The following is a 277,282-nucleotide window of genomic DNA, read 5'->3' as shown; positions in this document are numbered from 1 at the left end:
CCAGGATAAAGCGGCGACCGCGCCATTCCTTTGTTCCTTTTTCCTCACGTTGTTCTTATCACTTTCATTATATTTGGAACCAAAGGTTTCAGTTATTAAAATACAAAGGAATTCCCCGTAACTACCGTTAATACAAAACATGAAGAAACAAAACTTATTAGTTAGATTACTTATAAGCGTAGGCAAGTAAGTGGTAAAAAATATTCATGGCACTGTAGCGTGCTTGTAACACTTAGTGAGGGTGACTCGGGCCAAATTGGACACGTTAATTCATTTGCTATTTGTAGAACTATAAGCAACGCAATCAAAAACGAATTTAGTTTGGACATTGCTGCACAGATCTGATCAAGATACTTTTTTTTATTTACATTGTAAATTAAAAAGGTGCCGTGTGATTCTCGGCAACAATAGAAAAAATAAAAAGATAGAGTGGCTATTTCTTTCACATGGATGTCGTAAAAGGCGACTAAGGGATAGGCTTATAAACTCGGGATTCTTCTTTTAGACGATGCACTAGCAACCTGTCACTATTTGAATCTCAATTCTATAATTCAGCCTAACAGCTGAAGGTGGACAATCAGTATTTTAAGATCGCTGGCTCTGGCTGCCCCGTAAGGAATATAGACGTGATTTTTTGTATGTATACAGGCTTACAAATTGAGTCTGTGAATTAGGCTTAGCCTGTATTGTAGATACTAGTCATCCTGGTCTGTATATATTTTACACTTGTTATTATCATTGTGTAAACATGAGTTAAGAAAAAAATGGAAGTAACTAAATACTTATCGAAAACATTGTTCAATTCAATAACGTTTTTATCCATTTATTTTCATCGCGGAAAATTCATGCATTCGGTGGATGATCCAATTCGCCCTATCTCACCCATTAAGTATGTAAGTAGGCGGGGAATTGAAGTAAATATATTGTATTTTAGTATCACTTACTTATCTTCGTATCGATTTTCTTTTATATTATTTAACATGTAATGTTATGGAGAATAAATAAAGTTTGTGATGGTCACTACTAGGTACTTATATTGCCTCAAAAAAAAACTGAACTGTGTAGAAGTTAGAATAGATAGTGAAAAGTCACAAGTTCCAAAGGCTACATTTAGCTTACTAAGTAATATGTTGATGCTCCATCGCCTAAAAGAAGAATTGCAGGTTTATTAATTTTCCCTTACTTCACTTTTACAATAGACGCGGTAAGAAAATCACACGATTTTGCCTTTCATAATCTCATAAAAACTCTTACCAAATGCACAGTGGTTAGCTTTCCCTGTACTGTTTTTAACATTTATTCAGCGTACCCATTACAGTGAACTCATTAAAACGGCTTACAAACTAAATGCAGACTTGAATTATTGAAAATTCCGAGTAACCCAGACGAGATAAAAAAGAAGTCGAGGCAGGAGATTGCAGCCCTCATTTGCCGCAGGAAGACGAAAGATTTTGGGCACAAACAATGTTTTATGGCAGCAATTAACTTTGGCACGTACCCGTGTGTTTTTTTCTGTGAAAAGTACGTTATAGATATTAGTTTTATAAGACTATAGATAGACTGTAGAGATATATGAGGAAACATATATCTCTATAGTCTGTGGTATACATATAAATAATATGTTATTTATGTATATGTAAAACAAGTAGCCTTCCTTTCCATATCTTTCATAAATATAAACCTTCAGAAAGCAATTGAATAACCGACGATTAGCGATTACCCTCAGAGCCGTCTTAATCTCATCGACTCAAGTCGCGAAGTTTATCGCTCCATCTTCATTAAATCGAAATACTGAAGAATTATGTGGTAATATGTTCTCATACAGAATTTATTTCAGAGGACTGAATATAGTATTCATAAGAAAACATACCTTTATTTATTTTTTTATTTGAAAAAGTTGCATTATGAAACGATTACGTATTTTATTACGATAATAAACTTTAAAAAATTAATTTGCTATATACAGCACAGTAATGGTTTAATAGGTATCGCGTATGATAGGAGGCGCGTGACAATTTGTACAAAAGAATATATATCATAAATTCAGAATAGAGACGAATAAAAAGAAATTCTAAGTATAAAGAAGAAAATTCTATGGTTGATAACTCTATACTGGCTTCTCGTAGTAGTCAGGGGTGATTTGCAAGCCAATAGACTATCAGTTCAGGTCATTTGTTAAAGTGGAGAGCAAAATATTGGAAAACTGGTTTGCAAGCCCCAAAGCATAACAACAACAACATCTGAATAACTAACTGAGAAAAAGCGAAACAAGCTATCTCATACATTAGAGAGAACTGTCTAACTAAATTTTCTATATAAAAGAGGACACCGACTGACTGACTTATCAACGTACAGAACAGACCGCTTGGTTTAAGGATTTGTAGTAGGTATAGAGTATTTCTTATTCCTTGTCAAGTTTTAGAAGTGCAATAAGCGAGAATTGCCGGACATTCCCGCAAGAACGAAATACTGATAAAATATTAATGGTACGTTTACAACAACCTGGACATATGAACTCGAAATACCCAGAAAGCTTATAACGGTGTATATAAGTTTATAACATTAAATAGAAGAAATTATATATTAGTATTGCGGTGGCCACGGCTTCAGCTTATGAACCTTTAAAATATCGTAAACACGGGAACATGTGGTGTGGTTTTATAGATTTTTCACGGTCTGAAAAATATTTTAGTATCCTCAGTCGGCAGTTATTAGCGCAATAACAATAAATAATATTCATAAACAGTTGGAAAATAGTAATGAAGACATGAACATTAAATTGACCATCGATTTAACTAAAACATCTCCTTTTTAAACTCGTTTGGAAAGAGAGAAATATATTTGGCAATTTCCAATACGCACGTTCCGACATTAATATTTTACGCACATAATCGAGTTATATCGACAACATATCGCAATATATTTCCTTCGTAATCTGATGGACATATTTACACGGCGCATAAAAAACATGTTTTGGGTCTTACTGGCAATCTCATGGCATCATGTGCGTCCAATTTAGGACCAAGTTTATCTATTTCACTTTATCTTTTATGTATATTTCATATCATTTCCTGATTTGTACTGAAGGCTTGAACCCGTAAGTGATATCCATATAATACTAGAGAGCGCCCGCGGCTCCGCCCGCGTGAATCGAAAATTACCGTAATCTCCCGTTCCAGCGCGAATTTATAACAATAATTTTTTAGCGGATGTCTCCCAGTTACAATCTATCTACATGCCAATTTCAGCTCGATAGGTCTAGTAGTATGGGATGTGCGTTAATAGGCCAGTCAGTCAATGAGCCTTTTGCAAATATCTTTGAGCAATGTAATACATAAATTCAATAGATAATGTTAATTATCAAAATATATTTAAAATAGCTAGTTTTTAAAATGTGTTTCATTATACCTCTATGTTTTTTTTTTTTAATTTAACCATCTGCAAAATAACAGTTACTTAAAACCGCCGTTTGCAGAATAATTTTGTTCGTGAAAATATAAGTAATATTTCTCTGTTTGAACTCAAAATGAAACTCATTCAAAGGTCTTTTTGTACAGTCTTCGTCTTCATTTGACAATGGCAGGCTAGTCATATAAATCAGTATTATTGGGGACAATCAAAGTTTTACACCTTGATAGATGGAGGTCTCTCTTAGTAATGGAAATATATGGCCATGACGTGCATGGAGCAAAACCGTTACGTCAAATAATACTGATTTAAGAGCTAGTGTTTTGAAATTGATGAAGGGTCTAGAGAATTTTAGAGTATAACACATCTATTTCATCGTAATTTTTTTTTAATTTAACAATAACATTGTAAGTTTATGATATTTAATTGAAAATAACCACGATAGTATGGCAGCGAAGAAAAAATAATAAAAGTGTGTTCTAGTGTCAAAGTCAATCAAGAAATGGCCTCATAAACTAAGGAATTCTTCTTTTGGTCCGTAGCCAAGAACATGATTGCAAAGTCATCAATCTGAACATGGTTAGGTTATGTGTGTTATTGAAAACACAGAAAACTGTTGATTTAATACATACATACATACATATGGTCACGTCTATATCCCTTGCGGGGTAGACAGAGCCAACAGTCTTGAAAAGACTGAATGGCCACGTTCAGCTAATTGGCTTAGCGATAGAATTGAGATTCAACTAGTGACAGGTTGCTAGCCCATCGCCTAAAAAAGAATCCCAAGTTTGTAAGCCTATCCCTTAGTCGCCTTTTACGACATCCATGGGAAAGAGATGGAGTGGTCCTATTCTTTTTTCTATTGGTGCCGGGAGCCACACGGAGTGATTTAATACGTCAATTAAGTAACCCAAGTGTGGACTAAGCTCGCTAGATTAAGTCCGTAATAGAAGGTGTAGCGGGAGCGATGATTCGGCTCGACCGCCACCAAAGGGAAGATCTTCCGCCAGGCTAGGTGTTATGCCTGGGGAACCGCGGCTCCGACGATGTTGTGTCGGAGGTTGTATATATAGCTCCAATCCGTGAAATCTCTGAAATCGCGATTTGGGTTCTTCGCTGCTATTGGCTGAGCGCGTCAATTTCTTCGCAAGGATTGACATTAGTTGTTTGATTTGATGTTGTGACGAGTGGCGTAGAGATGGCGCCACAGTACTCCCCCCCAAGACCGGAGGTCTGAAGTCTTGATCTTGCTGTGCAATCTGTGCTTCAGTAGCTTGCAAGTGCCAGTTGTCTTCCAGTGAGTCGGAAGTTGCTCGAAGTCCTAGTGAGTCAGGAGTGAGCTGTTGCGTTGCTCGTAGTCTGCGGTGAGTCGAGACAGTAGAGAGCGAAGTCGACTTGTTGGCGCCGGGAGAAATCGTGCAGAGCTGCCACGCTGGAGAGAAGAGCGGCCGTCGAAGAGATCCAGGCGTGGGCTGCGGTAGATGCGTCGGTCGCTGAAGTCGATGAGAGTGAGTGCGGGTGGAGACAGGACCAGGAAGCTCGTTGCGTTGGCTGCGATGGACCTGCTGCGATACCCAGTTGCTGGCTTGCTGTGAGACTGCTTGCAGAGTGAGGAGTGATGCTGAAGATTGGAGTTGATTGATGATGGAGAAGGTTGCTTCCAATCACGTCGGGGTCACCAATGTAGCGGGAGCGATGATTCGGCTCGACCGCCACCAAAGGGAAGATCTTCCGCCAGGCTAGGTGTTATGCCTGGGGAACCGCGGCTCCGACGATGTTGTGTCGGAGGTTGTATATATAGCTCCAATCCGTGAAATCTCTGAAATCGCGATTTGGGTTCTTCGCTGCTATTGGCTGAGCGCGTCAATTTCTTCGCAAGGATTGACATTAGTTGTTTGATTTGATGTTGTGACGAGTGGCGTAGAGATGGCGCCACAAAGGCAATGGACCCACTTAGTATTTCAAAAATTGTCTGACAAGAAGTTTTTCACAAAACTAGAAGTAAAAAATTGGAATTCCTATTTTAATCTACCGAAGCAAGTACATTATCTATACCAATAGGTATTACATTTGAAAGCAACAACGTCGATACAAAAAATAAGACAGCATCGATCCATAATTCACTCAAACCCCAAAGGCATAACACCACATCTTTCTGCTTGAGCGAACTCACAGTAATGGCGTCAAACATAAGCGGATGAAAATAAGAATGAGATTTATTTCACAGCATTTATACAGTAAAGTGTAGTACAGACCATTACTTGTAATTGTTTCTGTTTAGTTGCATATACCTACATAAAAATCTTTATTCCATACTTAGCACATAAAACTGGTCTACAGACTTGATGCTCAAATTTAGCTTTAAGTCCCTATCACTTGATTGACTTAAATTTACAAATCTGCGCGTGTAGTACAGCATGGGCGTAAAATACAGATTTCGTAAAAGGCGGCTTAGATAAAAAGTTAAATCATTAAGTTTTAGTTGAAACTTCCATGGTGGTTTAATAGCAAAGAAAACACACAATGTGCACTTCGCTTCCCACGCCAGCTGAAAAAGTCAAGCGAACAAAAAGGCTGTAGTAAACTATCTATCTAAACGTCTCATTTTCACTATCCATACGTGATATTAAAATAATTTGCACTATAAAATTTCTTCATCCGTTGTTTGATAATACAGTACTCGTACGTACACTTTATCATTGTCATCATAGCTTATTCTCGACTGCACTTTTAGATGTTGGTTTCAAAGCTCGGTGTTCACCAAACAGAGCATGCGAGTGACACTTTACGAGGCGTGAAAAGATTTAGCAAAGTTTTACGGCCGCCTGACATCAACCCCGAGTTAGGAGTTTATATTGCGCTAGTTTTAGTATTTAGACTTTAAGTCGGCTTTTAAGTCTTAGGAAGAGATTGAGTCTATTTTGCGGAAAACCACACGGCCAGCTACTATTTTGGTATATTGGCTATAAAAACGAGAATACAGTTCACAACTTTATTGATCAAAAAGTAGGCATTCGCACTGGCAAGTAAACTTACTGAAAATTAATAACTTTTAAACTTTTACCTTTTTAAGCTTATTAACTTGGGATTCTTCTTTGTTTTGATGGCCTAGTAACCTTTCACTGATCTGAATTTCAATTCCATCATTAAGCTATCAAGCTGAATGTGGCTACTACTGAAGCTACTTCATAAAGGATGAAGACATGAATTTGATACCTCAAAATTTTATAGTATCTGCTTACCACAAGATGCCTGCTGGTCTATTTTATTATATAGAGTAGAAAATCAATTCTGTCGCATGGCTAAAACAAGTAACACTAGATTTTACGGTGTAATACCAGCCTTACAAAAAGTATCATGCCGCATGCCCGAAGGCAATCGTCGCTCCATTTGTTCGTACAAATCGATTGTCATGGCGGTAAGTGTTCCATATTTCTCTAGACTAGATTGTTTTAAGCGATTTCAAAAAGTTTTCCTTCGTATCAATCTATTATTATTTATGGATCGTGATTTTTTGTTCGTTCAATTTGTTAATTTAATAAAATTACTATTATTTTTAACATACATAAAATCACGGCAGATATGATATTGTCCACTTGCCACAATCCCTGCATACTTCTTCCGTTTCATCCATATTTATCCATTCAAAGCTAGGACGCCGGGATATCCCTGATTTGACAAGACACGTTTGAATATGCTATTATTTTTATGTCTTCCAAAGTTCCTATTCATACTGGCTTTGTACATATATTTGTTTAATCAACCTGTTTCATTCATGATTTCCATATAACCAAACCATCTTAGCATTCAAAATTTTAGGCTAAAGACGAGACCTATTACCAAATAGGTATAATTTTCTCTCTGATTATTCTTACGGGAGCGAACCATCTAGTCAGCAATAAAAAATAATATGGCTATTAAAACAATTACCAAAATTACTCTCTTTATAATAAAATATAACTATCTACATCATATTAACTGAAAAACATTTCCCTATTAATACAACCGATGCAAAGTGAAATTTTCAGTACATTCTCGGAATCATTACGATTATTAATGTTGCCATTTGGAATAATTGCTTTCTAAAGTCAGCTCGAAATTATTTCTTAAATGTTCGACAAATATGTATTCTTGAGTTCATTATTAAGGGCAACTTTTTAATGGGAATGGATTTATTACATTTTTAATTTTTTTTAACGCACTATGTTTGCACTGAGGAATGCACCGTTAGCAGGAGCGGTTACACTCTCCCCGGGGAGTAGACCAGATCTTGAGATCTACGCCATGACCACGATCTTGAGTGGTACAGTCAGGTATCTTTTAGGGTATTACTTGATACTATTTTTAGTCTTGTGCATATTATTAATTAATATTTTATGCAGTTAATTTCACTTGAACAACATTTTAAAATCATATGATTTAGACATAATATCATGAACCTTGATACAACAAAGCTTCTCATCAAATCTGCTCTCAGAAAACGTCGTAAAGGTAGCAATTAAAGTAACAGGCGCATTCTGACACGAAGTGGAACAATGCCGTTCCCTGAATGGGCAATTAAAGCTTTCGTACGACAACGCACGCTAACGCAATGCATTAAAATAAGCTTATATATATTTACTCTTTGATATTTGAGGTAATCCTTTTCCTATGGATTGAAGATGTACCTGCTGGTAGTATCTGCATAATTTTAATTGTACAATAATAATAATTCACATTATATATTATTCATTCATTCATGTAATCATGTCTATATCTCTTGCGGGGTAGGCAGAGCCAGCAGTCTTGAAAGACTGATAGGTCATTTTCAGCTGTTAGGCTTAATGATAGATTCGATATTAAAATAGTAACAGGTTGCTTGCCCATCGCCTAAAATAAGAATCCTAAGTTTTTAAGTCTTCGCCTTCGTTGCCTTTTAAGATATCCATGGGAAAGAGATGGAGTGGTCCTATTTTTGTATATTGAAACCACACGTCACATTATATATTATTTTATACTTAGCCATAACAGCCGTATTAATGAACAATTAAAGCTTTGGCATGGCAACGCATGCTAATGCAATGCCTTAAAATAAGGTTTTAGTTTTATATATTGTCTATAATGCTGTAGTGGACTTCAGACGCCTACATAGCGGCAGAGGGTGCATTTTGGAATATCCAAAAATTAGAATCGCCTCTTATAAATCTGGTTCATGCACACTTATGTATGTCATATAAAGATTTATGTGACTGGTTCCCGGTACCTACCAATAGAAAAAATAATAGTACCACTCCATCTCTTTTCCATGAATGTTGTTAAAGGCGACTAAGTGATAGGCTCGTGTACCTTCTTTTGGGCGATGGGCTAGCAACCTGTCACTATTAAAATATCAATTCTATCATTAAGTCAAGTAGCCAAATGTGGCCTATCAGACTTTTCAAAACTGTTGGCTCTGTCTTCCCCGCTAGGGATATAGACATAATTATATGTATGTATGTGATTGGTTCATAATTTTTTTATAACAGAATCTGAAGGCAATTAGAAACAGCGTTCAGAATGTATGGAGTAATTAATAAACATCAATGGACTGACAAACTAACAACTCTATTGGAATACGGTTCCACGGCAATAAATCAAACGAACGCCGAGGTAACGTGTAGAGCACAGAACACCCCGCCCGCTGTCGGCGTGATCTTATTTGCTCAGTGTAATGTGCTAATGTTAATCATTGGTCTGTCGTTAGAAAGAATGTTTCTAAAAAGAAATGTATTAAGAAGGAATATCAAGCGCTTTCCCGCTTAGTACTGGGGTCGGTATGAATTGATGTTTCCCTACCTTTCTCAAGGAACATACATGACAATTTTTTAATTTCCACGCCCACAACTTTTGGTTGTTCCTATATAAAGTAACCTTAAAGATTTTTATAAATATAATTTATTGGTCCTTAAATTGTCGCTTGTTAAATTTCATGCATTTTAAGTTAATTCGCTATATGCACTTAAAATTAGTTTTGGGTGTGTAAATTCAATTCACGTTTGACACTTTGAGACAATTCTGATGAAATTTTACTTAGTAGATTGGCAAAGTTGCCAAAGTCGAAAGTGTTATCAATCACTCAAATTTATGGGGATACTAGCTTTTACTCGCTTCGCCCGTGCGAAATAAGCGCCACCCATACGCGTGAATTTAGCGCCACTTGCATGGATGTATGTTTTGAATCAGTATAAGTATATATTATTATTAATTTTATACTAATACTGATATATAAAATTAGATTCGTACACATATATATACATATAATCACATCCATATCCTTTGCGGGGAAGACAGAGTCAACAGTCTTAAAAAGGCTCAAAGGCCAATGTTGATTTGAGATTTAAATAATGACAGGTTGCTAGCCTATCGCCAACAAGAAGAATTCTCTTAGTCGCCTTTACTACATTCATGGAAAAGATATGGAGTGGTCCTATACTAAAGTGTCGAGAACCACACGGCATATTATTGGCGTAGGTTGTGGTAGGGCCATGTTTGAATAACTAAGTAAAAATTATTACCACTCCAAGCCTTGCTAATTTGGAATATATTTTATGTAAGTTTATTATTTGGTATTTACATATGTATTTTATTATATTTTATTTATGTATTTGTTTATGTACGTCTATAATTAGTTGTGTGAGTTGAGTACACGCTTATCACCCTTTCCATCACGTCCCCTATCTCGGGTCTACTGGAAGTGATTTCTTTTGAAATAAGCAGAACCTATGAAATTTTGTTACTTATGTTCATCAGTCTCGATGTTTTCTGTAAACATAAATTAGTAAATAAATACATAAGTATGGTGCTTAATTATTCAAATATGGAAATTTTCACGAGTATATACTAATTGGATATTTTCCATTAATCTAGATGCGAAGCCAGACAGATATATGATATTTAGAATTGAATAAAGTCTGCTCACAAAATACGCGTACAAATATTTTATGAAGCACATTTACTGCTATTTTCTGAAATGTATTCGTCTCGTACCAGGCTAGAACTGACACTTATAAATCATTCGTTGAACTAAATTCGGTTCATAAAAAAAACTATCTGAACAAAACACCTTTCGTGCTGTGTGGTTCCCAGTGCTAAAGAATAAGACCACTCTATATCTTTCCCATGGATGTCGTGAAAGGCGATTAAGGGAAAGGCTAGTAAACTTGGGATTCTCTTTGCGCGGTGGGCTACCAAATTGGCACTATTTGAATCTCAATTCCATCACTAAGCCATGCAGCTGAATGTGGTCTTACTGTCTATTTAAGACGGTTAGCTCTGTTCACCCCGCAAGGTATAAAGACGACGTAGACGTGATGTATGCATGGATTTGTTCAATATAGTGAAACCAAATATAGTTTGGCTAAAATTGAAGATTGGTCACCGAAGGTTATGAATTCAATAATAATTCAATTTCATAAAGTGTTGTTTTAGACCTATTTTGAGAAGTCGTGACAATCGTTTCTCACTACCAATTAAGAATTGAAATGTTTCGTTTGAGTTCTGAGGGATAATTTTTGGAGGGTCGGGTAATTCAGAAAGAAATTAATAACGCCGCCAAGAAGAGGTCCTCTGCAGAGATTGTTCTGATATTATTGAAAATAATGAAACAATATTGAAGTTATTTGTGTTATTTAAAATTCAAAAAAATAAATAAATTGAAATCACTTAATCCGTTTGTGAGCTATAATTCTCTTTTCCGTCGGTGGTTAAAAAATATAAATTTATCAGTTAGATCACTTTTTTGAAGAAATGTCGAATCACACATGACTTTTAAGTGTGTTTGTCCGTATATCGTATCAAAATCAATGAATCGATGTCCATGAACTTTTGCATACAGTATGGAGTTCGGGGTAAGACATAGGATACGTTTCACACGAATTCTATATAACGGGCTATTGCTAGTGTTATATCAACACTAGCAATCACCCGTGGCTCCGCCTACATTACTAGAACTATTCAGTTAATAATTTAGTTTTTAAAGAGTTTATGGTTATAAAATTATATAGAAATGGATTCTGTTCTTTCAACTTAAATGTAAAGTGACCAACTATTGTATATCTAATAAAATTGCATGATAAACTTGAAAATATATGTAAATTTAAACAGGTATCAATATAATTTACGATATCATATACATTACTCAACAACAACTACATTTTTTACAATACGTAGCACTTACGATCACTTGTGGGCAATATCAACAGGCCGATATTAAATTCCTCTATGGCCCGAGTCAATAGCTTTCAACGTAGATGGCACTAGTGATGTGGTCACGTCAAGAGGATTTGGAGACCACCCGTGGAGCAACTACGGACCGAGAGAGTACACACAGAAATTCTCAGTTACAGTATGTAGTTTACGCTGTATATACATACATACATAAATTTATATACATCTGAGCTACCCCGGAGGGGTAAGCAAAGATTGCGCTATACATAAATTGTGAATTTATGCAGTTAGTTTATTTTTTTAACCGTTGCGACTTTTGCATCATTTATTACGTCATCTTGACGTAAGAAATGATGAAAAAGTCGTTTTAGAGAAAGAACGTAAAGCCACTACCGAACCGAAAGAACATGCACATAGTTTCTCATTTATAGTATTTAATTTACATTGTATATATGAATTGTGAAATGATGCAGTTGGCTTAGTTCACTGTCCAAACTACGCTTTTTTTTCTTTATGCGTCTACCTTTATATTTATTTACAAAGTAAAAACAGCGATAAGTTGGGAGCAGACATTCAGCGGTATGGTATAAATTTTTACTTTTCACCATATTAAAGATTTTCCAATCCGGAACATGGTTACACATTCAGTTTTCTAAACTTAGTTTTCTTCGTGATTTTTTTCCCTTGCAACGATAGCTATTGATGATCTTTTCAATGAAGCTCAGAAAAGTTTCATGTGCCAGAGATAAACAGATTACAGATAACATCTACCAAACGTGCATATGAATTGTATCGCATGTGGCGTCAAGCACTTACTGCCATTCGCTGCGGCTTCGAATGGCGTCTCATGAATGACCCATCTCGACTAAAGTGCAAACACAGATCAAAGCGTAACATCGGGGCTGTCACATTTGATTGGACACTAGCCTGTGACCTCTTATTTATTCTTCCTCTTTTGTTGGACATTGTCTCCACAAATTCTTGTGTCTCTTGGACCTGGTTACAGCCACACCTCTCTGGAGAGGAGCTCAGGGTAAATATTTATCATTTTATTTGCCATTTCTACACCGGTTTATTGCTTCATCTTCAGTTTATCTACGGTACTGCTACCTGGAGAACAAATGACTGGCCATGCACTCTGTAGAAAAGACACACCGAAGACTTCCTTGATGGACGTCGCGAAAGATGATATGCGAGACAATGGACTCAAAATTTAAGATATTAAGGTCCGAAGAAGGTGGAGAGAGAAGGTCCAAATATTAACTTAGAAGCCGCCACAGAAATACAACATAAAACGAAAGCTAAAATAGTCGTATACAGTACAGTCTATACAAAGACAATAAAATTATAAATACAATGCGATGGCAATGATTTTTCCTGGTAACATTCATTTTGCAATATAATACATACATACATACATACATACATATGGTCACGTCTATATCCCTTGCGGGGTAGACAGAGCCAAAAGTCTTGAAAAGACTGAATGGCCACGTTCAGCTATTTGGCTTAACGATAGAATTGAGATTCAACTAGTGACAGGTTGCTAGCCCATCGCCTAAAAAAGAATCCCAAGTTTGTAAGCCTATCCCTTAGTCGCCTTTTACGACATCCATGGGAAAGAGATGGAGTGGTCCTATTCTTTTTTGTATTGGTGCCGGGAACCACACGGCACTACAATAATAATAATAAATCATTTATTTTCAGAAATCATGTTCCATTTTGTTAGTAAATATACATACGAGAATATATATTCTAAAACGCATACACAAGATGCAACTACCACGCTAATGTATTAATAGCTATCGCGAACCCCAGATTGGGATACCGGATACATAAAAATATTTACAAGCGGTTAACCGTTCCGTTGTTGGCAGCCCTGATCGCATGCCAATGCTGTATTGAACGGCACAATACATAGGTTAGCGTTATTTTTGCCCGTCTGCCAATTCCAGACGCGCGTTCTACTGTCTATATTACTGTTACTCTAACACCGTATATTAAAAGCGAATTCCGTGTATCGGAATGTTAATGCCGATTATCTATGCGTATTTCTTATATTGAACACAAAGCAATATGCTTAGGATTAGGCCATTGGAATACAGTTCAGATTCCGAGATATTTGATATCACAATTAGACAGACAACAGATATTATATGGCTTTCTCTCTTACGGAGTAAACCTACCGGGCCAATAGTCACAAGTCCTCCAAAGTCATGTTGAATTGGAAGAATCAGTGGTGGAACTCCACTGTTTTGCGATCCTCTTGTGACTTAGTGTGGTCACAAGCTTAACCTAACAATTATTGTTAGATTTTCCATTGCGAGGGGCGTTAGTACCCAAGTTTTAAAATCTGTCGAGACCTCGTGCAGGGAGGCTGCACTCCCTTGCAACCCTGCAAATTTTTGAAACTATTTGTTTTCCATCCCAAATTAGTTTCTCTAGTGCTTATTGTAACTAATGCTCGGAGTGACAATAGATTTTACTAAAGAATCGAATGTATCAGCGGTATTCTATGCTAGTTTGGACTTGTTACTTCTAGTTTTAACCAATGAATCTATACTAATATTATAAAGAAGAAGAGTTTGTTTGTCTGTTTGTTCGTTTCGAATTGATAAATTCTTTTTGTGTTGGATAGATCATTTGCGTACGAAGTCGCGGGCAACAGCTAGTTTAGTAGAAACCAGTTTTAACTAGAGAAAATTGCGTCTAACGAAAGACGCGTTTTAACCTTAACTTGGCATTAACAAAACATGAAAACAGGTTGACTAAGCAGATATACAAGGAGAGTGTGGAGGGAAAGATCGGAGTGGGAAGACCTAGACGAACGTATCTTGATCAAATTAAGGACGTCCTGGTAAAGGGTCAGGTCAAAAGTACCCGAAACCGCCGAGCTTGCATGAAGAGAGTTATGAATGTGGATGAAGCGAAGGAAATATGCAGAGATCGTGGCAAGTGGAAAGAGGTAGTCTCTGCCTACCCCTCCGGGAAAGAGGCGTGATTTTATGTATGTATGGCATTAACAATAAGTCTGCCGTACTTACCTAATGTTTGAGATGGATAATATTTATCTTTCGAGCGGAAATTTGTAAAGTACTTATACGACTTTATTAATTTCCCGTTCAATTTCATAAATATAATATCCATTATGAACTTCGGAAAGTTGTGATTTGTTAGAGAGTAATTTAGTCGTATTACAAGATTTTTTTTCATAAAAATTATTATAAGTAGGTTCGTTGGTCTTTCTACTGGCTAGTTGGTTTTCACCAGAAAAGAGACTTCCCTGACATTATCATCAGTGTCGTTTAAATAAATAAGTCAATTAATTATTTATAGAGCATTAACCAGAACAAATAAAGTCGTCTGCATTAAGTAATCCATCCATCCATATATCACTTGCGGGTTAGACAGAACCAGTAGTCTAGAAAGACTAACAGGCCACGTTCAGCTGATTAAGTAAAGTGAAATTATTTATTTAGCGGAGCCCTAGGTTCTTTTGCAATGATAGCAGACAAAATGCCCCTATATCGGCAACTGTTTTCGTCTGCATATAACTAATCGGAAGTATTGTTTTTTTTTTTCAAGCATTATAAGAACTGTTCATGCAAAGATGAACTTTAGAGTACTTATAGTTATGTTTTTCTTTAAAAAATCTTTCACTTACAAACGTAAAAGAAGGGAGCAGTAAGTACAAGTTTAAACACCGCTTAAGTTGGGTTTATTTTCATAGCTAAAACGGCGGAGTTTCGGCGGAACGGGACTATTACAAACTTAAAGTTTGCGAGCGCGAAATTTAGTCTCATATTCAGTTAACTGGGCCGGCAAACATGTATTGTTTGTTGTTATATATTAGTCTTATTACATTATTATTTGTGAAATGATATATAATTTTTTTATACAAATACTAGCTGTCCCGGCAAACGTTGTATTGCCATATAAATAGTTTTTTAGTTACTTCTAGATAAAAAAAATATATGAAACACACTTATATAAAACACCTATAAAAATAGATGTTGGCTGATTCTCAGACCTTCTCAATATGGTCACAAAATTTCATGAGAATCGGTCAAGCCGTTTCACAGGAGTACGGGAACGAACATTGTGAAATGTTCTCATACAAGACTACATTATGGACGCGGCTTCCCCTTCCCTAATACTGAAAATTCCCGTTAAAACTTTGCGATACCCTCTCTGTTTTCTGCACTTTCCAAGGAATATTTATTACAGCTTTCTACACTGTATAATTTCCGCTGTATGCATTTGATAGATAATCAGTCACTCAGTAACGCAAGATTATTTATGTTAACTTTTTACTTTTAATAAGATATTTAATTATGATGGTGAAAAAGATTGGATTAACTTTGTGTCAACAACAACAACATTGGAGCTAAGCGCTACAATTTCGAACATAGCCAAATGAAATTCTGCTATTAACTACTATTAACTCCTACCTTCTACGGTACAAACACTAGTTCGACATCAAAGCATTTATTTGAGCATCGTGCTCGGTATCAAAGCGGCTGCAGTGCATGCGATGTCGATTGGCCTGTCACTTATTAACGGGTATCGAATCGACCTGCACTGTACACAAAGCACATCAGGCTGCTCCGATTTATCAAAATGAAGGTTCTCTCAACGACTACATAAACAATCCGTACATACATACACTTCTTCATCTCTCATCGTGTAGACAGACCCATTAGTGGCAAGACTAACAGGTCAATAAAGGCCAGGTTTAGCTGGTTGGCTATGTATGATGGAGGTGATATGAGATTCAGGGAAAGTGACAAGTTTCGCATAAGACATCTTGTCTTGAATGATATTGCTCTGTACAATTTGGTAAAACTTCAATGCTGGATTGCCTGCCTGGCAACATTATAACAGTTGCCGTCTATGTCATCTTCTGACTGGAAGAGATCAAGTGCTTCAATCTACCGTTAAATCACGTCTCTTTCCCAAATGAGTAGGCAGATAATAAATCATCTTACCACCAAAATATATTGGGTCTGAATATTTTAAACGTAAATCACATTTCCGTAACATTCTCAATAGGTATTTCAATGGTTTTACCTCAATTTGTAATGGCTGACTAATGTGTGGTTCCAATCCAAACTACATAGGATTCGGTCTGTCAATAGCTATAAATCTTCCAAAGTATCCTTTCAGCGATTAATGCGTGAGGTCCAAATGGGGAGGGGCTCAAGGATCAAGATAGATGGACGTAGTTTGTTGCCGGCCGCATATGGAAGTTATTATATTTTCCTTGTTTGAAGATAGGTCACATTCGTCATCTTCCTGGCATTTGCCCCTGTTGCATCATAATCTGGAACTACGAGTAAGTTCTGCGTTTAACCACGATCCTGGAGTAAGTGAAGTTTACACATGAAGCGAGTCCCTTTAAACATCCGCAGCCTTGTAAGAGAAGCCAGGCGGCCTCAGTGGCGCAGTGGCAGTGCGCTCATCTGTGAAACCGGAGGTCCCGAGTTCGAATCCCGGCCAGGGTATGACAGGACATTCTTTGATTGGCCTGGGTCTTGGATGTTTATCTATATAAGTATCTATTATAAAAATTGTATCGTTGAGTTAGTATCTCGTATTGAGTTAGCCTCCAACTAAGTTCGAGACGTGTGTCTCGAACTTAGTTGGAGGCTAACTCAATCTGTGTAATCTTTCTCGTATATATTTTATTTATTTATATTTAGAACCTACCCGATATTGGATCAGGGTTTCTTTTTTATGATCACACAGATTGGTTTAGCCTCAAAGGAAGTTCGAGACTTGTGAAATGACATACTATCTCAGACTCAGGGCCAATGAGAAAATTTATTTTTCCATTATGACCTGACCGAGGATCGAACCAGAGACCTTTTTCTACACAAGCGAGAATTCGAAAACCGTCGTCTATACATTCTCGCGATGTTTTTTTTCTCGTCATAAAAAAAGGCCGCATTATAAAGATTAATTTCTTGCTATCTTTTTTATAACGACATGTCATAAGGAAAAGAATGGAATTGTTTGACCCGGTTGAAATGACTATTATCCCTCATTTCCTTCAGTGGTAAAAAAATGCTCGCCATTTATCAAGTTTCAGTTAGAGGGTATTTCAGGAGGAGGGAAATAGTCATGATTCCAGCTGATATTCAAATATTTGACCAGTGTGTATTAGTTGAAACAAGTACAAAGAGACAGTGACACAAAACAGAGAATAACATGAGAAACGATAGCTATTTCCTGTTAAAAACAACACTCCCAATAAACAGGGAAAGGACAAATATATTATTTACATTTCTGAGAAAAATATTTGGGAACTGACAGTAGTAAATTATGTTATTTCTAAAGATTACATCACTAAGCGTATTCTCATTAAAATCGATGCAATTCTTGAATTTATTAGTTTTTACTAAAATACAAAAATATTATATTTATAACATTATATATGTAATGTATGTGACTCAATTTAATATTGGGGATCAAAAATTTACAACCCAACTGTAAACAAACTATCACTTAATTTTTCTCAGAAACTAAAGTTATTTGTCCGATTTACGGCGACATTCGGTGTAGGTAATACCTGAATGCTTGCCAAGGTGCTTTGGCCTGGAACCTTTACCTACGCGGGTTTTAAGATGTGACCCAATTCTATAAACATTGACCGGAATGCTTTTGTGAATAATTAATAGGTTTCGAGTGGTTTTTGTTGCTCGCTTAAACATGTTTATTTATTGATACATATACCTAATAACGTTTTTATCTTACATGGGATAGACAGAGCTAAGCCTTGAAAAGACGAAAACGTCACGTTCAGTGGTTTGGCTTAATAATGGAATTGAGATTCAATTAGTGACAGGTTGCTAGCTCATCGCCTTAGGGGAGAATCATAAATATATTAAGCCTTTTAAATCTTGTCGTTACTGTTGGCTCTGTTAACACCGTACTAACATACGTACTCACGTACCGTAAATACATGAAAAATACATGTCATAACGTAGTATGTACCTAGGTATTTCACTTGGCAAATGACCTGATAACAGTCAAATTATCAAAATTAATTATAAATTAAACCATTCCAATGTGGATAAAGATGTAGCGTCATTATATGGGTAATATCGTATTACGAGTAATTATTTTTAAATCAACGAGTAATTAATTTTAATCCATTTACATTATAAATATTAAGTTGAACAAATATACAAAAACAAAGGTAATGAACTGTTTGCGCGAATTAAAACCGGTGTTCAAACAATTTTGTTTTCCAAAATGGCGGAATTACTTTTGCAACAGCAAAAATGGAACCCTCTTTTTGGGCTGCGAGTTGCGACATCTAATTGATAATGATGCTGTCCTTCTGAGGGTCGCTCCGCAGAAGGTGTTTTTAAATGTTAATGTAATGTAGTAAAAAGGTTTTTAGTAAGAGTTATTTTATTTCTGTTTTTATATTTTAATTCGTTTGACGACGTTATTAAAGAATAGGAGCACTCTATCTCTTTTCCATGGATGTCATAAAATGCTACTAAGGGATAGGCTAATAAACTTGGGATTCTTCTTGTAGGCTATATTCGAATCTCAATTCCGTTATAAATTCATATCATGTTCTTTGATATTTTCGTACTATACTTACTCATGCTGTATGCTTTATTGGGACTTGGGTTCAGTTGCTTGCACGGTCAAATTTTTTTACTATTATACTTTTTCCTTTTCCTACGAGTACTTTTACAAATAATAGAATTGTTTGATATGATGTTTTCACTTCGTCATTATAAAAATATTGAAATTAACCTTTATCTACTTATTTTTCAAAGTTGCCAAAATGGGTAGGAAATAATTTAAAACCGCGTAAATACAAATTCATTAGGCATTTTGAGTTTCCTGATTTTAGTGAACTATTTTGATCTCAAATAACTCCCATTTCGTTGAGCTAACCTCACATCCGTATTGCAGGAAGTTGCCGCGAGCCGCTCATGCGTTATGCACATTGTTTTGATGGAACGACCGCCGCAGTGTGAAACAGTCCGCAAACGTTACTCGTATAAGGCTGTGGTCACATTTAGCTGGGCCCAGACATGTTCTTTTGCCTGTACCCTTCGATCAACTATAAACAACTAGATAAACAGTTCCGAGCAAACTAAAACAAAATATCGTCCTCACCTCAATACGTAATTATTATTACTCATATTACTTCGACTATTTGACAAAGTCCTATGTCCAAAAACAAGTGTATTGAAAATAGAACCTTAAATGTTTTATCATAAGGCACGCAATCCTTAAAAAACGTAGTTTGGTGTGACATGGTATTAACTCAATGTTTCATTTAGAACAAAGAGGCTAGCGGAGGGGCTTTGTTTTTTAAAAATTTTACCTTCACACACTGTAACATTTTGATACGAAATGCGTTGCAATAAAAATTGTCTATTGGATATTAGAAGGAGTTTGTTTGGGTGTATGTGTGTTTGAATGTCTGTGATTATGTGTCGATCTGGATGTAAGTAGTTTATTTTTTACTTTAAAGGTAGTTCTTTTGTTTTTTGTCGACTTCTGTGGCCTAATGATCATCTTGCTTGACTGCCAAGTCGGAGGTCTCGGGTTCGATCCCCGGTTTGGTCAATCTGGAAAATGTATTTTTTAGATGTTTCTCAATCACGCAAATTCTACTGAACAGATTTCGATGTGATTTGGTTTACAGGATAATTACTACCCTGTCTGTCGTATGGATGTCTGATGGAAGAAAGTGTTCAGAACATACGACGGCTCCTTTTTGTGGCTTAAAAAACTCTTCACCTCGGTCTCTCGCTATAATAGAAATCCATTCATTCCTTATTATGGCGTTCTGCGGAAAACTGAAATACACGTAAATTGTATGTTATTCTGTAAGGTTTTACTTGCGACTTCGTTGGCATGTGATTAGAATTTACTAGATAGTCGTGTAATTGATGTAGTATCACCCCCTTACCAAATTTTACTAAATCGTTTTAACAGGTACCATTTTCAGATAGCATTACATATTTCCATTCACCTCATTAAATAATTAATCAACCGAACTAGTATCAAAATAAAAAATCACAAATATAAAAAATAAAACAAAGCGACTCCACAACTTTATGTTCCTAGGCGAGCATCATGAAGCGCGGCGACAAAACTATATTTGTTTCGTTTACTCTTTAATATTTGTTGACCGCAAGAAAGAGATAGGCGCGGATAGTGCTAAATGCCGAGTACCGTTATGTTTTAAATATTTAATAAAATGATTTGATAGAAAACCAACAGCTAACTTATACTATTAAGTGAAATTACTTTAAAACTGAATTGTATTTAAAAATGAAATAGGAAACGCCATCCTTTTTGAGCGCCATTCTTCGACAATTTTTACATTTTTTAACAGAGCATTTCGTCATTGTGCGACGTTGTCACTCGTGGACGGACGAAACGAGACTAGCCGAGAACTTTACTCACTTGAGCATTGAGTAGAGTTTTGCCGCGGACACTTTTTTAGCGGGATTGTGAGTCTAGTTGTTTATAGTACGTCAATGCCTGTACCGTATGAACGTATCGTATCAGCGTCGCGATCAAAGAAAGCTAGTTGGCTAATGGAGACAGGTACGTCCCGATCCATCGCGAGTCGATATGATATATTTCCAGAGTTATTGCCTCCTCACTACATTCTGGAGACGAGTCCGGGATCCAGCGGTGACCGTGATTGTGGAGTCAACTGAAGGATTGTTTTTAAACATAGAAATTCCGGAAATTACATTTACTTTTATTTTTTATTTTTAATGAACTGTTTTGATTTCAATAACCTCCATTTCGTAAGGTATCCGCTTACATCAGTATTATAAGGAAGTGGCCCGTGGTCGTGGCTCCTGTATCTGCTGAGGCGTGTATACTTACACTTATACTTGTTACACCTAAATGTGGGTACAAGAACTTACTTGAACAAAAATTCGTTGAAATTCTTACCTGAAAAGGGAAAGCGTAAAATTAAATCATAATGAAATTCATTAAACTTTTCAATTTCGATTGTCGGCAGAAGGAAATTAATTTAATTATGGCGTATTCGTTCCTTATTTCGCCCGGGGACTTCCTGGCCAAAGGTCAGGTGGAGTGTTCCCAAAACAGGCGAGCTTGCATGAAGTGAGTTATGAATGTGAATGAAGCGAGAAAACTATGCAGGGATCGTGGCAAGTGAAAAGATGTAATATTTGCCTACCCCTCCAGGAAAGTCGTAATTTTATATATGTATCGTTAATTTGCTCTTTAAAAATTTGTTATATAAGATAAGTGTATGTTAAAAATAGACAGAGCTCAGTGTATCCGCATCCTAACTTTCGGGATTCAGTCGGCCGTTACCATGCTGTGACCTTTTATAACGCCACTTTTAAACCTGTATTTGACAGAATTTTGAAAGGAAATGGAACTTCTATAAATATTAAAAATAATGTTTGTTTAAGGAAATTGAAGGAGGTAGGTACTTTTGGTTTGGATCATTTTGCTTTATTTACCCTCGCCCGAAAATAACGTTTGTTTGACGTCATGATTTTGAGTAGTCGAAAATTGTCTACATATTATGTAAGCTATGCTATCCGCTTACCATGACTATCAAGGGATAACTTGCATACATCACGTCTTTACGATTCAATGTTGACATCGTCTGACTGAAAGGTCACGTTCAGCACGATAAAGTTGTAAATATGTGTATGTGAGCACCTTTCTAAGCTTTATCACGAATTGGATTATGTTACGATAAAGACGCTCATGTAAGCGGTAAGCGGAGCGACAGGCGGAAGCTATATTCGAATATAATAGGCTTTACAGGGCCGTGATAGAAATGAGAATAGTTTTTGCATTGTGGGTAGGCCTTTTGTGCACCTCGTATGACGCTTTGGACAGGGGTGGCAAACCTTTTGATGTGAAGTATTTTTTTTTTGTTGTTGAGTATGATATTACGCTTGTGGTAGTGTAGATGTAAAGGACTGGTAAAATGATTTCGCTTTGTAAATGTGTATGTTCATCTTAGAAAGAGATAACTCAGTAATGAGATATTGGTACATCGCCGAGGTAGGATTTGAACCGAACACGCATTACTTGCTCATTTTAGCCGGGCACTTCAACCGTTGGACCACCGAGCTTCATGGTGTAGCATACTGTAATTGGCTGATGGATTCTGATGGTTGAGATGTCGCCACATACTAACATAATATAGTTCTTTATACATTTTACCTCTTGAACTACATTGCCTTTCTCTCTGGGAAAGAGGGATGATTTTACGTCATAAGTATCTCCGACATCATTATCTCTATCTATATAACTATCGCTGTTTCGCTTTTTATTATAACAGTTTTTCGCGCGATGAAAATGGCGTCGCGCGTGTCATGCAACAGTGGCAGTTCTTAATCAAGCCGAGAAAAAAATATCATCCATCGATTTCACATCCCTGGCGGAGGATATCAAAAGCGCTCAGCATTGGTTAATCTCACCGCGCCGACTCCACATCGCTTTGTCCGTCTGTTTACATTACGTTCTATTTTCGTGTCCATCATCTGGCCATTGTTAACGAATGTTTACACCGAGCGAGTGCCGATCGCGGTCCCGTCTTTTGTGGGAACCGTGGAGAAAAACCGCAACAGTTGCTTAGAATGCTCGGTTTGCGGACTAAGGATTTGTGGTTGCGTGTAGATAACGCAAAACGATATTTGTTACAAGGTTTAAAACATTTGTTGTGTTAGCGTTATTATTGTTATCTCGATGTTATGAGTAAGATATGCGCGTTAATAGTATAGTCTATGTAAGTACTTCTTAGGTATACTCATATCGAATTCAAGTCATTTCAATCCTATCGGATAAAGACGTGATTTAATATGTACACATGTATGTAGGTACAAGTATAAAATATTTTTTTATGCAAAACATTTCTTTAAATTTCCTATAGTAAATCGATTGTTTGGAATTCTGAACCAAATTAGTTTCTTTTTATATCTCATGTTAGGTTATTCCCCAGTTATTAGAAAAGTTGTTCAGTAAGCAAGCAAACCGAACCGAAGTCACATCCGCCCAAATTTAACGCTTTTTTCGTCTTATATAATTCCAATTTCTATAGTTAAACATTCATCCATATAATCACGTCTTTATCACTTACGGGGTAGGTAGTGCCAATAGTCTCATAAAGACCGAAATGCCACTTAGGTAAGAGATGGAGAGGTTTATAAAGTGCGGGGAACCACATGGCGCTTGTATAGTAATGTTAGTGTAGATGTTTATACGTGGTACCAGTTCGATGCGTCTTCATCAATGGTATAAGCTAGGAAAATATAATTATTATTGCGTATTTTGTTCTTTATTCAACTTTTTCTTTTACAAAACTGGATTGGAGCTTACTAAAAAATGGCTTAGCTTGGTCCCTCAATACACACATATAAGATCATTTCTTTACCCCTAACGGGGTTATACTTAGCGCCTAAAAATCTTAAAAGGCACGTTTAGAATATCAATAAGTACTCCTATTTTACAGGAGTAATTATTGATATTCTTTTTCTGGTTCTTAAAGAATTATATCATTTCTTAGTATAGAAAGCATTTATTTAACTACAGAAAAGTTAAAAGTAAAATGTACCCGTAAATTTTATTCGATGCAATAATTTACATACTGCGCGAGCGCATCGGCGACATCAGACATTTTTACAGCGGCAGGTTAATATTGGATCGTATAAAGTGATTGTTTTTCAGTGAAAAAAAAATATGATTTCTATATGCACTCATTTTATTACGTATTAAATTGTCGAATCATGTCGAGTCAAAAAACGATGATATTTTTAATCAAAGTTCCCAAAATAATTTCAAAACCATAGAACAAACAACACAGTAGGTAAGTATATTTACAGTTTCCTCTGAGATAAAAATAAATCCGTAATCCAGAACATTTTCATATTAATAGGATACGTATTTCATAGTTTATTTAGTATTACAACAATCATATTGACCTCGCCTTTGAGAGGTGAGGCGAATCGGCTAAATAGTTTAGTACTACAAGTACAGTCAGGTTAAAATTAACAGGAATTAATAGCACCCATTCATGAGACCAGGAAAACACATTCAGACTTGGATGGCTGTGATCATCAACGGGGTGAAGGAAGCGTAAATTGTTGAGCATCAGCGAACGGTTATGGTGTCTTGGTAACAACGCATGATTCACAGGATCTTACCACGGCTCTTTTGTGGCCTGTACCAATGACCAAAGAAAACCTGCACCCTCTTTCCCGGAGACTCCGGCATAAATTTCGTGGTAAAAAGAAGATAAAGGTGACTCGTTCGCCTTTACACTCGTTATATATTTCGTTCACTGTACTTACCATATAAAAATAGACTCCGTGTAATTTGGCGCTTATTATAAACTGCACGGGATGGAAATTCTATAAACATTATCGTTGCATACCGACACGAATTACAAATATGAACTGGATCAATGAAGAGGTACGAGAAACTTGAAATAGACATGTGTGAAGCGGAATGTTTGAAATATTTGAACGGTTTATGATTTGGCTTAGTGTAATGTGATTAGTGGGTACAAAGGTGCGATACAAAATTATCTCTTTCAAAACTCTATTATTTCGTATTTTGCTATATCGAATGATTTTGTTTTAATAATGCGATTAATTAATATTATTTATACAACTTCAAAATGCCGTGTAGAATAGGACTACTCCTTCTCCTTCCCACGGATGTCCTAAAAGGCGACTAAGGGATCGGCTTACAAACTTGGGATTCTTCTTTTAGGCGATGAGCAACCTGTCACTATTTGAATCTCAATTCTATCATTTAGCCAAACAGCTGAACGTGGCCTTTCAGTCTTTTCAAGACTGTTGGCTCTGTCTACCCCGCAGGGGATATAGACGTGATGATGTGTATGTATGTACTTTAAAATGTTAGATACAACATTCTCGCTGAAGACTGCGAATTGGACACGAGTTAAAGTTTATGGTAATTAAGTTGCCTGGCTTCGACACATTTGGCAGTTTGCCGGCCGGTTATTACTACGTCTATTAGCCTTGCGGTTGTTGTGAGTGCGACAGCTTGGCCAATCAGATGGAAGGAAAACAAGTCTCTATAATGTTGTACACAAGGACGAAACTTCTGAAGAATTGTTTAAAAAACCATTAGCCGATAGGGCAAAAAGATTTCGAGTGGCGACCGCGGAATGGTAACTATGCTAAATACAATTTAATATCTAGCAACATTGCTGCTAATCGCAATATTTTGCGAAATCGAAAAATTAAGTCAGTAGGTAACTTACATGGCAATGTGCAGATTTTTTTGTTGTTCGACTGGCTCTATATCGCAGAGACGGTGTTGCCACTTTCTTAAAAATTGCTTTATATTGGGGAAAAAATCTAACGTTAAATTAAAAAATATATTCTTCATTTTTATTCTTTTAACTTTTTTCGTTTTTGTTATTTTAATTAAACCTGTCACTCGGGTAGTTGTGAGCCCTTTTGGTATTGAGTACATATTTACAAATTGAATGAAGTACTTTATTGACCATGGAACTCTAAAAATTTAATAAAACTAATCAATCGCCGGCTACCTTCCTCTCTCAAAATTCTTTACTCGTATTTCACAAAGATCGGACTCATCTTTAACCCGAGATTATGTCATCTATTTACCTTTTACACATCACAGCGTAGGAAGAACTCTTGGAAAAGATAAACAGGGATTTCCTTGCTACGGGTATCCTTCCGACCTTTCAGTAAATACATTCAAGGGATACTACCCTTCGTTTAATTTCGTCATATAATATATTGCAGAGCTAATATGTGTTTGGTGCTTTATAGCAAAATTGTAATAAATTTTAAACATTTGTTTAGTACCTACAATTTTAAATGTAAATAATTTGGTACCAATTATAAGTTTTATTCAAATAAACGTTTATTACGGTTTGGTACTTATAAGCCTCAGGGTTGCTACTAAAATGCTGTTGCTAATAAATTTGCACTTATAAGTTCCCCATCCCAATCAATATCCCATTGCATCCAACGTTCAGATTATAAGACAGACTATAAATACCTGCTTTTATTTTTTATTATAATCTTATAATTTAAAATGAATTATTTTTTATCCCAATAAACTGTACTGTTGATATAATCAATCAAGCAAGAGGGTCAATGTTGACCAAAGTAATGTATTTTCGAGTGGAAAAAATTGAATTCCACCCTTTGTTTGCGTTCCATATCAAGCAAGTCTTCCTCAAAATACGCACTTTTTTTGTTGCAGAAAGCGCTGAGATATTTAATAAGTACATATTTATATATACATACATACAATCACTTAATATCCCTTACGGGATCCACAGATACAACAGTCTTGAAAATACTGAAAGATCACGTTGTGCCGAATAGAAATTCTTTATCATCAAAAAAATAATTACCTATATTTTATAAGTGTACATTTTCTACATGCCATGATTTTTGAATACTTCTTTAGCTTTATCCACATTCGTCATAGTTGCATGCAAGTCTGAGTGACCCTATATTCAAATATGGGAAAGAAGAAACTGTTTTTCATGTTTTCAAGCCACCCATTTGAGTAAGGCTTCAATGAAACAGGCACTTCTGTAGCGTGTACCTAATACATTAAATACATTTACTTGATTAGTACAATATTGGCTTTACACGAGTAAGGTTATATTCGCCGTGTATAAGCGAAGTGATAAAATCACTTTTTTTGGTTCTGTAATTTTAAGTATGAATAATCCCCTTAAATTTCCAGAGTAAAACCAAATATCTTCAATTAAAGTTTTATTTGTGTCACGTATTAAAAAAGTTTCTCGATTTCTGAAATATAGTCATGATTTATAGATTCACACTTATTAGCACACACAATATAACACCTACTTAACGTCTTAATTAAATTCGTTGAAACTTCACATTCGTTTAAAAAACTTCAAAAGACAAGCAAAAACAAAGTTTTAATTAACGATAAAATGTAATTAAAATAATACTATTAATTGAATAATATCCTCAGTAATTGAAAAAGTCCTTTTTAAAAATTTCTTTTAACATTTAAATGTGAAAAAATATTTTGATGCGCAAATCCTACACGTCTTCCAAGCAAAGCATCTTCCTAGCGCCTATTTATAGCCCATGATTTTTTCCACAAATTTCCTGCGATTCAGAATCGATTGTTATGAACGTTGATTTATAGTTGAACGGTTTGCTCCAATGAAAGCTTGGCGGTAAACTAAATACCATGAATCATGGGAACGGCCTGCTAAAGTAAACAGTAAAGGTCAACTGCAGGCGCGTCTGGTACTCTGTTCTAGTTTTAATTAGTACATACGAGTAATATGATAATAAAATTGATGTTATTATTGTCGGTATCTGTGGCTCAGCAGTAGTTGTCTGTGACACCGGAGGTCCCGGGTTCAAAGCCTGGTCAGGTCATGATGAGAAACGAACTTTTTCTGATTGGCCTTGGTCTTGGATGTCAGTCGGCGGCCATTTTGATTTTTTATATAGGTACTTAATGTCGGTTGGGGAGTCAAATTACATAATACATAAATATTTAATACAAAATATACCTAGTATCGTAAGTTAGTATCTCGTAACACAAGTTTCGAACTAACTTCGAGGGTAACTCGATCTGTGTAATCTGTCCCGTATATATTTATTTATTTGTTTTAATTATTTGTGATGAAAGGTACATATGGCAATCACTTATGTCATGATCTTATGTTATGCTTCTCTTCAAGGAAATGTGGATGTAACCAAGACTAAAGGCAGGAGAAAAAAGAAGAAATAAATGTAGGTGATATGAAATCTTTTAACTAGTTTTTCGCCGTGAAAGACCTCGCAAACACTTTAATTTTTTACAAAGCAGTGAATATTCCATAAGTCAAGTAGTGACCAATTTTGAAGCCCCATGTTATATACACATGAAAATTAAATTTTCAGTTCCTATATACCTTTTTGATTTCAGTAAAACCATACCAACCGATTCGAAAGTTTTCGCGTTATAAACATAAATACATAAAAAAATGTTTTACCCCAAGTTGATTGGTAGACCTCGCTTGCTTCGCTCGCTCCTTCAATAAAAAGCCTAAACTGAACCCCTATTACATATTCGGATGAACTGATTTCCAATGAATTCCCCAGATATCAAATATGGCATGTTTGAAGGTAAACGAAGCATCCTCGCTCTCACTATTATGTAGTAATGAATTAATGCCACTTCACTGATCAGTTTGCATAGTTAAGCAAATTGAACAGGCACCTACGAGACAGTGTTGTTTGTGTAAATGAAACAATATCAATAATATACTTATACTACTAATACATAGAACTTTTGCGTTACGGATTGACAGTCAATGTATTATTATAAATACTAATTAAGAGCTTTATTTTAAAAAGAACATATAACAAAATCAATCAATGTACGATCTGTCATTTGACGTCTGTCCTCTGTAGGTATATAAACAAAAATCTGTTGAATGTCTTCTTTTAAATAAAAAAATGAATCGAATTTTGGTTGATTTGAGAAGTGCTTTAAAAAACCATGCATGCTGTTGGTATTCTTAGTATCTCATCAACACGGTATGTACTGTTCTCAAACAAAATAAAGAATAATTGATGTACAATAAATTTACAGTTACATGCCAATGAATAGGTAGATAGGAATAGTAAGTGATTGTTTCATGTATTACAGCATTTTGAACTTAGTATGATTGATTCATATTTCATGATTTTAATCTAACTCGAATAGCTGACTCTATTGATTTTGTGCCATTCGTGTACTCACTCCCGTCCGGTCATTACTGACTTGGAACGATTGTATTGATAATAATTGTACGTCGACAATGATATTGTAACATCTTTCGAAAGTTCCCTGTACTTATATATGTAAAGATAAATCAAATGCAGATCTGTATTATACAGCATTAACATCAAGGCAACATGTCACTACTGTATGCGGTAGACAGGTTTCAAGATGTCTGAAATATTCTCAGAAGATCTAGCTACCACGTCAATCAAATACAGCTTAAGGCAAGCACTCAAGATTGGATATAATGGAACTACATTTCACTATTTTGAAGCACGAAATATACAGTTTATGCACGGCTGAGTATATTTTAGCTGCTACAGAATATTCGTCTTGGAGAACGTGGCAACCATTACTACGGTAAATGATATGATAAATTATTACGTAAGTGTAAGGTGAAATAGTTGAAGTAATTTTACACGCGTCTTAAGATTCTTATTATTATTTTTTAATAAAAATACAATATGGATAAATAATAGCAGGCCAATTAACCTGGCTTGAGAAATTAAATTAGCTTTGCGAAACTTTCTGAAACGACAATGCGCTTAATTAAAACGTCTCACTATTTTCTTTTAAAGAGTTCTAACACCAATACCACATATACACATAGGTATGGAAAATTACTTGTGTACCCCGTCGATCTCATAATGAGAGCATTCTTATATAATACATTTTGATACATATTCAATCAAGCATTTATCACGACACTGTATTTGCTCCATTCATATTTAGGACGTTAAGTAAATGCTTATTACAATTTTATTGTATATCTCTATATGTAACGAATTTTCATAAAAATACCACCAATCCAGCGACAAAAGTTACGAAACTATTTTTAAACAGTTATATTGAGATTAAAATTGAAGAAAATATAAATTTAGCAATGCTTTTCTTATACACAAAGGTTTATCAGTTAAGACACAAAGACGTCCAAGGGTTAGCTTGTCCCGCGAGGGTCTGACCTCAAATCAAGATAAGTACTACTTACAATAACAAAGTTTGTAAAGCCTGGCTCGCCTAATGGACGACCTTAGAAGAAAGTACGTGTTAAAATTGTGAGCTGGTACTAATATTTCTTATATGTAGTATAAGTTTAATTACTTAGGAATCTAAAATACTGAAATAACACCTAAAATTAACAGATGTCAAGCTTTCACTGACCAATTTTCTTAATTACATTTCGATTTTTACAATTAAAAATAACTTAAGGCATCAGTTACTCAGAAACGATTGAAAAATTGATAAATAGATTTTGATCTAATTTGGGTAAATATATCAAGGGAAAAAATTGGGGTGTAATGGTTAGACATAAGTCTTCGACCATTGATTTCGTTCCACTTTAATGTCATTTTAATAGACTTTTCTCGAACTATGAAAATTGCGTTTGGGGTAGCGTTCTAATGATCAATTACCTTTTGCCTTGCCGTAGCTGCTCGAAATCTTTCCTTCTTGCCTTTATCAAGTAAATATACCTAGCTATCGGCTAAATGACTCATAAAATTCTTTAACTAAATACTCACTTAATATAATTCTGATAGAATCCATGATCAGTTCAGCAATTTTATAAATTTATCGGTGACTGTCCTAGAATTTTAATAATTATTTTGTAAACACCGTTTCAAGGGTACGATCCCGGTTGTAAAACAACTATTTTAATATTCATGTTTCTAAATTAAATGTTATATTAGAGCGACCCTTGAGATGCATTTGATGGCTGTTTTATAGTTTGAAAACAGTCATAAACCGGTGTTCTAAATTAAATAAAGAAAGCATTGACATTGAGTCAGAAATAAGGTTAATATTTTAAAACTTCGATCATTTCGACAGAGTGAGGAATAATGAGGCTATGGCCGATCATATACTTAATCTCTTTCCGTATTTCTACATTACTTTACACAAAAGTCGTTCAAAATGTTTACAAAAAGATTTTCAAAACATGCTTCGTCGAAATATTACGAAAATGTATCCACAACATGTTTCGTTAAAATGTTTACAAACAGATATCAACAACAGGTATCGTCATAAACAACTATTCTCTTTTTATCTGATAATTTAGGTGATGATAATTGGTGAAAATTGTCGAAGTTGAAAATTGGCAGTTTATTGGAGACAAGGAACTGCTTTCCAGCTTGGATAAGCATTCGTTTATCGTCTGAGTTATAAAATGAGATACAAATGTGAGTGTACTTATTCGCTTTTACGGTACTACACAATTTTTATACTTTACCAACCCGATATTAACGCTTTACTGAGTACGAGCAAACGACTGCCATTGTAGACAACCCACTAACCTAGTTGCTGGAGATACCCGCGGGCGAAATTATATGCTTCACCGATTTGCGTACATCATAGTTTTTAGAAAGGTCTTGTAAATAAACAATTGAGCCGGTGAAAAAAAAAAATTCGTTGGTAAAATTCTATTTATATGTTATTCAAATAAATTGAAAATAATAAATTTATTCCGTGACAGACATTGCCAAAATTTATAATTGAATATTTTTTCTTTCTTTGCGGCCAGTACCCTTATTATTTACTAGCTATTGCGGGCGACTTTGTCAACTTTTAATTTAAATTTATTACCTTATTCCAATGTCTAAGCTATACAACTGCAAATTTCTTGAAAATGCGTTCAGTAGTTTTTGTTTAGCACACAAGACTAACACATACTTACTTACTTTTGCATGTTTAATATTGATACGAACTAATAGGAATTTTGTTATTGCATTTTTCATTTCCATTACAACCAAATAACGATAAATAATACTGTACTTTGTGTTATTGAAATTTGTACAAATTTTTCAGAAGTAAAATCATATTATGCTTTTTATTACTTACTAACAATTTTCCCCGTTTTTTCCACATTTTCTTTTATTTCTTCACTTCTAACAGTTGCAGCGTGATGTTATATAGTCTAAAGCTTTCCTCGATAAATGATCTATTCAACTCAAAAATAATTTTTCAATCCGAACCAGTACTTCCTGAGATTAGCAAGTTCAAACAAACAAACAAACTCTTTAGCTTTAAAATATTAGTATAGATTTTGAGTACTCTTGACCTGACCTTTCGCTAACACGTCACCGATTTCATCAAGGTACGTTCGTCTAGGCTTTCCCACTCCAACGTTCCCATTCACTCTCTTTGGATTTACAATATCATTTACATTCGTTTTGATTGGATTTTGTTTTTGCATTCGAAACTCACAAACATTCATAGTCAGAACAATCAAATTAGGAAGGAGACATTCGTCTTTATTCACGCCGTTTGAGATCGAATTGTAGGCCAAGACAAACACCTGGTATATTAGAGGTAAGGCTATCCGCACAATAGACAAACATGTTTACTATGCCGTGGCTCAGAGAAGCTGGCTGTAAACAACTGGGCTCGATTAAAGCGTAAGGAGAACTATCGATTCTATCGATAGATAGGAATAGGCTAGAGACGGGCTGAATTCTGTAGTTAAGGTGCGTGCAATGAAAACAAAATATTTTTTTAGTGACTGCCAATAACTACGCTCAATTAAAGTAACCTTGAGCATTCAAGTAATTTATGCTTTCATACTTATCACAAATATTCAAATTCTTAACATACAAACATAATCATGGCATTTTCCTTTATCTAATAGAAAGAGCCAAGTCTTGAAAATACTGAAAGATCACGCTCAGCTGAAGCGTCATCAGTGTCGAAAAACCTTGAAAGCCAGGTTTATTAATTGTACTTATTGAAATTCAAAAAGTGAGAGGTTTTTCTAACCCATTGCAAAAAAAAGAATCTTAACTTGGTTAAGGCGCCTTACTTGATTTAAACAATTTATCTTAAGTCTGTCAGTATGCCATACGCGACTACCCAACTATTCTCAATTTAATAACGTTTGTGCAACTGGTCGCTGTAAACATAGGAGCAGGTCAATTAAGGTGTGCAGTAGGTCATGCCGCTATCTGCTGCGTTTCCGTCTAAGCCGACCGCTGACCACCGTTTATCAATTTCCTATTAGATCGGGCGGTTATCGCTTTTTCTCTTCGGCGGCTGAGTTTTCAACTCAATCGCCATATTTTATGTAATGAGTGTATAATCAGCAATTTTTTTTTTGGTTATTTGAGTACCTACGTCTGATCTCAATCCACTTAATGGTAAGCAAAATGGGGTCTAAAGTGGTGCACGTAAGCTAATAATGCCCATTTTTTCTTTGAAAACTTCTTATTATATTATGGTAGATGATACAAGGCTTTTCAATACTGAAACTGTAAAAGTTAATGGTGACATACTGACAAAATACAATTATGTAGTAAAAAAATAAATTCTTAAAATTATTACAGAAAATAAATGAGTCTATGCGTTTTACGTGGGCGGAGCTACATATTAAAAAAAATGTCTAATCGTAATATCAAAACGCTTAATTTGCCTTCGAAAACATAAAGTCAATTAACGTAAAGGCTAATTAACTTGGGATTCTTCTTTTGCGCATGCAACCTGTCATTTTCTGAATCTCAATTCCATCATTAGGGCGTCCGGTAGAATGTGGCTTTATGAAAAAGAGGTAAAACTGTTCCGAGCTTAAAAAGTTTAAATGAAATTGCAAGTAACAACTGAAACCAGTAAACAACAAAGTTTAACAGTGTTCAATGAAAGTTAAGTTAATTATTCAAACTGTACATGGAATATTTTCAACTTTATGAAACAACTATTTAACAAAATATGATGTCTAAATAAATTGTTTCAACAAATTTCTACATGACAAATTTTCATTGACACTATACATATTGTATAGCATGATAATTATTTTTGTTGGGTTTGTTTGGACTTTTTCGCCTGTAAAATACGTTCCAGCTAAAAAAGTTTAAATAAAAAACTCCATTATAATAAGTGTGTTTAAAATACTTATTTAACTTTTCGACCTCATTAGTAAGTACTAGAATACTTATATTTTCAAGATGAACTAAAAAACTGCGGTGAAGTAAAAAAAAAATTTAGCACCTCACTTCGGTACTTATAACACTAGCTGCCACCTAATAAAGAGGCCAGCTATTTAATGTCAAAATAGAAGTATTTTTTTTTAGGCCAAGTAGACACAACTTCTTACTCATTTGTAATCCTGGCTACTGGCCACTAGAAAAAAGTTGTAAAACGATCGAGAACGGGGAAAAAGGTCGCCGGGGTTTACAATGAAAGGCTTTTTGCGGGGTTTTTTTTAGTGTACTGTAGCCTTAATGCCGCTGTAATTGCAGTTGTTTTAAAATAACTTCGGAAACTAATTGAAGCCAGAACAAGGGAACGTAAAACGCATTTACGACGTTAGTTTCATTTGGTTCAAATGTACATATATTGTTCTAGTAATAGTTTTACATGTTATTTATAATAAAAATATAGATAGCGTGGTTATGGTAGCCGACCACAATAATTACATACCTACACAAAATATGTGAATCCGACTTAAAACAATCGTATGTCAAAATATTATTAGCATGAAAAACTTACACAATAAATTTGACTACGCTTTTTTTGTTATTGCCGTGTGGTTGCCGGCATCGATAGAAAAAAGAATTAAGGGGATTCCCGAGTAAAAGGTGCGGTTATCGTCTGACTCTGGCGAAAACGCGAAGAGAACGCTTACTCAGTCAATAGATTAGCCTAAAATCCTAAAATAAAAGCGTACGTAGCGTGCGCATGACTCGTTGAACATTGTATTGAAAAATATCGCAGGAAACCAACGGTCAAGGTTCGCAGAATTTGTGGGTTTACGCCGCTTTCATGTTGGCGGGCACGTGATGAAAGGAGAATAATTTAGAACTATTACGGTTTCTTTTTAATTTAATTTCTTCTTAACTTGGGATTCTTTTTTTAGGCGATGAGCTAGCAACCTGTCACTAATTGAATCTCAATTCTATCACTAAGCCAAACAGCTGAACGTGGCCTATCAGTCTTTTTAAAACTGTTGGCTTTGTCTACACCGCAAGGGATATAGACGTGATTATATGTATCTATGTAATTTCTTCTTAAATGGGTTATTGAGAAACCTTTTGAGTTAGAAAGATCCATTTAAAAATGATAGAAATAGGACAGAAATTATAGACCATTAGATCGGACATAACGCATTTAAAAAAAAAATTAAGGAAAAATTAGAAGATTGATTCTGTAGATAAATTACATAATAAATTATAAAAACTAACAAATAAACTAACTTTCGCATTTATAATATACTAAGTATGTATGGATTAGTAGGATATTATATTATGCCGTCTAGTCCCTGTACTGTAGAATATAGACCGACAATACCGACATGTGTCGGCGTACGCTCTGCTGAGCTCTGTCGGCGCATGAATTCCGAACATGTGCACCGGTTGTCATATCATCCACATAAATTTACTGAACACCATGTTTGTTAGGCGAAAACAATATGCATAAACGTATGAAACCTTCACATTTATGCAAATAGTGCGTGCGTTACGATGTTCCGATGATATAGAGAACACAATAAACGTAAATGTCAAAAATTAATACTTATGTTAAAAAATAAATAACGTGCGAATTCTTTCAATGGACGATATAATAACTACTTTGTATGTTAAATATTAAATGATACAGTTATAAAAAAAAATATTTTTTCATCATCAGTTTTTTTTGTAAAAGGTTGTTCACCGAAGAATTTTATGTACCGGTTAAAAAACGCTTATTTCACCGAGAAAATTATAACCATGTAAATTTTATTTATTTTTGTACACAAAAGAACGTACAGGAGCATTTACTACAGAAATTGTAGTACAAAGGTGCTAATTATTTCAAGAGAAATCTCTGCTAGTAGACCCGTAAGAGGAGAGATGAATATTGGAGCAGTGGTGTGCATAAATATCAAGAACTAAACGCATTTAACATATTTAACTAAACCACATGCTAATAGTTACATTTATAAACATGGAACGATAAACTACTTTAAGACATTTAGTTGACTTTTACAGATTGAAAGCTTTCTTACCATTTTACTTCACATTGGGGCCGGAAACACTTGTAACTGATGAAGATTAGTGAAATCAGGGCCACGGAGTTAAGACGGTAGTCCTAAGAAGATATTATATAAGCTACAATTGGTTTTCTGGATTGTTGCCATAATAATATTCACAATTTATGGACAGACCTTGACGCTGGAATTACTTTGATACCCTTCGTACTCTTTGTTAGATAAAAAACCAATGTATTTGTAAAGCACTCGAAACGTTACAGGAATTTATGGTGCTAATAAGTTTTATTTGATTGAAAGGAATCAATATGGTAGATATTGAAGGGATGTGTTCAATCGCCATAGGGTTAGAGAATTGTAAGTCGCACATATAGTTTTAAGAACAATAAGTGCTGTATTCTGTTAACTATGATTGTACCTAATAAAATAAGAGAGCCACTGTAGGCAACCTTCTTTACGTATACGAGTACCCTACCAACGGTAGCCATTGTTTGTTAGTAAGGATGAAATGTCCGAGATTGTATTTATTGCCAAATATTCTTAATTTTATTTCCATAATATAGTGATTTTATTTCGATTATTTCTCTTCTTCTGTCTTCTGTAGTGAATAAATAACTAAACTATACTTCCTACAACACCTGTGACGAGGTAGGGATCCAAACATGTACCAAATATTACAAACATTTAAATATGTTTTCTTACAAAAATCATTTGTCTCCATGCTGGTCTAATAGCGAAGAAAAAATATAATATATGACTAAAAGTTTACAAACATGGTATTCTTTTTTTTGGGCAATGCCCATGCAACCTGTCACTTCACAATTTTATCATTTAACCGTAGAGCTAATAGTTTCTATGCGTCTAGTAGGCAGATAAAGTAGACTATCTACCTCATAAGAACAAGATACGATTATGTGCTGCTCTTCGGCGGTTTTTCCAGTCATTTTTCATTAATCTGCTATTCTGCCCATTAGACTCATAGCTCATGCTTGCCAAAACTTAACTCTGGTAGTGTAAATATAATTAAGTATGTTAATCGTGTGCTGATGAGCGTAAGCCCTAAACACACCAAAATTACATCTTCAATCCGACAGTTTTTAAAAGACGAACGTGGCCTTTTCAAGACTGTTGGCTCTGCCTACCCCGCAAGAGATATAGACGTGATTGTATGTATGTTCAATGTAGGTATATTTCGTAAAATAAAATTTTATTCATGTAGCATACACGGGATGTAGTTTCGCTGCACGACAATGGCCTTATGGTTCAAAGCAAAATCGGTACTAAAACTTGATAGGAGTTTTATTTTGCACATGTTTTGCATATATCCATTCTCATAAAATACAAATGTAGGTGTTAGGGATTTTTTTTGTTGTTCTTTTATGAATATATTAAATAAAGGAGATAAAATGTTTAAACCGTAATTTTAATTTGTTAGTGTGTTCACAACATGTTGAACTGAATAAAATATTTGAAATGTTAATGCTTTTTGCCGACAAAACAAACAATCCGCAAAGTTATTATGTATATTGAGCAATCAACAAACCGTTTTCAGATAAATGTTGAATGTACACACATGTACATACATATGATGGAGTATTTATCCCTTACGGGGTCGACAGAGCCAGACTTCTTCTACTTCAACAACAGCTTGAAAGAAAGAAAGTTCAGCTTTAATGTATTTTTCATAAAATGCCCTGATCTACATTCAAATTATAAATTCGAAAGTCGTTTCGTCTGTCTGTGATTATTTTACGATTTACGAGTATGTCTTTGAATTTTAATCGATTTTGACGAAATTTGGCAGGCATGTAGCTAGAGGCTTTTTGCTGCTCGATATTTCCACGAGATCGGAAAAAAACGAGTATTCTATTAGATTGCGGGCGAAGCTTCTGTCCAGTGCTAGTGTTCGTATAATAAAATTAAATACATTGGTGCCTTCCAACTTGACGACTTCATTTTTTGAAGACTGAAAAATTTTACACTATGCTTCTGTTCATTTTATCATTAGCTTGAAAACATATGAAACATTACACTACATATATTATGTTTCACACGAAGAAGAGAGAGAGAGAGTGTTTGGAGAAAATGGGAAAACCGAGGCAAGTCACAGTAAAGAGCTTGTATTTGAAAAGCAGTGACCGCACGATTTTGAGGTCTGTATTTGCTTCCTAATTTCCGATTCCCGTCACATGTTCAATGGTTCAACATTCAGTTATTTGTCGAGCGAAAATAAACGCGATTGTTTTTCAGAAAAGGTTTTTCAAGAGATGTTCGATTGTAAATGAAAATATGAAAATACTATCGTCTCCCATGGTTTTACTCGCGCAAAGAGTGTGATTTGTGTGTTATTCTGACACACAGGTGATACACAGGTCACACAATGTAAAGTTTCATCCAAATTCGTTTAAAAGACTACGTGTCTATGTGACGATAAATTTAGACCCGATTTAAAAGTGTTATACACTGATTTAAATTCTTACGCAGTTTTTGCAGTTATTTAAGCTCGTTATCGTAGGAGCATTGATAAGGTACCTACCATGATCCAATATAGGTTAAGTTCCACTGAAAAGGTCGCGCAATCGGACGAGAATCGTGTAAAAATTTTGACTAACGCAATCCAAGATTTCGGTCATAGAAGATCCTATACTCTTCTCCAGAAAGGTTAGGACCCACCCTACTAATGCAAATAGAATGCAACAAATAAATATAAATAGTCACACGCACTTCCTTAAGGTAAACTTGACTTACCGTCTGACGATAATACCTTCAATACAAGCAATATAATTTGAATGCTAAAACACTTATAAGAATTTGCGAAGACAAAATGATATTGGGAACACTTAGGTTTGACAAGATTTCCTTATCATATTGAACGTGCCTATGAATATCTTGGGTTAAGGTTTATGCCACTTTGGGAACTTATAATTAAAACGAAAAGTCATTCAAAGACAGACTGAATGAATACGCAATATAATAAATTTATTCACCTATATAGATTTCTGACGTAATTTTCTTCTATATCAGCCCCGCAAAAACAGTCACACAGTAGCCTACTTATTTTGTTAAGCTAACCTATACCTAGATGCGTCGAAATGCGTCACTATAACAATACTATCTCCGTCGAACCCAGGGAAGCTAACTGGGCCACAGCTATAGTATACAGATATCTGTCATTTTATCTTCCTCTGTGGCGATTATAATACTACAAAAGACTTTTGTTGATGCCGGCGTTGCCCCGGCACCCTAATGAATGGTGTAAGATGTTTAGGTTGGCGTGTTTTATCTGATAACGCATAGTTGATACGAGGTTTATAATCGACTCGAAATTGTCATTTGGTAGTTAAAAATTTATGTTAAGTGGTAATTTTGAATGAGTTAGCAATTACGCAGATTGATGTGGAGTGATGACTATTTTTGTAACAACAAGCTTTGAACAAACTATAATCGTCAAATTATTGTTAACCTTGTGGAAACAGATGATAAATAAAGGGACATAACACTAGCACCTAGTTTATAAAAAAAGGCTAGGTAAGTCAGGCAAGCAATCGTAGAACATTACTTAACCTTTTCACAGCTTTAAAGTAAACTGCTAAGTAAGTATTCAATAAGGAATGCGTTACGTTAGGAAAGAAAATTTGGTATTTTCTTTATATGTATTTAACATACATACTATTGTATTACCATGTTACCGGGTTGCTGGTAAGCAAATAAAATGTTTCAGACCTAGAACATTTTTGAAAACAAATTGTCTTACCTGTTTTGGAATTTTCAATTGCAAAAACAACACTGACGCACTTCACTTTCAGAACCTATAGAAAAAAAAACTCCACAAAATAAAATCTGAAACAAAAGAGAATCAAATGTGAACATGTTATAAAAACTAAAAGTTATTAAAGCTATACATATAAAATTAAGCTAAAACGTTTCAGGATTTAAATTTGGAATTCGTACGGCCAAATAATAAGAATTTTAGACCTAAACAGCAGATTTTATATCATTGGAAGTCAAAAAATGTATAAATTACACGCAATGTTCTAAGCTTATTTTAATTAAGTAGTTTCTACATTCGTCCAACTTGACACATCCAGTATTCATGCTTGGTTTCTTTCGTTACAATGTCTGCCAGCAAACTCCAGTACAAACTAACGTACCTATCTCATTAGGCGACGATTGGCATCACAGACATAAGATCTAGCTAGACCTCGCATGCACCAAAACGCGTGACAAAATTGTTTTTATTTAACATCTGTTAAAATTTTGATTTGGTATCGTTTGTTATGAATTACCGTTATTATATTAAGTAAATTTTAAATTTTCGTTCTTTTCTTTTCTTTTAAATTCGGTCATGACTTGAACATAGAGGATGAGGCAGACACAATGACACTAGACGGGTAATTAAATATGTTTTACGTTTACTATTTGACAGTCAACGGCAGGTGGCACTACAAACTTTCAAAAACAGGAACAAGATGACGATATCTCGGGACACCATCAGAAAGAAAATTAGAAAATAATAATGAAAAATAAAAATAAATATGTCAATATGTTGGCAGGATTTCTCCGTATAACTGATAAGCTTATTCGCAGAGGAAAGCTAGGGTCCAGGTAATCGATTGCCTCTAAGAAACAATTTTTAGATCCCTGTTGACCTTTATAAATAACGAGCAAGCGAGTAATTCACTTGGTAATAAAATAAAGACGAGTGAACTGTTACTATCTATCTAGACTTATGTCTGTGATTGGGCTTATATGAGTCTCGCCGAAGTTGCTTTTCACTTCTAGCACTAATTAGCTCGCAGACTTCAGCCGTGAAGGATGACATTTCATTATTAATGAAGAGTGTTATACATGTCAGTCACTACATAAATACAAACATCGTTCTCTGGAAGAAAATATTTGAATGAGTTTTAACTAATTTATGAACAAGATAAACGAACTGATACTGACGGCCTCTATGCCTCAGAGCCTCTATGCCTCAGATGGGATCAGGGTTCGAACCCGGCCAAAGCAAGATGAAAAACGATCTTTTATTCATCAATAAATATACAGTGCCGTGTGGTTCCCGGCACCATTACAAAAGAATAGGACCACTCCATCTCTTTCCCACGGATGTCGTAAGAGCCGACTAAGGGATAGACTTGGGATTCCTCTTTAATGTAAATCCCTGCCAATCTAAGGTCTGCCGCGCCGATGGATGCATGGCTAGGGGCGAGCCTAGTCTCGAGCGTGCCACTTCCGCCATGGGGTTGGGCGACCCCCAGGTAATGGCTAGCCTTACCCTGGCATGCGGGGCTCTGCTGGGGCGGACAAAATTGTTCCCTTGCGTCTCGTGGGAATCGCATGGATGCAAATTTTTTAAAAGAGCACCTAAATGGCGGCGATGGTGTCCGCACCCCATCACGTCTCGTTCCCGGCGGGAGCGGTATGCGGTCTGCTGAAAGCCGCTTTGCGACGATGAATGTAAGAGGAGGAATGAAGGATAAGATTGAGGAAGTATGCCAGATGATGGATGAAAGACGTTTGGATGTGTTGTGCGTGAATGAAACGAAGCGGAAAGGATGCGACGCGACGCAGCACGGCCCTTACACGGCGTATTGGTCTGGAATTTCCAGTACCAGCCGAGGCTGTCAAGGGGTCGGTCTAATTCTTTCTGCACGAATGGCTGAGTGCGTGAATGAGTATGAGTGTGTCAGCCCTCGTCTTCTATGGATTAGGCTGAAAGTTGGAATCACTCGGATCTTCGTTCTAGGTGTTTATGCACCTTGGGATGTGGGTTCGAGGGGTACAACATCAGCAAAAAGCGAAAACGAGGAGTTCTGGAATAGTGTAAGAGAAGTATTGAAAGTTACCAAGCCAAATGAGAAGATTATTAAGTTAGGTGATTTTAATGGATGGGTGGGTGTAAAGCGTGATGGATATGAGAAGGTGCTTGGTGCGTTTGGTGACGAAAAGGTGAATGATAATGGAAGAAGTGTATTAGAAATTTGTCTAGAGTGGGATCTTTTTGTGTCGAACTCAATGTTTCAACATAAAGAGATCCACACCTACACAAGAGTGGAAGGTATTTTAAAAAGTATGATAGACTTTGTGATTGTAGATGAAAGATTGAAGAACAAAGTGCTGGATACCCGTGCATATCGCGGTGCTGGCATTGACTCGGACCATTTACTGGTGATATCCCGGATAAGGGGTATCGTCAATCGCTGGCGGCACAGGGTAAGGGAGCAAACCAGCGCTTTGGAAAGAGTAAAAGTAGAAAATTTGCAAGATATGGATGTAGGTAAGAAGTATATTAATAGACTGAAGGATGAATTTGAAGATTTAGAGGAAATGAGCGATATTGAAGATGGATGGAAGGAATTTAAAGAAAGAATTGTGAAGGTAGCTGTTGAAGTGTGTGGTGTAAGTAGAAGAAGGAAAGGAAAAAATCACAAAAATGCGTGGATGAGTAAAGATGTGCAAGAACTTGTGCGATTAAAGAAGAAAGCATGGCTGGATTTGTTAGCAGCAAAAGCTAACTTAAGAATGCAAGAGGTTATAGATGAAGATGTGATTGAAGCACGTAAGGAATATAAGAAAATGAAAGATTTGGTTAAGAAAGCTGTGATTAGAAAGAAAGAAGAGTATAAAGAGGATTTTGATAAAAGGCTATCAGAAGACTTTCAGTCAAATCTGAAAGTATTCTGGAAATCCGTAAGGTCAGCCCGAGGAAATACTATAACCAGAGAGCTGACTAGGATCAGATGCCAGGATGGTAGCGTTGTGAAAGGAGAAGAATGTGTACTAAAGATATGGAAGGACTATTTTGAAAGTTTATTTGAAAAAAAGGAAGGAAATAAGAAAGATTTCTGCTATAGCGAAGAAAAAGAGAATGAGATGGAAGGCGAAATTGAAATGTTCGAAATTGTGGAAGCACTTAATAGTATGAAAGCGGGAAAGGCTGCTGGGTGTGATAGAGTGTCGGTCGAGATGCTTAAAGCAGGAAAAGGCGTAGTAGCTAGTCAGTTGTACTGCCTTTTCAATTTGTGTTGGAGAAGCGGCCGAGTACCAAAAGATTGGTGTAAGGCTGTTATCGTGCCACTTTACAAAGGAAAAGGGTCACAGCTGGACTGCAAAAATTATCGTGGTATAAGCCTGCTTAGCGTCGTCGGCAAATTGTATGCTAAGGTATTGATTAATAGAGTCAGGAATGAAACTGATGACAAAATATGGGATGCTCAAGCGGGATTTCGAAAGGGAATGGGATGTACTGATCAGGTCTTTTCCTTGCGGTGCATAGCCGAAAAGTTTTTGGCCAAGAGTCAAAAAGTCTATTGCACATTCGTAGATCTGGAAAAGGCCTATGACAGAGTTGAGAGGAATGAATTGTGGTCAGCACTTTCTATGCATGGGGTGAGCAGTCTCTTAATACGAGCACTGAAATCCTTATATGAGGATTCGAGTGCTTGTGTCAGGATAAACGGAGCGCACACTGAGTGGTTTAAGATTGAGAAAGGCGTTAGGCAAGGATGTGTTGCGTCACCGTGGCTGTTCAACCTATTTATGGATAGCTGCTTGACAGATTTGAAAGAGTCTAAAAGTGGATTAAGGATGAATGAGTTACTCGTCAAATGTCTGCTCTATGCCGACGATCAGGTTATACTGGCGTCATCAGCGGAGGAGTTACAGGAGATGGTAAACTGTATGCATGAAGCTTTAAAAGAGAAAGGAATGAAAGTGAACGTAAGTAAAACTAAAACACTGGTTTTTGAAATGGAGAAAGAAATGACAGCATGTAATATTTTGATTGGAGGAGAAAGAGTGGAGCAAGTGAAAGAGTTTGTATATCTAGGATCAAAGTTTACATCAGATGGCAAGTATGATAGTGATATTGAAAGGAGAGTGAACGCGGGGAACATGGTGAATGGAGCTTTGCATGCCTTTATGAGCAGTCAGAAACTATCCAAAAAGGCTCGACTGGCTGTGCACAGGGGCGTGTTGGTCCCGACATTAATGTATGGGAGTGAAAGTTGGGTATGGCAAAAGAAGCATGAAAGCAGAATAAATGCAGTGGAAATGAGAGCGTTAAGGAGTATGATGGGTGTGAAATTGAGTGACAGGATAAGGAACAGCGTGATAAGGGAATGTTGTGATGTGAAAGAAGATGTAGTTACAGGAATAGAAAAGGGTATGTTAAGATGGTTCGGTCATGTGGAGAGGATGAATGAAAGCAGGTTGACTAAGCAGATATACAAGGAGAGTGTGGAGGGAAGGGTCGGAGTGGGAAGACCTAGACGAACGTATCTTGATCAAATTAAGGACGTCCTGGTAAAGGGTCAGGTCAAAAGTACCCGAAACCGCCGAGCTTGTATGAAGAGAGTTATGAATGTGGACGAAGCGAAAGAAGTATGCAGAGATCGTGGCAAGTGGAAAGAGGTAGTCTCTGCCTACCCCTCCGGGAAAGAGGCGTGATTTTATGTATGTATGTATGTATGTATAAATATACAAAAAAGACAATATTCGTAATTGTAAATACAAAGAATGTTATGAAATATTTATACTTTAGTGTATTCAGTTACAGTTAAATTTTTTTAATCTAATAATTTGTTAGTGAACGAGTATGAACTATCATTTCTGCAAACAGTATTTGACAGTCGTAAAATTTTGCAATATTTTAAAAACCCTTCTTTTATTGCCGTTTATTTATTTACATTTCCAACAAAAGAAGATAACCATAAAAAAGTATCTGAGAACACAATTAAAAGTTCTTGCAAACCAGTCCTAATTGTAAAAACTTGAATACAAAAGGTTTGTTTGTATGTGAACCGGGGCATTTATACCTATTAAGTTCATCAAATATTATATAGGATGCATTTATTCTGCTAAAGCTAATTTGAAGTGAATTTTTTTTTTAAATCAATTTATTTTTGGTTACACTATTTAAATATGTTGTTTATAACTGATTTTAAAAAAATGGACATGTTACTACAACAGCACGCTTTGTCAAAAAGCATATTTAATTAAAAAAACATATTAAAGCACCTTTAATTATAAGTTTTCTTTGTTACTCAAAAAAAAATTACCTTATGTCCTTCGCCAGACTCTTAAATATATATAAGCAAAATATCGAGAGGATTGGTTCAGAAGATAACGTGTTAAAAGGTAATAAACTTACTTTCGCATTTTTAATATTAGTTGGGATATATATAATCACATCTCTTTTCCATTAGAGTAGGCAGAGACTACATTTGTTCACTTGACAAGATTGGTAATACTTCTTTTGCTTCATCAAAACTCATCACTCTCTTCAAACGAGACGCTTCATTGTCATATGACCTGTTTGTGTCATGGAATTCATAAAACACTCTATGGCACTCGATAAGGCAAATAGTCACGCTAGAAAATGCACCGATGCCCTCAGTGATAAGCCAGGTCGATGTTATAGTAGGCTTAACTTAAAAGCTAGATTGATTTGTAGGCTTCGTTTTGTTATAGCGAATAGATACACAGATACGAATATGGATTTTATAAGCTAGTACTTATTAGCCATTACTCGCGCGATTTTAGCGCTACCTACAAAATAATACAGGTTTTTCGTAAACCCCACGGGAACTATAATTTTTACCGGGATGAGAGATACCCTATGGCCTTTTTCAAACAAATAAGTATCATATTTTGTTTTAATTTGATTTAAAGTCTCTGTACTAATGATGTTTTTCTTGAATATTCCTTTTCGCCTCCACATTTTCCGTATAAAATGCTTTTTTCTCCGCGATCTTTAACATATTAATGAATGCATACTAATACCACATATCGGTTTCCAAGTTTTCCTTATTTCAATATGAATGAGATCTCATGATTATGCATGTGAAGAATTGAATATTAAACAGAAAAGAACTTAGCATCATATGAACCAAAATAATCTTTAAAATCTTAAAATTACCTTATCCCTTACGAGGTAGACATAGTCAACAGTCTTGAAAAGTCTGTAAAGACACATTGAGGTGTATATGGCTCAATGGTGGAATTGAGATTCAAATAGTGAGAGATTGCAAGCCCATCGCTTTAAAGAAGAATCTCAAGTTTATTATTTACTATTACACGGGTAGAAAAGAAGCTTTGATGGGGTATTTTTCTTCTTGATACCAGACTAACCTGCCCCGTAGTATAGCATAGCATAGCGTATCGCCATTTTTAAAAGCGAAACAGCGATATAGTTATACTCGCGAAAAAAACGGGTGCCATGCTACGGAGCTGGTGCATACACCAAGTGCAAGCGTCATTGGTACATTGTTCCAATATTCCCTTTGTCGCTTATTCTACAGAAAGAGATAGAGTAGTCCTTTTCTTTATTTTTTAATGCCAGGAACCTTTAATATCACGCCTTTATCCTAATGGTTGGCAAATTTTTTCTACTTGCTGCAATCCTGCATAGTTATTTCTCTTGCGAGTCGATCTTGACCTGACCATTTACTTGACCGCCTCTGAATTTATCCACATAAATGATGCGATTGTCAAGCGTAATAGTGCATTTTCCTATTTAAATGTAAAAAATAAATTAACCCAATACGGCATAAACGAAATGTACAGTGAAACTGCTCTTCATCAAACAGTCTGGCCTATGGACTTGAGAATCATGCATGAGCTCCCCGAGGGAACGTAAGCTTGATAAATCGTCGCGGGCTGTACCGTAATCAAACTTCATTACTTGACAGTTCCAAGTTAAAGGTACGTTAGTTACATCACGTGGTTTAGTTGATTACCATTGAACTAATAATTCAAAGACGTGGTAGAAATTTTTAAATATCACCTTTTTACAGATAGAGCCAACGGTTTAGAAAGCACCGTTTAGTTGTAATAATCTTATAGTAATAAGGTTTTATAATTATAAGGTTTTAATACAAAATGCACATAAAATACAATTCTTCATTGATAAAGTCTGTGAGAACAATAAATCTATATATGTATTTCTCAAATTTAGGGTCAGAATTTAAATGTCTTTATAAAAAAATATCAGGCTTGGTATTCTCTGTATAAAGAAGTTATGCATGCTGCCGAACTATCAATAATTGACTTCGGAAACCATCTGTATAATATCGATAGGCCTATCGATACTATAATGGATTATCAGGTGGCAACACTAGTCGTATAAACTATTTTTATTACTTTTTTCGTCGGTAAAAAGAAGTAAAGTAGTTTCTATAGTAATGGGGCTTTTTCGATGATTTACAAAATTAAGCAATTTGTCTTCGATCACCCCTGATTAAATTTTGTTCACAACCTAATATTCCTTTTGAAAGCTTTCTGGATAAACCTTCGAAATTATGTTATGCTACTTTTTGCCAATAAAATTGTTTTTAGGCATGAAAATAAATTGCCTTTTATGTTGTCTTGATATAAAAACTTCGGATTGCTTTGGCTGTAAAAATATGCGAAGTAATGATCGATTTGAAAACTTGGGATTCTTTCTTTCGAAACATTATATTATGTAATAAATACAAAAAAACTTGATATCAAGGTCAGACAATATGATATACTAAATGTTTGATCTTTCATAAATAATTTCATGATGTGATCAAGATGTTTTGTGAATATGGAAACATAATACAAGATGTCTTTTTAAAATAATTTTAGTATTTTATATTTAGTTGGAAATAAATAACTGACAAATTTACAAATGTGTATTGGCATGTTCGATGGGGAAAGTCAAGATGAACGTACCTTAATCTAATCAGGGACGTACCGTCAAAAGGTCAGGTCAAGAGTACTTTAAACCGACACGCTTGCATGAAGAGAGTTATGAATGTGGATGAAGTGAAATAATTCTGCAAGTATCGCGGCGAATGGAAAGACATAGTCTCTGCCTAAAAATAAAAACACAAAGTTAACTAAGATTTTTTCCCTTTTCTCTAATTAGCAACGCAAATAAAAATTAAATTAAATGAAAACTAAACAATGATTCACACACAGCCCTGTAGGGCCGTGACATGTGACATAACATGAGTCGACGGATGCTGATGGCTCGTCCATGACATGTCAGAACCAATGACTCGAAATGAACAATGTGAGGGCGTATTGATTACTGAAGGATTGAGATTCAGTGAATTGAAAATCTTCACAAATCGTTTTGTGATTATCTTAGAATCACGTCTATATCCCTTGCGGGGCAGTCAGAGCCGACAGTCTTGAAAATACTGTCAGGCCACGTTTAGCTGTATTGTATTGAGATTCTATGTTTTTTTTTTTATTGTAAGTTTTTAACCTTTTCATTGTGTGATACGTGTTAGGTATTATCGTAATTAATGATTAAATTTGAAGCTGTGGATTAAAAACAAAATTAAGTATGTTTTAAAGTGTTATCACGTTTTCCATTAAATATTTAATTCGTAGACCTATCTTCATTATTATTCAAAAACAAAGATTTTTAAGCACACTTTCCTGGTACACTCATTTTTTTTCTTCACTTCACAATCAGCATGGATCTATGTAAATGCGAATTTCAAAAGGGATCCTTCAATAACACCGTCTCAATCTAAAACTGGGAAAGCAAACTGTAGTCGGTGTAATATTCTATGCAAGGGGAATAGCAAACTACCCAAGTCTTCCTTTGGCCTTGTTTGACTCCAGATAACTTCTCTAACAAGTACTAGTACAGTCAACCGCATATCGACCTACTTAAATTCACTGAAAATTCCTATTTAAATTCGCCTCTATTACCGCGTCATAATTATTATCACTATAGTATACTATTCAGGTAACTTACACATTAGGTCCAATTCCGTTAATAATTGTTGCAAATGTTCTGGATTCTCTTCTAGTGTTAATCCCAGGAACATTCTATATCTTATTAGAGAGGAATCTGGCCATCATTCAGTATGATCCTTTGCACAATAACCTGATTAAGTTTTTACACAAAACTATTCCCGTCAGACCTTCGCGACTTCTGCAGGAGAACCTACTTCATATTGGGTCATGGTTGAAGCTGTACTATATGAATGTGCGCTTATTCCCTTAGTCGTATTTTACAACGTTCATAGAAAAGAGATGGAGTGGTCCTATCCTAAAATGCCGGAAACTACACGGCAAATTAAAAGATATATTTAAATAACGACTCTCAAATAGCTCAATTAGAATGTGTTTTTACAGCACTGAAAGCGCTAAAACTGCACAATGGAGTATAAAAAATTAATGGCATGTAAATATACGCTACAACCTTTAAAGGTTCATACAAAGTTGCTTCATAGCTTCGATCAAAATATCGCACTTTCATTACTTTTGAAGGTTTTATAGAAAAAGTTAAAACTTTATATGACATTAGATGCGACATTGAATTGGATTATGTTTTTAAAATTAGTTGTAAAACGTGGTTCTTTTTTTGTGTACAATTAAGAGTTATGCATTCATTCATTCATATATATATATTCATTCAAATATTGTTTTTTTTTAATGTCATCATAACACGTGGTTGGAGCCACGGGCAACAGCGGTAAATAAATATATTAATTCTAAATCTAATAATTACATACATACATATAACCGTATCTATTCGTATTACATTTACAATATCGTCTGTCTAATACAGAATCATTATAATTGATTATTTCGTATCCGTAACTCAAAATAGAAGAAAAATTTCATAATAATTTGACATAACGAAGTTATAAAGACATTTTTCTTTCCGGAGGGTACAGTCAAACGCATATCAAGTAACCCACATAACATGGAACTCTATGACACGGTATTAAACGCGAATTTTGAGTGAAATTGTATAGGTTGATAAGCTGTTTATTGTACGTCAAATCGGAAAAATATATTCACTTGCAAGAGACCACCGCACAATAGATCATTGAGATGGTCCCCGAACCCCGCGTGCGACAAATGGTGCAGAAATCGCTAGGCCTATCTTGGGTTTGGACATTCAACTTTTATTATTAGATTTACTCCACAAGACATTTTCCGATCGGCGTGAGTGAGGTGTAAACGTAGTGATGTTATCGTTTATTTTTTGTTGTATTATACATACTATTATAATAATATAATCAGCGTCTTATAATATAATTATTACAGGACAGGTAGACACTTAGATTGACAGCGCCAAAAGTCTTAACAATACTGTAAGGCTAAAGGCTGTAGGCTAAGGTAATGTTCAGCTTTATGGTTCAATTATGGAATTGAGATTCAAACAATGCCTGCAAGGTTGCTAGCCCATTGTTTTAAAGAAGCAAGTTTGTTAGCCTTTCCCTTGATTGACTTTGACTATCTGCATGGTAACAGAAGCAGGCTCATACTATGACTTTTCTTCGCTACCAGACCAGCATAGACAGTTATTCTCTTATTTTCACGTCATCCATGAGAAAGAGACGGAATGGAATTAAACTAAGGTTATCCACAAGATATTTCATCGGCTCTCCGATGGTTTTGATCTCATTAGGGGGCTATTCTCAACGCAATTGTATATCCCGCATTAGTCTTGAGAATAGTCCCCTGACGAGATCGAATCTAGTAACAATGGCGACTTAATCGAGTGTGAATAAACCCGATTTGGTCATCTATAAGTATCTTTCGCTGTGATTCCGATTAATATAATAGGTGCTCGCTATGTCATTCGCATGGATTTATTGACCATGGTCTTGTATGTAACAATGGTACCATTCATTAAATTTTCTTTAGGAACATGAAATTGTCATTGTATCGGGGACGTTCTGGCAAAAGGTCAGGTCAAGAATAATCTTAGCCCAGTATCAAATGATTAAGTGAAACATTTGTTTTTCTTTCGATTATGAATGTGTATGAACACTGAATAAAGCAGTAATGATTATTATTTTTTATTTAGAGGCAGCACCGTGTTCGTGACATTGTTTGGAGATCAATCTGCTATCGAATCTTGTTCCAAAATACTATTTCGTTTGAAAACATAAAAGACCCGGTGATTGGTTACTAAAACATTAGAGCTTTTTGGCAGCATCCAGAAAAAATATAATTAAAACATTATTGATAACTTATCTGTCTTTGAAATATGTTCCTTCTAAAAACTACCCGAGTTTTTCCTTTAAAGGTGGCACCATGTCGCAAGAATAATACAAAACCAAAGATATGGGTAAGCCAAACCATACATTTCTTTGTAACAGCGGAATACTAAAACGCAGCACGTACTTCACCCGCAATAAACCGAGTGGAAATCTTGGGCACTCTTGGGAATGTAATGGGAATTTAGTGAACAGTGTATCGAATTAAATCATTATTATAGATGCGTGTATTCGATATTACTTAATATTCCTTTGCCTTTTTATGTTTTGAGAGCAATAGTGGGCTATCGATTTTTAATCCTAATTGATTACAAGTAAATAATTTAATAGTTGATCTTTTAGTAGCGTAGGTACAAGGAGAGTGTGAATGGGAATGTTGGGAGGGAGAAACCTACCCGAAGGTAACTCGTGAATGTTCTGGCCAAAGATCAAGTACCCAAACTTAGAACTTGCGTAAAAATAATAATGAATATGGTTGAAGCAAAAAAGTACTCTGGGACCGTGGTTAGTGGGAAATATAGTGATTTTTGAGTTTAGTGACAAATCACGTCAATTCCCGTTCTCGTTGGAATATGTATTGGGAAATCAACTCTTTTTTCCCCCTTCACAAGACCACATAAGGAAGAGTACATATTTGCAACTTACATCTATTTATAAGTCAGGGTCATGTAGGCTATACTAAATTTCAGGTCTTTGGACCCAAATCTTTGGGCTGTTTGCCTTGAATAATTATGATTTTCCCCGCCCTAATATAAAACTTTTGTATTTATGAGTATAAACCAGAAAGTTTATTAATAGGAGACTAATCATTCCTTATTAAGTTAAATGTTGTACTTCAAAATTTTGGAGTGCTGCCAGAACTTGATTTGATTTTGTTTAAACTTTTTGGGCCTAATTACTTTCAATTAGAGATGTTCAACGGATTCAAAAAATCCTTCTACTAATTTTAGCTGTCTGCACAATACCTAACCTTTATTAATGGTAATTGTTTTATTACTTTTTCCTAGATGTGGTTTTGTATCATTTTCTTTAGGTACGTCAACTGATAGTTATAGATGTGTCTGAAAATCAATTACTAGCTTCCGCCCGGGACTTTACTTTAATGTAAATTGTTAATTGTGTTGTGTTCGTTGGTTTGTCTTTTTTCCTGTTTATTTCGAGTAGTGATGAATACGATGCAAATAAAAAACCAATATTTATGGTAACATATAAGCTTCACTTAAAATGAACATAATATGTGAAGCAACCTTTCTCTCACCGGTAAGAAAGAGCAAGAGTATCTTCAACCTTTCGCACTTGGTGTACAAGGACCCAGACCAGTCTAGTAGTCCAGTAGTCCAGTTTCTATATTTATTGCGCAGGTTATTTTTATTTTTCACTCTCAGAAGATAAATCTCACAAAAATCATCATCAACTTCACTTTCTGTATTCCGTGGAAAGGAACATGTCCAAAAGGATTTCTTAGGGAACGGTTCTACATTATGATGATCATCGTGCTAGGCATACCGTTGGTTCACGGAGAAAACGTGCGTCCAACGGTTTAAACTCTATTATACTGTCTGTGGCTGGTGAATGTAGATTTCGTGATATTTCTATCCTAAGAATATCGGTAGGTATACCGCCAAAGTAACCGCTTAACCAACGTACGAGAATAAACAGTCAAATTGATTAACTCCTTTTCTGAAGATAGTTGAAAAAATACTTTCATTGAAGCGATAGTATTATGGTTAACTACTTCTGTCTGTTTCTACTTCTGTCGCTTATGGATCGCCACTCTAACGCCACGATAAAAATATCGATACAGAAACGTATCAACTAAAGCAATTTTCTGTTTACGATCAAGAAGAGGCCATGCGAAGCACAGCACTTGAATGTAACTCTTGACCCACAAACCCGCTGGCGGAATAAATCCAATAATATGTTTTGGAGCATGCTCATACCGAAGAGTTTGTGCTCTGGAATCTGACTGGTCCGCTTTTGTATCAGTTGGTTTTAATTTATTTATTATTATTTATTTATTTATATTTATTTAATAATAAAGAGGAAAGATTTGTATTTTTGTATGTTTGTGTGGAATAAACTCAAAAACTACTGGTCCGATTTTGATAAAATTTGGCACAGATATAGAATAGACCTTCAAAAGTGACATAGGCATAAATTTGTTTTGAAATAAATTTATTTCAAAACATAAAACACAAAAATATGTCCACCCGTGCGAAGCCGGGGCGGGCCGCTAGTTACAAATAAAATAATGGAGCAAAAATTCCATAGTGTGTTTATCTGTTCACCACACATCACGCATTTAGAAATATTCCTTAAATTTCATACATACAGTGTTATTAACATTTTATAAAATACAACGTGAAACTGTGATCCAATATGAGTTAGGTACCCCTGCAAAGGTTGCGGAGTTCAGATAGGAGTCGCTTCGTGTAAAAACTTGACTCACCTAATTCAAGATAGTCAAAAGGCATTCCCCGATACTCCAAAGAGATAAGAATGTAACCGGGACTAATGCCAGGAGGATAAGATATTATAATGCAACACGAAAATAAAAAAAAATTGGTATAGAATAAAGCGCTGACAGATCCGGCGACATAAAATCAATGTAGCACCCATCCGAAGCGTCGACGTATCATTAATCATTTCATTTACAGATGTATCCGCTAAAAATATGGTGTTAACTAACGTGAATAGATGTCATTATGATCGAGATAGCTTTGCAATGTTGATTGAGTGGTGAAAAAAGATAACATTTTATGTTTATTACTTTTTGAAGTAAATATTTTGTCTGTGAAAATATGTGATTTTTGGTTACTTTCTACTAAGTAAGGTCAAGTCAAGATCAAGATGGAAAAAGATTTCTTTCAGAGTGCCTGGTTCTTGACTGTTTATCTGTTGTATGTATATATTTAAAGCACTTAAAGAGTCTTCGAATGAGAAAGAAATGTGACAGGGAAACTTATAATAGGCCTTGCTCGTTGTCTCATAAAGTCTCCATTATCTCTGTCTGTATGTCAGACCTAAAGAGAACCTGTACAGGGTTTTCTGAGGAAGGTTTATATCCGAAAATATTACCAGTGCAAAGCTGGGGTAGATTCTTAGTATTTTATAAGTAATTGCGAAACGAAAATTTTAGTTCTTGGAACAACATTATAGCTACTTGAATACATTTTCGAATCACGTTTGAATCATTTAACATGTTTTGAAAACATCACATTATACACAGAACGCTTCAGCAGATAAAAAATTCAAGAATTCCTTTGAAATCAAGTCCATTGAATATACGGCTCTGTTATATTTGTATTGTGATTTAAAAATTCATAATATTTTCCCCTTGGGGGAAGAAACAACCATTCAGTATGTACATTACACCCAACCCGACATAAATAAAGGAGGTATAGGATAAACTGGCCAGAATTGCCCTAAATGGGTAATTCATTTTCGGATATAACTTTATAGCCATTGCAACATACGTTTGAAAATTTTGTTTCATATTTTGTGAATGATAATTGTTGAATTTATTTACTTACAGAAATACGAATTATAGAGCGTCACTGGTCGAGAGCAATAGCGTGACCGTTCTAAAGCGCACAGGTTCTAATCCAACCGCGTCCAATTTTCAGAGTTGCGTATTGGTAGTGCGGGAAAAATTCTTGTTGGAAATCTTGAACATTCAGGCAACTGGTTTAGAAACCGTGATTCAATTTACTTATATGTTAGGTGCTTTAAAAGGTTGTGAAGGTCAGACGGGAGTGTGTTAATAACTTGACTTACCCAATCCAGGATAACGAATGATCACATCAATGCCGTACCGGCTTTCGAGCCAACTTACAACATAAGCTTTATAAGCAACCTTATGCAAATATGATATGGTTAAAAATTTATTAACACATTAGTCCACTCTACGGAGATAAGATAAAGTGTTTTGCATTGAGGATGCGCAATAAAACATTATTTTACTTTATCCCTAACTCTCCGTGTGTGTTAACATTCGCTTGGTTGACTATTGGAAAATCCTTGTCTTTAACTTCGCCTTTTAGAATGTTCTCAATGATGTTAGATAAATAAAAAATAAAATTTTGTTGACGTTTCTGGTCAACGGGTAAATAAGTTTCCTTTATTTTTTTATAAGTACACTAAAATAAATAAGAAACACATATTAACATTTCAATTTCTGCACAGAAAACAGTTTAAATATTAACCGAGGTCGAAGTTACACGCTTACTCCCTCGGGACCTGCTACTTCATATGCCAGGTAAACTCATACGCGAAATTGTGAGGAAACATCGTTAAGGAGTAGGCACACTAGTTTTTTAGTGTATTGTTAATTTTTGTTACTAAAATTTAATTAAAAAAATGCATTTGTTCGATATTTATTTAGATTAATAACTACGAAGGTGGTTATATCTGATATAGGATTACACGAGTATAAAGTGGCAATTAAGGTACATAAATTAAAATTATAATTTTAATGGAATTTCAATTATAATTTTAATTGTATTTGTGCCGTGTGGTTCCTAACACTAATATAAAAAATAATATAACCACTCCATCTCTTTCCCGTGGTTGTCGTAAAAGGCGACTAAGGGATTGGCTTATAAACTTGGGATTCTTTTTTTAGGCTAGCAACCTGTCACTATATGAGTCTCAATTCCAGAAAGAAGAAGAACTCTTTAAAAGAATATGGTTATATTATGAAAAAAAGTGTGAAAGCTCTTTGGCTACTTTTGGGTATTCACTCGTCCACTCGTTCCCAAGGTGAGACTTGAATACCAAAAAGTTGCAAACTGAACATGTTACTTCTATAAATAATTCCTAAGGTTTCCGTCGAGCAATCGTAACTCGGCTGAATATACAGAAAGTGTGATCCAAGAAGTGAAATAATAAATAACCCGTCGATGGAAAATTCTGTTTCCACAAATAGGAGTTCGACTAAATTAAATGAAAGTTTACGTACAACTTTGACAAGGCCCTGTCAAACTATTGTGATGGGATTTTCATCGTTTATTTAAAATTATTAAATGGGCGTAGAAAGCTGAAATTAAATTGATCATATTTTTTTTCTTTTTTCTTAGAAATCTTTAGAATAACTAAATAGATTTCATTTAATTTTGGATACACGAAAAGTAGACGTCGCGGTGATTTAAACATGAAAAAATTCAGGCAACTGGATGCGTAGCGCTGATTACAGCTGGTTTAGGTTCCCCAAAGATTATTTATTTACTTATTAAAAAAAAGGTAAGAAATTAAAAAATGTATAGCATGTAGGAGATAAAATCTGGACAAACATTTTGTAGCTTTATAAAAAAAGTTCTTAAGTATGCAGCTAAAACAATGGACGTTAATTAAAAAAAAGAGGTTTCATACGGCCGCGGGCTTAAATTAAAATAAGAAGAGAGCTACATTTATTTTCAGTGAATGCAACAAGTAAATCCAACGCTGCCCCCAGGCTTTGTTAATGGAGCAATTATTCAATAAGGTGCCAGTGGTAATTAATTTTTTCTTTTGTGCCAGGAAAAACTGTATTTTTGGTTATTAATTAGGTACCTACATTTGTTTCAATATGACAAAAGAAGGTATAAAATTGTTGTTGTAATTTTTTATCTACCTTAAAATTCTATTATTTCCGACTTGTATAGTCAAACTTGTGTTCATAATTACTTAATAAAACAATATTAATTTTTAACAAAAGTGGCGTAAGCTGCATATAATAAACGTCATTTGTTTAAGGCACAAACACAAAAAAATTAAAATTTACATATCATAAATAACTACTACTTAATTCATAACATTTATTTTTCTTAACTACTTACTTACCAACAAAAAAAAAATGCTGGCCGGAAAAAAATATCAAATAAAAAAAAAGAAACTTTTCAAACTGACACGTTCGGGAGACACTGTTCACTCGTCCACTTCATACATTTGTTCCCAGTACGCGTATTTTCAGGAGCGCTTGCGGGCGTCCTGAACGGTCGGTGACGGCGCTAGAACTGTTCCAGTCGCTCCCTCTCACCCGCACCCCGCTGTACCTGTTACGTACCGTACCTGTTACCTGTAGTCCCACATCCAGAAGTAAGTAGCTACTATTGATGGACAATTCGAATTGATTTCTGCGAACGTTCCCGGTAATTGCGCGTGTATGGTAGAATTAGCATGCATCAAGCAAGGAAGGGTTTCCTTATCGCTTTTATAAATGTTTCATGAATGGATTTATATGATTATAGGTAAGCTAAATTGCTTGGTGCGATACTATGATTTTACAGTAGATAGATTTTGTAGTTGATTGAAGGACCATGATTTTGTAGCACTGAATCATTTTCATTTTAAATGAATTTGAGAGATTTGATGATGAAATACCTGCCAAAGAGAAGAATTCAGTTAGAAATTACAAACAATGTGTACTTATTTGCAAAAAATGAATTACAATATTCGCATATTTTTTTCAGTAATTCATCTGATCTTTACACACATAATACATATAATCACGATTTTATTCCTTGCGGGGATAGATAGAGCCAGTTACGAAAAGACCATTATGCCACGTTCAGCTATTTGGCTTAATGATATGATTGAGATTCAAATCGTGACCGGTTGATAGCCCATCGTCTAAGGGAAGAATCCCAAGTGTATATGCCTATCCCTTAGTCACTTTTTACGACATCTCATCTATTCTTATGTATTATTAAAAATATCCTCTCTCCTATTAGCCTTAGACTTGAGGCGACCACAGGTTATAAACATTACACACTTAGAGGTCGACGTCGGTTTAAATTATCCCGAAGGGTAAAATTGAAGTTCTCAATAACTGAATTGGAAGCAAATGCAAATATCTGGCGGGTATCGGCAGTCTAATAAATTGATTTAAATCAGATTTTAACGCACTCCGTTTCATCTTGTCTCAATTAATCGGCTGCCAAAGGAATTTTATGGCGTTTCTTTAAGAATAGACAGGGAAGGATTATGGTCATAAAATTGTTTTCTTTTTGTTGTACTCTTATAAAGAATTATGATTAAAAGGTCTTTAAAAATATATATATGTATATAATATTAATAACATAATAGAATAAGCTTCATTTAATAATTTACATGAACTTTTAGTATCAATCTAGAATGTTTTATCCATTTGTCCATTTAAAAAACATAAAAATAACTACATACATATACCACCTATAAATAAAATCTATAATAAGATTAACGTATGAATTGTTAATTTAATCCTCATATATATGGAAGTCTTTTATAAAGTTGATATACTTAATGTATGAGTATTTCAACAGGAAAGTGGGATTCTCAGAGGCAAAAAATATTCCATTCAACAAGTTATTCAAGTGAAAAATTGGAGGGAAAACTTGGTCACATTAATATCTTTTTATCAGTACTTCCTCCGCGTCCACAGTGTGAAGAGTTACCGCTTAATAATGTGGTCACATTTTGTTGAATAACATGCAATTTGATTTTGAATAGGTGTCACTGGGAATATAAGAATTTCTGTCCTATTATACTTAATTGGAGGAAATGACTAGAAACGACACAATAACAGACATAATATATGTAGATAAATACTTATTAATAAATAAAAAAATGTTTGTATTATGATTTCAAAAATATTGAATCGTTTTCAACTTAGAGGAGTAAATGGATATTTTGAATAGAGCTGCCAGCATTCAAGGTACCTTTACTTGTAGGGGTACGTTGGATACTTGTTTTTATTAACAATATTTTTGTTAAAAACAAGCATATTTACGTAATAACACTCCTTTTCCCGGGGTAGGATTCTGTCAGTTTTTTATGATACTTAATCTTACCGTTTACTTGAATATTTACGGCATACCAGATTAAAAATAATAATATTTGTTGGTTAAATATAAACGAATGCAAAGCCTAAAGAGACATTTCATTATAATGTTCGCATCGTGTCGAATTGCTCAATTCATCCCCAGACCGTTTAGTGCCCTATAATACGGTCATATTTATTAGTAGCATTACGTACCTACAATCTGGTTTTTAATATCACCCTGAGTGCCTAAATGCGTTTCATTTGCTCTGGCCAGATGCCGGCGCCAGGTGATATATTGTACGCAATTTGGACCTCAAATACGCCCCTGTTTTTTTTTCATTTCACTTATCCTGACTTTCGCGGGGAGTCATTTGGAATATGTCAGTGTGAAAGATATTATTTAAGGTTGGTGATACACTTAACTATGAACATTAAATTGTTTACTTTACATTAATTCGTATAAAATTGGAGTTCGTTATTGTGACGGAATAGCAACCTGACACATGTATCTAACTCCAGTAGATAGATCTGTTTACATCGTAAAAATAAATTCAGTAAACGTGCGTGCATTTAAAATTAATTTAGATATCGGAATGCGGTCAATAACTATCAAATCAATTATTTTTTCACAATCTAAGCTCATATGATATGTCATAAGTTTGCCTACATAAAAGTGTCATTAAAGTTGTCTTTAGGAACCTCCGAGCGATCTGGTTAACTACAGTTACTATTCCTATGAGTATTGAAAAACTTTGTAACGTACATAAAATATTTGCAGTGTCTAAGAAGTAGAGTTTACTTATTTTGACTAGTGACTACATAGCTAAAAAAACGCCGCTTCAGAATTATTTTCGACTCATTGTTCATCATACGACTACATAGAATTTATGTCATTTTTCCTCAGTTTACTAGCCTAACATCACAATACAATTTTCGTTTTGAAAACTGGGAACTGAACGCAGTTACAGCATTCCAATTACGTTATTGTTTCATTCTATTCGCCTTTGGGCCTGTATTTCAGCTATTTTACGAGTAAACTTTAACGCAAAGTTTACGTTCACGTTTAAAACAAAATATGGTGTTGCGTTTAAATGAATGCAGGTGTTATTTTTATATTGGGCATTTAGGTACCTTTGACCTTAATCTGCCTGGTGGTATGCAAGATGAGGTCGAACGTGCCCAGAAAATCCCTAACATGTAGGTGGTGGTATTTTGACCACATATTGTCAAAATTCCTTTTGTTGCCCACTGTGTTTGGTTAGATGATGGAAAAATGCAGGGTTTGAAAGAAACAACGTTTTGCATACTTAAGTACCTATATATTTTTAAGTTCTCCCATTGCAATGTTCATTTATCTATATTTGAACAATAAAACCATAATAAATAATACTTTGTATCACAATAGAAGAAATCGACCATCAGTTGAATATCAGTCTCAGCCTTGTCATATTGTCACTTTTACGATATAAATTTTCCTTTCTTTTGTATAGAGGGGAGATGGTAGCCATAGTATTTCATCTGTCAACCGTTCTCAACGAAAATTCTCTTTCAATATTTGATAGAGTTATATTTCTTTTTGTTGCCTTATTCGTGAATATAGCTTTACAATTGGTACGGAAAATTTTGTGGTGGTTTTTACTGTGCCTTAATATTAAAACTACTAGACATTAGAGGAAAGCGTCGGTAGTCGAATCAGTAAAATGCGTGATGCGTTATAAAAAAGGCACAGGTTCAAATCCCACTTCGGCCCTGTACGTTAGTTTGAATGGTAAACGATGCTCTTACGGTGAGGGAAAAGAGCGTGAACTAATCAGCATATACAGGCAACTGATGTGTAGCCATCAAATATGGTTAAGATTCTCCTGCAAAGGTTTTTGAGGTCAAATGGGAATCCTTTCCTGTAAAAACCTGACTCACGCAATCCAGGCTCCATGGTCAAAGGCACATCCTGGGCTTCTCTCCAGAGTAGGGTGGAAGCAGCCGGGATTAGAGTCAGCAGGATTAAGGCTGGACAATTTTTTGTAAGATGGCTAATGACGTACTTACCTGCCAAAGCAATGAGTCATCATATGAGATAATTAAGTAATTAAAGTCTGAAACACACACGTAGAGTAAGATTGGATTTTTTACTCATGAAATACACCTTAGAACTAACAACAATAACAACTTATAACATGAAGTACATTAGGTAAGTAACCTTATATTAATAATAAATGGTAATCTGTTGGCAAAAATCAATGCCAATAGCAATGAAATCCATGAATATTTTACAACCAAACGCGGAGTTTGAATAAAAGGCTTTCATATTCATCTACATCGAAACTTTATTCCAAATCCATTAACACTCACTGGCTCTATTGGCGAAAGTTTGCCAATGCATTTGCAATTTGTTGGTCATGTGTTTGACAAAATTTGGTCCAATGTTTTCATTCAACAAAAAATGGCTTAAATACATACATATATGTCATCACGTCTTTATCCCTTATAGGGTTTCCCAACAATATCGAAAATACTTGAAGGTAACGTTCAGCTATATGACCTAATTGGTGGAATTGACGATTGAAATCAGAATCTTCATTCACAACTCACTTCAGCTTGAGCTTGCAGCTCATCGGTTTCGGGTACTCTAATCTTGACCTGACCTTTTGTCAGAATCTGCCCGACTTGATCATTGTAAATTCATTAAGGACTTCCTACTCCTCTTTAATTATTTCAGTTTATATAATCATAAACCTTATATTAGTACTGGTTGCGTTCTTACCTCTCTGAAGAGACCTCAAGATACGGTGACCACGATTCTTTTTTTCTAGAATTACCACGGAAGCGAAGCCCCGCGCAAAAGCTAGAAGATAATATATTTATGTTAGTCCGACATCATATTATGTGTTAATCTGGTTCATTCATTACCTGCGACGACACATAAAGTTACGAATAATTTCTCAAACTCTCTTTAGTCCCCAGAGCTTATGTGTTTTTGTTGAAACAGGAATATAGGTTAAAACAAGGTAACAGTTTGTATTTCGGGTTTCAGGTCAAGGTCATTTTACATCCAGCATCACTACAAAATATTTATTGTACAAAAGCTTACCTACAAGTGCAACTTTAGAATATAAAAATCACTATTAAAAGCACAAACAAACTATCCGAGGGAGGATAATTATTATTCATTTTTAAATCAATTAATTGTATATAATATTTGACTCATAATATGGCCATATACATATTACAGTTTCAAAATTTAGGCTGTTGACTGACTGACTGTATTTGCTGATAAAATAAAATATATAGATGACTGATTGACTGACATCAACGCACTTTTGTTTTACTCTATTATTTGCCTAGAATAGAAAGTTCAGATCTTAGAAATAAAGGTATATTACGAGTATTGTAATTTCCATGGTATAAATTCAATATTTTTTTAAATATAAGAGATAATTCCGCAATGTCGTTATTTGCAAATCACTTGGTAATCCGGAACCCGGCCTCCAATGCCCTCCAAATGGTTCTGAGGAACATCAAAATTTCATAAGCAATTAAAAATTCCCAAGCGAACTCCAAAGGACTTTCTGATCCTATCTACAATCATGATTTTCGAAATTGGTTCGTTTGGTGAATTACTACAAACATAATTACGTTCTATCGAAATGCAAAAGGTTTAGATAGTGTTACTATGAAAGAGCACCTTTGCTAATAGTTTGACAATTTTGAGTAATTTGTATTCTAAAGAAAGTTTTTTTTTTTTTCAAAATTTGAACGAAATTGCAAACCTGAGTGTTTAATCTAATAATATCACCTGAGCTGGCTCAAGTAAGGTCGAAGACAACAAGATACGCTTTTAATAATTTGTAACATTCAAACACATTCAGAAGATCTTAAGAACCAAGGACATTTTTAAATCGAAAAATGTTAAAATTTAAACAAATAAAATTGTAATAGAATTTTGCCCCTTTTAATCTATAATGCTCAGCAAAATCTTAACTTCTTATCATAAGTGCGTCACTTACATTGATGTCTTTGCTACTTAGAAAGCGGTGATCTTGTTTATAACATCTACTTTGTCTTCTGAATTATTAATTATATGCATGAGATGCACGTTGATGAAGGATAAAGTTTTCACACGACGTACACTTTATGCAAGTTTTAATTATTTTAAGAAATGAGTTAATGTTACATGCATACATATGATCACGTCCACATTTCTTGGGGGGTAGACAGAGCTAACAGTCCTGAAAATACTGAATAGTGACAGGTTGCTAGCCCATTGCCTGCAAGAAGTAACCCAACTTTATTCGCTTATACTAAAGTAATTTCATAAAGATTAGTAAAATAATAAGAGCAATACGATGGGCACATATAGACAGGAATAGGAAAAGACATAACATAGAAAAGACACTGATGATACACGAATAAGTTTAACATTTTTGTTTAATTATCACGTAGGTTTTATATGTGGTTTGCAATTGAGAGGATATCCTGAAAAAAACATAAATTAATAAGATGTTTTACTTAACGTTTATTCTAGAGGATATTTAAAATTACATTCATCCTAAAAAACTGTAAGTATGTACTATTTCTGTGGAATTCGCGATAAACAACTACTATAAGAAGCGTCGAAGGCAAAGCTAGTTTTATTTAGCCTTATTTGAAATCACCTTATTGAGTAAAATTATACGCAGTAGTGATATATATACTTATAAACCTTGGTAATATTGCTTATATTTGCGTTTGTAACGCAAACATTATTTGATTTCGACTAAGTGAATCCTCTTGAATAACATCAAATTGTTAATGAAAAGCAGTTGGCTCTCAGGAACGTACCTATTTCAGAATGCTTACTTAGGATGACTGAATAAACTGAATGCTTGAGATGTGAAATCGACTACAAGTTGTTACTTATATTTCCTTGTATAATCCGTGGATTAATTTAAACTATATTAAGACAGTTTTCTTCATTTATTCAAATATTTCCTTTCTCCCCGTTGTCATAATAGTTACTAGTAACATTAACACAAAAATACAATTTTAATTTTATTCATTCATTATTTTGTTACACCAGTAAATGCTTTTATAGAAAGGCATTTTTCTTATTCTAACGATTGCCCGCCACATTTAATAAGATCTGTTCAGAAGATATTTTCATTGCATGTCCTTTTAGTGTGTAAGTCATTGGATTCCTGATTAATTTTTAGAATATATTTTGATTTTCATCCTCATAATCCTGGGCTTCCTTTGTCCAAGTTACGCTTCCAAGGGGACTTTGATTTCACTTTTCACCAAGACCCAAATACAAGAGCGGTAAGGTACCGTCTGATATTCGTAAGCTTGCAAACAGATTGGATCGTGACCTGCAATTGACTGAATGTTTAAGTTTAGTTACGATAATTTTTAAAGAGCTTTGGAAAGGTGATATATGTATTTATAGATAATTATAAATAATCATGCAATAAAACCACAGGATAGCTTGGACACGAATGCCAGGTATTTGAAAAATGCGCGCGCATGGGATGCCGCACCACAGATAAACAAGAATATAACAAGAAGGAGTTTGTATAACATTTCAAACTTCTTTGAACATATAGGGTCATTTAACTATATTCAGAAAAAAGCAATACCTACGTGCTGCATTAATATTAGAAGGATGACAATAGCTGTCGCTTACTTATCGGACGCTTCAAAAATAGTGACGAACGAACGAAACTTGAACGCGTCCCAATATTCTCCAGCCTTTATTCAAGATACATTTCAGTGGATGTGTTTTAGTGTAAATGTGGTCTCTTTTAATTTTAAAAATATATTTTGTTTTAAATTTATTTTAAAGTCTTACAGCAGTTTCTTAGTAATGAAAATTATTTTTGTAATCAGGTTAGCATTTCTTGGATGCGTGACTCATGAAACAAAAGACGACATTGCGTCCGGGTTGAACCGTATGGTTCTTTGTATTTTAACCCTATTGCGACAGAAGAAGAGTTATTTTTCGAGTGTATGTAGGTATAAAGATGTCTATGTCTTCTGTTATACAGAACGGCTTAATGGATATTGGTATTTAAGAAATCATTAGGTTACATAAAAAAATTAAAAACCTTAATGTTGGTTTTGTGAGATCACATTAAGCGACACAAAAAAAAATTTTGCCAAAAATTAAAATTAATTAGTTCAAAACATAAATGTTTGCTACTCATACGGATTAAGTTTACTCGTTTATGTCATTTTAAGTTTACATCATGTAAATATCTGTGCAAGATATTATATACTTGGAAACAAAATACTAGCATTATTTATTTTGAAAATACAGCTTTTTCTATTTTGTTAAAAGAACTATCTATTATTCTTTGCGAGAATGGACTCTACGAAAGAATCTTAGCCAACCGTTTCTTATTGGTCCTAAATTTTATATTGAAATATTTTATGTATCAAGAACTTATATTAAAAACATTAACCTCGTGAAGAAAGATTTATTTAGGTATTACTAGCAATCCGCCCCGACTTCACACGGGTAGCATTTATAACATACAAAATTAAACCTTCCTCTAGAATCAATTAAAAACTTGCATCAAAATCCGTTGTATTATTTTAAAGATCTAAGCTTTCATACAATCAGACATAGAGACAGACGTGGGAAGCGACATTGCTTTGTAAATAACGTTATTTACAAACACATTACAATTTACATAATGAAGTAGCACCTGAATTCGGCATTTCCACGAAACTCAATTAATCTTATAATTAATCGTTGATTACTGTTGTTACATATTTGGCGGATTATCTGCCCCTAATAGTTCGGCATTAATATACGTTTTGAGAGATTACACAGTAATTGTTGCTGCTGATAATAGTTATGTAAAGGTTTTACCAAATTATGTTCAAGTACATAAATGTAAATATGACCAAGGCTTATAAATTTGGGATTATTCTTTTAGTCGATGGGCTAGCAACCAGTCACTATTTTAATCTCAATTCTATGAGTAGGTATGTCAAACAGCTGAACAAGACCTATCAGTCTTTTAAGGACTGTTGGCCCTGTCTTCTCCGCATAGAATGTGTATTTGTATGCATAAAAAATTTACTAAAAGCTCTCACGTACCCTAAAATTTTACCTAAGATTTTCTTCAACCGAACACATGCAAATGCATCTTATATAATTACCTAAACACAACGGGTTTTTACATCTGTTTCTATGAAAATACTTTTATACTCGTAGCACAATAATCTACCCATAGGACCCATATACATATAGTTACCCATAGGTAACCACCACTATATGGCAAAAAAATCACGTACACAAAGTAACAACTAAGAACAAACAAAGTGTCCGAAACAACCTTCTTCCATAAGTTATATCAATTACCAAACTGTCTTCTTATATCACAAGCAATGAAATCTTGAAGTAATTTCTGTTGCGTGACATCGGGTCATGAGGATGTCGCGTGACGTACATTCCGATGACACGTTACTTAAATCTTCGAAAAGGTTTTGAGAATAGATAATAAAATAGGCCTACTGCGTTACTGATAGAAATCTTCATTAAGGCCGAAAACCAGACGGGATCCTACTATCAATAAATATTTATTAATTTTCTTTTTATAAATAACTAGCGGCCCGCCCCGGCTTCGCACGGGTGGACATATTTTTGTGTTTTATATTTTGAAATAAATTTATTTCAAAACAAATTTATGCCTATGTCACTTTTGAAGATCTATTCTATATCTGTGCCAAATTTTATCAAAATCGGACCAGTAGTTTTTGAGTTTATTCCACACAAACATACAAAAATACAAATCTTTCCTCTTTATTATTAGTGTGGATATGGTTTTTTCTTGTACAATATTATAAATGCTTCAAGGCTAAATTATACAACCGATTTTTATAACATCTGGAATAATTGTAGTTCAAGACTCGAGGTCGAACATAGGCACCTGCCTAAACCAAACAAACAAAGTACTTACTTTGTTTGTTTGTTTGTAATATCTTTATTGCACATGAATTTACACAGTTACAAGAAATAGTCCATACATAGTTATAAAAGAAATAAATCACTTAAAAAGGCGGACTTATCCTATGAAGGGATCTCTTCATTCGGCAAAAAATAAAGGAACTTGATAATTATGTAAAAAGTGGCAAGTCACTGTGTTTTTATCTACAGTATAATAATAAACTAATAAAAATACAAATAATAGACATATACCTACCCACTAAATATATATATATATATTAACTTTGATACTATAAAATATAAATTTATATTGATCGATCCAAAATTCCACATTCAAGCTATTAATATAACTTGTAAAGCTGTTGAGGGGTTCAACGATGCTTAATAAGGCATAACTTTTTAATTAAGGCCATTTTTTTAATTTACCGCAGATTTTTGTTGCTACGCCTGAGAATTTTTAATGGTTGTTTCGTTACCTTAACGACTTTATGAGGTAATTGTTTAGCTATTATACGGGGTCTAAGAAAAGAACGGAACGATGTTGAAATTGTTGATTTATTTAAGTAAATTTTTAATAGTTTATGTAAATTCGTAAGTTGTTTTTCTCTATGATACTCAAAATTTACGTATTGAGGCACTACATAAACTCTCTTTTCACAATGTGATCACAACTTCTAGTGAGTTGTGATCGTGAAAAAGAGGCAGACAACATAAAACTTTACCAAAACCCTTTTACATGTTAACGATGGGTCCAGGTTGAAGGACAATCGATAAAATCCTAGCTTAAAAGTTTATGTTGGAGAAAATTTTATTTTATCAAAGGCATTCGTGACCACCCACTGAGCAATCCTCTTCTTCTATCTGTTGAACAGAATCTTCTTCTCTTCTTCTTCTTCAGCAAATATTTGCCTACTGCTGGGCATATGCCTCTCCGATATCTTTCCACGTAGCTCTATCAAATGTTTTTCTAGCCTAAGTGATTTCGGCATGGCTTTTATGTCATCGGACCGAGGGCTAATAGAATAATGGATCTAAACAGAGGATAACGAGAACCAGTCCAGCTTCAAAAAGAAAGGTTAGAGCAAGTTTGTTTCCAGACTTTTCTCATACGCAATGCTTCTTCAAATTTCTGATATTTGCTGCCTCATTTTCATCCTCCTCGCATTGGTCCCGGTTGCGTCTTTGCTCACTTGTCTGTGGAGGACCTCGTGTGTGACCACGGTAAGATCAGGTTTTTTTTATGAAATAACTCAACCCGTCTGACCTCCGCAACCTTGTATGGAAACCTTATCCCGCTTACATCATGGTTTTTCGCAAATATCTGACAGAAAAGGCAAGATGTGCAAATTGTTATTGAGTAATCGTGTAAAAATCCTTTTCTCTATATACAGCTGGGTGATACCCTCGTCATTCAGTTAATTTTAATCCCGACAGGTCCATGGGACATTGTTATTGGCTCAATAGGCTTTAAGGTAATTTGTTCCAATTTGATTTAATTGTAGGCTGTATATCTAATAATCTACAATATACTCGTTTAAATAATATCATTTAAATTTTTGATATGAATGCTTGTGTGTATTCAAACTTTATTATTGATTTTTTTTTATATTTTTCTTAGATGAGATTGATAATCATGACATCTAATTATGAATTTCTACCCACGTACTCAGACTCCAAAAACTGTGAATCTCGGGTAATAGGTGAGAATAAATTACAAATTATGCAATGTTGACAGATAACTGCAACCTCATTTACTATCAGGTATTCATTATATTGAAAGTGGGTCAGATGAACTACTCTGTCATTATTATGTTCCGAGAGTTACCTCAAAAATAAAGCTTTGACCCGCAGCCCGACGTCCGATAAATCACTTTGTTACCCCCGAATTTTACCCAAAGAGTAAGTTAATTCATTTTATAATAGAGTCTGGATAAGCTTATCCGTATTTGGATCAAATTAACAACAAGACTACTAGTTGGGTTGTTTTCCGAAGTATCCCGTGAAATTGTGAAACTCATGTATCTAATTTATATTCATGCCAAATTTCATAAAAATCGATATAGTAGTGTTATTACGAAAACTTTATAATTAATTACAACCACAAGACACAATGAAACTTTGGGTGCAAATAATAGTGAGTAAAAAGGAATCTGATTTTGTAACAAACATACGTACATTAAGTAGTTCGCCTTAAGAGGTAGCCAGATCCAGTAGACTCGAAGGCATGTTTAGCTTGGATGGCAAAATGATGATATTGACATTCAGATACAGAAGAAGAATCATATTCAGTTTGATAAAATAGAAATAATTAAAATAAATCCAAAAGTGCGCATTCTTACTTAATAGTTTCTCTAAAACCCAAGAACATTTTCACCTGCTGAAAAGATCAGCAATCAAGCTGAATTTGGAAGGTGCAATACATACTTTAGTTTTATGCCTCACCAGGGAAATTCCAGGAGAAGTGATGATTGATTCTTATCGAACAAACCTTTTCCTTATTGGCCCTAACAAATCTTACCTTTGTGTATTGTTGGGATTTAGGAAAACTATAAATTTAAAAGTAAAATAAGACGTGACGTCGTGCGTCGGTAGTCGAATCGGTAAGGTGTCCGGTTAAAATGCGTGTTGCGCATAAAGGCACAGGTTCAAATCCGTCCTCGGTCAATTAATATTTTGAAGTTGTGGAGATTAGTTTGAATACTATACGATGCTTTTACGGCGAGGGAAAACATCTTAAGGAAACCTGCACTGTCCTGTCCACCTGTCTATCATGAGACCAAATAGCTGAACGTGGCCTCAAAGTCTCTTCAGGTCTTTCAGGACTGGCTCTGTCTACCCTGCAAAGGATATAGACATGACTATATGCTTGAAAAAACAATTTTACAAAAGTTGCAATCTTAGTGACGTTATTGTTTCCTTATAATTAGGTAACATTGGAATTTTGTTTCGACGCCCCTCTTTGGGTTTATTTTACGTCACGCGAATCGCAATCAACATCTTATTTTTACGACTGTTAGTAAACTAGCCACATTTATCAAGAAAAACGATGTTTGTTTTGTTGTTATGACTATAATGGGTAATTCTATTTAGGTCAGGCTTGGCGTGACGTTGGAACTCTTTATCTTTTGTCTGCCGTGTGGTTCCTTAAACTTAGGAATAGGACCACTACATCTCTTTCCTTTGGATGTCGGAAAAGACGGCAAAGGGATAGGCTAATAATCTTGGGGTTCTTTTAGGAGATGAGCTAAGAACTTGTCACTGTTTGAAGCTCAATCCCATCATTAAGCGTATGGTTTAATGATGAAGCTGAACGTAGCCTTTAAGTATAACGAAGTCTTTTCAAGACTGTTGGCTCTGTCTACCTAGAAAGGAAAAAAGATTTTATAATATGTATGTGTTTTATCCTTAATATGTCCGAGAATATGCAAAATCTCCTCTCTCTTTCTAATTTTTTTTGTTTCGGGACATACTTTCTTTGTGCATCCCCAGACTAATTAGGGAACGGAATGCCAAATTTCGAGTTTCTGGACCCAGTAGTGTTGACTGTGTATGATCTGCCAGTCAGTCAGTCACTAAGCAACTGAAGTTATTTACATGTACAAATAAAACTAAAATGTTAAAACTCATTACAATTTTTTTATAAAAGAAAAATAAATTAAAACAAAATTTAATAACATTCAAGAAGTTTCATTAGGACCAACCCTATAAGTTAAGCATTCGTGGAGATTTCTTATTAAAAGATATATTTTACGATCAAAGTTGAATGAAGCATGTGCTACTAAAACTTATCTTAACTTTTTCATTGAAAATTAGATTACTAAATAAGAAAATGAGTTGATTTTCACCTTGGTATTTCATTTTTATTATAATTTGCCCGCAGTTTATCTCGCGTTTAAATTGTAGCCTATAATTTATGCTAATGTAAGCTATATACATTCAGTCAGAAAAGTATCGGGAATGGATTATTTATTTATGGTTCCAAATCCAAATTTTTGTTTTTTTTTGTTGTTGTTAGATTGGCACAACTGTTTTCCATTTTGGCGCGGAGTTTGAGTTGCATCTGTTGTTTACATTAAATACAGTGCTATTTTTAGTATATCAAATCTAGTGTGTATTGCTAATTTCATAATGGATAAAAACATCGAACAAAGAGTTTGTCTTAAATTTTGCATTGCCAATGGAATATCGTGTTCGGAGTCACTGAAAATGTTACAGAAGGCCTACGGTGAATCGACTTTATCAAAAACTCGTGCTTATGAGTGGTACAAAGCGTTCAAAAGCGGTCGAGATGTGATGGAAGATTTGCCTCGCTCTGGTAGGCCATCAACGTCTGCAACTGAAGTTAACATCGCAAAAGTGAAGGAAATAGTGACTGAAAATCCTCATTCAACTTTGAGAGAAATAGCCACCGAACTTTCTGTATCTCACGAGTCGATCCGTACCATTTTAACTAATAATTTGGGTATGAAACATGTTGCCGCTCGGCTAGTGCCAAAAGATCTGAATTTTTTTCAAAAACTCAATCGCATGAGAGTCGCTGAGGACATGCTAGAACGAGTCAATTCCGACCCAACATTCATGAAACGCATTGTTACTGGTGACGAGACGTGGGTTTACGAGTTTGACATGCAAACTAGTCAACAAGCTTCGGAGTGGCGCCTTCCAACTGAACCGAAACCGAAAAAACCACGCCAAAGTCGTTCAAAAGTCAAAGTCATGTTGACTGTTTTCTTTGACTATCGCGGTGTTGTGCACTCGGAATTCTTGCCGGAAGGTCAAACGGTAAATAAGGAATATTATTTGAGTGTTATGCGGCGTTTAAGAGAGCAAATCCGACGAAAAAGGCCAGATTTGTGGAAAGAAAATTCTTGGATTTTGCACCATGATAATGCACCTTCGCACAAGGCCATCATTGCGAACGAATTTTTAACCAAACACTCAACAAATACCATCGAGCAACCACCATATTCACTAGATATGGCTCCAGCCGACTTTTTTCTTTTTCCTAAACTCAAATTACCACTTCGTGGCACCCGTTTTCAATCGGTAGAAGACATAAAAGAGAATTCGCGGCGAGAACTGACCTCAATTCCGGAAACAGCGTTTAAAAAATGTTTTGATGATTGGATTATTCGTTGGCGTAAGTGTATCGTTTCTAAAGGAGCATATTTTGAAGGTGATAAAATAAATTTGGATGAATAACAAACAGTTTGTGTATTATTGATTTTTTCCTGCTACTTTCTTGACAGAGTAGTACATATGTTATTGTAATGAAAGCTTATGTTAGACATTATTGTAAAATCTCATAAAAATTCTTTAAGTAAATTTTAACTGTTTTTTTAACGTGAAAGAGTAGGTAACATACAGACTTACCCATTTACATACATAAAAATCACGTCTCTTTCCCGGACGGGTAGGCAGAGACTACCTCTTTCCACTTGTCACGATCTCTGCATACTTCCTTCGCTTCATCCACATTCATAACTATCTTAATGCAAGCTCGGAAAGCCAGGACGTCCTTAATTTGATCAAGATATGTTCGTCTAGGTCTTCCCACTCCGAACTTCCCTCCACACTCTCCTTGTATATCTGCTTAATCAACCTGCTTTCATTCATCCTCTCCACATGACAGAACCATCTTAACATACCCTTTTCTATTCCTGTAACTACATCTTCTTTCACATTACCAATTATTACAAATTATTCATTAACACTTACCCATTTATTAGTATGAAATATGATGATAAGTGATTAGAGGTCTCAGTCTTGTTTCAACAGACTGCACTTCATTCTTTCATACTTTTATATATTGATGAATAAAAAAAAACACATATTCGTTCGTTTGGTTTACTTAAAGCTATAAAACTCAGTGATAATGAGAGGTTGCCTGATAAACCTATCATAAACTTTTTCTGGATTCACTTTTACAAACTGCGAAAAATCGGGAAAAGAAGCAGCTGGCACATACTACTGTATGTACATACATATGATAACGTCTATATCCCTTGCGGGGTAGACAGAGACAATGGTCTTGAAGAGACTGAAAGGCCACGTTCGGCTGTATAGCTTACTGATGGAATTAAGATTCAAACTGTGATAGGTTGCTTATTAATTAGCTTATCCCTTAGTCGCTTCCCTAGGACAGACATGGAGTGGTTGTTTATAAAGCGCCGGGAACCACACGGCAGACACTAGGTATATTTTCTTTGTTTCTCTAGCGTGGTTGTGACAAAAGGGAGTAGATATAAAACAACGTGGCCTATCAGTCTTTTTAGGACTGTTGGCTCTGTCTACCCCGCAAGGGATATAGACGTGACAATATGTATTTATGTATAAAACAACAATTTTTCCTATCTGCGACCAACAGCAGACTCCTCGACGAGGGATTCTGAGCTAGATGATTGATATACACTAATGGTCTTGTAATGCGGGGTACATGTGCCTCAATGTGATTTATATCGCATGTTTACTGTGTGACTTGGATTATGAACAACTATATTGCGGTTTTAAATGTTTTTGGAAAGAGGCGAATGGAAATTCATTAATCGCTTAGTCTTATTATAACGGGTTAAATTAAAAGGCAAGTATTTTTTTTTGTAAGAAATAAGCTCAATACTATTGAACCGATTTTGATGAGATTAAACAACACACACAGATATAGATAAAAACTTTAGTAATTTGTACCAAGGTTTTATAAAGAAAAAAAATGTCTCAGTTATTATTAGTGTGTTATACTAAAAATATTCAAGAAAGCCTTGGGAATAAACATCTGTTGCCATTTCATTTAACTCAAGACAAGACGATTTGCAAAGAAATTTACAATAACTAAGCGAAGAGCTGACTTAATTACTACTTTGATTAAAGCAGTCATGAATTTGTGATTCTTAACGAAACATTAAACAACGTTGGTACTAAAAACTGTACCTACTGACTTTTTTAGCTGTAGAGATGAACATTACATTTTATTATTGGAAAGGAAAAATGAATGTGAAGGCCTCTTCGACTTAATGGAGAAACCAAAACAAGAAAGTTTCTTTGTTATGCCATACATATAATATACAAACATATCCCTTACTGGGTAGTTAGAGTCAGCAGTCTCAAAAAAAAAACTGGAAGACCACGTTCTGCTGTATGGCCTAATGATAAAACAGTAATTGAGAATCAAATAGTGATACTCATAAATTGCCATATCCATTGCCTAAAAGGAGAATACCAAGTTTATTAGCCTTTCTCTTGATTGACTTTATAACCTGGAAAGGAAGAAAAAATTCTTTGGTTATTGAAAAATAATGTTTTGCCTGACCTAAAACGAATGTAGACCAGCTAACCTTTTTACAGTATAATAAATCTTTAAAGTTAATATGTAGCTAAAACACGACGGGGAAACGTTACTATGAGCATGAGCCAAATGCTAAAAGAGAGATTGTAACTTTGAAAACTATTTTGCATAAGTAACTGTTTTAGAAAATACCATTCGTAATGTATCCTTATAAGCGAGGGTTCGCGACGACAAATTGCCTCCGAGACATGATCCACTAACGAGGTGGTGCTGTTAGCAGTTTCTCCGCTTCAGCTGGATTTGAACTATATTTTCTGGATATAACATTAAATAATTTCCGTTTCGAGAGAATAAAAGTCATCCATTTATTAGGTACAGAAATAGTATGATTTGATTATGACATTTTACGATTTAATTGGTTCCAAATAATCCAAATTCAACGCGTAAAAATTTCGCATTGCAACGAATAAAGAAGAAATAAATATGAATCTTTACCCGATATTTTAGGTTGGAGGTAAGAAATGAATTCCCATTTTTCTCTCAATGAATGGTAGCTTACAAAATGTATCCTATACTTTTTCAATTACTTAAAAATAATGAAATCATATTGGTGAGTTTGCTTAATTGGTAACGGCGAGTTATGTCGTCGAAAATGTATTCAGAGTTATGAACAGACTACTTTAACGAAGTGATAATGCAACAATTGCAGTGTTTTCCCGACCAGATGATAATCTAATTGGTATTGTAAAAATGTTTTATAATACCATTTTACTAATTATGTCAATCTAGCTATAACGGTCTATCTTATTGTGGTTATGGTGCAATAAACTTTATGGAAACAGAGATTAGAGTGAGCATCTATATATGAGCTGAAATTTGATTTTTTATTCAGTACAATACTAGAATTTCTTCAAAATGGCACCCAAAGTTTGGACTACATTTACCGCGAAAAAATCAAATGGAAGTGACGTCAAGTTGCGAATTCAGGACATGCCTCCCGAGAGGCTGGAAGAAGTCCTAAATTTCTTCGACGATTATTACAATCAAAATAATGCATTTTATAAATTACTTGGTAAGATTTTACATTAGCTTACTAATAAAACTAATTGTTGGAACTACAAAATGATAGCAAACTTGGAGAACTTCATTGCTAATGAGGTTTTAATACTTAAATAATAAAACACGTAAGGAATATGATAAATTGGGAATAAAAAAAACAATTGAAGTTTTTTTTTTAAATACTTTTTCTTTTTCTGCCAGTAATGCTTCTCTGTTTATTTATATAATCAAGGTATACGTAAATATAAAAATGTATTATCGTTGATTTTTGATCTCATAACAAAACTCACTAATAAAAAAATGAACCAAATACGTTCCTATTTTTTCATTTTCAGGAGTCTCAAAAAACCCCAAAGCAGTCCAGGAATCAATAGAAGGTATGAGGCAAATGTTCAAAGCGGCTCCCACTAAAATAGTTATTTGCTGTATGGACAATGGCGACGCCAAACCGGAGATAGTGGGAGCCACAGCCGCTGGAGTCACCACCAGTAAGGACAACATCGACGATTTCATGAATTTCAATGTGAGTTTTATAAATACTTTTGGTATATGTCTTCAGTCTGACTACAATTTTGTGTTTACAATTAAGACCCTAAACTAACTTCTTTTTGAAGACAACTTAAGTCTTATTCGATGAGTCAGTACCGATAAAAATTATGGAGAGATATATTTAGAGCTTAATATGGTTTTTTTAAATTAAATTTATTGTAAACACATAAATATTGAAATCAAATGCCTATTATTTACCTTAAATCATTTGTTAATTTCAGATTAAAACTAAAGAGGTGACAGAACTGTACGCCCTATTTTTTGAATTGATGAAGTTGTACGACGTCTTCAAAGGGAAAAATGTCGATCGCTACTCTGATGAGAGGGGCTTAGCTGTAAGCAAGGATTACGGGGTTGCTGTACTCAAAGAGCTACTGAACGTGAGGTGAGTATCTATCTTGACGCAAGTTAAAGTGTTTACAAGTATTATTCTTCAGATTCCTTATTTTTGTATTGATATTTAGAGAAATATGAAGTAGCTTATAAGAGACGTTTGAAGAAGAGGAAAAGTCATGACCAAAATATGATCTTCTAATACGTAGTGTATTTTAATAATTCATGATCGATAAATTTTATATCAAAAGTATAGTAAAGAATTTTATTTAAACAATTTAAATCTGCGCTAAGCAGCTGTCTTTAGGGACATATGGTAAAATACTCAACATTTTTTCTATTTCTCCATTCAAAATAGTGGCTTCTAATTTGTGCACGAATAATTTTTTTATTTATAGTAATCATTTAATTACATTTCACAGACGCAAGCTGTGCAAAGAGCTGAACGTTCCGCTATCGGCGTTCTGGGCGATGTCTACCGATCAGCAGAATGCCGCCGAAGCTGATGGGTGGGAGACAGCCTTCGAAGTGACCCGCGACGAAGTTGCCAAGAAACTTGGAGTAACCATCACTGAAGATCCGGCAACGTACAGACTTGTTGTTGGAACAGCATTGTAAAAAATAATGAACATTGCACTGGATCGCTTGTTGTTAATTTGTCAATACAAACTATACCTATTGATACGTTTATAGTTATTGCTATATTTATTACTCTAAACAAATATGATAACAAATAAATTTATATGAAGGATACACTTTCTTTTTATTATCTTCTTTAAGTAACTGTACTAAGCTCTTTTATTGTCAAGTAGATGAACTACTGATAAGGTCTGTGTAATATGTTAACGTATATTTAATATGTACATTCGTTAACTAATGGTTAACAAATACAATCTTGAGTTTCAAAACTACAAACAAATCAGTGACCATTGATTCTTAAGAAATTCAACATGGTTTCCATCTTAGGACATGTTGTTAAATTAGTAAATAAACCTGACAATGTAAGTTCATTATGTACGAAATTCAATAAAAAAGTGGAGAGTCGCACGCATCAATCTATTTCAAGTATAAGGGTGCTTTATGATGTTCGCTGGTCAGACCATTTCCCATTGCGTGTAGAAATAAAGATTAATGCAATTAAATCTGTGTCATCATCAGAGAAAAATGATGGTTCTATTAATAAAATACTTTGGGGGAACCGAGAAAGTAACCAAATAGATAAATATAATGACGTTTGTAATAATAAGTTTGAACAATTTGTTTTTCCATCAGAATTTAAGAATTGTATTGACCATAAATGTAATAATTTTATGCATAAAGAATTAATTGATAAAATGTATATCCAAATTGTGAATATTTTAATTGACGCATCTGTTTTGTCATACGAATGCAAAACAAAAAAGGGACGTAATTCTGTCATTGGATGGAATAAGCATGTTAAGGATGCCCACAGCGCGGCCAGAGTTAGTTTTATGAATTGGGTATTTTTTAATAAACCCTCGTCAGGGCCCATTTATAATGAGATGTGTGAGACTCGAAGGTTGTTTAAGTCTAAATTAAAATGGTGTCAAGACAGTCAAGAAGAAATAAAAATGGACTTGATTGCTTCCCATCACGCTGCCAAACGGTTTGACAAGTTCTGGAAACAAACTAGCAAACTTAATCACCCTTCGGGTATGCCTGCCAGTGTGGGGGGCATTAACAATCCTACCGCAATAGCAAACCAGTTTAAAGACCACTTTAAGGTTGTTTCACCGTTGGGGCCATCCATGCAACATAGTATAATCAATGCAAGTGATAGTCAACAGGACTATCTACACTTTTCTACCAAAGAGGTGGCCACTGTAATAAAAGGCATGACCCGTGGTAAATCCCCGGGACATGACTCACTCAGTGTCGAGCATCTTCAGCACGCGGGGCCACACTTGTCGCGCGTGCTGGCGATGTTCTATACTCTTTGTGTGGGACATGCATACTTGCCAAAAGAGTTAATGTTGACCTTAGTTGTGCCAGTCCCAAAAAACAAAATGGGTGATAAGTCGGATATACAAAATTATAGGCCCATTTCGTTAGCCACTATCCTTGCTAAAGTGCTGGACAGTTTGCTTGATCGACAACTAACCAAGCATATCACTCTCCATGATGCGCAGTTCGGGTTCAGACCCGGACTCTCTACCGAATCAGCTGTTCTTTGTCTCAAGCATACTGTCCGGTACTACACGGATAGGAAAACACCCGTCTATGCCTGTTTTTTGGACCTTTCTAAAGCATTCGACCTCGTATCGTACGACAAACTTTGGAGCAAACTTGATAATACAGAAGTACCAAAAGACGTTATTGATATTTTCAAGTACTGGTACGGTAACCAGAGCAACTATGTTAGGTGGGCGGGCTCTTTGTCTCAGGAATACGCAATGGAGTGTGGGGTGAGGCAGGGGGGGTTAACCTCACCGACGCTGTTCAACCTTTACATGGACCAGCTGGTTCGTGAGCTCAGCGGCACCATGATAGGATGTTCTGTGGACGGTACGTTTTTTAACAACATAAGTTACGCTGACGACATGGTGCTGCTGAGCCCATCAATCAGCGGTCTCAGGCGACTGATCTCAGTCTGTGAGCGTTACGCCGTGGCCCATGGCCTCAGGTACAATGCAACTAAGAGCGAATTTTTAATGTTTAAGGCTACCGCTAGGACATATTCATCTGTCCCGCCTGTCTCGCTTGCTGGTACGCCGCTTAAACGGGTCTCGCAGTTCAAGTACCTGGGGCACTGGGTGACGGAGACCCTTAGTGATGACCTGGACATTGATAGGGAGCGTAGGGCATTGTCTGTCAGATGTAATATGTTGGCCCGTAGATTTGCTAAGTGCCCCTGTAGTGTAAAAATAACGTTGTTTAAGGCATACTGCCAGGTATTTTACACATGCAGTCTATGGGTCAGCTTTACGCAGAGGGCATACAGTGCCCTACGTGTTACATATAATAATGGCTTGAGGGCGCTCTTGGGGTTGCCAAGATACTGCTCCGCATCAGGTATGTTCGTACAGGCTCAAATTGACACTTTTCAAGCTATAGCCCGAAAGAGGGTAGCCTCCTTGATGCGCAGGTTGAACGGCACCCCCAATCGTCTACTCAGAGTCATCGCTGGCAGGGTAGATGGGCCCTTTTTATGTCACTGGACTCGACAGCATTCGAGCTTAAATAAAAACGTGTCAAATTATTACTAACATTAGTACATAAGATTTACTAACAACTCTGGACTGTGTCTGAAATAAACATATTTTATTTTATTTTATTTATTTATTTATTTTATATGTATGTATGTAAGTGTATATTATTCATTATATTTGCAAGGGACGTGGTGGAGTGAAAGCATTAATGCCTGGTTAGTGTTTTAACATCTTTATTACATTATATTTCCATTTTATTCATTTAGCAGGTCAAAACAAAACAAATGAAAAAAATTCTTGAAATTCTGAACACGTGGAATCAGCTTTACACACACGATGAAGTTTTCAAACGATATGAAGTTGACCGCTTTTACGAAGACGGTGGATTGGTTATCCATCCCAAGTATAGGTTACTTGGTATTGCTAAATACGACACTTGTCAGGTACATAATTTAAGTATAATTATTTATTTAAGTATTATTTAATGATTAAAGTATTATTATTTATTTACTAGCTTTCACCCGCGGCTTCTTTCGCATGTAAAGTACCTTAAGTTCTTTTATACATATATTACACTACTTAAGATCCGTAAGTGTAAGAAAAAAAATACTTATAAATATTGTTTCAATGATTTGACTTTGAGTGAGGTTACAAATATACTTTCGAATTGCCAATATTAGTTAGAATTAATTTTATTTGAACAGAATATAAAAAAGCAACTTTAGATTAATATGATTAAAATAATACATCTGTATTAATCATTCTTGGATTATGGACTGAAAATACTAATTAAAGAATTGTTTTCTTGAATAATCTTATTTTATTTTCTTGCACAATTCTTAACAAAGTGAGAACACGGGCCACAGACAAAAAGGTAGGAGTAAAGCGCCACCTACAGTATTTCCTGAGAACTAAAAACTAAATGTAGCCAGTGTTAAATTTTCATAACTCAATACTCCCACAAAAATATAACACTCTTTAAACAATTAAATACCTATATTTAAGTAGGATAAAGAACAAACTATTATTATTCAATAGTAAACAAGATATCATCTCTTAAATTAGTAAAAGCCTGAGTTGGTAAAGCTTTAGTAAAAATATCTGCTAACTGACTCTTACTAGAAACATAATTAATTTTAATCAAGCCCAACTCAGCCTTCTCTCTTATAAAATTGTACTTTACATCAATATGTTTGCTTCTTTTATGATAGACCGGATTATTTATTAGTTTGATTGCACTTTGATTGTCAACCAGCAAAGTTACACATTTAAAATCCTCACCTAAATCTATCATAAGTTGTTGCAACCACAATATCTCCTTTGCAGCTTCACAGGCAGCCACAAACTCTGCTTCTGTAGTAGAGAGAGCAACGGTCTTTTGTTTTTGACTAGACCAAGTAATTGGACCACCATTCATTAGGAAAATATAACCTGTTGTAGACTTACGAGTATCAACATCACTAGCAAAATCAGAATCTGAATAACCAATGAAACCATCACTCTCTCCATACTTGATACATAAATGTTTAGTATTAATTAGGTATCTTATAATACGCTTCACAGCATTTACATGTATTTCACCAGGGTTGTTTACATATCTGCTTAATACATTCACAGCATAAGAAATATCAGGCCTTGAAACAGAACATAAAAATAATAAAGATCCTATAGCTTCTCTATAAGGAAAATTTATAGTGGTTTCATCAACATTTTTGGTTATAATAACATTCACATCTGCTGGAGTACTTACTGGATTAGCATTTGACATACAAAATTTTTCAATAATTTGTTCTATGTACTCCCGCTGGTGAATATAAATACAATCATTTATTCTTTGAATTTCCATGCCTACAAAATATTTTAAATTTAATAATTTTATTTTAAAAACCTGCTTTAAATATTCTATAATCTCTTGAATAAGCAAATTACTAGCAGATATTACAAGGGCATCATCGACATATATTATTAACAATATCTTAATTTTATTGAAAATCCCTATGAAAATACAGTTATCAGCTTGGGATTGTACAAAACCATATTTTATCAGAAAATTACTAAATCGTTTGTTCCAACAACGAGAAGCCTGCTTTAAACCATATGTAGTGTAGCCCTAATTGTAATATGTTATACTATTATATACTATATACTTGAAGATCAATAAATCAGTATCGATTCAGCTTTTGTTTAATTTACACGCATTCCCTCCTATATTAGATGGCGACCCTTGCCTAGTCTGTCTCCGCGCTCGCGACCCGATACCGCGCCTTTTAAGGACTACGGAATTTTATCATCGTGTGTGGCCGTGTGGCTCTCTGTGATCGAAAATGCATTTGGAAGAGTACAATAATAAGATTCGTGAAGCGATCACAACGCTATTGTTACACGGAGGAAATTTGGTAAATTTCACGAAAAATGGGTGCATCTCAATCTAACAAGAACGAGGACGTGGTGATTGCCCAAGTTGCATCTGGAGGGAGTAATACGACCCAATTCGAGAAATATATGAACACCAATAATATAATCTTGGTCTTACTGCTGGTTTTGGTGGCCACGGGCGGCCTGATATTCATATACAGAATTTTTAAAAATTGGCAGGGATTTGTGATACGACAAGAAGTTAGAGATGCAATATTGACCAGATATTCTAGTATCATACGACGGCAGCAGGATAGGGGTGATCCTGTGTTCCAGGCCTAGCGTGATTGACGATGACGACCAACTACGTGACTAGCAGACCCAGTCCTGATGTTCATCCTACTACGTGCGTTTTAAATCTCTCGGGTGTGTACAGTGTGATATATATAGTGATGCGTTACGTTAATAAAAATTAAGAGTTGTTGCGGTATAGAAGTCGGGACTGAGTGCGAATACGGCAGAATTTACGGATTACGATACCTACCTATTTAGTGGACATTAAGTAATTATACCTCTATATTAAATTACCAATATACTTATACGTTTTATACTTATATACAAATTATTCTTATCCATATTAAAGTGTTAAAGCTAAAGCATAATTGTGGTATAAATAATATTTCATAATGATAAGTACTTAACAAAATTATTACTTTACCGTGTATTGTTTACATAGCGATGTCCATATATGATACGTCTCGGTGCCACTACTACTGGAGCTCACGGGAATTAATATGGTACGTAATTTTATATTACTTTTTCTATTGCTATTTTATACTAAGTTATGGAAAGAGAATTATTAAAATGCTTGGAAGATATCATACAAATAAAGAAGTATTTGATTAAGAAAGGAAAATCTAGGTACAAGGGAAACGTTATAAAAAATAAATTAAGTGAGTCAGATTTAATTTTGAAACGTTGTGATAGTATTGTAAAAGTTTTGTGTCAAGAGAAAGGATTGAGTAGTAAAACAGTAGATAGTATTAACTCCATAACAACTGAAATTCGTAGTGTGTACGACAATATTAAACTTTTATGTTCAACTCCTAAAGAGGAAATAAGTAGTGATAGTGATAGTAATTATAGTGAAACTGCTGAATTTTTAGACTCAAAAATGGAGTTTGATTTGAAGACGGCCTGTGAGTTTATCTCTGTAATGAACAGTAATGAAAATAATACGAAAAACATGATTGACTCAATAGAAATGTATGCTGAAATGTTGTCCAATCCAGGAAAACAAATTTTGATAAAATTTGTGCTGAAAAGCAGACTTACAGAAAATGCTAAACTTCGTATGCAAAAGGAATATTCATCTGTAAGTGACCTTGTTAAAGACTTAAGAAAATTTCTTTTATCTAAAAAATCTTTTACATCAATTCATTCGCGATTGCAAAATGTTACTCAGGGTTGGCGTACAATTGATCAGTATGGGGCAGAAATCGAAAAATTGTTTTCCGATTTGACAATTTCGCAAGCAGAGGGTAATTCAGAAAAATACGCTGTTTTGAAACCTTTGAATGAAAAGTTGGCGGTGAAACGGTTTTCAGATGGACTGCGGGATTCCCGTCTGAGCACCATCATTACAGCTCGAAACTACGAGCATCTCAAGGACGCGATCCAGGCGGCTAAAGACGAGGAGGTAGCTGCAACGTCTTCGACGACGGCCTCAGCAGGTATCATGCAGATCTCGCGCCGTGGAAGAGGTATGTATCCTCAATATACTCGCATGCAGCATGGCAGATTCCAACATTCGAGGTATCAGCATAACAATGTAAGAAATTTTAGACAAGGAAATCAGTTTCGTGGCAGTCAAAACACTTCGTTTAACAATTTTAATAGAGGACATTTTAATAATAGAAGCGGTCAGAATCGTACTCGTTATAATACCCGTGGTAGGGGACATATGAAAAATTCTTCGAATCGTGGTTCGAATCATCGTGTATTTTACAATGAACAAACGAATGAGGAGGTTCAACCCGAAACATGTAGTACAAATGAATTAAAGTTTTTTCGATCTTAAACATAACATTTTGACTTTAGATGGTAAAACAAAATTTTTGTCTTTTTATGTTAATAGGAAATTACATTTTTATTTGGTTGATAGCGGTGCATCTTTATCTGTCATAAAAAGAGATTCTTTACCTATAAACGTAACTTTAAATAAAGACGACACTATCGTGAACGGAATAGGCGGACAAATTCGTTCGGCAGGATATATTTATCTTAATTTGGAGCATAATAGTGATCATTCTAGAATAGTATTCAATCATAAGTTTTACGTATTCGATAGCATACCATTACAGGCAGATGGAATTTTAGGCTTAGACTTTCTGTGTTACTACGGTTCAAATATCAATCTGAGCTCAAATGTAGTCACTGTATCCCAAAACGGAATGGAATGTTGTTTGCCACTTTATGATTCAATCGATTATTCTAGAGAAGTGTTACTTATCCCAGCACGAAGCGAATCATTCCATCATGTTTATGTTTCTTCTAGTAGTGACAAGGATTATGTTGTTTATCCAAAGCAATTAGCGGAAAATTTGTTCATGGCAGGATCTATAGTTAGAGTAACAAATAATAGAATACCAATTAAAATATTAAACACCAATGAACATCAAATTGAGTTGCCTACATTTCAACCAGAATTACATTTGTTGTCAGATTACGATACATATAAATTCGAGTCTTGCTCAAGAAACTCAGAACGAGCAAAACGTTTATTAGATTTAATAAATTTAAAAAATTTAAATACTGAAGAACGAGATTCAATTCAACTTTTGTGTTCCAAATATGCAGATATTTTCTTTTTGCCAGGAGATAAGTTATCTTCTGCAAATGTTAATGAACAGTCTATTACATTAAAACCAAACACGACACCAGTTTATGTCAAGCAATACAGGTTACCACAATCTTTAAAAAAAGAGATAGACAATCAGATAAAAAATATGTTAGACAATGATATCATTGAGGAGTCTAGAAGTGAGTGGTCTAGTCCAATAATGTTAGTTCCAAAGAAATCGGATGGCAAAGACAAAAAATGGCGTTTTGTTGTTGACTACCGAAAATTAAATAATTGCATTGTTGATGATAAATTCCCGTTACCCAATATAACAGACATATTGGATTCATTAGCAGGTTCAATTTACTTTACACATTTAGATTTATATCAAGGGTATTTTCAAATAAGCTTAGATAAAGACAGTAGAAACTGCACATCGTTCACAACGAGCACAGGAAAGTACCACATGAAAAAATTACCCATGGGATTGAAAACTAGCCCAAGTGTTTTCAGTCGTGTAATGTCTATAGCGATGTCAGGATTAAACTATGAAAAATGTTTCATATATTTAGATGACCTTGTAATTTTTGGCCGTAACCTTGAAATTCATAATCGTAATTTAACAGATGTGTTTGAAAGGCTTCGAAAAATTAATTTGAAATTAAATCCTCAAAAATGTGAATTCTTAAAGAAAGAAATACTGTATCTAGGACATTTGGTTTCTGAAAAGGGTGTACTTCCTGACCCAGCTAAAATTGAAGTAGTTAAAAATTATCCAAAACCTACTAATACCGACGAAATCAAAAGATTTGTAGCCTTTTGTAATTACTACCGTAAATTTATAAAAAAAATTTGCTGAAATAACTGCACCTTTAAACAAGCTTACAAGGAAAAATGAAGTATTTAAGTGGACGGAAGAGTGTACAGTTGCATTTGAAAAATTAAAGGAAAAATTAAGTTCACCCCCTGTTTTAGATTTTCCGGATTTTTCCGAAGGTAATGAGTTTATTTTACAGACTGATGCTTCCGGTATTGCTGTCGGAGCAGTGTTGTGTAATAAAAATATGAAACCTATAGCTTATGCCAGTAGACCCTTAAACAAAGCGGAATTAAATTACCCTACGATTCAGAAAGAATTACTTGCTATAGTCTGGGCAATAAAGTATTTTAGACCATATTTATACAATAGAAATTTTACAATTTTAACAGATCACAGACCATTAGTTTACTTATTTTCAATGAAAGACCCATCCAGTAGACTTTTAAAATTCAGACTTCTTTTAGAAGAATACGATTTCAAGATTAACTATATAAAAGGTAAAGATAATAGTGTTGCAGATGCTTTGTCTAGAGTTTATATTACGTCAGATACATTGAAAAGCATGAACGAAGACATTATAATGGTTTTGACTAGGAGACAACGTAAAAATTTGGAAGAAAGTAGTGAAAGTTCTATTTTAAGTAATCCCACTGATGAAAGGTCTGATCAGCCTCGAGTTGTGGAATTGTTTAAAATACCGAACGATTACATGGAATTGACTTTTATAGAAAAAAAGGATTTAGATAAATTGAGGAGCAAAAATAACGTAGATTTAGAAAAAGAATGTTTCATTTATTGCAAAATAAAGAATACTATTTATATAAACATTGACTTTAGGGCACATTTTACGCGAGCCGAATTTGTGACTAAGTTAATGGAATTTTGTAAAATAATCAAAGTAAAAGAACTATGCATAGTAAAAAATAATGAGATAAAAACATTCATAAATGATTTGTTACAAGAAATAAATAATAGAACGAATTGGACCGGTCCACGATTTTATATAATAAAGAGTGTTAAGAGAATAGAGAATGACGAAGACAAACAGTATATTTTGCATGACTTCCATTTGTTACCAACCAGTGGACATGCTGGAATTCGTAGAATGACTAATAACATTAAGAGGTTATTTTTTTGGCCTGGTTTAGATAAGGATATTAAGGATTTTGTAAATAAATGTAGCAAATGTCAAAAAATGAAGCATTGTAGATATACCAAGGCGCCAATGGAGATAACTACAACTGCTTCCAATGCTTTTGAGAAAATTTATTTAGACCTTTGTGGACCTTTAGAGAGAGACTCAGATGATAATCGCTATATCTTGACAATCCAATGCGAATTAACAAAGTTTGTCGAAGCTTATCCTTTAAAAAATAAAGAGACGGTAAGTATTGCACATGCACATGTCAATAATTTTATACTTAGGTTTGGAATACCAGATACTATTGCAACAGATCGCGGAACGGAGTTTGTCTCATCTACAATGGAACAGGTTTGTAATTTATTAGGTATAGAAAAGTTAACATCTACAGCTTACCACCACGAATCGCTAGGAGCTATTGAAATTTCTCATAAGAGCCTAGGTGCGTTTTTACGCATACATTGTGATGATCAAAAAGATACGTGGAGTCAATGGCTTCCATTTTGGTGTTATAGCTACAATAATACTGTTCACACAGAGACGAACTACACACCGTTTGAATTGGTATTTGGTAAACCTAGTAAAATTCCCTGTAGAGTTAGAAATAATAATAATATAGAACCCTTGTATAATCCAGAAAATTATCCTTTACATTTAAAGCATCGTTTACAAGTATCTCTTCAAGATGCTCGTAAGAATTTAATTTATAGTAAAGAAAAGAGGAAATGTTTATATGATAAAACATTAAATGATGTATCATATAATACTGGAGATTTAATATTAATTAAAAATGAAGTAGGTAAAAAGTTAGATTGTAAATTTTTCGGTCCTTTTACTGTCATAGAAGATTTAGGATGTAATGTGAAAATTGCAAAAGATGATAATAAAGTAGACGTAGTACACAAAAATAGGACAAAAAGGTTTATTATGTCATATCAATAATACATCGTTAAGTACTTACATTATGTTAACATTTATTAAATATGTACAATAATCGTATACTTAAATATGTAAAAAAAAAAAAAAAAAAAAATTGTACTTACCTTGTAAAATGTAGTCGTCAACAGTATACCTAAATACATACCTATATCTATAATATAATCGTCTAATATTAAGATTATCTGTGTTGTTTAGCACATAGGTATACTTTGTATTAATTAATATTCTTACAGTAGGTAATTTTCGTCGACGAAACCTACACGAATACCTATATAACATTGTATTTGTTTATAATCATAAAAATAAAACTAATATTTTTATTTTTATTCTTTTTGCACCCCCGTGGTGTAGTGTAGCCCTAATTGTAATATGTTATACTATTATATACTATATACTTGATGATCAATAAATCAGTATCGATTCAGCTTTTGTTTAATTTACACGCATTCCCTCCTATATTAGAATACAGAGATTTATTAAGTTTCAAAATACAATTTTTATTTAAATTGACTCCCTCAGGAACTTCTATAAAAATATCTTCTTCTAGATACCCATTAAGGAAAGCTGTTTTTACATCAAATTGCTGTATTTTTAACTTATACTTAGCTGCAATAGATAAAACAATTCTAATAGAATCATACCTAGTCGTAGGAGAAAATATTTCCTGATAGTCAACATTTTTGATCTGATTGAACCCACGTGCACATAAACGAGCTTTATAACATGTTTCATTATTCTCATTTTTCTTAATTGTAAACACCCACTTTGTAGTAAGTGTTCTTTCATTAGATCTTTCTTTCACACTCCATGTGTTGTTTTCTTGATGTGCAGACAATTCCTCCTTGATAGCTTGACACCATTCATATTTCTGTGGACTTTGTAATGCATCATCATATGTTTGAGGCAATGACAACTCAACCAAGTTCGCTTCAAAACGCCTATTATTTCTCGGTCTCAATGTTACATTCGAGTGTGGTATGTTTTCTATTTCTCGAGACGGTTCATATGCTGGGTCATCACTGTCACAGCTTAACAAGCTATCATCAGATTCTGTTGTTTGATGCGTTTCATCTAATACATTAATTGTATTTACTGTTCCTGTTTCATTATTTTTCATAGCAATATCTTCATCGTCCATAATGCTAATTTGTGCAATATTCTTCCTTATTTCTGGAACAAAATGTTCATCAAATATTACATTTCTAGATATTTTTATGGTTTTCTTATTTGGATCATACATTCTGTAATTGTTGTTGTCATAACCGATTAGTATCATTTTTTCACTCTTCTTCTCAAACTTTGTCCTCAACTGATCTGGTACATGAACATATCCAACACTGCCAAACACCTTCAAATGACCTAGCTGCGGTTTAGTACCGTACCATAATTCATATGGTGTTTTCTCTGGAGTCTGACTGGAAGATGTTCTGTTCAATATATAAACAGCACATTTCACCGCTTCTGCCCAAAGATATAATGGAATGTCTCTTGCATACAACATGGAGCGAGCACACTCCACAATTGTTCTATTCTCTCTTTCTACACGTCCATTCTGCTCAGGTGTATATGGAGCAGTAAGCTCGTGAACTATTCCTTCTTTCTCCAAATAATCTTTAAAAGCTCTGTTGACATATTCTTTTCCATTATCAGTATGTAATGTTCTAACACCATGCATATATTTATTCTTAACAATTTTGTTATATTTCTTGAATACTTCCATAACATCACTTTTATTTTGAATAAAGAATACATGCCTGAAACTTGTAGCTGCATCCTTGAATAACAAGAAATATCTCATTCCTTGAACCGAAGCTTGACTCATTGGTCCACAGACATCGCTGTACACTAAGTCTCCAGGCTGTAGTTCCCCTCGTGTAGATTTTTGAAATGGAAACCTACACTGCTTTCCATATGCACATGCCTCGCAAACAAAATTTTGTTCATCATTTTCACTAATTTTCAAACCTTCTACTGCACTATTAACACACATATTTTTAATTTCTTTTGTATTAATGTGTCCTAAGCGTTCATGCCATATCTTAATATCATTATTGTTTTGAACTAGGTTACAAGTATTTGAAACTATTGTTTTTATATTTAACTCATATAGGTTATTTTCTCTTATTTTTGCACTCATCACTATATCATTCTCTTTGTATATTAAAGCATTAAGGTCTTTCTTTATAATAGAGTAATTCTGTCGTATAAGAACTCCTTCTGAAAATAAATTCCTCCGCAAACTAGGAACATATAATACATTATGTAGTTCACTGTTAATCCACTGTCCATTAACATATCTTTTTATCAACACTTTACCAATGCCCGATACTTCTAAAGCTTGTTGATTTCCTAATGTTAATGATTTCTGGTCACATTCAAACAACTCCACAAAGAAGTCTATTCTATAAGTCATGTGTGCAGAGGCACCACTATCTAATATCCAGGAATTCTCTTCTGTGTTGTAGTAATCAACTTCCACATTAAATGCCAACATGTCTGACGATTGTGTAGGCTTTCTTTGTTTACTTTTCTTTGGCAAACGACATTCCTTTGCAAAGTGCCCTCGCTTTCCACAATTATAACACTCAAACCTGTGCTTAGTGTTTTTGTTTTGATTCAAACCACTCCCACCAGCTTCTGACTCATTTGGCTTTGTTTGTTTCTTCCAACCTTTGTTAACAACAAGGAGAGCTGTCTCTTGCTCTTCCACTGACGCTAAACTTGCTTCTTCATCTAATAAACGAGCCGTCAAATTATTGAGTGTTTGTTGTGTAGGATCCAATGACATCCATGCTTGGCGCAGATATCTATATTTCATGGGCAATGTTCCAAGTATTTTAGTAATTATTGCAATCTCACTAACATTCTCGCCACTTTCTTTCAGCTGCTTTGCTAAGGTTTCAACTTTTGAAATATGTTGAGCCACGCTGTCACTTTCCGACATTTTGTATTGATAAAACTTTTCATGAATTAGCATTTTACATATTTCACTTTTTTGCTCATATATAGATTCAAGTTTTGTCATCATTTCTACGGCGGTTTCACAATTTTCTACTAAGGTGATTTGTTTGAAATCCATAGAAGATGTTAATAAAAACATCGCCATGCCATCATTTTTCAACCACTCAGCAGTATCTTTCTCTGTTTTTGGCGTATAAATATCTATCCCTTTTGCCTTCAAAGCACATTTAATTTGAAATTTCCACTGTCTGAAATTATTTCCGTCAAATTTTTCTAAGTTCATTCGTGACGAATCCATTTTGATTGCTTGAAGTTAGGTTATTTTCAACAATGAAATTTTTCACTTTCTGGTGACTTTCTAACACTTTTTCTTTACTCGCAGAGTATCCTGGGCCAATAACCTCTTGGATTATGGACTGAAAATACTAATTAAAGAATTGTTTTCTTGAATAATCTTATTTTATTTTCTTGCACAATTCTTAACAAAGTGAGAACACGGGCCACAGACAAAAAGGTAGGAGTAAAGCGCCACCTACAGTATTTCCTGAGAACTAAAAACTAAATGTAGCCAGTGTTAAATTTTCATAACTCAATAATCATGAAAAGACCGAAAGGCCATGTTCAGCTGCTGCTCGTACGGCTTATTGACGGAATTCAGATAAAATTTCATCGTTTATTTCAGAAGACTAGTGTGCATCACTCACGGCGTACCGATCACAAGTGCGTGGTGCACTATGATTGGTACCCAACGAGCCTGCGAGATGGACGACTGGGACACCCTCTTTGAGATGTCGTATGAGGAGTTGGGGTCTCGTCTCGGGATAAGGTTCAATGACCCGCCGCCCAGCTGCAAGTACATGGGTTTAAAAGTGGTTTGAAATTTTAAAGGGATAATTCGTTTTCGTAATAAAAATGAGTATAACATGATTGGCAGAGTCGAGGTTATTATTTGATGAACATTATAAACTTACATATATTTGAAGTCCTATTTGTTAATAATCTTTATAATATTTTTTGGATTAAAGTAATCAACGCATTTTTAAATATAATCGACCTTCATACCTGTAATTTTCATACAATCATAAATGAACTAAGTCAAAATAACCCCAATTAATTTCATCCTTTGTCTTATTACGTATTCTGTAATATCTCAACCTAAACATTTCTAACCACGGCGTAAATTAGTATCTTGACTACAATTTTACATAACATTTGCTTAGTCAAAATATTTAAAAAAGTCTCTCTTGAATTAACTATTAAAAGAGTTATAAAATTTCCTTTACTATGATATATATCTTTAGTTTAGGGCTAATCTGTCCCATTTTCTTTGGATGCCGCAAAAGGCGACAAAAGGATACTCTAATTAACTTGGGATTCTTCTTGTGGACGATGGACTAGCAAACTGTCACTATTTGAATCTCAATTCCATTATAAAGCCATACAGCTGAACGGGGTCTTTCGGTCTTTTCAAGACTGTTAGCTCTGTCTACCCCGCAAGTGATATAGACGTAATAATATGTATGTATGTATTATGAAGGTCAGACGGGAGTCGCTTTTTGGTAACAATATTCTTAAACTTGGTTTTTATCTTGAAAAGTTTTAATTCAATTAAGTATAAACGATGCCTTCCATAAAATATAAGCAATTTTGCAACTGGAAAATTACCCATATCACTGTCGACAAAGGTTTGGAATATAAGTTAGTAGTTGTTAATTAAATAAACATAACATACATATATGTTATCACGTCTATATCTCTTGCGGGGTTGACAGAACCAACAGCCTTGAAAAGACTGATAAGCCACGTCAGCTGTTTGGTTAAATAATAAAATTGAGATTCAAATAGTGACAGGTTCTACTAGACCATCGCCTAAAAGAAGAATCCTAAGTTTATAAGCCTACCCCTTAGTCGCGTTTTACGATATCCATGGGAAAGAGATGGAGTGTTCCTATTATTTTCTATTTGGTGCTAGGAACCACACGGCACAAAATAACATTAACACAGACATATACACTGTTGCGTTTCCATTCTTAGCGCATCAGTTAGGCAAAGCCTGTATACAGATGTCCAATGTACCTTTTTATACATACATACATACATAAACTCACGCCTCTTTCCCGGAGGGGTAGGCAGAGACTACCTCTTTCCACTTGCCACGATCCCTGCATACTTCCTTTGCTTCATCCACATTCATAACTCTCTTCATGCAAGCTCGGCGGTTTCGGGTACTTTTGACCTGACCCTTCACCAGGACGTCCTTAATTTGATCAAGATATGTTCGTCTAGGTCTTCCCACCCCGACCTTTCCCTCCACACTCTCCTTGTATATCTGCTTAGTCAACCTGTTTTCATTCATCCTCTCCACATGACCGAACCATCTCAATATACCCTTTTCTATTCCTGTAACTACATCTTCTTTCACATCACAACATTCCCTTATCACGCTGTTCCTTATCCGGTCACTCAATTTCACACCCAACATACTCCTTAACGCTCTCATTTCCACTGCATTTATTCTGCTTTCGTGCTTCTTTTGCCATACCCAACTTTCACTCCCATACATTAATGTCGGGACCAACACGCCCCTGTGCACAGCCAGTCGAGCCTTTTTGGATAGTTTCTGACTGCTCATAAAGGCATGCAAAGCTCCATTCACCATGTTCCCCGCGTTCACTCTCCTTTCAATATCACTATCACACTTGCCATCTGATGTAAACTTTGATCCTAGATATACAAACTCTTTCACTTGCTCAACTTTTTCTCCTCCAATCAAAATATTACATGCTGTCATTTCTTTCTCCATTTCAAAAACCAGTGTTTTAGTTTTACTTACGTTCACTTTCATTCCTTTCTCTTTTAAAGCTTCATGCATACAGTTTACCATCTCCTGTAACTCCTCCGCTGATGACGCCAGTATAACCTGATCGTCGGCATAGAGCAGACATTTGACGAGTAATTCATTCATCCTTAATCCACTTTCAGACTCTTTCAAATCTGTCAAACAACTATCCATAAATAGGTTGAACAGCCACGGTGACGCAACACATCCCTGCCTAACACCTTTCTCAATCTTAAACCACTCAGTGTGCGCTCCGTTTATCCTAACACAAGCACTCGAATCCTCATATAAGGATTTCAGTGCTCGTATCAAGAGACTGCTCACCCCATGCATAGAAAGTGCTGACCACAATTCATTCCTCTCAACTCTGTCATAGGCCTTTTCCAGATCTACGAATGTGCAATAGACTTTTTGACTCTTGGCCAAAAACTTTTCGGCTATGCACCGCAAGGAAAAGACCTGATCAGTACATCCCATTCCCTTTCGAAATCCCGCTTGAGCATCCCATATTTTGTCATCAGTTTCATTCCTGACTCTATTAATCAATACCTTAGCATACAATTTGCCGACGACGCTAAGCAGGCTTATACCACGATAATTTTTGCAGTCCAGTTGTGACCCTTTTCCTTTGTAAAGTGGCACAATAACAGCCTTACACCAATCTTTTGGTACTCGGCCGCTTCTCCAACACAAATTGAAAAGGCAGTACAACTGTCTAGCTACGACGCCTTTTCCTGCTTTAAGCATCTCGACCGACACTCTATCATACCCGGCAGCCTTACCCGCTTTCATACTCTTAAGTGCTTCCACAATTTCAAACATTTCAATTTCGCCTTCCATCTCATTCTCTTTTTCTTCGCTATAGCAGAACTCTTTCTTATTTTCTTCCTTTTTTTCAAATAAACTCTCAAAATAGTCCTTCCATATCTTTAGCACACATTCTTCTCCTTTCACAACGCTACCATCCTGGCATCTGATCCTAGTCAGCTCTCTGGTTATAGTTTTTCCTCGGGCTGACCTTACGGATTTCCAGAATACTTTCAGATTTGACTGAAAGTCTTCTGATAGCCTTTTATCAAAATCCTCTTTATACTCTTCTTTCTTTCTAATCACAGCTTTCTTAACCAAATCTTTCATTTTTTTATATTCCTTACGTGCTTCATTCACATCCTCATCTATAACCTCTTGCATTCTTAAGTTAGCTTTTGCTGCTAACAAATCCAGCCATGCTTTCTTCTTTAATCGCACAAGTTCTTGCACATCTTTACTCATCCACGCATTTTTGTGATTTTTCCCTTTCCTTCTTCTACTTACACCACACACTTCAACAGCTACTTTCACAATTCTTTCTTTAAATTCCTTCCATCCATCTTCAATATTGCTCCTCTCATCTAAATCTTCAATTTCATCCTTCAGACTATTAATATACTTCTTACCTACATCCATATCTTGCAAATTTTCTACTCTCACTCTTTCCAAAGCGCTGGTTTGCTCCCTTACCCTGTGCCGCCAGCGATTGAAGATACCCCTTATCCGGGATATCACCAGTAAATGGTCCGAGTCAATGCCAGCACCGCGATATGCACGGGTATCCAGCACTTTGTTCTTCAATCTTTCATCTACAATCACAAAGTCTATCATACTTTTTAAAATACCTTCCACTCTTGTATAGGTGTGGATCTCTTTATGTTGAAACATTGAGTTCGACACAAAAAGATCCCACTCTAGACAAATTTCTAATACACTTCTTCCATTATCATTCACCTTTTCGTCACCAAACGCACCAAGCACCTTTTCATATCCATCACGCTTTACACCCACCCATCCATTAAAATCACCTAACATAATAATCTTCTCATTTGGCTTGGTAACTTTCAATACTTCTCTTACACTATTCCAGAACTCCTCGTTTTCGCTTTTTGCTGATGTTGTACCCCTCGAACCCACATCCCAAGGTGCATAAACACCTAGAACGAAGATCCGAGTGATTCCAACTTTCAGCCTAATCCATAGAAGACGAGGGCTGACACACTCATACTCATTCACACACTCAGCCATTCGTGCAGAAAGGATTAGACCGACCCCTTGACAGCCTCGGCTGGTACTGGAAATTCCAGACCAATACGCCGTGTAAGGGCCGTGCTGCGTCGCGTCGCATCCTTTCCGCTTCGTTTCATTCACGCACAACACATCCAAACGTCTTTCATCCATCATCTGGCATACTTCCTCAATCTTTTCCTTCATTCCTCCTCTTACATTCATCGTCGCAAAACGGCTTTCAGCAGACCGCATACCGCTCCCGCCGGGAACGAGACGTGATGGGGTGCGGACACCATCGCCGCCATTTAGGTGCTTTTTACGGATCATCATGCGATTCCCACGAGACGTAAGGGAACAATTTTGTCCGCCCCAGCAGAGCCCCGCATGCCAGGGTAAGGCTAGCCATTACCTGGGGGTCGCCCAACCCCATGGCGGAAGTGGCACGCTCGAGACTAGGCTCGCCCCTAGCCATGCATCCATCGGCGCGGCAGACCTTAGATTGGCATTACCTTTACCTACATTTACCTTTACATACCTTTTTACCTACATACATACATACATACATATAATCACGTCTATATCCCTTGCGGGGTAGTTAGAGCCAAACAGTCTTAGGGACTGATAGGCCACGTTCAGCTATTTGGCTTTAAGATAGACTTGAGATTCAAATAGTGACAGGTTGCTAGCCGATCGCCTAAAAGAAGAATCCCAAGCTTTATAAGCCTACCCCTTAGTCGCCTTTTACGACATCCATGGGAGAGAGATGGAGTGGTCCTATTCTTTTTTCTATTGGTGCCGGGAACCACACGGCACTCTATTTATGGTACGTTTTTAACAGTAAAAAATATTCATGATGGGTTCAGTAATTCCGAAGATGAGCCCTTACAAAAAAAGTATACCTAATATTAGAATATATTAATTATAATATTTTTTTTCTCCTTACATCAGTACCGATTATATCCTCACTTTAACGAAAGTAGCCCTAGGTGCACCCACCGACCATGATCCTGTATTGGGCAATTCGGTAAACGAAAACCCCTGACCTCTCGTCTGACCTCTGCAAACGTGACCTAACCCATATTGGATCATTGCAAAAGCTGCACTAGTTAAATATGCCTATTCCCTCGCTGATAGCAGTCAAGGTCATAGAGATGGAACATGGAAATGAAGCTATAATTGACAATCTGTTCGTTCGTTTGTCAGCGGATATCGCCTTAACTAGTCTAAATGGACATTTCGGCGCCGTGAGAGGCAACAGGAAGAGTCCGAAGATGGACAATTAATTTGGTGTGAAACGTTTTTTTACACTTATGCTGGTAAAAAAGACCCGATATGTTTCATGTTTTTCTCTGTTTTACTTAAGGGGAGTAACTTAAGAGAACAATTTTTTTTTTAAGAATGTAACCATGATCGGTACATTGCGGAGGTCAGATGGGAGTCTTTGCGTGTAAAATCCTGACTCACTGAATGCAGGATTCATGGTCAAAGGCCGGGACTAAAGTCAGGAGGAATAAGAGGAAGATTTTTTTTTTTGGTTATGACAGTTCTTTATTCTTTAAGTGGTAAATGTGGTTTCGTGAAGGCTCTGGATCTGCCACAAAATGAAAAAGGGGTAATGTAATAATGTATGTAAATAATATAGCATAAAAATCACAGGGCAGACAGAGCAGTCTCAAATAACTGAAAGACCAGTTTAGCTGTATGGCTTTATTATGGGATAAAGATCTTTGTGACAGATAAGAATAACAATACTTGAAGCATAACAAGATGAAGTAAGTAGATATTAAAATATAAGGAGAATTAGTAAGGATTCAAAATGATATTGTATTACAGAAGAATGTCTGCTTTAGTGAATTTCAAAATACGCCATGTTCTAATTATGAGCAGGTACGTTTTTCGGATTTCAAAAGAAGCGATAGACAATGGCCCTTTGTTTGCAAAGAATTGATGGATATTTCCTGTTGAAAATTTTAATGAAATGCTGTTCCTAGTTTTTCACAATATTACATTTAACTTACACCAGTTTGTTTAGGTCTTTATAGGAACAAAAATTTTTACTCGTCTTTCGAAAGCGTATATTATAAGCAGCAATTAAAACGATTTATTGCACCAAGTAAGCATAATATGCAAAAAATATATTACGTTTTCGTGTCTTCGACTAATACGAGTCGTTGATTGATGACCTGGTCATCATAGAAGTCTGCGGGGAAACGTTAGATGAAAGTAGCTTCCAATAGAGGAAGAAATATCATTGGGGGATCGCTGGTCGTCTTACGGTTGATATGAATCTTCTGGCACAGTATAGCGCTTTATATATATATAAATTGTAAATATCTCGTAACTCAAGTTTCGAACTTATTTTGTGTAATTTATCCCGTATATATCTATTTATATTAATTTTTATTTTAATAGTCTTTATACTAACGTACTGCGGTGATGACTTCTCAAAAAGAGATAGGAAAGATTTGTTTGGTTTTTGCTATCAGAAGCCAATATAAGAACAAAGGAAATAAACAAGATGAATAATTTGTATCATTTTCTCACTTCAAAATGTCCTCAAATAAAACTTAAGCGCCAAACGAAGTATTTAAATTTTCTAATAACTCAAACTTGGATGTTCTCAGAACTAATTCGCAGGTAGCATAACCTTTTATAATTGACTTAAATGTTTCGCCAGTTTGTTAATGTTTCAGGAAAGCTGAATATTTGATCAAAGTTTCTCGTCGTTGGATTTATGAATTTTCCTAATTTTTTACTGCATTTCAGTTTATTTTCTTGTACGCACGCAGTGGGCACAACATTCATTCAAATTTGAGGTGCCGTGGATTTAAATAATTTTTATAATTTTATTTCAGGAAAAATTTGGCACAGAACTTATTTTCTTTATCGCTGCTGAGCACTGGAACATTAACGTAATATTGCAATCAAACTATATTTTAACTGATTATTCACAATCTACTGATAAGACGTTCATGTGATGATAACAATAGATCGTATAAATACAAACTAATCTACAACATGTTAGTAACTAAAATACAGCTTTCATAAAAATGGCTTATAAAGTGTGGAGTGAATTTCAGCGCACAAAAATCGATGGTTCAGTTCTCAAATTCAGTGTCCAGGATTTAACACCGGATCGTATGGATGAAGTCATTGATATATATAGCAAATATTTTATAGAAGACGAGAGTATTTACAAACTTTCAGGTACATTTCAAATTGAATTGATAGTGTTAAGCGTAGTGGTAGTGTTCGTGTCTCTGATCTGTTCCGTGTTTTATGGATCCAAAAGTTGGCTCGAAGCAAAACATGACGTCAAAGACAACTTTAGGAGAAGCGGCAGAACAAACTACCCTAAACTACTACGTTTGTCCATCACTGACTGTACATGCCGTATATGGTATTCTTAAGCATTCCAAAGCTAATATCTCTTCCACTTACCTACGAAGAGTCTTGGAAGTAATCAATCTACTAAATCTACTATGCTTTTTGTTTGTGCCATTTTTCTTGCATTTTCACTAAATCAATTCATTAATGCCTTTTTAACCTATCAGTATCAGTATCCCGCTTTCGCCAGGTTTTGCTATGAGACTACTCTATTTCTTTAAAATTATATTGCATCTTAAAATTACACTTATGAAAAGCTCATCGGGGACCAGTAATGCTAGAAGTATAACAAACATTTCAATCAAAATATTATTTTCGATCTAATTCTATTTAAGGTGCATCGCATAATGATAAAGCTCGAAATGAATGCATTTGGCTTGTTAATGGAATGCTTAAAGAGAAAGGAATTCATATAGTAGTATGCGTTGAAGAAAGTAATGATTTAAATGGAAAAGTGGTTGCGGTATCAAGTATGAAGCTCAATACAAGCTCCGAAAATGGTATTCCAGATATAACGGTAAAACTATAGTGGCATATTTTCCCAGAACTTTAAAACGTTGCACATTTATCTCTATTCCTTGGATTACTAAAAGCTAGATAGAAAATAAGCACTTTCATCTTTTGTAAGAATGGAGAACGAAGATGATTTAGGGGGAGTGTAACCGAAAACGTTGATCCTACTAAAATGTGTGCCTTAATCCAGTTGGGGACGTTCTAGCAAAAGGTCAGGTCAAGAGTATTATATGCCGACAACCTTGCCTAGATTAGACAAGATTAGAAATATTAATGTGGATGAAACAAAAGATACGAGTATATGCAAATGTAAATATGTAGTCTCGTGACGAAAAGTCGTGTGTCGTGTATGCTTGTATGTAAAACTCAATTAATTTGTTTTCAGTTTGAAACCAAAGAAATGAATAAGTTGTGGGAAATACTGCAAGGTATGATGGCAATGTACAATGTTGCTACAAGCTACTCTGTGGACCTGTGGTATGATGGGCGAGGCGTTATAGTACATCCTAGTTATAGATGTATTGGTATTGCAACCGAGCTTGTTGCGTCAAGGTATGCTTGCATAGATTAGTTTCATACATATAATTACGTTTATATCCCTTATGGGGTAGAAAGAGTCAATAATCTTGAAGAGACTGACACGCCACATTCAGCTGTTTGGATTAAAATACAATTGAGATTCAAATAGTGACAGGTAGCTAGCTCATCGCCTACGTGAAATAATTTTTTGGAAAAGGACATGTTTGTCTTCTAGACTTAATTAAAATGTACAAGTAATAGCGTCTACTCCTGCACTTAATCAAATAAAAAAAAGGTTACGTGTTTATACGCTAAATACTACACACATTTCTTCCTATAGAATATATTACATATACTAAGAAAGAGAACATGACCCTCTGTTCATAAAACATAAAACCTGATTAGATTTTGAAGCCGTTGTCTGTTGGTTCAGTCAAAATTGTTTACATGCTCAAAACTGAAGGCTTATTGCATATTTACAGACGAAAAATTTGCAAAGAAAACGGCGTGCCCGTTAGTACAGCATGGATGACATCAATAGGTACACAAAAGGCAGCTCAGAAGGACCTTTGGGATACTCCGTTTGAAATCGACACGAAAGAATTTTGCAAGAAATTTGATGTTACGCCATACGACGGCATAGCGCCGACTTTCAAGTTGATGGCTGTTAAAGTTGAGATATAAATTCTTAATAAATGACTGTTACTGTTTCCTTGAAAAATAACTTTAAAATTATAAAATATAATTTCGTACAAGTGTTTGAATTTAGTGTGCACTTATATCAGTTAACATTTTATACTTATGCACATTGTCCTTTTTTCTTGTTCAGAGTTAGTAGTTAAAGTGAAGTTGATCTTTTGATGTGTTTATATAATTATAATAGGTAATACTTCTTTAGTTATAAAAGCTTATAAACCATTTAATTTAAATTATTATACTATATAAACTTCACATCAACTTTCATTAACTTAAAAAGAATTTGGAGTTTTCGAAATATATAGCCATACATACATACATACATACATATAGTCACGTCTATATCCCTTGCGGGGTAGACAGAGCCAATAGTCCCGAAAAGACTGAATGGCCACATTCAGCTGCTCTGCTTAATGATGGAATTGAGATCCAAATAGTGACAGGTTGCAAGCCCATCGCCTAAAAAAAGGATCGCAATTTTATAAGCCCATCCTTAGTCGTCTTTTACGACATCCATAGGAAAGAGATGGAGTGGTCCTATTCTTTTTCGTATTGGTGCCGGGAACCACACGGCATACCATTATATTATACGAAAAATACGAAGTAAGAGTAAAATTCATGAATCCTTTATTATAACGAATTATAATTCCATAAATAATTATGACGATGGTAAATTAAACGTAGGTAACTTTGTTGCTACCGCAATAATAATCTAGTTTGAGTTAACTGGAATATGATATCATATCCGATAACTGTTATCTTATCGATTATTAAATTACCTCTGTTTATAAATATTTACTGCAATCAAAACTACTGATAAACAATAGAAATGTTTATATAAATATCTTGATATAGAAACTTCAAAATAAAATTGAATATTAACTGTTGCACTCTTGACGTTCTAAGATCAATAATTCTGCACGTCAGTCTCTCTCTTTTTGGTGATTCCTATGGAAATCCAAATTATAGTTTAACAGCCAGATACTAAGGGCTAAGAGATTATAATATCTTATATCTTATTAATAACATAGAATAAGACAAAATGGACACCTCCATCCAGTACTTCACTCTGCAGACGCCGCTGTTCATGAAGTCAAGCCCCAAAGAGTTAGCAACTTAACCTTTCAATGCGCTTAACTGTAATGGAGTACATCTTCTCCTAACGTGTTAATAGAGTAAAGGCATCTAATAGGGATGTCGTAATTATCATAATGCAGCATAAGTGCAAAACACCAATGATCAAAATAAGCCTTTCATGAGTTTATTTGAACAAATTAGACCTAACGTAACGCAAACTGATAAGGCAGTGTAATCTGCTGTCGTTAATTACGGAAAATGTAAATAATTTTATCATAAGGAAATATTGTTATCGTCAAACTGTTAGACTAGTATCTTATTAGTCATTGAATGAGATGGATCTTAGAGTATGGAGTGAATTTCGATACACGAATGGAGATGGGTCAGTTACAAAGTTCAGAGTACAAGATTGTTCAAAAAATGGAATGGATGACGTCGTTGATTTATATTCAAATTTTTTTTTGAGAGATGAGAGTCTTCAAAAACTTGCAGGTAATATTTCATTCAATGTAATAATACCACAGGCATTTTAATAGGTACTAATCATTTCAATTTATGTGAATAAAACATGTTTCAATTTAGAAATCATCAGTGATATTATATAAATATAGAGCCGCTTAAATTATGGAGCACCAAAATATTTCATTTATAATCCGATGTGAATTTATCGACAATTGTTTGAATTTCTAGGAATCCATAATAGTGATGATGCACAAAAAGAATGCATTGGACTAGTTAAAGGGATATTAAATGACGAAAATGTTCATATAGCGATTTGCGTCAAGGCGGAATATGGTTCAAATGGTAAAGTAATTGGTGCATCTGGCATGAAATTAAACTCAAACCTTAATGACAAGCTACCAGATATAACGGTAACGGAAATTTTGCGTACTATAAATATTTTTCTAAATGATACACGTAACTGATCTTTACAGAATTTCAAATAAATTATCTTTCAGCCTCGGACTAGTGAAGTGCGTAAATTATTTGAATTACTTGATGGTATGAAGTCGATGTTCGATGTACCTAAAAATTATGCCGTTGATAAATACTACCACGGTCGAGGTATTATAGTGCACCCTGATTACCGAGGCCGTGGAGTTGGGAATGCACTCGTTCAATCAAGGTTAGATTATAAGTTTAATATTGTAAGTGCCGTGTGATTCCTGGCACCAATAGAAAAAAGAATAGGACCACTCCATCTCTCTCCTATGGATGTCGTAAAAGGCGACTAAGGGGTAGGCTTATAAACTTGGGATTCTTCTTATAGGCGATGGGCTAGCAACCTGTCACTATTTGAATCTCAATTCTATCTTAAAGCCAAAAATCTGAACGTGGCCTATCAGTTTCTACAAGACTGTTGGCTCTGTCTACCCCGTAAGGGATATAGACGAGATTATATGTATGTATGTTAAAATTTTAATAAATAGGTAGTTTCAGTTCTTTTTTAAACTTATCTTTTGTTAAAGACGCTGTTGGTGTTAGTCCCGGTTGCATCCTTATCTCTGGAGCTCGGGGTGAACCTACATATATGTCTAATGATAAATTAATCAATTTGACTAAATTACCTACTTTGAACTATTACTAGCTTATCCTACTACTATTATAAAGGCGAAAGTTTGTATGGATGTATGGATGTTTGTTACTCTTTCACGCAAAAACTACTGAACCGATTACCATGAAATTTGGTATGTAGGTAGCTGAAGACCCAGAATAACACATAGGCTACTTTTTATCCCAGAGTTCCCGCGGGATTGATAGGGTTTCCATGCGGACGAAGTCGCGGGCGGCCTCTAGTATACTAATATATAAGCTATATAGCACATTAACTTAATTTTGGATATTCAAAACATTGTTTAACTGCAATTCTTTTATTTTAGACGCAAAATATGTAAAGCAAACGGTGTTCCCATAACGAGTGCATGGATGACGTCAATTGGTACCCAAAAAGCGGCCCAGAGAAGCGGTTGGGAGACTGCCCACGAAATTAATACTCGGGAATTCGCTAAAAAATTCAACGTACCATTATATGATGGTATAGCTCCAACTTTTAAACTGATGGTTGGTAAAGCAGAATGAGCAGACACCGATATCAACTGTTATTCAGATTTATATGTTCAGTGAAATATGTATAAAAATTAGTTATTTGGGTAGGTACTTACTTGTTTTTAGGAAAATTCTATTCTGTTCGGAGTATTGGTCAGACTGTTTTTGTTTCCTTATACAATGTCTTAATTCAAGTTTCAATAAATAATATCAATTATTTTTATTTATTATGGTTTATTTTTTAACAACTTAGATAGATACTTATATAGTAATTTTAATAAAATACTCTTTTCATGGAGCACAGAAATAAGGCTCTGTTCTTCTTGTTACCATTGTCATCATAATCGTTCATTTAAAAGAACATGATAGTTCTAAGAAAGCGAGTAAGTATCAGCCGTGTGGTTCCCGGCACTTCAGACCATCCCATATCTTTCCCATGGATGTTGTAAAAGGTGACTAAGGGAACGGCTAATAAACTTGGGATTCTTCTTGTAGGCAATGTGCTAGCAACCTGTCACTATTTGAATCTCAATTCTATCATAAAAGCCGTGTAGCTGAACGTGGCCTCTCAGACTTTTAAGACTTAGAACTCGCAAGGGATGTGCCCTTAATATAGGTGTTTATACATATATTGGGAATGAAACCCATGAAACCAAGTCCAAGTCTCTAATGGTACATCTGTGTATTCCCAGCCTAACAGAGCAACAGTTAGCAAAGCAAATCCGTTTAGTCTTCGTCTAAGCCGGCCTTAACTAATTTACAAAGGATTGATTTCTAGCCTGTATTGAACTTGGGTTGTACAACATACATACATAAACGTAACATTGGGTCCGCGCACAGAGCAAAATAGTGTAAGAACGTAGGATTAACAAAAAAAGCAATGTGTCGTGTCGTGATGTATTTATTTAATTTTTAGTTTAAAACTCAATAACTTAATTTTTTTATTCAAAACTCAATATCTTTATTTTATTTTCAAAGCATGTTCATCTCTTCTCTCTCTCACTCTCATATTTGTAATTTCCTAGTTGCACCCCCGCAAATATAGTTCGGGGCCTGGCACGCGCTACGCTGGTTTAATGGCGCGAAGAACTATCGCTGTTTCGCTTTTTCTTATGACGTTAAACGGGACACGTATAGTTTTTCGCGCGATAAAAACGACGAATTAAAATTGGTGACAAAGTCTATAAACACACATATAATCTTAAAACAAAATGCATTTTATTTATCTACTAGCTTAATACTAAACTTACTGAACTACTACTAACTAAACTTAATACGAAAAAGATGACTCCCTATACTGCTTTCTTGGGGAGTTGGGTGGAGAAATTTCTATACTAGTTTTTCAGTTGGACGAAGCTTAAAACATCTTGGTAAAGCAAGCTAGCAATAGTTTTCGCGTGATGCGAGTACAAACAAACATACAAACAGAAATTCTAAAAATCACGATTTTAAATCAATACTAATCAATTTGCTATCACTACATAGTATATAACAAAGTCGCTATTTTAGTCTGTTTGTCTGTATGCTTAAATCTTTAAAATTACGCAACGAATTTTGATGCGGTTTTTTGTAACAGGTAGAGTGATTCAAGAGGAAGGTTTTTATGTATAATAACATTTATAATTTTGCACCCGTGCGAAGCCGGGGCGGGTCGCTAGTTATATAATATGTGTAGATTTAAACTTATGAGCTATCCGTAATCAGAGTATCCATTAAATTTGATGTTACTGTACCTGGCGCCGCAGATAGTGCGCAGGCGTTCGCTTCGGTGCAATTTGCATGGCAAGTAACAGCAGGCGACTGGCAATTTCGAAGTGGTTTGCCTATTTTGAATTTAAACCTAATGTACCTAAGTCCCATAGTAGAAAATATCTGATTTCACAGAAATAGGTCTATTCTTCCATAATTTCGTACGCACTATTATATATTTTTTACATTATATTCACACCTCTGTACCTACTTTACTTACTGCTTGTATTAATGAAACTAAAACAGAAAATATATTTCAACAGTCTTTCAAAGTGAATGAACTGGAAGTATTGTATATATTTATATGTATTCATATGTATATGCGTATTTGTATGTATTTATATGTATATAGATATTTATTCTATGTGCATTTTATTATGTTTATCATTTATTTATCTTGCTCCGCGTCAACGCCAATCTCCTGTTTGGTTTCCACCCAATGGTTGACTGGAGCGAGCCTTTGTGCCATCTCTATCTGTTTTTGTGCTGTTTTGTATGTTTTACTCTTATGGTGCAATAAAGAGTTTTATCTATCTATCTATCTAAGTATTGTTAAACCACTGTTTACACATTAAATTATACAACGTCCCTTTGTCCCTCGACACTGTTGGCTCAGTCCCCATAAGGGATACTTGTAAAGCCATAATTATATGTATGTATGTAATAAAAGTAAATCAAACCTCACATTAAATCAGCAAACATTAGGTGGATCCCACCATTCCTTGAAATTCATGTAATTGATTTTCTGAATTTCAAGGAATGTTGATTGACTGATTTTCTTTTCATGATTTTCTTATTATTCAGCAACTTGCACATACCGCAGTAATCGTCAGTCAGTACGCTCTCGCTTCTCTTCGCGTATATGTAGTGATTTGTCCATCTAAAATATTCAGCATATTTGTGGGGATTCCCTATAAGTTCGTTCATTTTGTCCGCAAGTCTCTTGGGACCTAGTGTTCTTGCGTCTAAATACATTCCGTCTGGCATAAACCTAGAATGAACATAGGTAATTTAAAGCATATTTATTTATTAGATTACATAACGTGAGTTAAAGCTTACAGCTGAACGTGGCCTATCCGTATTTTCAAGACTGTTGGCTCTGTCTACCCTGCAAGGGATATAGACGTGATTATAGGTATGTATCTACATTACTTAATCATGTTTTTTTCCTAGGACCACACTACGGTTACTCTCAGTGGATAGATGATACGGCGCTTGTGTGTGAGTAAAATATAAGAATCTGAAATAAAAGTTTCCAATTTCAATTCAGACTAAAGTGATATTTTTTTTGTACTTACATGCATAATTTAAAAATACTCAATACTTACCTTGCACCAACACTCTTTGGGAATTTACTCTAGTCGTTGCATAATTTTTATTATATTCTAGATATAATATACACTATCAGGCTAATCTTAAAAATAATAATGTAATTGTTACGCTACTACCTCGTATAATTAGCACCTCCGTAAACAACAGGTATGGCATTATTTTGAAGACCATGAAGCAATTTTTCAGTGACATAATCTATGCTAAATGAATTCTCAAATGCTAGATAGAAATAGTACTTCTGCTTTATCATCTCATCGCATATTTTTTGATCTTCTCTCGGACATTTTAGGCTTCCGCATCGTCCGTATGTGTCCACAAAATGCCCGTAGAACTTTAACTCCACAATCAAGTTTTGTACAAAATCCTCACGTCCACTGGCAGTGCGGCAGTTGGAAACAAACCAAGCAGCTGCTGTTGTTTTTGTCAATAGCCCTTTCCGAAACTCTTCACTGACCGGTTTCATATCATCAAATTTCATCCAAGGTACTTTTCTGTTTGGACCTATTATTCGGTTTTTCTTATTCTTTACTACTATGTATCCCCACCTACATTCAGAGTCAAGTCTATAGGTCCAAGTCCAGTTAAAGAACCCGTCGTATCTTTTAGAACATATGGCATAAGTATGTGATGATTCTATACTTGCGAATACATATTTCTGATTAACAGATCGTCGACTAGGCAAATCAATGTCCTCGGTGACAAGATCAGGTCCCGCAAAAATAACAGCATCGAATTGTGTATAATCTTCTAAATAAAATCTGTCTGGTGTGACGTAACAGTTCTTGAATTTGCAACGATTCTTTATAAAACGTCTTTGACCCTCTTCAAGATATACGAACGGCACATTTTTTGGTGACGTCCACATTAAAATGTATTTTAAGTCCTTTGATTTTATTGATGCGTTAAGTTTCGGTCGAAATGATTTTTCTTTTTTACTTAACTCTTTTATGAATGATGCAGATTTCATGTTGGATATGTCAGCGAGTTCTATCAAAAATTTGCGGTAAAGTTTATACCACAGCAGAAAAAGCAATAATGATACTATGCACATGAATATTCTCATCAAAATTGGGCTATGTTTCATTTTTTTATTAAGTGCTGGAAACAATCCAGCCTTATCGAATATAGTCAATAATAGAAATAAGTTATGTACAATTATTGGAAATATATAGACTACGTCAAGACTTTCCTTAATTTGAATGCAATCTTCAATCGAAGCAGACTATCTAGGTATTGTTACAAAATATTTTCAACTGACAAATCACAGTTCACTAACACTTGTAAAATACACCATCAAATATTTATCCTTTTATATTTTCTAAAATCAACTTATAAACGTTTTGCACATTGAAATTATTTGTCATTTTCGATAAGAATACGTTTATTTTCAGTAACACCAAACACGATGTAAACTATACCAGCTGTATTGCTTGCTATCGAAATTTCCATTAGTTTGAGCATTATTGAAAAAGCGTTTACGTTTTCTTAACCAACCAGCTTAGATCATATAAATACTTTAATTTAAGTAAGGTTTCTGATAACTAGTAAAATTTATTTTTAGGGCACGTAAACTAAAATCTTTTTTGATATTTATACAGATATTAAAAAACTATAAAGGCTAATTCATTAAATTAATTAAACCCTTGTCCTTGATTTCATTGATTTTTTTGTTCTAGTACAAACTAGGTATTTGCTTATCAAATAAAAAGCACTATTTTAAAACAAAAGTTTACTCCCAATCTTTTTCAGGATAGAAATTGATTCTGTCGATATTTTTTTACAGGAAAAAAGATTGTAAATTGCAATATTAAATGTATTACAAACAATTTTTCTACAACGTATTTTCCTAAATATAGAAATCAATGAAAAGGTGCGTGTACTATGCATACAAATTTATTACATGGTAGTTTCGTTCAAGCATATTATTGCATACCCATATATCTGGCGATTGATTAGTAGCGACGAATAAGCAAATTGTGATCGATTGCAAAACACGAATTGAATAAAAAAAAAATACAAGAGTAATAAAATGTTTTAGGTACCTATATTAACTCACAGTTATTTGAATCTTAATTCTATCACTAAGATAAACAACTATGTGGCCTATCAATCTTTTCAAGACCGTTGGCTCTGTCTCCCTGTAAGGGATATAGACGTGATATGACACCCGTCACAGAAGTGTTTCGGGGACCGAGGTCTGCCCTCCGACTTCTCTCTCTCCACTTGGACCAGTTTTCGGCATCCTCGGATGTAACACATCACATCTAATATAATCACATCTGTCAATCAGATAGACGTGATTATATGTATGTTACTCACATATAAATCCAAAATATTGATTATTGCATAAAGATAGTGTCCGAAAAATATAAATCTTAATAATAAATAAAAAATCTAGCGAAGAACGTAAGGTATTATGTAAGTTGAACAATATTGTAAAGAAGTTGTAAGCAAACAAGGAGCCCTTCGAAATAAAATCCCAGATTTACTTAGGGAACGGCAAATTATCGATCTTTAAAAAATCGTAATTTAAATAATAATTGTACCAGGTTTAATTTAAGTACAATTATTGGTGCAGTCATATTTCACACATTAACTTTCACCATTGTTTTACTTTATAATTGTTTTAGACGAAGCGAAGAAGTGAGTTTTTCCATGAAATAATATTTGAAATTATCTTTTACGTGAGGGGCTAGCAACCTATCAATTACATAGTTATACAGCTAAATATGGCATAGGTCAATAGTCAAATAAAAAGAAAGACGGTGTTATGTATTCTAAGCCGTATTTTGCTTTTTAGATTAGGACCCGCACATTGTGCTTGACGAATCCCACCATTTCCTAAATCTCTTATACACCGATTTCTTCTTCATCATTTCTTCATTATTCAGTAAGGCACAGATGCTGCAATAGTCGTCTGTTTCTCTGTTTTCATTTTTTCTGTGGTAAGTATAATGATTTTTCCATTTGAAAAATTCTGCGTACATTTCCGGATCTCTTATAAGGTCGTCCATTTTTCGTGCAAGTTTCTCAACGCCCAGCTCTCTTGCATTTAAATATATGCCATCAGGCATAAACCTACAAGGAAATATTATTTTATTTAACCACTTCACATTCAAGGTCAGTTGTGTTAGAAATATCCCGAATTCTTAATGTTGCCCTGGTGTCTACATTTGTATGGTACATATTTAAATAGTTTTTGTTTTACAAAATTAATGAATAATTAATTACATGAAGTCTTTCGGAACCCAGACACTCATTATCGTACTACTGGTACTTAGAACAAAACAAAAATAATAATTTAAAAAATCATGTAATGTGAGACAGCTGTCTGTGTTTATTGTAAAAGTACTTATACGAGTATTAAGGTAACCATTTTCACGCACGTTGTGAGGACGCTTCGTCCCATTATAAATGCAATTAGCCAAATACAGTTTCGATTTATGTTGCTATAAGCTTTGTCTACCCCAGTAGTGAAAAAGACGTGATACATGTACTAAAAACATCACCTGGTGTAGTTAGCTCCTCCATATACAACAGGTATGGCATTGTTTTGAAGTGCAATTAATAATTTTTCCGTTACATAATCTTCCGAAAAAGAATTCTCGAACGCTAAATAGAAGTAATAATGAGTGTTTACAATCTCTTCACATATTCTATCGTATGATCTTGAACAAGATAAAAATCCACATTCTCCATAAATATCCACAGTCAAATTAAATTTTTTTAATTCTTTTTTGAGGCTCTTTACGTAGTATTCTCGTTTACTTCGGGTTAGACAGTTTGAAACAAACCAAGCAGCTGCCTTTGTTTTCGTCCTTAAACTTTTTTTGAATTCTTCTGATACTGGTTTCATCTCACCTAACTTCAACCAGTGCATCACTTTATTAGGTCCTATTATCCTGTTCATGCTATTACGAACAATTATATATCCCCATCTACTTTCAGAGTCTAATCTATAACTCCAAGTCCAATTGAAGTAGCCGTCGAATTTATTAGAACACAACGGATAATTGTGAGATGATTCAATTGTTGCAAACACATATTTTTGATTCTCAGACCTCTTGGATGGTAACATATTAGCAGGCCAGGAAATCACTTCGGGACCGTTGAATACTACAACGTCGAATTGGGAATAATCTTGCAAGAAACTGGCATTAGATGTAGCGTAACAATTAGTGTATGGACACTTATTTTGTTCAAACCGCGTTTGTCCGCCATTCAAATAGACAACAGGTACTAATTCTGGATCTGTCCATATAAGAATGTATTTGAGGATTAGTAATTTTCGAGGTGAATCAGTCACATTCGATTTTTGAATCATTTTGATGATTCCCAACGATTGTAAGGTTAACTTAGTTTTTGATGTATTATAAACGTTATACCAAAGCAAGAAAAGTGATAATGTAATGATAAACACGAATATTTTCACCACATTCCGTTTCATGTTTTCTTACGTCACAAGACCGAGTGCGCGGGCGCTCGTTAACTCTGACTTATATCATCATACTGATTGAAATATCGCTAGAAGCTACTTTTATTACTTAGAACTTTTAATTTTATACATACATACATAAAATCACGCCTCTTTCCCGGAGGGGTAGGCAGAGACTACCTCTTTCCACTTGCCACGATCTCTGCATACTTCTTTCGCTTCGTCCACATTCATAACTCTCTTCATACAAGCTCGGCGGTTTCGGGTACTTTTGACCTGACCCTTTAACAGGACGTCCTTAATTTGATCAAGATACGTTCGTCTAGGTCTTCCCACTCCGACCTTTCCCTCCACACTCTCCTTGTATATCTGCTTAGTCAACCTGCTTTCATTCATCCTCTCCACATGACCGAACCATCTTAACATACCCTTTTCTATTCCTGTAACTACATCTTCTTTCACATCACAACATTCCCTTATCACGCTGTTCCTTATCCTGTCACTCAATTTCACACCCATCATACTCCTTAACGCTCTCATTTCCACTGCATTTATTCTGCTTTCATGCTTCTTTTGCCATACCCAACTTTCACTCCCATACATTAATGTCGGGACCAACACGCCCCTGTGCACAGCCAGTCGAGCCTTTTTGGATAGTTTCTGACTGCTCATAAAGGCATGCAAAGCTCCATTCACCATGTTCCCCGCGTTCACTCTCCTTTCAATATCACTATTATACTTGCCATCTGATGTAAACTTTGATCCTAGATATACAAACTCTTTCACTTGCTCCACTTTTTCTCCTCCAATCAAAATATTACATGCTGTCATTTCTTTCTCCATTTCAAAAACCAGTGTTTTAGTTTTACTTACGTTCACTTTCATTCCTTTCTCTTTTAAAGCTTCATGCATACAGTTTACCATCTCCTGTAACTCCTCCTCTGATGACGCCAGTATAACCTGATCGTCGGCATAGAGCAGACATTTGACGAGTAACTCATTCATCCTTAATCCACTTTTAGACTCTTTCAAATCTGTCAAACAGCTATCCATAAATAGGTTGAACAGCCACGGTGACGCAACACATCCTTGCCTAACGCCTTTCTCAATCTTAAACCACTCAGTGTGCGCTCCGTTTATCCTGACACAAGCACTCGAATCCTCATATAAGGATTTCAGTGCTCGTATTAAGAGACTGCTCACCCCATGCATAGAAAGTGCTGACCACAATTCATTCCTCTCAACTCTGTCATAGGCCTTTTCCAGATCTACGAATGTGCAATAGACTTTTTGACTCTTGGCCAAAAACTTTTCGGCTATGCACCGCAAGGAAAAGACCTGATCAGTACATCCCATTCCCTTTCGAAATCCCGCTTGAGCATCCCATATTTTGTCATCAGTTTCATTCCTGACTCTATTAATCAATACCTTAGCATACAATTTGCCGACGACGCTAAGCAGGCTTATACCACGATAATTTTTGCAGTCCAGCTGTGACCCTTTTCCTTTGTAAAGTGGCACGATAACAGCCTTACACCAATCTTTTGGTACTCGGCCGCTTCTCCAACACAAATTGAAAAGGCAGTACAACTGACTAGCTACTACGCCTTTTCCTGCTTTAAGCATCTCGACCGACACTCTATCACACCCAGCAGCCTTTCCCGCTTTCATACTCTTAAGTGCTTCCACAATTTCGAACATTTCAATTTCGCCTTCCATCTCATTCTCTTTTTCTTCGCTATAGCAGAAATCTTTCTTATTTCCTTCCTTTTTTTCAAATAAACTTTCAAAATAGTCCTTCCATATCTTTAGTACACATTCTTCTCCTTTCACAACGCTACCATCCTGGCATCTGATCCTAGTCAGCTCTCTGGTTATAGTATTTCCTCGGGCTGACCTTACGGATTTCCAGAATACTTTCAGATTTGACTGAAAGTCTTCTGATAGCCTTTTATCAAAATCCTCTTTATACTCTTCTTTCTTTCTAATCACAGCTTTCTTAACCAAATCTTTCATTTTCTTATATTCCTTACGTGCTTCATTCACATCTTCATCTATAACCTCTTGCATTCTTAAGTTAGCTTTTGCTGCTAACAAATCCAGCCATGCTTTCTTCTTTAATCGCACAAGTTCTTGCACATCTTTACTCATCCACGCATTTTTGTGATTTTTTCCTTTCCTTCTTCTACTTACACCACACACTTCAACAGCTATTTTCACAATTCTTTCTTTAAATTCCTTCCATCCATCTTCAATATCGCTCATTTCCTCTAAATCTTCAAATTCATCCTTCAGTCTATTAATATACTTCTTACCTACATCCATATCTTGCAAATTTTCTACTTTTACTCTTTCCAAAGCGCTGGTTTGCTCCCTTACCCTGTGCCGCCAGCGATTGAAGATACCCCTTATCCGGGATATCACCAGTAAATGGTCCGAGTCAATGCCAGCACCGCGATATGCACGGGTATCCAGCACTTTGTTCTTCAATCTTTCATCTACAATCACAAAGTCTATCATACTTTTTAAAATACCTTCCACTCTTGTATAGGTGTGGATCTCTTTATGTTGAAACATTGAGTTCGACACAAAAAGATCCCACTCTAGACAAATTTCTAATACACTTCTTCCATTATCATTCACCTTTTCGTCACCAAACGCACCAAGCACCTTTTCATATCCATCACGCTTTACACCCACCCATCCATTAAAATCACCTAACATAATAATCTTCTCATTTGGCTTGGTAACTTTCAATACTTCTCTTACACTATTCCAGAACTCCTCGTTTTCGTTTTTTGCTGATGTTGTACCCCTCGAACCCACATCCCAAGGTGCATAAACACCTAGAACGAAGATCCGAGTGATTCCAACTTTCAGCCTAATCCATAGAAGACGAGGGCTGACACACTCATACTCATTCACGCACTCAGCCATTCGTGCAGAAAGAATTAGACCGACCCCTTGACAGCCTCGGCTGGTACTGGAAATTCCAGACCAATACGCCGTGTAAGGGCCGTGCTGCGTCGCGTCGCATCCTTTCCGCTTCGTTTCATTCACGCACAACACATCCAAACGTCTTTCATCCATCATCTGGCATACTTCCTCAATCTTATCCTTCATTCCTCCTCTTACATTCATCGTCGCAAAGCGGCTTTCAGCAGACCGCATACCGCTCCCGCCGGGAACGAGACGTGATGGGGTGCGGACACCATCGCCGCCATCTAGGTGCTCTTTCAAAAGATTTGCATCCATGCGATTCCCACGAGACGCTAGGGAAAAATTTTGTCCGCCCCAGCAGAGCCCCGCATGCCAGGGTAAGGCTAGCCATTACCTGGGGGTCGCCCAACCCCATGGCGGAAGTGGCACGCTCGAGACTAGGCTCGCCCCTAGCCATGCATCCATCGGCGCGGCAGACCTTAGATTGGCAGGGATTTACATTAAAGAGGAATCCCAAGTCTATCCCTTAGTCGGCTCTTACGACATCCGTGGGAAAGAGATGGAGTGGTCCTATTCTTTTGTAATGGTGCCGGGAACCACACGGCACGGCAATTTTATACAACTCTTAAACTTACCTGTTCATAATTATGAGTTGATGAGGAATCGGAGACATTTCATTTGGACAGATTAATTATATAAGTTAAGCTTTTTCGTAGCTATAAAAATAATAACTCTTATAATAAACTAACTTTTACCAGCAGCATCGCCCGCGTCGATTTAGCGCCATCTACAAAAGAGCAAAGAAATTAGCACCACCTGTAAAAGAACACAGGTTTTTCGCAATTCTCACGTGAACTATAGTTTTTACCGGGATGAAAGGTATGTCCTTCTCCAGACTTTTAATTATCCTCCTCCTGAGTCGTTCACTCTTGACAGAGTGGTCGTGGTTTTATGACGATGCGTCTTTTTTGGATAATGCAGCCCCAGCGATGCGCCTCCATTTGTTGCGGTCTTCAGCGTTACTTTTAATTATATATACATGTTATTTCAAGAAGGTGAGAATATGTGCTTTTAATATAATATATTCGAACTAAAATATATGCAAAAGTAAGTTTATTTGTTGGTTTTCTCTTCACGCGTTATTTACTGAAACCATCTTGTTAAAATATCACGAATATACATATTATAATTAAGAGGATTTGCGAAAAACGTGTATTCTTTAACGTGTAATAAATCATCTAAATTCGCACGAGTAGATGGCGCTAAATTGGCGCGGGTAAAGCTGCCGGTATAAGCTAGTATATCCATATTAGGATTGCTGTATCTTGATAAAATACTCTTTTGCGCCATCTAACTTTAGACGATTGTACCAAAAACCTGGTATCTTGAGTTTTAATACGTGCTTTTCTAAATAGAAACCATGAAGGTTTGTACGTAACATTTACGTAAACAAACTGTTTTATTATTCAGACTCAGCATTAACCTATATGGGGTTGGTCGCAGTTGCATCCTCATCATTCTATAGTAATAATCCTTGTAATTACCTGACTTTTCGACTCCAAGATCATGGTCATTGCTGTTGTTGGTTCTTTATTATCATTATTTTAGATGTGACTTCAATGTCCATATTTAAAATTGTTTGCAACAGATGCAATAATGATACTAACGAGCACTGTGGTCTATACTTAACTGTGATGTCAATATAGAAAATCTGTGAGAAAATGTATGCAACAATTTTTGATTCAAGTATTTACTAAAACGGAGAACGTTAACTTTGTGATTAACATAATTAATTGTCCGGCTCATGGGTAGTAATAAAAATGCAATTTATTTTTGTATAAGGCAGTAGGCAATCGAATTGCATATTTAATGCTTAATCAAAAATAATTTAACAATGAAGTATAGAATTAAACCAAAATTTCTGAAAATAATTGCATGTGTATGTCTTACACAAATGTTAATTATTGCATTCACGTATAACACGGACTATAATAAATATATGAAAAGATATTTAAAACCTAATATTTATAATGAAAAACATGTTTTGGTTTGGACTTCGCCAAAGACGTCGCCATTTTATTTTATGTTCAAATCGCCAAACGGTCCGGGACAAAAAGTATTCATCGATAGAAACTGCAAGTACACTAATTGTTTTGTCTCTTGGAGACGTTATATAAACGATTATCAAAAATTCCATACGATCATTATCACTATGAGAGAAGCTATCCATTACTCCGCTGAAGAATTGCCACGATTCAGAACACCTTATCAAAAATTTGTAGCTTCCAGTTTTGAATCATCCCACAATTATCCAGTTTGTTCGAACAGATTTAATGATTATTTCAACTGGACTTGGACTTTTAGACTAGACTCCGATTGCAGGTTGGAGTATATTGCTATCCGAGATGAACATGGAAAAGTCATTGGTCCGAAGAAGACGATGCATTGGATGAAAGTGAGAGATATGAGTCCAAATAGTGAGGAACTGAAAAACAGTTTGCTTTCAAAATCTAGAGCGGCTGCTTGGTTCGTCTCCAACTGCGTAACACAAAGTGGTCGTGAAATATTTGCTAAGAAACTTGCAAAGGAATTAGCTATATACAATCATACAATTGATGTGTATGGTGACTGTGGCAACTTGTCGTGTAGCAAGAGGGATTTTTCGTGCATGAAAATGATTAGAACGACGTATTACTTTTATCTATCTTTTGAGAACTCTTTTAGTAAAGACTATGTTACCGAAAAATTATTACACGCACTCCAAAATAATGCTATACCGATTGTGTATGGAGGAGCAAATTATACAAGGTGTGTGTACACAAAATTCTAAGTGTCAGCTTAACAAATTGACTTAAAAAAATTGAATTATCCTAAATACTAAATTTTCTTTTTAGGTTCATGCCAGATGGAATTTATTTAAATGCAATAAAATTGGGTGTTAAAGCTCTTGCGAAGAAAATGGACAATTTTATAAGAAGTAGAAAGAGATATGCGAAATATTTCAAATGGAAGAACCATTATTCTTATCACAGCCGTAGTGAGAGTAAAGACACTGATGATTATTGCGCATTTTGTAAGTTGCTGAACAATGAAAAGAAGTTCAAAGAGAAATCGGTTGTCAAAAATTTTCGGAAATGGTGGGATTCGCCTGATTTTTGTAGCGAAAGTGATAAAAAAGGATTTTATATTCAGGAATAATCACAAACAACTTGCCTGTGACGTCATGGTATCTATATAAAAAATAAAATCCATACTAATGTTATGAATGTGAAAGTATGTTTGTTTATCCGTCTTACACGTCTAAACCAATGAAAAGATCTCTATGAAATTTTGAATACATATAAGTAGTGTGCCGTACTCTATAGAGCATAGAAGGACATATGGTATGGACATTATGGCAATTATAACGCGGGCGAAAGCAGTAGGTAGGTTATATAAGTAAAAATAAATAAATCTTTTTTTCGACGCTTCCATAGACATAAAACTCTTTAGTACTTGTAATTTCGTAAGTCGTTTGTTTTGTGATTTTTTATGTCTCTTATTTTACGGATAATTACCGCTGTTAATGAGAATTGTTATTATGTTGCCTATAAATCCCTATTTGTATACTTGAAGCAACAACTACGTAAGTGTAGTTTATTTTATAGGTACATAATTATGTATATTAAAAATAATTGAGTGAAAAAAGAAAAAAAATCTAATGTACAAAATTACAGTTTCAATACACAGTTACAATCTTATTATATGAAAAAAAAAATAATTAATGAAAAAATAATATATAGGTTCTATCAAATCACTACATAGTATAAAACAAAGTCGCTATTTTAGTCTGTTTGGCTGTATGCTTAAATCTTTAAAATTACGCAACGGATTTTGATGCGGTTTTTTGTAACAGGTAGAGTGATCCAAGAGGAAGGTTTTTATGTATAATTTTTTCCGAATTTTGCACCCGTGCGAAGCCGCTAGTGAGGTATAAAGCGAAGCTAGTTTAATATAGGGGTAACGAAGAGAAACCTAGCAATTTAAAGAACATTTTAAGATTATCATGATGTGGGAGTGCTTTTTTGATATACGATAGCTTGAAGGTGACCATTTGAACGGTACTTATCAATCTTTTCATGTAAGCTTTCTTATTAAGCTTTAGAGGTACTCAGTACTTAAATGCTATGCTATACAATGCTATTTATTATTATTTCTTTGGCAATATTTATTTTTTGAAATATAAAAGTCAAAGTCCTTATAGACAAATTACTTTTATTTCAGTGTACATAAGGAATATATCAGAACCTCCTTTACTTTCGTGAGATTCGTTGTTACAACCTCACTTTCAAAATTAACGTGTTTAACTATCAGCAATTACTTATATAAACAATCGCAATCTTCATGTTTTTATTATGACTAAAGACTATCACATGGTTTACAATGAAATACAAAGCAAAACAAAAAATTTTAACAATTGTTATATTTGCTCCTTTGTTAGCGATGTTAATTTTTCGCAAGACCTTCTACATTGACAAAGAGTATAAACCACTTTTAGATATGAAACAAATTTTACTGTGGACTTCACCGGATACGGAGCCCTTCAAATTTATAGATATTGGCCGGAAAGGATTTATATCAAGGAACTGTACATTTACTAATTGCTACGTTACACCGGCCAGACACCACTTTGGTGATCATAGCAAATTCCACGCAGTAGTTTTCGCTATGACCGAATTGATAGCATATTCGAATTCACAATTGCCACCCCACAGATCTCTTGATCAGAAGTATGTGATGGCAAGTGCCGAATCTTCACATTATTACGCAATTTGTTCTGATAGATTTAATGGTTACTTCAACTGGACATGGACATATCGATTAGATTCTGACTGTAGATTGGAGTACATCGCTATTCGAAATATAAACGGTGATTTAATTGGGCCAAACGAAATTATGCATTGGCTGAAAGTGGAAGAAATGACTCCTGTTAGTGATGAGCTAAAGAAAGACTTACTGAGTAAAACCAAAGCAGTTGCCTGGTTTGCATCAAATTGTGTATCTAGAAGTCAGCGTGAATTATTTGTTCAAGATCTTCAAATTGAACTAACTGCTTACAATTATACTATTGACATTTACGGTCTGTGTGGCAACTTGTCCTGTGCCAAAGGAAATGAGGAGTGTTTCAACATGATCAAAACGGACTATTATTTTTATTTGTCCTTTGAAAACTCCATGAGCACGGACTATGTTACTGAAAAGTTGTTACACGCACTTAAAAATAATGCTGTTCCAGTTGTATATGGTTACGCTAACTACACAAGGTATGTTGTAGTTTAAAACATATGTAACATTTAACTTTTAATATAATGTAATGTAATGACATAAAATAAAATAATATTAGAATTTTCTTCATCAGAAAAATTTCTTAATTCAAAACTAATTATTAAATATATTCAATTATTTAATTATACTTATCTTTTGAAAGTTACCAAAAAACTATTATTCTGCGAAATTTTTAAGCATCTAAGCTAAATCTTACCTGTGACCGTTATTAATATTGAGCAAAAAAAAACATGTTTTCTGCCTATTTATTTATTTACTTATTTAATACTTTATTGCACAAAAACAAAAATGTACAAAAGGCGGACTTAATGCCGTTTGGTCTCTCTAGCCACTGACACTCTACCAGTCAACCAGCTGACCAAACAGAAAAAAACTTTAAGTTTAAGGCTATCACGGTTTATAAGATACAGTCTGGTGATAGTTGGATAGACAGCGGTAGCTTAGTAGTAGGGTCCCAATTTTACCTAATAGGTGTGAACCTATAAAAGACAAAAACTTGTGAAAGAAAAAAAAATAATTAAAAAAAAAAGGAAAATCCGCAATTAAAAAAAAAGAATCGCGTGCTTTTCATCGATTTCCACCAACGGGAACGTACGGGGTGTAGTGGGGAGGCCGATGGCGCCACAACGGCGCCCAAGGGGAAGGCATTGCGTTGCGACTCCAGTATCGGTCAAGACGAAGCTAGCTCAACTAGTATCCGTGGGCAATACACTTCTGGCGCCCTTTAATGTGTCGCAATGCCGTCAGATTGCATAGCGTCGCGTCTCCTGAACATCAGAGGCGGTACTTGCATAACTAGTCCCAATCTCTTAGTCGCCTTTTACGACATCTATAGGAATGAGAGGGGGTGGTCCTATTTTTTTATGATTGGTGCGGGAAACCACACGGCACGGAAAAGTGATAACTCTTTAATTTCTTTGATTAATAAAAAATATAATATAAAAAAGAAGAGTGGTAAGCAAATGAATGGCCTGGGCGCCTCTAATGGTTGTGCCCTTGTGCAGGGTAATCTCACACTATTAGTAAGGCCGGCTCTGCGTGTTGGCCATTGGTGTACTTACGTATTTTGAACTTAGAACGCAGTGAAGTTACGTTAACTTGTTAAGCTTAGTGATAAAATCTAAGGGTTGATTTCAAACAATTTTCACTCGGTTTAGGTAATTTTTTTTTGGTTGTTCCCTTAACTTAATTTTTTTTAATTTTCGTTTAATCGTAAAGTGTAATCAAAGTGTGCTATCTATGTTTCGAGTGCGTTACTGTGTGCATAAGCTCTTAACAGTACGGATTCAATAACTCAGTTTTTTTTTATAAGTGCACAGTTAAATAATTGGGGAAATAATTTAGGGGAAATCTGCATCAATTAGGCAACCCCGGGCCAAACCTTAGGGAGAAAACAACTACGACTAGCTCCAGGGAGCTGTTTTCGTATTTATACAGATAAAATTTAAAAAAATATATCTATAAATATGTAGTAATTACCCTTAAATATGATACTATATCACGACTTTATATCCTAAAGGGTAGACAGAGAAAATATAATTACACAAGTAGACTAGCTGTATGGTTTATTGATGGAATTGAGATTCCAAAAGGGGCGTGTTCCTAGCTTTACAGAGAATTTCAATTTTATGTGATTTGCTTGATAAACTATTATAATCCGCGTGGGGAGAAAAGCAGCTTACACACTTGCTTTAGTTATTACGAAAGCATGAGTGGGTAATGTAAAATTGTCACCTACCCCACACTAAGCATGCAGAGTAATTGGATCACGCGTCGATGGGATATCGTGCAAACCCTACGTTTCTGGCGCGCCAGCGACCTTGTGCCGCGTGCGTCACGAACATACCCAGAAGAGCAGCCCACCAAAGCCGGCAGAACAACGCGTTTTTGTCTCGGGCTCACACATCAAACAATGAACCGTAAAATATATATCCAAAAGTGCGCTAAAATAATCGCAGTTGTTCTCTTACTATCAGTTCTCCTTTTCATTGAGAAATATTTACTAAGTGCCGATGCAGATAATGTATGCGTACAACCAAATCCGGACTACAAATATGTTTTGCTGTGGACTTCGCCAAAAACAGAACCGTTCGTGTTCATCGGTCCCGGACGCAGTGGATTCATCGGACGGAACTGTTCATACACTAATTGTTATGTGACTGCAGACAGAGATTATTTCTGTGATTATACAAAATTTCACGCAATAGTTTTTGCTATGTCTGAAGTGAGACATTATTCGTCACTGCAGTTGCCGTGGTACAGATCACCCGAACAGAAATACGTGTTTTCTAGCGTCGAATCTTCTCATTATTACCCGGTTTGTTCTGACAGATTCAATGATTACTTCAACTGGACATGGAGTTACAGACTGGACTCGAATTGTAGATGGGAGTACATCGCTATTCGGAATGAAAATGGCAATGTCATTGGACCTAATAAGATAATGCATTGGATGAAATTAAATGATATGAGACCAGTGAGTGAAGACTTCAAGGATAGTTTAAAATCAAAAACTAAAGCGGCTGCCTGGTTTGCTTCCAACTGTCCCGCTTATAGTCATCGAGAGAAATTCGTTGAAAAGCTTCAAATGAAACTGAATAAATACAGACTGAAAATTGATATTTATGGAAAATGTGGTAATCTAACCTGCCCACGCCAAAATAGACAATTGTGTTTGGATATGATCAAGAAAGACTATTACTTTTATTTGTCTTTCGAGAATTCGTTCAGTGAAGACTATGTTACTGAAAAGTTGTTGCATGCATTGCAAAATGATGCTGTTCCAATCGTCTATGGAAAGGCTAATTACACACGGTACGTTAACTGAGAAATGTGAATGATAATTATCTTATCACTGTGATACTTGCGAGTGTTTTAAACTATGCAGATAACAATTGTAAGTAGAATAATAATCAAGGTGAAATGCGACATAACAAGGAAATAATTTTTTATCTAAGTATTATTGATTTTTGGTAGCAATCATTTTTTTAATATATGTAGGTACTCTACAGAAAATTCTCCACAATATTCACATAAATATCCTAAAATGTGCGTCTTCAGTTAATTATAGATACAAAAATAGAAAAAATACAGAAAGGACTTTTTTGCGATTTCTGTGATTTTAACTAAAACAGACTGACAACTGATTAATATTTCGTTGTTTATACATACATATCTACATTCAAATTCAAAATCTTTATTGCATGTCATAAAGTACATCAGTTGAATTACTAACTGCTTATAAATAGGTACAATATGAACCCTGTTGGGCATTGCAATTTTTAAATAATATGGAACGGCAGGCAGGTTTATGTCGGCTATTATGTTGAATATGACAATATAAATAAACTCGTCCAGTGTATAGTAGCATTTATAAACTCGTCCAGTGTATAGTAGCATTTATCGGTCAAAAGTAGCTTTAAGTTTTTAATAAATACGAGCAAGTTTACATTTTCTTATTTTCTTATGCAGTCAGGTAGGGCATTATAGATCCTTGCAGTCATCGCTAATGGACCAGACATTTAATCACATCTACATCCCTTGCGAGGTAGACAGAGCCAACAGTCATAGGCTGAAAGTTCACGTTCAGCTATATACGAGAAGCTTAATGATGGAATGAAGATTTAAATAGTGACAGGTAGGACAGCTAGTCCAGCCTGTCAGTCTATCACAACTGCTGGCTCTGTCTACCCCGCATCAGATAAAGACGTGATTACATGAATGAATGAATTTCTAGTCCATCGCCTATATGAAGAATCCCAAGTTTATTAGCCTTTCCTTAGTCGCCTTATACGACATCCCTGGGAGAATGCCATTAAAATTCATTCATAAAATTCGTCTACCTAAATCATTATGTTTCTATTCCAGATTCATGCCTGACGGAATATATCTGAATGCACTGACGCTTGGTCCGGAAAAGCTCGCAAAAGAAATGAATTATTTGATAAATAATCCCAAAAAATACGCGGATTATTTCAAATGGAAAAATCATTATTCTTACCACAGTAGAGGTGAGAGCGAAGAAACTGATGATTACTGCGCATTCTGCAAGTTGCTGAATGACGAAGAGAAATTCAGAAGGAAATCTGTAATCGAAGATTTTAGGAAATGGTGGGACTCGCCAAAATTTTGTTAAAAGTACCGAGATGTACTAACTAACCTGTGCATGTGTCAATGTTTAATTATAATAAGAAATGATACCTACTATAGTTATTAATATTTTATCATTAAATTAATATAAAATGATAAAAAAATAATTGTTTATCTACTTTAGCATTGAGACCATACGATCTGCTTTTTAAACAATGAAAAGTTGAATGTCTTATATCTATTGACGTCCAGTTGGAACGACTGACCGGAATTTGATATGTTTTTTGCATAAAGATACTGCACGAGTCACTAGGCATTTCCTTATCAAGTATTTTTTGCTGGTGTAAAGATTATAAGGCAAAGAGTGTAAGTATGAAATTAGATTTTAATAATCATTTTAATAATAAGGGAAGGTACATAATTGGGTACCTACATACTTAAGTTTTGTTTGAGATTTGATTTGACGATGTTGATCTTAATTTTTTTATACATTAACTAAAACTTTTCTTTGTCAGCCGCTTCTCTTTCCGCGCAGATTGTAAAAATGGAGTAAGGAAAAGGCTTGTAAAGTTTTTGGCAAAAATGCAGGTGACCGTGGTCGCACTTTTGAGAATTTTTGCATTGCTTACCCCGTAAGGAATAATGACGTGATTTATGTACGTAGATATGTCATTATTCTCCTCTCTTGAGTCACGGGTCAAATTAACCTTTCTAGAGGAAAGCCATAGGCCTTCTAAGGAACACTGTCCTGGTTAGGGTAAGTCGGCTTTGTAATCGAAGCGACTCCCATCTGATCTCCTCATCCTTTGTAGGAGAACCTTACAGTTAGATAATGGTTCAGTTGTCCAATCCAGGCCATCTTGTTGTCTAAATGCGCATGTCCGCAAGACGTTCCCTCACAGTGAGAGCATCGATAAGCAACCAAACTGATAGGTATAATATACTCGTAACACCCCTTATTGGTATAATGCTATAATGAATATCAATGATGCGTTTCTGAATTAAATCTTTTTTTTTTTGTACATATTGTACATATATTGCGCTTTTTATTCGGGTGCCATTACAGACGCTCTAAATAAACACTCACAGATACTTGTATTATTACTAGTAGGTAGGTATTTATAGATATAAACCTTCAGAAAAACCTCTTTCCAACATTTCAAACAGGAAAATAATCCGTTCTAAACTTTCCGATATTAGCGCATACCTACATACAGATTTATCCATTTTATCAATTGTGATTAGGTAAAGATTATTCATTCCCGGCATTATGAGTATCCCAGTTTCGTTCCTTATCTCTCAAAGAAGCCGGGATGCACCTTTTGATTATAATCCTGGATTGAGTAAGTCAGGTCTTTATAGAGTGCCGTGTGGTTCCCGGCACCAATACAAAAAAGAATAGGACTCTCTTTCCCATGGATGTCGTAAAAGGCGACTAAGGGATGGGCTTACAAACTTGGGATTCTTTTTAGGCGATGGGCTAGCAACCTGTCACTAGTTGTATCTCAATTCTATCGTTAAGCCAAATAGCTGAATGTGGCCATTCAGTCTTCTCAAGGCTCTGTCTACCCCGCAAGGGATATAGAACGTGACCAAATGTGTGTATGTATGTATGTAGGTCTTTATATTAAGCGAATTTTGTCTGACCTCCGCAACCTTTATAGGGCAACCTAATCCATATTGGATTTATAATGGGTAAAAGCTGAACTAGATGAATGTGCTTATTGCTTCAGTCGCGTTTAACATATTATTTATACAACACATTATATATTGGGATGAGATGGGAGTGATCGTATTCTTCCCTCTTCGTCCGGGAACCACACGGCACTACCGTCGCTAAACTTTTGCAGCGAATTCCAATAATCTTTTTCCGTTGGATCTATCTCCAATCCGATCGTCAGTTTTCCATAATCCTTAATAAATCGGCGATACTCTGGCGGCTGGTCACGTTACTCCATCGCCATGATGGATTGCGGGACCGCTTTTTGATTTATTTTACTATTAAACTTGGCCAATATTTTACAAAAATCTATTTTCGGATATATACTATATAGCTATAATTATCTTATGAGAAAATAATGAAAATGAAAGAATATTTGAAACTTGCTTTCACGCTCGGCTTCACCCACATGAAATTTTCATTTCTGTATTCCACACTTTACATAATAATATAAAATTTCTTGAAGATCGAAGCTATTGGACAAATTTACAGAAAAAACGTCAAAATTCCTGAATAGGTTGTCTAGCCACGGTTGGTAGGTTAATACCTACACGTGGAATGCCGTATTTAGAAACATTTTCGTTTTGTTGATGTGCAGGTAAGTACGAGTTTTTAAAGAAATGGCTATTTAAGTATTTATAGTAACTCTTTTGTAACTGGCGTGTTATTTACCATCTACAAGGTTATTTCGAGTAAAATTTGGCCTTGAACAGTTTTTTACCGCCTAATGCTTACATTTAAGACGACTCTTTGAAGATTTTAGTTACAAGGATTCCTATTTTTCTCAATTATTACTAAAACAAGCAAATTCATTGTGTGGTTTCATCGTGTCTCTGACTCCTAGCCTTTCATAACACAAAACAATTTATCAACATTTCCTTAATAAAGGATTCCAATTTTACTGAAAATGAGGTAAGAATTAAGGTTCTGCAATTTCTACATATATTAATTAAAACTCATCACAATAATTTGTCCATTATTGTTTAAAATAAACAATAATTTATTGTTGTGTACATTAATATTTTTTTGATTAGACTATAAGAAATCTGTATATTTTTGCATAAGAAACGGCAAGGCTCCTGGCACCTAATGTACCAGCCTACCCACTAAAACCCCCCGTGCGCCTTCTAGCCATTTTGAGGGCATCATGGGATCGCAGGCATTTTACCACGATGCCCTCTGCCTGCCCAGGATCCCAGCGTCGCCAAGTGACCCTAGTAGGGAGGCAATACTATTTAATATTTCTTACTGTATGGTGACGACGGATGTTGCTGGTGACCAAAGAATTTAGAATAGTATAAAACTTATAAACTAAACTAAAAAGACAACAAACAAACAGACTTTCACATTTTATTAATTAAGATTTTCTTAACTTCTCTTCATTATAATATTTTTTGTTTTATTCTTTAAACTACTGAACTTTTTGGCTGTGAAATATTTATCATCTGTTATTCAGATGTCAACTAAAGAAGACTGACAATTATAATTACGTAGATACTTACTCTAAGAGACTGACAGAAGTAAAGTGTGACACTATATTTTGGCGTCATAATTATTATGTGCTAAGTGAATAAATTTTAACAAACCACCAAAAACATACTATGCGCCCCGTTTTTGTGTACAAAAAATTTCCCCAATACTTCAAAAATGTAAAAAGAATTGTTTGGTATGTCTAAAACTATATTGTTACCCGTGTCCTAATCTGCTTGTTTGACCTTAGATCTTAAAACTTTCGTATTCATTTTTAATAGGTTTAAAGATTTTGGTCTTGAAATGTTGACAGATGACTTAATACCATAGTAATGTGGATTTCTCGTGTAGTAAAAAATTACTTGGTAATAAATATACACAATACACATACAGTCGCTTCTTCTGTTGAACTGGCTAATCGAGTGTAATTCAGTTTGTTTATTTTATTCACAATTTAATATATTACTATGCAAAATAGTGAGACCTATACAAATTTTACATTTGTAACTGTGTTTTCTTCTTTTGCAGCTTCTTTATATTTCTCTGTATACATCTTTCATTGATGTAACACAGTCTTTTCAGTCCTATGCAACTGCACCAAAACATTAACGTTAGTCATCTCATGGCTTTATCGGGCAGAGAGTTTGTTTCGCTTTCTGTGTCCCATACTTCGCCAGCACTTTACGGCACCATCCCTCTGACTGAGCTATATGACCCACCCACCATTTTATAAGCTACATTTATCTAGTTTATTTCTTACGGTAATGGTGAATAAAATTTAATTTTATTGTTGAAACGGAGCTGCGCAAAAAGCCTACTTATTGTTCGCAGCTCCATAACTGAATTTAAAATCTTTCTTATAATTATTTTGCTTCAGGTACATATATTACACATTTTAACAAAATGTGTACCAACGAAGCTCTTGTCGAAAGTCTAGAATGTTACATGGATGAAATCCTCGAGAATTTTCAAGACTTTGTTAAAAAATCCTTGGTTTTAATTACTGTAGCCATTGGAAGTCTTGTTGGAATCTTGTTATACATACTTAAAAGCGTTAATCATCGAGAAGTTACAGGTAAACTAACAATAAAGAATATGCATCGATTTTCTCACATACATATACATAGCCTTCAATCGTAATACTAAGGTTGCTAGTCCTGGTTAAATTATGTCCACTGCCCGTTATTTAAACCACACTTAATTGAATTTCTTAAATTGAGGTTTGTATTGTAGGTTGTCTGTTGATTTTGCATTCAATACGGAACGTAATTTTTAGACGAAATCCTAGCAACCTGTTACTATCTGAATATTATTTCTATAAGATAACCTTTCACTTGATAAAGGATATATACCTGGTATATGTTTTATGTATGAACGATTAATGGAAACGTAGGAAAAATGAAAACTGCTTATATACTTTTAATGCCATAATAGGAAAACAATGAAGAGGATAAAATTTGTTAGTTTATTTGGTACCTACACTTTTGACCTATAAAATCTCATACAATTCCAGGGACTTCAGGGACGAACATAAATGATCCCAATGTCACAGGTTACAGCAATAATGCCACGACGTTTGATATTGATCAAAAACCGTTTGGTTCTTGTACTCTCAGAAATGATCTAAATCCTTTCAAAAATGATGTGGGTCCATTAAACAATTATGCACCTTTAAAAAATGATATTGGTTCTGTCACAAATGATATGGATTCTAACAGAACTGATATGAGTTCTATCAGAAATGAAGCAAATACTGTTAGAAATTATGCAAGTAATATCAGAAATGATGCGAGCGCTGTATCAAATGAGAGCAGTTTACCAACAAATGTTAGTGAAACTCCGATGAACGGTACAAGAAGTGCAAGGAAAAGATGCTGTAACCCAGGTTGTACAAAATCTTCTTCCACGTCTCAAGATTATATGACGATTGGAAAAAATCAAAATGGAAACAATGATGTCGGAATCTCCTGTCCTACGGTAAGTTTATGTTTGGCTCACGCAGGGTAGGTAGATACTACATACATATAGTCTATCTATATCCCTTGCGGGGTAGACAGGGCCAATAGTCTTGGAAAGACTGAAAGGGCAGCCAGGTTCAGCTGTATGACTTAGTGATGAAATTGAGATTCAAATAGTGACAACCTGTCACTATTACCTATACACTATATGAAGAATCTGAAGTTGACGAAAGAAAGTTGAAGAAGACTTTGTTTGATTAGACATTTAGGCCGATATATTAATAAAAAAGAAGTTAAGGAACAACTAGGCCAGAAAGTATAGTTTTAGGTACATTTAGGGATTCAGCACTTATGGTTACCTTGAATTGTATCATTAGGTACCATTAACATAATAGGTACATCATTATTGACACACAATTATTTTAAACTAACATATATACCTATATAGGTATGTTAAAAAAAAAATTGTTAAAAATATGAGCCTTAGTTGCCAAAAAGAAATACCTTTATTTATTATTATTGTTGTTTTCACGCCAGGAACAAAAAAGTTTGGAATCAGTGTTGCCCACTACAAAAATAAAAGAGGAAAAATTGCAATGAAGCACTTTTTATTTTCAGAAATGTTCGCAGAGATTCGGACGTCCTTCCGCTACTAGGTATTTATTTTTCCATCATTATCATTCTACAGTCAAAAGTATACCAAGTTACGCAAATTCAATGCAAACTAGCCTATAGATAGAGACTATAGAGTTCAGTTTAGAGTAACTAGACATGCTGTTGTCCGTACTCTCTGTCTTGATAGCGTGCTCCCAGGGGATGATTCCAAGGTCGTTATAAGTGCGTAAATCAGCCCCTGAAGCATAGCACACGCGATGTCTTTTAATTTCGCGAAAAACTATCGCTGTCCCGTTTCACGTCATTATAAAATACGAAACAGCGATATTTTTATAATGATAGAAACGATAAAAGCGATAAAAACAGCGTCGCGCTCCATTCTACGGGGGCAGGTCTGTTCGTTTACTGTAAATAACATCATGAATACTATATGACGAAAACAGTTATGTACAAGTGTAAACTTATAGAAAGCAGGGATTTATTTATGTGAACTATATATGTATGTATGTAAAGCTGAACGTCCTTTTAAGACTGTTGGCTCTGTCTACCCTGCAAGGGATGTAGACGTGACTATATGTATGTTTGTAAATATGTACCCAAAAGCTTATCCATGTTAAGATAAATAGCTTCTTTTCTCTGCCCTCAAAGCAGAGAAAATCGACTAGTTGCAATCATATTAAAATATCTGTTGCCTTAATGTGCAGGTTTTTCTATATCTATAACAGTATCAGTAAACGATAAAACTTTGTGCATAATTCAAATTGAATTATTTTTAGACATCATATTAGCGCCTTAGTACTAGATTATATAACGTATAATCGAATGCAGTTGTAATATAATATCATATATTTTGCATTACAGAGTCAGTATTTCAAGTTTACCAATATGCCCCGCGTCGCTATGTCGTAAGTTTTTTATACACACTATCCTATTACAAAATTTCATGAAGATCGGTTCTGTGGTTTTGATGCGAAGGAACGACAAACACACACTTTCACATTCATTACTAGACTTGTTCGGATACGGAAAGCCGTACCGACGAAGGCGTAGCTACCCTACCCCTACTTATTCCTCCTGAATTTAGTCCCGGTTGCATCTTCACCTCCCTAGAGAGGAGCCCGGGGTATGCTAAGATCATGCATCCTGGATTGGAGTCAGGGTTTTACACGAACCGACTCCCATCTGACATCCGCAACATTTGCAGGTAAACCTACCCGTATTGGATCGATCATGGTTACACATCCAATGCCTGAATGTGTAGGTTTCCTTGTGATGTTTCCCTCACCGTAAAAATATCGGTTAGTATTCAAACTAATGTGCATAACTTTGAAAATAGTCATTGGTACATGACCTGGGTGGGCTTCGAACCTGTGCCATTATGCGCATCATGTATTTTAATCGGGCCCACAACGCTTTTTGCTTTAGCTACCCTACGCTTTCACCCGAAAGCAATTCTGTTCTCATGCTTTTGATCAAAATTGGTCAAGTTTAGACATTCCTTGTTTGGAATGACTAAACTTGACCAAATTTGATACTCTCACTTTTGTAACGTTTTATATCTCCTTGTAGGAGTGAGAGCATGCAACACAAGTATTTCATTTGCAGGTTTGTCTATAACAAAGAGCTGTTGCTCCTTATGCTGTGATGAAAGCCTTTAACTAAGAAAATGACCGTCCCCTTATAAAAGATGTACAGTGGTACAAATTATGGCATATTAAAAAAAGGTGGGACATATAGGAAATAAATAGGATTGATTTATATCCTTTTGGTTTTTTGGCTGGTTCGGAGATTAGACCGAGAACACATAAAAATGTAATCTTTTAAGTAGACATAATTACAATAATAATTTATAATTTCTTTATAAGAAAAGATAAGAATGAAACTTATTTCTTGTTAAATATTAAAATGTCTTAAAATAAATTAATGGACCTACGTTATATTGTTTTGTTATAAATTCATGTGATATTTAGGGTGCGCATAGAATGTTTATAAAATTGTTTTGTTTATTGCAAATAACGTTTAAAATTATTTTATGTCTTGTACTGGTAATAAAATACTTAGTTTCATATGTGTTTTATTATTTTTATGAAAAAGAGCACCTAAGTGTTCTTGTTTTTTAATAGGAAACCCCATATCAGTTAATTTTTAGTGGCATTCGGTAACAGAGATACTATTTATCCCCATGGAAGTAATTACCCTGACTGATTTTATACATGTGAAGTTCCATATTTTTTTATTTATAAAAAACTTATATCATTCAGTTTGATATGACGACGGAAAATTTAACCTTTATTGGCCATGGTCCCAGTGATAGTCCCTGGTAGGTACCACGGGAATTAATTTACCCTTGGTCCTTGAATTTAGTATAAGCCAATATATATAAAAATAAGGATATTCTCTCGTATGTAAAAATGTAATGTCAATTATCCCACTATATAAACAGCTGAACGTGGCCGTTCAGTTTTATCAAGACTGTTGGCTCCGTCTACCCCGCAAGGGATATAGACATGACTATATGTATCCCACTATGTACGTTTGCCTGTACTTTTCTCCGAAAAAGCGGCTCCGCGTGGCTTAGAAGCATGTATCCAGAATAGAACAATTTCTATGTAAATCTATGGGCTCTTTAGTCTATTTCATTTGATTGATCATGACTTTCTGTCAAAAAATACTAAGGCAAAAAAACACAAATAATACTCGTTTACCATGGTACCGTGAAAGAAGGAGATACAAAACCAAAATCATTTAGAACACAATAATGTGAACGAAATACCAGATATGGCGAGGAGGCGAGTTTACACAGGTATGAAGTAGAATTTCCTAGCAAACTTGAGAATTTATTAATTTGCAATTATGACGATGTCGTTTTCTTCTGACTTTTTATCTTGTCATCGAAGGAAGACACCTCACCTTTCTAAAGAGGAGCCCCCGGTGCGCCTTTTCGAACATGATCCGGGATTGGGTGAGTCAGGTTTTTACTCAAAGCTATTCCCATCTGACCTCTACAACCTTCACATGGGAACTTAATTCATATTAGTTCATGGCTACATATTCAGTTGCTTGAATGTCCCCTTAATGTTTTCCCTCACCATAAAGAGCATCAAAGAAGGAGACTGATCAGAAACTATTAAATTCTTGTAATCTATATACATTTTCTCCAGCATACTACGAGTACTTTGACACAAAACAGTGTGTAAATAACAATAGTACTGAAGATTTAATGTATCAAAACAGTGAGGACAAAACTCGGACAAAACCAAAAGGTATCATCCCTTTTCCGACTTGCGTTATAATAAGAAGAAAACACGTAAAAAGTACTACTATTTCTTTATCAGGTTTTTACAACAGCTGCAATAGATCAAGACATTCAACAATAAATTGTAATGAGAACCTGAGCCTCTTCGTTAAATCTTTCAAAAAGAAATTTGATCGCGTGTATCAACTACTGATGGATTACTACCTGATATTTGGCACCATCTTCTTCGTCCTTGTGATGGGTTTTGTTTTGCCTGATTCCGCACTTAAGATCAATACTGGTAAAGAACTCAGGTCTATGAAAAAAATGGTAAACATGATGTATGTAAGTATCTACTTTTCAACGAATTTGTTTTTATTTCTAGGTTTTTTCTGCTTATATAGATTCATACCTATGTTGCGTCTCAAATTCTTCTTTTGCTTTAATTCTTGATGTTATGGCTGCTGTTTCCGACGCCACTACTTACAGCCTTATAAATAGAAAAACTTAAACTCTTTACTTTGCCTTAAAAAGTAGTAGTGATACATCAGCCGTAATTGTTTGCCTTTCATTAACATTTCTGGCTTGTTGTTGAGTTAGTGTAGTTAGTTACTCATACTGTTTTTTGATGTATCATCATGTGTATGATTGACCCGTCCATTTGTTTTATAGAATGAAGTGAATCGTGCTGAGGCAGCGTGCTTGACTGCAGCTGATAATTTATGTCACCTTCAATGCTCCATGCAAGATGGATCTACTGAAACTGTTAGTAATGATACCCTTTCAATGAAAATGTTTCATTTATTTGACAAATCATGTAACGGCGCAAAATACGTGTCAATCCATTCTTGGTCTGTGTAGCTACCGTTTTTCAGACGTTATGAAACAGCTTTTGTTTGTTATAGGTATCTTTATTGCACAGAAATTTTGACAGTTACATGAAATAGTACATAGGTAGTTAGAAAAAGAACTAAATTTAGTATTATTATTACGAGCACAGAACTTCAATTTTATTCAGGTTATTTACAATGACGGAAATTGCGTAAGTTGTATTTTTTTCTGACCTTAAGAGATTTTTAATATTTTATTATTTCAGAACCAACTATGAGATCCACATATGAACTTTTCTTGTGAAAAAGCTTTTAATTTTGTTTTTCTTTTAGGTAGGATAGGGTAGCCATCGTTATCTGAATCTCAGTTCTATCATCCATTCAGCTTAAGCTAATTCAGCTTAAGTGGCCTTCGAGTCCTGCGACAATTGGCTCTGTCCCGTATGAATGTATGTAATATTATTTCAGCCAACAACGAAGCTTCGAGATCTTTCCGTGTGCACCAGCCGTTGCTTGCAACCAACCCGCCCGGAGCCAGTGCAGGTCGAGAAAAAAATTGGTTTCTTTAGAAGAATATTCCGCCTAGCAAGACATAGTTCTGAAGTACGCTTGTTTGGAATAACGATGAACTCATATAATTAGTTCATGAACAAGCATTTTTCTGTTCCCAACTTTAAACCATTTTTTTAAAGGCCACATTAAGTTTTCCCTTATTTTTCAAATTAACTGCTTTTCATCTGCTACTTCCTGAAAATTTTACTTCTTTAAAGTATTTACACATTACCTACCTATTTATAGATATTATTTGCCTAAAATCTAAGTATTTTCGTACCAAATTGTAAGTTGATTTAATGCTGTTTCACTAAAGTACAATGTTAAAACTGTATTACTAGTCTACTACCTTCTACTAAATAATGGGAATCCCTGAATTCTATTCTGAACTTTGGGAATTATCCTGAGTCACAATCTAGGAATTTAGCGTTATTAGGGTACGTTGTTTATAAAGTGGTAAGTTTTAACAGTAAACACAAGCGAAGTAACTAAACAATACCTATAAAGATTCGTATTTTTTAAAGTATGCATAATCCTCTATGAATAAAGCTACAGAAAGGTTTGTAGTTAGGTCTGGGTGGAAAAGGAATCGTCTGACGCGTGCCGTGGCCTGGAGTTCTGTTTTCTGTATATTTTGCTCCTTGATGCAGTCATTTACGTGTAGCAAGAATCTGTGCCCAGTTACATCCTCTACCACAACACTTGGCGATGTTGGAAGCTTCATTTAGAGAGTCGTTTCTTTAGGTATTTTTCGAGAACCAAAATTTATAATAGCAATAAGACTAGTTCGAATGTATATTTAATCATTATTGTTATTTCAGGAAATAACAATAATGTCCTATGTGTACACTAACTCTTTCGACGCCCTCGAGCCGAATAACAACAGCAAAGTGAGGTGAACATTGTGAATCAATTAAAGTTCTTTGATGAAACTGTCCCTTTGTTTTTATTCTATTATCCATATTTACGCCGTACCCATATTTTTTATATTTTTGTATCACCCATTTGAACTTATAATATTTAGCTGAAACAAGCTACCCAGAGGGATTAGAACAAGATCGAGACTTACGCCTGATGTGGTGATGGTACCTAAAGAGATCTGATTAACTAGCCAGCCATTTAGGCACAGGTATGATTTAAGGACGGGCAGCTGTGTTTGTTTTCATCATAACGTACCGAAGTCTTACGGGCATGACTGACAGACAGATCCGGCATGAATAACTGTGCGTGTATGGCATTGACTTACTATAAACAACACTTTTGTTGTTTATAGTTGATCGAAGGTGTATGGCTAGTCAATATAATATAATAGAACCTAAGCAGTCTTATTGACTGTTCTAATATTGTATGTATTATAGGCATCGTGCTACAAAATTCCCATCATTGATCATCATTTGTTGTACCTACCATGGTGGGACAAGTAAGACGATTTTGTCCTAGTAGTCCCATGGGACTAATGACTAACGAATATGTGTAAGTCCATCAGATAAGTAATAGTCACCAGATGGAATCTAGGACCAATGTCTCAAGCTTGAGTTCTAGTTTCAGACTGAAATACAGATGACCAGTGAATAAAAAATTAAAACCCCCTAAATCCATAGTTATTAGATTACAAGACGCCCGCCCATTGGCGCCCACGCATCTTTCCTAGTGATAAACTAATTGTGCATATTAAAAAAAACAATGTCAATCAAAGCAACATAACCAAAAAAATTTTTTACATATAATGACAGAAAAAAATTCCACAACAAAATAAAAATAAATTCAACCAACTCGAAAACACAGTTGCATTAAAGAAAATGTTCTAGAGAAATCAGAGTTAAAATACTAAATGAAATTCAATCCTTTATTAATCAAATCAAGATTACACCTTAGATTTATAGTAAAAAGTTGCAAATTCAAAATGCCTCTAAAAGAAATACAGGATCTTTGTATAGATGCCCTCATGCTGTTTGGTGTTTTGGCTGTAATTGGTCACATCAGCATTGAGATTTGGCAGAAATACGTACTGATCAATAAGTTGACTGATGGAAGATCAAGACCAAATTCTATGAAGGTCCTACTTATTGGTCTTGTTTTATTTCTCGCTTATATCACAGTTTCCATTTACCGTAGTTTGAAAAAAAGACATTAATAGAAAAATAGATCGCTAGAAGAAGAACTACTTAGCTTTGTAACAGTTACCCTTGTAGCCTTACTATTTTATATTTTATTCTATAATAGCGACAATAAATATGTATTAAAATTTTTACAGCTTAAAATATTACTATAATAATTCGACTTTAATTTTGTTTTGTTATTATTTCAGGAATTACCAATAATGTCCTACGTTTACACGAACTCTTTTACCGCTCTGAAGAACAAGCCGAACGACACCGACAGTGTGATGTGATAATTATGTACTCACCTGAAGTAAATTAAATGCTTTCATCATTATTAATTTTAAGACACTCTCTGTCCATACATATTTTAGCTCAACTTTAAATAAACTTTACGTTTTTTCCTATATACCCAGCTCAATTACACTTTAAGAACGAGATCTATAAAATAACGTTAATTATATTATTCCTATTTTATATGAACATATTTACGGTAGGAACTAAGAAGTTGAACAGCAAATAGGTCAAGCAAGAATAGCGACCTTTCTTTCTGATCTAGATTCTAGATCAGCTGTATATCAAATTTCAGTAAAATCCATTTTGAATGGGCTAATAGACAAATAATACTGGTACTACGTAGGTACGTTTGGTGCCATTTCAATGCGGGCTTGGCCCGGTCCTTACGCAGTAATATGTATATAAGTTAATGGGTGTATGTTAGTACATATTAAGTATTATATTTGAGCTGTAAAATAACTGTGAATTCGTGCTCTTTAATATATTTGATAGAAAAAAAAACTGGTTACTAATATCAAATACCCCAAATACCTACCTAGTCTCATTTTCATACAAAAATTTATTTAATAATATAGTTTAGTTCGTATACCTACAATTAATCTTTATTGTTATTGTCCGTTGTCTACATTACATATATTTATAATAGGGATGTGGACTGTACTCAAATAAGTATAAAATTTTACCACGAAAAGGTAGTTTCTATAGTAAAAATAATAAAAAACACAATATTTTTCTCAATAAACAAGGGATTATTTTTTTATTTAATAAAATGTAATTAAATATTTCACCCTCAAGTCACGTGACAATGAACACCAATCAAAATGCGTGATGTCACGCGTTGCAATACAAGAATTTTCGCTGTCAAATACTATGGTGTTTGTTGATATTTGGATCATATTATTACCGTGATTACCGTCCGATTATCTTAGCCACGGAAATACTTTGAGAAGAATGAGTCTATTCTTTTTCTTTTTCACATTCCGCTATTGATTCCAATCTTTGCCTTTTAACTGCTAATAGTCGAGTTGTTATGTTTTCGGTTCGTCTTTTCTTTCGGGTTGACATGCAAACTTTCTTGGCACACAACCTGCTCTCAGTCTGATCTGGGATACTGTGCCCATCAAATGATATTCTGGATAATTCTCCATATCATTGGCAACTATAATGAAACTACGAAACATTGTTTACTTTATTTCTAACCTAAAAATTCGAGTTTTCGTCTTTGAAAACTTGAAGAGTTAAATTATTTTAATACAAGTAAATGTAACAAATATTATCTATTAACTTACATCACATTGATCCTCACAGAAATACATTTTACTTTGTGTAGATACAAGTGCCGGATCCCGACGGGCTAATTGAAGCCAATTTTTCAGCATCGTTTTTGTACATGGAACGTGAATAAACAGTTTTTCAGGTGTTTTAATAGTTGTAATTTTACACTGCGGCACCGCACAATATTTATAAAATTTTGAATTCATTATATTATCACACAACTATGAAATAACTATTCATTACATACAACTTCGACAATATTTTATAACGCGTGACGTCACAGCGGCCGTTTGACAGGTATCCGCGTTTAAGCGCGAAATTTTAAATGGAATTTTAAATATATTATTTTAAAGGTATTACTTCAAATAAAAAAATAATAATAAATAGTTTGGGTTATATTTGGTACTTATGCATGGTTTTAAACACTTTCCCAAAAATAGTCCACATCCCTATTCCTATGATTATGATATGCTTGTCATTTTGAATGACAATTAAAGTTATAAAATTACAGCTAAAATTCGCAAGAAAATAGTGAAGCAAAATTACAAATATCTAATGTCTTCTTTTATATAAAATTAACTTATAAATCAAAAATATGATCCTTTAGTTAAAAAAATGGCATTGAAGAGAGTGAAAGCATTGTGTGTAGACGCCGTAGTGATATTCAGTGTTTTAACGTTACTCGGTCATATCAGCATTGATATTTGGCAGAGATTCGTGGTCAAATCTGAAATCATGAATATGAAAACAAGTTTGCACTCTCTGAAGGTAAATTTCACTTTATAGTTACAATTGTCTTCGAATCCTCTGTACCTTGAAAACATGGCCAAAGGAAACCTATTTTATCGTTTCAAAGGTGGGTATTTATCTGCGAGTCTATGCAAAAAATAGACTCGAATTAATTCCGGCTCAACATAAATCAGTTTTATCTGATTTCATTTAATTATTTGTACTTATCGCGTTTTCATTTAATTCTTTGTACTTATTGATAGATTACTTGTCTTGCAAAGACCTGCAGACTACCCGTCCGTACATTTCAAGTCTCCTTGCTCCGAGCGTTAGTTCCGGTTACATCATTACCTCTCGGATGAGCCTTTGATCATGATCCTGCATTTTTACACGAAGCAACTACCCTCTTTGGATCATGGTTACACATCCAATTCTGTCTATCTCTTTATATTTAAATAAGACAATATCGGCGATTGAGAAAGTATGATGAAACCTAGAAAGTTGTTCAACTATTTTTCGTGGTCCCATTAATGGGACAAAACCCCATGTCCATGAGAAAACAGTGGATTTTTTAATCAGACGTTTTCACTTGGCAAGTGCAGAATCTTCACAATATTCAGTCATTTTCAGCCTAAAGCCGTGCTGGCTTTTAAAGTCTTTAAGTTCAATAATTAACAAAAATTCTTTTGTACTCAAGCACAACTTATTCTTAAGTAAGTCACACCTCGTTTCAGATTACTTTACAGAATATCCGAACGGCTTACGACAAGCTTGATAAAGATTTGAATTATTTAAAAGCGAGTGAAAAAGCTGCTGCTTCAAGGAAAAGCTATCACAATTTACAAACAAGCGCATACTGTATTCAACATGACAACAAAATAAAAGGCACAAAAGAGGGAAATCTATATAAAAATAAAGCATGCTCTATAAGAAACACAGGACATTATAGTATAAAATCAAAAAATGAATCTACTCTCACAAGGTACCCTCTCCAATCGACAGGAATTGGACGAAATTTCAAGATTAATGATACCACGAATTTTATACAAAACTATAGTTTCTTTAATAGGTACAATTGTGATGATAATGATTGCAGTATTTGGAAATTTTAGATGTTTAAAAATTAACCTTTTTAAAGATTTACTTGTAACTGTTTTCTTTTTAGTCTTGTATTAAGGGCAGTTCCTAGTCATAAATAATCATTACTCCGTCTACACATCAAGTTATAATCATCAGTTAAATAAATGTTTCAACAACTTATATGAGCAACTTTTCGTATATGTTAACAAATGAAATAGGTAGTTTACTTTTTAAATCGGGTCTGTCTTTAGATAGCTAAATAGCTATTAACTTATTGGACAGAGCAATAATGTACCTCTATAAAACGTTCAGTTGTAATATTGGCACTCCAACTAAGGGTACTATGATACAAAAAATAACACAAAAAGAAGTTACAAATATTTTATAGTCAAAACTTCAAAACTTTCCATAACAGGCATTTCTTTTGGCTAAATAATTAAGTTCATTTGTATCTTCATAAGTTTCATTCCTACCATATAGTCAATCTGAACCAACGCTTATCACTTTTGGAATTAATACATCATCCATGCTATTATTTCTTTCATTTTCCATATGACAAAAAGAAGTAAGTTGGTCGACAGCGTGTCTCTTTTCTATGGAATGTGTCAAAGCTTCTAAAACTTCCACTTGTCCCTCAATCTTGGGAAGATCACGGGATAGTTTTGATATTTTAGTTTCCAAGTCGTAATAATTGTCTTTTATAGTTGATAAGTTTTTCTGTAATTAAATTAATTAAATAATAAAATAATTTTATATACCCTAAATACATATTTCTCGTATATTATGCGGTAGTTAGCAGCATGTTACTATTGTTATTTCTTTCCTAAACCACGAGTTAAAATAATTTCATATAATCTGTTTACTCCATGATGCCGCCACCTGTGGACCAAAGCTTTTGTCCGAAGAAATGCACGCTTGACGTCGCTAAATGTGGAATTCCAATATACTAAAAATTGAGCATGCTGAAAATCGGACCAAGAACATAGAGAAATGTCCGACGGCGAGTCGCATAGCATAGCGATAGGGTGTACATCCGAAAACACAGACAACACCATGATTTCTTTGTCTGACACCTACTCTGTAAGGAAGGATCAATTATATCAACATCATCTGATGGACACCAAGGCCTAGATTAACAATACAGAAATAGAGATCCCAGGTGAAAGCATCCCATATTACTCAACATGAAATTGCACTTACCGCTATATTGTCAATGTTCTTGGTTATATCATTGATGTTACTATGTGTTCTGCAGGTTTCACAGTGGTAATCTAACATCATATAAATGAGGACTGACATACTGGACATAATGAGGAGACTATATACACCACTGAGGAAGCTCCAAGGCTTACACGCCTGAGGTGGGGTATAATCATGAACTTGGGGGAGGACTTGATTATGACGACCTCTTCCTCTGCGACTTCTTCTACTTTGAAACTCCATTTTGGTTCAGTTACGATTTGGTCTTTAATTTTTTTACAAGATCATTGATGAACATTTATGGAAGTCTCTCTTGAGTTTTAGGAATTGTGAAATTTGTATGTTCGTATCTTTTACATTTTGTAATTTTTTATTTACTTTCTTTTTGTCCGACTTGAAATAATTTTTGACATTAAGATGGTTGACAAGATTTAATTCTGATATGATTCTGATGTTTATTCGATATTTTTATTATTCCAAAGTAATTTGACTTCAGAACTTTTATGCCAGAATTTCAAAATTTTAATTCGAATTTTATAACAGGGTATTTTAAATATTGACTTCTTTTTGTAATGCTTTATTGGTTTGGGAACCAATTTCTTTAATCGTATAAGAGAAATCAGGCTTATTAAAATTTTTAATAATAAGTGATATTTTGCCCTTAACATGCTATTAAAAAGCGTTTTACATAAGAAAAAAAAAGATATAACGCAGAGCGCCATCTGTGATGTTTAAATCGAATTGAATAACAAAAGTAGGTAGGTCGTATGTTATCCAGTGGATTGTGTTAGGTGCTTGTACCATTTCTATTATTTCTTTCACCTTTCCTGAGATGTCGTTAATAATAATAAATGAAGTAGATTTAATTGAAGTAACAATTTGTGGAAAGTTTGTAAATGGAATGATTATAATATTATGGCCCATGAAATTAACGAGACGCGTCTATTTGACATGTAAAATGTAACGGTGTTTACTAATTCTTCTTCGATTATTTCTTTTCCTATAGATAAGCTAGTTGAAATTAGCTTAGCTTGCTAAATGCGAAAAAACTAATAAGTTAATGTATCCTTGGGTATTAATGTATCATTTCGGAAAATCCTCCCTAAGTGCACCTTGACACTACAACAAAACAATTTCCATATCAAATTAAAAGTGGTTTCCAGGGTTTCATTATATTTTATTTCCATTTATATTTTTTAACACCAAATTTAGAGTCCTTCAAATGTAATTCTAAAACCTGTATGGAGAGCTTTGAACTCATACTCACCGAGTACAGGTTTATTAATCAAACAGACAGGTAAAATCGGATTTAGGGAATCCAATTTGCGTGGGCAGGTCAAACTTAAAGTTTTTGTGGTCAGTTGGTTGAAGGTGCATAAATTCTGAGAATTTATTCGTGGACCAAACCAATTCCTTCCCTGGCACCTTGTCTTGCCACTAAAATTTCTGTGATAGAAGGAACGAGATAACAGATGTCACCACCTCTTTCCCTCTCATTGTGTTCCGTACTTGGTTTTCGTTTTAACATTTCAAGCCTCTAGTGATGGGTTGGTCTTTTCGATAATTATACTTTAAGTCTTTTTGACTTTACTTTTTATCATCAGTGTGTTCTAGTGTATAGTGAATTCTATTTTGCTGTCTTAATTTGGCTAAAACAGAACTTACTATAAGGTTTCACCTTAACATTATACATAGTAAGAATTCAGATATTAATAATTTTCTCAAGATAATAATAGTTAGAAAACTGTTTCTAACTATTATTTTGATACCTAACTTATTGTTTTATCCTTAAACAGAGAAGTATCAACAGTAAAATGGAATATTAAACAGTCAAGGTTTTGTTAATGGTATTAATTTCCGGATAAAAAAAAACCTAACTATCTATCTTACAGTAAAATAGATAGTGACTGATTGACTGACATTTCAATGCACAGCCCACAAAGTTGGTCTAGAGGTTTGAAATTTAGCCTTCCTACATTGTTCTATAGGTATGTGGTTTAGGGGTGCACTAAAAAAGGATATCCCGCGGTATTTTTGCTATAAGTACGTGTAAAGGCGTACTCTAGTATAGAAGTATAAAAGTCGATTAGAAGATTACAATTTCCAAATTCTCAATAAAATTACTGTACCTAATTTAAAAACTATCGATAAGACCATAGTTCAGCCCAACCTTACAAGCCTAGCCTACCGGTCGCAACTTGCGACGCCGCATGATGTCATTCAACATCACACACTCACACATACAAGTTGTCGCGACGACCGCGCGCCTGTTTACATTCTGTACTCCGTGACTTCACTGAACACTCGTGTCTGTGATTAATTTATTATTTAAATTACATAGTTATAGTTCAAAATGGCCAACAATAGAGCAGCCAAGTCTGGATTTGCCGCTGAAGCACAGCGAAAGGTAAGTTTTTCAAATTTGCCGGCTATAACCCAGCTGATTACGGGCGTTTGATATTCGCATTGGCAAGCCTACCGATTCCGATCTCCGTAAATGGGCCACGTTATGCCCGTAGATATTGATTCGGGATGCTGTGGTCCAGAATTGTGTTACAAGGACTCAACCATGACCTACATTCATGTATTGTGCTTACGAAACCATTGGGACACCAGATGTTTCTATACCCGGTACTTATGTTTCATTATACCTAATAAGTGGGTAGGTATGCCAAATGTACCTATAGTTAGACACGTTCTCAGTGACTAACGAACGTGGCTCATTCTTTGAATTAGAATGATGCAAACCTATTGTAAAATAATGCGAGTAGATGCTAGAATAGTCTTCCTTGTGTATAAGTTTGAAATGGGATAATGACGCTAAGCAGCTCCGTTGAAAGACATGGTTATCCGAAAATTCGGTTAATGAAGGGTAATGTGTAACCAAGAATAACTTCGCGATAAGAAAATACAAACAAACTCAACATAATATTTGAATCGGAGCACCTAGGCATCGTCGATTTTAGATGAAAAAAGTATCGACAGCGGAAATTTAGACGATGACCATCACTATAAATTATTAGAAATATTAAAACTCCATATACTTTAGTAGATTTAGAAATGACGTGTAATCATTTCTAAATCTACTAAAGTATATGGAATTCTCATAAATAGGCTACTGGTATGACTTCTTACCACTGCTGAAACCAATTTTAAAATCTATTAAATATTTTACAAAAATTTTACAAAATTTTTTGCTTATTCGAATTTCTTATATAATACAAAAAAAAAAATAGTTTCGAGATTACAGACAAGATTTTTTGTGATCTTAAATTTGCAACGTACCAACCTATGTTATACAAAACTGGTTTCTCTCATAAGAAGAAACGTGTATCGATCGATTCAATGTTGGGAACTCAAAAAAAAAAGTTTAAATTTTGGTACAACAGCACAAAAATTGTTTATGGTATCTAATCATCGATTCATTTACGTTATAAATACTTATTAAGTTGAACTACTATAAAGTTAAACCGATTCCTCCATCACTGTTTTCGGATACGATTATTTCGGCATCATCATCATAATATTTTGCAAACTTCTCAGTATGGGTATATACCTACCTTTATTTTACTTTTCAAAATACTTACTATGCCATTATTGTAGAAAGGATTATAGTAGGTATCAATATTCGCCTGTATTTTTGATACAACATACCTACCTAGGTACTACTTATTGGCTATTGTAAGATTTCAATGTGTACACTCCTACATGACGTCAACAAACGAAATTAAGTTTTGTATGCATATTGCTGGTTCTAGAGAATGTCTTGATGAGTCTTTTTCCTATTTAGTGAACATGATAAAATACCTACTGTCGAAAGATTTTTCGTCGTTTTAGAAAAGTAGGAGTCGTATTTACAAAAAGAATCACGAACAAATAGTGGCCAACCATAAAAAATTACTTCAGGTGAGTTCGTTCCAAAGTTAAGGTGCGAATTTTATGCAAATATTTGCACATAATCTTAACATTTGCGAAGAATGGACGGCCGTTGAACTAAACGCTCTGTCAGCTAAGCATGCATGTAATTTCAGTTGGTACCTACAAAAATTGTACAAACCTAACACTATTATGATGAAACCGTTATTATTCCGTTATATTTTGACTATAAATTTTAAAAGATTGTTTTGAAATGGGCGTAGTTTAATTTTATGAAATAAATAGGATGTGGTTCATTAATATTCCGTTGAGACCGAGCTATAAAATCTTTCATTGCCTGATCACTATGTACGTACATTTTTTTTATGACCCACCTAGTCGAATGAATGGAAGATGCTCTATTTAATTCGACCAACAATAATGTAAATTTAAAAAGAAGTCGTATTAATAACTAGACAAGAGGCAATAAAAAGTATTTAGAAATATAAATAGAAGAACTAAATAGAAGCTTATAAATTGGAGAGTCTCAATGCGTCACAGTAATGTAACTTAACGTAATATCGATAATACAGGACACCTTTCTTCCCGACACCACCGGGTCTCCAAACTATGTCAAGGAGAATGAGCTTTTACAACCGGTTTGTGAGCTTTTTGTCCGAGCCTCGCATCAAAGATCTCTTTAAATATCCAATAACTGGATTCAAACGTTATGGAAAGATAAAGAAATAATTATTATTTCAAACTTAATAGAACCAAAATAAAGGTAGTAGGTAGTCAGAATTCAATCTTAATTAATTTTTTGAAGGACGTTCTAAGTACTTATTCTTTTTAAGGCGTATAATTATTGAAAACAGTGTAGTACTTTACTCTGGTTTGATTTTTACAAACTTAAGATATCTTGCAACTAGTGGTTTATTTCTTGATTATTCCGTCATCAAGAAATAAACCACTAGTTGCAAGATATAAGATTGTTATTTCATCGATTATACCTACTGATGATTCCAAACCATCAACAATCTATACAAAATCAACTAGATCTTTATCATCTCCATAATAAAAACATAAGATACGTGAAGGTATGCGGTGCATCAGATAATGCAAGCCTTGATTTACATCATGGATCGTATTGTTCAATACTGTAGTTGTTAAATAGATTCATGAAAATGTCATGTTTGCTCTCAATTTGTCGTTGTTAGGACAAAATAAATGTAAGCGTGTGTGTCACGTTTACTTTGCATATCAGTGGTTTACATAATAGGTAAAAATAACTGCGCGCTTATACTAATTACGACCACTCATGCCTGCGAAGTAATCTACTTACTTATTTTCTGGAAATAAAAAGTAAATATAAGAAAGAAAAATTTATTAAAAAGATAAATCAGAGGGATGTTACAATTGATTATGAAGAACTGAGTACGTAATGAGCTCCAGCAGCAATACCGGCCCAGGTTTCAGTTACGATTTGCTCAATGTACTCCGGAGGAACACTGAATAAATACTCATACCCCGGTAGTTCTAGTGTGTAAGTGAGAGGAATTCCAACAGCTCTAGTCCAGTCACGAGAAGTGCCTGTTGTGAAGTATAGGACGTTGGCAGCGTTACCAACGATATATGGGTCGGCTTTCTCCAAAGCAAGTTCATCGATCGCTGTTGCCATGATCGTTCCAGCCAGATGTAGGATCAAACCGTTGGCGGGTAAAGTTCCTGGAAGCAAGATATTAAGACTCAGACAGTTGAATGAAGTAATAATTCAGAGGAAAAATAAGCTTACTTATTTCGCTACAAAATAGCCTTAGTCATAAATTGAATATTTTGTATTAGACATAACATTGATGTTTTCAAAATATAAGATCTAATAATAACCTGAAAAATTTTACGACTCAAGACAACATATCAAAGCAATGTACGCTTCAAGCTTCATTAACTTATCACGCTTTAAACTTCACACGGTTCTAACTAGGTACTCTAAAATTTTACAATAAAAACATCATACTAAAAATAAAGCCTTACCGTTATTGCCCCAAGCGTAAAGGAACATATTTCCATAACTATGTAGGGAGATATATAAAGAAGCTCGGGATAATTGCTGCAATACTACGTCTCTAATGACACGTATTTCGGGTTCGGAGAAGGCAGAAGGTCCTTCATAGGTGATGGTGCAGGGGTTGGTGCTTGCTGCGTTAGTTCCCCAATAGTGGTCGAAGTTACGGTTGCCATCGACACCAGGGCAAGCATCAGAGTTAGCATGGGCACGAGAACGAGTCTTACGCCACAAACGATCCTAAAAACATTAAGAGTAAAATATTGTACAGATGTGCATAAATCGTTGTGGTCTTAGCTATCATATACGGTATCTATTTCAGAAGCTAAAGTAAACAATGCCATAAAATAGGGTTAAACGAAGCGCTGAAGAAAGATACAGTATCAAATAATCCAGGCTTAATTTGATTGTTAATCCATTATTATCAGCGGAATAGGATACGATTAAATTATTATTTTACTAACAATCTTATAAATTATCATTATTCTTAACAAGCAATGGCAGTGAATTGTGTTAATTTCTGAGCAAACTAACATTGTTAGCTTAATTATTGCTTTGTTAGGAAATATTAATATTCGACTTACCTCTTCAATAGAAAATTGATAGCCATCAGGGTTAGCTAGAGGAATGATGACCCAATCAATGCCATTGGTCAAAGCACTGTCAGCACCAGCTACCACCAATTGGTGAATGATGTACAAAGCGACAGGAGGAGTCACCCATTCTCTAGCATGTACGGCTGCGTCTATAATTATAACTGGTTTCTGTTGGTTTTCAAATCTTGTCGTAGAAATCCTCACGTATTTTATCTGGCGTCCCTCATAGCTCAGTCCAGCATTGATAACGGTCACTAAGTCAGGATACTCTTCTCCCAATTGATCCAAATATTCATTGATCTAAAATTAGTTTAAGAAACTTAAATTTTTTAAGACTTTATGAGCTAATGCATGAATGCTTTGATATTTTGAGAAGTTTTATTGATACCTCATCATGGTTGTAGTAAGTGTCCCAGCTTATTGAGCGTCCGCTTCGCTTCGCTGCGATTCTGGAAGTCTTGATCGAAGCGTCTTCATCACGAAGAATTCTAAAAATATATTGAAATAATTAACATTTTTGAAAATGAAATACGAAAAAATATTCAAGTCCGACTCTCTGAATAACTTCTCCGATCTGAAAAGTCTTAATAATAGTATCCATCAATAATTATCAATCAATAGTAAGTAATAAATTGTATTTCTCAATTATTCCTGTACTTACTCAGCAAGGTTGTCTGCAATTTTAGAGAAAGGCATGCTATTCTCATCGAAATATTGTAGCCATTGTTGTCTAACTTCTGGGGAAAGTCTCACTAAGGCTTCGAGATATCCAGACTGAGAACGAGCGGATGGAGTAGCTGATAAGATGTCTAAATGACCTTCAAGAGCCGCGATTTTTTCTGAAGTACCAGCCACTTTATAAAGCTGATGACTGTAAATAATAAAAATTGTAATGAGAGAAGCACAGAATAATTTGTGTCATGTAAACATATAAAGGGCTTATATAGATTTAATAATTTAATCAAATTCTTCTGACCTACATAAATTAGTAAATAAATAAAAAATAAAAAAAGGAATGGAAAGAAATATAATATAAAAAGAGTGTTTATAAATTTACCCCTCATATTTTTCGTGGCGTCCTTGCACTACACCAAAGACCAGAAGCAAGCAGACCACCAGCCGTGCCATTTTCACAACTAGATTGACCCAAATGTGAATTTCTGAAGATTATGCTTCTATATGAAATAGCCATATCACAAATTTTATGATACATTTATTGACTTTTAATCCTTATATTTTGATAAATGTTCACGTAATCTTGGTCTTCTATAATACGTATAATTGCATTGTAAAATATATTTTCAATTTAACATCAGGTGGTCTCATGATCGATATCAATGATTAAATAAATAGACACTTAATTATGTACCTTTTACGATTGTTTACTGTGTGCGCAATAATTTATACCACTACTTGGGTCTGATAATAAAGATTTCTATCCAACGCTGCAATGTTACGTGCCTTCTTATCACGTTATCCTACTTTTGTATATATCTTGCTGTCTCTGCGTCTTTCCAGCACCCTCTGCAGGTTAGCTTCGAGGTATGGGTTCCACTTTGTGACATATCTCTTTCAAGATCCAGTCTACAGCGTCTTCAAGGATAAGGCCTATAATAGTAAAAAGACTTGTAATTAAATTCTGTTAAGTTTAGATTTGTCCTACTGGCAACGTAAATTATAGCTTGATCGCAATACATACAAATTGTGTTAATTTTGAGACACACAGTGAATTTAACAGGATTACGTCGCACCTTACAGTACGAGTATTATAATTAGTCATACGTTAATTTGTGTACTCCAATGTTTAAAGGCAAATATTACCAGATGTTCATTTAACGTGAAAGAATTTATTTAATACTGTACACGATGACTCATTCGACTTGGTTTTCTTGCAACAGAAACCTTGCCTTTTAAGGTATGGCCTTTACACAGTAAACATTTATATGGCTTAAAGCTTGCTTTCAAGTACCATATGTTCGTGATTGGCAACTGACCAAATTTCTCTTTAATAACTTTATGTCGGAATATTTTCAAGTTAGGGATGAAAGTGATTACATAGTGGTTCATGAAAGTTTAAACACAGTTGATACAACAGAAGATATGAATAAAGCAATGCGAACAGTAAATAGCAAAGGGTACACTAATTTTGGTAATGTTGTTGAAATCGGTTTAGTAAAATTTATCGTCACTGTTTAAAATAACAACCTCCGAGACGTTAAACTCAACGTAAAACAATTATAATGCGACACAAAATAAATTCTTTAGATATGTGTTTTAAAAATTACAAACTAATTTTAATACATTCATTTTACCACATACCTAAAGCATTATTATCATGAAACCAAAATACTTGCACAACAGCCTGTGTGGCCTGCTTGAAATGTGATACGTCTACGACTTGCTCCACTATTGTAATGGGCCTTTGTTATTATTATTACTAGCTACAGTAATATACCTCCATTTTTGGAGTATTGTAATTAAGAATATTAAAAATTTTGACAAGTGACCACTTCGTATTTTTTTTGTGGCAAACAATTTAATTACTACAATAGAATTGACACTTATATAATATGCATGTTATTATATACATATGTATTATTAGAAAAGTAAATAAAATATTTTTTATTGTAGGTAAAGCTACAAAATAAATGATTTTATTGTTTATAAAAATAAAACTAAAATTTGAACCATATCATAAAAATACTATATTCAAATAGGTACCTGTTGCATCTGTCATAAAGCTCATTTTTGCAAATATATTAATTGACCGCGAGGCGCTAACCTCGCATGGTGACCCCATTCTTGTTTCCTTAATAAGTCAATGGTGGAGCCATTGTCGATGTTAGTCGTTATTCCTGCAAGGTTGTATACTTTTATTCGTGTTTTACCTCATTTTAATGCAATTCATTAATACTTTACCTATCTAGATTGATAAAGGAATCGTTATAGTCAAAAATTTTCCAATAAAGTATCATAGGGAGTTAAAGATCGATAAACCGATGAATACCCGGATGACATTTAGATTCATTGAAAAACTGATGTAATTGTATTCAAATCTAATTTTGGTACATTTTATACGTATGCCAAGATAGTCATGAAATAGAAATGAACAAGGCAGATATTCTTGGAAAATAATATCTAAGTTAATCTCGGCTTTAGAAGTTAGTAGGAAAACAGTTTTGTTTCCCAATAGAATTAATATGTGAATTAGTGACAAGCAGCTGTCTCATATCAAAAAAATTGTAGGATTCGTGCTCTGACCCGCCTGACGTAATCTATATATCCGTTGACACTGAATCATAGTTATTTATGGCTCCAGCCGTTTCTTTTCCATGTATAGCTGAGAGATTAGCAATGAATGCCTTATTATCGTTAGTATCGCTTCACGGTTGAGTCCCATTCGTCTTGAATCTTGACCTCTCGCCATCTGGAGCTGGTCATATAAGTACTTATTCTGAATGATGATATATTTATGAATCGTTGAATTGCATTTCATCAATTAAAAAAAAGCTTCAAGTCTCGAAGTTTCTACAGTAAAAACGGCGATCCCTAAATTATTGCAATCAGTGTTATTTTCATGATCAGCGATAATATGTAAGTGTGACAGCAAATAAAAACGTGCTGTGTAATAAAGTATTTTTTTTCTCTTAATCGGTACGTCACATTCTTCTATTTTAAGTACAAAATCTTTGTTGAATAATTCAATAGTTGTTTCGGTATTTCTTTTAGTAATTGGTAAAAAATATCAAAAATATATTTTAGTGCCCAACGATTGATCAATATCATGAACAAATTCAAACACTTGTTAAAAACATTATCTATCTAAAAAAATTGTTACCATTAATAAATTAATTGATAAAACAATAATGTTGGTTCACTAACAAGTCTGATTTACTATGCTATCGGAATTATTTCTTCAAACGACCTTGCAGCGTTCACATAGTTTGACAAACATGAGTTGATAAACTGTTTTGCAATTAAATTTCCATCTCCATTTATTTACTAAACTAAGTAGGTACATGACATTGAAATCGTTAAAATTGTTCAAAGCGTCACGTTGTTAATATCTTTGGACAAGTGTGAAAGCATCTGAATGAAATAAGTGGATTAATCGTGATTCCGGGATAAATATAATGCTTAAATACAATCTAAAATAACGAAAACAGTTTTAAGAAATTCATAGTGCATAAGGCAGATATATTGGTTGATAATTGTAACCATTCAGTTAACATAATTTGATAAGTAGACTTTTTAGGAGTTCAAACAATATATCTAAAATATGCTATCCATATACAATTTTCTCACTCAGTATCTCTATAAATCATAATTTGATCATGAACCAGAGATTAGTTGCCTTTTAATTTGCAATATGAGAAACATCGCGGACAATAATACCTAGGTATATAATGTGCTATTATAAAACAATTTTTTAAGAAGCCTGTGATTAAAATTCTAAAATACTATATTAATATAATTTCTTTAGAAAATATAAATGTCATAAATATATATGAATATATACGAGTATATATAATACCTCATTTAAAGTATGGCTCAATTTTCATAAAATCTACCATACCAAATATAAAATCCTAATAACCGAAACGTGTAAATCATAATACTATGACACCATAAAAAATTGGGTTGTAGAAACTACGCTACAGGAAAAGCGTTTGAAGAATAACAATATCGAAATATAGGACAAAATTCAAATTTCAATATTACTATAGCAACAATGTGGCCACGTTTAACTAACTTCCTCTGTTTTAGAACACAAATTAGATAACCCTAAAGAATATTAATGAGCACCAAACTACCAGACCGTATCAGGTCAGCTCGTCTACAAGATGAGAATTTTGTTGACCTTCAATTCACTATGCTTCAGTTTTACGTTGTATCACGTATTTGTTGCCCTATACAACATATGTAGGTATAGTAACGGCAAGATTGACAAGGAATTATTTCAACTTGCGTGCACCAACTTAGGCTCCGTCTTACTATCAGGCAAATCGAGGTTAGTTGTACTCAAAATTCCCGATAAAAAATGTGCTTAAAGACAAAATTTACGAAATGTCTATCCTCTGTTGTGTCCTTCTTGGATAACTACTGACCAGAAAAGAAAGTCAGAATCACACCTGATCTGACTTCCATGAACTGGGAAAACTCAAATAGGTCACACGTTACGTAAGTTTTTCACCATGGTTTTTTTCATCGTAAGTGCATCACTCAATAAAGAGTCATTGCCACAAAACCGCAGTGGGGCTTAAAACGGAGTAATTTAGAACGGGTACACTTTACGACTTAATAACGGTACATTTGAATAAATTAAACTGTTATTAACGTCGACACAATTAATTCTATCTAAACGGAAACTGTATGCAGTACAAAGTGCGCGTGTGTTTATTATTTCTTCAGATGCAATGCTATGTATGAGATAATCGTCGTTTGAAAAGTCATATATTTCTGTTTCATATTAGCATTATTTAGATTGGTTTTGTCAATAGTAGATTTCAAAGATGACTGCGTTTTCTTGAATTTTATGATGAAATATTTTTCTGTGTGTTATTTCACGGTATTTGTAAAGTATATTTTGATTATTTGTTGTTTTTTTTACTGTCGGGTTTTATGAAATATGGTATCAACAATTGGGTTCTATTATGACGTAGGTTTAGGAAAATAATCAATATTGATGGGATGGGGGATAAATACTAAATCAAACAGGAAACGAATTTTGGATCCGTGTAAATTATGAACAAATTCTTGTTTTTTATTCAACACAAATGTTTCGAAGTGAAAGTTTCGAATACTTCATTTAATTTATTTTTGACTCTTTTACTAGGTATATCAAATATTTCGCATTTTCCCTAATCTACCAAAATTATAAGTAGGCGGTTGAGTTACTGGTCTCTTTACTTATGTACTCCTGACCCTTCAAATATTAATGACAAACGTTCTAGACCTGACGTCATTACCCCAACACTTATTGCTAAAATTGAATCACATGAGCGGAATTCAAAACCCACCGTTGAACATCGAATTTTTTGTTTGACCGTCCACATGCTTGAGTCATATCACGAATCCTTTACAAATGACGTCAGGCGTCCATACAAAAAGTTTTAGTGAGGTAATGATATTGGTCTTTCTCGAATATAGTACAATGCGGAAGATATTAAGATTGGTTTTTAGAATTTCAGTTTTATCCCCGCAGTTTCGCCCGCACGAATTTAGCGCCACCTACGAGCGCATATTTGTTGAGATCAAATCAAAAGTTTAATTACACACATACATAAATCACTTCTATATCTCTTGCGGGGTAGACAGAGCCAACAAGAGTCATGAAAAGACTGATAGGATACGTTTAGCTGTTTGGCTTAACGATTGAGATTAAATGTTTAATTTAATTTTGATTATCCTCTTAGAAAAAGTGATGACCATCTTATCCAAACATATGTATAAAAATGATTCTTCTTTTAATTTCAGATCAACAGTAAATACAGCGAGGAGTTAGCATCAGAATGTTTGTACTGGATCCAGCAGATCACAAACGAGCCGGAGAACACTTCTGGTGACATGGACAACTTCTACGAGGTCCTAAAGGATGGGACTCTCCTTTGCAAGTAAGTTGAACAAATCATTGCTATTTAATATTAATGACTGCTTCTAAAATGAGGACACTGACTAACTTATCAACACACAGCCATTATTATTGGGTCTAATGAATTGAAATTTGGTATCCTTTTATGGTCATTCCTGTATAGTAGTGGAGTGCAATAGAAATGATTTTTCCAGAACACAAAAGAATTTTTCGCGCTGGCGTAACTGCGAGTGTTCTCTATTTGAAATATAAAGAAAATCAACTTTTTAAATTCCATAAAGGACACGTAAGATTCTTTGAAATTTAAAGTCCAGCAACAGAAATAAGAGCGGGACGAGCGCGCGAAGCTTTGGATAAAAAATTAAACAAAGCCTGCGAAGGTTTAAACTTTTATTAGTGTAGAAAAAAAAACGCAATCGATTAATTAGATAGATAGAATCTCCTATCCCACTCGCTGGTAAAGTGAGTTTTTTAGGATAGACGTCTTGACCTTGTGATTTTAAAATTAAAATTTTAGACTTATAGACAGAGAAAACTAAGACCGATAAAGCATACCCTAATTGGGTAAATTCAGGTATAAGATAAATCAAAACCAAACCGGTTTTTAATAAAAACCCTGCGTCTCACGTCACGATTTGGCGAGTAGGCACAATGGCTTATCCAACACACACATTTTTCTGGAACTTCGTGAAGTTGTTCTAAAGAAGCTTTTAGCTACTTAGTTCTGAAGATCTTATGTTTCTCTGTATCAAATTTTAATAAAATCGGCGCTGTAGTTTTTAGTAAGTACCTACGTTTGAAAACAAACAAAAATAAATATTTTATATGTACATATGTATGGAGTATATGGGAGTAGGTACGGCTAATTAAATGTTACTTTCTCATTGTAAAGAATCTCCACATAAAGGATGTAAGTGAACTTACTAAACCAAACACTTTCCTACTTTCCAGGCTGGTCAACAACATCCAACCAGGAATGGTGAAGAAGGTGAACGAATCCAAAATGGCGTTCAAGTGCATGGAGAATATAAACGCGTTCCTGGAAGCGGCGAGGCAGCTGGGTGTTCCCGCGCAGGAGACCTTCCAAACTGTAGATCTTTGGGAAAGACAGAATCTAAACTCCGTGGTAATCTGCCTCCAGTCCCTAGGCAGAAAGGTAACATAATACCTTATTTGAAAATGTGCTCTTATACTAATTTATTATTGTTGTACTTTGGTATCAAGATATTGTTTACAATACTTTTATTTTAGCTGTTCCCCGCGGTTTCTAAGTTATTTGTTATTCCAAAGTCAATGCTATAATTACCCACCTACTGTAAATTTTCATTTAAATACGTTCAGTTTTTTTACGCGAAAGTGTTACAAAGAACTTACAATTATTCGCATTAATTATATTATTAGGAAAAAAAATAGGATTAATATGATCTAGGTACCTACTAGGTTTACAGGCATCATTTTACAGTCAAGTTTAGCTTTTCTTCGTAAACTTAGCCATTGATTGTCGTACCTACTTTCCAATCAATCAATGCCTATTATGAATAAAGGGAATTATGGAAATATTTTTCAAATAACATAGTTATCTGTTTATTCAATTTGTGATTGCCGTACATATATTGATAAAGGTTCAAACGCTTGGGTTGACCATCGATTCTAAACCTTATAACTACCTACTCGAGTTCGTTATTGTTTATTAGTCCACTCTTTTATAAGTACGTAATAGTATCTACTTACTACTTACTTCTGCTAAGGCACTTCAATGGACTTTGTTCAGATCGAACAAATTTTATTACAGTTGACTGACTTTATAATTTCAGGCTGGAAGCTTCGGGAAGCCATCAATAGGGCCGAAGGAGGCCGAGAAGAATGTACGGAACTTCTCCGAGGAGCAACTAAGGGCTGGACAGGGCGTAATTTCGCTCCAATACGGCTCAAACAAAGGCGCTAATCAGAGCGGCATAAATTTCGGAAACACAAGGCACATGTAAATATTAAGGTTAACCCTTCAACACAGTCAGCGAAGGGCCCCACGGCTTTTGTAAGACCGTTTAAAGTAAGAAAGAGACAGATACAATATTCCTACCACCTGTCGCATATTGCGGGCTAACGGCTAAATTTGTTACGTGAGGAATGACTTAAGAAAGGTGCAAGTATTGAGAATAATCTTATCTAAAGACGAGGGCTTTGAGTAATTGCAATTTACAATTTGTATTGTGACTGTATTTTTAATTTTCTCTATAGGTATGTATTTCGGTTACACTTAGGTATTTATACTATAAGTACTTATACCCACTTAATTTTAAAAAAAAAACTTTTTCAGTAATTGCACCTATTCTTAAAGCTGATGGACAAGGCATAAAGTGTCAATAAATTATTCAATTTAATAGGTAGATCTGTACATTGATACGTAGATAACTTATATACGTCGACTCGACTAAGACCACATTTGAATCTCTTGGCGTAATTATTATATGTTAAAAATTTCACTGTTATGCATTTTATATAATTATTAAATCATTCCAGAATCATTCCGTTTTGGATATTATTTTTGTGCTGTTTTCATACTTAATGGTTGGTATTTATTTATAGTTATTTGGTAAGTGTGTAAGTCAGCTAGCATTTTTAGAAGTCTTTACTACTTATCTCAGTTTATATCCTTAGAATCCTTCTATTGATTGTGCCAATTCTTAATACTATAATTTATTTTCTATATTAAAACAGTACAATTATTAGATTTATAAATTGTTTCACATATGTAAGTACTTAAACTTGTGCCTTCATTGACCAGTCTCATAGGAGACAAAATTTCTTCAATGGTGTCTAAAAAATATTGCGTTTTCCCTATATAGTACTTACTTACGATTTATTTATATTATTGACAAATTACTAATCATTCCATATTTTAATATTGTTAGTACACACTGTGATTAATGATTTTATAAAGACATCTAATGTACGAATATTTTCTTATTAGGTATGTACCTACTTTAAGTAAGTTTCATAAAGTCATGTAACTTTGTGGAAGTACGTAGAATAAATAAGTGAAAAAAAAAATGTGATTTGATTTATAACCCCAAATTTAATTTTAATAAAATAAAACTAAAAAATATGAACTGGCTGACAACTCATTATAACTGTGTTTAATGACAGATATTCAAAACAAGAGAATTCTGCTGTAGACGCTGGGTTAAGAAAAAATATTTTTGAAAAGCCCAAAATAAATTTAATATGGGTTACTGCAAAAAAAAATTTTAAATCCAAGACATGCGTAGACAAGAAAAGGCTTAGCGAACTCTACAAAAAAGCAAACAAAAGTATTAGAAAAGACTATAATAACTACAGATTAAGGACAATAGAGAAGCATCTATATACGAGCGGAAGTTGCAAACGCGCATACAAGGAACTCCGCACACACAAAACATGGATACCCAGCTTGACTCGAGACTCTACTTGCAGTAACAACAGAGATAATATACTTGAAATAGCAACTAATTTTTACAAAAATCTTTATAGTATAAATTCAGAACATGAAGACTTGGAAGAAATTCATTTTTACTCGCAGAGAGAACCAAAAGCAGACTGGCAAGAAGACGAAATAAAAGAACAAATAGAAAAATTAAAACCAGAAAAAAGCCCAGGCCCGGACGGTATACCAAATGAAGCAATAAAAGTAGCTGGAAAGCTGCTGGTTCCCATAATAACAGTACTTTTCAATATTATAAATAAAGAACAAAGAGTTCCAGAACAATGGACAAAGTCAAAAATTATTTTACTGTACAAGAAAGGTGACCCGAAGGACATAGCCAACTATAGACCTATCAGTTTGCTGCAGTGCTTATATAAATTGTTCTCATCATGTCTCCTAAGTCGAATATCAACAAAAATTGACAATAATCAACCAGTAGAGCAGGCAGGTTTTCGCAAAGGTTTCTCAACAGTTGACCACATTCAAGTCCTTGACAGCATAATAGAGAAGTATAGAGAATTTCGAAGACCTCTCTACCTTGCCTTTATTGACTATCAAAAGGCATTTGACTCTATCTCACATACCTCTATCTGGCAGACATTGAAAGAGAATGAAATAGACGAACGATATTGTAATATAATACGCTTCGTCTACGAGAATAGTACAAGTAGAGTTAGCTTAGAGACGTGTGGCCCAGAAATAAAAATAAATAGAGGAATAAAACAAGGCGACCCTCTCTCTCCGAAGCTTTTTATTGCTGTGTTGGATACAATATTTAAAAAACTAGATTGGAGAGGCCTTGGTTTAAAAATACAGAACAACAACTTAACGCACTTACGTTTTGCTGACGACATAGTACTGTTCTCAGAATCAAGCCACCAACTAGAGAAAATGATACAGACTCTTCACCAACAAAGCTCACGAGTGGGACTAGAAATGAACTTGCAAAAAACCAAAGTTATGACCAACTCCGCAATGTCACCTATAAAACTCGGTAACGTGAATCTAGAATATGTGGATACGTACATCTACCTTGGAAAACAAGTTTCATTTCACGCCAACAGCAATATGGGAGAGATATCCAGAAGAATAAACGCATCTTGGCAAAAATTCTGGAGCCATAAGGAAATATTAAAAGGGGACCTGCCGCTTGCTCTGAAAAAGAAAGTAATAGATGGCGTAATTCTTCCCTGTCTCACCTATGGCGCACAAACTTGGACATACACGAAAAAGGTAAAAGAAAAAATAAGAATATGTCAATCGGCCATGGAAAGATCAATTTTAAAAATACGAAGAAAACAAAAAATTAGGAACAGCTTAATTAGACGGAAAACGAAACTGATAGACTTCCTACACCACTCCATGAAATTAAAATGGAAATGGGCAGGACATTTGGCCAGAACTACAGACGGAAGGTGGACGAAACGAGTCGTAGTGTGGAAGGGACCTGTAGGAAAGAGAAGAAGGGGAAAACCACAACAAAGATGGGTCGATGACATAAAAGGAAAAGCAGGAGAAAACTGGTACAACAAGGCAAAAGACAGAAAGAACTGGTTACAAATGGAGGAGGCCTTTACCCTAGAGAGGGGTTCTCATTAAAAAAAAAAAAAAAAAATAATAAAAATAAATAAATAACAAACTGATAATGAAATTAATATAAATCCATAAATTGAAAATACTTAATTAACATACTTTTATAATTTGAATGCGAAATGAATAAGAATCAATGAATTGCATGAAACTAAACAAATAATGTAGCATGAAATGAGAAATTTATTTATTTAATAAAAGGCTTTTTATTATTATTATTATATACTGTAAGACGAAAGGCCCTTTATTTTTACCTCCTTTAGTTTGCCAAAGCGTCCATATACTCCAGTCATTTTTCACCCGAATCAGAACTTCTGAACAGGGATTCTATGCATTTTGGCAGCTTTGAGAACACGATACTTTTTTTCATTTGAAGAGAGTTATGAATGTGGATAAAGCGAAGGAAGTATGCAGAGATCGTAGCAAGTGGAAAGATGTAGTCTCTGCCTACCCCTCCGGGAAAGAGCCGTGATTTTATGTTATGTTATACTTTTTTTCGATGAAAATCAGACCGTTTTCTGTGGGGAGAGGTAGGGATAATGAACTTCATCCTGCTAAGATTCTTACAGATCTCTCTTGCTTCCCCTACGAACAACGCCCACTTTTCTTTTTCTTCAAATTCTTTCTGTACACACATAGTAGTATTATATTAACTATTATATTAGGTAGTAGCTTATTTAATAATTTAATATTTTGGCATTACCACGAAACAGATGCATAGCTAGACGGAAATAATGAGTAGGAGAGGAGTGTCTAATGAGAAAGTATACCTACATTCTCATTCATGTATACCTATCATATAATCACGCCTTTATCCCTTACGGGGTAGACAGTGTCCAGTCTCATAAAGATGGAATTAAGATTCGAATAGTATCAGGTTCATAACCTATCGCTTAAAAGAAGAATCTTAATTTTATTAGCCTATTCCTTTGTAGCCTTTAACGACATCCTTGGGAAAGAGATGGAGTGATATACACTGTCAAATATAGTTTACTGCTAAAAGTATTTCTACTCCACGCAGCGAGGACGTGTCGGTGCCACTGATAGGAGAGTATCACGTGACAGAGGCGTGTTCATCTTTAATGTATGTTGTAGTACCTACGTAGGTACCACATACTAGATGGTTACCTACCTACTTTAATATTGCTATTGTGAAATCGATTCTCTTTTTTTTATTAAGGGCACGGCTTTGGGTTTGATTATTCACATTGAGACATTATAGTTAAGAGCTCACTATCCAGCACATTATTATTATCGAGACCAAAGATGATAATATATTACCTAATTGGAGGGGATAGCCAAATTGTGATAACCTCATTAAAATTTTATTTTAGCCACGAGCGTCCTCGTCGTTTGTTAATAAAATTAATTAAGATCGTAATTATATTTTTATAATGAGACTTGCTAGCTTCTTCAGGGAACCTACCTAAATAAAAGAGCGGAATCCACAAAGAGGTATAGATTTTAAACCTAACGCGGCCATGTAAGTAAGTATATAGTTACCAGTGTTTCTGCCGAGTAGTTAATTAGTTTTGAATGAGACGATGCATGATTAAATATAGTTAGTTCCCCTGCAAATCTTTGCATAAAAACCTGACATAACCAAATAAAGATCGTGGTCAAACTGTGGGCTACTCTTCAGTTTGTTAGTATTCTCACCTTATCACTAAACAGTTTTCCTATTCATTACGTCCATATCATCAAGCTTTTGATTTTTTTGATATTATGTGTACAAAAGTCCAACTGAGTTAAATTAATATAGATAGTAACTACCTAATGTATTCTATTATATAAATAGGTACTTAACTACCAAGTTACTATTACGAACATATTTTAGATTGTAGCCTTACATCAAACGCTTAGTTCCCCAGTGATTTCCGAAATCAACCAGTACCTACGTACTTAGATATGGCCGGCTAAATTATCCTGTGGGGCTAGTATGGCACGCATGACAACGTTTTTATCGAGCGATAAGCGTTCCTGTCCCGTCGTCCTGTTTCACGTCATAATGAAAAGCGAACCAGGGTGAAAAACAATTATGAACGCATTATTTTTAACCTATTCTTGAAATTGGAACGCAATGCAAACAGATGTCAAAATGACATTAAATTAGGTCTAGTTTTCCTTCCTCGGTGTTCGACAAAAGTTAAGATCTTTTTTATCATTGGTTGATTTACCTTGTGAAGGTAAAAATTCTTAAATATAATTGGTTGAATGCACTTTATTTATGAGTTTTCCACTTGTGCATGAAAACTAACCTTTCAATCAAATCCACAAAAATCATAAGTTTTCAAGGGGAAATGAATAACCTTGATTTTCACGAATATTTTTCAATAATATCACGGATAAGACATTTATTTTCAATCATAAAATAAATATAAACGTTTGATAAATATTATGATTTCCTGTTAAATGACGGTGAAGTAAAATGTGCGTTATTATTGTTAGTAAAAAAGTAAATAGCAAAAACTATGTCAAAACAAATAAGTGAGATAACATCGCATGAAATAAAAGTTGAGGGAAAATCATCTGTTAACCAGAAAAGTTCTGTTAATAACGATGTGAGTATTACTAATGTGGGTAGGTAGGAATATCGTCTTTAATAGTGTGATGTCTTCCTTACACTAAACGCCTTTTATTTCAGCTTTCGGTGTTTGCAGATGGGTGGGCAATCGATACGGCAGTGCCCCTTGACCTCAAGAAGTCAGCTGATAAAGACGTAAGTGGCCCCCCTGCGGGCTTGTTTGTCTTACTGATTAGCTTGTCCTCTTGATGACCCTAGAACTGTTTCCAACCCAATAACAATATTATTCACACAGCTATTGCAATTCTTGCTTATGTGGCATCATTATTTTTGTTCCAACTCCATTTACTTGTCATAACTATTTGAATCGTGCTACTGTAAGGAGCTTTCAGTTCTTGGTTTTGTAATTTACCTACATTTTTACAAGTATTTTTTTAAAAATGGAGTCTGTCCTTCAGGTATAGTATATTTTACCATTGCCAAAAATTCAGTAATAAGATTTGAAATATTTGTTATCTTAACTAATTGACCTGGTCCTACAATGAATAGAATGATGCTTACAAATTATCATAATATCCCGTGATATGGGTTTAAATATAACATTTGAAGGATTGATAAGTTTTGAATGAGAAATTCAATTCAAAAAATCCAGATTTTAAATGATAAAGTAAATCTCTACTGTTTGTTACACTTGCATGGCCTTAATTCACAAGCCAAATAGAAAAGGCTATTTGGCCATCATGACCATGGCTGGGAATGGATGGCTGGCCAAAGCAGAGTATTTGTAGCTGGTTATAAAACATTATTCCAAGAAAGACAACCAAATTCCATTCTTGTTACTGGTTATCAAGCGAGAAAATTCCATGACCATATCTGGTTACTGGTTGATCGGCTACAAACATTGATTAAAGGCAGCAGTAGAGGGTGCAATTGGTATCATGCAAAGATTTGATTGAGAGACTTTATGTTTTGATTCATGCTAGTGTAATCAGTGGAAAGTCACCATTTTACTCATAGCAACATTTAAATTTGTTTATCCCACATTTGGCCCAAGAGATAAAATATTTGATATCAATACCCCCAAGTGACTGTGGTGGAAACGTCTATAGTACAGTAAGTTCATATGTATGTGTGTATTTTGATTATCAAAATTTCAGTACCTATATTAGTTTTTAATAGTAATTATTAGGTTCCATTGTCTGCAATAATATTGCATAATACCAGTTATAAGCCTGAGCTTATAACTGGTATAAATATAATCTTTGATCCTTCTGATGGTTCCATTCTTTGTTTAAATTTCATTTAAGTACTCCAGAAGTGCTAAGGTTTGTCCAAACAATACAGAAAACACCTTATATAGTATTAAGGCCATCTGTTGGACATTATTTTTGGTGCAAAAAGACTAAATAAATAGAATACAAATCTTATATTTAAATATAACGATCAATTTATGCCTACTAGTGATAAAATAAAATGATGAAAAATATTTTCTTAGGATATCTCATATCTATGTAAAGCGGGAATGAATTGTGAAGCCTAATTTATCAAATGCACTTGAGAAACATGTGCTAATAAAATTAGATAATGCCAGCAAACTTTTTACTGGAAGTTTGAGTGCCTTTTACCTCAATCTGCCAGTTTGATGGTAAACAAGATTTTTATTTATTTATGTCAAAATTAAAAGGTTGTAAGTACACTGAAGCTCAAATAATGCCTATTCACTTATATAATATGTTCAGTATCTTGAAATAAATAAAAATGTTTATCTTAGTATTTTTTATAATGTTTTTACCTAAATTGTTTTTTTATTATGACAGAATCTTACGTACTGCATTTACACACTCCTTACGCAAATAGCATTTGTTTTTCTAACTCTATAGGCTTGACTTGATATTGTTTAAACATTGATTTTATCAACTTATGTATTTGAAGTATACAGTACAATATATCATACAAATATGATAACACAGTTTGCCATGCAATTTTAGACTTTATCATATTAGGTTACTGTCTAGAATTGCTTCCACAATCAGTATATAGTTAGCTTGATGGTCACTCGTCTCATTACCCCCTGGTTAGCAAGCACGGATATAGTGTTATCACCCTGGGCGACCATCTTGACCCCTGAGATCACCCACGGTCCGTCTGCTTTTGATAACAACCGCTATAAATTACATATAACTACCGCATCTGCCAACTTCGTTTTAGTTCGTATTTTATTCGCGTCGAGTGCACACGGTCTTTTGAATCCCTCTTGCAATACAAGTGTTCCATTATTTTGTTTTTCATAGAATTTCCTGATGGCTAAATTCGTTAAGTACAGTGATTTCCTGTCTCCCAATTAAACAAATTTGTGGTTTATTCGAAAGAACTCTTTATTCAGCAAAAGAAACTGTTTCGCCACCAAAGGCTCAAGTTTTCGCTACGACCCGCCCTGGTGACAGCATACATGTATTATCCGGACGGTTTGTTCCAGAAAATGACCATTTCTTTGATGTTCCGTGTCAACCCCATTTACTATTCGGACTACTCCGATACGAACTAGGCTTGTACCTAAAATTATTGAAATTACTTCAAAAGAAACGTCTGTTTTGCCATTGGCTTTACCATTTCGAATATTACAAGTTCGGAGTCTACCCAAAAGACATCACCTGACAATCAATATAAGTACTCGGTCTCAAGACTTGACTGTACATTATGGATATTGTGACAAATGTAAGTAAAACTTATTACGATTAGAATAAACATTGTGGTGGTAAAAAATTAAAGCATGACACGTCCCAAGACATGACTCAGGTCTGTGAAGTTAGTTCCTGAGTCACGAATTGGGACGAGCCACGGGTTAGAGTAGTTTAAGGGCAGGTTCTATCAATGGTTAACTCTTTCTCTTAACAAATAGACGAGGTCGAAAATAATCGAACGCTCTTTTAGGAAATAAGTTTTGTATTATGCGCTTTTTTAATATTACTATAATTAATCGTAATCATTATTTATATAGAATAAAATATGATATCTATTGTGCTATTGAATTATAAATTGCCATACAAAGTTACAGCACACGCTCCATATCATTATCATATCGTTGACTCGTGTCACAAATACTTATAAGGTCAAAGTGTGTCTTTACAAAGATAATACCTTTTATACCTAATATTTACATACTTACATGATTGACATATAGAGTAGCTTGATATGCTGTTGACTGTACAAAGTAAATTCAATCCTAAAAACAGGATAAAATTGATCTATGTTTTATAAATATCTGCAAAATGCACTTTACACACTACTAGGTAGGTAGGTAATATTTAGGATGTGGTTAAGGGATCGCAGCTTAAGTTCTCAGCAGATTTACATACACACTGATGTCTTATAAGATTTGTTATATTTTGTTCACAGTATCACCCGGTCCTCAAGGCCTTCCTAGCCGGTTCCTTCTCCGGAACTTTCAGCACCATCCTCTTCCAACCTTTGGACTTAGTGAAGACGAGGCTGCAGAACCCCAGTCACCATGTTGTTGCGGCGACTGTCAAGTAAGTAGGTACCCTAGACCACACCAGAGCAATAATTCAGTCCGCTTGAAGGGTTAAGCCGTATCTTCATAGAATTGGCTCACGAAAGAAAAGCAAAGCTTCATGGAAAAAAATATTTTTAAAAAATATAGCGTTTGAATTTAAATTAATATTCGTTGTTGTATTCAATGCCGGAGGTTGCATTGTCACAAATATTGATGTAAATTCATGCAATAGAGTACCTAATATCAGACAGACAATCAGAAATTTCGCTCAATAATATGAGTAAATTAGAATCTGAAATAGGTGTCCGTATTGAAGGTACTTATTAAAATTACTTACTCTCGGCACTCTGCTGGTCTCCCTAACCTTCCTTTCGAGGCTACACTCTCAAATGCATTCTCAGTTATTCCCCATTAATTGTAATTTTTAGGAAGTGTCCGTTTATGATCATTCTAGGAGTGGATACTGAGCGCCGACAATCAATATCATTTAAATATAAAAATACATACATACATATAATCACGTCTATATCCCTTGCGGGGTAGACAGTGCCAACAGTCTTGAAAAGACTGATAGGCTACGTTCAGCTGTTTGGCTTTATGATGGAATTGAGATTCAAATAGTGACAGGTTGCTAGCCCATCGCCTAAAAGAAGAATCCTAAGTTTATAGGCCTATCCCTTAGTCGCCCTTTACGACATCCATGGGAACGAGATGGACTGGTCCTATTTTTCATTTTTTATTGGTGTCGGTTCCCGACACGGCAAAAATAAAAATAATGACAATAAAATTGAAATAATTTGTTCAGCAGCCGAGTCCAACCCGGCATGATAACAATCTTCGCGAACATAGTACGCCAGGAGCAAATCGCTGGGCTATGGCGCGGCATGGTGCCCTCCATAGCCCGCTGCGTTCCCGGCGTCGGCCTTTACTTCTCGTCGCTCCACTGGCTGAAGGCGAAGCTCGGCAAGACCAGGAACCAGGATCTGGGGCCATTGGAAGCCGTGATGCTGGGCGTCGTCGCGAGGACCATGAGCGGCGTCGCCTTGATTCCAATTACTGTGATAAAAACGAGGTAAATATTGATTGTTTTTGGGAAATTTTTGTGTGGAAGTCTGCTGGCTGCATCTACCTTACGTTATTGAAATTTGCATGAAAATGGACGTGAGAAAGATAGCGTATGCAGTTATAGAAACGTTAGGTGAAGACCAGTAAGTAACGTAGTCTTCAGCTAGCGTTTCTATAACTGCGAAAGCGATAGTTTTTCGCTGCTTTTTTTGTTTTTCGTTTTTTTGTTGTTAGATATAGAAGTCACAGTTTCCCAAAACTAAAACTTTTTTTTAAATTTGTCAACAGATACGAATCGGGTGTGTACAAATACAACAGTTTGGGTGGTGCACTGAAAGCTATTTACAAGGCGGAGGGTCTCAGAGGTCTGTCATGCGGCCTGGGGCCGACTCTGGCGAGGGATGCACCATTTTCGGGACTCTACCTCATGTTCTATACACAGGCGAAGCAATCTGTTCCTAAAGGTAAAAATCTTAACACTGTACAGACATAACTTATAGTAATTACTTACATATCTTAGAACGATAAAGATTTGTAATTTTATCTCCTATCAGTTATAAACAAGGGGTAGTAAAATATAATGTCATTTGTTCAAAATTGTTCTTTAATAAACAGATAATAAAAAGAAATGGCTGCTACGAAAATTCTTGAAGTAAGTTTAAGTTTCTAGAATAATTTGATAACTGGCAAACAATAATAAATTAATATACTTTTAAAGGTTTCTAGTCAGTCAATCAGTAGTGTTTAATTAGAATATGTAATAGAAAACTATAATCCTCAGACTAAACCATTATTTCAAAATATGCAGATACATACACACAAACATAAAATCACGCCTCTTTCCCGGAGGGGTTGGCAGAGACTACATCTTTCCACTTGCCACAATTTCTGCATACTTCCTTCGCTTCATCTACATTCAAAACTCTTTTCATGCAAGCTCGGCGATTTCGGGTACTCTTGACCTCACCCTTTACCAGGACGTCGGAAGGAGGATATATGCAGATAAATTGTATATTTATTTTATTTTATTTTTTTTCAGAATGGATGCAATCCCCCAGCGCAGCCAGTGTCATACATTTCAGCTGTGGCATCATGGCCGGTATAGCAGCTTCTTTGGCAACGAATCCGGCCGACGTGCTCAAAACTAAGATGCAACTGTACCCGGACAAGTTTCCCAACGCGTTCAGTGCTGCCCTCTATGTTCAACAGGTAGGAAATTAATATATTAAGCCTCGTGCAAGGTTCCATGCTGGTCTGATAGAGAAAAAAATAACATAGAGTGTGCCAGTTGCGTCTTTTCCCGAGCGGATTGCAAAAGAGAATCAAGGGAAATGTTGAAAACTTGGATTACTTTTTTGGCGATGGGCTAACAACCTGTTAAGCAAAATCTTAATCTATCATTATGTCTTACAGCTGAAAGTGGCCTTCAGTCCACCTGGTAAGCGATAAAGACGTGATTATAAGTATGTAATGTTTGTACTCACTATTTTCTGTTTTATGAATACACATATAGCGAGCTAACTGTATTTTACGGTACTATGCATTATCTACATACATGAGAAAATAAATGAATTACGAATCATTACTCTTAGCGGTTCTCCTCAACTCTGGAAAATAAATGAGTAAGTCAAGTTTTTACACAAAACGACTCCCGTCTGACCTCCGCAATCTTGCATTGGAACCTAACATAGCAAATCAACGCGTTTAAAAATTTATTCCATATAGAGATAGCGCTAAGTATATTTACACTAAATCAGTAAGATATACTGGTGAATGTTTAATCTTCATCTTTATTTAGACTGTTGTGATTACAGTGTACAAATAATAGTCAAATTACTTGATCAAAAATCAATAAAGAGTAGAGATTAAGGATATAAAAAAAAAATCATCAAAATCATTGCAGCAGCTTAGCCATGAAAATCTAAAAGATAGACAAGACTTTCCAATTTATGAAATTAGTATGGATGCATCAGAAAACCTTACATATGTGTCAAATCTTAACTCGAAAGAAACCGCGGGCGGACCTTATAATTAGTAGCTATCAGTAAGTAAAGTTGACAAAAGTATAAAACTTACTTATTTGTGTAGTTGGTTCGACGTTATATCTTGCGAAATAAAGACTGACTGTTGAACTACTTACGTACTTAGCTATCACAGTTATCAGTCACGAGCTGTTACTGTGGCAAGTAAAATATTGGTATTTCATCCTCGCCGTTATCAGGGGTCAAAGTGATTGTTTCCACACTTTAAATATGTCTTTTGTATGTACGTACGTAAGTACATTTTATGTCAATATTTTAAAGGTAGGTCAACAATGGGGTTAGTGCTAAACAAGTCTAGTAATAACTGATTTTAAACTATCGCGTTGCATTATATTATTTATAAATAATACAGGCATTAAACCTACCTACGTTCCTTTATTTTACCTCAGACGTTTGGAATGATGTTACAATGATCCGTGGTCACCGAGCGACTGAAAACCAACGGGCTTGTATGGAATTGTATTAGTGCTATCTACTAGTTGGCGCTGATTGGACGAAAACAAATTTGCGTAAACTTGTTCGACTAGTGTTATCGATTGAGTATAACCCTCAGAACTTTCGTGAAAACACGGCAAAAAATTTTGAACTTTCAGCAAATAAAGCGACTGATTGCCCATGAGTCGCCGTCGCCGTTTCAATTGCGCGAAAAACTATAGCTGTTCCGTTTGCACGTCATAATAAAAAGCGAAACAGCGAGTGTTTCGTGCTATAAAAACGGCGTCGTGCGTATACTACGGGGATTAGATTGGAAGGCTGTAGGCTAAAGCTAATAATATGAGATTAATCCTCTTATATTTTTTCTCTATTGTTACAGACTTACGGCTTCAGAGGCTACTTCAAAGGGGCTGTTCCAAGAATGCTGCGTAGAACTCTAATGGCTGCCATGGCCTGGACTGTATTCGAAGAGATAACGCGATCAATAGGCTTGAAATGATACACAATCGATTACAATTCGATTTTTGAATAATACATAAACTCGCTTTTTGGTAAGTCGAGTGTTGGGTGCTATGTTCCTAGAATTTTTGTAATATTTTCAGGTTATTTTTTTGTTATTCCTTGTGTAACCAATGACTATAACCATGTAATAATATTTTTCTTAGACTAATGCCACAGTTACTGGGTATTTGTTATAGGTTTTTGTTTTTACAATAGGAAATCATGTTATACGTGTAAACATAGTTGTAAAATGTGATATTTTCCGTACCAAATAAAGAGTGAGCCATATTACAAGCGAGTTTCATTACAATTGTACCTAATAGTTGTTACAAATTGCAAAGAATTGATAAAACTCTTTACTCTGGGGTGACCCTTTATAATTTCTCGCAATATACCTCTTACCCAAATACGTATTTGCTACGTCAATTTATTAAGAGATGCTTTTTTTTTATAAAGTACAGGTTTCATAAAAAAAAAACAAAACATATTGTAACAAAAATATTTATATTCACATATTTACACATAAAATTAATAGTGTATTGTGTGTAAACCATTTTAGTTTACTTTTTTTCCATTGAATCACAAAATATAGAATTAAAGGTACAATAATACGAAAATATAGTTGATCAAAAGCATATTTAAGATGAACACAAAGTTACTTTAATTTATTTGTTACTTAATTTTTAATTTATCGCACTTTTAAAAACATATCAAGAAAAATTTGAACATGTATTTGCTAATCAGTTTAATCTTAAGTCAATTCCTGGAAATTATTTTTATATCAACGTGCGAGGAATTTTAGAAACTTACATACATAAATCACGCGTCTTTTCCAGAGGGGAAGGCAGAGACTACAGCTTTCCGCTTGCCACGATCCCTGCATACTTCTTTCTCTTCATCCACATTCATAACTCTTCATGCAAGCTTGTTGATTTCGGGTACTCTTAAGAAACTGAACTAAACTGAAATGTGAATGCAGTTAGCATTCACATTTTTTCTTTTTATAAATTCGCGTCCAGGGTATTATTTAAAAGTAAGAACAAATAGATTGGCAATGTATAAATTGATGTATAAAAATATAGAATATAAGTAGCTAAAAACACCACAGTAACAACTTAAGGTATGTTTGACGTTCACATGCATAGAATTTAGTTTCACAGTATATATTGATTCCAGCTTTTGCTCCAGAGAGTATGGTTGTTCATAAGAATTTCATTAGCGCTCTTTGTTCCCTTTGAAATTTAGGAAAAAAACCTTATTTCTTTAATAATTTTTCTTTTCCTAACTTACTCTAATTTTATATGGACAGGCTTTTGTCATTCTTTAACATAAATTTCCTTTTTTTAAAAAAACTCAGCAGTATAAAAAGAACGGCTAAGTTAACTTATTTTTTAAAGAAATAATCAATTTCGCTAGTCACTTCCACATTTTTTTTTTTCAACTACTGCCTAATTTATCAAAGTGGAAGTTATTTAAACTGGATAAAAAACAATACTTTATTAAAACTTTGTTAGTTGAAAATTAGGTGCCAATGGCTAGCCAGCAATATGACTTCATGATATAATAACTAAGAGGTACTGAAATACAGTTTTTCTTTCAGAAAAAAATAACGAAACTTAGCCGATTAGTGTGGTATATCCAGATTGTAATTTGATTTCGCGCTGTAAATTAACCTATTATTAATCTTTTCACAAACTCCATTTCTCTATAAAAACTCAATTCCTTCATACTTTAAATTTTCCACCAATGTATCATGCAGAAGCACTGTTCCATCTGTTTTAAATGCACTAATATATGTGGCAGTCTTGCCTTCAAATTCTGTGGTCTTCAAAGCTACGATGGCTTGGTCATCCGTTCCTGGGATGAACTTGAACGATGAGAAGCCGTGCTTGGGTTGGCGCTTTGTGATCTGTAAAGGTAAAACGTAAAATTATAGACAATCACACTCAGGGTTTCCCACCTTAAAACGAAGCTCTATACGAAAAGAGCATAATCGCAAAATATGTCAAACATAAACATAGTTTTAAGAACACTGAATAAAACTGGTATGTCATTGGTTCTTTATTACTTTGGTTGGGAACCTAACAATGATTTTAAAAAGTAACAATCACTTTTATAAATTTTGTAAAGAAATAAAATGAAAGTTAAATATTTCTTCTTCAACCTCTTTTTAAAGGGAACATTGAAAGCAAAGATTTGAAAAATAGTTTTCTTTCCAAAATAATCAAACAAACAAACAAACCTCAAAAGCCTGTATATTTTTGAATTCACTATCAGCTGTTATCAAATAGTTGCACCCTCTAACTTCATCCAAGGTCTCGTTGTATGCATCGTGGCTACACCTCCGAGGCAAGAAGTGCCATTTCTGAGTGATAGCAGACCACACTCCCGACTCGTGTATCATATAGCCTGGCCACTGGATGCCTATGGAACTCCTGATCGCCTTAAACTGATTGATCCAGCTGAGATGTTGAATCTGTAAATGTTGAACATGATTTGTGTCATTAATTATTCTGTCATCATCTTTTTTGGGTTTGTACGCAGACAGAAATGAAATATACACTGAATTAAGTCCCCAACATTTGTATGGAATATTGGAATTACATACATATATAAAATAACGCCTCTTTCCCGGAGGGGTAGGCAGAGACTACTTCTTTCCACTTGCCACGATCTCTAGATATTTCAAATATTGGAATTATCTGTAAGAAACTGAAATACATGGGCATGATGTTTTATATAATTCATACATATAGTCATGTCTATATCCTGCAAGATAGACAGCGCCAACAGTCTTGAAAATACTGAATGGCCATGTTTAACTGTAAGGCTTTATGGTAGAATTGAGATTCAGATATTGACAGGTGGCTAGCTAGGCCTACAATAGGAATCTCAACATTATAATCCTATCCCTTGTCGCCTCTAACGACATCCATGGAAAAGATATGGAGTGCTTCTATTGAACAGTGCCGGAAACCAGATGGCAAAGGTTTTAACGTAATAGTTGTTTTTTCCTTTATTAGCTTTCTCGGGAATTAACAGGATGATGTTAGTTTTAAAAAAATCCTCTCCAGAGGGGTGAGTATTTGACGGGACTAACGCCAAGGAAGAGAAGATTGGGAAATGCAATTCCACTAATATCAGTTAATTGAGTTTTGTAATAATGTCCTGTAACCGACCTATGAGGTCAGTATGCATTATATCATTCCAAATCAGTCCCAGTGTTAAAAATGATTAAAGTTATCAGATAAAAATGAAACGTTGCCATTGCATATATAGTAATATAATTTTTTCAAGGAAAAATTATTTCTGTACATGCACACTAATGAGCATTTAGTTGAAAATCAAGCCGTACATAATCTTATTACTTATCTATATTTCCATATAATTCATGGTTTGCCCTTATCAAACCAATAATTACTTAATATATTTTTATAACTTTCTAAGATAATAAGACTCCTTGCTGGCTTATCTTTATGTTATAATAATATTTTTTTGTCAAAAAATATATAAAGTCGGTCCGCCATTTTTCATGTTTGCATACTAGGTGAATGAATTGTTATTCCTATCTCAAACAATATATTCTTTAAAACCCAATTTTAGATGCCTTACGAACTAACAGGTCTGCAACTTTGCACTGCATAGTTCGTTCAGTGGGCTTAGGAAGCACCTGGGCCTTTTTCAATTCCATACACTACCTAAAGCGAGATGGTCTGTGAATCGCCTGGGCCCACAAATGCCCACAATACTATCATACAACACAACAGGGATAACACCAGAATGATGATGTTTTTATATAGTTATTTCAAACTGGGATTTGCAGTTACAGTTACAGTATTAACCAATTTCCTGTTCATAAAATATATAATAATAGGTTTAACTTTTGAATTTATTTGTACATAGGTGATTTACTGGACAGGGAATCTGTTAAGTATACATAATGCCTATATATGTATAACTTGTGCTGTGTGGCTTCCGGCACCAATAAAAAAAAGAATAAGACCACTCCATCTCGTTCCCATGGATGTCGTAAAAGGCGACTAAGGGATAGTCTTATAAACTTGGGATTCTTCTTTTAGGCGATGGGCTAGCAACCTGTCATTTTTAAAATTTCAACTCTATCATTATTGTACCCCCGAGGAATATTGACGTGATTATATGTATGTTTGTATGTATATATAACCTTTATAGTTTAAAACAAGCCCTTTTACCTCCCCATTCATGTTGATAGCTTTCACCCACATCGGATCGTAGCTCTCAAAATCGCCAGCTGCCGTTGTCCACTCTTTACCCATAGAACCAACGTATAGAATGTCATCTTTGACTGTCGCCCATTCAGATTTGAACCCCTTCTCGACGTGGCCATTGCCATCAGTCATTATCACCCATGGCACTACTTTGTTGTTGATGATTTCAAAAACCTGAAAAATATAAATGTGTTAATAAAGTTCCTCAAATTTGTTACGGTAACATTATTCAAATGTTGTGCAGAATCAGATTTTTAAGTAAGTCACGGATTGTTTTATGTTTAATCAACTGTAATTATTGAAATTTAACTGTAATTTAACCCGAGTTATTAAAAAGTAAAAGTGAAAAATTACAAGAATTAAATGAACTTTTATTCTTTGTTTTTCTATGAAGCTCTATGGTTGAAACTTTGAAATTCTTGAAATTAAATTTTCTATTAAAGTCAATATGAATTATAAATGTCAGGAAATTACTACTGATATTTTAAAGTATTAACAATATCACAAGTGTATGAAATAAAATAAGTTATACTTACCATACCAGATCGATCATCAAAAGTTAGCAGTCTTCCATCATAGATGATCAGCTCTGATAGTTCCATGCCTCGTCCTTTATGGGAATATGTTGACGAAATCTGCATGGCAGGTTGAGAGTCCCAATTCACACTCACATATTGCTTCTTTGAATCATAAATGAGGGACCCTTTCTTCAAATAACTAACATATGTATGAGGTTTAGTACTACTCTTGGAATTTGTATCTAAATCTGCTACTATGCCAATTCTATATGTCACTAAATCACCATTGTATACTGGTTTTGTAAATGGATATGTCCTATTGTAATGTCGCGAATAACTTGTCCATTTGTGGCTCACCACAATTTGGTTAGAAGTCCACCAGTTATAATAAAATAACACTAATAAAAATGCACCAAATAATGATATTAAACACACAAACTGGGGCTGGATCCTCACAGCGTTTCCGACTCTGTAAGTGGCAGGCGTACGAAGCGCCTTCCTCCAATCCCTTAGTGTGCCTCTCATGTTCCTTTCTTCAAACTCGTAAGCGTCATACATAATAATAATATAATCTTATTCCATTATTTTCACTATGTGTGTATGTACTAAAAGCTAATACACTGACTAGTACTGATTAAAGATTTATACTACTGGCAAAGTTTAACACTATTTTATAAGAAGTATGCACGTCTGATTGACCATAAGAATTATTTCTATCATGGCTTATGTGTAACTTAATGATAAATCATTGGAAATGTGGCTCATTATTGGCTTAAATTAATAATTATTGTAAAAAGAATATTTTGCACGGCAATTCTGAATTTCTAACTGACACTGACAGTCTGGTTTGACACTGACGTGACGTGGACTGCTGTTTGGTTTATGTTGTCAATTTTGTTTGACAATGGCACATACAATTTTTTTTTTGGAACACTGCCAAACTTTGTGCTATAAATACATAAAATCACGTCTTTTCCCCAGAGGGATAGACAGAGACTACATCTTTCCACTGCCACGATTCTTGCATACTTTCTTCTTCTTCATACTTTAATTATAGTATATTTATAGGTAATAAGTTGATTTGATTGATTAGCTGCTGACAATTTTGTAAGACCCATGTTCCTTGGGAAAGGTTGTTCGATTTCATTGTCGATTCAATCGAGAAATCATCTGATTAAATTATGTGCAGATTGAAAAATGGAAGAACACCTTATTCGTACATTCCTGAGAATAGGGATAAGCGTAATGACAGATCAACTGAGACCGAGGTTGCAGGTTTTGCTATACTTTTCCATTTTCCCCCATTCGTTCACTGCGTGTACACTCCATAGAACACTTCGAGGGTGACTCTCAGTGATGCGAATGATGAAATTAAAATTCAGAGATACCTATCTCTGAATTTCAATTTCATCATTCGCTTAGATAGGTTTAGCTTAGCTACTTATAATTAGGTAGTTAACTAGGTATAAAGGTTGAACCCTAGTATAAGTACCTATGTAACTCTCCCTGATATTGACTTTCACAATATACACAAGATGAGAAGCAGTGGTTTTTAAGATTCCGTAACTAAAAATAAAAACGGGACTTTATTATCTACCTCCGTTGTCTGTATGTTTGTCCGTCTGACACCAGGCTGTATTTTATAAATCGTGATAGCTAGGAAGCTGAAATTTTCACTAATTTATTTAAATTTAATGCACGTAAAATGTACAACAGGTGGACATCATTATTGAAGTATTTCAGACACACTCTGCTTTTTCTTTACTAGGTACCAGATCAACATTTTTCATTAGGTTACGATAATACATACACCAATATTAGGTCGTAAGTTGTGAGATTTATTTATGATGCTTGCTCAAATCACTCAGTCGTGTTAGTGAGACAAATTTTGCAAAAAAGAGCGGGCAGTTAGCACAGCGAACATGCGAAATAAAAAATATTGCACGTCAGCTTTCACTGAATGTAGAAATTCAAAAGAGATTACTTTGCATGCGGACATCCTGTGCAAAAACTTAATTGAATAAGGTAATAACTTGAGGCAGGTATGTAGGTAATTATTATTTGTAATTGTATCTAGTATCTACCTACTTACAATTTTTGGTGGTATAAATTACAGCCTGTATATTAAAAACTTACACCTTTATTTTTATTGAAAAAGCGGATATAGAGACAGCATAAATAAACTCTAAAGTTTCAACGTAGATCGATGTGGTGTGGTGGTATAGGTACTGAAGTTACAACAAGAAGTTATCATTTCAGATTTCATATTTCTTAAAATTTATACGTGGTGGATACCAAGCCCCGAAGAATTGTGCGGAGGGTACAACTGGGAACAGGCAAAGATAAGATATTCAGATATTCATTCATTTTTTCCGTACCCCTATGTGCAGTACCTATATCTTGTCGTAGGCATTTCTACTGTACGAGCCTACGTTCGGGGAATGTTCAGGGCAAGTTAAGCGCGCATGTCACTTTATTTTTTTTTGACATTATTTTATCTTAGAAAAACGTAATAATGATATATGTTACTTCAAAAAATATAAATGGCGCATGGCATATTTACAAACGTCCTTTGGTACTTGGAATTTGTTGGTTTCGCTGTTTTATTAGTATTGTTCTTCTGTTTGGTAATGTACTTAGCTAAACTAAATTACATGACTTATAATACTAGCCATGACTATTTAAAAAAGTAAGTATTTAACTTCTAATTCTATATTTATTCAATTAACTAGCCTTGCTTGATCTATAATTTTCAACTCAAAATCATGGAAATGTACCTATATTTATTTTGGAGGTAACGAGCCTTGTGTCCTTATACCCATTTATTAACTAGACAAAGTGTGTAGAGAGTAGAAGTTGCCAACAAACAAAATATATACAAACCTTCAAACGAAATAAGTTGGAAGATTTTATTTGTATATTTCTTGTTCATTGTCAAGTTATGAATAAAATAGGGAATATTATCCTACCTAGGTAGGTTCTTGCTGTGTGGTTCCCAGTTGTGGTTTTTACTGGTGCATTGTGGTGCCCGGCACCAATAAAAAAAAGAACAGGACCACTCCATCTCGTTCCCATAGAGGTCGTAAAATACGGCTAAGGGATAGGCGTATAGACTTGGGATTCTTCTTTTAGACGATGGCTAGTTCTTATGATTACCTCTTTGTACCTACAAGATTTTAATGAAAATTGATAAAATAGCATAATTAGTAAATGTCTGAGATAAGAAGACCATGTAAAGTAACAATTTCATGTCTTAACAGAAAAGAAATATGCAAGTTTTCATTTGGTTTGATAGAAAAAATCGCTACCAGCATTTATTTATTCACGAAGATTGCAAAAGTCGATCAATGGAAAGGCTCATTTATACATTTGGATTAAATTTTAGACATTAGGCTAACAACCTGTCACTATATCAGAATCTTAATTCCATTGTTAGCTTAGATCATCTAACTAATCTAACTCATCTAAATAAACGCGGATCGGGTCTTGTGACTGTTGGCTGTGTCTACTCCATAAGCGTTAATGTCTGTGAAAGTATTAAAGGTGTGTGAAAAAAAATTTCATTACAGATATATGGCTGACGGCACTTGGCTGCTTCAGTCATAAATAAAGTTAATGCAAACAAAACGAGACATCGGCTATGAACTTAGTAAACCAAAGAAACATCAAATTACCCAGTAAGTCTGGTCTCTTTAATGAAAAGTGTGCTTTCATGAAGATCGGTTTAGTGGTTTTGATCGTGAAAGACGGAAACAAACACATAAACAAATTATCTCTACTTGAATCTTTCATTAAGCCAAACAGCTGAACGTGGCCTGTCAGTATTGTCAACACTGTCGGCTCTGTCTACCCCGTAAGGGATACAGACGTGATTATATGTATATGCTATGCATGTAAACAAACTTTCACATTTATAATACCTAATTGAATGGATTTGGTTATGAAAAACCTTCACATACACACAATAATGTAACCGTCATCGATGTCGTCTAGTCGTAAGTGAAGGTCGGTTGGGAAAATACCTGACCTACCGCCTGCAGAGTCGTGGTCACAGAAAGACCTTTATCTCATCTTGGAGGGGAGGATGCAACCGGCACTAAATAGCAAATGATTGGGGCACCATCTACAATAATTATAACCGCTTTTAGTTCGAATCCAGTAGTTTTTAAGAAAATCACGAACGTAAATATAGATAGGTACTACTTAAAAAAAACCTGGAAAGAAAAATTAAATTAAATCTAAATATTGTGCAGACCTTTTATAGGCTTAAAAACTTGGGATTATTTTTTAGGCGATGGGCTAGCAACCTGTCACTATTTGAATCTTAATTGTATCATTAAGCCAAATAGCTGAAGTCTACCCCGCAAGGGATATAGACGTGACCATATCTATGTATGTAGACCTTTAATTGGTGCTTTCATTAGAACTAAGATGCCATTGTTTTTGTGAATGAAGTTATAATCACTGTTGGTGTAAAAAAATAAATAAAAACAATACACAACAGTAGCCTGGCGCTATAACTAATTAAAAAAAAATTTCAGGCATCATTATGTCGTCATTGAACCACCTGAACCATCAACATCAGCACGCCAAAGACCTCTTTGTTGTGAAATGGACTGCATATGGTGTGTTAGACTGGTCTTCAGCATTCTAACAGTGGCCATCTGTTATTACTTCGCTTATACCCTAATCTCTGACACGAAACTTAGATTTGGTTTATTTGTACCTTAGTGGAAGATTTTTCAAAAGATCATTTGTAGCTTTCGTGAAGTTACTTGTTATAAACATAAATTATGGTATATTTGTAAATATATTCTGTTATATATCCACAATTTATATTCAATTAAAGATTGTTTTATAGGCGATGTGCTAGCAACTTGTCGCTATTTAAATCTCAATTTCAACTTAATACTTTCATTAGCTGAACGCGGCTTTCAATCGACTATTAGCTTTGTCTAACCTGTAAGGAGTTGAGTCGTGTTGTAGTGTAAGTATTTGTATTTGAAAGCCTTAATATGGTAACTATTGCTAAAATATCTCTTCAGAGCCATCATACTTTTGTTTCGATCCAACTACCCTTAGGAGAAGCCGAATTCCGAAATGAAACGGTCAGATTTTATCATTTATTTATTCAGTTGTTTAGATTTTCCTAAGATGGTATTTTTAAATCATCGTTAAAGATTAAGTTATGTCGGAAACGAATATGTATGAAAAAATTGATATGAAATATACAAGTGTCCTTTATTACAAGACCCGTTGAAATTAATAATATCGTGTATGATTTTGTTAAACAAGAATCAAATTACATATACCTAAACATTCCAAACATACTTAGAAATGTTAATCCAAGCGTGCGACTTTGTCCGCGCTTAACATAGGTATAGGTTTTTCTTTTTTCCATCACACCAATCGCTCTCAGTTTCTGTCTGGAGTTAGGTAACCACTCAAAATCGAATCGAAGAATGCTAATTTACTTAATAATAAAACTAATGGAGTTTAAACGAAAGTGAAGGTTGAATGAGCCTGCCAATAAAAGGCATAGGTATCAGTTCAATGGGTCGGCTACGTGACTCGCTTTTCGATCATTAATGATTGATAGGTATAAAATTTCTTTTACAAGCCGATTGGTCTCGCCGCATACGAGCCACTGATGTTCACTGTAAAACGTACCTTCTGTAATGTTTGAATTTCTGTAGACTTTTCGAATTAGGTAATACTGACCAATTCAATATTTTCTTTTTTAAGCTTCACCATTATTATACTAGTAATCTTCCTGATACATCGGTTTTATCCTAACCTCTTTAGTAGGATGCCTGAACCTATCGGGAAAATACTTCACCTTATTTTATAAAAAGATTTTTAACCAGGAAAGAAAACACCGTGTGGTCTCCGGCACCAATAGGAAAAAGAATAGGACCTCCATCTCTTCATTTCGCATGGATGACGTAAAAGGCGACTAAGCGATAGGCTTATAAACTTGTGATTCTTCTTTTAGGCGATGGGCTAGCAACCTGCCACTATTTGAACCTCAATTTTATCATTAAGGCAAATAGCTAACGTGACCTGACTGTTGGGTCTCTTGCAGTTTTGAAGGTAACTACTTACTAGATTTATGAAATTATTTGCTCATGAGCGCTGAGCCTTACTTTTTTTTATAAATAGGTATGTACTGAATCAATTTATAACTAGACTGCACTAAGAAGTAAGCTGCATACAAACAAATATTTTAATTTCCTTGATAGCTTTTTCCGTGACACACCCAATTGCTTTGCAACAGGGCTGTAATGTCAAGCTACCGTTTTTTTTTACTCCATACAAATATATTATATCCACCTAGCTATATATTAGCTGATATGCTATTTTTTATTGATTTGTATGAAAAGACGGAAGTTTCAAGTTATTATTTCTATAGAAAGATTTTGTATTCAGTAGATACATGGGGTACTGAAATTGTATTGGTTTTTTAAACAGCCATCAATCTCTATGAGTCTTAAAAAGAGATTTCAAAGTTACATACAAATTACATTTATTTATTTAGATATTTTTTGCAACGTAATTTGTATATCAGATGTAAAACATTTTATGGCACATGATGTGTCATCAATAATGCAATATCATCATATCTGAAAACCTGTATTTTTATACCCAGCGCTTTTCTCATCCCGTCAGTGTTCAGCAAAGTTTATTACTGATATTACATTTAAATAATACAATGTAACGATACAGTGTAAGTTAGAAATAAAATTTTATCTTGATGCAAACAATGTACCTACTGGGTTTTAAATTGAGAAAAAAATTACAGCTTTTGTACTTTTTAATTTGTTTTAATTTAAGTGAGAGCTAACCGAAGCATACCTACTGTACATAATGTTATTTGAAATTGAAAGCCTAAAGAAAGAATAAAATAATATTGAAATTTTAAAAACCAACGTGGCAACAAATGAGATCTTTAAATGAACATGCAAACAGGGTTAATAGATACGTATATCTCTTTAGAATAATCATTTAATAAATCAATTATGTATTTGACAAATATTATGAGCCACAGACCGAAATAGTAGAGCCGAATCTATACTGGGCATAGGAAGGTGAAAATTTGAAATGTCGGTATGTAGAACAGTAAAATTATATCCTGACATTTCTAAAAGAATAAGAAATTATCTAGATTTTCATACTTATACGAGTAGGCGGCGCTGTGGGTGGAACTATCCATATTGAAGAAATTTTACAGAGATGTCAAATATCCCAAATCAAATAAAGGTTCAATTTTTCTAGAATTTTTTACCAGCACCAGTCAAAAGCTACTCAGATATTTGGGCAATGCAAGGTTCTGTTTTTCTTTTAATTTTTTTACATGCCGTGACTTTCACTATCACATCCGGATATGTATCAAATAACAATAGGCCTAAATTTCTTAGACAAATGCTTGCGCACTATGAACTCATGTGACCACAATTTGTTGACCTTTAACCTTTACCTCTTAATTGAACGGATCAGTTTTCTATAGAATATTTTCTTAGTAATACTCACTTATATACCCTTTACGCTTAACCTTTCAGTTTTTAAGGAACATTTTTCATAGCATTTCAGGAATTAAGAAATAATATGTGAGTATTTCACATAATACTTCTTAATTCCTGAAATAGTATAAAACTTCAAGACCATGTTTAGCTGGGTTGCAGAATGATAAGGTTTTGATCGGTATTACAAATAAAAAAATATATAAATTTACGACTCGGTTTGCTTATCAGATAAAAGAAAAAAAAATATAACAATTTTATGTTTGCAAATAAACGTTAATTTTCATTATAGTACTTGTTCATTTTATATAGCTTAAGATTACAGACATACTTTATAATGAGTAGCGTAATTAATGTAATTAGTAGCGTGTCTCGGACCAGGAGCATGATTAAAATGCTTCCGGGCTCCTCTTCAAAAGAGGTGAGGATGTAAACAGGAATTATTCAAATCCAAATGAGTATATTATTTGAGATATTATAACAAATATAGGTGAAGATTTTGTTGTTGTTAGATATGATTATGAAGTCGCAGCCATCAACTAACCAGTGGGGTTTCCCAACGGTATGTATAAAACAGGATGAAGAAAATTACCTTTTATTTTATCATTTTAAATATGAAACTGTTACTCGCTATCTATTAGACCTGCAAAAGATTTGCCCTGCCATTTCCTGCTAAGGTAAAAAAAGAAGTCTTTACAAAGTCAATTAGTATGTAAGTGATAATTATAAATTGCGAACAACACAATGAACGAACGCGAAAGGAGATTGAATTTTTTTTTTATTTGCTAAGGAGCTACTCTCTAATGCCAAAACAACTACATATGAGAAGCTGCTAATTCGGCAATTACGCAACAAAGTAACAAAAGAGAGTTCATTGATTATACGTTATCGCATGCGTCTGCGCACATGATATTATCAAAATTGTTCCGGCTTGTTATTTAATAGACGTAATGTGTTATAAAGCTTCTTATTTTTATTGTAGAACCATTATTTACCCTCATATGTAATAGGCGAATTTGATTACATTGTATTCTTGTTAATGGTGTCCCTGGAGCGTTAAATGTAACAATGTAGCGATTTATCAAATTATTAAAATCAAGGAGATACATTAGATACTTATTTTATGTTACATTATGATGAGAGAAAATGATAACATACAGAATTATTGGTTTTATACATCGTAATTACAGGTTCCACATTTTATAAAATAATAATACTGGTGAAATATGTACCTCAGCTCAGGTACCTTTTTACCTTTACAATTTAGTAATTTTGGAATTGAAATTATGTAACTTTTTAAATATAAAAAATTGTGCTCAAAAAGTCATTATGAAATTCGAGAGATTTAAGTATTTCATATTTTAGATATATGTTAGTATTTTTTAATATTCTTTTTCAATTATACAACCTAAAGTTTAAATATATTCAGCAATCAAATCGATTGAATCGATGACAACATGGCGATGACTCATGGAGGGCCTATAAAAATAATTTCTTGTTTGCTTATGTCCCGTTAGTTTATTATATAATACTCGTAATGACCACCTACGCGACTCGTTTGATTTTTTGCTGTTAATTTTCTTCAAATGGATTTAATAAAATATATATTTTTTAAATTGAAAACATGAAGTCTAGTCATATATCAGGTACACACACTTGCGTGAGATATGCTTTTGTAGACCTCATATAATTGATATATCTGTATGCTGTGAAAGTTTTAGTAGTGAAGAAAAAATATAGTAAGAATCGGCTGCTTCTCTTCTAGTGCAGATAATAAAAATTAAACATAATCTCATTATCTCTCAAATTCTCATAATCTTTTGGAAAATAAGTATTCGATGCACTAGAAGGCTTTCAGGTGGGGCTAAGCTCCGATAACGTTTGAAATTCCAGACAAAAATAAACCTATGTTGTTCCTAAAGGTATAATTATTCTACACATGTGCTAAATAGTGTTTTATAGAAAAAGAAATTGATACCATGCATTCTTCTCTAACGGATGCTTACGGCCAACTAACTGTACATACAAACAATATATTCACAATTAATAAACCACAATTGAATATTTAATTTAAAACTTTCATTCAATTACCTAAAACAGTTTACTATCATTTGTCTGCACTAAGTAAATGATTGCTCAGTGATTCATTTCGCACCGTTTCCGATATGAATCATGTGTGTGGAATAGTTTTGAGTACGTAGTAATTATGACTTTCTACATTTATTTCTGTGAAGTCGATATTTCCGTTTTTCCCTGTCGGCATATTGCACAGTGGTATTGATTGATTGATCTTATCCAAATTAAAAGTTATGTAAGTAGCAGACTATTAAAACTTTTTTCATATATGTAATTACAGCTTTATTCCTTACGGGGTAGGAAAGAGCCAACATTCATGAAAGAACTGAAAGGCCATGTTCAGCTGTATGACATAATGATGGAATTGAGATTCAAGTAGTGACGGGCTGCTAACCCATCGCCTACAAGAGTTTGGTAGCTTTTTCCTTGATTGACTCTAATAGGTATTGCAGTTGGCACACGCTATGTATTTTCTAAGTAGACAATCAAAACTTTTCGAGGCAAGTGTAGGTAAATCATTATTTGATCCGTCAAAAAGCGTGAAGTACATGTTTAAATCCCTACCGTGGCCAATGAAGTGATCAGTTGCGCTTACTTTGAGGGAAAACATCGTGGGGAAACTAGCACATTCAGTCAACTGGATATGTAACTATGATACAATAAGGTTAAGGTTGGTTAACCTGCGAAGAAGTCTTCCTGTAAAATCCTAAACAATCCAGGATTGTGATAGGCAAACCCCGGTCTACTATACAGAGAGAGGTGATAATTGATATGGGTAACTGACCTGAATGATACTCCTATTATATTAAAGCCAAAATTCTGAACAGATTTTTCTGAAAATGTGTCTTGAAAATAGAGTGACCAGTCACTACCAGACTAGTCCTATAAAAAACTTAGTTTATAAAATTACCCATGGGAGTGAATACTCGTGTAAAACTAATACTTTCTTGTAAAGCAATGAATAATAAAGTTAATTTGATCATCTAGTTGTTAGGTTGTTACAAGAAATATTTTTTTGCCACAATAGAACTTTCATGCAAAAAACTTTCTTTACCACATGCGGTCGCTTGGAAGTAATTACGAGTAGATAATATTGCTAGTTTTAATGCAACTTAGAAAATATGCAAAACCGTTTAATATCTAGTGCATGTTAATTGTGTTTGAAAATTAACTATCATATGCGTACTATAGCACGCGGTGAAATAAAATTAGTAAAGATTTCACCCTTTACTGAAACTCGGTCTTGTTAGAGAAAAGTATTTCTCGTAAAGATTCAATATTGTGTAGTAAAAATTCTTACTCATGTGTCACGTTTTCTATTTTTACATATGTTATAGACAGAACCTAAAGTTAGAAGTCCGAGAGTAGCCTTTGCAGCTAAAAAAAGAACTTTACGTATACGTCTATGCCGATTCCAACAAAAATTTATTTTTATTATAATGAATTTTGGTTAACTTTTAATATCTTGTACGTAACCTTTAAGTAACTAATTTCACAACTATGAATCCGTTTTATGTACCTACTTAATGACTTTGATTTAGAAAATATACTATATTACGAGACCAGATTTATTACCACAGAATACAGTTCATTACTGTATTTTTGTGCTTATGAGTGACAGACTACGTATAGCCTTAACTACTGGCCATAGAAAGCTATAATTTATTATGTGTATCCTTAGAAAAACGTTGCACTTTTCGGAATTCCCACGGGAAGTTTTTCGTATTACGCGGATGTAACTGCGGGAATTTAAATTTGAACTTAAGTCGTGAATACTTCTTTTCATCTTCGAAGTGTTCCAATATTTCCAAATTATCCTTATCCATAGAGTTGGAGCTTGAGGTCGTCCACAAAATTTCGCAAGACTATCCCAAATTATTTATTTTCATTTACTTTTACTAAGATCTATTTCATATTTTTTTCTTTTAAAAGCTAGTAAGTGTACTGATAAAGAATTAATTTCAAACACGCACTTAAGATACTATCAATGTGAATACAGCCTTAATTAGACCGTGCGAATGTACGTCATTTACTTGCCCTAATGAAGTAGGTTATACGGGAATGTAATGAGATTAGTATTTTCCTGTGCACATAACCTATCCCTGGGCGTCCCGAAGGAAGCTTCAGGATTGGCGTTGTAAAACTTGTATAATAATGATCGCACTTTTCCGTGAGAAATATATTTTACTATCTAGACCCTTAACTGACGAGCTTTCGTGAAGAGAGTTATAAATGTGGATGAAGCAAAGTATCCAGGGATAGTGCCAATACCAAAGATAAGATGTAGTTTCTTGTGTATGTATAAATATATGTATGTATCGGCTTTACTTACGAAATATGGGGGTCTACTCACGAAATATGGGGTAAGTACCTTCAATGCAGGAAGAAACTACTGAGTTACCCCTGTGGGATTTGCGATAAACAACATGATAGAGGAGCAGAGCCAAGGTGAGGTGAAACATCGTGAGGAAACCTGCACATTCAAGAAATAAATGAGTAACTATGAATCAAATATGGGTTTAGGTTACCTGCAAGGGTTGCGGAGATCAGATAGGAGTCGCTTCGTGTAAAAATCTGACTCACCCGATCTAGGATCCATGGTCGAAGGCATACCCCCGGGCTCCTCTGTAGAGAGGAGAGGATGCAACCAGGGTTAATCCCAGGAGGAAGAAGAGAAGAGCAGAGCTGCAGGCTTAAGCTAGTAATTAATTTAGAAGTTTACACGTAAGCGGTTGACAAATTTATGTACAAAAGACACATATAGGAGACTCGGCTCGGTATGAATATATTGAAAGCCTTTTGAAGAGTTTCTTCGATTTATCCAAGGCAATTTTAGATGCTGACATGATAAATATTTATCTCACAAGATACTTACTCTTTGAAACAAAAAATGAATCATCAAATTAAGTTCAAAATTGGTCGAGTAATTGAAAACATTCTGTTTAATGTTTTCAATTACTCGACCACTCTTTACACATAGAAAGCTTTAATTTGCAAAATAATATTGCATGCATATCGAATAATACTACTCAATTTATATGATTGATTAACGATATGATTCGTTAGTTATTGGCGAAACTTATCCTAATATAGGCAAATATAGGTAAGATTGAATTCTTTATTAGAATAGTACCTATATACATTCTGCCACCGTGTTAAATCTGTACAAACTATTATTATATGGAAAGAAATTCACCAATAAGTTTAATTGCATCCTGTATAAAATATGATACAGTTTGTGCCGTCAACTTCGCTCATGTTTAAGAGATTCTATCACACGTAATTTTTTTAACAAAATTAATATTTAAAGAGATACGAGATAGATATTTTTGTAGCAAAGTTTAAGCTGCGTGAAAAGATTTTATCAAATACTTCTTTCACATTAAACATAACAAATGATCACGCTATAGAAATTATTCTAAGCCACGCAAATTAGGTACCGAAGATTGGAGATTGTTCCGGTATATTTAGGCAGGTATGTTTTTGTTAGTAAGAATTTGTGCTACACGATACATTCATGGCGCGTGCCACATGCTTAAATTTCCAGTCTACTGAAAGTCACGACACTACTTTGGGAAATCATAACACCGTGTGCGAAAAGATAGGTATGGAATAGGAATCATATTTCAAAAGAACTAACGGTTCAAAAGCTTCTACGTAATAAGTATTTTCTTTTTGCTGCATAAAACTAAGTTCTTTTTGCATTATAGATGCCTCTTTTTATACTAAAATATGTTCTTTTTCAGAGACATAAGTACTAGTACCCCATTCTTGTACTTTTCATCTTTTTCTTTGCGGAAAATTTGTTCCGGTTTATCGACATTCTTTCCTTCTTGTTTAGGTCCAGATAGTACTTAGTATAGCTACGTTTAGCGAATAATGGGATGTGACCACCTTCTAAGGTCTTACACCGTTAACTGATAAAGGCTTTCATATTCCGCTATGGAAACCAAGAGAAGTATGTTCACTTTAAAGCGTAGCTAGCTAGTCTATAAATATGAATTTGCACTGATAGGATTCCCCTTGGCCCAAAGGAAGAATAAAAACGTTTATTTTAATTACAAGGAAGGAAACTTGAAAAAATTCTGCTAGCCACCAAACACTTGACATTATGTAGTTTACTACTCACAACACTGGCTTACAAATTCTGCAATAGCCAAGGGGTGACCATGACCTTTGCCTTTGACTAACCCTTTCGCAGCTTCCCTAGACATCGGCGAAAGTGCACGCACCCCAACCGGCGAGTATAAACGCAATGCATACCGCGCCGCGCGCCATTCGCGAACGAGTAAAACGCGCGCGCGCACGACGCATGGACGTGTGACGGCGCACGCGAAAAGTGCAGTGCTAAAATTGTGACATTGCTAAAATTGTGGTGCGCTGAAGGGTTGAGCTGGTGAGTTCCATATCTGAATATTTAATTTTTGGTTTTCTTTTCAATGTGTGGGCCATTATAAAATGTTTTTGATATTTTTATTACTTTTTGAGTAAAATTAGAAAATATTTTTTTGGTCCTATATAAAGCAAAATAAAAAAAATAATTGTTTTAGATAAAAAGTAATTATTTTAAAAAAATCTAACAGAAATGTTTTCAAATGCAAAAGAGTAAGAGTAAAAGGGAAACAATAATATTTCAATACGAATATAAATTTAAATAATAAATCAAATATAAAAGTCAAATCAAACCCGTGAGTCATTACAAAAAATACCTTCTTACTTAAAAATGCAAACCTTAAAATAGTTCCGCATCTCCTTCCATTACGACCGGTAAGTGCGTTAAGTAATTATTTTACACTCGGAATTTGTGGCCATAAACTTTGAAATATAATAAATAATAGTTATAATTTCAAAGAAATTCTACAAAACATGTTACAAAACAACATTTGTGTAATATTTATTGCCATAAATGTTTATTTAAGTTGCAATTACACATTGGAAATAGTTTTGCGTTCCCGCAATGAATACCATTATGGTTAGCATAACGTAAGTTATTACAATCAAAAATAACTATCTTATTATAATATATTTGAATTTATGTACAATTTACATACATACATGATCACGCCTTTTTTCCTTATGGGGTAGACAGAGCCAATAGTCTTGATAAAACTGAAAGGCTGCGTTTAGCGTATGGTTTAATGATGGAATTGAGATTCAATATGACAAGTAATAGTGACAGATTGCTAGCCCATCGCCTATAAAAAGAATCCCAAGCTTATAAGCCTATCCTATAGTCGCCTTTTATAACATCCATGGGAAAGATATGAAGTGGTCCTATTCTAAAGTACCGTGAACCACACAGCACAGTGTACCATTTATAAATGTGTTATTAGCTAAACACATCGTTCTTTTAAGTTTCATATAGGCAGTGGTTTTCAAGGAATAAATAATAAGTCTTATTTCACATCACTAATCATTTAATGAACGTTCTACAAGAATGTCTACTCAACATTTCACAAATTTAAGTAAAATTTTTAAATCAAAATTGACGCAGTGAAAAATTATAATAACAGTAATTTTCGCGTTAGCTATCTCAACTCCTTACGTGATTAATGATAAAACACTAAGTGCTTGCAAAAAAATCTAACGGACGTAAAAAAAATTAACCTCAACTTTATTAATTAGAAGACCGGCTTACATCTCAATTATAGTAATAACATTAGAATCGATTAACTTTGCCAGTTTATTGGAATTATTTCGAGTCATCGAATCAATTACTCTATATTCGGACGTTACCGATTTGGCAGTAATCGATTAAGAGAATCATTTTACGCACGTTTTTGTGAAAGTGCCAGACTTTGGGTGCCAAGAGACCGTAGAAAGTGATCATTTTATTTAGGATTCACTGTTGTTAAGTAAGAATTTAATATGGCACCAAAAGTAAGGGCAATTGATGAATTAAAAAAAGGAATGATGGCGTAAGAATTTGTTGGACTGCTTCAGTTTTACTCGAGTCTGTAAGTAACTGTAAGTCTAAGGCAGAGGGTGCATTTCACGAAAGAAGCAAAACAATAGTTACTTTTTTGTTATATTGTACATCAACCTATTACTTAGCGTTAATCATCTGTTGAGACGACACATTTCTGTCTACAATGATGTGGACAAGCTAACTGAACGCATAGGGCAAACCGCTGGTTTTACGTGATATTTAAAAGTTGTATAGATACTAAGATTTAAAGTGTTATAGTATGGCAAAAAGAACCAGTAGTCGTTTGGCTAAATTTTATATTTAATACTGAATTTAATATTTTTTTTACTATATGTACCTATTTTCCACAGAAATATGCTTAGTATTCACATTTATATGCTACCAACTGTGTGCAGACTGCAAATGAAATGGAGGCATATCCCAGAAAATATGACCTAGACGTGTTCTTAATAATAAAATAAAAAATACTAGGTAGTAGGTATTTGAAGTGAAGAAACTGTTTCAAATTTATCGACACGCCAGGTTTAAAAAGTGTACGGCATGTAAAATACGATTCATACGTTAATCAACACACGTTAAATTCTTATGTTTCTGTGCAACTAACTGATAATGTTCGTCTGAAGCAAGAGAGCAATTATACCAGAAGTGTTAACTTCCAAAAAATAATTGTATAAAAAAACTAAAAAACTACCCGTTTTATTGCAAATCGAACTAAAAAATAGAAAATAAATAATAGTTTAAAAAAAACTAAAAAACTACGCTTTTATTGCTAATCAAACTAAAAAATAGAAAATAAAAATTAATGACAAAGGAATTCAGTAGTAGCAAGTCGAACAATCAGTTATAGTCAGTTGTTGTAGTAATTACCTCGGATTAAAATTATAACAAAATTAAATTTATAAACAAAACAATTTAAATTAGAGTAAAAAGCGTGGGGTGCATTTTACTTCATTTTCATAACTCTCTTGTCATAAATATATGCTAATAGAATGATTTTAATATTTACTACATCAGGCACCCCACGCTTTTTACTCTGATTTAAATTGTTTTGTTTATAAATTTAATTTTGTTATAATTTTAATCCGAGGTAATTACTACAACAACTGACTATAACTGATTGTTCGACTTGCTACTACTGAATTCCTTTGTCATTAATTTTTATTTTCTATTTTTTAGTTTGATTAGCAATAAAAGCGTAGTTTTTTAGTTTTTTTTAAACTATTATTTATTTTTAATTAATATTTTTACACAATCGCCTTCCAAGAGTTCTAATTCAATTAGTCTGTCTTGGAAATGAGTCGAGTTGTCGCAACTGCAATCCGAGCATATTTTGTAGGCGTAAAACCCGCTTCATCGAAGCACCGGCGCGGCGTTCGTGCTCTGTGTGTCTAGTGGACTAAAGTGCCTCGTCCGAAGTTCTGTGGCCGAAGTGTCGAGTGTTAAATTAATTATAATGACGTGATTACGATTTAATTACGCCTCAATTTGTACAGGTGGCATTTAAATGTGATGGCGACCTGTCATGTCGGGTGCTATTAAAGTCTCTGTCATGTCCACATCACTGACGAGAGCTGCTCTTTCTTTCTCAGCTCCGGTCAACTTTCTGCGGAAGTTCGGGCAAAAGTAACAGTTGAAACATGATGTTCCTTTTAATTGCTTTCTTTTTGTCTGGGGCTTTTCATTAATAGTTCTACCTACGTAACCAAAATAACAAAATTCTTATTAAAAGAAAAATAATAGTTGAAAAAAACATTCGATCCAGTTTCACTTGATTGGAATGGAAAAAAGCGCTAACATCTAATCAAATCATTCGCAGCACATTAAGTTATACTTATATTCAATGCAAATATACATATTTTGCTATAAAATTTTAGCGATCGTGTTATCCTGAGACAAAGTCTACGTAAACTGATATTAGAATTTTCTACACAAGATTATGATACTTAAAACATTATGCTGTATATTCGCATAATTTGGCCATAACAGTCAGTTTCTTGTAGTTTATTTGGATGATACAATCGTCTTATGATAATTTTGCATTTTCATTCGCCATACTCCGAGTTCAATGAATAAAAATGCGAATTCGCTGGTTGACATAAATATCTTAGAATGTATTCTTGTTGTAACAGTATCGGTTATGAATTTACCATAATATCTTATTAAAATCCTTACAATTTATTTTCATATTTCTGCGTTCATAATGCATTAGCATGAAGTTATAGTTGCGAGAAATTACGTGACTCGGATCGGTTCACAAGCGAGAGAGTGTGGTCCACTGCGCCCGCGCAGCCGACGCGTCGTTTCGTGGGGTTATTCACGAGCGTTAATAAGGCATAAGCAAAGAAGTGGAGTGAGGAGAGCCCAAGCTCCTGACACCAAAGCGGTAGGCGATCGCACCGTGTGGTTTTAGTGATTTGAATTCCAACATAACGCGTCCGGTCTCCGTAGCCGGCCGGGTAAGCGAACCAAGGTCTTTCCACCGGGTACTCGAAGAAGAAGAAGAATATATCATAAGAGACATATTTCAACACCTACAACCCTGGGAAGAAGAACTCTTGGTCCGATGATATGACTATGTGATATCAGCGACTAATTTCTCCACTAAACAACGAACGAAAACGGGTTTGTCTACACTTATAGTTAAGAACTAAGTTCAAAAGATATGACGATTATGATAAAAAAACTTATAATATTTTCATAGATGTGAATCGTGCTGTGAGGCAGTTGCGGTATGTACCTAAACATAGTCAGCACAATACTACCTTTAGGCTATAATCCTTCAAAATGTAGCAACAATCATACCTAAATACGAAAAGTAAGTAGAAGTATGCAACTCGGTTCAGTCGTGCATACATTTTAAGACTGTAAAATGTACAATCATTGATAAATTGAGGGGTGCTAAAGAAAAACGTGTGAGATTGCACATAATTGCAGTCGAGTGGTTTATCTTATTGGCTCTGATCACACATATTAATGTAGTCTACCAATGGCGCTGATAATGTCATATTATCACGAGAATAATATACTACTTTTAATTTCAATGACATAAATACAAATGGCGTGAATCTATTAATACCAATACGTATGTCATGTAATGGATATGATGGATATTTTGTAATATTTCTACTTTAAAATTTAATTTTAATGAAGTGAAGTAGTAATGAAACTGACATTTGGTATGAGACGTTGCGTCCTCACCATTCTGGAGATAAGCCCGGGGTATGCCTTTGACTATGGATTCTGGATTGGGTGCGTCTGGTTTTTACACCAAGCGACTTCTGTCTGATCTCCGCAATCTCTGCAGGGGAACTTAATCCGTATAAAATCGATTATGGTTCCACATTCAGTTGTATAAATGTGCAGGTTTCCTTACGATGTTTCCCTCACTGTAAGAGCACCGGTTGGTATTCAAACTAATGTACATAACTTCTAAAATAGTCATAAGTACATGACCGGGGTGGATTCGAACCTGAACCTGAAAAAAAGTTAGAAAAAGACTCTAAAAAGATTCGAAGGCTTATGCTGATTGATTATTGATAGAGTTGAGAATCAGAGATAGTTAAAGACTGCTGGTTCATCGCCTTAATAGAAAAATAATACCAAGATTTTAAGCTTTGAGGTGCCCCTTTTTACACCTGTAGTACTAGTTTATCCCTTCCCAAATTTATTAATCTCGGTTTACTAATTTGGTGACACGCTAAGCAGTTTGGTCGAGTTCAAAGCAAGTACATTGTACTTTGGTTTTAGCAAATAAATAAAGATGAACGTGTGAACTTATCTCACCCCTTACTGATCAAAGGGGAAACGTGACCCTATAGTATACCTATCAGATTCAGACAGACTTCCGTCATTGTGCCAGTCGAGACCGCGAGATATCCACTGGGATAATATATTTCCTTTACAAAGTATACGCCGCAAAGCCACCCAGCCTATTTGGGATTCACACCAAGTCCTGTGATAAAATTCCATGAGCATTTACGGAATCATAGTAACGATTTAATGTCAATCAATGGTTGCAAAGATGGCGCCACAAGAAGATACGTTGCAAATAGTATCTGCATAATAAATTTTATATACATATATCTAGTTTTATTATATCAAGCCTTCGATATCAGCGATTTCCGAGTATCAATATTTAAATTGATGATTAGATTTATTTCTATGTGAAAGTAATCTTCGTGTGGTTCCAGTTGCAGTATTGTATTAAATTTTATATCTTAATTTCATGAGCAAACATCGGAATAATATAACTCTTTAATATTTTGTCTTTTTGAGACTGTTAACTCTGTGTCCGTCTTATATAACAGAATATTATCATTAATAGTGCCTTATTGGGTAGACAGAGCCAACAGTCTCGGAAAGACAGAATAATAATGAGTAATACGAGTATAATTCAGATTTTAGTTTATGAAATCAAGATTCTGCTAATAATGTTTCTTAAACCACCTATACGAGCTTTGAAACAAGGACTGAAATTACAGTTTCGAATGCGGAAAGTATTCGATTGGTTGTAAGTAACGGAGTTAGTCATGATCATTTTGCGGGGCCTACCTTGCACCGTAAGTAGAGTTATTTCATCGCTTGGTTTCCATATGCAGATAAAATAATCTGAAACTATAATATAAGGACCGTCTTATAACCATAAGGGTTTTGGTTTGCTGTACACTATTGCATTCAGCAAAAATGTATTGTAGCAAAAATTTTTTAAATGTATTAACTTAAAAATGAAACTTTTATAACCATTAAAGATAGAATACACAAAAATAACACAAATCTCAACTAATTTTATCGTTTTTGCATTTTATAATAAGAGTCTAGAGAAGGATATAGGATATTTTTCATCCCAGCAAAAACAATATTTCCCGTGGCATTTGCGAAAATCCTGTCTTCATTTGTAGGCTGCGCTTAATTTGCGCGTGAAGGTGGCGCTAAATTGGCGCGGGCCAAGCTGCGTTTAAAAGCTTATATGTATGTAGTGAAGTATAAATAGTTCTTTAAGTGTTCTTAGTTTGACTACGGGTGTTAATTGTTATAATTTAACTGTCAGTTTGTTTAAATTGCAGTAAAACAAGTCACATGTAAGTGTAGTTTACTTAGAGTATATGTTTTAAATATGTTTTAAACGAACAAAAGTTGCAATTATTTTCTTACTAGTTTCACACACTACTGGTGTTGGGACAGGTATTTTTATTATCACTTCATAATATAGAAAAGTTGCCCTGCGTCTCTGTCTGTAGTTTTCAATATTATTCAGACATTATTCACTTTTGTAAATACCTAGACATGAATGCTAAGTCAATGTCGGGGCAATCCCCTTGGTCATAGAATTTATTACCTTTCCTCACGAGGAAAATAAGTTTCACGCCTTTCTTAAGTCTCTCGTCTCTCCAACATTCATAAGAAATCATGATTTATTCTTTTCTGCTGAAAACCTTATAAGCAGAAGGCATCTTGAGCAAATAATACCACAGTAACAGTATAGTGAAATAATATTTTATGTTAAAATAAACCTTACGGAGGAGGTATAAGGAAAGATATAATAAAATTGCACAAGTATAAATTCAAGTATTTCCTATTATCTAGTGACGGTTTTACGGAGGTAGTATTTTGAGCAAACCCAACTTGCTTGGACTAGGGTAACCAACGAGTTTAGAGTAACATTCCTTTAAAAACGTCGGACAATCTGCATTATTGAGAATGTATGTCTTAGTGTGAAGAGATGCTCACGAACACGATCGTGCGTGATTTGCAAAAGTCTGATAGGCCGTACTGTAAATTTCAGCTGATCAGGCAGCCAAAGAGCTAAACACATTCTATCCGACCTTATCCGAACGCCTGGTAACCCTGGCTGGTTCTAGTAAGGGCAGGTTTGGTTCAACAGACCGACATAATGGCTCGGCAAGGACGTGTAAAAACTTCACTAATTGACGCACCTGTCAGCTAGCCGGGAAAGTGTGAGCGTTATAGGCTGTGATGGTTCCGTATACTTTTATTTTTATGACGAATTAGTGAAAAAAGAGGTTTTTCGATACGACTAGGTATTTTATAGAAACAAACATAGGTATTATCACGTATCCTTTGCAGGATAGATAGATCCAGTGACTGATTTCCACGTGAGGACTTAATCATATTGACACGAGACGGTGTGAAGTGACCCTTACCCGATTAGAAGCGGCATGCATCTAGTATACATTTCTTCAGTTTCGTGAATCTGTATTAAATTTAAAAAATAATAAAAAACCTCAACTAATTCAAAAATAATGTATTTAAGTTCCTCTCCACTTGAGCACTTAGATCAAATGGCAGGCAAATTATCTTAGTTTATGTATGTTTATTTATTAATAACTTTATACATATAATTTAGTGGGTATGTATATGTTTATTATTTGTATTTATGTTTGAATTATTTACGCGTGTGTGTGAGATACATGAGATTATTCATTATAACACAGAGACTTGTCGTTTTTTTAATAAATTATCTAATTCCTTTATTGTTTGCCGGTTGACTGGAAGAGATCCCTTCATGGGATAAGTCCACTATTGCAAGTGATTGATTTTTTTATAACTATATACAATTTCTTGTAACTGTGTAAATTTTCTTTACAATAAACGTATTAAAAACTAAATAATAAAAACAAAATATAATTAAAACACAATATTCTAGAGATCCCTAAAACCGTACCTTTACATAAGAACAGAACGTCACATCACAGCAATTTTGCGTTAACGAATGGACTATTTATATTAAAAGGGATAAAATATGTTTTTATCTTAGCAATATTACTAGAAACAAGTTCGCCCGGAGCTGTCGCAATTTTGAAAAATCTAGCCTTTATTCCTACAGGAAACCCTATGTGTTGATGGTCGCTTAGTTACTATAATTAACTTTAACGTGTGTTTGAATAGCCAAGGAATAAAAAGAAAATATTTAACAACTGAGAACTTTAGAAGAAAATAAATGATTTAAAGTATGAGTCTTTGTTTGCTCGAAATTTCTGCAAAAGCAGCCAATTTAACTTTTAAAGTTATCTTCTATTTTTGGTGGTAATTTTTATTAGATATTTTTTGAAACACAAATACTTATACTACTTAAATATAAAAAAAATCAGATAAACATTTAAAGGAAAATAAAACCAAATCCATTCCAAGAAAATCATAAGATACGGCTATTAGAAAATCATAAGAAAATCATATGCGGGGTAGACAGAGTCAATATTTTTGATAAGACTGAAAGGCCACGTTCAGCTGTTTGGCTTAATGATAGAATTGAGATTGAAATAGAGACAGGTTGCAAGCCTGTCGCCTAAAAGAAGAATCCCAAGTTTATAAGACTATCCCTTAGTCGCCTTTTACGACATCAAAGAGATGGAGTGGTCCTATTCTTTATCCTATTGGTGCCGGGAACCAAACGGCATATGAGAATACATTTTAGAAACAATAATAGATTATATAATTACCCCTTGCATATCTAACTTATGAACATATATTTATAATCAGTATGTAAGTATGTGCACTATAAGATCAGATATGAATCAATAAATTCTGTTCTCGATTGGCATACAATAAATACCTTTCCTAATAAACTCATACTCGAATACAGTTACAAATAATAACAGAATAACTTCAATCAAACTAATTTAACGCGATGGACTACATAATAGGGCGACGGTAAGGTTTACTATAACAATCTCCAATGCTACCAACGGGTTTTACTAACGAAGTTAAGATATTTCAGATTCCAGTAACAATCGACCAATCAAATACTATTAAACACGAACCTTATGTATTATGTGTGTATAAATGGCTGTTCCCAAAATTTTTACTAAATTTACTAAAAATTTACTTTATGGGGTTTATTTATTGTGGTACACACATAAGTAACAGGATGACATAATGCAAAATAAACACACAAAAAATTGCGTAGCAGTTTTATAATCAATCCAATCTTAACTGTGTTTGAATTCAGTTTTCATTGCACGTTTGATGTACGTCATGTCACGTCTAATTTAAATCGGTTTTTTGTATATTAAAGATAGTAAATAAATTTAGTTTATATCAAAAGAAGCGCCAAAATTCAATTAAAAACAAAAGAAAACCTCCGCATAGTGTCACTATTGTGGCCGGTTTGAACTCTTTCCAGCCAGTAACAAGACTGATGATTTGTTTTTTATTCGTGATTGAATTTAAACTTCTCACTTCCTTGATAGACAACGGATTTATCTAGAGCAGAACCGCTACCGCAATGGAATTTATTATCCCTGATTATGGAATTTTAAACATAAACCACAGATTATTAATAGTTCCAAAACGTTCTGAACTTGACTGTCATAGTTTGATCCACAGTAAGGGATGATGAAAAACGTACTTTTAAGGTGTATTTTCTTTGGCCTTATTCAACCATTTCACTACATAACTCAATGTTATATAAACATCGAAACATATTTATTATTAAATTTAATTTCATATTGATAGAAAGAAAAATGAGGTTACAATATCATTTCCTCTTACAATGTTGGAAATTAGTAAAATGCCATTTTCACTTTTCAACAGAACGTTGTTATTTCAATAGGCTGGGCTTGTGGTAAAGAGTAGACTTTAAGTAGCCTTTGAAATAGTGGTATACTTTTCCTGTTTGCAACATTGTAAAACTTCTGTTGTCGACGTGAGCTGCGTCCGGAGTAGCGGGGAAAAGTAATTACCTTACCCCTTACCTTGTAGATAAAAAGAAATATATCTGGCACGTTATCACGCTAGTATTCATTATTTTCTTAGCGTCCACTGAATATAAACATATATATATATATATATATAAATTATTTATGTATCCGTACTTTATTGTCAAGAAACGTTTAAACTAAAAATGGTTATGCCTCTGACGCTGCAGTTGTATCCCATTCTTACTATATGTCTATTCTGAACAGTATACTTCATTGTAATAAATTAAAAAGACTAGTAGTACTAGTAGACTAGACTACTACTTTTTTAATACAGAAAATATTGTCTACTATTTAATTATGGCATAAATGCGTCCCAACCCACAGCAGCCGAAGGTGCAACTGGGACCACGCAAAGTGGAAAGAGAAATTATTGGGTATATGGCTAATTATTTACACTTATAATAACCAATGCGTCATACATTTTCTAACTCGATAGCTTCGGAAGGTTGAACACATTACACAAATATAACATAATTCACACGCTAATCATGCTTACGAAACGAAAGTGGACGCGTAATTGTCAAAATGTGTTCGTCTTTGTCTAATTTTCACCAAAATTGGTTTTCGTTTTAACATCACGCAAACTGTAACTCAGCAACCAAATCATAAATGTTCTCGCGAGATTCTAAATACAAAAACATAAAGATGAAAATTGTAAAAATATATGACATCGTATAGTTTGATACTGTAAGTTACTATGGTACCTGTGTGAACACTTTCGCTTAGAGAATATCGCTTTATAATGATCGACAAGTGATGTTTTACTTATAACATTTGACCAGACCGACTTGACCTCGGAAGATAAGTTAATGAAGTAGAAAATTGTTGATTTTCTATTTATTGCTTACATTAGGAGTCCTATAATGAGATTTTTGAAATCGCGATTTTTATTATGGATAATTAATTTTTGATGAGTTTGATGTTTCAAAAACATAAAAAAAATATCTGTATCATATTATAAATATTATATTAATAATTTATTTATTATCTTATATTATTTCTTTTTAAATCCTTCTGCAGTATAAATGTGCATTATAGGTATCTTTTCCAACCAAGGCTTTGAAAAGAACAGATATTTTGACCAAGGATGCGTCATGATGAGCCAGATTATTTATAGTCTATAACTGGCAACAAATATAACCCCAGAAACTCCACAAAATTGCAATAAATTCTAACACGTGTCCGTCCGAGTCTCGTCGAGTTAGAGGATGTACTTACACGGTACATCGGTATGTATGTTAGAACTATTAATTAAGTATATGATTTGGTAAAAACTTAGACCTAGTGAGAGTGGTATTCCTACTCAATCAAATTTGTTTTGAAACTTTCAATCTTCATCGACGCACACCTATCAATCTATGTCATATCCTTTTCAGTTTTCAAAAGAGAGTAATTATTACCTAAGAAAGTCACGGGTTATTACCTTCGCCCTCTTTCGACTAATTTACTTCGCACAAAAGCCGGTGAAAGGAATCGCGAATCAGAAGTTTGTTTAATTATCTTATTATACATTCGCGAAAAAATGTTAAGAGACGCTCTCGCCTTTTGTGCGTTTTCTGTAATTACCGCCTTTGTGGTGTGGAGTGAAATAAATTGGACGTGTTCGGTGCCCCGATTTTATTAGAGAGCTGAATTTTGCATGTAAATAACTTTTTCTTAACTAGATATCTGTAACCGTCTCGCTGATACATGACGACATTTAATGCAGTGAAAAGCAAATTGTAATTCACGGGAATGGTTACCAAGATAATTTTACAGGATTAAGAATAGTAAAAAGCCATAATGGTCATTTAAGAACAGTGGCACGGGGTGCGCCTTTATGACTCTTTCTTTGATATCTCCGTGTTCCCGGTCGCACCCTCCACAGAAGTGTTTCGGGGTCCGTTGTGTTTTTATGACTGTGAATACATAATTCAGAAAAAGAGTCATTGGTATTGGCCAAAGTAGGTTTTACGTAAATCCGTGCCTCCATATGCGTATGATATTAAATGCATTTTAAGAAAATTACCAATACCCAGACGAACGTATCTTGATCAAATTAAGGACGTCCTGGTAAAGGGTCAGGTCAAAAGTACCCGAAACCGCCGAGCTTGCATGAAGAGAGTTATGAATGTGGATGAAGCGAAGGAAGTATGCAGAGATCGTGGCAAGTGGAAAGAGGTAGTCTCTGCCTTCCCCTCCGGGAAAGAGGCGTGATTTTATGTATGTAAAATTACCAATTCGACCACCGCTGCTCTAGTCAACGGAGGCATTCACAGCCGCCGTGGGCTTCATATCCAGTACTTAGAACCTTTGCTATTCGTCCAATGATGCTCTGCATATTAGTATGTAGGTTACCGTACGACATATGACGTGAGAACCCGTGTTGCGTGCTCGCACGCGCCGCTCAAGCATGTTGATTGATAAATGCGCTCGGAAGATATACTTCTTACTATTCTATCACTGGGTAATATCCATAATCATGACGGATTTAACAGTGGATATGTTGTTAAAAGACGCTGTCTATTTATAATTTTACTTTAGCTAATTTTAATCGTAATTTTCTTTAAACTTAATAGTATTTTTAGATATGCGTCGATTTTACGTCAAAAACGATTTTACGCACAAGAAGAGTTAAAAGAAAATAATATGTATAATAAAACAATTATATTTTCTTTTTTTTAACTGCTGTATAAAAGTCTGTTTTTTTGATTCACTAATGTGTTGACATTGATTAAAAAGCTAATGTGCGCAAAAATTATGTTCAGACGCATTAATATTTTGATATGGTTTGTGTTATTATGTAGGTACTCTACGAGGATTTTTTTTTTAAATGTAGCTTTTATACTTCGTCAAAAGTTCAGTAACGGATCCTACAGAATAAAAAATACCTTAAAGAAATGTTAATACCAATTTAGTTTCCTCTCTGCAGTTTTGTCTGTCTTTAGCCATCGCGATCCATACAATTACAACTATAATTTTCAATGCAAATTAATTTTAATACAAATTGTTTAAAAATAAAGCTTGACACTTAATCTTTTATAATAACGAGATACAAAATATCGTGACTGGCCCCAGGGAAATTACCTAGTGATATGTTCATGAGAGGTTTAATTACTATGTTTTAAAAGCCCTCGGTTACTAGTTAATCTGCGGAGTAAGGCTTATCTCTGATAAAAAAATGCAACCGAAGACGGGGAATATATTTAATAGTGTTTAATTGCTCCAGTTTTTAAGGCCAACTGGCCAGTACTGGTCGGCAATAACAAAAGATGAAACATTTTAATAGCTCCAGGATAAATGTCAGTTGCTTTCTGATCAAATGCTAATTGTTCACGTTAATTGAGATTGAAATATACTGAGTCTCTAAAAACTTGCACTAGACTTAACTGAACTGCAACATAACGTATTATTTTGCCTCTGTCCCGAAGAGGTAGAACAGCCCCTATCCAATTGAAGAGCAATTTTTTTATATATAATTATTATTTTTCATGCAATATCTGATTGTTTAATATATAAATGTATTTAAATTTATTTTTTAAATGTTATATATAAATACTTTAATTTTTTATAAAAGTATGGCAATATTTACGACAACATTTCTCTATTTATTTGACATTTTACAAATGCAACTTACAAAGTTTAAAAAAATATTGGAAACTTATGGAATTATGTAGTCTTTGCCTACCTCTCCGGCATACAGTAGTTAATAATCTAGGTTTAAAAGTATTATCCAGTTTAACATGTAAATATATTCAAAATTGGAGCTCTGTTACAAAGCGATGAGAAGACATTACGAAGCATCGCTTAGCTCACATTACGTCGCAAGCTTTTTATACCGAGACATAATAGACCGGCGCCATCTCGGCCATTGACTCCTCAACTGATACAAGTGTAATGAGTACTATTTATCAAGTAGATCCTTTTGATAAAAAGCCACTGAAAAATGGTCCTTCAAGTGTGAAATTGATTAAATCGTGATTTGTCTGTGCCTAGTGCACTGGTATATAATTTGGCACAACAAATTTGTTTTAAGGTACTTATTTTATCCATCACCGTCTAGCCGTCTTCCATTATAACTCATTTTGTAGAGTTAATAAATGAATCATTTCAAGTCAACCAACGAAAAATTTGAGGAGATAGACTCGTAATTGTGAATTTATTATTTATTTTATTCAATTTGTAAATCACATCTTTTAGATTAAAATAATTGTTCAAGCTTTCCTAAAACGCGTGCAGACTCAGTAGAGAATTCCCTTTAATTGTTATAGCAATCTGGGGCATCCGATTTCGCAGTACCATAGGTATGGGAATTGTGTAGCACAGTTACCTCCAATAAAGCATGCTCGCCGCCATTAATATTTATGCTCCTTCTGAAAGAGAGCAGAGCGTATGTGAACTGAAAATTAAAATGTACAGATAACAAATCAATGGTAGACTTTGTAGGTAGGTATATAAAAAATAAATAAAACAGCAAAAAATGTACTTATTACATGTTCATGCTCCGTTTCTGAAGGGGTAGGTAGAGATATCTTTTCACTTAACGCGATCTCTGCACATTTTTTTTCGCTATCAAAACTTTAAATCAAAGATTCGGAAAATATGTAGTTTACTTAGAAAATCGTACAATTTTTATTTATTTGAACTTTATGGCACATAAAAAAGCAGTTAAAAGTTGTGGGATTTCTTCTATTTATAGTTCTATGACTTTACTGGAAAATAGTTTGACACCTAAACGCATTCTTGAATACAAAAGCATTACAGATTTAATCTTTAAGTCGCATTTTACTACGAAAAACGGAAAACTATAGTCTTTAAAAATGAAAGTTTATTGAAATCGGTAGGTAGTTTTTTAAAGTTTAGCAAAGAGTGAGAATATTTCATTCAGGGGTCTCACTCACACCATGTCCTTATTCCTAACGGAGAAGTTAGAGCTAATAATCTTGAAACTTGAAAACCACTTAAAGGGCTTTATTTTCTGTTTTGCTGACAGTACTTGGAAAGCTTTGTTGGACTAATGTGGACGGCGATTTGCATCTAAGTATGTCGCGGCTAGATTTTAGTGTTGCTATGGTCTGGAGTTACTGGATCGTGCGATTTTAAACAGAACTAATGAGGAAGTACTATTTCTACTGAAATATCTTTTTCTCTCATAATTTTTATCATCAATTTTAGCAGAATATAATTCGGTCAATTACGAGTCATGATTACGGTCCTATCATAAATATCTTAAAAAATAGACATAATCACAATAAATTATCATATATTGTTACAACAATTTTAATTGATATCAATTTACCCAGTTATTTACAAGTGTCGCTCAGACCTTATGAACATAACTGTTCAATAATCTGAACTCAGCTTGAAAGGGCGTTTACCACAAATTAACTATTTTTTAAAGACGTTGGTAGGTTGTTGGGGCTAATGGCAATATTAATAAAGGTGCGATTAAACATGTTCCCACTGCTACCAATTACATGGCTTCCACAAAGTAAAGGCTTGTTTATAGGCGGTCCATTTATAGGATAACGAGACGTTGAAAATTGAAAATACAAAAACTGGGCGGGTTTGCTTGTAAAAATCTTTATTCGAGATTTTAGCTTCACTTATTGAATACTTAGCGAGCTAGGAATTATGAAATATGTGTTTTATATTTAAGACTTATCAAGATAGATTGAGCCAAGTTCATAAGACTTATCAAGGCTTAAAAATTTGAGATTATTCTTGTAGGCAATTAGCTAGCAACCTGTCGCTATTGAATCTCAACACAGCTACTGACCGTGGACTTCCAGTCTTTACGAGATTGTTGGCTCTGTCTACCCCATAAGGGATAAAGTCTTGATTGCAGTGATTATATGTATGTATGTTTGTTCTTATCAAGATAAATGGAACTTTATTAAATAGACGACGTCCTGGTGAAAGATCAAGTTTCAGTACTTACCCTTAACAGACGACCTTGCATGTAGAGACAATATCTCCATACATAAAAGATATATGGAGTGATCATGATAGAAGAAAGTACTCTCTCCCTATCCCTTTGAGAAAGTGGCATGATTTGATTAATGCATGTATATGTTTTTAAACTTGCCTCTCTTATCTTCAATGATTAAGATAAATCAAGATTAAGTCATAAAAATCTTACCACAAAAAAGCAGATCCTCTGAGATTCGCTACGTTTATTTAAGTGAATTTATTGAATGATTCGTTGTGCCCAGACTACTGTTAGCCATTTCTTTCATGGCCAGGTTTAATATTAATGAGCGGTTAGGCAAAGTTTAATGAACTTTAAATGCAAGGCGTGAGTTAGGTGAACCGCATCGTTGCGATTATGACCATACAAGTAGTTACCCGCGCATTCGTCCGCGTGAACAAGGTATCCGAGATAGCTATCTCTTTGAGAGTTCTCAAAGGGCCGATTTTAACCGACTTACATACATATAATCACGACCTAGCGGGGTAGACAGAGAAAATAGTCTCGAAAAGAACGAAAGACTACGTTAAGCTGCACGGCTCAACTATGAAATTGAGATTCGGAGTTGTGACAGGTTACTAGACCATCGCCTAAGAGAATTCCAAGTTTGTAAGCCTATTCCTTAGTCGCCTTTTACGATATCAATGGGAAATAGTGATCCAATTATAAAGTGCAGATTACAAAGCAAAAAAGAAGAAATACGTTTTATGTGCTCTTGGCCAGTTGAGAACTATTTTTATTAATTTATACTTTAAGGTAGACTGTAAATGCGGATTTATTTCACATTCTTCGTCGCATCAGTCCGCAAACCGCAAGTAAAAAGTGGAATGCATAAATATCCACAATTTGCATAGCGACCTTTTTAGACCGAATTACTTATACTGCTAAAGCTATATAAAGTGTTTGCTTTTTGTGATAATTTTATAAAATTATCTACGGGCGATAAAAATAACAGAAATTTCGATAAGAACATCTACATGTATGCGATTGTAACCACAATTTATGTCAATACAAAAACATAATCCATACAGCTGCGAGCGGCCTTTCATGGCTGTTGACTTTGTCTACATACCATCACGCCAGTTTCCCATTGGGGTAGGCAGAGACTATGACTAGATTTCCACTTCTACTAGTCTACATTGATACGATCCTTATAGACCTCTCCCGCTTCCTCCACACTCATAAAACGTAATGAGTGTGGAGGTGTGTCTATATCATGCATATTCGACGATTACGGCTGCCGTGGTATAACTAAAATGCCGTTATCTGACATCAGGATTTTCACCTTTTTACCAGTAGAATAAGAAGAAAAAAATCCCTTTCGATCTGTATATACGACTTTTTGGTACCTTTAAGTCATAAATAGGCGTTCTCATTGATGAATGGCATCAGTTCAAATTTTTTACCGCATTTTTGACGTTTTACTTAAAACAAGGATTTGGCAGATAACGGCATTTTAGTTATACCAGGGCAGACGGGTACTCCTAACGTTTTTTATGAAATTCGAAATTTGGCCGGCCTGCCCTGTCCGACTTTTACAGTCAGCCCTGCCTTATAAATTCCTTTCTAGTCTCCAAGTCTCCTCATCCATTTCCTCAATATGTCCAAACCATCTCAACATACTCTTTTCAGTTTTGGTCACCACGTCCTCTTTCAATCCACACATTTCGACCTAAATAAAGGATAAAATCCTTATTATATATTTGCATGTATTTTTTTTCATTCCATATTGGATTAGGCATTTGTCTTCCATCTCATCTAATGGTAAGTGATGATGACGATGAAGATGTTACATGCCTTTTCAAGAGATACCCATTTATTCTTTTACTGATTGTTAATATATTCAGAATTAAATGCCGTGTGGTTCCCGGCACCAATATAAAAAGAACAGGACCATTCCATCTCTTTCCCATAGATGTCGTAAAAGGCTACTAAGAGATAGGCTTATAAACTTGGGATTCTTCTTATTGCGATGGGCTAGCAACATGTCACAATTGGAATCTCAATTCTAACATAAGGCCGAACAGCTGCACATGGCCAGTGTCAGTCTTTTTAGGCGGTTGGCTCTGTCTACCCCGCAAGGGATACAGACGTGATTATATGGATGGAAAGATTAATATCTCTCTACCGTTCAAAAGCAATGAATATCTAACAGTCATTTATTTTCCCTATTATAATTAACCATTTGAGACCGTCATAATTATTGTAAGAATTGGAATTATTTCTAATTAACTCCGAAATGTATGTAGCCAGCTATCGGAAAATATGATTTTCTGTGAAATACTAAGTTAATTAAGGGAAATCGAGAAAGCAAATTAAACGTGCAGCCGGCCCTTAATTGGTGATGGATTCTTCAATACTTTACATGTTAATTACCTATAAATTTCCACATAACTTCATAAACAAGAAGATGATCATGTCATAAAATTGACTGAAATTACTTTATTAAGGCAACGGTTTTGCATAATTTAATGGTTTTCATTTGGCACTCCTGGCATTAAATACAGCTAAGAACCACTTTTTTTAAGGGCCAACGAAAAAAATCTTAAATATGAAAAAAGTAACTAAAATTTTCATTTCATCAATATGTATGTATAAGGTATAGTCGTTGGAAAAAATACTCAACGTAACTCATCTTTAATATTGATAGGCATGTCGATAAAATAGTATAAATAACTACAATACTATCGATAATATCGACAATAGACTATTGACTACTTCGATATTTTATAAGTAATACAAGCTATTGAAAGCTGCTCTATAACTTTCATAATAATATTGAAATATTAAATGCATTGACCATTTAGTATGTAATAAATTTGCAAGGAGAAACATTTTGTATTGAATTAAATTTCTCTGTTTCGTGCAAATCATGTTAATTTATTATACTGAGATCTGATGTTTAATGGCCTTTTTATATCTTTCTGTATGGAATATTTCAGGTCTTTTTTATTTATTTTTTTCAAAAAAATAATACGGTATTTTTTGTATCAACGCCATTTTCAATTTCATTTCAATCTCCCGTAAAAAAAACACTTAATAAAATATTCAGAACGGAGACGAATAAAAGAGGAAGATACATAAAGAGCTCTGTCCAAGCAAGGGATATAGACGTTTTTATATGTATTGAGAATAACAGTTCGGCTCTTATTTTTTTCAGAGAATTTAATTTGGCACTAGATATATTTGTTTGTAGTCTTTTTTTAAATATCATGAGCCTTTACTTACGCTACTTGACAACGGCAATGTTAACCACTAGTACTTGCTACAAAGAGTCCTAAATAAGATTTGTTTTGCTCCATTATTCATTCGTGTTCACTGGCCATTTCATTAATCCTTTTTCGTCACCTCTTTAAAATACATCCTTATAAAGTCTACGGCACAACTTCTACAAACATTATTAATGCTATGCAGTCTGCATAGCCGTGAGCAGTTGTAAATTTAAGCCATGGATGGCTTAATTTTCTTAACAAATTAATAACTCTGATATTCTATTCATTCGCACCATTTTGATTGAAAATTAATTTGAAATTTACATGTTCAAACTTATTGCGGAATGTGTAACTGTCCCATTTTTTTATTATAGCGTCAGTAGTCAAACAGATATGTTACCCGAAGAAAATAGCGTAATGCACAAGTTTAGATTTTACCGGGACCTATGATACTTCTCTAAGTAATGTTTAATTACTAAATGTCATAAATGAAACGTCATTAACATTAGTTTGATTACTAACCGATACTATTATCACTTAGGGTAAACATCGTGTGGAAAACTGCACAATAAGGTAACTGAATATGTAGCCATATGTATACATTAGTACTTATTAGGTTCCCCTCAACGATTGCGGAGGTCTGACGGGAAAACGGGTCTTCGTGTAAAAATGGAGTTACCCAATACAGAATCACGTTTAAAAGACGCACCCCGAGTTCATTTCTTTAGGGATGAGGGTGTAACTGAGATTTACGCCATCAAGAAGAAGATTCAATGATACATATGGTCACGTCTATATCCCTTGTGGGGTAGACAGAGCCAACAGTCTTGAAAAGACTGATAGGCCACGCTCAGCTATTTGGCTTAATGATAGAATTGAGATTCAAATAGTGACGGGTTGCCAGCCCATCGCCTAAAAGAAGAATCACGAGTTTGTAAGTTTAGTCGCCTTTTACGACATCCATGGGAAAGAGATGGAGTGGTCCTATTCTTTTTTGTATATTTATTTACTACTATAACATAAGCAACTCCATAATTTTCTTTGCGAAGGGTAAGGCTCAGACGCGTCAAAAGCCTGGGTGGTCAGCTAGTTTACACTGAAGTGGACTCTGGTAATCAGAGCAAAGCAACACGGAAGCTATGCCGGGGCCTGAGGCCGGCGTTAGTGCCTACAGCCATGATTAGCGCATTCTGAACTGTTAGCGTGTAAGGCGCAGTCACAATAAAGTTCAAATATTGTTTACATTTTTTTACCGTCTTAATTAGAATTAATTACATATAAATACATAAAAAAATCATGACTCTTTCTCGGAGGGGTAGGCAGAATCCATATCTTTACACTTTCCACGATTCCTGCACAACTCCTTCGCTTCATTCACATTTATAACTCTCTTCATGCAAGCTCGTCGGTTCCGGGGGTACTCTTGACCTGACCTTTCGCCAAGGTGTCCTCTAATTATATTTTGAAATTAAATGGTGTTTTAGAGCATAAATTTCGAGTGAAATTGCAATTAATTTAGGAACTTTCAAGTGAATATTATTTGTGTCGGTCAGGATGTAACGGGGACTTACAGAAGGCCAGGCAGGAGTTAAAATAATGAACATTTTTCCAAGCCTCTGTTTACTATCTTTGATTTAAATTTTCAGTTTAAAGAGCTTATTAACTAAAGTTTCATTCCTATATCGCTATAAAAACAAATACTGGGCATGTATCAATTCAAAAGATATCACTACGATAAATTATCGTATAACCTTCAATATTAACAGATACACCATGTGCCATGTACTTCTAGCTAAACGTCCGGTACCAATAAATCTGTCTACGTCATCATAAAAAGCAAAATTCAATACATATAGAAAAGGCCGAAGTAAAATAGGACTTATAAAAGGGAAAAGTTAACTAATTTCCATTTCGATGAAACGTTGGAACGTTAACAGAACTTTACATTCCACTATTTATTGTCTGGTATGAACACGGCTCAACAATGCCATTGTCGGTGATTTGCGATTTTAATCTTTACGGCTAATGACATAAGCGCTGTTGATCGAGTTATGGGATTATTATCTCAATTATGCCAGTTGACGCTTCTTACTTTTCCCTATGGAGGATGCAAAGTACATGGGACCAACTGGTTTATCCAGCTTAGTACCATATTTATCAAATAAATATTATTAACAGCGATATAATTATGTGAATTAAGGTACATTATTATGATAAATATGCTGAGGATGGTAGTCTGCTTTATAGAATAGACGTTAATTTCTCCTGTTTGCCGTAAGGTTTCCGGCTAAATTGAATAATTGTGAGTGGAATGACGGGAATCTGAGGTAGATAATCTGTATCTTTTCCTGTGTATGACGAAAGAGACGACTGAAATATAAATACATTAGAAGCTTAATTATAAATTGCCAAAGCCGGTTGGTAACAGCAAGACAAGACGACAGATGATAACGGTATCATAAAAATAAAGGTGCTTTGGCAATTTTTAGTTATGTTACTTGTAAAAACTAATAAAAGGTTTGATATTTTTTTTTATACTATATCATGCTACCTTTGGTGGACCTTGAGCAATCATACTATTCTCTTAGAATTTCACCTCAAGCCCCTTCGACCATACTGTTAAAAGCATTCTGCAAAATTATCTCAATTTAGTCTGTCTTTATTAAGATATATTAATTTCTTTTTCAACTATTGGTTTCAACAGTATCAAATGACGAAACGATTAAGAAGTTAATTATACACCTATTCGGTTTGCCGGCTTGACAAATTGCTTTATTCAAATAAAAAGGAAATTACCAACTTCCTAAGTTTCACACTAGTCACTCGTGACCACACACAATAATCCGAAAGCAAACAGTGTTATATTGGTATAGCAAAAACAAATGTTGGCGAACCAATGTAGACACTAGATCGACCAGTTACATGTTAAACATAACCGCTTTACTTACGTAGAATTCGTAGAGGAGCGTCGGTGGTCGAATTGGTAAGGTGCCGGGTTAAAAATGCGTCTGGCGCAAAAAGGCACGGGTTCGCATTCCACCTCGGCCATGTACCAATGACTTTTTTCGAAGTTGTGTACATTTGTTTGAATACTAACCGATGCTCTTACGGTTAGGAAAAATATCGTGAGGAATCCTGCACATTCAGGCAACTGGGTTCGGTTCCCCCTGCAAAGGTTGTGGAGGTCAGATGGTAGTCGCTTCGTGTAAAAACCTGACTCACCTAATCCAGGATCCATGGTCAAAGGTATATCCCGGGCTCCTCTCTAGAATGGTGAGGATGCAACCGGGACACAAATTCAATTATTAAAGAATAGGTATTAAACATTTGCTATTTTTATTATTAAATTTTTTTCTCTGGCTGAGCGATGATAAATCTTAAGTTTAAACTAAAGTTTTTAAAGTTATTTACAAAAAAAAAAAACTTAAAATTTCATTTGTAACTTCTGGATATAATATCCCAACCATCTTGAATTATCTTTGTATTGATTACTTGTGGAATTGCGGAATGCCGATTATGTTTTTACTACGAAGTATTGTCAACATCGTTGAATTCCACCACGCAATTACTTATGGCCTAAGTTACTAGCTGTTGCATGTTTAGATATTTTTCTATCATCCATTATTGTTTTTTTGTAACATCAGTACTTACTGTACAAACGAAAGAACACAAAACTACAGTAAATTTGTATCACAAAATATACAAAAGCGGACTTATCCCATGTATTTCAGAAAGTTTGTTTGCGTATTTGTTTGTCCGTCTTTCTCGTTGAAACCACTGAACTGATATCTATGAAATCTAGCACACATTCTTACATATTTTGTGAATAACGTAGAAGGGTACTTTTCACGCGGAAAGCGGAGCCGCGAGCAATAAATAATTTTTTTTTACCTTTATATAACAATAACATATTAATCAATCTTCTGCAATTTTACCCCCGCTTTTATCCACACTTACGAACAAAGTTTGCACTCTTTCGAATAAAGTTTCCTCCTAACCTAATGTCAAGTCAATAAATAAGTCCTAAATAAGGTTATTTACACACGTTTCTGTGTCTTAAACATTCTAATCTCTCCACTTGTTACTGCAAAGTAAATTAATGAATCGTAAAATACTTTAATTGGCTTGACAGATCATGCAACATAAGGTACTGCGTATCTTATAACTGCTATTGTTTGTGTTGGTTGGATAAAACACAGTCGCCAGAAACAAAGTTTCAAGATATTCCTTGCTTTTTTGATATACGTTTGTTTTTTGTTTTTGATAATAAAATAATATTACGTTTAATAAAATACAGGAATACACCCGTGACTTTGCCTGCGTAGAAATAAATGGACTTTTCCACACAAAAGTCAATATTTATTAATCGCAGGCGAATAATATAGTCATTGTATTTGGTCTGAGACTATTTATGCCTTCCATGTTGCTGGTACCCAAAACCTTTTTGGATTCCTTGTGGTTCCCGGCACCAATAATAGAAAAAGGAATAGGACCACTTCATCTCTTTCCCGTGCATGTCGTAAAAGGCGTATATACTTGGGATTCCTCTTTTAGGCGATAGGCTAGCAACCTGCCTCTATTTGAATCTCAAGTCTATCATTAAGCCAAACAACTGAGCGTGGCCTTTCAGTCTTCTGATGACTGCTGGCTCTGTCTACTCCGCAGGGAATGTAGACGTGATTATATGATAAGTTATGTTAAAATAGTTAAATTTGCTTTGGAACAAAATATCAAAAATTATAGAACAGGGTTTACTTCTACGGTTTCCATATTTTGTGGTTTAAATGATAAGTCGGAATCTGAGATATTATGTGATTGTTCAACCATTGTAATTGGCTATCGATGACAATTCTTGTTTTTCAAATTAATTGAACCAATTAGTATGTAGGTACATTAAGTATACAATATTTATATGTTTTTAACGTTGAATAGAATTAGAAAAAGAGTTGAATAGATTCACGTAGACGGTGGCGACAACCGTCATGGTTATCTAGGGTCAAATTGGCAAGGAATGTAAACGGCATCCAACAGCAGACGTTGACATGCTGAGAAGGAGAGGTTCGTATATCGCTGTGTGGTTCCCGGCACCAATAAAAAAAAAGTCTTTTCAAGACTGTTGGGTCTGTCTACCCCGTGATAGACGTGACTATATGTATGTATGTAGTATCATTTAGATACGAGTACTTTGTAAACCTATACTTCTATACTAATATTATAAAGCTGAAGAGTTTGTTTGTTTGAACGCGCTAATCTCAGGAACTACTGGTTCGAATTGAAATATTATTTTTGCGTTGAATAGACAATTTATCGAGGAAGGCTTTGGGCTATATAACATCACGCTGTAACTATAAGGAACAAAGAAATAATGGAATATGTGAAAAAAATGGGGAAAATTATTAATCCTTGAGGGCTTCAATGACGCCCAAAATAACTATTCCAGGCGGACGAAGTCGCGGGCACAGCTAGTCTATTGTGACCTGAGCTTTGGCAACGTGTGACTGATTATATTTGTTATAGTTTTTAATTTATTGTCAAAACACCTAAACAAATGAATAACATGTCAACTAACGTTATCACAAAACGGTTCTCATACTATTTGTAGTGCCAAAGACATCAACGCTCTGTTAAGTCTACATGCTTGAACACATTTAGATTAATTAATTAATAATCATCGAATGCACAGTGATTACTCGAAAGCATATACCCGTTTCATGGTAAATAGGTTCGAATCAGGGTCACGGAGGTCAGAAGGTAATCGCGTTGTTTACTTTCCACACTAGTCATATGGTCCATGATTAGGACTTAGATTTAGGACGACCTGGCTCCATCCAAGACATGACTGGAATAAATTCTAGAAAGAGTTTCATCACATTACAGCAGAATATGGTTCTATATTAATGGTTAAGTGGAACTTTAAATGCTTGAAATAGATTTGGCACAGTTTCACAGATCAGTACCTCTTCTTCTTCTTCTTGGCTACATTATTTCCTCTATCGTAAGAGCAATATTCTAATCTTAATTTGTTCTCATGGCAAACGCATGTATCGATTTATCTAAAATACATACAAACATATAATCACGTCTATTTCCCTTTCGGGTTAGACAGAGCCAACAGTCTTGAAAAAACTGATAGGCCACGTTCAGCTGTTTGGCTTAATGATAGAATTGTGATTCAAATAATGACAGGTTGCTAGCCCATCGCCTGAAAGAAGAATCCCAAGTTTATAATCCTATCCATTAGTCGCCTTTTACGATATCCGTGGAAACGAAAAGGATGGTCATCTTTTTTTTTTAGTGCCGGGAAGCACACGGCAATTTATCTAGAATATTGAACTTAATTTCCTAGTTATTATTTTTTTAACATTGTTACAAGCTACTCGTGTTGTCACGTGCGTGCTAAGCCATAACTATTCAGTCAGCGTATTGTCAATTATATGCGACTGGAATTTTTTATTAGTTTCCAATATCCACGTTTAACGGTAGCACGGACATTGAAATGCGGAGTGTCTAGTTTTTTTACTTAAATGTACGGTGTTTTGTAGACTCTTGTAATTGTTTGTACACATTTAAACAAAGATCAGTGTTTGCTATACACTGTAGTGGTAATGTGCAGATATTTCCGTTAGAAAAATATTAATTTTTAAAAAAAGAAGGTAGGATGTTTTTCGACGCCCATTTCATTATAATATAACATACATACATATGGTCACGTCTATATCCCTTGCGGGGTAGACAGAGCCAACAGCCTTCAAAAAACTGAATGGCCACGTTCAGCTATTCGGCTTAACGATAGAATTGAGATTCAACTAGTGACAGGTTGCTAGCCCATCGCCTAAAAAAGAATCCCAAGTTTGTAAGCCTATCCCTTAGTCGCCTTTTACGACATCCATGGGAAAGATATGGAGTGGTCCTATTCTTTTTTGTATTGGTGCCGGGAGCCACACGGCACATTATAATATAAAGGTATTGTAATTGATAATTACTGAAAATGTAAGCCTATGACTAAGCAAAATACTTCCCTATTCTCATAATTATATCGCATTCGATGCATGAAACAAAATTTTAAAGACCTATCACGAAACTATTTTATGATGTTTCATATTAATATTTTTTTTTGCAATAACATGATTAGTGTCAATGTGATCTGTATGAAGCGAACAAGAAAGTCGCTTTACGTACTAAATATGATTTCTTTCACTTTGTACATGTTAGAAACTCGCAATTCATCTGAAAAGAGACAATAGATTAATTGTTTTGAGACACGATTTATCTAGTTTATTCTTTGCAAGTGTTAAATTTAATCCAACCACATTCACCAAAAAGGCAAATTGTTAACACAAACACAAGAAAAACAGAAGTTTATGAAGCTAGATATAAATGCCTTTGGATGATCGTAAAAGGCGACGAAGGGATAGGTTTATAAACTTAAGATTCTTTTTTAAATGATGGGCTAGCAACCTGTCACTATTTGAATCTCAATTCTATCATTAACCCAAACAGCTGAGTGTGGCCTGTCAGACTTTTCAAAACTGTTGGCTTTGTTTACCCCGCAAGGGGTATAGACGTGACTATATGTATGAGTATGTATTATATTTAAATTTATATTTAAACCGTAAAACACAGGCAATACTCAAATTTTTCAATTGGAGTGTTAAAGCTACTATTTTCACATACATGAGTTTCAATAATGATGCATATAAAAATTATCATATAACAAAAGCAAAGGATTTAAAAATCTCATATTCAAAAATGAGTTCAGGTCAGACGCAAGTAACTTTAACTAAGTTTAACTAAACATTTTCAAATAAACATTCAACATGTAAATTTCTGAATTTCAAGTTGACTGGAAGTGATTCCAATAATGCATAAACCTTCATGTGCACTGTTTCACATTTTGAAATATGCTCTTGAAGTGAACAATAGTTATTAACTTAGGCACTCCAACGTAAAGTGGATTTTCTTAGAAGAATCAGTAATAAATTTCTTAGAATAAAATTAAACAGGCCTGGTACCGGTATTACTGGATCATGGAAGACAAGTCTGCATTATCAAAGCCGCCAATTATAAGGACACTCTTTGTGGTAAATGGTCGCCATTTACGGCCATTTGTAGTGATGTCCAATATTACGTGCTGTAATTGATTCCTTACCCGTCGCCTTTATTTCCTCTTGAGAATAAATTTTATTGAATTCTGTTCATTCAAATAATATAAAATGTCGCTAATGCTTTATTTATCACTGATAAAGACCCACTGATAATTTGTTAATCTACTTCCAAAAATTTGTGTAACTACAATATAAAGTAATAATCAATTACAAGTACCCACTATGACTTAAAAATAAACTGTACATCAAATAATTTAGACGTAGTAGTACGCTTGTCTGTGACACCAGAGGTCCCGGATTCGAATCCCGGTAAGGGCATGATGAGGAAAGAACTTTTTCTGATTGGCCTGGGTTGGATGTTTATCTATATAAGTATTTATTAAAAAATATAGGATCGTTGTGTTAGTACCTCGTAACACAAGTCTCGAACTTACTTCGAGGCTAACTCAATATGTGTAATTTGTCCTGTATATTTTTATAATAAATTTATATTAAAATAATAGATAATGAAAACGTCACTGATTTTGTATTTGAATTATTGTTTTACAATTAAATGCCCAATCAAGATTACGTTTCAAACAATAGTTAGAGCTAGCAAACCCAATTGGTTAGATCGGATGCCAACATTAAATTCATTAAGCAAATATTTTAAACAAACAGAAATTCTGCCGTACCGGTCGTAATACGGTTGAATGCGTACTGAGAATCTGCTTTTATATTTTCCTTGAAGAGGCAAGCCGTTAGATTTAATATCAAAACGCAATAGTTTTATGAATGTAATAGAGTATGTCCGTGGTTCCACCCGCGTAATGTGAAAAATCTCGTTCATATCCCTTCCTATGAGAATTTCTGGAAATCAAATCTTAAATCTTTAGACCCACCGCTTTGGGTTTTGCTTTGAAAGCCTCACCACGTTAAATTTCATTCCACTGTACTAAACCACTCTAACAATGCCCATTTTTTTAAATTACGAGCTGTTTATCGCAAATCCTATGGATAGTCTTCTCCCGGGATGTAAGGTAGGTACCTAATGTTCTTCTCAGTGCTCCTAATAGCCTAGTGCGTTGTCATTTCGAGACTATTGGCTGTCCCGCAAGGGATGTAGACGTGACAATGTGTATTTATGTGATCTATTTCTAGTTATGTACCTACCAATTATATCATTCATTATTAGATAAGCACAGAACTACATCTCGTCAAAATAACTGTAGTAAACTGAGATGCTATTCTGGTTAACAAGCGTCCTTGTTACTGTAGACACCTGTTATGCCAATTGACAAGGAAATATTCAGCAGACTTCGCGAGATATTGTGGGAATGTTAGTGATTGAATCTAGCGAATTCAGCAGGGAATCGCAATTTGGCTGCTTCTAATTAAGGAACATGTACTTAAATTTTTCTTCGTCTACGTTGAGTCCTCATGACTGAGAGTCGTGACCACCAGCAACTTCTTTTCTCACAAAGACAGCTGGGTCGTGTGCCTGCTCCATAGCCTTCGGATGTTGATGCGCGATACAATCCAGAGCATGTACGTCTAGGTTGTCATTTCTGACCTCTTCGGCTTGGAACAAGATGAAACAAAACAAGCTTTTCTATGTCGCGATACTTCTAAAGTTATCACAAGATCGATAAATAAATAATAATAAGAAATAAATAAATGAAAAATACTAAATGAAATGGAATAATGAATAAAACAAAACTGTTTAGTACACGCCTGCCACCCTTTTTATCATATCTTCTGGCTAAGGTCTGCTAGAAGAGATTTTAGAAATAAGCAGAACCGATATTTGGTGGGCCTAGATTGATGTGTGGGCGGTGGCCCAGGTATCTCAAGACCTGAACTGCGTGTACTATTGTTTCTTGTACTTTACCTTTTCTGAGTAGATATAATCACTTCAACAAAATAATATAAGCAATTCATGTGCAAGTAAGTATATGTCTGAACATCACCGCTACGATATAATAACGTCATCTTTTTACAGGGAGAGCTATCACATAAAACAGTTAGGCTTAGACGATAATAAATAAAAAGTGATTTTAATCATAGGCCGGCTAGCTTTGCGATCTTTCGCGGCGATAAACATCTTATTAACTTGAGCTTATCCTACAATGTCGATTTGCTTGCCTAAGGCATGCCTTGGCTTCTATTAGGTAAATCCTGTTTCGCAGTTATGATGAGACGTGCATACCATCACGTCTTTATCCCTCGTTACTAGAGCAGACCAATTTCTTTCCGCACCGCTTCCGTCGGGCCCAAGAAAAAGACCTATGAATCTTGGCTAGACGTCGCGAACGATGATATGCGAGCCGATGGACTTAAATCCGAGGACGTCGAAAGCAGGATGAAGTGGAGAAAGCAAATTTAAAGGCTGACCCCGGGCCCCGAAGCGCTTCTGTGAAGGGTGTAACCGGGAACACGCAGAGATGAGAGAGAGAGAGAGAGACTAGAGTAGGCTGTGGGTTTGTTGATGAATCAGAAATAGTGGTAGATTCTTTGCCCATCGTCTATTTAATAGAATGACTAGCGTCTTTTACCGGTACAGTCTGCATGAAAAGAGAAGAATCTGGTTCATTTTTAAGCAATATGGTATTAAACCTTAATACTGCCGACTGATATTGTAAACATATACTTAGGTATATCTTCTAATTAAAAAAAGGGACAATGACTGATTGTTTAACTGAAAAATTATGGAACACTGATGGGATTTGGCGATTTTCGCTTGTGGCGACACCACAAGCGTGTAAACTCTATTTTGTAATGTCAGTTGCAAACAAAACTAAACACTAATATGTGGTCAAATTTTGACAATTTTGTGATATATTAGACTTATATTATGGTGCAATAAAGAGTTTTATCTATCTATCAATCTAAATAGTTGGAACAGATGCTAAGAGCCTCATTTTATGCCATAACTTCATACAGTATCCTTAGTCCTTCTTTGTACTTCACACTGTAGGTATATGTGAGCAAATTTCATGGAGATCTGGTCTGTGGATTTAACATGAAAGACAAACATTACAATCCCCAGACACGCTTTCACATTTTTATTATTCATTCATTCATTCATATAGTTACGTCTATATCCCTTGCTGGGTAGGCAGAGCCTACCTACCGAAGAGACTGATAGGCCACGTTCAGATGTTTGGCTTTATGATAAAATTGAGATTCAAATAGTGACAGGTTGCTAGCCCATCGCTTAAAAAAGAATCCCAAGTTTATAAGCCTATCTCTTAGTCGCCTCTTACAAAATCCACGGGAAATGAGATGGAGTGGTCCTATTCTTTTTTATATTGGTGCCGGGAAACACAACACGGCAATTTTTATTATAAGTATTGGTAAAGAAATCATGTTTTACTGAACCTGATAGACAATAAAGTTTTTATATGTATCATTACTACCTGTTGTGAACTTCCAGGTTTTCAACAGACGATCAAAGGAGATAATAAATCAATGAGCCTTATTCAGGATAGATTCTTGAAGCAGCTGCTTAGAACTACCTTTTATAGACAAAGTGTACGACACATGTGAGAAAAACCTTCCTTGTAGAATTCGCTATCGGCATTTCAAAGCAATAATCACAGATAATGGCATTTTAATAGAATCTTTCCTACAAATGGATTAACTTCTTTTTTGTTATAGGTGTTTCTACATATATGTTTTTCATTGATCATTTTCACTGTTGATTTTTTTATATAATGTTAAATAGAAATGGAAAAATAATCCTTCCTACTATCTTCCTAATATCATAAAAGCGAAAGTTTGTAAGGATGGGTGTGTGTGCTTGTAACGGAACATACCAATCGGGATAAAACTACTATTTGAATCTCAAATCTATAATTAAGCAAAACAGTTAAACGTGACCTATCAGTCTTTCTGTCTACCCCACAAGACGTGATTATATGTATGTTTGTATGTATAAACATTTCACACAAAACAATATATATAGTTCACATTAAGCATGATACAATAAAAGCTACACAAAATACAACAGCAAAAATTTTAATCTTGGTACGAGTATATCTTAGTCTCAGTCAAAACTAAAACGCTAAACTGACTACCAAGTTGATAAATTCCTTTCAACTAACCATAACTCTTTATTTACAGATATAAAGACGCAGAACATACAGTGCCACAGCGCGTTGGAACGAGGTGAGTAAAAAACGGCACGAGTACCAGCCGACGATATTATTGATGGTATGATGTTAGATTGAAACTGTTATCGAGTACAGACATTTTATGTAATACGTTAAGAAATGACGCGGTGTATGTCTTGTCTTATTCAGTCGCGTATAAATTCCACATTCTTACCATACATTTCGTTAAAGCATAGGTACTATTAATATTTATTATTATGTGGTTGTAATTATAATGTGTGCTATAGTTATAATAAGCTATATTGTGCAATATATTTCTATAACTGCGTCGTCCTGGTAAAGGGTCAGGTCAAAAGTACCCGAAACCGCCGAGCTTGCATGAAGAGAGTTATGAATGTGGATGAAGCGAAGGAAGTATGCAGAGATCGTGGCAAGTGGAAAGGGGTAGTCTCTGCCTACCCCTCCGGGAAAGAGGCGTGATTTTATGTTTGTATGTATGTATATTTCTATAACAACAACTAAAGCTATCAAATCTACGGTTAAGAAAAAAAAATTGTTTAACCACTTAAATTTTTCATAATAAATGTCACATGTAGTGCATCAAATTTGACACATATAAAATAGTATTCTTCTCTTTATCTTGGCGTTACATCCTAACTTTCTGGGGAGAAACTCAGGATGAGTCTTTTGACCATAATCATGAATTGGGTAAGACAAGTTTTTACACGAAGCAAGTCGTTACCTTACTACACATATTGAATTATTGTAATAACTGCACTTTCCCTTAGTCGTCTTTTACTACGTCTATGAGAAAGAGATGGGGTGATCCTATTCTATTAAACTGCCGGGATCCGCACAAAGTCTTGGTGCAACTCACACTTCCTAGAAAATGATGTTGATTTCACACTCGGATCGCTCTTTGCATAAAGTCATTATAAACTCACATAGTCTCAGAAATTTAGTACAGTAAAGATTTTCACATTTTCTTCCTGCAATTTATTTTTATTGTTTTGATTTAAACTAGATTAATTGGTAATAATGGTATATTTTATACATTAGTGCTAAGCTCCTTAAGTATCGACTGATATTGGCAAGAAAGTAGCATTGTTCATCTTCTGAGACCTAAAAATATCTGGTCAGTAACAAAACAAACAGAAAAGACTGATAGATCTATATAATTGGAGAGAAACAGAATAACCATTGCGAATTGATAAGTTATACGCAAGGTCGCTACCGTGAGGCTATAAGGGCGTACGCAGACAGGCTATTACCACGTCGATAGGTTTAAGACATTAAGACTTGTGTACACATTTGGCCAACTGATGGTCCAATGTTATAGAATCATTACCGACATTGGATACATTGGCTTATTTCGCGCGCCAACATCGAAACGCTTGTAAATGTTTGCCCAACATTTGTCTGGGACTTTGGCCAGTAATTGGTCAATGTGCATAACCGCCTTAAGCCGTTTAGCCCCAGGCTAAGACTGCGTAGCTTGTTTATCAAGAATTCGCATTCTCGATAATGTCTTCAGAGCTAGTCTCAATTTTGTGGTGAGCCATATATATTCAAAATGAATCAATGAGATTATAAAATGAGTTCGGATTATTTCAAAGCTGAATACTAGATAAAAAGTTGCTATATCAAGTGTTATTGTTGTTACATACACAATTCCAGTGCCTATTTACTTGACAAAAGCTAATTTAAAGTTAGGCACCTTCTTGGAATAAAAAATGGTTTTCAACATATAAATTACTATACACACATACAGAAATATAATCATATCTTTATCCCTTATTAGGTAGACAAAGCCAACAGTCTTAAAAAAACTGAAAGGCTATGATCGGCTTTATTGCTTGATGACGGAATTGGGCTTCAAATAGTTTAAGTTTGTCCGTAATTTATACGCATTTGTTTACTACAAAATAATTGTCGCTGCTAATTTGCTCTTGTAATTTATTTGTCAAAGTTTACGCTTTAATTTGCTCATTAGGGAATTAATGTACGGCGTAAATTGTTTATACAGGAATCCAACACAGATGCCATTTTGCAAGATAACTAAGTAATGTTTACGATGTTTTAACGGAGTTCGTCGGTGGAAGATGTAAAAGATTTTTAAGGTCGTGTGGTTAATAAGTACTTTATATTTTTAATATCAGAAATATATGTCAGATCTGAATACGATAACGGAATAACTTTTAATGCTCACATTTGTATTTGATTATCCTAAATATGTCTGTATGATTAGAGATCATAAATTAATATGTTTTAGTGCTTTTAAAAGGAGTTTTCGAGTGAAGCTAGCAGCTGAGTATACGTAATCGATGCTTAAGAAAGAAAAAGATAAAGTGCTTTTAAACTACGTTTAAAAAAATATTTTTCCCTGATGGAGTTTATAAAAAGTAAAGAATTGAATTTTAAGATTTAGTCAGTTTTTGTCAGTTTTGAAAAAGTTATACGGAGATCCATCTTTTCCTGTAGATTCGAAAATGTGTCAAATTAACTTGATAACCCAGGTCACGGAGGTCATAAGATAGTCACTTTCACGCTCTCTCCAAGCTTCTCTTTAAGGAGGACAGACTAGTACTTATAAACCAAGAGACTGATGATTGGACAAACTCAAAAGGTTTTATACATACATACGTATATTATGTCTATAGCCCTTGCGGGGTAGACAGAGCCAATAGCCTTAAAAATACTGAAAGACAACGTTCAGCTGTATGGCTTAATGATGACATTGAGATTAAAATAGTGACAGGTTGCCAGCCCATCACCGACAAGAAGTATCCCAAGTTTATTAGCTCTTCCCTTAGTCGCCTTTTACTAAATTCATAGGAAGATATGGAGTGGTCCTATTCTAAAGTGCTGGGAACCACAAGGCAAAGGTTAAATAGTAATCGTATTTAAGTCGTTAATGGGTGTACTATGCTTCTGTCCTACTTTCTATGTGTTAATACTAAGGAGAAGAGCTGTTAATGACTGTAATTATTGTTTTACCGTCTATATGATGGCTAAGACAATGTTCACATGAATAGTGATCGAGTACCTACCTAAGTCCTCCAACAATTGCTTATTGAATATTAAATTTGTCACTGTTATTATAAGTTATAGCAAATTTTTGCTACAGAAATAATTTTTTTGTCATGATGAAAGCATTTAAAAACAAAAGCTTTGCCGAAATTTTGTATAATTTTTTTTTTATTATTATAACCTAATATATAACTATATTAATTTGCTTTCCTGCTTATGTAAAATGTAATCATAGATATACTTATGCAAACTAATACTCATATTATAAATGTGGAAGTGTGTGTGTTTGTTATCCTTTCACGTCAAAACTTTTTAACCAATCTCCATTTAATTTTGAATATATATAATAATAATATGTAGTGTGGAGTACGGAGAAAGGACATTAAATTTAAAATAATAAAATTTTATTTATTTCAAAAATTACTGTTCAATTTGCTACTTACATAAATGTAATTATATATTATGTTTCATATGAATATTTTTTGGAAAATAAATAAAACATAGGGTATATTTCGTGCGTGCCGAGCAGCTGCTTAGTCCTTGATAATTATAGCAAATAAACAAAGTAAAGTAACTCTTGTTAGTGTATTATATCTCAGCTTTATTTGATACTATTTAGTTTCATCCATTTTGAGCTGAATAGTGAGACTATTATACCGTATATGTCGTACTCTCATTACTAAAGACAGGCTTTAGGTGTTGGAATTCGCGTAAAAAGAATGACGATTTAATTCAATTTCCTGTAGAAATTGTATCCCTTTTTATATATATAAGTTAAGTATGCCTGTCACTCCATCTCTTTCCCGTGGATATCGTAAAAGGCGTTTAAGGGAATATGAGCATTAGTGACCGCAGTGTCTCTTGATTCTGGACTATGTTGTCATTCTTCCCACCTTCAGCTTATTCCCTTAATCGCCTCTTACGATACCCACAGGTATATATAGGATGGTGCCATTCTACTCTGCCGGCACCACACGACCAACTACCATACGATCTCCTCGTATACAAGACTAAATTATATGTATGTAATAGCATTACTAATCTTAATTACACTTACTACGTATAAAACGCATAATTAACACCACTTTCTTCGTGTAACAATATACATGGAAATCGTGATAAACTTAAGATCCTACTTAATATAGCCAGGTTATTATAATGCGAATTAGTACGAAAACCGCAGATTCGTGGTCGATAACTTTCTCATACTAGGAAACAAATGTATTACATCTTAATCTGGTTTTAATTGTACAAGTTTTTGGCACTGATACTTATCTGTAAATTTTGTTTTATAAACATTATCATCTGTTTCATCTCGTAAATTGGTAAGGAGATTTAGTGTAATTGCTTAACAAATAGATAGACACCTTATCTATTTAAATTTGTTGGTTTTTTTGCGGCCCTCTTTCAATTTTGATGCCTTATAATACGATTAACTTTCTGATAACGGAATGAGTAATGGATACGTGCTTAAGCATGTATAAATATACAGTAATTAAAAAGCGATTTGGTTACTTTTTTAAACAATTACAAAATAATCTGAGGTTTATTTCGATAATAAAAAACAAAACAGAATTAACTTTGGTTTTCAGACATTTCAAGACTGTCGGCTCAGTCTACCGAATCAAGACGTGTAATATGTATGTAAAACTGGAATTCAATAATTTATCGTAGCCATTAGTAAGTTGACCCACTTATATACTGTATCTTATGGTTTACAAGACAAAAATTACGGTATACAGCGATTAAAATTGTAATTGTACATTGCATACGCTCACCGTTTGGTCGGCGCCATCTTGATTAAGTTATTAAGCAATTAACCAGACATTATACTGGCATCATGTCTATAAATTAATAATAATAACATCTCGTATCGGGTAATCGTCGTATAGTTTACATGGTAATATTTTAACTGCAGTGAAAATTACAAATGGATTTTTTTTTACTTTCTCGTGTCGATGATGCCAGCTTAATTTCTTTGACCCAGTGTGGAAAGACTTACGGATTCTACTTGAAAACAAACAAAAATGTATATGCAAGTAACGTTTTATGTTATAATCCAATCGTTTTAACACCATGTCGAAATTCTTTAACACAATTGAAATGACAAATTTTAATTAAAACAATTTGAAGTTGCAGTTAGATATAAATATTATTGATTTACCAGGAAACGAACTATTTTAGAGTCAACTGTACCATGCTTTTACAAGCAATAAATAATAAGTCGGTTAGGTGTGAAATATTGCGGAATATAAATCAAAAGAAAGTCACGAAGAAGAAATTTGTCATGACTTCTAATAAGACATATGTATTTGTTCCGCAAAATGATTATTTTAGAGCGCATATCCTAACGCTAAGACTTCTTTCTCACCTTAATGAGGTGCGCCTTATGACCAAGTTCCTTGATTTGGTAAGTCCAGTTTTTTTAACACGAAGCGGCTCCCGTTTGACCCCGGCAACCTTTGGTGTCCTAACTCATATTGGGCAACTTATCGAAACATAACTTTATTTAAGAATATTTAAAATTATTATTTCCATTTTATTCACCTTTTTTTTCTTCAGTAATGCTTTTCAACCAGCATTGTATACAACATAGAGCGTGGAAAACTGAACCTCGTACAATTCAGTTAAACAAAAAGCTTGTTTCATTAATAAAACGTGTTATTAAAATTCATTAAACTTGTGTACGTTATAAACCTAAAGATCATTAATACCACCGTTAATTACAAACTACTTTCGCATCCCTTGAACTGCATTAATTTCCAGTATCAGATGCCAAATTTCTAACATAATGGGCTATTGTTATGTTATCTACTCCAATCTTGATATAATCTGTTGTAAGGTGAGAAGCGTGAGCATCTTGGTACTTTACCTACATACGTAAAGTACCTGAGTCAGACAGACGAAACTGAAGTCATAACACAAATATACAAGTAGCTTAACTGTGTCATTTGGATAAGAGTATAATTTTAAAAGTTTTAGAGCTACTTTTTCAATTGACAGATAAAAAAAAGATTAATTGAAAAAGAGGGAAAAATAAAAGTACTGTAGTAAAGTATCAATGGCGTTTTCTTAGTGCATATTAGTTTTGATATTGGCCGCATTGTGTGTTACCTTTGAGATAACTTTTATCCGCCTATTGTAAAATTAGACGTTTGATCTGACGACACTTTTTACAAATTTAAACACGGTTGTCATATTGAATGAGTATTGTCATATTTATTGTCATATCTGAAAAAAAGATTCGTTTTTGAGATCTTACTATTTTAGTCGAAAATTATGTTCCATAAATTAAAGCGTTTAGTCCCAGTATTAGCTTTTGGCAAAACCTCTTATAAGCAAGACATTGTATTCTGAAAAGTAGATGAACTATCTAATGATTAAATTTGTTAGTAAAGTGCGGGCAATGGGTAACGGCAAATTTTTATTGTTTTATTGATCATCTATAAATGTTGAAAATTATCTAGCGGCCGAGAACGCAGTTGCGACGACGCAATGATATATGAAAGAATTTCGTTTGTATTAAAAAAAATACAGTAAGTAGTAGCAAAAAGACACCGTTAAATAACTAGGTGTGATATAAGTAGTGGTTTAAGCGTCATATTATGAAGTTATGCTACTGTTCAACACTTGCTATGATGGAACAGCCAGGAGGCATCATTTCCGAGGAATAGTTAACAAGGAGGCTTGGATGCCGTGATGAAAGGCAAAACATCACAGAAATAATTCCCTCTTAATACTGAGAATAGGTGGAAATTTTTTTTTTCGAAATTATCTGGTCTGTAATGATGAAAATAGGTAGTAGGTTAGTACGTGTAGTATTTACACTTTTTGTTACCAAATTCTTCAATGAATCTATTTAATTGGAATTATTGTATACGTATGTTGGTGACGTTGATTTAAGGCAAAAACTGATGATTACTTTGATGAGCGCCTAAAATGATTTAAGATTATCTTTATTAAGTACATAGGTACATTATTTACAAAGTAAATGCATAACTTATTGAAATTTAAATAAATCGTTCTAACACTTAAAATCCTAAACTTAAAATCAACTTAAATCAAAATAAAATAACTATGTCGATTTTGACTGTACATAAATTTGTTTATCTTAAGTGTTGGCACAGTCAAAACTGATATTAATACATTCAGTCGTTTAGGACAACAAACCAAAAAGGTAAGATACAAGTAACATAAACAAGAGATATACGAAAAACTAGAGAAAAAGTTTAATAGAATCATCCACCATGCTTATCTATATCGATTTAGTGTTGTGAAAAAGATATCTAAAGATACCTGCACAAAATGAACGAAAGTGAAAGATCGCCAGTATTCATAATTCTATTTATATTCTGAACTGCATAGTTAATCACGTTTATCAATCATAAATCTATTAATAATGAAGCTTTTTCGTTGATTGAGTGATTGAAAGACGGACAGACAACGGTTAACTTAAACGAAATGGCTATTGAAAGGCTAAATATCTGAAAGATATCAGGTAACACTATATAAAAGAAGGTATTTTACATTTAGATATCGTGGTATTTCGTGTGTTAGAATTTTTACGATTTTATTTAAAGACCGTTGAATGGTTTTTGTCACCAATTTTTATATATCATTCGCTCTTTCAACTTTTTTAACTCGTTCACGAGAGCGAAGTCGTAGCGAAGCCCGTAAAGATGGCAGCGACAATGCAACTAAGTATTTATTCTTTGTATTCAATTACCTAGTTAAGGTAAATAAAATTATCATAAAAAATATTCCGAAATACCTGCGAAGTTAATAAAACAACGTCTATACAAACGTTAATGATATTTTAAAGCACATCAATTCTAAAATTAGAATAACAACTTTCTTATTACCAAATATTGTAACCATCATTTTAAATTACACGCATCTTATGCAAGTACATACATAATAGTGCTTTAAAAAGAGAATGAGCGTTACTAATTGCTGGCTGTTTTAAGATCCATTACCAAATAACGGTAACAAAAGTAACATTGAATGACGTACAACTCTTAATTTTGATGAATGAACTAAACTTTTTTTTAAATATCTAAGCCTGTCAAAACAAACTGACGAGCGCCAGTGCTAAATGGCTTTAATTTTAATTACGTGTTACTCATTCAATTTTCACTTCGAAATAGCTGTAGTAAGTAGAAAGTTAATGAAAAAATAAAAGGTGCGCGTCAATATTCCCATGAAATTAATTCGTGCAGGGAATGGGGGCAAGTTAAATACAATGAACAATTATAGATAACATGTTCACCAAAATTAACCAGGGTAACATTAAATATATAATATTTTGGGAATAATCTCATCTTATAAATAACATTTGCAATGCATTTGTTATCTACATATAATAATAAGTGAATTGTGTTATCTACGAAAATTTATGTGAATGACACCTTATTGGTTAAAAGAATTTGGCAGGTTTATTGACTGAAACCAACTTGCTTTGGAAATTTTTGATGAACATATTAAAAGAGCGTTTGCTTGTTTACATAATCCTAAGTGGCGACTTTTAAAACTATAAACAATATTTACAAAATTTTAAAAGACATGATATGTTTAAACTTAAACATAGGTAATTCTTTTTCTTCCTAACTAGATAATTTGATTTTGATTATAATTCGACTTGAGACAATACAGTTTACATGACATTGTATCAAGTTATGAATTGAAGAATGATTCTATGTAAAATTCTTTGCAGATTCACTGCCGTGCATATAAACTGTGTTAATAGCGACCACACATCACGTTCTGACTATAAAACATGGCGCCAAATTGGATGTTGCACCGTACTAGCCTTTCACGAGCAAAGTCACAAATATATATCTTTGATCAAACATACATATACATACATACATATAATCACGTCTATATCCCTTGAGGGGTAGACAGAGCTAACAGTCTTGAAAATACTGATAGGCCACGTTCAGCTGTTTGGCTTTATGATAGAGATGAGATCCAAATAGGGACAGTCTGGGACAGGCTATCCCAACGCCTAAAAGAAGAATCTCAAGTTAATAAGAACAAGAATTTTTCAATCATCCGTCTCTCCTATTGAATACCTTTAATACAAATTCTTCTAAATCGCTTCACTCTTGGCTAGCTGTCTGGCTTTATGATAGGGTTGAGATCCAAATAGTGACATGTTGCTAGCCCATCGCCTAAAAGAAAAATCTCAAGTTAATAAGAACAAGAATTTTTCAAACATCCGTCTCTCCTATTGAATACCTTTAATACAAACTCTTCTGAGTCGCTTCACTCTTGGCTAGTCGTGGCTGTCAAGTCTAGTGGTAAGTTAAACTATTTTCACCAATCTTCCTAAAAGGCCGCTTTGTATACGCTCAAGTATACAAATGCATCCGCTATAATGTTGAATTTGTCAGTCCATCTACTGGGTGACCTGCCGCGTTTAAGAAAGTAATTTACTTACCGAGACGTGGATATAAATGGCTAGGATGCGAGATTGGACGATGGAGGATATACATTGTCTATTAATAAAAAGTAAGAGTAATAATTACAATACCAGCTGTTGATTTTATTCCACTTAGAACAGCCCTCTTTTCAGAATTGTAGTCACAGCATTTTAAATAAAAAAAGCAAAACAATTTATCTCCTATTCCGTACGCAAATTGATACATTAATTATTTTTCGTAATTTAGTAATAATGTAATTCTTTTCGCTGCAGTCAAGAAGCAGGTTTTGTCCTTTTTTGATAAACAAGCTTACTAGAGAAGAACTTTTTGCTTCGACGTTTTTTGAAATGAGAAAAAAAGTAGTTTTACAAGCGACAAATAAATGAGGAGGCGGTGATACCCTGCCTCTAGCCTCCGAAGTATGTAGTAATAATATATTAAAACGTTAACAAGCTGTCCACGTTTTTTTTTTATTTACTAAATAAATAAAATATTCTTAACAACTCGTGAACACAAAAACTTCTCTACACTCTTTATATAATGTGGAGGATTATAATTTATACTAATATTATAAAGCTGAAGAGTTTGTTTGTTTGTTTGAACGCGCTAATCTCAGGAACTACTGGTTCGAATAGAAAAGTTCTTTTTGTGTTAAATAGACCATTTATGGAAGATTTTAGGCTATGAAACATCACGCTGCAATTATTAGGAGTGAAGAAATAATGGAAAATGTAAAAAAAACGGGGAAAATTATTCATCCTTGAGGGCTTCAATGATGCCCAAAATAACTTTTCCACGCGGACGAAATCGCGGGCACAGCTAGCTAAATTATATGGAAGATTATAATTTCATATGCCTCATTTCAAATGAGATTGCATCTTCCCAGTCGCAAAGTCTTTGAAAAAGGATATTCAAAATGCCTAATATTTCTTCCGTAATATAAGTACTAAATCTCTGTTAATTTAGTTAGAAATGATAATTACCAAGGAAACTGTTCCTAAGGAATGTTACTTTCGCAGGAAATTGGCAGCAAAAGTAATTGCTGTTTTTATGGCCGGTATGAAGAATAATAATTGCAAAGAGAGAATCATGACCTGAAACGATGTTCAGAATTTGATGCCTAATCTGTGCTATAAACTTAATACTGGGTAACTCCTTCTGGAAACTTGCTTTTCTGTTCGATTCAAGTTTTGGGTCCGAAGGTAACCAAAAAAAAAACCGAGACCTTTCTATCTGATAGTAAGGTAGATAAAAAAAGAATAGGATCATTCAATCTCTTTCCCAAGGATGTCGTAAAAAGCGACTAAGGGATAGACTTATAAACTTGAGATTCTTCTTTTGGGCGATGGGCTAGCAACCTCTGCCTATTATGATCTCAACTATATCAATTAGCCGAACGTGACCTATTAGTCTTTTCAAGACTACTGGCTCTGTCTACCCCCAAGGGATAAAGACGAGATTTTATATATGTATGTATGTAGTATTCAACAAAGTACAAATATTTGAAGGTTTGAAGCCGAAACTTTTGGTGGACGGGCATATTACCTTTGCACCAAGGATTTGTCATGTACTTATTTCATGTTATTCGTATATTTTACAGTCAATTCGAATACAAATTCATAAAATCCGACATGAACATTGAATTAAACTTAGTTTATAATCTAATACTCCCCATTGTTAAACATGAAATATAAGCCAAACGCGTTTAGTACACTAACAATGAAAGCGGGTATGGACTGCACATGCAGCTTTCAATAGCCCGCAATAATCCTTAAATAATACACGAAGACATTACATTCAATGTAACCTGTTCCGGGCGGACACAAAGTTTGTGGTACACCTTAGAATAACTAATGAATTATGTTTAGAGTGCAAATATTATATTATAAAGAATGACAAACCATAGCCGTGTGGTCTCCGGCACCAGTACAAAAAAGAATAGGACCACTCCATCTCTTTCCCATGGATGTCGTAAAAGGCGACTAAGGAATAGGCTTATAAACTTGAGATTCTTTTTTAGGCGATGGGCTAGCAACCTGTCACTATTTGAATCTCAATTATTATATCATTAAGCTGAACGTGGCCATTCAGTCTTTTCAAGACTGTTGACTCTGTCTACCCCGCAAGGGATATAGACGTGACCATATGTATGTATGTATGTACAAACCATAATAATTTATGCGCAATTTTTTTTTTAATTATGTTAAGTTTTGGTTAATAATTTTAACATTACAAAAGAATAGAATATGTTATGAACTGAATCACTCAATTTGTAGAAATTTACCTTATTGATTTTGAAAAGTAATGTATTATCATATTATAATAAGTGTATTTTTTTATTTTTGGAAAAACAATTCGTTCAATAATGTTAAGAAGGTGTTGTGTTATATATTGTTACATAATATTACATACATTAAGATTTTGGAAAGCAAAAGAATTATTAACTTTTGTTTGTGAAGCAAAGCAAGTTAATTTTCTTTTGAAGAAACAAAGAAGTTTACTGCCATTCAACGATAATATTTTTTATGAAATTAAGTTGCTAGCGCACGCTCGCCATAATTATAGGAACATACATACATATGATAACTCTATGTAACCCACCCTATAATTTATTACTTGGTCGGCTTAAATTCAGCGATAAGTGCATTTTATCAAGTTTATCTTAGCTCTATTGAATATTAATTGCAAGCTGCAATAAATTATCTATTTTTTAGAAATTTGCTTTCTGTCAGAACAAGAGTATGAATCACTCTTAGATTTTTCAACTGTTTAGATACATTTTTTAGAATAAACTAGATGTGCCTGCGACTTCGTCCGCGTGGAATAGTTATTTTGGGGATCATTGAAGCCCTTAAGGATGAATAATTTTCTCCGTTTTTTTTCACATTGCAGCGTGATGTTATATAGCCTTAAGCCTTCTTTGATAAATGGTCTATTTAACACAAAAAGAATTTTTCAATTCGAACCCGTAGTTCCTGAGATTAGCGCGTTCAAACAAACAGACTCTTCAGCTTTATAATATTAGTATAGATAAACAGGTAAATTTTGTTAAATGTAAATAATCTACAATTTGTAAAGGTATCGTTGTCCATTAGAAAATATTTGTATTCTGATTATTGAACAATAACTGTGATTTTGGTTCAATTCCTTTCCTGTAGAGCCAACCAAATTTGAAACTATTGACTTGAAAACTAGTGCCTTTTCATTATATGTGCATGTATGTTTTTTTACATTTTATATTACATATTTAAGACGAAGACGAAGACGAAGTAAATAAAAATTAGGGAAACTATATGATGCAGGGGAAGAATTAAAAAAAAATCACTGCGGTTTCTTGCTGTCTGTATAATAATTTGTTTTACATTACGATTTTTTTTTGTTAAGTAACGAGTCGAGTCCATCTCTTTCCCATGAAGTCGTAAAAGGCGACTAAGGAATAGGCTTATAAACTTGAGATTCTTTTTTAGGCGATGGGCTAGCAACCTGTCACTATTTTAATCTCAATTCTATCATTAAGCCAAATAGCGAACGTGGCCATTCAGTCCTTTCAAGACTGTTGGCTCTGTCTACCCCGCAAGGGATATAGACGTGAACATATGTATGTATGTATGTACAAACCATAATAATTTATGCGCAATTTTTTTTTAATTATGTTAAGTTTTGGTTAATAATTTTAACATTACAAAAGAATAGAATATGTTATGAACTGAATCACTCAATTTGTAGAAATTTACCTTATTGCTTTTGAAAAGTAATGTATTAATTATATCAGTATGTATGTAAGTAACGAGTCATTGCGTTGGTCTCGCTTACCATCTGACGCTCGTTAAATAAATCTATATAGTTTATTTTTAAGAATTCAATAAAATTAGATACGTAGTTACGAGTATAAAAAGGACTGTTAATGTCAAAGAATGTTTTTTTTAATGTTTTTAAATGAATTTATATAAACGGGACAATTATATAGAAATTAAGACTTGAAGTTAGTTCGAAACTTGTGTTACGAGATACTAACTCAACGATACTTTATTATAAAATAACTACTTATATAGTTTATCATTTTCATAAATATTTTCTGTGCACATAAATTGAAAAGTTCATAAATAAATAAAATACAAGTTAATGGCTTTTCTTAATTGTATGAAAATTTCGACAATACTTACAATGTTTTATGACGTTTTATTCGTAATGGTTCATAAATAATTGTCGAGAAATTACTTCGCCTATTTCCGGGACTTTTTTGGACAACATAAAAAGTTCCGTACTGTAACATTCTCCAATAAACAACACTTCACTATCACTATATAGTATAAAGCAAAGTCGCTTCCCGCGTCTGTCCCTATGTCTGCATGTTTGTATACTTATTATATTAGATCCTTAAAACTATACAACGGATTTCGATTTAATTTTTTAACAGATAGAGCGATTCAAGAGGAACATTTATCTGTATAAAGGCTATCTGCATGAAGCCGGGGCGAGTCGTTAGTAGATACAAAATATATCGATAAACCATTTCTTTTTTAATTCGGGTTTTGATTCTCTGCGAAAAGTCCAGGTGTCATTAAAGAATTTTCATATAAGTTTAAGTTAACAATAATAAATATATTTCCATAAATCATCAAGTTATTTAAAAACTGCACAATTACAATCAGGTTCTCGAGCATTGCAGTAACTACTAGTGTTGAGGGATAATATATCGATAACGACGGATGGCATTAATAAAGCTCTATCAGATTTACACCGTAACAACGTAATAAATAGCTTATGCCGATGTACAGTGGACCTTATATTAAATTACTTTTTATATCGTAGACGTACCGAAGATGGAACTTATCCTTTTCTATATTACCTGCTTACAAAAGACGACTAAGGTTAAAGTCTGAAATTTTAAACTCATATTGAATAGTCCACACAAGTATAAGAACAAATCTTTTTCATTGCGTGATATCGAAAGCATAATTTCGAATCCGATTAAGCCCTAAAATGTATGACTATATTCGCGGGAACTGCAAGTTAATAGCCTATGTTATTTCCAAAGGTCTATTTTATATCTGTGTCAAATTTCGAGAAAGTTATTCCATTAGTTTTTTAGTTTATATGTTCAAACATACAAATCTAATGATTGGTGTGAATGTGAATAAAATAATAAGTTTATCAAAGGATATTGTAATTTTAGGGAAATAATTGAACGCCTTAAATTGTGCAAACAGACTTCACTTGTACTTCAACCAACGAGACTACACAAAGCAATAAGAGTGATTTTCGTCTACTTTCTTCCTCCTAAAAAGCATACAATTTAATATTGAGTTAATAAAACTTTGAAAAAACTTAACTCAATTGTCGAAGAATCGTGAGCGACCGCCCGACCGGCCGATTAAACTATTTGTCTTTTTTTTCTTTTTCATCATAGTTTCGCTTTCACTGTCACGTAAAGCAAAGTTATGTTTAGGTAGTGAACATTTCAATTTTGAAAATGCTAATGCGTTTTTAAATAATATAATTTCATTCGCATTAAGGTCGTGTTTATAGAATTTCCAAAAATAAGTATCTAATTTACCTATGTCGATATTCCATAAGTGGTTGCAAATTTAAAAAAAACGTACCTAATACAAGCATTTGTTTTTGAAAATCATTGCTTGTCATGATAATTATATAAACTAAAGATTAAAATTACCTATATTTAATATGAGCATAGGTGCTTGATATATTACGGTTTCCAATTAAAAAAAACATGCCTGTTTCGTGAACCACAAGTTCAAACTATATTGCAACTTTTATATAAGCTACGCACATTGCTTTAATACTAAACTATGCTTTGGTGGTGAGGTAAAATATCGTTAGGAACTTGCACATTTGGGCAAGTGGATGTAAAACTACTAGCTAAATTGAGTGGAAGGTTGGGGAGGTAAGACAGGAGTCGCTTCGTGTAAGAACCTTAATTACCATAGGATCGTAGTCAAAGCGGACCAAGGGCTCCTCTTCAGAGAGGTAAGGCCACAACATGAACTTTTAATATAGGGATGATGATGCACAATATTTTTTTCTATCAAAAGTATGTACCTACCTAACCTAATACGAGGTAATTGTTTAATATTGGCATTTCTATTTAAAAATACACATAAAATAAGTCAACATAGTTTAATTACGTACATATTTAATTCAGTCGGTGTTTCTCGTGTCCGTTAAGTAGTCGTAAGTAATCCATCACATCTTCAAATTAGCTGTATCATCTTTGTTACTCGTGCGACTAAACGGCTGTCATGTCGTGGTTATGAAATAATTGGTGCATCTAGTGACTGTGCACTCAGACTAGTAGGTAGTTCGGTCATTGACCTTCGTGAGTAAGACCGGTTATTGTTCTACGAAATGAGTTAATATAACATTTTGATGGACTGTGAATATAGAGGTATTATGGAGTACGTTACATTTCAAGAAGAGCGCGCATTAAAAAATAAAATAAGTGCGTTTCTATTCTCTCTGTTCTATTTCTATTTGTTCTGTTTATAAATTGGTAACTGTGTATCTTTTTCTAATTAGAAATTGTAAAAATCGATGTGTTAACACAATCTTTTAAAATAAAAACTTTTTGTATTAAAGTTTTATTCCAAACTAATGGCATTATTTGCTTATCAAAATATAATAACGCTTAATGATAATTGCTAGCTTTAGTAGTTATTCGATACCTAAACTACTAAGAATCATTCAGTGGAATTTTTTTCATTGCACACTATAGGTATAATAAATACCAAGTTAGTATGGTCGAATATTTGAGTGACGGCTATTTTTGGTCTATCCATGTGAAGTTACACAATTAATCATTGTATGTCGTAATTGTTGTAATATTGCAAGGCATTCAAGAGTTCAAACTGAGTTATTTTTATTCTTAGAAAGTACCTTTTGTTCTTCTGTCTTATACATGATTTTAATATTATTAATCTTAATTAAAGGCAATCCAATCATATGTAAAACTATGGGAAATTTTAACCTATTTTAACATACCTATACCTATAATTATCTTTGAATCATTACTATAATATTTAAGTCTTTGACATTGTTTGTCAAATGCATGTATACTTGTAGCCACCTGACCATCTGTGAAAGGGAAATAAAAAGCTTTACCTTTTATTAATATATATATACCTACCCATTTAATATCCACTCTTACGTAATTTTGTTCTTGAAGATCTATCAAGCGAGAATGCTTGTAAAAATTAAAAAAAAAAAATAATTTCAGTAGTCAAATGACTATAATATAATTTACTTCAGAACTTTTATGCCAACTTGCACAACAGGTAATTTCACAATCCCACATCAGATTACTGCTCGAATGAAATGTCTTATTCAGGGCTGCAATTGAGTTCGTCAGTGATCCAAGCCGTCACAGTAATTGTAAGGTGCTACACTACATGGTTCGGTATCTTCACAAGTGCTAGCGCAGGAGTCGATGATTTAATCATTGTGTCAGTTCAATGTTGGATGAAGATACAAAAGGATTAAGTATAGTAAAAACTTTATTTATTTGGTAATTTCTTATACCAAATATTTTTTTTTGTCCAACGACGAAGGATATCGACAATTTTGTAGTTAATTATTCAAATTCAGTCATTCAATCCGTCACAGTAAGGATCAAATTTGTTATTCGTGTTGCCACAGCATTATTTTAAACTTTATGGCGGTAAAACTATTATACATCGCTTTGAAAAATTTGCACCTGTCTTCGAATTGTTCATTAAATCACTTCTATTATGTTAGTTTAGAGACTTTCTCTGCATGTGGATATCTGGAGCACATAATTTTTGGAAATTAAAGTGTGCAAATGACTGTAAAAAAAACTATTTATACAGTTCCATAAACAAGCAAATTAAACTACATTTAAACATTGCTTGCTAAAAAATAACAGTACTGATATTTTTTTGCAAATTTGCATCATAATTATTCGTCTACATTACCGACTAAGTATATAAACCTGTTTTATTTGAAAAATTAACCGTTTATATTTGTTGTACCAATTCATAATTGCATTAAATTTGAATTTAATAACTTTATAACTTAACCAAACAGTTTTACTGCTAAATTTTATTGTAATTACAGTAGTATGGTGTTGAAAAGAATTAGCCACTTTTTATGCTTTTATTGTTATCATTATATTGTTATATTATACTCGAAGGTCACGTTCAGCTGGATGGCATATTGATGGAATTGAGATTAAAAGTAAAAGAAGAACGCCTAAAAGAAGAATTCTCATATTTCGTGGACTTCGATTTATTTCAAGTCCCCGGATCTCTCATTACATAAGGGATAATAAATAAATAAATCCGTAAATTGTTCATGCCTCTTATTTTATTAATGACAGAAATATTTGGCTTCTTTTGACTTTAATTTTATTTTCTTTCGTGTTTCAGATATATTCGTCAGATATTGCAGAGAACAATAATACAACTGTCACAAGTAAGTATCATTGTTTAATATGTTTTAAAAAAAATGCTTTCATTTCATTTATCTTTACTTGTCAATTACATTAACCGATGCAGTTTCTAAAAGATAAAAAAAATATACGGACGAATTCAGAAACCTCCTCCTTTTTTTCAAGTCGGTATAAAATTAGAAACCACCCTTTTACATAAAATTGCCTTTCATCAATTTTTATTATTAACTCGTATTAATGGAATAATTAGACATTTAACCTTATCAATTTATCGCTTTTTATAAGTGTTACCTATCATTTATCGTTATTTATATGATAATATCTTTTCATTCGTAGTTAACTGTAATTTTATAATAGTGTTGAAATATCAATTGTCACAAATTAATTACTTCACGGTTTTATATTTGCAGTAAGTAATTTTTTTGAAGTTATACGAACATGATATTTTTCTCTCATATTATCCCTTGGGAAAATGATAGAGTTGTTCTATTCTAAGCTGCCGTGTGGTTCCCGGCACCAATTAAAAAAGAATAGGACCGCTCCATCTCGTTCACACGGATGTCGTAAAAGGCGACTAAGGGATATATGCTTATAAATTTGTGATTTTTGTTTTAGACGATGGGCTAGCGACCTTTTACTATTTGAATCTCAATTCAATCATTAAGCCAAACAGCTGAACGTGGCCTATAAGTCTTTTCAAGACTGTTCGCTCTGTCTACCCCGCAAGAGATATAGATGTGATTATATGTATTTATGCATGTAAATTACCGAGAACCACACGAAACTAATAAAGTTTCCGAATCCTTTAGCTACCGTTTACGTTCGTTGACTAAATGAGTTCGTAAGTAAGTAAATTAAGTGTCAGTAGCTCAGTCAGTAACAAGTAAACGCAGCATGAGACTCAGTTCGAACTCAGCATGCATCTGATTAACTACTTTACTAGATATGAACCTGTAGTTATAATTTTACTAGCATGGCAGAAGTAAATGTGAACTATAATATATTTCGTTATATACATATGTAAACGTTTTCTTTAAATCCAATGTTGACTATGTTTCAGGCAAAATAGAATTCTACTACTATAGGTCCACATAATCTAGAACAAGCTTTTATGCTTATTATTTTTTATACATACATACAATCACGTCTATATTCCGGGGTAGGCAGAGCCTACAGTCTTGAAAAACTGAGAGGCCACGTTTAGCTGTATGGTATAATGATGAAATTGAAATTCAAATCGTGACAGGATGCTAGCTCATCGCCTGCAGAAAGAATGCCAAGTTTAATAAATTTCCCTAAGTCGCCTTTTACGACATCCATAGAAAAGATATAAAGTGGTCCTATTCTAAAATGCCGGAAACCACAAGGTATTTCATATATTTTCTAAAAATCAATTACTGTTTTACCAATTGTTTCTCTTCCCGCGCAGATCATAAATGTCAATCAAAAGAAAGGCTCATAAACTTGGGATTCTTTACGACCTGTCGCTATGTGAATTTCAATTCCACCATAAAGACATACAGGCGAACGTGGACCTTCAGTCTTTGAAGGCTCTGTCTACCCCGTAAGGGATAAAGATGTGATCATACGTAAACTGAAACGGGACAGCGTTAGTTTTTTCGCGCGATAAAAACGGCATCGCGCGTGCAATGCGATGGGGGAGAAATGTGTTACAACGTGAGATATTACATCTCTCGTCGTAACATCAAAGTTTATTAACCTTATTTTTTAATGTAGTATCATTGTTTTTGCATTATCTTTATACTTAATTGCTTACTTTTAAACATGTATTTTGATTATGATTGATGACAACACTGTAAATTAAAAAAAATATATATCTTGATATGTATGGGACAACAATGCTCTTACAACATCACGGTACTAAATTAATAATAGGATGTGATAATTGAGATCGTCTTATTGTTGACAAACATGTTTTTATAATTGCAACACTATAATTGGCACTATTTGGTCTAGGTATATTATTTACTATTTTTTTAATACTATCTGAATTTTTGACTGTTTGTGCCACAATAAATGAACTGAATGGCACTTTAAAATAATTTCTTATGGATATCATATGAGGCGACTAAGGGAATAGGCACATATTCATCTAGTACAGGCTTCTATGCTGGATTGGTAGCAAAGGAAAGTCAATCAAGGGAAAAGCTTAAAGACTTGGGATTCTTCTTTGAAGCGATGGGCAATTAAGCCATACAGCTGAACGACGCCTTTTAGTCTCTTCTAGTTAGTTTCCCCTGTCCTCCCCGTAAGGAAAAAAAGACGTGAAAATATGAATTTATATTCAAAGTCAAAATACTTAATTTTCTATCGCATCCTGCAAAATTAACTTTAATTAGTACTTAGAACACTATTTTTAACTCAATATAATGCAGTCTCAAGCTATGTATAATAACTGTTTCAAATACAATAATTTTGTTCTTATGGCTGTATTATGCATAATGGTTACAGCGAAATAGAGTTTAATGGGAGGATTAGAGTTTATGTTTGACCTGTCAAATAAAAAGGAAATAATGCACTTAATGTGCAAGCCGCCATGTTTGTTCCAATAATTTGCACAAAGCAACGGCTATTAATTCTAACTATAGAATTTGCCTGTACATAAAGTCCTTTCTCGCGAGAATGTCGTCAATTCCTCTTTTAGAACACCCCAGTATTAGGGCTAGCATTCCATTTCTTTTAAATTTTTTTTTGGCATTAAGAGCAAACAAAAAGACCCTTCAACGGTTTTTCCTAAAGTATGAAACTTTAATTGACATCAATTCAATGAAGTCAAAGGTGTAATCTAATGCAATTAAACTAGTTGCTAATAATTTTCATGTTAAAATTATTCAGAACATTCATTTGCAATGTGAGATTAAATACGGTACCTATTCATTTTTCTTGCTGTGTGCTAAGCTGTTGCAAGCTTCTTGTACAATATTTCATACTTACAAAAAAATGTGCATTATGAATTTTAGTTTAATGATATAAAAACAAAATCTAGTGTGACCTAGTATACTTATAAAATCTATGCAATTAAAATAAAATAAAATAATGCTCCAAATGCTGTTCTGTGACGAAGAAAAAACAGGCTAATAAGTCTAATCTAGTGTAAAATGAAGAGGAATGTCTCGATCTGTTATTTTAAATAAACAATTTCTTAAAAACTACAGCGCAGTACAAAAGCCGCAACCTTAATCACTTCATCCACATTTTATTCCCAGAGATCCGATGTTGACGCTATCTGAATCTGATATCAATGCTTCGCACCGTACTCCGACTTTAGGGCCCCAACACACTTGGCGTCTTTCTAGCTGCTGCAGTGCAGTTTGTTACCGCTTCGTTGTTAAACCATACGTTTTGACAATTATTAAGCGATATGAAGTAACCTATAATAATGAATAAAAATTTTGAATTTTTTAGCGTTGTGTTGCTAGCGCCTACATGATGCGCATCTACCTGTATAATGCACATTATACAGGTAGATGCGCATGCGCAGTGTCGACGCGGCGACGACGGTTGAAAGACGCTAAGTGTGAGGCCGCTCTTAAATATTAACAAATTGTCCATTTACCATGCCTTCCCTATTCGACAGTACACAGATCAATATCTTGTTGCGTGGCGCTATCTGTAAAGCGGGCACTTGATTTTTATTTTTTAATTGTTTTTAACCGGTGTAAGATGAAATATTGTGGTGGTTATGAAACGTTTGGTAAATATGCTTCCATAAAAGAAAACTCTAAACTTGTGACTTATGTCTTGGTTTGAGTGCGCCTGTTTACCTGTTTACTGAATCGAATCTACTCGTATCAGGCAGAATCGACTCAAATAGATTCAGCTGATGCCAAATTAAGGATGTTAGTTATAAATACTTGTCAAGACCCAATGTTATTTGTAAATATTCGAGACCGACATTATTTAAAATCTTGACTGGGCAGGGAATCGAACCCAAGACATCCAGCGACTACTATTACCACAAAGACTCCCAAGTAATAATAAACGGTTTTCACTTGTTTCATACGGCAAGTAGCCGTAAACTAGAATTTATTTACAGGATATTTAAATAAATAAAAGTGGTCATTTTTCACTAAGTTAACAAATGATTTGTGAAGTATTTTAGCGAAAGCATTTACACTAAACGAATAGTATAATAGCGCGAAGTAATAAATGCCTAGTACGGTAGTTACAAATCGTCTAGGTTTTTATCTCTCTCAGTTTCTTGAGAACGTGAAAATATAAATCACCACTCACAGGTTTCTTTTTTGACGCTTTAATTTATTTTATTCTCAAGTTTCTAGCGCACTCTCTCTCTAGTTGTTAATCTTAAGCACTTAGATATATAAGTTACCTCGTATTTGAGTAATTATTAAGAATTAGAAATTTATGCAAAAAAGTAACGTTGAACTTAATGATCAGTTAGAAATGGGGATTTTTGTACATAGGTGCGTTTAATGTGAAACGTTGTCACTGTAATGAAAAAAAAAGGCCATATTGTTGATTTATAATAAGTTTAAATGAAAATTGTTTTACCTATATAAAACTAGGTGCAAGTGTTTGTAAAATTTTCGGCAAATACATTATGATCAAGCTTTTGTCCTGATGGGTTAGGTAAGAGACGTAAATCGTTCCAATTGCCACCAGCCCTGGATACTTTGAATTTTAAATATTTTATGATTGCAGATATGTGCAGTTTAATTAATTTCTTATTTTATATGTTTATGTTTAATTTTTATAATTACAGATTGTTCCTTTGCAAAGTTAATTTAAATTCGTTGATAAAATAACGATTTTTTTAGAGGAGGAATTATCATAAACGAGTGCCTCACATAACCGAGATGAAGAAAATTATTCTTAAATATTGTTGTCTCTTTCCAACCCAGTTCAAAATAACCGCAAGCGAATACTACAGGTACTCACCACAAATCTGCAACTTACTTTTAAATTATTTTGTGATACCTGCGCATGTTTTATAACTTCCTGAAAATTAAAGTTCCTAGATGTTATTCAGCCACTTTTTTATACACTGAGATATTGCCTCACCTTTTTATCAAAAATTGACAAACAAATATATTAAATAAATACTTACTTTCAAACCTCAGCAAAAACAATCCAATTTTAACTAAAGAATAAAAGGTAGATTGTCTATACTTTAAATCGAGTTTCCAAGAGCCGTCGAGTTCATCATGAGTTCTGCACCTGTAGTAGCAATCCGCGGTCGAGTTCCAGCCAGTACGAAGGCCGCCGTAAGGCCGGCCGTTGACCGCGCTATTTATATCGTAATATGAGTGGCAACTAGGGCTGTCTGGTCGCAACAACAAATGGCCGGACAGACCTGTGAGTATGGCCTAACATTTGGGTAAATTAATTAAAATATACCTATGCGACAAATCACACAGATAGCCCAAAGTATGTTCAGGACTTTTGGGTATTAACTCAAAGACACTTTATTTTATTAAATACGTAAACGTACAAGACCCAAATTTCCATCATTATCTGACCGGCGATCCAATCTGGAACCCTTTAGTTTAGAGCGTGAATCCGACAACTTTGCTAAACTGGCATCAATAAATTAGTCAAAAAGCCGGATACCTTCCTATTTTTTTTTTCATTCCTTTAGATATTCCGGTACATAACGATGACTTGCTCAAATGGAACTATTGATCGCGAGACTCAATGTCCAGTATAAAAAATCCTAACAAAAGTCAGACTGGCCGGATATCGTAAATTTTGTTCACACAACCAAAAAGCCTCATTATATCCGGCTTTAGTCAGACGCCTGGCAACCCTAGTGGCAACCTGTTGTCAGATTCAGAATAGAGAAACTGGCGTCACAGAGTTGCCAGGAGGCGTGGCCTGTGAAATGTAGGCTACTATTATTGTCTTTTGTTAATTATTTTTTATAGACTTTAACGAGAAAACGTTTAGTGTTTTTTACTGTGCTTACTCTTGTTCCACTGATTGATGAGCGAAAAGAATGATAAATTTAAGCATCTATTATAGATATAGAATAACATTAATCTCCTGTGTACATTATGCTTTTTTGTGCTATTTGCTTTAATTTTACACAGCTAATTTAACCCTTATCAATAAATAAAGTCTATTATGAAATCCTGTTTTGATTTCCTCGCAAACTTTTTTCATATTTTTTTTCTGGCGAAAGGTCTTATAGACCGGTCGGTGTTATTTTTGAATAATAATTATTCTTTTTACAAAACACATTTTCATTTCTTAAATTAATTTTTGGATATTTTTCCGTAGCGCTATTTATACTTGGAAATATTCAATTTAATTTTTTTGTTTTCCTACCAAACTTATCTATTACAATGTATTTATTTATGAAAAAAGTAATATAATTAAATATTTCACTTTTAAAATTTATTTTCAGGGTTAATTAATTATAGTATAAGTACATTTATAGTTTATTTTAAGTTGCTCCTACAATTTTATTGTTAATATGATTGATATCCGCCATGTGGCATGGCGGATCTGTGAAATCGGTTAGTCTGTGTAAAATCACTGGCGTGCGGTCTATAATAACTGACTCATCATTGACTGCGCTGCACCAGAACTTAATGCAAGCGTGAACTAGCCACTATATCGATACCAAATTATTGAATTATTACCAATCGCGTTCGAATTAGTTGTAATTGACGTGAACATGTTACTTAATTGAGAGGTAATAAAAAAGGAGGGGAGATAAAAAAGATTTGAGTATCGGTTGTCGAAAGGCTGAGATGAATAAAATCCTATAGCTTAAAAGAAGAATTCCACGTACGAGTATATAAACCGTTCCCTCGATTGACTTTTACAGTCTACATGGGAAGAGAAGCAGCTGGCAGACACTATATTTTTTCTTTCTTCCCCACTAGACCAGCAAGAATAGGACCACTCCATCTCGTTACCATGGATGTCGTAAAAGGCGACTAAGGGATAGGCTTATAAAATCGGGATTCTTTTTTTAAGCGATGGGCTAGCAATCTATCACTATTTGAATCTCAATTCCATTATTGTGCCATACAGCTGAACGTGACCTTGTCTCTGTCTGTCCCGTAAGAGAAAAAGACGTGATTATATGTATGTATGTACATTACAAGCGCGCATAACGAGCAAACATAACTTCTAGTTCACATTGAGAAAGCACTCTCATCATTTTTAACAACCGAGATAGCGAGAATATATTATGAGAATTGTTCTTTAAACATGTCCCTACTATCTTTTTATTACTGAGCCTTTAGAAATTATAGAGAACGCCCACTGTGACGTACAGGTTTTTCGTCACGGACATGTAATATTTTGTACAGCAAATTTATTTGTATTGAGTACTGGGTTTTTCAATATTTTTATAAACCCTGTAATGTTCATCAAAGTAATGTTGTTTTACGCAAAAGGCTTATAAAATTGGGATTCTACTCTTAGGCAATGGATTAGTAACTTATTATTATCTGAATCTCAACTCGTCTTTTAACCATCCAGCTCAAGGTGGCCTTCCAGTCTATTCGAGACTGTTGACTCTGTCAACCTGGTCAAGATGGGTAAGGTGTCCATTTAAAACACACATAAAAATGACTATTGACTATTTTAGAAGTTCTGTACATTAGTTTAAATACTAACCGATGATCTTACGGTGATGGAAAACATCTTGAGGAAACTTGCACATTCGGGCAACTGCATTTGTAACCACGATCGATCCAATACGGGTTAAGTTCCCCTGCAAAAGTCGCGGAGGTCAGATAGGAGTCGCTTCGTGAAAAAAACAGACTCACCTAATCCAGGATCCATGGTCATTGGTATCGCAGGCTCCTCTCTAGAGTGGCGAGGATGTAACCGAGACCAAGCCTAGACCGAAGGAAGAAAATTGTTATTAGTCAATATCCAATAACACAAACGTTTACCTTGGCTTGTTGTATCTTTATCTTTTATCCATTTCAACATAAAAGCATAAACTAAGATTTCTACAAGACTTAGCCACAAGTAACAATTGCGATAAATAAAAGCAACAAGCGACATTGAAACGGCATAACAATCTATAGAGCCCACATTTAATACTCTTGACAATCATTGGCTAGAGTTTTCATCCACTTTCATTCAGGCTCACAATACTCCTACTTAGTTTCTTATTACATTTCTTAACACGATCAGGGCCTTACTCTGAGTAACTAACGTATTTCGTACGTTCGTTGCTACTACGCGATAATAACGTTGAATAATATTTGGGCTCTGATCATATATTTGAGTATAATATAAAACTTTTGAAGTGTGAGTACTGATGAATGTGCCGCAACAACTTATAGTACTTGTTATCACCACCATCAGTCACTAAATCTGTCAACAGTTTTTATATTGTACCTCAATTTTGGCTATTATATGTGAGCTTTACAAATTGCCGAAACCTGCGTACGATGTATAACGACGACATATAATTTATTTAGTTCCAGTACATTAAAGGATTTCAATCTACGAGTAGTGACACACTGATGTCACAAACATAATGTATTATATTCATAGCTAAATAAAATAAACTAAAACCAAATATATACCTAATCTTAAAGAAAAAAATAAAATAACAATTAATACTTAGTATAAAAAAATCCAAGAACACCGGCTGCATTAAAATTGTTTTATATTTTTAAAAGGAAGTAGAAACGCGGAGAAAGAAATGACAGCATGTAATATTTTGATTGGAGGAGAAAAAATTGATCAAGTAAAGGAGTTTGTATATCTAGGATCAAAGTTTACATCAGATGGCAAGTGTGATAGTGATATCGAAAGGATAGTGAACGCGGGAAACATGGTGAATGGAGCTTTGCGTGCCTTTATGAGCAGTCAGAAACTATCCAAAAAGGCTCGACTGGCTGTATATAGGGGCGTGTTGGTCCATCAACTTAGTTTCTCTGAGTATCTTCTAATGATAGCATAATGTACTATATGTGTATGAACTAAAAAAGGTACTAGGTTCAATCACTTAATATAAGTGACAATTAATCTTAATTGAATATTGACGTTGTAGTAACAAATAACTGAAATAAACAGCAAACTAAGAAGCTTTAATTAAATTTAAGTGTTAATATATAACAATATCTCTGTTTTTGAATTTTGACAATATATTTGGTTTGTTTTTTTTTTCAGTTTACTACCTGATTAGTCATCAGTTTTGAGAATCTGTACCTACACGTTACTTACACATATTTATATATATCATGTCTTGATCCCTTTCGTGGTAAATGGAGTCAGTAATCTCGTTAATTCTTATTCAAATAATGAGAAAACACAAATCCCAAATTTAAATAACTACTCTAATATTTTGTTACTAATATATGAAAATAAGTACCATAATATCTCCACGGTTTTCGTGTTGACATACTTCACACTTTTTTGTATAAAAAATTTCACACGATGTTAACCTGTCTTCTAATATGAAAATCTCAGAAAAATAATGGCGAACTCGATAATGATCAAGTTTTACGTACAATAGAAAACTTTTATAAAGTTTATCATTTTATTGTGAATAGGTTCATATATGTTCATATATCTATATTTTTTTTTATGACGCTGGTAAACTAAACTAAAAAACAACAGAACATACTGATTTATTTGAATATATTATTATCAATAAAAAATAGTATAACGAGCTTTATTAAAAAGTCTGAATACATTGAATTTGAAGCAGTATAAGTTTGTAAGTAAGTAACTCTGTAACCTATAGTTTTGATTGAAAGGTATTTTTGATGAATGAATGCATTGTATGCACGAGTGATATAAATAAATTGACACTAAATTGAAGAAAACATCTTATCTGGCATCTGTTGCAGCCCGAATTTTTATTTCACGTTATACGACCTCTTTCTTCGGCATCTCAGTGGATCTCCAAAATAGCCTCTATAATACAAATTAATCTCAAATTATCCATAAATTGCCATTGTCTCAAAACCCTATATTTAACATTGCGCAACGCAACCAATTTCGAAAGTACAATCGAAAGCATTTATCAACATACCCAGATTTACTGCAGATTCGCCTCTATTATCGCGTCATAGAGTTCTATGGAGGGTAATTTGATAGGCGGTTGACTGTACCAATAGGATGCAATTGATTTTCATTACACGATCTAAAATTATTGTGTTTCAATCGAATTGTTCTATGCGATTGCAATGCACATCGGTATAATAATACAATAACGAAACATGCAATTCTGATTTCCCTTTAAACTTTTACCGTTTTCTCTTTAAATTCACTGAAATTAAATTATGTAGTTTATTGTTGTAGTTTGTTGTAAAAACTCCCGAACAATGCATTAATTTCACTTAATAATTTATTTTCGTTTTTGCTTTGTAATTTTTTTAAACTTTACTATATTTTCCTGACTCTTTACATTGAAGAGTAGGTGGTATAAAAGTCATGTAGCATAAGATATCAAAAAACGGTGGTTACTAAAAATGTCATGTCAGTAATCACTGTATGCAAAATTAGCTATAACTATTGCAAAGAGAATTTGTGTAAATGGTTAAATAGAAATTATCGAGTAATCTCGGTTCAAATCCTTGTGAACTTTACCGACTTGACCTACTTTAAACGTAGGTTAACGCGACTGATTTGTGATAGGTACCTAGAACGCATGAGCTTTAATTATTAAGGAACGACCACAGATATCGGAATAAAACGACTATTTAATTAATGTGTGTAAACGGGAATAAACGCGAACATACCGTTGGTTTTTCTGACGTCTCGACCGGGTGTCACCGACCGTGGTAACAGGATGACTGGTGTACCGGGGTGCTGGTTTCGTCGGCGCGGTGGATGCTGGAAAAACATGTAGTGAAGCCTACCCCTAAAGGAAAGCGTGATGTGTGTTTGCATGTGTTTCATCAAATATTATATAATATGTGGAGGGGAAGTGGGAAGGCCTAGACGAACGAACTATTTTGATCAAATTATGGACGTCCTGGCAAAGGGTCAGGTCACGAGTACCCGAATCTGCCGAGTTTGCATGAAGAGAGTTATGAATGTGGATGAAGCGAAGAACGTATGCAGAGATCGTAACAAGTAGAAAAATGTAGTCTCCCCTCCGAGAAAAGGCGTGATTTTATGTACGAGTATGAATATAAAATGTCTCACTCAAATTAATTCTTGCACTCGCTCATTAACTAAACATAATAAAAACAATCTCATGGAAAAATCTTTATTACAAGTGCAATTTTTACATTGAAATCTCGAGAAAATAATTATTATGATGTTACTGAACTATAATTAGGCGATATTAAGCGCCGTTTAATTTAGTGTTTCTCATAATTTGATACTAAAACGTTGTCAAAATGCAAATTAAATTAATTTTCTATTGTTTTATTTAACATTAAATTTTGTGACCTCAGTAGTTTATTCGGTTGAAATTGTGCAGTGTACCTATATTTACAAATCCAATTAGAACCAAAATATTTCTTCATTCTTTAAAAATGCCAGGAACCAAAATGGTTTGGAAATGGTTTTTTTTTTCCTTAAAATAACTATTTAATACTAATATTAAAATAGAAAAATGTGTATTTTTTACTTTTTCACGATCTTCACCTTTTTAAACAATTTTCATGTAATTTCGCAAACACACTTACGCCTTCTTTCAAAATAATTAGTATCGAAGGACAAACATACTTTGATCTCGAAACAAATACATTCGATGTGATTATACTCGTGATAAACAACAATATTCGTAAAAAGAAAATTAAGACAGCGCTTGTCTAAAACTGTCACAAAATAAATAAATATTTTCAAAGCACTAAACACTAAACCAGTATGCTGTCTCTATATTTCAAACCTATTAACCCACAAACTGGTACATGTTACAGTAGCCTGGAGTCATTAAATAAGGAAGGCTATCTAAACAATGATCGGAGCTATAGGAGGCTTAGAATGTTGACGCATTTTCGAATATAGATATTTATCGGGTCGAGCTCTTGGACTAAAACTCGAAGCGCGCCGCGGGGTGCATTCGAAATCATATTTCACTAGATTTACAGAAGGAAACAGTAAATCTTGGTAAAATTGTTAACGTTTACTTTTCTAATGGGCATAAACGTGGAAATTTCTATTTCATTAAAATTATAAATGTTAACAAAGTTTTTCATTGCAGGTAATAATTGTGCACCACATACCTAAGTACCGTGTAATATAAAAATAGGTATGTTTAATGAGAATTAAGTATAAACATAAATACCTTCATACATATAATAATGTCTATATACAATGCGGGGTAGACAGAGACAACAGCCCCGAGCAGAATTGATAGTGAGTTTATTAGCGCATCGCCTAAAAGAAGAATCCCAAGTTTATACTTAAGCCTATTCCTTAATCGCCTATTACGATATCCATGGGAAGAGATGGAGTGGTCCTATTCTTTTTCTATTGGAGCCGGGAACCAAACGAAGCTAATTTGTAAGTCGAATTTCATCAAAACTTGTTCAGTGGTATTTGATGTTTCGATCACATTTTTCATACTATGCAAGTTTCACAATATACCTGAACAAAAAAAACAGAAACTTACAACAGTATTTACATTTAAAGTAGGTAAGTACAATAACTCATAGTCAATATCGCGTGAAGTTACGTCTTCTGTTAAGGAAAATACTCAATTTAAATGTAAATATGGTATTAGAATCCTCAGATGTTAAGACTAAATGACCGTTAGTATAACTCAGTATTTTCATAAATTACGAAATAGTTTTATATATGTAGATACCTATTCATATATTGTATTTTAAATAATGCCTGCCTCTCCTTACCTTTGTAAATAGATTTTAGGCTTTCCTTTAGTTACGGGAATCAGAATCAGTCAGTCAGTAGGTCAAAGTATCGTCGTAGTACGTAGCATCCTTGTCAAAGGTGATGAAGGTAATGGAACTTTTGGGATTTAAGTATTGGTGATTCTTTTTCAGTTGGTCCTTTTTATGAGACCAGTAAGATTGGCCGAGATTCCACTCGGGGGAGGTACTGGACTTATATCCGTAACTGTCTTAAATATAAACAAAAAAAATCTAAATACACTACATAATGACATAGAAAAGGGCATCTTATTGCTAGAGTAATTTTTACTTCCAATAATTTATTACAAAACTTCTGGATTTAGTTAGCTGAGGTTCCAGTGACGTAATAACTATAATACATATTTATTCTTTCTTTTTGGTAATTACAATACAGTTCGTTTCAATTATTGTAAACTGTTAGAAATCGTTAAAAATCAGAATCTTAAACCCTAAATAAGATCGAAAGACTAATTGTTTAGATCTTATTGTTTGTTTGTAAACTCCTCTTTCTCTCTCTTCTTCTATTGCACATAAAAAAATGTAACAAAAAATAGAAAACAGTCATTGAATTTAGAAGAATAATATGAACAATGGCGGACTTATCCCAATCGGGATTTCTTCCAGTTCTTATTATTCTTATGTTATTATTCTTAGATCTTATTATTACAGTTATTCGAAGGAATTTTCAAGTACGATGCTTAATATTGATAATGACCAATTAAATTATTTCAAGGAAAATTATTAGTTTGAACGTTTCAAATTTATCAGCAAGATCTAAGATAAAACTAACATCGTCTGTTAAATGAAACATTGTAAACGAATTACTGAGTTCGAATGGACTTAAGTGCTTATTGCAATCTTTCTCTCTCTCATTATAGCGTATTCCCGATTCGCCCTCTATATAAGTAAATATAATCACGTCTTCAATCCTGACGGAGTTGACAGAGCCAACAATCTTGTGATTATATGTATGTACGTGTTAGCCTTTTGCTTGATTGCATTCTCAGGGGAGCTATTCACAAATTTTGACGAGGCGTATATCTAACCTTCTCTTTTTTCCTCTATTTATTGTCGGTTATGCTCATAGTCAGAGGGAGAGAGAAGATAAGGTTGATTTAATATTGCTTTTTACGTTCGTGAGTAACCAAGTACAGACAAGTATTAAACTTTAACGGCTATTAATACAATTTATTAATTTAATTTAATTACCGATCTTCAGTTCTAATTACATTCAACGTTAAAAATAAAAGTCTTTTAGTTAGTCTTCGTCATTTATCTTCTCGTGATGGAATATTTGGGACAACATCAAAAGTCACTTAATTCGTTAGTATTTAAGTTACTACTTAATCATAAATTTACCTAGCAACTTCCCTTATAAGATAAAAGGTACCTCCTATTGTATCCTGTGTCTACCACTAATGGCACAGTATACAGTTAAGATTTATTTGTATCTTATCTGAGCAGATTGTTGCTAGTTATAGATCGGTACTGGATAGCACAAGGTTGATTCTAATACTTATGAGATCTGTGTTATGAATCTAACCGTCGGTTAAGTTCGGATTTTGTTTGCATACAGGCACACATATGTACACACACACATACATACGCATCAAGTCTTTATTCCTTGCGAATTAGACTAACCTATTCGTTACCAAACGCGAAGGTCACTTTATCAGCATTGCTTTAATGATAGAAGTGAGATTGATAATCTCCTGTTGCTAGACCATCGCCTTAAAAAGAATCCAAAGTTTCTTAGCGTTTTCTTTAATTAATTTTTCATCTGCGGTGGGAGACCAGCAGCAAATAAATAAATAATAAAAAATGCGAAACGTAAAATGGCGTCAAATAATATAAAATGGCGGAGGCAAAGCTAAGTTTTAAGTAATTCTAGAGAATATTTATAATATTATTATGAGACTAATCCTGATAAGATAGATAAACTATGACACAATACACACACTCAATCTCATATCAAATGAAATAGATTTGTTCAATTGCAGTTTGTGTGAATTCACAAGGGCAGCATTCAGGATAATATGATACAAATGATTATACACTATCGCATTCGATTTAGTCTGTAATGGTGCCAAGATGTAAGAAAGTAAATAAAATAAAAAAAATTAAATACAGGTGAACGGTAAATAATATTAAATCTGACTGGACAAATCTATATGCAAAGACAAATGCTCTGAATAAACAAAACATCAATCAATAATATAAGATAAACAACGAAACAGTTTGCTAACTGTAGTACGTCTGTTGACCTCCTGAGAACTGATTATGTATTTGCACATAATGCCCGTTGGATTTCGGACTAAAGTTTTAACTGTTACGTCTAGCTTGGTTATTTCCAGAGATGTTTTGATTTTATAAAATTTATTCAGTATGATCTAAATCATGACTTCGGGTAGATTAAGATTTTAATAAATAATGACACAATTTTAATACTAAAATGTAAAGTAGAGTAACTATTTCAATATACAAACTTGACTCATCCATCATGGATCATTGTCAAAAAGGAGCACCCTGGGCTCCTTTTCAGAGAGGTGAGGATGCAACTAATAACGCCAGAAGGAAGAAGAAGATTCGGTAAGGTCAAGCGTGTTCTTATTTGGTGAACATTTAAATTATTAGGAACAAGAAATACTTATAGCTATTTCCGCAGCTGTATTCCCCGATGCATACAACTTGGGGATTTTCAAGGCAAGAGTGAAAGAAAGAAAAATCTGTCTTTCTTTCGTGATTAGGCATTATTTGAGTTTGGTGCACCACCTTACACCTCATCTTGCTTACCACCAGGCTGATTGAGGTCAAACGTACTCAAATTATTATATATAAAAATAAATGTAGAATAAAGCAAACTAGGGCTATAGGTAATTTATTTTGCATAACAAACCCGGGGTCAAAACGAATTATGCGGTCGCAATAAAGCAATTTTATTCCCCGATATCCATCTCGATTGATGATGTAGATCCATTTTGCTATTATCAGCATATCAGAAGTACCGGTAGGTACTGTCCGTTTGTTGATTGAAAAACCAATAGGATTCATGTAGTTTGTTTTTCAATGACTGTATCTATAATATGTATATCTCGTTAAAATTTGTAGGTATAAGTTTTTTTTTTCATTTTGATCCTCTTCTGAAAAGATAGTTTATTGAGTGAGTTCTGTCCACCTGGTTTTTAAATTTAAAGCTTTGTTGCTGAGACGTTGAGACTTAATTTGCATTATTATTAAATATCTTTTATTCTAATTAATCATCAATATTAAAAAAATTATTAATGTCCCGGATAAAAACTGTTTCATGAAAATAGTTTTATGAGAATGTCCCGTATAAAAACTTTTATGAAAAGAAATTTTTTTTCTTACTTACAGATCGCACAAGACTGGCATAGACTGCTGTTGTTACAACTCTTCTCGATAAGGTAAGTTTCTTTTTTTTTTAAACGTAAATTGTTCAAAAGATGCATCTTACCTTAATTTTTAATGCCTTCTGAAAGAGTATGTAACATGAAAAATCTTAGACAATTTGAATAAGATTAATTTTAATATCAAAACTATAAAATTTAAAAAAAAAATCTAACTAACTTACAGTACCGACTTTAATCTAATAATGATTTCTTCAATTTTGTTCAATGATAGTTGACTTTTCCAGACAGTTCTAGTAAAATGAACAAAACCGGTTCCCGTTGCATGATTATATAGTTGCCTTGTTACAAAGTATTCAAAAGAGTACAAAAAGTATTATCTTAGTTACTTATTTTAAACAAAAGCAATAAAAGAAGGGGCACTTCGTAACCACTACTTTTATCTAAGTACAGTGGCAACATTTAATTATTCTGAACGGGTAATGATTGGTTTACATGCCCATTATCTAAAAAAAAATAGTATTTTAATTTTTATTAAAAATTTAAAATGTTCATAATTGAGTTTCTTTGTTTGCAATCATAATAATAGTATCTAAACGTAACCTTATACCTCATTCCCGGAAGGGTTGGCAGAGACTACATCTTGCCACTATCCCTACTATCTTAAGCTGCATCTACATTCATAACCCTCTAACATAAGGTAATTTTACTTTGGTTTGTGGAACATTTCTTATAAATTTTTACAATGACGTGATTCAAGAATGAGGACCTCTCTTTCTCTGTGTTATCGTAACAAACTACAAGGTTGCATTTTTGATATATGCCTTATTAAAAAGAAAGCCTACGACCATTCAACACATCTGATCATTCCAAGAGTTATAATGCAACTAAGTATTAGTCCACATATTAACATTGTAAATGGCATGTGAACCAACTGTACAATTTATGTTAAATGGACGTCCTGACATGCGATGAGCAGCCATCGATTATTCCATGATTCATTCACACCTGGCTTGTTTATGTGCGAATTTACACTACTTCAGTCATTGATTAATATCCCTATCGATATGTGGGCACAACAATCATTACAGTAAATCGATTCCACTATCTGCAAATTGTGTTCAGCTATGATTGATGATGAGTTGCTTCAGAAATCTTGAAGTCAGTAGGATTAAATCAGTTAACAGTAACTTTAATAGCAAGATGCTGATGAATTGAGAACCTTCTTCTTTTTTGAATTCGGTCAAATAGATCAAACAAATCAGCAGGTATACATTCCATTTCTTTAGGTACTGAAAAAAGGTGAATAATCTTCATGCGCCTTTTTTTTTATAAAATATGCAGTATAACATTCAATTTATCATTTTTCAAAAGGCAAAATGAAATAACGAATGTCGAAATGAATTAATAGAATACATTTATAAAAAATCACGTAATATTTTTAATAACATGTATCCTATCATGTTATTTACTGCTCGTAATTAAAGTATATTGTTTTAAGGTTTAATCAATATCCCAATAAGGGATGCATTATTAGCAGCCAAACAGGATTGTTGTCGTAGGCCTGTAAAAATAAAAAAAAAAATTCACATGTTTGTCACAAAATTTATATAAATAGTAATGTGAATACATTAATATTAACAGTGATGAGAAATAGAGAGATGTTATATCCGTAATTATAGATATTGACCATTTCCCACTTATTTGCATCATATCTATGTAGCTGAGACTTTTATTCATTAACATTGCGAGTAAAATATTAGCTTCATTCAAATTTACCGGTATAAGTAGCATTCTTCAGTAATGATGTATAATTGTATAGGAAGCCTTCTATCACGAACAGAACATAATTTGTTGAAAACTGAAAGTAAATATCGTCACTGTCAAATTGCTAAGCAAGTTTTTTAAGGAAACGTTAATTTTTATGTACTAAAATCTCAAATATCATAGAGACGAAATGTTTGTAGTGAAAAGTATAACATCAGGTTTAACACAAATCTCGTGTTTGCTACCAAAGTAAAATTCAATCTGGGTTATCTATAAAGAAGAGAGTTTTATTAGTATAATAGATATACACTTTTATCCATTAGGTATTAATAATTACTTAAGCTTGAAAACCACCTCAGTATATCAATTTTGGTTTTAGAGAAATTAACATACTTAAATAAACAAATTAACTCTATTAAAAACTTTATTTTAAATTTATATATTTATAAATGTCATGCGCACTGGCGCTTACATCGCAGACGCGTCTTAAGCAAATCACGTTTCAAGTTCAACTAATTTGCATATCGCAAGATGAACAAGCAAAGGCACGCATAGCAGTTCTAATGAAAAGCGGTCGCGTGCCTTATCGTAAACCGCGCTGGCTGGATGAATTATATTTCCAGGGCTTTATTTGTAAGTGGAAAGCTGGCGACGAATACTGGCAACACCGTTAGTTGCTGCGATTTATTATATGGCTAGGTTGGGTGAAGTATTTGTAGCGTTCGGGTATATGGTCTAATTTGAGTTGAAAAATATGTGAGTGTTGTTCTAAAGTGGGATTGGAATAATAATTACAGGTGGAAGGTACCTGTAATTAATACTATATAATGTATGTAATTTTAAATTGGTGTTTACTCATATTAATAAGTATAATAATAATTCTGTTAAACTGCAGCTAAGTGCCGTGTGGTTCTCGGCACCAATATAAAAAAAATAAGACCACTCCATCTCTTTCCAATGGATGTCACAAGGCGACTAAAGGCTTGGGACTATATATATAAAAAAAATTGGTTCTTATAGGCGATGGGCTAGCAACCTGTTACTATTTGAATCTCAATTCTATCGTTAAGCCTAACAGCTGAACGTGGCCTGTTAGCTAAGTATCACAATAAAGAGTTTTTAAAGAAAGTGTAGATATACATTCCTTAAGGCTATCGACGACGTAAATACTCAAACATACAGTATAGTAAGACAACATAACTCATAATAGAACCTACTAAAGTGCGTAACACATGTGCGAATTTCTTGATTTTAGCGCGACTATCTGAAAAATAGTTGAATGCATTTTTACACTCGTAACCTTATTTTGTTTCACAAAACTATTATTTTCAAACGATGAACTCGAACACTACAAAAAGATAAATACGAATTTACTACGAGTATAATAAGAATAGATTTAAATGTCAAGTGATATGACAGACAATTGGAAAACATTATACAGATTTTCATTTAACTACATTAGAGTAATTAAGGGGCAGAAGCCGATTAAAAGGCATTCGTTTATAAAGCATGCCCGTTTAAAGGTGCAGACATTTTGATGGTCTGTAACAAATTTAATTATCTTAGAGAGAATTCTGAAATTGTTCATACATGCGAAATAAAAATATAAATAGGATTGGAGTTTTTTTCAAAAGTAGTCAAACATGAAAGTGTCCTCTTTGAAAGAAGGGCTAAATATGTAAAGTAATACATAACAACAATTAAATATTTATACATCGCCGAGAGACATCCTCACAAACTTTCTCAATTATACATACGAAAGGATATAAAAGTTGTTAGAAAACGTGTGCACTAACCTTAAGAACTAATGAAGTAGCGAATAATTATACCTACATGAACAGAAGAATGTATAATTACTAATTACCGACTATTAATAGACTGAACATGAGATAGAAGACTAGGTGTTAATGACCCCGCAAATTATAGGTACTAACCTTATCTTTACAAGAATTTGCATAAACACAGGTACTTCATTAGTTTCATATAAAAAGTCTAATTAAAAATGTCTTTTATCTGCGTCAATGAACGAATGAGAGGGGAAAAAAAGCTATATGAAAACATGTGGGATTGATAAGAAAAAGATGTTTTAGTTTTATAGATACGTAATTTAAACCAAAAAAAACAATCTCTTTCTGGGGCTACATTAATGCGGGAATTTTCACAAAGCGATTACTTTTAACATCTCACGATGTAGATAAGTACCTACTCGTTATGATACATAAGTTAGTATTCAAACAATTTATAACATTAATTATTTGATTAATTATAACAAACTTACTTCAGTAACTCAGAACAGTCTTATATAGATACATGGCTACGTTGAAAGTAAGGTTCAAACTTGCGCATCACAGTTTTTAATTCAGATACCTTTTAGCCACTCGACCAAATAGGAATTAGTTTTTTTAAAGCAGGTTTCAAGGTTCCAAGACTTATTAGAGCTACTATCATACAAATTTATTATCATTTCTATATCACTTGCGGGGTAACAGTCTCGAAAAGACAGAAAGGCCACGCTCAGCTGTATGGCTTTTTAGTGGAATTGAGATTCAAATTGTGACAGGTTGCTAACCCATCGCCTACAAGAAGAATTCTATGTTAATTAGCTTATCCTTTAGTCGCCTTTTACGACATCCATGGAACAAAAACAAGTGGACGAAGTAAAACGATTTCTTTCGTACCGTGAACCAATAGAAAATTGAAAAATGAAATTTGAAAAGAAAGGAAAACATTACTTTGTTTTTCTAGCGGAACCACGATCTCTATCTTGTTTATTTAGAATTAGATTAATTACACGTAGATGTCAAAAGACGATAGTTACAGTAGACATGTAATAAAATGTCGAATTTTTCATGCTTTCTAAATATGAGACTCTGTGTGATCCCATCTTGTATCTAACGAGCGTTTAATTCAACATAGTAAAATATGTATGTTCCTAGCATAGCATTGTTTTGTTAATTAATGAAGTCATTTATTAATCACATTTATATGTAATTACTGATTACCATAAAATACGGTTAAAATATCTTCTATATTATCTTTGGGTGTTCTACAATTGCACAGATAGGTAAAGCATTTACAATTTTCTTTAGAGGTTTAGAGGGTATTCTAAAAATCTATCTACCTATTCGGTACCTAACTTGCATAAAACCATCTCTTCTACACAAATATGTGTTTAACCGTTCCGGGATAGACAGAGCCACTAGTCAAGGCCATGTTGTTTTGATGACTTAATGATGATATCAGAGATAGTGAAAGGTGAAAAAGAAATCCCACTTTTTTAATCCTTTTTACATTCTGCGCGGGAATTGAAGAATTGGCTCATACTAATTTTTCTCACATATGCTAGACCAGCGTACAGAAAACGCAGAAAGCAGGAATTTATCTTACTTACATATTACCTTTATTTTAGATCATCGTTGGTTGAATCGGTAAAGTGCCCGGTTAAAATACGTGACTCGCATAAAAGGCACAGATTCGAATCCCACCTCGACCATATACCAATGACTATTTTCAAAGTTATGTAGGTACATTAGTTTGGAAACTACCCCATAATCTTTAGCGTGAGCGAAAATATCATGAGGAAACCTGCATGTTCATCTTACTGGATGTCTAAGCATAATTGATAAAGGTTGCTAAGGTCAGATCGGAGTCCCTTCGTGAAAAACGAGACTCGCTCAAGCCAGGATCCATGTTAAAAAGTATACCCGGTTTCCTCTCCAGAGTGGTGAGGATGCAACCGGGACTAAAGCCAGGAGGAAGAAGAATATACCTCAAATTTATGTTCAATGTACATACATACTAGAATTTTGAGTGTTTCCAAATAAGGCATTAGACCGAAACTAATTTTATTACTTAGACATATATAATTTCTCGAGGTTAATTATCCCGGAATTTGATAAATCGCCATGAAATATAAAACATGCTTGTATTCGTGGTGATGTCACGAATAATCCATTTGGGTAAACAAAAACGTTTAAACATCGTCGTGGGCTTTTTATAATAATGACATTTTGTTAAATTTAATATTTCACGGAATACGAAGTTAGTTTTTTTTTATATTATAATATGAAATGTTTACCTTAAGTATACATCCCAAAAGAATATCGGGTAGCAACAGAATTTTAAGCACCTACCCAAAATAGAAAAGACATAGCCCTAAAGCCTAATTTGAACCTTGGTGCTATTTCCAAGTAACCATAACCAGTAGTCCATCTACACTACCCTTAAAGTTCTACAAAAATACATTAAATCACGTCTTTATCATTTGAGGGATAGACAGAGCCAACAGTCATTATAAGACTGAAAGGCCACGTTCAGCTGTATAGCTGGTCTATTTTTCAATTAGCAATAATAAATCTTACTGCTACCATCACATACATCGTTGCCCATGCTCAGCGGCTAATCAGAGATAATGCTAACGAGCGGACATTAGGTTCAATCATACAGGGCATAAAATGAATGAGGCTCATTATGTTAGACCGTGTAGCTACTTTTATTTAACTTACTTACGATTTACTTCTGTAACGTATGTTGTTAATTTACTCGATAAAAGCCCATAATGTCCTTTTGAAGTATTTTGAACTTGAAAGCAAATTTATATTTTTCGTATGTTCGCTGAAAACTAGAAAAAAATATGGGAATAAGATTTCGAAATAAAAACGATTTTATGATTACATAATGCTACTATGGAGCTCACATACTTATATAATAATTTAATCAAAAGTATCCTACAAATTTCAACCCTTATTCACCCCCAAAGCCTTGTCTGTATAATACAACATTAAATCGTCCACATAAAGCTTTATGCTTCCACTTTAAGCTCATCACACATCCAGTTTAGTTTTCACAATTTTTTCTTAATATCAAAGCATCGGTTTTCCACATAAGTGGCAACAATAATTACGTGGCCTTAACTCAGATAAAGAGTCATACCCGTGGTAGGTAACTTAAGCACTTCCTGAAGAATTGTTATAACCGTTTGACCTCCGACACTCTCAAAGAAACGGTCGCATAATAGTAATAAAAAAATATATCATCAGCTCTAATGTTCGGCCTAGTAAAATAATTAAGAAAACAGTGATTAATCTTTAAAACCATAAAAGTGGATTATCTTATTGGCTATGAAAGTACACGAAGCACTTTCAACATTAAGTATCATGAGCTTGAACACGCGATAGTCGCCGGTGCCTACATTATGGAACTAAAACATTTCACATCGTACATTGGACGAGTGAAATGAGCGAATAGTAGTGAAAACAACAAAATTATATTTACTTTGTTTTTGAAATTGATCTTGATTTTTGGTTTAGATTGAATGAATTTACTTGAAAATATATAAATAAATTAATATAAATGGGACATATTGCAAAGATTGAGAAAGGGTCAAATTAAGTTGGAGACTTAAGTGGTTATGTGATGCTAACGCAATGTTAAGCTATATTTTAAATATTATTTATATTTTAAATATTATATATATTCATAAAATTTTTAATTGACGTGATTTTAAAAAAAATATTTTTCTATCATGCCCTGGCCGAGGTTTAAACCCGGGACCTTCTGTGTCACAGACAAGCGCACTACCGCTGCACCACAGGGGCCGCCACAAATAAGTAAGTATACTTGATTGATGACATATTATGTTACGGGTACAATTGGTGTATCTACTCCTAATGACTTGAATGTCTTATTAACTCGGCCAACACTCTTTAATTTATTTTTTATTTTTTATTTTTATATCTTATAATAATGAATTATTCTTAATAACTCATTCGACTCGACCAGTGTAAATCAACCTTTAGCTCACCTCGTTACGTATCTCGCGAATACTATAAAATAATCTGTTTAGAACCGGCGCCCTTACTGACTGGTGATAGCAGGCCTCTTAACTTGATTTAATGGTCTTCCTTTATTTAATGACGTAATGAGTAAGCTTCCCTTTTAAAGTAAATCAGAGCTAGAAGAGGATGGCCGTTAATCTATAAGAGAAATCTTAGTGCCAGTGGTATTTGACTTAGCTAATTTCCGAATTTGTCGCTTTATAAATTATAAAAGAATAGGACCATCTCTTTTCCATGGATGTCGTAAAAGGCGTGTAAGGGATAGGCATATAAACTTGGGATTTTTCTTTTAGACGACGGGCAAGCAACCTGTCACTATATTAATTTCAATCCCTACATAAAGCCAAACAGCTGACCGTGGTCTATCAGTTTTTCCTAGAAAGAGGCTCCATCTGCCCCACAAGAGATATAGACGTGATTATATATGGGTTCAGCTTTTACGCTTACATTTGCGGCTTCGTTTCCATGGGAATTTCCATAAAAAATGTTTGTTTCAAACAGTCCAGATACGGAATAAAAAAAAATTATAGATCATTATTATTATGGCCTAGAAATCTATAATAATAGACGGCCTCTGTGGCGCAGCGGTAGTACGCTTGTCTATGACACCGGAGGTTCGAATCCCGGCCAGGGCATGATGAGAAAGGAACTTTTTCTGATTGGCCTGGGTCTTGGATGTTTATCTATATAAGTATTTATTATAAAATATATCATTGAGTAAGCATCTCGTAACACAAGTCTCGTACTTACTTCGAGGCTAACTCAATCTGTGTTATTTGTCCCGTATATATTTTTTTTATTTAACATCAGACGTAGCATTCCTAAGGCTTACAGGCGTATGCAAATAGCCACTTTATTACTAGCCGATTTCGCATGCTCGTTACCAATTTGTGTATTTTTTATATAAATAAATTTTATATGATATAAAAATCATTAAGAAATAATACTAACAGAATCAATTTATTAACTGGTCAATGGTACTTATGCGTCGCATTTTTCACTGTACAATACCATAAAACTGGTTTCTCATCTTACGACGATATTCGCTTTATCAACTTTTAACAATAATGAAGATATTTCCATCATTCGTTATCCGTTAACAAGTGCATAAAAATGGAACCCACATCATTAATCATGCAGTTTATAACGAAAAATCTTTTATCATACTACAATCCAACAAGAAAGATATCAATGAAAAAGTTCATTAAAAAACTGTATTAAACGTAAGTACATATGTACATTTATAAAATCACGCCTTCTTTTTCGGGAGAGTAGGCAGATGCTACATCTTTCCACTTGCCACGATCCCTGGATACTTATTTCGTCCACATTCATAATTCTCTTCTTTGCAAGGTCATCGGTTGAGGGTAGTTTTGACCTGACCTTTCACCGAAACTCTTCTCATTGAACTTTTAACATACGTTTAAAAGTATATTGTAATAAACCGCAATACGATATCTGATGGTATCATAACACCAACTTTGGCATGCGCAAGCGGCATCTTTAATGCGTACTATAAATAAAAATATCAGGCCGTATATTTGCATGTAACACCAGAAAGGGGTGTGTAGCAATATTTTTGCCATTTTCAATGTGTTTGATATCCCTCTTAAGCTAGGTTCATTACAAAATAACAAGGAGACAAAAAGGTCAGATTGGACAAAAGTTTATACCTTTTTCTTATATTTCCTTGATAAATTTCTGGTATTAATTTCCAAAATTAGGATACTTACTTTACTTTAATTAGTAAGGTTCTCAATAAAGTGACACATTAAATTCGTTTGATAATAATACCAATTATTGAACTTTATCATTAAGTTTATTTTAAAAAAGCAAGCAAAAATATCGATATTCTTCGCCTTAAGTATTAGGCGTTTCCTGGGTGCTGCAAATTTGTCGAAATTATAGACAAGGCTACCGATTTTCCTGAGGGAATCTAGGCAGAAAACCTTTTTTGCACATGAGTCTTACTAGTAAGTTTATTGGAAAAAAAATGAAATGTAGTGTAATACTACTGAGATCAGAGGGATATTTTCTGTGCTTTCACTAATGTATTGCTCAAACGACATTGCTTGCGGTGTTAAATGCAGGGCCAGCGAACATTTTTACGATCGCATACAGAATTAAGCATGTTGGGTGAATATCAAGCAAGTACTATTATGGTAATCAATCGATTTGGTACAGTTCATTTCTCACATATATTAACAAGGTAATCGACATTAATACACAAGTTGTCGTCTAGTGTTTAAGTGTAGCTGTCACCAAATTTGTGTGTATAAGAAAACATAACAAAATATAATAGATTGTATATAATTATTTGTTACGTTTGCTCATAACACAATGATTTGACATTTTCCCCAATATATTTTTAGAGTGTCATTATAAGTTCACGTAATATTACTAATTGAATACAAAACATCAAAGAAATTTTTTTATCTGTCTTATCTTTTATATAAGGTTTTCGTATTGTTTACCTATGTATAGCTAAAATGGGAGTAACTTAGTAAAAATATATCACTAAATTGTTATTTCTGGATAAGGGTATTTATTACCTTTTTATGGATCTTTAAAATTAAAGGTACTATATTTGCTATTTTCATGATCACTAGTTAACCTTTACAGTTATTTATGTGATAAAAATTCAGATATCGTTTCCAATAACACTTATTGATTACAATCACCAGTTCTCCGCAGCACTGTAATTCTATATTCATTATTTCCATTATATCTCACAGCTTGTGTGAACTACATAATAAATAAAATGTTCTCGATTACTGCAATTCTAGAAAAATCGATAAGATTATTCTATTATAATATATATCATTACCGATATAAATATCATTTCTAGTTTATGTGGTAACTGTCTTGGAAAACAACGTGAGAAAACCTTGGACCAAGAACATTGTCTGGACGCACTACTCTTTGTAAGAGTGAGGGTGTAACTGGGACTAATGTCAGGAGAAAAAAGAAGTGGAACAATAGTTTTATAGCTATGACTGCTGATGCGAAAAAGATGAGTATTTTTTTATTTGGTTCACAAAACTGATACTACACAAAAGTTGATCAGATAGGCGGCGCTTGGGTGTTTAATTCAGATCTCATTGGTACTAACCTTATTTGAATAATGATCAATTCAGGTTTGAACACGACAACAATTTTACCGGCTACTGCTCTAACTTGGAAGTTTATTACACCAGTATTTCTCACGCGACTTGAGTGAAATAGAACTCCTACAATATAAAAGAAAAAATCTAAAATTATAAGTAAATTAATGGTATGGCAACATTATTGTAATCATATTACTTTTATGATCACAGATGATAATTGGAATAATATTGTTATCTTTCTATATCGTTTTATTATTAAAATCATTTCGTTATCGTTATAGTAATTAGATATTTTATAGTCCATTTATTGAAGTGCAAGCGTGTCAGAAATCCATCCCAATAATACTATAAATGAGAAAGTTTATTTGTTTGTTTGTTTGTCTTCACGCATAATCTAGAAAAAAAATATTCTTGAAATTTAGCGAATATATAATAAAAAGTCTGTAGAAGGACAAAGGATACTTTTCATCTCTGTAAAAACTAAAGTTCTCGTGGGATTTACGAAAACCCTGTATTATTTTCTAGGTGCCACTAAATTCACACGTGTAGTTTAGTTGGCACTCAATTCTCGCGGGCGAAGCGGTCAATATTGAGATTTAATAAAAAAGACGTACCTGTCAAAATTCTTTACTTTTATTTTGGAACGACCTAAAGAACTGAAAAGTTTAAGTAAGACTTCATATTCTTCGCATATAACATATAACTTTTATGCAGTTACATACTCCAGTCTCGACTCGACGACAATTATATTAGTAGTCTTATAACGTTTATCGTATCATGTGTATTAACTATTAATATCCTATGTTATTTCTGTGAGAGCCATAATAGCTTCTTGTAATCTTTTTTCTAGCATCGACCATCAGAACCCGTGGATATCTTACACACATTTAATTTGCAATGTTTTAATATCATATTAGTGATCATACATAATCTTCTTTATTGCATGAGATTATTTACAGAATAATTTCATTCTGCCATCTTTTTACGCTTATTTCTTTTATAATTTTATGCCTGCATCATACTATTAAAAAATTTACGTACAACTAAAACTATCGAATGAATTCTGCTCAAAGTCCATATTTTATAAGGCCAGATTAGTATTTTGAGAAATTTTCTCAAAACTCTTTGCACAAAGCTTAGTAATTAAAGAATCTATCTTGCATTTATAATTTTCCTTTGCTGAATCGTAACTTAGACATTATGAAAGTGGTGAAACCTGAAATTATAGATAGTGATGTTACTTTTTGCACAAATGTCTAACGCTTTGCATACAACACCTAGTTCTGCTATATTTTAGCCGACATAATCAACAACTTGCGCACACGCAACCTTTTTCCTATCATAAAACTGTCGTTTACTAACTTCGACGCGTTTTTTGTAACAAAGTGAAATTAACATGTCATTGGTCTAATCGGTATTTTATCATTTGAATAACTTTGGCTTTTTTTTAACTTAAGATAATTATTTTGTTAAGTAACTTCAATTAAAACATTTGATGTTATTATTTCCACTGTAATTTGAATTAAGATTTCGTGAAGATGAAATGTTATATTTTTTACCGCGTGAATTTGTTCTGTTCTCAGCTGTTTTTCTTTATCGGTGTACTTAAATTATTAAATAAATAGCTGTATTTCACATATCTCTATTCTTTAATCATAGGTATACGAACATCTTAAATATTATAAACGTGAAAGTAAGTTTGTTTGTTTGTTCTTCTTCTTCACGCGGTTATCGACTGAACCTATCCTTTTGGAAAATTCGCGTATGTATAATTAAGAGTCTGTAGAAGGACATAGGGTATCTGCATTCCGAAAAACTGAACTTACCGTAGGTTTTGTAATACCTTTTTCTTTCGTAGGTGGCATTAAATTCACGCGGGCAAAGCTGCGGGTGAAGCTACTACTCAATAATTTAAAAGAAAATGATAGGCTGTTATTGCAGATCAATCATGTTTTAGTTCACCACTTTGGCTCTCACGCCTCGCTGAATTTCCATACAATTACTCACTAATTAATGTCACCTAATCAATTTAATTATAGGTAACAATAACTTCATCAACTTCTTCCATATATGGACGCCTTAATTGCTCAATATATCCATTTTCTATACAGAGCACTGTTTTTATCATGCAAAGGTGTGTGGATGAGTTTCATTGTTAGGCGTGTCATTATTAACTTTTGAAATTGCAGTACGTGATAAAGATATCTTATAACAGAATTTTCTTTTTAGATGAAATTTCTTTGAAAATAGACGTTGATAACTATAGTTGTTTTTGACGAACATTCGATAAAAGCTTTGATAAATTTTAATTTTTATTATATTTTATTTTATGTTTATTATTGTTTGTCATTTTACTTTCAACAATCGGAAGATTAAGTGTTTTAACTCTTTATTGCTCAAAACAAACATAATACAATACAGTAACTGGAATATAAAAAATAAGTAGGTATAATGACGGACTTATCCCAATTGGGATTTCTTCAACTCAACCAAATTTATTGGGGATAAGGAGATAAAATGAAATATTTCGACTTAACATGTACATGTGTGTACCTACAGTATAGTGCACTCTCTTCATATTGTAACTCTATGCATAGACCAGATCATAACTTGTGTTTGATTTTACGATGGCCGGTCGTCCGTTCATCATTTTGTCTTGGACTAATAGTCGTACTAAAATGTATGAGGGGCTAAGACCTGGCATTTCTCTCATTCGTAATTCCAATAATCACTGCAATGGGTTTCACTGTTCCTGGTCGTTATTCTTGTTTTGTACTGTTCTTGACCGGGTTTAACTGTCGTCTGGGATTCCTAATTATTAGTTGAACTCAGCGGCTTACTACGAATAATTTCAGATGTCGCCGCGAGTATATCTGACTTGTGATTTGTGAAATCATCCACTATTATTATCAATACAAAAATTTCTAAATACCTATGTGTGGGTGTGTGTGTGTTTGTTACTCTTTCATGCAAAAACTTCTTTACGTATTTTAATAAAACGTGGTTAGTGAGTACGTATAACCTATGTTTAATAAATATATTGGGTACCTTTAATATGGAAATTCTGCGTGTGCAAAGCTCCGGAGTGTAGCTAATATTTTATTAAGGTAAGAAATCTGCCACGGAGATTTTTTCTGGTACATAACTACCATGGAAGCAGACCTTAGCTAATTAAATTATAGAAAAATATACATGAAAATGATTTCCTCAATTTGCACCACCAAGGACCATCGTTACTTGTGGTTTTGACTTCTATACATTCAATTACATTGGCTGCTCCTAAATCAGATTCAAAGATAGGTTCGTATCGTATAAAGTACATAAATGCTAGGAAAGTAATTAATATTTTTAAACTATGGAGAAAATATAAAAAATGCTAATATGCCGTGTGGTTCACGGCACATTAGAATAGGACCACTCCATATTTTCATGGATAACGTAAAAGGTGACTAAGGGATAGGCTAATCAACTTAGGATTCACCTTTTATTTTTTTAAAGACTGTTTGTTATGTCCACCTCGCAATGAATATGTACTTGTATTGTGTGTGTGTGAAAAAAAAATGGAAGATCAGAATCATGTGATCTGGAAGCCAAAGGGACCAGCTACTCTGTAACAACTGTAACATGTACGAAAATTTGAGTACATTAACCTTTACGAATATTATTGTTAGTATTTCCAAAAACAAGCAAACGGAGTTGCGTGCAACAACTAGTGAATAAATAAAACATTACTTGTTGACAACCACGTGTAGGTTTATGTCATTGATCTCAATAAAATATTATTATCTATTCAATAACTATAGTTATCACAGTTTTATTAGCTTGTCAGGTGTCAAATTAAACAAGCAAAAAACAAAGACAGCTAAAGATCTGTTCACATGCGACGCGATGCTGTATGCACATACCTTTAATAGAGCGATTCAAAATTAACGTGATGAATGTAGAAATGTCTTATCAGTTATGGTAGCAATAAATTACAACATGCGTATGCTATAAATTAACTATTAGCATATTAGTGTATTAAACCATAAAAAAGACTGGTAAAAATTGTTTACCTTTTTTCATTACCTACCTAAATCAATAGAAAAAAATAAAAAATAGGACCACCCCATCTCTTTCCCATAGATGTCGTAAAAAAACAAGGCTTACAAACTTCTTTTTTTAGGCGATAGGCAAGCAACCTGTCACTATATGAATCTCAATTCTATCATTAAGCTAAATAGCTGAACGTGGCCTATCAGTCATTTAAAGACTGTTGGCTCTGTCTACTCCACAAGGGATATAGACGTAACCATATGTATGTATGTAAATCAATAGAACATTCTACACGAGAAGACACACACACATTTTCGCCGCTTCTCGTATCAGTTTCTCGCTCGCTTCTGTACTGGTGTGAACTGATCTTAAGTTCATAGATAAGTAAATAAAATTATTCATGTCTAGATAACGTCAATGAAATTAAGAAATAATTGAACATTTGAATTTGAAACTATGAATACAGAATTAAAAATGCAATGGCTCTTCTGCATAAACGTGATTTGAATACCTAATTGTACCTAATTTTGTTTTAGGTAATACGAAAGCCTCTTTAAAATAAGTCATTAATTATTATTTTTTTTAATTTATATTTCTACGCACGCAACAACAACAAATCTTAGTAAAATAACAATAAATAAGCTCCTATTACAAAATAACACTTAAGTAGCATAGTATATATTTAGTCACTAATATTGGATTGTATTACATAGATGCTTATATCATCCATAAGTCATTGGACTTGCTTGAACTTCCATTTGCTTAAGTCACGCAAAAAGTGACAGTCTGATAAGATTACTATTTAAAAGACATTAAAATCCTATAGTTTAGTTTCGAAGTCGCTGCTTCTCTTTGGTGTGTACATGCATAAAATCACAACTCTTCCCCGGAGGGATAGGGAGAGACTATATTTTTCCACGTGCCACGATCTCTGCGTACTTCTTTCGCTTCTTCCCATTCATTACTCTCAAGCAAGCTTGACGATTTCGAGTACTTTTGACCTGACCTTTTCCCAGATCGTCCCTAATTTGATTAAGGAACGTTTGTCAAATCCTTCCCACTCACCTTTCAATTTACACTATTTTTGCATATTTGCTTAGTCAACTTGCTATCGTTCATACTTTCCACATGACCAAACATTTCGTTCAATTTTATTTCCCGCGCTTTCCGTATCCATACAAACTTATGTACTTTCCCTTGCGCTAGGCAAAGGAAATTACCTTTGTAATGCCATAATGCGTTGTCACATTTCTTGTTCATCTATCCAAGTTCTGTGGGAGAGCGTGAAGATTTGCAATACATTATGAGTATTTGACTTTGATGACCAACGTTGAGCGTCTGATGATTAGACCAGAATAAGAGTACCAATATGTTTATTAAGTATAGAGATATCAATTTAATAGATTTATCTACGTAGACCTCCACCCGCTCGCCTAAAAAGAAAATCTCTTTTGTTTCCTATTTTTGTGGGAATGTTAAAATATCCCTTAGTGCTCTGTTTATACTTCTCAAGGCACATGCCAAATTATAGCTACTTACACCCTGGGTTTGGCTGTACGTTGATTTTGTCGCAACTCAAACAAATAATTAATAGTAATGGTAAATCTTAAGTATTATTGTTATCATTGTGTTCGCACTATATTCTTTGATGGAGAATAATACAATAAGTACACAATTTATATTGAACTCGTAAATTTTTTGGTTCACCACTTTTTTAAGCAGAAGCTATCAAATATCTGCCGATATCAATAAGTCTCGATCAAAAGTTATTGCTCGATTGATCAATAACTTTTGATCGAAACCGTCGGCACATTCTTATCTGAAGTTATAAATAAAAAATCTACCTATGAATTATGTTTTATTAATTTAAAAATAATGTTCATCTTCAAAAAACTGAGAGACAAGTCAGGATCATTATTTTTGATTGACAGATGAATTTAGTAAACAATCATAATAAAATATAAGTGGATTATGTTCCTAATGTCATATTTTTTTGCGTTGTAAATTCATTAGCTTTCAAATATGAAATATGTCATCTAAGCTAATGCCTAAAATGTTAATGAGTAAAGATTGTATTGTTGTATGTATTAGGTGGGTAATTTATTGTTTCCGAATATAGGTACTTATTTATAGCTACATATATTCTTTATTTGTAAAAGTCTATACGATTTTTTATCAATCCAACAAATATCATGTGTCTAATCTTTATGGAGTAGATAGCCAACTGTCAGAAGACTCGAAGGCCACGGATTCAAAAATAATAGTTAAGTTATCACAGCCTATCGGCTAGCATTGTATACAATAGTATACAATGCTAGCCTATCACTTACAAGAAGAATCCCAAGTCCACAAGCCTGCCCCTTCTTCCAGCATCTGTTGCGGCCGTTCAGTCTACATGGACATACTCTCTGAATTGACATTTAGACGAACGAAACTGACAATTAAAAAAAATCTATTGGACTGAGAAGACGACGACAAGCCATGCCTTGAACGATCTGAAAATCTGGTATTTTTATTGTGACTGACCTACCAGACCCTCGGCCCGTTCACAATCATGAACATCAAAATGCCCATTTTGGAAAAGAGGTTTCAATATTATCACATACTGGAGTACACTCGCTGCTTTGCCTACGTAAAGCAAAAAATCCCGTTAATTATTTCTGTTTCTGATAGAGTTTTGGGAAATCCTGTTTTTAGTTCACCGCTTATAGAACCTGTATACTAAATTTCAGATCTCTAATCCCAGCGGTATGGAAGCGGTAGTAGATATAATTATACTTAAGTTATGTTGACGTCAATATTCTGTGCATAGAGATTCCAGTCAATCAGTCAGTGACCTTTTTTATATGTATATATAGATAGAAAATATATATATGAAGATAACTATGTTTCAAGCTAGTTAATATTATGCTACACTGATTATAGTCTTTAGGTCTGACCAGTATGAGATTTCGCACAGATACAATCTCTTGAATTAGTAGACATTTATTGAAGATCTTGTAATAAGCTTCAATAAAAACATAATCGATCCATAATTCGATCTTTATTATACAAGTTATTATTTTAATATACAATTATTTCTATATCCCTTACGGGGTAGACAGAGCCGTATGACTGTATTGAGATTCAAATAGCACTGACAGGTGGTTATCTGACACAAAATTGCTTAATTTTTCACTATTTGAATCTCGATTCCGATTACCTAAAAGTTAGTTTATTTTATTTCAAATTATGATACAAAATAAGTACTTAAGTAACCTTTTAATGAAGTCAAAAGGGACTAAGTCTCACTTTTAAAATAATACAAAATTTACTTAAATACCAAGTGATTTAATGCAGTGAATATAAATATAGCAACGGACCATGAAATAAAACAAAACTAAAACATTTGCATTCCATAAGCAGTTTTGACATAACGTTACTTAATTACCATAGAGCCTATATTATCACGCTTTAGACCCATCACTTTATTGCCAGTGAGAAGGTACTATCAGCATGTTCAGTGCCTCATTTTTTTCCAATAATAACATAACAACACGTTATGATTTTAAAGTGTAATTTTAGAGTGTGAAATCAATTTTTGTTGTTTAATAATAACAGAGAAACTGATATCTTGAGTATGAACATCACAAGTTTAAAAGTTCAGTAGGTAGGTACTATAAAATATAAAAATGAAACCTAATTCGGTATCATGTTACTATACTTATTACTTAGGTCTGTGATCGAACTTTTTATCTTTCATAAAGGTATCGAAGAAAATACTTAGCGTAATGTGTAGGTGCCATTTGAATCTCTTTACGCAGTTCGTAAAAATCAATCATGGGAAAGGCTTGTAATATGCATACATACATATCCGCACGCCTACATCCCCTGCGGGGCAGCCAGAGCCAACAGTCTTAAAAAGACTGATAGGCTACGTTCGCCTGTTTGGTGTAATAACAGAACTGAGAACCAAAAAAATAATCCCAAGTTTATAATCATATTCCTTAGTCGCGTTTTACGACATCCATGGGAAGGAGATGGAGTGATCTTATTCTCTTGTACCGGTAACCACACGGCTTCACATAACGGACGGAAGGCTTATAAACTTGGTATTTGTCTTTTAGGCGATGTGGTAGGCTGTCATTATCGCACGCCTTCCCAGTGTGTGAATATTATATAACTCTCTCTACCTCGTAATGAATAGAGTAGGTAGTAGAATGTTTTAGTTTTATTAGTTAGATAATGATTGGATACATAAGTTCTTTCGGTATGAATCTAGTTTTCATACTATTTTCTCATTGTTTGATTGATATGTAAATGCATTGTAATTTTCATTATAAATTCGTAGCTATTTTTAAAGAGGAGCATAGCTGTCGGCTGGGAACAACATATCTATTCAATTAAGTAGCTACAAAATATTAATTTGATATAAGTGTAACTCGTGATTTAGGCGATTTTTCTTTTTATCAGTAGATAAGTAAATTGCCATATTTGACATCATCATCAAGGTCCACCAATGACCATCATCCTGGAATAAGCGATAAACCACGCACTGAGACAAAAAGGCCATTTGCACATTCGTTAGCTATGAAGGGTAGGCATTGGCGTTCGCAAACCCTCCAAACAGAAGCAACGAATGCTGCTAAATAAGTTAAATTTCAAAAACTTACACACTAAGCCGTTTCCAGCATGCAAGATACAGGCCTACCCGGTGCGTGTAGTGCCTGAAGAAGTAGAACTTGCCCAAGGGAATGCCCGTTCATGTAATGAAATGTACATACATACATACATAAAATCACGCCTCATTCCCGGAGGGGTAGGCAGAGACTACCTCTTTCCATTTGCCACGATCTCTGCATATTTCCTTCTCTTCATCCACATTCATGACTCTCTTCATGCAAGCTCGGCGGTTTCGGGTACTTTTGACCTGACCCTTTACCAGGACGTCCTTAATTTGATCAAGATACGTTCGTCTAGGTCTTCCCACTCCGACCTTTCCCTCCACACCCTCCATGTATATGTGAAATGTAATTTGTGTAATATATATTTATTTCGTTCATAGGTATTTATACCTATCAATGACCTGTTAAAATGTTAAAACCTGAAGTGTAACTTCTGTATTTTTACTATTTTGCAACCTCACTGTATCGGGTAAACAACCGACCTTGTTCATGTTGTTTTCCTTTTTTTAATATCAACTATCCTGTTTGGATATGGTTTTGTTATAGGCTTAACAGACTCTATCAATTTATTGCAATGCCTTTGTTAAATGAAGTTTACAATTGAGATATTTACAATATTTTTATCTTGGTTGTGTATGTAGTTTTATTGACAAATTCAAAGAAGTGTTTAATTCATTTTTATTAAAGGATTTTATATAAATATCAAGCGATTAAAATCAAGAAAAAGGAGAATTGTAAGGTGGATCATATCAGAACCGCAATTTTTTTTTTCTGAGCTGTGTGTTTTGTATATTTTTATAGAATAGAATCATATAAAAAATCTACAAGTTACAGTACTTTCTTGGTAGCGTAGTATTTCAAGACGGCACCGCCATTGACTCACAAAAACTGCGACAAACCCTGATTGAAATGATTGATCGCTTGTCAGATAAGAAGATACAGGCTGTGTTCATATTTATGTGCCACTTCCAGACCTTAAAAGGCTGCAGAATAACTGATCAACTATTTGCTTCTATATAGTCCTTCTTGCGTTGGAGTGATCATGAATTTATCTTGAATAAAAGCTATTTATTATAAAAGGTAGTACCACGGTAATCAGCATTCAGAAATGTAAATGGAATTAATTAAAATTCATATTAACTGGTCCTGATTTATTCTGAAAGAAATAATAAAGCGTTAACTTTTAAAGGCTCCTTGTGCATATTTTCAAGTCAATCTACTTAAATGCTTTTATAATTATTTTTGGCGATGAATTGGCAAAAACTTGGGGTGATTCTTCTGTTTAACAACATGTCCCTATATCTAAATGTAAATTACCCCTAAAAGAATAGTTATTTTGACTCTGTCTACACCTCTAGGGTTCATCCCTACGTGACGTTACGTACGACGTATTTATTTTAACTTAACATCCAAAAAAATACCAATTACTTTAAAGTACTATTTAAAAAAAAACTTAACAGTGGCCACATCACTGTGGAGTATAAACCACAAAATGTGGTTCGGAATTCTTATACCTATACAAGAATCAAGTGTATGGGAACTAATGCATGGGTATTATTTAATTAGCACTAAGCTATGATCAATCTAGTTTTATATGCCCTTTGCATGTTCTAGCATCCTCTTCATTAGTGACCGCATTGAAAATGTATTACCGTAAAATTTATAACATAATCAAAGGAAGTCGTTTAACTAACGATGTTTTGTATAAAAAGGTGGAAGTTGATAAGGGAAAAATTAAAAATAATATGGCCTAAATTTACCAGCTTTGACAAGAAGTGTATACATAGGTACATTATCATCTCTATCGCTTCAGCATCAGGTATATAACGAGAATAAGATAAACCAGTCAAGTGCGTGTCGGGCCACGGGCATTGTAAGTTTCAGTAGTTGCGAATGCCAACTTTGAGTTCACACTCACAAAAATATGTTTGTGTATTTTTGTCAATTTTGACGTTTTGTAGATTTATCATATAATAATATATAATTTATTAAGAAGGTAGGTACTTAATTTAAGTCAAAGTAAATAGATTTAGGTACCTATACAAAATAAAATGTTTAGTCATTTAGTCATTTTTTAATATAAATATTCTTAACTATCCTTGTAGTTAAGAATATTTATATTAAAAAATGACTTCCACATTTAAATCCCAAGCAATATGCGATTAGAATTTCCATGTAAGTATGTCCGCATAAATCCAGTTTTCATCACATCCACAACCAACATTTTATGTCAGTTATCATTCAAGCTTACTCGGAATTGAGTCGGATAAATTTTAATTAGAAATTATATCACCTGGTTTACTACTAAAGGGCTTTACGTTAGATATTTAATGGAGGAGTATGTTAAAGAGCAAAATTTTTATTTTTGTTCATATCTCGATTTTACCTAATTGACTACCTACTTGTTATGATTAACTCCTATTCATTTCCCGACAAAAATGAACAACAGTTTTCTAAAGGTACATATTACAACTCACCTAAAAGAAATCCTTTTCTTCTTTCCAGGAAACAAGATGGACTACTCCAGCAACCTGTTCTTCGCGTTGGCGGTACTCATGATGATCTGCCACGCACAAAGCGCTCCAAGTTCCCGAAGGTCACGTGCAGCCACCTTGACTGAACAAACCACCAACCGCCAAAGCAAGCTTGAAGACGATTTTAAAGAAGAAAGAACTACATTACCACCAACACCGTCAAACAGAAAGAACAAAGCACTAAATCTCTTCGGATATTTCCCTTCTTTCTTATCCTCGGGACTCGATTACGCCGAAGACGACGACGACGATGTAACTTTCGCTGTGAACGACGACAATTTTGACGAAGACGATCTCTCACGAACGCTACCTTCGAGACGCCGACAGCAAAATAAGAAGAAAAACGGCAATGGTGATAATTATGCCAATGATAACATTAACTCTCTACAGTATGACAATTCCCCGATTTTCTACATCAGATTGCCTCCCACGCCGTATATGTTTGTACCAGGACTGGGATATGTATCTCAACCGCCAAGTATCGGTCCACCAATGGCGCCCATGTTGCCGCCAGCGGCTGACCCTTTTATAAACTTGCCCCTGGACTTCGTTTCGAATGGAAAGCCTACAGGAGTGTACCAATGGAATGGTGGGGCCGGCTATCCCCAAGTACCTCAGATGGCCCCAGTAGACTTTGGGTACGGGGGTCCTCAGCCCATCATGCCTTCTCCTCCCCGTCCAAGCTATAATACCCCTTCTTATTCTAAGCCGAAACCTAAGCCAGTGCCTACCAATTCGAAAGTAACGAACCTTAAAGGACCATATGTTTTTAATGGAAAACCAAATGACAGCGTCTATGTGCTAAGAGACACCTACAACTCGATATATTCCGATGCTCTCCAGAACTTCTATCCCTAATATGTTGCATGATTTTAAATAGGATTCGAATTACTAGCTCGTATCGAGCTATTGATTTTTAAGGAACTGACAAAAATGCTTATAAGGGACTAATTTCGTTGTTGGGGCGTATGCCTGTTAGCGTCATAGAATAAAAAATCTTGCCCATTTTTTATGCTTTTCGGGGACAGAGCAATATAATGTTAAATATTAAAATTAATACAACGACGGTACTAACACAAAGTGCCGAAAAATTAATCTGCTATTCGATCGATAATGAATTAAGTTTTGCGAAAATTTATACATTTAATATAAAAAAATAAATATTTATTTAATTTTTTCATTATATAAGTAGGTATTTATTAGTAAAACTACCATGTTATTATTTTGAAGCATAACATTTTTGTAACACTTTTTACCGACAGCACTTAAGTAGGTATACATCTCATTTATTTAAAAATGTGATTAAGTAATTAACACACATAAATCTACAGACCTACTTATAAATTTTCTTTTTTTATTAAATCTGACAATCACTCTCTCTTATCTCTCTCTCTGTCTCATCTCTGCGTGTTCCCGGTTGCACCCTCCACAGAAGTGTTTCGGGGCCCGGGGTCCGCCTTCCGACTTTGACAATCACATGATGACTTAATTTTAAGATAAGTATAATTATATATTTAAGATTTACTTGCAAAAATAACTAGGTTTCGTAAATATTCTTTTTTAATAAGACTAATTTTTAAATAATTATCATCAGTCAGTAACTCCAGTAATGTAATAAATTATTAATATTTATTCTAATTATTAATTTATTTTTATTTAAAATAAGCTTGATTAGGTACAAAATAATGTGTATAAAATAAGTATAAGTATAGTGATGTTGCCGTCCAGACAATTAAAATTACACTATTTACTTACACCATTGTGACTAAGAATAGGTACATAATCCTACCTACTTAATGTTGTAATAATTAATTTTATGTAAATAGCTGATTTATATCCTAATTAGTTAAAAATAATAAAGATATGCTTGTTTCGCATTTTATAGTTTTTTTTTTTAGAAAAGTCTTGTTAACATACAACAATTAAGTTAAATTTTTTCTAGGGTTCATTTCATGAGTTATAAATTTTAAACCAAGTAGGTAATATCTATTATTATTTCTTAAAATGGTATATTAAATAGTTACTGCAAATTGATGTAATATAGTAGATATTACTATTCATTCAACCAATCTTAATTTTTTTGTACAAAATTAAATAATAAAAGTGACCTCTAATAATAATTTCCTAAAAATATTAACA

General features: G+C 34.2%; 16 protein-coding genes and 1 long non-coding RNA gene across 21 annotated transcripts; 12 read left to right on the top strand and 5 right to left on the bottom strand.

Moving 5' to 3' along the window:
• The first annotated feature begins 75,219 nt into the window (after positions 1-75,219).
• LOC106142092 (uncharacterized) lies at positions 75,220-77,031 on the top strand. Its single transcript, XM_013343722.2, has 4 exons — positions 75,220-75,409; positions 75,732-75,919; positions 76,167-76,330; positions 76,701-77,031. Exons 1-4 carry the CDS (start codon positions 75,253-75,255, stop codon positions 76,894-76,896), a joined length of 705 nt encoding a protein of 234 aa, XP_013199176.1. The 5' UTR covers positions 75,220-75,252; the 3' UTR covers positions 76,897-77,031.
• A 21,368-nt stretch (positions 77,032-98,399) lies between these two features.
• Positions 98,400-100,559, top strand: LOC106142700 (uncharacterized). Its single transcript, XM_013344569.2, has 4 exons — positions 98,400-98,592; positions 99,108-99,289; positions 99,671-99,837; positions 100,287-100,559. The coding sequence occupies exons 1-4, from the start codon at positions 98,436-98,438 to the stop codon at positions 100,486-100,488; spliced, it is 708 nt and encodes a 235-aa protein (XP_013200023.1). The 5' UTR covers positions 98,400-98,435; the 3' UTR covers positions 100,489-100,559.
• A 143-nt stretch (positions 100,560-100,702) lies between these two features.
• On the top strand, positions 100,703-103,846 carry LOC106142699 (uncharacterized). The gene is made up of 4 exons (XM_013344568.2): positions 100,703-102,069; positions 102,268-102,449; positions 102,537-102,703; positions 103,458-103,846. The coding sequence occupies exons 1-4, from the start codon at positions 101,913-101,915 to the stop codon at positions 103,654-103,656; spliced, it is 705 nt and encodes a 234-aa protein (XP_013200022.1). The 5' UTR covers positions 100,703-101,912; the 3' UTR covers positions 103,657-103,846.
• Positions 103,847-106,063: 2,217 nt separating this feature from the next.
• LOC106141085 (alpha-(1,3)-fucosyltransferase C-like) lies at positions 106,064-107,917 on the bottom strand. Its single transcript, XM_060947064.1, has 3 exons — positions 106,821-107,917; positions 106,142-106,363; positions 106,064-106,109 (listed from the first exon to the last, which is right to left on the bottom strand). Exons 1-3 carry the CDS (start codon positions 107,786-107,788, stop codon positions 106,064-106,066), a joined length of 1,236 nt encoding a protein of 411 aa, XP_060803047.1. The 5' UTR covers positions 107,789-107,917.
• A 1,576-nt stretch (positions 107,918-109,493) lies between these two features.
• On the bottom strand, positions 109,494-111,196 carry LOC106141075 (alpha-(1,3)-fucosyltransferase C). The gene is made up of 2 exons (XM_013342732.2): positions 110,214-111,196; positions 109,494-109,782 (listed from the first exon to the last, which is right to left on the bottom strand). The coding sequence occupies exons 1-2, from the start codon at positions 111,149-111,151 to the stop codon at positions 109,506-109,508; spliced, it is 1,215 nt and encodes a 404-aa protein (XP_013198186.2). The 5' UTR covers positions 111,152-111,196; the 3' UTR covers positions 109,494-109,505.
• A 4,966-nt stretch (positions 111,197-116,162) lies between these two features.
• On the top strand, positions 116,163-117,277 carry LOC106141064 (alpha-(1,3)-fucosyltransferase C-like). Its single transcript, XM_013342721.2, has 2 exons — positions 116,163-116,887; positions 116,974-117,277. Exons 1-2 carry the CDS (start codon positions 116,163-116,165, stop codon positions 117,275-117,277), a joined length of 1,029 nt encoding a protein of 342 aa, XP_013198175.2.
• Positions 117,278-118,561: 1,284 nt separating this feature from the next.
• On the top strand, positions 118,562-119,398 carry LOC106141053 (alpha-(1,3)-fucosyltransferase C-like). Its single transcript, XM_013342711.1, has one exon. The coding sequence runs from the start codon at positions 118,562-118,564 to the stop codon at positions 119,396-119,398; it is 837 nt and encodes a 278-aa protein (XP_013198165.1).
• A 1,869-nt stretch (positions 119,399-121,267) lies between these two features.
• On the top strand, positions 121,268-123,633 carry LOC106142433 (alpha-(1,3)-fucosyltransferase C). Its single transcript, XM_013344180.2, has 2 exons — positions 121,268-122,218; positions 123,272-123,633. The coding sequence occupies exons 1-2, from the start codon at positions 121,317-121,319 to the stop codon at positions 123,537-123,539; spliced, it is 1,170 nt and encodes a 389-aa protein (XP_013199634.1). The 5' UTR covers positions 121,268-121,316; the 3' UTR covers positions 123,540-123,633.
• Positions 123,634-123,684: 51 nt separating this feature from the next.
• Positions 123,685-131,226, top strand: LOC132902306 (uncharacterized). Of its 2 annotated transcripts, none has more exons than XM_060946852.1 (6): positions 123,685-123,859; positions 127,561-127,758; positions 128,197-128,660; positions 129,260-129,297; positions 130,118-130,161; positions 130,862-131,226. In XM_060946852.1, the coding sequence occupies exons 2-6, from the start codon at positions 127,587-127,589 to the stop codon at positions 130,912-130,914; spliced, it is 771 nt and encodes a 256-aa protein (XP_060802835.1). In that variant the 5' UTR covers positions 123,685-123,859; positions 127,561-127,586; the 3' UTR covers positions 130,915-131,226. The 2 variants fall into 2 exon arrangements, with proteins under 2 accessions (XP_060802835.1, XP_060802836.1); XM_060946853.1 differs by lacking the exon at positions 123,685-123,859 and adding an exon at positions 126,398-126,879.
• Positions 131,227-132,109: 883 nt separating this feature from the next.
• Positions 132,110-134,772, top strand: LOC106141042 (uncharacterized). The gene is made up of 6 exons (XM_060946884.1): positions 132,110-132,218; positions 132,418-132,519; positions 132,592-132,836; positions 133,164-133,256; positions 133,790-133,924; positions 134,695-134,772. Exons 1-6 carry the CDS (start codon positions 132,110-132,112, stop codon positions 134,770-134,772), a joined length of 762 nt encoding a protein of 253 aa, XP_060802867.1.
• A 4,204-nt stretch (positions 134,773-138,976) lies between these two features.
• On the bottom strand, positions 138,977-142,171 carry LOC106141034 (uncharacterized). The gene is made up of 2 exons (XM_013342691.2): positions 140,554-142,171; positions 138,977-140,070 (listed from the first exon to the last, which is right to left on the bottom strand). Exons 1-2 carry the CDS (start codon positions 140,794-140,796, stop codon positions 139,834-139,836), a joined length of 480 nt encoding a protein of 159 aa, XP_013198145.1. The 5' UTR covers positions 140,797-142,171; the 3' UTR covers positions 138,977-139,833.
• Positions 142,172-142,757: 586 nt separating this feature from the next.
• On the top strand, positions 142,758-155,790 carry LOC106142621 (myophilin). The gene is made up of 4 exons (XM_013344448.2): positions 142,758-142,960; positions 153,544-153,680; positions 154,610-154,814; positions 155,473-155,790. The coding sequence occupies exons 1-4, from the start codon at positions 142,907-142,909 to the stop codon at positions 155,641-155,643; spliced, it is 567 nt and encodes a 188-aa protein (XP_013199902.1). The 5' UTR covers positions 142,758-142,906; the 3' UTR covers positions 155,644-155,790.
• LOC106142620 (carboxypeptidase B-like) lies at positions 145,778-148,278 on the bottom strand. Its single transcript, XM_013344447.2, has 6 exons — positions 148,124-148,278; positions 147,728-147,937; positions 147,455-147,554; positions 147,055-147,366; positions 146,440-146,710; positions 145,778-146,133 (listed from the first exon to the last, which is right to left on the bottom strand). Exons 1-6 carry the CDS (start codon positions 148,192-148,194, stop codon positions 145,829-145,831), a joined length of 1,269 nt encoding a protein of 422 aa, XP_013199901.1. The 5' UTR covers positions 148,195-148,278; the 3' UTR covers positions 145,778-145,828.
• Positions 155,791-160,978: 5,188 nt separating the features above from the next.
• LOC106142586 (mitochondrial glycine transporter) lies at positions 160,979-169,082 on the top strand. Of its 3 annotated transcripts, none has more exons than XM_060946966.1 (7): positions 160,979-161,272; positions 161,356-161,430; positions 164,632-164,765; positions 165,558-165,821; positions 166,103-166,278; positions 166,854-167,023; positions 168,671-169,082. In XM_060946966.1, the coding sequence occupies exons 1-7, from the start codon at positions 161,183-161,185 to the stop codon at positions 168,788-168,790; spliced, it is 1,029 nt and encodes a 342-aa protein (XP_060802949.1). In that variant the 5' UTR covers positions 160,979-161,182; the 3' UTR covers positions 168,791-169,082. The 3 variants fall into 3 exon arrangements, with proteins under 3 accessions (XP_060802949.1, XP_013199852.1, XP_060802950.1); XM_013344398.2 differs by having other exon boundaries at positions 165,555-165,821; XM_060946967.1 differs by lacking the exons at positions 160,979-161,272; positions 161,356-161,430 and adding an exon at positions 163,433-163,950 and having other exon boundaries at positions 165,555-165,821.
• Positions 169,083-169,277: 195 nt separating this feature from the next.
• LOC106142585 (apyrase) lies at positions 169,278-174,397 on the bottom strand. The gene is made up of 4 exons (XM_013344397.2): positions 173,576-174,397; positions 173,004-173,213; positions 171,035-171,268; positions 169,278-170,701 (listed from the first exon to the last, which is right to left on the bottom strand). Exons 1-4 carry the CDS (start codon positions 174,113-174,115, stop codon positions 170,498-170,500), a joined length of 1,188 nt encoding a protein of 395 aa, XP_013199851.1. The 5' UTR covers positions 174,116-174,397; the 3' UTR covers positions 169,278-170,497.
• Positions 174,398-176,112: 1,715 nt separating this feature from the next.
• On the top strand, positions 176,113-178,256 carry LOC106141015 (uncharacterized). The gene is made up of 3 exons (XR_009657077.1): positions 176,113-176,246; positions 177,127-177,234; positions 178,099-178,256. It is a non-coding gene; the product is annotated as an uncharacterized LOC106141015 (long non-coding RNA).
• A 9,185-nt stretch (positions 178,257-187,441) lies between these two features.
• Positions 187,442-277,045, top strand: LOC106142397 (uncharacterized). 2 transcript variants are annotated; one of them, XM_013344144.2, is made up of 5 exons: positions 187,442-187,549; positions 219,171-219,215; positions 237,018-237,063; positions 253,207-253,256; positions 275,115-277,045. In XM_013344144.2, exon 5 carries the CDS (start codon positions 275,123-275,125, stop codon positions 275,999-276,001), a length of 879 nt encoding a protein of 292 aa, XP_013199598.1. In that variant the 5' UTR covers positions 187,442-187,549; positions 219,171-219,215; positions 237,018-237,063; positions 253,207-253,256; positions 275,115-275,122; the 3' UTR covers positions 276,002-277,045. The 2 variants fall into 2 exon arrangements, with proteins under 2 accessions (XP_013199598.1, XP_060802783.1); XM_060946800.1 differs by lacking the exons at positions 187,442-187,549; positions 219,171-219,215 and adding an exon at positions 235,887-236,117.
• Positions 277,046-277,282: the final 237 nt, after the last annotated feature.

This window comes from Amyelois transitella, chromosome 12, assembly GCF_032362555.1.
Source record: "Amyelois transitella isolate CPQ chromosome 12, ilAmyTran1.1, whole genome shotgun sequence".
In the NCBI taxonomy this organism is placed as follows: Eukaryota; Metazoa; Arthropoda; class Insecta; order Lepidoptera; family Pyralidae; genus Amyelois; species Amyelois transitella.
The sequence above is the reverse complement of the archived record's forward strand: the minus strand, read 5'-3'. Positions and strand labels throughout refer to the sequence as shown.

Excerpts from the sequence above, each read along its gene's own strand:
- LOC106142092 (XM_013343722.2), top strand. The coding sequence starts at position 75,253 with ATGGCACCCAAAGTTTGGACTACATTTACCGCGAAAAAATCAAATGGA. Across the intron at positions 75,920-76,166 it reads ACGATTTCATGAATTTCAAT|ATTAAAACTAAAGAGGTGAC; the intron begins GTGAGTTTTATA and ends TGTTAATTTCAG. Across the intron at positions 76,331-76,700 it reads AAAGAGCTACTGAACGTGAG|ACGCAAGCTGTGCAAAGAGC; the intron begins GTGAGTATCTAT and ends TACATTTCACAG.
- LOC106142700 (XM_013344569.2), top strand. The coding sequence starts at position 98,436 with ATGGCTTATAAAGTGTGGAGTGAATTTCAGCGCACAAAAATCGATGGT. Across the intron at positions 98,593-99,107 it reads GAGTATTTACAAACTTTCAG|GTGCATCGCATAATGATAAA; the intron begins GTACATTTCAAA and ends ATTCTATTTAAG. Across the intron at positions 99,290-99,670 it reads ATGGTATTCCAGATATAACG|TTTGAAACCAAAGAAATGAA; the intron begins GTAAAACTATAG and ends ATTTGTTTTCAG.
- LOC106142699 (XM_013344568.2), top strand. The coding sequence starts at position 101,913 with ATGGATCTTAGAGTATGGAGTGAATTTCGATACACGAATGGAGATGGG. Across the intron at positions 102,070-102,267 it reads GAGTCTTCAAAAACTTGCAG|GAATCCATAATAGTGATGAT; the intron begins GTAATATTTCAT and ends TTGAATTTCTAG. Across the intron at positions 102,704-103,457 it reads AATGCACTCGTTCAATCAAG|ACGCAAAATATGTAAAGCAA; the intron begins GTTAGATTATAA and ends CTTTTATTTTAG.
- LOC106141085 (XM_060947064.1), bottom strand. The coding sequence starts at position 107,788 with ATGAAACATAGCCCAATTTTGATGAGAATATTCATGTGCATAGTATCA. Across the intron at positions 106,364-106,820 it reads GGAGGTGCTAATTATACGAG|GTTTATGCCAGACGGAATGT; the intron begins GTAGTAGCGTAA and ends TGTTCATTCTAG. Across the intron at positions 106,110-106,141 it reads ATCATGAAAAGAAAATCAGT|TTACATGAATTTCAAGGAAT; the intron begins CAATCAACATTC and ends TCAGAAAATCAA.
- LOC106141075 (XM_013342732.2), bottom strand. The coding sequence starts at position 111,151 with ATGAAACGGAATGTGGTGAAAATATTCGTGTTTATCATTACATTATCA. Across the intron at positions 109,783-110,213 it reads GGAGGAGCTAACTACACCAG|GTTTATGCCTGATGGCATAT; the intron begins GTGATGTTTTTA and ends ATTTCCTTGTAG.
- LOC106141064 (XM_013342721.2), top strand. The coding sequence starts at position 116,163 with ATGTTCAAATCGCCAAACGGTCCGGGACAAAAAGTATTCATCGATAGA. Across the intron at positions 116,888-116,973 it reads GGAGGAGCAAATTATACAAG|GTTCATGCCAGATGGAATTT; the intron begins GTGTGTGTACAC and ends TTTTCTTTTTAG.
- LOC106141053 (XM_013342711.1), top strand. The coding sequence starts at position 118,562 with ATGTTAATTTTTCGCAAGACCTTCTACATTGACAAAGAGTATAAACCA.
- LOC106142433 (XM_013344180.2), top strand. The coding sequence starts at position 121,317 with ATGAACCGTAAAATATATATCCAAAAGTGCGCTAAAATAATCGCAGTT. Across the intron at positions 122,219-123,271 it reads GGAAAGGCTAATTACACACG|ATTCATGCCTGACGGAATAT; the intron begins GTACGTTAACTG and ends TTTCTATTCCAG.
- LOC132902306 (XM_060946852.1), top strand. The coding sequence starts at position 127,587 with ATGTGTACCAACGAAGCTCTTGTCGAAAGTCTAGAATGTTACATGGAT. Across the intron at positions 128,661-129,259 it reads TCGGAATCTCCTGTCCTACG|AAATGTTCGCAGAGATTCGG; the intron begins GTAAGTTTATGT and ends TTTTATTTTCAG. Across the intron at positions 130,162-130,861 it reads ATGCCCCGCGTCGCTATGTC|GTTTGTCTATAACAAAGAGC; the intron begins GTAAGTTTTTTA and ends TTTCATTTGCAG.
- LOC106141042 (XM_060946884.1), top strand. The coding sequence starts at position 132,110 with ATGACGATGTCGTTTTCTTCTGACTTTTTATCTTGTCATCGAAGGAAG. Across the intron at positions 132,837-133,163 it reads AAATGGTAAACATGATGTAT|AATGAAGTGAATCGTGCTGA; the intron begins GTAAGTATCTAC and ends TTTGTTTTATAG. Across the intron at positions 133,925-134,694 it reads TAGCAAGACATAGTTCTGAA|GAAATAACAATAATGTCCTA; the intron begins GTACGCTTGTTT and ends TTGTTATTTCAG.
- LOC106141034 (XM_013342691.2), bottom strand. The coding sequence starts at position 140,796 with ATGGAGTTTCAAAGTAGAAGAAGTCGCAGAGGAAGAGGTCGTCATAAT. Across the intron at positions 140,071-140,553 it reads AGAACATTGACAATATAGCG|AAAAACTTATCAACTATAAA; the intron begins GTAAGTGCAATT and ends ATTTAATTACAG.
- LOC106142621 (XM_013344448.2), top strand. The coding sequence starts at position 142,907 with ATGGCCAACAATAGAGCAGCCAAGTCTGGATTTGCCGCTGAAGCACAG. Across the intron at positions 142,961-153,543 it reads CCGCTGAAGCACAGCGAAAG|ATCAACAGTAAATACAGCGA; the intron begins GTAAGTTTTTCA and ends TTTTAATTTCAG. Across the intron at positions 153,681-154,609 it reads GATGGGACTCTCCTTTGCAA|GCTGGTCAACAACATCCAAC; the intron begins GTAAGTTGAACA and ends CCTACTTTCCAG.
- LOC106142620 (XM_013344447.2), bottom strand. The coding sequence starts at position 148,194 with ATGGCACGGCTGGTGGTCTGCTTGCTTCTGGTCTTTGGTGTAGTGCAA. Across the intron at positions 147,938-148,123 it reads CGCCACGAAAAATATGAGGG|TCATCAGCTTTATAAAGTGG; the intron begins GTAAATTTATAA and ends TATTATTTACAG. Across the intron at positions 147,555-147,727 it reads ATTGCAGACAACCTTGCTGA|AATTCTTCGTGATGAAGACG; the intron begins GTAAGTACAGGA and ends ATATATTTTTAG.
- LOC106142586 (XM_013344398.2), top strand. The coding sequence starts at position 161,183 with ATGTCAAAACAAATAAGTGAGATAACATCGCATGAAATAAAAGTTGAG. Across the intron at positions 161,431-164,631 it reads AGAAGTCAGCTGATAAAGAC|TATCACCCGGTCCTCAAGGC; the intron begins GTAAGTGGCCCC and ends TTTTGTTCACAG. Across the intron at positions 164,766-165,554 it reads GTTGTTGCGGCGACTGTCAA|CAGCCGAGTCCAACCCGGCA; the intron begins GTAAGTAGGTAC and ends TAATTTGTTCAG.
- LOC106142585 (XM_013344397.2), bottom strand. The coding sequence starts at position 174,115 with ATGTATGACGCTTACGAGTTTGAAGAAAGGAACATGAGAGGCACACTA. Across the intron at positions 173,214-173,575 it reads TTGATGATCGATCTGGTATG|GTTTTTGAAATCATCAACAA; the intron begins GTAAGTATAACT and ends TATATTTTTCAG. Across the intron at positions 171,269-173,003 it reads CTATCAACATGAATGGGGAG|ATTCAACATCTCAGCTGGAT; the intron begins GTAAAAGGGCTT and ends CAACATTTACAG.
- LOC106142397 (XM_013344144.2), top strand. The coding sequence starts at position 275,123 with ATGGACTACTCCAGCAACCTGTTCTTCGCGTTGGCGGTACTCATGATG.